Source organism: Nymphalis io, chromosome 3 (assembly GCF_905147045.1).
Source record: "Nymphalis io chromosome 3, ilAglIoxx1.1, whole genome shotgun sequence".
NCBI lineage: Eukaryota > Metazoa > Arthropoda > Insecta > Lepidoptera > Nymphalidae > Nymphalis > Nymphalis io.
The window spans coordinates 1,343,476-1,575,228 of NC_065890.1; the positions used below are offsets into that span (position 1 = coordinate 1,343,476).

At 33.8% G+C, this 231,753-nt stretch overlaps 9 protein-coding genes across 15 annotated transcripts; 4 read left to right on the top strand and 5 right to left on the bottom strand.

Annotated features, from left to right (window-relative positions):
- Positions 1-724: 724 nt before the first annotated feature.
- LOC126780994 (stathmin-4) lies at positions 725-29,935 on the bottom strand. Of its 4 annotated transcripts, XM_050505728.1 has the most exons (8): positions 10,822-10,966; positions 7,109-7,186; positions 6,162-6,328; positions 5,451-5,665; positions 5,208-5,325; positions 4,487-4,627; positions 3,338-3,478; positions 725-3,129 (listed from the first exon to the last, which is right to left on the bottom strand). In XM_050505728.1, the coding sequence occupies exons 1-8, from the start codon at positions 10,895-10,897 to the stop codon at positions 3,058-3,060; spliced, it is 1,008 nt and encodes a 335-aa protein (XP_050361685.1). In that variant the 5' UTR covers positions 10,898-10,966; the 3' UTR covers positions 725-3,057. The 4 variants fall into 4 exon arrangements, with proteins under 4 accessions (XP_050361685.1, XP_050361687.1, XP_050361686.1 ...); XM_050505730.1 differs by lacking the exons at positions 7,109-7,186; positions 10,822-10,966 and adding an exon at positions 29,675-29,935; XM_050505729.1 differs by lacking the exons at positions 7,109-7,186; positions 10,822-10,966 and adding an exon at positions 18,982-19,096.
- Positions 29,936-31,319: 1,384 nt separating this feature from the next.
- On the bottom strand, positions 31,320-34,810 carry LOC126780988 (type II inositol 1,4,5-trisphosphate 5-phosphatase). The gene has a single exon (XM_050505722.1). The coding sequence runs from the start codon at positions 34,712-34,714 to the stop codon at positions 32,156-32,158; it is 2,559 nt and encodes an 852-aa protein (XP_050361679.1). The 5' UTR covers positions 34,715-34,810; the 3' UTR covers positions 31,320-32,155.
- A 378-nt stretch (positions 34,811-35,188) lies between these two features.
- Positions 35,189-42,014, top strand: LOC126780991 (uncharacterized). Its single transcript, XM_050505724.1, has 10 exons — positions 35,189-35,599; positions 35,678-35,882; positions 36,003-36,139; positions 36,804-36,918; positions 37,202-37,319; positions 38,037-38,269; positions 38,502-38,619; positions 39,312-39,505; positions 39,920-40,120; positions 40,280-42,014. The coding sequence occupies exons 1-10, from the start codon at positions 35,337-35,339 to the stop codon at positions 40,439-40,441; spliced, it is 1,746 nt and encodes a 581-aa protein (XP_050361681.1). The 5' UTR covers positions 35,189-35,336; the 3' UTR covers positions 40,442-42,014.
- Positions 42,015-42,465: 451 nt separating this feature from the next.
- LOC126780993 (prolactin regulatory element-binding protein) lies at positions 42,466-47,794 on the top strand. Its single transcript, XM_050505727.1, has 7 exons — positions 42,466-42,778; positions 42,931-43,280; positions 44,321-44,459; positions 45,285-45,442; positions 45,873-46,116; positions 46,715-46,862; positions 47,548-47,794. The coding sequence occupies exons 1-7, from the start codon at positions 42,644-42,646 to the stop codon at positions 47,631-47,633; spliced, it is 1,260 nt and encodes a 419-aa protein (XP_050361684.1). The 5' UTR covers positions 42,466-42,643; the 3' UTR covers positions 47,634-47,794.
- A 1,879-nt stretch (positions 47,795-49,673) lies between these two features.
- On the bottom strand, positions 49,674-133,607 carry LOC126780987 (nuclear factor of activated T-cells 5). Of its 3 annotated transcripts, none has more exons than XM_050505719.1 (13): positions 133,166-133,607; positions 67,742-68,012; positions 64,473-64,649; positions 63,106-63,441; positions 62,928-63,027; positions 62,669-62,851; positions 59,850-60,027; positions 59,449-59,633; positions 58,998-59,205; positions 55,492-55,628; positions 55,152-55,292; positions 53,867-55,058; positions 49,674-53,316 (listed from the first exon to the last, which is right to left on the bottom strand). In XM_050505719.1, exons 1-13 carry the CDS (start codon positions 133,242-133,244, stop codon positions 53,312-53,314), a joined length of 3,192 nt encoding a protein of 1,063 aa, XP_050361676.1. In that variant the 5' UTR covers positions 133,245-133,607; the 3' UTR covers positions 49,674-53,311. The 3 variants fall into 3 exon arrangements, with proteins under 3 accessions (XP_050361676.1, XP_050361677.1, XP_050361678.1); XM_050505720.1 differs by lacking the exon at positions 133,166-133,607 and adding an exon at positions 100,556-100,652; XM_050505721.1 differs by lacking the exon at positions 64,473-64,649.
- Positions 133,608-134,580: 973 nt separating this feature from the next.
- LOC126781191 (Fanconi anemia group D2 protein) lies at positions 134,581-138,985 on the bottom strand. The gene has a single exon (XM_050506033.1). The coding sequence runs from the start codon at positions 138,815-138,817 to the stop codon at positions 134,768-134,770; it is 4,050 nt and encodes a 1,349-aa protein (XP_050361990.1). The 5' UTR covers positions 138,818-138,985; the 3' UTR covers positions 134,581-134,767.
- A 1,170-nt stretch (positions 138,986-140,155) lies between these two features.
- On the top strand, positions 140,156-144,041 carry LOC126781333 (chromobox protein homolog 1-like). Its single transcript, XM_050506274.1, has 5 exons — positions 140,156-140,396; positions 140,805-140,924; positions 142,509-142,704; positions 143,055-143,161; positions 143,456-144,041. The coding sequence occupies exons 1-5, from the start codon at positions 140,301-140,303 to the stop codon at positions 143,510-143,512; spliced, it is 576 nt and encodes a 191-aa protein (XP_050362231.1). The 5' UTR covers positions 140,156-140,300; the 3' UTR covers positions 143,513-144,041.
- A 1,301-nt stretch (positions 144,042-145,342) lies between these two features.
- Positions 145,343-164,506, bottom strand: LOC126781283 (dedicator of cytokinesis protein 7). The gene is made up of 38 exons (XM_050506177.1): positions 164,359-164,506; positions 164,181-164,253; positions 162,863-163,023; positions 162,337-162,547; positions 161,344-161,537; positions 160,736-160,876; positions 160,048-160,327; positions 159,688-159,841; positions 159,446-159,621; positions 159,120-159,300; positions 157,977-158,134; positions 157,414-157,532; positions 156,511-156,664; positions 156,164-156,352; positions 155,383-155,486; positions 154,864-155,032; positions 154,647-154,779; positions 154,343-154,442; positions 153,978-154,127; positions 153,487-153,664; positions 153,193-153,407; positions 152,643-152,824; positions 152,363-152,439; positions 151,856-152,032; positions 151,324-151,450; positions 150,787-151,238; positions 150,469-150,627; positions 150,200-150,376; positions 149,929-150,102; positions 149,573-149,703; positions 149,073-149,244; positions 148,002-148,182; positions 147,557-147,684; positions 147,255-147,320; positions 147,042-147,158; positions 146,265-146,353; positions 145,911-146,057; positions 145,343-145,548 (listed from the first exon to the last, which is right to left on the bottom strand). The coding sequence occupies exons 1-38, from the start codon at positions 164,391-164,393 to the stop codon at positions 145,509-145,511; spliced, it is 5,871 nt and encodes a 1,956-aa protein (XP_050362134.1). The 5' UTR covers positions 164,394-164,506; the 3' UTR covers positions 145,343-145,508.
- Positions 164,507-171,509: 7,003 nt separating this feature from the next.
- On the top strand, positions 171,510-225,101 carry LOC126781307 (dual specificity tyrosine-phosphorylation-regulated kinase 2). 2 transcript variants are annotated; one of them, XM_050506235.1, is made up of 9 exons: positions 171,510-171,616; positions 186,869-187,010; positions 200,784-200,947; positions 202,670-202,947; positions 205,273-205,411; positions 205,971-206,142; positions 209,146-209,289; positions 211,669-211,798; positions 221,630-225,101. In XM_050506235.1, the coding sequence occupies exons 1-9, from the start codon at positions 171,602-171,604 to the stop codon at positions 221,817-221,819; spliced, it is 1,374 nt and encodes a 457-aa protein (XP_050362192.1). In that variant the 5' UTR covers positions 171,510-171,601; the 3' UTR covers positions 221,820-225,101. The 2 variants fall into 2 exon arrangements, with proteins under 2 accessions (XP_050362192.1, XP_050362191.1); XM_050506234.1 differs by lacking the exon at positions 171,510-171,616 and adding an exon at positions 177,597-177,748.
- The last annotated feature ends 6,652 nt before the right edge of the window (positions 225,102-231,753 follow it).

Sequence of the window (231,753 nt, forward strand, 5' to 3'; positions counted from 1 at the left end):
GGTAGAAGCATAGGCCGATATTCTGAATTGCGTAGCAATTCATATGTTGTCTACATTAGGTCCTAATTCTTATTCATCCCATATATTAAAGGTGATATAACCGATACACACGTGACCGATGGACAGCGACGTATCGCTTTTCCAACGAGTTTCGATGCCATTCCAAAATGAAAACTTCGCACAGCACCTTTGAAGTCGCTGAAGTCACGGCGGATGCGTCGCATCGCTAGGGACTTGCCTGCGTTTCCGACGATTCATCGCATGTGCAGGTTGATCTGCGTCTATCGTAATATCACGCACTGCGGGAATCCACTTTCGTGATTCGCGTCTGGGCATTATTGTATTTGATACAATTATATCACCGGTTTATTATATCACCTCTAAACGGTTACAAATACATTTACCGATTTTTTAAAAAAAAAAAACAATGTTGCCATCTTTAAAATATTAAAAAATCAGTTGCCACTTAACAGAAAAACATCACGACATTTTTATTTATAAATTATAACAATAACAAAATCAATTAAATATAAGGAAATAAAATCTCCTTAATCACTAATGTTGGTAGTTAGATAGGTTTGTTACAAATGTATGTACTATATGGCGAACTTTTACAAAAAATAATTAAAAAAGTTCGATCAAGTTTAGAAATAAAGAGAAACTGTATATGTCAAACATTTATTTAGCTCGTAGTTAGGAATTACAGGAAAATCAAACAAATAACTATTAGTATTTATGACTTTATTCAATACGACAATGAAACTACAAAAGTTGCCTGCACTTCAAACAGCAAATTTCTTATACCTCACAAACTGAAGCAAGTTATTACAATTACATAAAATACAAAATGAACATACATAATAACACCGTAGAAGATAGTTGAGTGACTAACGTTATCGAAACGAAACAACTAAATGTATATTATATTGATAATTATCAGAAAGCTATACGTTGGCGTCGCTATACTTGATTCGTCACGATCTCGAGTCTAAGAGGCTACACAATACCAAAGGCAAATTGGTCAGAGGTTTTCACGTCTTCACCGAGAAACAAGCTAGTAACTTACACCTAATTCCCTTACTCGAGTAGCGTTAGTAACATGGAGTGAAAGCAGGCAAGCAGCTCGCCCCGCCGCCAAGCAAGATACATCATCTCTTAATATTATATACAAGTATTATCATATCTTCGACGATAAAATAGACTGACGTTATTAAATGAATTAAAACAATAATAGTATAAAAATTGAAAATTATTTTATATGCCTTCCTCACTCGTCTCGCAAACCCCGCGTATCGTTACATTGTGCCCATCGGGTATCCGATACGATATCACGAGCAAACATCACAGAAGCGGTTCGTGTCACCCCCACGCGTCGCGGCGCCCCACCCACTACGTTAAAAAAATATAAAACGCTATGAAGGCAGCTCTATGCGTAACATTAGTGATGTCGTCCATGAGCCGACATGAACATTGAGGCACTTCCGCTTTCGATCTAACTATTGATTTTATTGTGCTCGTTTTGAGATCATAAGAATTATTATGTACTTATATTTACGTGGACTAGATCTTTAGGCATTGCAGTTTAAAAGCACTTTAAATTTATTTCATACAGGTCGAATAATTCATTCGATAGAGATTTTGAGATAAAAATATAGATATAAAGTTTTGAGACATATATTAACGACCAATTTAACTGTCCATACCATAACGGTATTCGCTTGGACACATACATATATTCAATCTATCGACGCCGTAGCATGCGCTGATAGGCCGACAGTCCTTTGTCCTTTTCAATACTTTACTTCTATACCAATCTATTGAACTGTATGATTCGTTGTTGACATCTTCTAGTGAGCGTAGTAGTACCGGACGTGTTTTTTTTCGTGCCCGGTACGTTCATAGTATGGACCGGTGTAGTGGGCCGTAACGTTTAGTGCTAATAAACTGCCCAACATCCGGGAAAAGCATCCACCGACTTACGCATTATCGACCAAACCACAAACGCGACCCGCGACGACGTACATACCTCGCCTACCGTTATACATACAAAAATTAATACATAGAATATAATATATGATAAAAGACAGTCTATAGCGCAATGGTGATTCATGATATAATATGAAAAAACTTAAATTTAGATTATACTTTCCTAAAATACTGTTGCGTTATGTTAACATTAAAAATAATGATATTAGTCTATAACTAACGATTAAAGATTAATTCCATTTCATTTCGTTCTTCCCTCCGTCGTAGAAAAATACATATCGAATAGGGTTCCGACGTAAATGCTGTACTTTAGAATTCTCGCTCGGTACACGGAACCCGTATGAAACAACTCCCATTTATCTTTTTGTAATTCGAAATTGCGATCACAAATAAATCAAGCACAAGAGAATATCGAAGTTCGAATTACAAATAGTTAGATATACTACGAACCTGATCATTTTTTTGTCTAATCGTAGGCCATGATACGTGATAGTTTAAGCGATATTGCCCATTATTTTAAGTGAAAACAATTTTAAAATTAACAATGTCTTATTTTAAAACATCCTAAGCATGATCGAGGGAGATATTCGGTGTCACATCCGACCGCGACGTGACACTGACTGATGAGTTACCTCTTTTACTCTCGAGTCAATTCATATTATTACAACAACACCGATGCAATCGCTCCGCTGAATATTAACGCATTCTATGGTAAACCGGCCGAACCCTTATTACGCAGATATATATATATATATATAAACTTTAACATTTTTCGTAGCGACAAAAACTCTTACTCATATCGCCCATAGCGAACTACCGGGAACGTCGACGTGACGACGCTATGCGTCGTGGAATGGGAAATGATTAGCGAATCAAATGATGGAAGTGACGTCACAGAATGTCGAAGCCGCGAGCGATCCACGCTCCCGCAAAATAAAAGACTACGCGCTTCGACTGAGATCAACGTCTATGGCATGACGCCAGGGCGCGGCGGCGTGTCGGCGATGTCGGCGATGTCGGCGTGTCGGCGATGTCTGCGTGTCGGCGTGTCGGCGTGTCGGCGAGCGCGCTCTAGCCGGAGGTGGGCGCCTCGCTCTCTGCGCGCGCGCTCTTGTTCTGCCGCACCAGCTCCGCGCGCCGCTCCTGCGGACACAATCGCACAATGCTTAATAAACTACATCAATATATATCCGTTTGAAAGTTTACTTGAAGTGACCGACGGTTTTTATACTGTTTTGTGTCGTGGTGACGTAGCTACGTACACTCGATTTTCCTTAGAAACTCTCCCGAACATTCCCGCTATACAATTCGTACAGATGTATCGTTGCTGACCATAACAAACGTGACGAACCTCTTTTTTAACAAAGTCGAGTTTCTTCTGAATCTCCTTTTCTCGGTTCTGTTCGGCAGTGGTGAGTTTGACCTCGATGTCTTTGGTGATTTCCTCCATTTTGGTCGTGATTACCGACCGCACCTCCGCGAGCTTATTATTCTGTATGATGGATGTTGTAAAATGATAAAAAATAAAAATAATAATGAATCAAAGAAAATAGGCAACATTGAATGAATAAATAATAATAATTAATGTCAGCTCACAGATATAACTATAAAGTTATTTCAGACAATAAAATTTACTGACCTATATAGAAAAAAAAACACTGTAAGATCGTATTTTTTTGTTTATGTTTTAATCAAAACTTTAAAATACTAAAATGTCTTATTTCCAATTAAATTTATAATAGGTTGGTTGCTTTCGCAATGAGGTCAACATATAGTCACACCTGTGAGTTTATTTGATGATAAAATAATTAAAAAAAAAACATTCTTAGGTGACCTATAATAACGGGGAATTAAAATTAAAAAATGAAAAAGAAAATACGAAATGCTAAAATTACCTGCACCTTTCCAAGCCGTTCATCATACATTGAGCCGGCAAAGTTATTGTTCGTGCCCTTCATGCATAGACATGAGGCGAGTACTTACGTAGAGGGCCGTGAGAGAGGTCAAGTTGAGACTACAAAGAGCTGTTATGTTTTTAAGCCGTTTATAGCACGAGATACTTTTTAAAACCTTAGGCTTTTTCGGCTGGAAGGGATATTTGTACACATACATATGTTATACACATATATATATGTGTGTGTGTTTCAAGTTTCTAAGTGTGCGCGCGTGGCCAAAATTAAAAATATAATGAATAAAGTAAATGCCCAAATAAACAACGGGCTGTTGGAAAGAGCTGCGTGATTTGTTTATTAAGGAATATATTTTCGAAATCGGCCCCGACACTTGAACATTTTTCAATATTACTTGGAGTCGGTTTGGATTTTTCGTGTAATATTAAAAAGTCATCTGTAGAATTTTAGTTGTTCATAGAATTTGGTCTTTTCTCACACCATCCCTCCGGCCCTCTGGTCTCTACTAAACTTACTGTTATCGAGGGATTACCTGCGCCGACACACCGCCACACGTGTTCGCGTGTAACTCTAGGCGGGGCTGTACTTACGTAGTTGCGCAGCTTCTCCCGCTGCTCCGCCTCGATCTGCAGACGGCGGTCGGCGGCCTGCTGCAACTTGTCCTGGATAGCGCTCTCCAGCTGTATGAAGCGTTCCTGGTTGCCCGCGCGGACCTTGCGGACTTGCTCCTCCTACATTCGAGTATTTTTATAGATTGAAAGAAGCCGGGAGACGAACTTTGAGACAAATGTCTATTTGGATAACTTAAACTTTATCCAATGGCTGAGTAAGCAATATCAAAATAGTAATCAATGATTCTACAGCCAAACAAAAATGCTTTGAATTTGAGAGTGATTGTCACAGGTGTCAGAGAAGTTTAATACGTCTAACTGCGCTATTACAGAGACATTTCAATAACTACTTTTAACAGGATATTTGTTCTCCGTTTTTCTAAAGTATAATATATAAAAAGTACTCAAAAATAATATGATCGCTCGACATAAGATCTTGTATCAATGACGTTGTTTAATAATTCTTATTTTTTAAACGGCTTTCTGCAGGCCCGTCTAACTAACTCCCTCATCACGTATTCTACAGCCAAGTAATAATAAATGGTATAATGGCCTTAGTTTCCAAGGTTGGCAGTGCATTGGCGATGTAACGAATAGGTAAGAAAATTCACAGCGCCTAAGCTTATGGGAGGTGGTGACCACTTACCATCCGTTGCTCCATTTTCCCGTGCGCCTAAATATTACATAACAAAAAACTTACATGCTCACGCAGACGTTCAAGCATTTTTTTGATGTTCTCGTCACGCTTGTCGGCCGCTGTGTTCATCTTATCCTCAATCGCCTTGTAAACTTCGGCAGTTTGCTGTTCCAATGTCAATCTAGGACATTGTTATAAGAGTGTTAATATATAATTTTATCCTGAATAAAATTAAATTTGAAAATATTAATGGGAGGCAAATGGCAGTATATTAAGACCATGAAAAGGTTTATTAGTTTAGAGCACCTTGTCTTTTCTACGCCTTCAAGATGATCCTTCAGACGTGCACGCAATTCATTGATGTACGCCTCACGTTTCTCTTCGTGGGAGTCCATTTTGGCGTCAAGTGCTTCCTTTGTGGCAACGATGAAGTTATTCGTCTGTTCACTACGGATGCGTGAGGCCTCCTCAATTTTGGCCATCTTCTGAGCAATCGCCGCCATCTTGCTGGCCTCCAAACTCTGTAAATTATACCCAATACTTTATCTTGGACATTGTGACCATTAAAATGTAACCGAATCGATTACAAATCGGATAGGAGGTTTCGCTATTAAACATAATGTAAGAATGTAACTTTTTTATGTCCCAAAATCCCTTTGTAGCCTCAAAGTAGGCACATTATTTTTATGACCGGTCGGGCTCCATCTTTTATGATTCGAACGAATGCTTATATGATGGACCTACAGCACAAACGAGAGTTATAAGATGGGTCAAGTACTTATCGATTTTATCGAGGTAATATTATGTGTACCTGATAAGCCTGTCTTAATTTATCGGTTATCTAAATATTAAGACGTGCACACCAAGAGAGTAAATAAAACTCATATCATCCGAAGGGTACTGTGCTGTGTATAAATGAAAAAAAAATTGGTGGAATTTCGACTCTCATGTGGTCCTAAAAATAAAAAAAATTGCTTGTACCAAGCATAAGTTTTGGTATACATCATGGCAACTTACACGTCTCCTCTCTTCTGCAGCTTTGAGCTTCTCTTGAATTTCTTCAACAGAGGGAGTCTTTTCGGGTGAGTCAGCACGACGAGGAACCGGCACGCCCACTGGTTCTGCCAAGATCACTTCATATGCCAATCCTCCCTTTGACATTTCTTGGCAGCGGATTTCGGTGGCTGTTGAAAATACGAATATTTGCATGATTCAGAAGTAAAATCATTTTCTAAAGCTAAAAAAAGGCATAAATAAAAGTAAACATAAAAAATGGTGTCTGTTTAAGGTTAAAATAACAATTGTTTAAAAGGAAGAAATAAGTTTACTTCATTAACATTGTAATTATAATTCAGGTCTGATATCATACCCTATAAATCGTTTTATTAACGCCTGTTGACAATTTCATTAATTTGGACATTTACATTTGCGCCTACCGCCTTTACACAATACACATAAAGTCCTTTTTGTTCCGCTAATGTTTGTATAAACATGGTACGATGTATTAAATTATGATTACAGAGCAATTAACACCCCAGCGGCGGACGGGGACGTCACAAAAGCCATTTAATTAAGCCTCGGTCCACATTACGGATTGGAATTTTAAAAATGTTTGGTATCCAGACCCGCGAGTTGAAATTAATGCTATTTTCAAGGTCGGCTCGCTTACGTAGGAATGAGCAAAGAATCCGTCTTTGTTATTTTATAATAAGAGGGGTGTTGGGGTGAACCGCCCCAGGCGAGTGAGTCATGGAAATATTGCACTGGTATATGTATACTTGTATATGAAAGCGTACGTGAGTAATTATACCCAGGAATTGTATTGCTTTCACGTACTCAACTGTATGATGAACTAGCGCATTTTCATTTGAAAAGTACTAAAATGAAACATTGAAAGCGTTATTAAAAAAAGTAAATTAAAAGCAAAAAACTGAATTACGGAATTTCCCACTACGCTAACTTACTGATGAATTTGACTTTCTTCGGTTGTTTAGTCCGTGGTTTTCCGACGGGTTTCTTGGCGGGCGCTGACCGCCGATGCGCTAAACAATTAAAATTCAATAAGAGGTGTCCAAGCCGGCAATGCCGCACGCTCTCTCGATGGTATAAACACCCACTTGACAAAATGTCCATCAATGAAAAATGGAACAATTAAAAAATATACAGTATATTTGTGTACTGTGATTAAAATCCTTATATTCAAAAGTCGTAATATATATTTTTCATTTGTATCACGTTTCGTCCGTTGTATAAGAGCACAATAGGAGCTAGAGTGTGGATTAAACAAAAGGCAGGAACAAAAAACGAGGTCGCAGAACATCTTTCCGCAATTTACTAGAAATGGGCGACTTTCTACTTTTGACGACAGAAAACGCATTATTGTATACGTATTTTACTTGATATTTAACATAGACCTTAAAGTTTCTTCAATCATAAGGAACACAGCTGTAACATTTCCAAATATCGATCAAAGCCGATACGACCCTGAGAACTTTGAATTATAGAATCGAGACCAAATTTTCCCCTCCAGCGAGTACAATCGAATATCCATTACAGTCAATTCGGTCAGCTAATGTTTATTCGGAGAGCACCCGAACCCTAGTTAATGAAAGGCAATCGATTGTCGCGTGACAACTTAAATCGATTTCGTCGCAGTGTTATAATACTAGACTTAGTTAAAAAGCAAAATATAGTTAAAGATAATATCTAAAAATTCTATATTTACATACGATGACAACACAGTATGCACGCGTCCACTTTGTTAAATTCGATAATCAAATAAATAATTTCATATAACGACTAATAATATATAAATAAAATACGAGTTTTTATGAAATACGTCGTCGAGACGGCCAGATGAGAAAGAGTACGTGAGAAGAATGAGAGTCATTATCAAATCGATTTGCTGGTAAGGTAAGAATGACTTAAATTTAATCTAAATGTTTCATGTTATAAATATGAAATTATCTTTTACTTTTATCAGGACAATAAATATTACTGCTTGTAAAGTTTTGTTTCGGACCTAAACATATATATTATTATTTTTTCATAGTTCATGAGATGCTAAATATCAAAATGACTAATCAATTAATAAATGACAAGTCATTTAACAAATAAAATAAATTATCAAACCATTTACAATTGAATTTATTGTTTTATGAAAACAGTGTAACTTGCAGCTGAATAACGTATCTCTAATGCGAAAAGAAATATGAAATATTGTATAGATTGATAAAATTTTAAAGTGACTTCCGTGAATGGATAAATATTATGTGTCAATTGAATGTTTTCACTGCAAAACACTGCAGCTAAATATCTTACGTCACACAGGCCACGACCTCACTAATGCAGACTGATACTGCCATATTGCGGTTTTTTCCGAAAGGAACTACTAATCCTAGATTACGTAACCGATTACAAATTTTTTAACACCTTAAAGGTAATATTTGTACAGCTAAGTTAAACAATGTAAAAAAAAAACGAGGGAAACGAACATAAATATTTAAAGCCGTAGTTACAGCGAAAAGGGCGAGCAACCCCTTTGGCGCCACACGATACGACATGAAAACTGATAATATATTTAAACCAGGCTTTAAAACTCGCAAGGGTGAAACAGAAAGCGAATTTACAGCCTTTGGGAATACGAATGTTTCAACAAGATGTGTCTTCAAAGGGGCGCAAGTGTAATTATATATACAGGTACGTATGGGCTAAAAGCCGGTAGTTTTATATTGACTGATGTTAGCTTTAATTTAAATGCATAATAAAATTTCTAAGCCTTAAACTTTGAAATAAATTCAGTAACATTAATCTAATTTTATAAAATATATTAAATACCAATTTCCAAAGATAACTAAGCTTGATTTACTAATATAAAGTCAAACAAAACTAAATAAATATATTTAGTTTTTGTTATCAATTTGAGAGAGACTTCGATAGCTAGTTAGAAGTTCGTGTGTCACGCAAACTATTAGACCGCAATGCATCATTTTGACATTGTTACATCAGCTTGAACATCTGATAAGTATTACCTTCCCTCATTTGCATAACTAGGGAATAATATACTGCTCTTTGGTATAGACATATAAAATAAGATTTATTGTCTTCTGCAAAACAATTTCGTCATCAGGACTTCGCTTCTACCCAAAAATCGGAACTTCCAAATGTCACGTCCGCTTTTTTAAGTCGAGTAAATCTTTTTCTTTGATTGTATATTTTTTCAATTTTTAATTCATCATGAATATATTTGTATAAAAAACATATTCCTACGTCGATTAAGTACACGTAAAGTGTGAGCATTCAATAAGCCATCTGTATTCGGGGTAGCTCTACACCCTGAACAATCATAATCGCTGTCAGGGTATACGATCCGTAAACTCATGTCACATTAGCTGAATATCAGAGGGGTGCCAAACTTGTTGAGCCAATTAAACTCAGATCTAATAATCCCACCCTAAACAATTATGTCATCTTCAACCACTAATGCCTCTTCACAAAAGGGTACATTTGTTATTTGTGTACATATTAACCTTTTATGCAAATGTTAATCATTTGTTGATGTCGTTGATTGGAGGAATGTCAAGTGAGGTAAAGTTAATAAAAAACCCAAACGGTAGTTACGAAATGCAGAAACACACTAAATTATGGTGAAACATATATACGCAGTGTGCGTTTTAGAAAATAATAGAGCACATTTTTTTGTGACAGTTAAAAATTAAGAGGCCGAATTGATGTTTAAAATTGAGAAATAATTTAGACAATCCATAATAAAGATGTAGAGATATAAAATCGATTTGTTGAAGAAATTTTAATAGTAATAGTCAAATATTAAAAATAAATGAATATTCATTTATATATATTTATAATGTTAAAGCCAAATAAAGCTACGATCCTTTAGGATATCTGTAATCCGAATGCTCAAAATGGTGGACGCATGTGGTTATAGCGTTCAGTACAAAATGGTTGACATTATGCAGTAATGTTTAATCGATATGTCTAGCGATGTCGATATGTAGACACAGAAAATCTGCAACAAAAATTGTGAATATTCATACAATATTAAATAAGATTCATGTTGCACACGCACAATTATACTGCCAGATATACAATTTTTTTATGAAAAAATATTATTGCAATATTTTTTCAGGGAAGATTTTTCCGCAATAAGATATTATTAAAAAAATTATGTGCCTTACTTAAGTACTTCTTTATTGCCGGCAAAGTAATGTAAATTCAAAAGTACCCTCATATTGATGTTTACACCGGCCGGTTTCTAGATTAATGAAATTGCGCTTAAAGAAAACGTTTCTTAATTAAATGAAGCCTCAAAGCTCGATAACAAATGTTTCATGCAAATTAAGACTGGCATTTATCTCCAAATCATCATCATCAGTCATGTTCATTTTTTATTCTAATCCGTCGAAAATAGAAATATTTGTCAAAAATTTCTATTTTTGATAGTTGATATTAATATAAAACAAATTAGCTTTTAACAATTATTGTTACCTTTCCATCTTTGTTTTCCTTAACTTACTCGAGTATCCCGTGATTCGACAAAAATAAAAAGAATAGAAGCAAGTGGGCGTTTCACCTTCGTAGTGAGCATACCGGCAAAACCGGTGAAAATAATTTTAAAATCTTCATTGTAACCAGTGATTTCCTTCTTAAATATTCCAACCTGCGGGTAAAACTGGTGCTCGGCATGAGTGGCAAAAGCACTGCATCACCGAATCTCGAACAAGTCCTATCAGCATGGTGGTAGCTTCGAATTGACTATCTATCTAACTTGTGACGGAGTCGCGTCGCGGCGCGAGCGAACTGCGCGACTCTCGTCCGGAAACTGAGCTACGCCGGGGGGAGGGTACTGGTCGATAGCTGCACCCCTCGTCCCGTATCCCCGTCCTGCGGACCCACCCCTTAGACACCCCTACCACGCTACCAGCCCTAACTTGATAACCCCACAGGAGAAAATAAGTTCATCAAATGAAAAAATAAACTTGTCGGAGACGCTGAAAATTTAGTTCTCGGTAAAACAAGATTACAAACGATGTGTATATTTTTCAAGAAATTATGAGCAATGTTATTTAACACAAGGTATTGGGACCGATAGACGTTTTAATCCTTTTTATTTATTAAAATTAAAGTGATAGAAACATCTGGGTGTAAAGCCTGATTCATTAAATATAATCGCACTTAGTAGGTACTTAAGGTAGGGCTTAAGGTCGGGTAAGACAAACTAATTTAAGAGCCACCCAGACTCATGCTGGTCTCGGTGGGCTTCTCGGCCATAAAAACTCCGAGCTGTCGGGGGCGGGCGGTTGTTCGCGTAGAGCGAGTAAGGGGGCACCATGCGGCGGTTCCGCCGCCGTCTCGGCGCCGCCACCCGCAGCCAATTAACAGCCGGCAACGCAACGTTGAATTTGTTTCGCTACTCGAATTGCTTCCGATTGATTTCCCGATCTTAAAATCTATGAAGATCTAAACTTCTAACACGTCTCTAAGTATAAGTATAACTTAAAAACTAGAAACCTAAGAGGGATGTTTCAAATATAATTGATAAAACTATAAGTGATTAAGTAGAAACATTTTTTGTTTGCAAAATTTTGCTTTCAAAACCAAAGTTAACTTCTTCGTAGTACTGCGGCTGCAGGCAATGACGATTTCGTAACCTCGTGCACCGGTAACACAGGCGACCGTGACGCGGCGATCGATTCCGGGCAACAACCCCGAGACCGCGTCCCCCTGCGGTAATAACTGGAAATTCCAGGAGTGAACCGCACTCACAATTCATGAATACGTACAGGAACCAATGTGGAAATACCACAAGTGGTGTCCGACATCCGTCCTCATAAAGATAATGGCTAACAATATAAAACATTGTCTAAGCTTGGTATTCAATATTGTATAATTTTGATAAGAGACAAATTAAATACAACATTTGGATAATTGATCATAAATGTGTATTTATTATAACAAATACAATATTTTAACTTAATAACATTTATGTATTTTGAATATTAAGTTTTATTAAGCCGCGAGAAAGGTATGGCACCCAACGTGGGACATCCGGATTATTAATTATGGTAAGCCTCTTGTTATCAACTCCGCCTTTATATTCATCCACCATCATAGCAAGACCATAAAAATAAGCAAAAAAAGTTAATTAAATTTAAATTATACTAATTAAAATATAAAATGAGCACACCAAAAAAGATGGTTAACAAATAAACGCAGGCGCAGAAATCAATGATTCTCTAATTAATATAAATATTCTTATACCTTTTGGTTTAATTAAATAGCTTTGTCTCTTTTTAGCACGGCAACAAGTTGAGTCACGTGCACGTTGGATTTGGCAAAGAATATTAAGAAGCAGCGGCGCGCGTCCGCCTGCGACAGCGTATCGATTTGCCTTGTTTCAGGCATTTTCAGGTTTTGTTCTAACGCAACAATTTGACCTCTAGACATTACTGGATGACTATCAAAGTGTAACTTAATATAGGTTTTTTTAAGAGAGATTTACAACTCATACTCTTGTTTATTTGATGTTGTTGTAGCATTTAGCAGCAGTTCTAGACATTCCAAATTTAAATATTTAGAAATATATAATTTAAAAAAATAACATCTCCTTTGAAATATGAGCATTATGTTGCCATAATACCATGTTTGTATACAAAAATCGTGTTTCTAATTATCCATTATATACTATATGTAGTACATATTATGAATATTTAATTATATTAATGTTTTTCTAAAAGAATTCCTTAGACGCCTGCTTAGTCGAGTACGTGAAATTACACAGAATTTTAATTTCAAGAGCTTAATTGTAAAATCGTTATTCCTGTATTATTTTATGGGATTTTGGAACTTATTTTAAAAGTAATACAATGTAAAGTCGCTGGGAGGATAGTACGAATGGGAAGAACCCCATACGCACAAACCATGCCAACTTTTCAGTAGTTGTTAATTTATCACAATGATTCACATGTTGTGGATTCGTTGCGCCCTTTTTTTTCCTTTTTTTGCGGACAAGGTTCCAAAATCAATTACTGAGTTAGAGCTCTGGCGACGTTCTACGACTATGATGTCTAGACTGCGTGTAACATAAATGAAACATAGTGATTACCCTATTTCATTGAAGCCTCTGGGATTAGAGTTATGTCACAGTGTAGTATAAAGTTCCTACACATGGAAACGCCCTCAGTGTTGATTAGCTTCTAAAGATTAAGCAATTCAATGTGTAATACGGTATTATTAGTTTTATCGACAAGACCAGACGACCAAAAAACCATCTGTCTTAGAAAAGACTTGCAAACTTGGGGTTAAATATCTAATAAGCTAATAACGTTAAATTGAATGAGTACAAAAGAGGGTGTTTGAAAGTTCAATCATGGAAAAGTCGAGATGAAACCGTTTGTCTTGATTTGAACACGTTATTTAATTGCTGGAATAGAGTAAATACAGAGTTTCTTGCCCGTTCTTTTACAATTGTGATGGTAACTTTGTATTATATACCGGTCGTTGCTATACATACATTACATACAATGATGTAAAAAGTCATGTATATTTTTATTTTGAATAAGAAAAAAATCCGTGGTTAGAAAAGTGTTGAACACGAGTCCTGATGGATGGGAAGGAAAAAGAAGGCAGAAGAAAATAGGGTTGGGTGTGTGAAAGATGATTTGTATAAAATTGGTGTGAGTGTGGAGGTGACGACTGACCGGAACGAATGAAAGACATACTGATCCGATTCGAAGTAAATGAGGAAAAAGTTACTTTAATTTTTCTTAGTTGTTAGCTGTTTACTTTCATGTTTTTCTCACATCAGGCCTGTGCCATGTTGGCAATTTCGTATTCTATCACCGATTTAGTTTTACTGAAACGAATATTCCTTTTAACATTTGAGAGAATATTTTCTACCATATTCAGTAATGAAAATAATAAAATATTTTTATACGTCTCCAGAATTTAAATAAGTTGTCCGCTTCAAATAATACACTCAATTATAGGGTAAAGATGAGATGATGAATAAAAAATATCATGTAAAATTAACAAATTAAATATAAGTAAATAGTATCATATACGTCATGCATAAAACATTATTAAACAAAATTATATGCAAATGGTAATCTTGTGGAACATCACAGCTGACTGCAGATGGTCGTGTCGAACGGATATTTGCATTATTTAGGCCAAAGTTGATGAACCGTTTCAATGAACATATTGAAAATGTATAATACAATGAAAAAACATTTACAATATCTTAAAGTATATGTGGACATAGATATATTATACATACATATATTTATATACATATCATGACTTTTATAAAGGAACTGAAAGTTTTCGTATAACATATTTCAGCTGCAAATAAAGAATTTGTGACGGCAATTCCTTAAAGAATCCATCACAGCGGATGACGAGATTAAACGATATGGAACTCACAATGGCAACAAGTTTCCACATCTCATCTGTCACTTCCACGTACTTTAGCCTTCATCTTGGCCATATTTTGAATGAACATTTTATTGACTTCTTTGTGATTGATTCCTATCTTCTATTTTATTATTTAATTGGGAATATTAACAAAAATTGAAAAATAAGGTTATAATGATTTATACAAACAAATTAATATGTTTATTAATTCATTTGCTGTTCGGTGATAGAATAAGGAAAGAGTGGATTTAATGGACGCAATTTTGTGTAATGTCGCAGTGAGAACATTAGTTAAAAATGTTAATTAAAACATATGATCGATTTAAGCATTTACTTCAATTTCTAGATTTTTCGTGAATATACAAAGAATTTTAAAATGCAAGAAAATTACTGTTAACTTTGTAATAAAAAAATAATTTTAAATAATAAATATAATATATAAGTATAGTACATGCGTTAAAGCTGCGACTTCTTGTGTATCGCTCCCTAGGTATCCCGCTTTTTGCTATTATATTTACTAAAATGAAAATAAGAGACATAAAAAGTGCGACCTATTTTTACGGAAATAATATCGGAATATACTTTATTAAAATAGACTCTTCCGAGATGAGATCGCCGAGAACCTCAGTAGTTACTCCATATTTTATTCGGATTACACATAAGATTAACAATTATTTGCAATTAAATGGTTTTTATAATAATATTTATAATCTTTATATTATCGTATCGAATCAAAATACGAATGATATGTATACAATAAAATTTTATTATTTTATATAAAGCCAATCTAAACTACTCAAATTAAAAATAAAGGTTTGTTGGTCTTAGTTCTCAAACAAAAATATAGAAAATTAAATAAAAATGGCGCCCCTCCTAACGTGATTGATGGCTTGTTAGCAAATAGATGCATTCATGCCGCAAATACAAAGATATCTGGTTATAACTATATCGAACAGAAAACAGTCAATCAGAAGCCGGAAGAGCTTAGGTCATACACTAATATCGCATTTTAAAAATAAAAGCTAATGTTTCATTATAAAAATAGTATTTCTAAACTAATGCTAAGTGTGTATAAGGCTGTAATCTTACAGAGCCGAGGCATAAACTCGACGTTTGCGTCACTTCCTTCTATAACATCGAAATTATAATTAAAAAGAAACACGAAACAAACTTCGTGAATTGTTTTTTAACATCAATTAATTTGAAATCTTTATTAACTTTTTTATTAGATATGTACGTTGAGTAAATTTAAACGTGTTTATTTAATATATTACTATGATTTTGTCGCCCGCATAAATTACGCCCCGGACCAGGTACTCTAGTTTGCCCCCTCTCAGTTTCAGGGCAGAGTATACTAAAGCCTATAGTTATAAAAATAACTTCAAATATATGTATGTATTTTTTATAAAAAAAAAATTAATGGAAGTAATAAAACATTGGAAAAGTTTTCGATCTGTCTAATATAAATTTGATATTATTAGCAATATATAGGGGTGGGTTTGGAGTGCTTTGTGAAACATCTCGATTTCCTTCCCATGTCTCATTCGCTTTACGATTCACTTCACTGAGTTTGATTGATCTCTACCCAATAATGACTACGCCAGATATTGGTTGGGATTTTGTTTTCGTTCACTTGACTTCGTTATCATGACCTTATTATATAGTATTCGGACTCTCTCTTGAAATGTTGACATGTTAATATAAAGTGATCCCTTGTTTTTTTACTTAGGTTTTTACTTGACGAGCCGTTTGGCGTGTTTGGTAGATACCTGCCTTTCACGCCGAAGGTTATGGGTTCGATTCCCACCCAGGACAGACATTTGTGTGCATGAACATGTCTGTATGTCCTGAGTCTGGGTGTAATTATCTATATAAGTATGTATTTTCAAAAGAAAAGTAGTATATGTAGTATATCGGTTGTCTAGTTTCCATGGCACAAGCTCTGCTTAATTTGGGATCAGATGGCCGTTTGTGAATAAAGTCCCAGGATATTATTATTATTATTTCTATTTAACTTTTAAAGTTTCTCTTCTTTCGAAGGGTTTAAACCCAAAGCGTTAAGGAGTATTGCTTATATTAAAAACGTTGATGATAAAGTGGATGATGATATAAACTTTCGGGTGACAGCCGGCAGGTGTTAAGGATTACGGCTTTTTGAAGTATATGGAGGACATATGTTGGCTTTTGTAAGGTGTTCAGACTTTGCATCAAGGATTTTGGCACGATACCTGTGGATGATGGGACTATTGGGACTATGTGTTCTGTTTGTGCTTTCGATTGCGTTTTAATTTCTATGGCGAGATCTTGATATTTACTTAACTTTTCAGATATTGTGGTTTGTATGTTATGTGAATTAGGAACGGCTATATCGAGAAGATAAACGATTCTATTGATTTTATCATGAACGGTAATATCCGGTCTATTATAACAGATAGTTTTGTCAGTTATTATTGTTCTGTCCCAGTAGATTTTGTGGTTTCTATTGTCTAATACACTTTCCGGTTTATATTTGTAATACGGATTCATTTCTGTTATAAGTTTATATTTGTATGCCAGATGTTGGTGTATGATTGCAGCCACTTGATCATGTCGATGCTTATAATCGGTCTTTATTATTATTATCATACGAAATACGGAGTTTAAATAAAAACGCAGAAATCACAGGGCATTGAACATTTTTAAAAATTTTAGACATTGTGCTACGTAAAATATATATGAATTACTTTATTTTTCTATAGTAGAATAAAATCTTAGGTTAAAGAGTAACTGTTTATTGGTAATGGCTTTTTACATTAATACTATTAATACGACATTCTAGAGTACTTTTAGGAGCCAACTTAATTAAATAATATTATGATTTGATTTTATTTGTTTAGATGTTTGTTTAGTTTATTAATATATAACAACTATTAATAAATTATTTTAGTAATTTTATATTATATTATAAATGAGAATGTAACTGTCTGTCTGAACTGATTTTGATAAAAATTGGTATGAAGCAAGCTTGAACCCCAAGGACGGACGTGAACTCTTTTTTTACCTAATACCCGTTCCTCTCCCCTTACAATCGGGCGAAACCGCTGGCGAATATTAGTATGACATACATATTTATATGTATTATATATATATTTCGTTAATATTTTGTAAAAATGTTAAGGAGAAAAAATAAACGGTAAGTATTTCTATAATATTATGATAATATCGATTCCGCTGATGGAACTAAAAAAACCTTTTGCAGATACAACTTCAAAAAGCGTATTAACATGTTACGAGCGTACAATATCTCGTTCATCTCAACATTTCACCGCATAGTATAACCATACACGGAGATCAAGTGAAGGACTTGTCATGCTATAAAGGGGCTCGGAGGCACGGAAAGCCGTTGAGAATGACACACGCACGGACGGATCGATCAAGGCCAGACGCCTACGTTTGCGCGAGTGTCTGCCTCGCCATGTGTTCTTAACATTTCCAACTTTCTACCTAACAAAGAAATTCGAATATGTTAGTTGTTCTTTTAATATAACATTTTTATATTCATGAATATTTCATGACGTGACTACAAGTAAATGAGGATGCTAATATTACCGACATGGGACACATGAGGGATTTGTATTAATACAGTAATGTATTCCTCTTATAATAACACAGCTATGTATGCGCTGTACATAGTTATGTATGCAGTAAAAATGAAAACTCATATGTAATAGAACTTAAATGGATTTATATATTTAGCAAGTCTAGTTTTCGGAGCCTCGATTCTTAAATCATTGCTTTTAAATACCAATATTGCAAATTACACACATATTTTTAAAGCAAAATTTCCGTGTTCAATCCAATGCGTAAATCGATGACCACTGACCACTATTTCAAGGATTAGAACAAGTAAATATAGGATTGGTTTATATTCCTGTGTTAAAACTTTTAATGAATTATTTAGAACGAGCTGGGTTAACGACCAGTTTTATTTAAATAACGCTCACTCACTCGACACATTTTCAGTTAACAAAAAGTTGTGATGAATAACTGTTTACAAGACGAGTGCACCTCGGAATGATATACCTCGAAAACATATAAGATATCTCCAAACGAAATTAATATTATCAAGTAACACATATTTACTAAAAGAAAAAAAAAGTAACAGGCTGAAAAATATCCCACTCTTGAGCGCAAAATTCCACCACGCAATTCCAATAGATGAATAGACACGCGGTAAAAATTTCTACCCAAATGCAGATATCCTCGAGATGTTTTCCTACACCGCTGAATACGTAATGAATTATAAACACGAATGAAGCACATAAAAACTATCTTCGGTTAAGATTTACTCAATTAATATTCTATATATATTCATCTCACTGACATTTATTGTTAAAAAACCACTATATTAACTTAATCAACTTACTTGATACAGAATTCACATTATCGTTTTCTGATAAAAGTATGAAAGTCGATGAATCATTACTTATTTTGATAACTGGAAGACTTTCACCGCCTGGACACGGCATATTGCCAATAACTCTGCCTCAGGTTACAATATCAATGGACGTGTCGGTTTGCGTACTAGCCTTAAATAGATATCGTCATATAAATTGGATCACAGCCGACATTGAGAAGCCAAAAACCGCAACGTCGGGTCAACCGGCGAACGTAACCTAATAGCGGAAGCCCTATGGGCTGCGGGGAAAAACGACATTCGCAAATGATAGATCTCTTGATAATGATATCAAAACTTTTCACTTTGTACTTTATTTTGCTTACATTACCATGTCTTTAATCAACAAATCGTAATGCTATGCTTTTTTTTCTTTTATTTACAATAGGTAGGTGGACGGGCAAATGGGCCAACTGGTGGGCAGAGATCACCACCACTCATAGATATAGCGCTGCAAGAAATATTAACCATTCCTAACATACCCAAATGGGCCACCAATATTGGAACTAAGAAGATACCCATCAAACAGGAAAACAACTATACTGCGTAGTGCTGTTTAGCGGTAGCATGAGCGATGAGTGGTACCTACCCAGACGGGCTGAAACAGTGGATTATCACAAAGCAAATAGCTGTTATATTGAATCCATACTTATAACTATAATCGCGTACAGCTATGCGTTCTGATCCCGTTGAACATCCTGTGAGGTGTTCTATACGAGAGTATACTTGAAATTTGCAATATCCTGTTTGAGAATTGCAAATTAAGATGAAAGATGTTCATCTCACTTTATCAAGCTCTCAAGATAGATAAGCTTTATATATAAATTTTGTAACATAGGTCCGCATTTTTTATTAAAATAATTAATGTAAAAGAGATAAAAAAACATACTTAAAATTAATTATATTCACCTTTAGACTGAATAGAATATCGTTTCATTATTTTTTAAACTCTTACTCAAATTCCCTTTGATTATTTTCTTTTTATGTTATTTTATGGCAAATTATAAAGTAATTTTGAAATGTTTATTTTTAGATGTTATTTTGATAATTTTATTATTTTTAGATGTTATTTTGATAATTTTATATTACCGACACCAGACATCTTTAATAATTATTTTTCAGTATTAACGACTTAATGATATAATTTATTTATTTACATAACAAAATTGTTTTGAATTACGATTTTTTTCTTTCTTTTAAGCCCCTCAAAATATCAGATAAGTATCTTTCGAGTAATACTTAAAACAGATGGCGCGTTATCTAAGGCGTTGGACGTTGTCTGTCGTGATCCCCACATTTGTTACTTAAAATACTTACTTGCAGATATTGCTTTATTTTGGCTTCGATTCTTATCTTGCGACTAACCTTATTTCTTAGCAATTTATTATTTACTTAGATGATATATTATACATTTATAGTAGTTATTGTGATTGTAATATTAACTATTAGGAATATTATTCATTTTACGTAAGAATGATAGCGATTAGAAGTTTTATTTATTGTAAATGAAAATTAGACTATCTATAGCATATTCTAACAACGGGGGGGGGGGGGGGTGTTGGGGGGGATTTTTAATACACTTTAACATTGAAGTAACGCGAAATGTGACGAAATTATTGATCGCGATCGCGATAATAATTAATCAAATATATTCATTATAATTCGCGAAAAAATAACGTTTTGATTGTCGGCAATGTTGTTATTTTTAAAGCGTCTATAAGTGGTTAAGGGTATTAAGTATTATTATGAAAAATATAATAATTGAAAACTATGCGTAGCATATAATATAGAGCTATTAGCAAATCGCATAGTATATGATAGTCTATGGTTTGTATACCTTCACTCCTTCTCAGACTTTTATAGGACTATCAGTATAGATTATAATAACTCAAAATATTATAATCATACAATAGATAATGATTGAATTAAATAACTTAATTTAACCGAATAATAAACATTGGGAACACCATAACATTTCAAAAGCGGCATGTCTTGACAAATGTTCTAGCTGTTTATCTCGGTAACAAATTGTTTGTGCCATCGAGTTTGCAATTACCGTTAGCTGACACAGCTTGCTATTACACAGAATAGAAATAAAAATTAAACTTCGATCATGATATCGCGTTTGTGAAAAATCTTACCAAGATCAAAGTTAACTTTATTCAAGTACGCTCTTATAATTACTTGAATCGTAATGTTATAGAATTAAATTGAACGTAAAATCACCGATTAGGAATGTGAACTCAGAATCGACATGAAAGTCTGTAGTTACGCTTATTCTCAAGTAATATAATGTGTATAGAAGTCAATAAATACTAACGCCACGCTTTTTTATCAAGCTTATGTATTAGTTTGAATACGATGAGAAATGTGTCTACTTAAACAACTATTAAAATGACTGAGCAAAGTTATATATAATAAATAATTGAGCTACGATTTCTTTCATTCCTTGGAATATTTGTTGATTACCGACGAAGTTTTCGGTCACGGTTGCGTAACTACGATTCCATTACAAACGTTACATTTTATCTAAAACAAAATCTGCATAAATATTAGAAGCACTTTTGCTTACTTTTTTTTCGTGGAAATAATCTAATATACTGATTTTTTTAATTCAACGAGTAAGATTTTAACATCTTAACATCATTAACCGTTTACAAAAAGCGTAAAACTTAATGACCTAAGAATTATTTTAGGGAAATATTACATCAAAAATATTCCATATATTTCGTTAAGGAAATACTAATGTTTTGGCAGTCATGGTATTTATGTATATCGAGATGTAAAAGTAAAGTTCCAGCCTATTTTATCATTCTTGTCCGATAAAGTTGAACATTCTGTTACTTTGCCAAATGTTCTTGGTCTGATTAAATTCTTTGCAGCTCCGCGCCGAATTAACATTTCCTTTTGGGGTGAATAGAGAATTAAAACTGAACTAACCCGACTTATATTTCAGAATTTCAACATTTCCCTTTTCAGATTAACACGGCACTTTCATTTAAGACAATATTACATTCGAAGAATTTAATTTTATCGCACCTTTTTCTTTATCATTACGACCGTTCACTGTTTTTTTTGAATACATCAAGTTATAAGCGTTGTTTAGCGGGTGATAAGTTAAACAATGCTGCGTCTCGTTCTTTCGATTGTCAAATCATTAATAGCAGAGAGGAAGAGATCAGTTTTTAACTAATCAATTACTAAGCAAAAATTAAAAAAATTACTAAGGTCTTTTAATAATGCTGAATAAATATCTTTTTTAAATAACTGCGCTTTTTTTAAAAACAAGAGTCGCTTATTAATAATCTTTATTATGAATATATCTATTGTAAGAGAAAAAAACGCGCTGAAATGAAGTGTGGCTCTTTGAACGTGACTAATGAGGGTGGCAGACAATGATGATTCTCGCAAAAAGTATATCCAGACGGCCCTTTGTCTGTGCCCTAGTCTACGGCCCTTCAGCATTGTTTTTATTGCGGAAATATAGTGTGTCGTGGACAGGTTTCAAGTCTTTTTATAGAGCCAAAATGAGTAGTGTCTGAGTAAGCCCCTCGCGCTTCATATCATCTTATTTAAGCTTTGTTTCCACAATCCGTTTTCATATTATAAATATCAAATGTTTTACGCAGTCTCATTCGAATTCAATTCAAATAAGTAGTGGAAATTCTGAATAAGCAAAACCGTGGTGGAAAGTTAGTTTATAAAAAAATATATTTAACGATAACAACAAACAACAATGTAATAAACCGAATACGATAACCTTTGCCTCAATATGCGGAGATAAGGGAGTTCTGTCTTGACATATTCTAAAGGATGAATGTTTACAAGGAATCCTGTGTGATATTCAACATACACACAAAACATAAACCATATTTTACCACAAATAGAAATTTCGAAAACAATAGATTCCTTTGCTACATTTCTAAAAAAGAATACATTTGTAATAATGTTATTTTCTGTTTAGCCTAAAGGTTGACTCGCAGAGAACGCCTTCAGGCATTCAGTCTGCCTCTTGTTTCAACTCCACATTGTGGTGGTTTATTATGAAAATAAAAAATTTTTGAACGTTTTCGTAGTATTTTAGAACAGATCGAGAATAGTGAAATTAACACGAAAATCGATTATTATTTAGATAGTTTTCGTCATAGATATTGCAAATAATTTATCAATCCAGAGGGAGCAAGCCGCTCTATTCTCGTAAGCCTCTGAGAATATAAGACGTAATCAAATTACTATAATACTAGGGGGACATACATTGGATAAGAAACTTGCCTCCCCACATTATTATTAGCTTCAGATGTGATGTTCTTGTTTGTTAAGGAAATTACAGTTCTGTGTTTGGTTGCAATAACATGATTCATGCTCGTTTTTGTAATGAAGGTTTATTTATTTCGAATTTACATACCATAGCTTATTTTTAGTGTACCTACTATGATAGTAACGAATGCAAAAGTTGGGTACCGATCACTGGCTGGATGCGAGCCGCGAGGGCGGATGAAGATCTGAGATTATAAGTGTGCAATTTCTAATAACTATTTATCTACAGTTTTCATTAAACATGGGCGACATTCCGTATGTCAGTCATTTAAATATTCATCAACGTTTCACTTATTTTGAAAGTAAAATTAACAACTTCTGTAATAGGATACACAATGAAATCGATACGCGATCTATTTTATTGTGAAGTTAAAAACTACGCATATAATAGACAAAAAGATTTACCTAGAACGATATCCTTATAACAAATACTAGCTAATTAAAAATTATTTCCCTATTCAAATAAGTTCCTCGTGATAATTACATTTAATTACGAGTAAACATAATCTAGACAAAGTTTTAGACAAAGCAAACAATTGTATGATGAGTCAGAATCTCCATATCGTCGTGGAGCAAGGCCATCGTCCGTGTTGCAATTATAGGCGAACATGTGTTCAACTTAACCACGTCGCGGTAAACCGTTGAACGGAACAAGCCGATGCAAGTTTGATGACCCGAGGTAGCGCAGCGCTTACTTACCCGATGTCGATTTTCAGTCATTAATAATCTTTTGAATAAGTATTTAAAAGCGATTTTTCAGTCTCACGAATGACTTAATCATTTAATGCTAAAGGATCTAGTAACTAGTATACAATACTAATTATTATTTGTAACAATTCATAAGTATTTCTAATAAGCGTTGTAAAGTCGATTCAAATATAAAATATTTGAAGATGTTTACAATTTAATAATAATAATAAGAAAATATGAATTTAATATCAAACCTGTTTAAGATATCTTCATAACAATAAGGCCTAAATGTAGGAGCATAAGTGCAAGAATGCTAAAACGTAAGTTGAATGTAGTCTCGATTTGGTAAGGAATTCCCTTTCAACTTATTTGCAGATTGGGTACATCGGAGCATTGGGTAAATATGCAAGTGTGGGCGCCGGATTGCTGCCCACGTCTTGCCTTTCTGGTACTTGCCAGACAAGCTTTCCTTGCACGAGATCCAGTCAGCGCTGCACAAAAACTTGTCGGAAATCGCAGAACAATTACTCTCTCACACTGAAGCAATTAGGACTATAATAGCGAACGGAAATGATTTATACAATGTAAAAACTTGTAGAAAGGTGTGTAGGCTGAAATGAGCAATTGTGTTCTCATGAACGAGATATACATACATCTAATTACAAAATGATTGACATTTTTGGGGACCAAAGTTGACTTGATCGATATTAATATAATTTTTACTAACGGTATCCTTTCAGATCAACGTTTGCTTATACTTTTTATATTGTCGTGAAGGAAAAAAATATCGTGACTGAATCATCGCAAACAAGGACAGACTTTCAAACTAGAAACGAATGAATTATTCGGACGAATTCATGCCAACGACTATTTATTATATTTTATCAAACTATTGGTAACTAATTAAGTAAATTGTGTTTTAGTCTCTAAATAAATGTCTATTTGCCATTAGATTTAACAACGAAATTTAATGACTTAAAAAAAAATGTGTAGGTTTATTTAAACAAATGTCACAGAACACTGCAACGTGACTTAAATGTTACTCGCAGCAGCGACAGCGCTTCTTTAGCGATTCAATTACGCGTGGAAAGCTTAGCAAAAAGTTAACACATTATTGCTAAGAACTATAAATCATAATAAAAGCGAACTTATATATTTCGATATTTCAATCATATACGATCAAATATGAATTTATTTATTAAAAAACTAATTTTGCGTAGAAATTTATAACTTACTATGATAAGTTATAATAATTATACAAAGTCTTTAGTTTATTCGTTTTAATGAGATCATATTTTTTTTAATATATCTCTTAACCTAGATAATTCTGGATAATTTCCAACTTTAGACGCTACAATTAATTTAGGCATTAACATTAAATACAGCCCCGTCTTAATTTCCGCTCATTTAGTAAAATAATGCTTTGTGATCGATTCAGGAATCGAAACGGACAATGGTCAATATTTGCTTTCAGTGGAGCGAGCGTATCGTGGATAACCTGCATTGTGATGGTAATGAGAGTCGAATAAGGGTAGGGTCGGTAACAGTGCTCCGTAGGAGTTTTACAAATGCCGAATGATCTCTTGTTCGTATGCGACCCAACGTCCTGTATTACGTTATTGTCACAACTCAATTACCTTCTAAACCTTTAGAAGTGTTTTGCAGATAAGCCTAACAATTTCTACCAACATATCTCAAATTAACATAAAGAGCTCAATTTAAAAAAAATTGAATATTTTTTTTTAATCATGGCAACATAATTACTAATCTTTTTCTAAAATTAGAAATATGAACCCAGACGCAAATGAGTTACCTGATGAAATATGGTCAACAATCCATAAACATTGGCGCTGTAAGAAATATTTACCTTCGCTTACATCGCCAATGCACCACCAACCGAAGAACCAAAACTAAGATGTTATGTCTTTTGTGTCTGTAGTTACCTACACTGACTCACCCTTCAAAGCGAAACGCAACAATACTACATATTACTTTTTGGCAGTGGAATATGTGATATGTGGTGGTATCTAGATGGGCTTGCACAAAGCCCTACCACCAATCAAGTATTTTGACGCTTTTATTTCTCCTGGGCATTTTTCACAACATAGAATGCTAAGATTTATCAAATGAACAAAGTTACGCTTTAAACGGCCCCATTAAACACCGAGAGAATTGAATTTTCTCCGTCCAATCGTATTTTCATTTACCTCATCAACCTAAGGGTACTCTTGGAAGAAATGCTATCAATATTTTATGGCTACAATGTACCCGGTATTTCTTCTAATGAAAACAACTCAAATGAGTCATAACCTACATTGATGATATACATAATAAGATGATAAAATACGCATAAGTAATATTATATCAACGTAAAGTTTTCTATTTGGATACATTAGTTTGTCGTAAATATCTTAAAATTTTATATACGTATTATCATTTTATAGTATTTAAGTATATACATATATTGGAATTAATTAAAAATAGCTCAATAAGCTCACGTTTATTTTATGATTCTGAATGATCCTTCAACGATTTTATAATTATCTAGGTACGATTTTATATGTAACTGCTTAGCACAGACAAAATAGTAGCTCACCGCGTTACATTATATTAAATAATGAGGTTGTAATAAAAAATGGCTTATATTTTGTTAAATAGATGTTTCTAAGAAACTCAAGAAATGTATTTTGTAAAAAAAATGTAAGAAAATAAAAAAATATTGAATGTCGTCAATAGCGTTATTTACCGGGTCCAGCTATAGTTAAAAACCATCTAAATGACCATATACAGAGCCGGATTCGGAGTTCTGGAGGCTCTAGGACAGGGAGTGCAGATCCCAAATATTTTTTTCGAAAAAATAAACAGTTCTTTTCAATTGTACTAACAATTTTTTTGAAACTAATTAAATTATTTTAACAAAAATAAATATCTACATAATATAACTATATTAAATGTGTATACTCGTCGTTATCGGAACGGTTTTTGTTTTTGAAATAACAATTGTGGGTACTGGGACCTCTTGTGGAGTCTGTAAACCACGGATCCCCTAATCCAGCCCTGACCCAAAAAATATGTCATCAAAATCGGTCAAACCCTTTAAGAGAAGAATTAATAAAACACGCACACCGAATTTTTATAAATAATGTAAAATGTATCATCAAAGCATATCGTTGTATCTATGTTCATTGTTTACATTTAGTCACTTCAGTGCGTTCTATTTAAACTGAGAGCGACTGCAAATAACCGTGACGATTAAATCGCATTAAACCCGTCGCGTCTAAAGCTTAAACTGGAAAAAAAAGTATTACGGATTCCCTTCGCTTCATTACTCTATTACGTCTTAAGAAAAGTGATTATTTTACAGGTGACTCTTTAATTATTCATAATAATCAAAAATAAATACTAAATTTTAAATTAAATTTAATAACTGCACACTATTTTGAAATGCATGTTACAATTACTACACGAGGAAATAGTCCATTCAATTTCCGGGTCATTTTGATCGGTGCATGCGATATAATATATATATATATATATATATATACACTAATATATATAATAACACTCCCCTTCCTTCCACTGTCCTATTTTATTGATTCTTTAATGAGATCGAAATTATGTCAAAAATATAATAATCGTAAAGAGTTCTTGTCACCAATAAGCAAGCAGAAGGTGTAATTATTGAATCCAACCGATTGCAACTGTGAACATTTTGTATTCGTATATATTTATTATGTTTGTCTAACAAGGAAATCTCACGAAGATGAGCAGACGTCGTTCCCTGTAACGATTTTTTTTAAATTTCTATAGGTCATTGGCGTAGGCGCAGAAGAGGTGCGCGTGAGTCACTAACGGACACTTTTGAGACCAACGGTCGCTTCGTTAGTAATCACAGTTGGTTAAATTAAGTGGACTAATAAAATAGATTTATGAGTTTTTTTATATAAACACAACAAGCGTCGCAAATTTTAATGAAATTGTAAAATACTATTAAGAGTAAATGATATTACAGAACACGTGATAATTATTATTTGATAAAATTAAACAGCTGTTATAAAAAGTTTTTTAAATAAAGTTAGTTTTCTTAGCCCGTTCTTTAAGTAACGGAACTCTACAGAGATAAGGTAATCGATGAGGTTTCTAGGAGAGTAACCCAGAGCAACCCCATATCAAATGGTGTCGGAATTTTGAGCCAACTAAGGTTTATTTTTGTATTAAGCGTCTCCCTGAATACCATGAATATTTAGCGGCTCAACTGGCCCTCCAGCAGCATATCGAAGGAGTAAGGCCTCATCCTTTGAAATGCAGGCCGGCTGTAAGCCTGTTTAATCAGCTTAAATAAATGGAATAAGATTATTTGCAAATATTTGCAGGTAGTTTAATAATAAAAAAAGAAACGTGTATTTTTGTAGGGCATACTAATATTCATAATTACAAATGCAATTAAGCGTTCAGCTTATGGTAGGAGTGAGAAAGAGAACAGCTAAAGGGGTCAAGATCGAATCTGAGCCTTTACATTACTAAAAAGCCCGTAAACCATTGCACTATTAACGCTTAAAATAAAATTTAAATTTCATTTAAACTAAAAAAAGGTTAAATACTTTTTGATTATATTTGTCTAGGATAAGGCTGACTTTTCTTTTAGATATAACATTATATATAACCATACTCAATAATTAATTTTCATTGCTAATCTTTTAAAAGTGGCGGTTAAGTATAATGCAACATGTTCTTAAAAATCGTAAAAATACATTTTAAGGTATGACACAACTAAAAAAAAGTAGACGAATTGAAACTTGTTTTGCCGCAGCAACTGTCGAAGCATATAAATTAAATAAACACGCGCACGTAAAGTTAAGTAGAAAATATATATTAAAAGCGCCTTATTTTTAATTTTCCTGAATTTTGTCGGAGCACTGTAATAACGTATAGAATAAAATGTATCTCGTGAAACGATACAAGTTATAAAGGAATAAAAAATATAGTGTAAATTTCCATATAAAACTAGAATTTAATTCATGAGCCATTTTGATATAATTCTCGTTGTCATTGTTTGACCGAAAATAGATCTTTAATCTATCGCTTAGGGTGAAAAAATACCCATGTAACATGAATTTACTGCGCTGCGCAGGAGTTATATAAAATACGTAAATAGATTCGACGGATAAAAAACATCTTTTCACTTTTCATTCTCTTTTAAACATTAAAAGAAAAATAGTTTAGCTTATGTTACTGTAGCTACACAAACGTATAACATCGCGATAAACAGAAAATAACAATATCACAGTTTATTTATTAGTTATTTATTACATTGCATTAATATTTGTTTTTCTTAATAAATAGATTCTACTTCTTACTTCGTTATGCATTGTAAGTATAATTTTTGGTTAAGTTTAAAATATCATATTAATTTCATTTGTCATTGTTTATATTTAAAAAATCTCATTAAATATTTTTTTCAATAATTAAGTATTATTGTCGGTTACATTCATTTAAAATTTTATTTATATTTTTGGAATAAGCGATATTTATTAAAAAGATAAGGTTTTTTTTCAAAATTAAGAAGCCATTTTATTTACTAAATAAAAAAAACTGTTTAAATTGATTATATTTATATTAAGGATGAAAAAAATAAAGTTTAAAATTATTTACTCACATTTAGTTTCAACTTCCATTGCTTTTATTAATGAGTTTCTTCGAACAAAGAAAAGCAAATTGCAGGAATCTGTATGATAGCGTCCGCTTAATACAAATGCTCAGCAAAATGTATAAAGTTTTTGATCCGCGCTTGCTTTTTAACTTTGTTATGAGCACCGTTGAAACAGTTACGAATTGAATTTAAACTGAAGAAAGGCAGGATGTGAAGTATTGAAATACCTAGGTCGTTGAAATCGTTGTTATTGTAAATACGATTGAACTTCAGTGACACCGATTGACATAACGGTTCGAGCACACCTTCTATTGGTCTAAATTAAATTTGCCGCTCTTTTTTTACAATGAAATCGATCCAGGATCTAGGAAGCTGCGTTCAAAATATTGTGTATGCAAGAAAAAGGTTATACGTAAAAACAATGAGTTTGAGTAATAATGTGAATAATATTTATTATTTATAATTTATTTATAACGACAGCTGATGGTAAATACACAAATATAAATAATCTATGTTGATATTTTATATTATGTAGTGACAAATTTTGTTAAAAGCGATAATTGTTTAATAGAATCATGAAGATCCGCGTTGCCTATCACCACCATGGCAGCGATTACTCATATCTACTTCTGAGTTTTAGTGCCTTTAAAATTATTTTAAAAACTAAAAAAAATACGTAGCATCTGCTGTGTCCTGCGCAGTTGGCTAATCTCTCCGTCGTGGCGGAAATCGGTGTTAAGTACCTATTATTAATACTTTACAAATAAAAGTATGATTTTAGTATTGTTAAAAAAATAAACTAAAATTGTTATAAAATATAACAGTTTTTTTTTTATAAAATATAACAATTTTAGGTTAGATTTATAACGATAAGGGAACAATTAAAAAAATTGTTTTTGCAAAGTTTCTGTCGACCATATTTCGAATTTTTAGTAAAGCTTTGATAGCAAGTGTAATGCACAGAATGAATAAGACTTTAAATTTGCATTGTGACGTCATACCTGTCAATATTAAAGAGATGGGGAGTGGGAACTGTGAAAATATTTATTTATAAAGGAATTATTAACAAAAAAAAAAAAAGTTCTTCGAGAGTAATCGTCAAAATGTTTGCCATATTTTCATTTTTTATAGTTTACATATTTCCTCTATAATGACAAACTAATTATGATTATATTATCGAAAAGTAAAAAAAATATGGTCATAATCAATAATTCGAATAAAAAATAGAACTCATGGACACTGACTATCCTATTTTTATTTGGATCACATAAAATGTATAGAGATATTAGAGGTAGATATTGTGGTCTAGTTGACTTATATTTTTTTACAATAATATAAACAATATACTTATGTACATCATTAATTACTATTAGAATATTGTTTTTAATTTTTATTTTTTAATTTTAAACAAGAAACAAGTAAATTGAAATAAGTATTCTTAAATACTCAAGACATTATCAAATAATTACAAAGTAAAGTGTTTCATTGTTTAATAAATAATAACAGACCAATTTGTATACATTGTTACGATAGGTACCACTTCATAGACATTAAATACATTGATTTAGTAAATATTAAGTAAAACACTTTAAACAACAGTCAAAATATAACTACAATAATAGAATTAAATGTTTCAAGTAAAGTTTAGGCCACAGTATTTGTTTGTTATAAAATTTTACAATGGTATTATTCACATTGCAACAACTTTTATGAATAATTTTAAAATATTATTTAACTTTTCTAGCAATTTTTTTTTTATTTTGTTGTTTTTAAGCATATTGCTGGAAATTGCTGCTATTTTGGTGTTTTATGATGAGGATTTATATATTTTTTCAATTTCATAGATTTATTGTTTTTTACAAATGAAATTTATTAAATGAAGATAATCTAGTTAAATACAATATAAATATATTATAAGTTAATATAAAAGTTATCAATAATACAATGTATTCTCTTTTGAACTATTTCTGTACGATCACATGTCCTACTAACACCATCTCTATCAAATCTAATTTTGTAGTCATTTATTAGCAATAACTTGTATGACACTATTATACACGCGCAACTAACACATAAAAGGTATAAATCTGGTTTGATAATTCATATTAAGGCTAGGTATTTTCCTTTATATCTAAAATGGTTTTATGGATACAATTATATTAAATAAAAACTACACTTAAAACTTTTGATTGGCCACTTTGTATAATTATTCGTTGTATATAGAATAATAATTAAACAATACTACAGGGTCTACAGGTATATTATTAATTACAAACAAAGCAATGAATCATGTCAAAAAAACTAAACTCCTATAAATGCCCCTTTTCCATACATCCATTACACATAGTAACAAAAATTGTCAATTGTAAAATTTAAATTTGTCGACATTTAAAAGCTATAACTAGAAATAAATAAAACTAAAGTCATTAATGAAGAATGTTGTGAGTATTTGGATAACTAAAATAAATATTTACATTATTAAAGTAACTATCTGGAAAATATTAAGTCACTGTGATCATTTATCAAGAAATGGTAAACAAACTGAGCTTTCTTTTTGTCTATGACTTGTTTGTTTATCCGAGATTGCGGCTCTTGAACCAAATTAGGATTATCTCTTAAAAATATTGCACCAAAAAGTGTTGATAAAGTTTTTGAATCTAATCCATTTTCGGCGCTATGTTGTAAAGCCTCTTGTAAAAATTCACATAAATATAGGAAGACGTTTTTCCTAAACTCTGGCAATTCCATTATTATCTGCTTACATTGTAAATAGTTAGCAGATGCTCTGAGACACACAGACTGGAGATTATATGGGATAATTGGATCTGCTGTACTCTCTAATAGTAACAGAAGTGCTTCAGCAACTGAATGTATACTTCCTGGTATGGGATCTATGGATCCACTGTCCAACCAATCTCTTATCTGCAACACTTCTGAATGTAATCCCGGTTGTTCAAATAGATTAGGCTCTTTTAAGCCATGAAGATAAATGTGGTCAACTAAAAACCATATTTCCTTTGGTATAGAATATGTTGACTGATTGGAAACACATTGGTCTCTTTTGCTTTCAAGTTCTATGAGTTTTCCAACTGGAACTTCTCTTATTGGGATGTTTAAGTTGACTAGCACTTCAATTGAACACCCAAAGCAACTTCTTTGGTAGGTTCCATTGACTGTGATGAAAATATCTTTCCCACCATACAAATGCAGAACTAAAATGTCATACAATTTGTCAGTTCCAGCATTCATTTTACATGCTGAAATTTTATTTATAAGTACTTTAAGTTGTATTTCACATGACTCATCAGCACAAATACATTTTTTGTAAGGTTCAACAATAAGCCATTCTTTGCAGAAATTTGCTTCATCAAGTTTCTTGATAAATTCAAATTCTACTGGCAATTTTCCTGTGTTCTTTATTGTTATTGTTCTTACTTGCAGTTCTAAGTACCTGACTGTACCAAAGTCTATTTCAGTCACATCAACCTTTACTTGTGGAATGAGTTCATTTTCAAGCTTATCTAATTGTTTTATAACTTCCTCATACACTTTCCTATATTTTTCCTCATCTATTATTTTAATTTCAGAGGTGAATATTGCCGACACAGGCTTATGATCACTAATATTTAATGTTGGATGACTTCTGTAAGCCAGCTGTATGATGTTATCACCCTTCCAAAATATTCTATCACACCAAGCAGGTGCACGATTTTTCTCACTTGAATCCCAATTGTCAGTTCCTGGATCATATTTATAAGTTGGTTTAAAGTTTATGACACCCTCTAAGTAACCTGCAAAAACATTACTATTTTTATGTTGCTGTTTCAACTGATCCCATTCCAAGACAGGTGCAAAATTATTTTCACTGACAAACTTTTTAACGCTTTGTGGATCAAGTTCAGTGATTCGATAATTAAGATCTCCCAGCCAGTAGATGTGGTCGTGATCTTTAATTCCTTTTGACTGTTGGTTAAGCTGCGCAAACCTGGTTCTGTTACAAATATCTCTGAAGTCTTGATTTCTTCTTTCAAACTCTTCAACATGTGCAGCTAAATGAGAATTAACAAAACATATGGAAGTATTATGTAAGTCAAACCTTATTGACACTCCACCCTTGTTCCCCATTTTACCCATTATACCTGTGCCCACTGTGTCACAAATTATATTACGGACATGAGAATAATGTTTTTCTTTGATAAGGACAATCAGCAACATGCCCACGAGCCTTATTTTTTCCACCTTCACATATTTAGCTCTTCTATCAACATATGTCACAACTGCATGGTACCATTCATCTTCTCTAAATGTTTGATCGAAAAGAAAAGTTTCCTTCGAGAGGTCCAATTCCTGAAAACCAACTGCATAAATATCGGGAGGCTCTTTATCTACACATAACCAATCCTTAAGTGGTATTACAGGTGATTTGTCATTAACATTCCAAGTCCCACAGAATATTGTAAATTTTTTGGTAAATGTGTAATCAAATTCTTTATCGCACATCTTTCGCTTTATGAGACTTTCTCTGATTGCTACAGGAGCCTGTGGTTGTGTGACACCACCCCGAGGAACGACCAAGCTGTGAGCTAGGATGTCATCTTCATTTTTGCCATTGTATTTTTTCAGCCAAATAAACTCCGGCTGAATGTGTACTTTATTGACAGCTTCTATACCTCGAAACAAATCATCCACAAAATTATCTACGCGAGGAGTCATTTGGATTTCGAACTTAAATTTATTATTACGTGACTGTAAATTCAGGTACAAAATTGCTTCAGGATCTGAAGGTTTGTTGTCTATTTCACACTTAAAACTATTATCAATTGGCAGTACTATTTCTACTGATAAGTCCGTGAAGGACTTCGGTGGGTAACATGACGTAAATAAACAAAAAACCGCTTTCTCGTCTCCATATTCTACGATTGCTAAGAGCCTGTCTTTTTTCACCCATTCCGGGTGGAGCACTTTTGCATCGCATAGAAATGCTGTTACTCGTTCACTTGATAGAAACTTTTCCTGTACCACTGATTTTATCTCCTCGTGATTCATTTTAAATAATATATCCCATTGGTTTAATACCAATACAATTGTTCTGACATAACTCTAGCATCCCAAATCGTATAAGAGAAATATTTGACAACTGACACTCTCTATCGATTAAGTTTGGAAATGTATTTCATAGTACACAACCAGATTTATTTGTTTTTGTATTTTTCGGATTTCAAAATTTTATGTAAACACGACTAAAGGTGAGTAAATAAAATGATTTTAGATTTTTGTTTTATTTTAAAAAATACATATAAACAAAAACAAAATTCATTACAAACATAATAATTATACAATTAAACAAATATCTTAGTTATCTTTAGAAAAAAAATCAAATTAAATGATGATGAATGAGATGTATACATAATATTTATTAACAATAAGGTACCTAATTCACTAATTTTAGGAAAAAATCCGTTTTTCGATGTTTGTTTAAAAAGTGTTTTGACACTTGACGAATTAATGTCGAAGGCCGCATCTGTCATTACCAAAAGATTAAGTTACAGTAAATAAATAATTCATTCAACATTAAAATTAGTTTCCTTGAACATTTATTTTGTTGTTTGTGTCTTTCAGTCATTTGTTTTAGTTATATTGTCATAACCAGCTTAACTATAAGTGCACAATGGGAGCTGCACCAACGGATTGGCAGCTGGAATGTACGGAGCTGAAACAGAGAGGTGCCTATTTACTCCAGTCAGGACAATGGTCCGATTGCACGTTCTTAGTAGGCACGGAGCCTAACCAGGTAGTTCTTGTTGGTCACAAACTGATTCTGGCTATGGCATCGCCAGTTTTTGAAGCTATGTTTTATGGCGGTATGGCAGAACGAAATGAAAGTATACCTATTGTTGATGTGCAAATAGATGCATTTAAAGCTTTATTAGAGTAAGTACAAATAATATTGGTGCATATATAGCCTTAGCTTATGACTTTAATATTAATTTATTCAAAACCATCGTTTAGGTATATATACACAGGTAATATAAATATCAGTTCCTTTGACAAGGCTTGTGAATTGTGTTATGGAGCCAAGAAATATATGCTACCTCATTTAGTTAAAGAGTGCACAAGGTATCTCTGGTCGGACTTATATCCAAGAAATGCATGCAGGGCCTATGAGTTTGCTCGACTGTTTGAGGAAAATGTTTTAATGGAAAAATGTATTCAGGTAACTTATATTAAAGTTTAAGATTGTTGTATCAGCAATATTTGGTATTGTTGTGTTCCAATATTTCATAAAAAAAATTAAATTCAAGAATAGAACATATCTATAGTAATTTTTTTTTAGATTATCAGCACAAATACCAAGGAGGTATTAAATGACAGCAGTTTTGAAGAGGTTGAATTAAATACAGTAATCACTGTCTTCTCCTTGGACCATCTTAATGTGGACAGTGAGCTGGATCTATTCGAAGCAGCTGTAAGGTAACTTGATATTTATTGAAGTTTTCTTCATGACATAAAAAGCTATAAAATTAATGTTATGATAATATAATTTATATTAGTTTAGAACACATCAATTCAAACCCAGGCAATACTACAAAATTTTCATGTGCTTAGTTTTTGTTGAGCGGCTTTGTGGAATTGCCTTGTCCTTAAAAGAAGGAGTCCTTAGCCCAGCAGTGGGATATTCACAGATTGTTACTTTTTATTTTGATGGATTCAGACTATGGTTACCCAGCACATTTTGTAGTGTATCATGTCATGAATGTGCAAACACATTAATTCTATGTATATTGCTTTACTACTATATTGCTTTGCTACTGAGAATTTCTTGACAGAAAAACTCAATAACTCTTCTACGAGATCTATAAATCTCTAAAACTGTGAAGATGTGATTTTCACAATACGAAATATATCTTAAAAAAAAAAATTATTGAAGTATTTGTTGTAAAGAAAGTAATATGCTACGTTTAATAAATTCTTGGCAAAGTAATTGGCAAAAAAAAAAACGTAGAATTCACATTCGGAACCGATAGTAGTACTTGACGATTCATAAGCACTTTTAATGTATTTAAATAGAAAAAAATTGATTTTGATTTTAAAACTGTAAATGAAAATTAATTAGTATTACAATTTTTTTTTGTAGATATGCAAAAGCTTTAGAAAAGAGAACCGAAAGGAGTGTCAGTCCACCTAGAGAATGTTCAAATGAGAACAGGCAAAAAAGCCCCCTTCCATCGACTTCACAGGAAAAGGAACAGGTATGACTATTGCAATAGTTTTTCGATATACAAACATACATATAAGAAAAACTTAGCATAGTAATTCTTCTTTATTACAAATATTTCTGATGTCAGTTAATGTAATGTATATAGTTGTAGTTTAGTTAATGTAATGTACAAATGTTTTAAAATAACTAATTTCAATTGAGTTACGCTTTTTTTAATAGCAGTTTTGCTGCTTTTTACTGTCAAATGGTTGGCAACACAGATACAACTCTTGTGCGAGGAAGTAATATCAGCTAATAAGAATATATGTTTTCAGGTAGTTAATGTTGATAGCAGTGCTGAGAGTAGTCCAGAGACAGTGATGGATACGTGTCGTACAAATGATTCAGACACCTCAGCTCCTCCAGTTGAACACAACAAGAAACCTAAAACAGGTAATCGAGCATAGTGCTATGTGTAAAATGATTAAATAATTAATCAGGGCGGGGGAAAATACATGCTTTTTTTTATTTATTTTATTTTATGTTCATAGGTCTACAAAACAAAATGATAATCAAAAAATTCAAATGATTATATTTCTCTTGATGTAGACACAACATGCGCTTTTGATTAAGTGCAAAAAAATCGTCTTGTCTGTGACTGCAATAAATATCTAAGCTTATAATTATTTTTAATAGCTAAACAATTTAAACTATCAATACAGTTTTTTTTAACTTTTTTCAATGAGGCTATAGAACTGTCGGTAAAAATATCATAATTAAATGCTAATGCTTTAATTAAAATACAATACAGTTTTAAGCATGTGCTTAAAATATGATAAAAAAAAATTGTCAAGATGTGTATTTGAAATATAAAATACGTTCAGAATCTTTGATTGCAATATCTTGTCGAAATTGTCCTAATCAAAGAATATTTTAATTTTGCATTTTACACTTGCAGGTATAATGGTTTCTATGTGCATATAGAATGTGCTACCAAACTCATAGTCATATTTCAAATTCATTCAAATTATCAAATCGTAGATAATTTGAAAAATCTAATATTACCAAGTTTTTTTATGAAAATATATTGCTAATGAGATTATTATTATAATATTTTATCGCTTTCTTCATGGGTCGTCATCGCATTGAGAATGTTTAATGCAATTGCAGAGCACAAGGAGAAAGTGTCGATCCGGAGTGCAGTCGAGAAGATCCGCTTCCTGACGCTGTCGCCGCAGCAGTTCGCGGGCGGCCCGGCGCGCTCGGCGCTGCTCAGCGAGTCGGAGGCCTTCGCCGTGCTCATGAACATCCTGTCCACCAGCACCGACGTGCCGCTGCCCGCCGGCTTCTCCGCCTCGCGCGTGCCTCGCAAGCAGCTCATCGGTGGCGGACCGCCCTGTAACGTGAGAGCATGCATCCGTCATCACTATGAATTATGCCCCTATTTCAACTATTTACGGTATCTGTAATATATTTTACAATGACACTTTTAATTTGCTGTCGAGGAATGCATCTGCAGTTGGGTTCTCCATCACTATCCAACGAGGGCATCGATGAATAACGATGACATAATAATAATTCTAACAACAGCGACGAGTCTGTTGATCATTACTAAGTCCAACGGCGATGGTGCAGATGCCGACGTTCACGGTGGACACGCCGAGCCCGGTGGCCGTGGAGCAGGTGTGGTGCGCGCCCGAGCTGTCGCGCCCGCAGCCCTGCGGCACGTACCCGCGACCCTCGCGGCAGGACGGTCACTACATCTTCTTCATTGTTACATTTACCACACGGATGTTATTCGACTTTTTTTTTTACAGAATAGGAAGGGCCACCTGATGGTAAGTGGTCACTAACACCCATAGACATTGGCAAGAAACGTTAACCATCGCTTACATCACCAATGCGCCACCAACCTTGGGAACTAAGATGTTATGTCCCTTGTGCCTGTAATTACACTGGCTCACTCACCCTTCAAACCGGAACACAACAATACCAAATATTGCTGTTTTGCGGTAGAATATCTGATGAGTGGGTGGTACCTACCCAGACGAGCTTGCACAAAGCTCTACCACCAGTAGACTTTTTTAAATAACCGTTTACGAAACACACGACTGCTGTACCATGCATAGAAAATTATAACTAGAAAATATTCAATTATCGTATTTCGGGTGCACTAGTAAAATGGATGTAACAATTTACCATTACTATATATTTTATTAATACTATAAATATCAAGTCATTCATGCCAATGTTTTTTTTTAAACAAAGAAGTTTGATTAATAGAAATAACTAATACAACTTTTTTTTTATTTTATAGCCAAGAATGGGACAATATTCGTCCTACTAAAATAAATTGTCCTACTAAATTGCATCTATCGGGGTGACCTTGTTATTAAAGGTTTATTTAAACTTATTAAATAAATATTGTAATGTTTCATCTAACAGGTGTACGAGCTCCGTACTCAATCCCCAACCCAATGTCAGGCCTGGTGGTGATGGATGAGATGCACAGCAACAACATGCACAAGATTTACTGCCAGCGGGCCATAGTTCAGCACACGGACTGCCTCAACACCAGTGCGCTCGACTGCTCTGTTACATTTATGGTCGATAAAAACATCTACGTGCTCGGCGTTCAGGTTTCAATTTTTTTTTTTACGTTTTCATCATTGAATATAAATGTATTTATGATTGATACTATTGTTGAAGTAGATCCAAAAATTATAAATACGATTTTTCGTATTTTACAATATATGGTAGCTTTTTAATAATAATTTCGATTTTGAGATTTGTTTTTTGTATTCAAATCTATAAGCACCAAATCGTCATCATTATCATTGCCAAGCTTAATTATGGTCATATGATATGTTTTCAATATTCAAATATAAGTACAGTAGATTGTATATTTGACAAAAAAAAACTACCAAAAGATTATTTTAATTATGTTTGATATTGTTCTGTTAAATTAAAATGAAAAAAAAAAAAAACATTACACATGCTTTTTGGTTTAAACTGTGCGGCGGAGAGTTAACATGTCGCTACTTACGTACCAGGTGCCGACGCAGGCGCCGAGCGAGGAGTCCGGCGGCGCGGGGGGCGCGGGCGGCGCGGGCGGCTACTCCGAGCTGCTGTACGCGCACCTGCTGGACGCCGACGGCGCGCGCCTGTCCTACACGCACTACACCAACCGCGTGCCCTACCGGCACCTGCTCGACATCATGTTCAACCGCCGCGTCTACATCCAGCGGAACAAGGTCGGCCGCTACACACTTCACTATTTAACAATTATCCATTAAAATAAACATCATTTTTTAACCAAAAAAAAGTCTAAATTATATCATTTATATACATATACTGGAAAATATAAAAATTTTCATAAATAAAACTGAACGTTACTCCTAAATTGTCGGCAGGTGTATAAAGTGGGTATAGTGTTCAACAAGGTGGGATGGTATCCCATGGGCACGTGCGCGCAGCAGGTCGCCGCCGAATCCGTGTTCTTCAACTTCGGCATCGGACACAGCAGCGACTCCGTGCGCGACGGACTCATACGATCCATTATATTTACATACTAGACGGCTGGGCGGATACAGTACCGGCCCTAGTCCTTGTCAAGGAGAGCGTGGTTATCTTTTGGCACCTTGGTCTTGGTTTCCCCCATGTTGGTTCCATTATAAGTACTCGTGTCCGCTCAGTAGTCAGAATTTCATAATCAATATTGAGAATTTAGAGAAAACGTATATTATTTCCACATTTCTAACATTATTTAGAAAATAAAATCTGTTGACAGTGTTGAAAAAACGGAACTAAAACAGTTCCGATTAGATAATGCCAACATGATAATTGAATATAGCTTTGATCCTTAAAATCGGAATCATGTTTCTTTATCTCTTTATCTAAAAATAATCTCGTAAATCACTGAATCCAGTTCCCGCCGTGCAATCTTCATCCTTGTCCTTTGGCGCCGAAAGCGACTGCTCCCTTAGCTTTGCCCTTGGGTAAAAATATCAAGTCACGGTTGGCTCTGACGCCGACACTGACTGGATATTATACTTAACAAATAAACATCCTCTTTCTCATTATGGAATAAATATCACATTGTGTACTTCAGAAACAAAGTCATTAAGGTTTGTGTGGCGTTTAAAAACGTTAGAAAAGTCTTTAATCTATTCAATCAATAATTACCGAATGCAACGAACAGAATCAGCACGAATTAAATGTAATGAAATCTTTTATTAATATATGTTGGTTAATGACCTCGTTACATGAACACGTTATAATTTAAGAGTTGAAAAAATTGTCAATGCTTCTCCATAAGAATAAATTATATTCTATTAAAATGGCCGAAGGAGTAAAGACAAAGAAAGCTCATATTTATTTATTTCATTCGTGTTGCCAATAACTCTGCTATATTATGTTACTACTTATATTCACTTTAATTTTAATTCTAAAGTTCATATAAAACCCAGCACTCAAAATGCATTTTTTAGATTTACTCCTTGTAAATAAATATTTGAATACATTTCATTGGTTATATATGCGTGTATTTTGTGAAATTTACGTCATAAGATTAATTTATTATTGCGTTCATTTAAATTTAAATCATATAGTATTGTATACTTCAGAGTGAGTTTTTCTTTTGCTATTATTTTATCATTATTTGTGTGTATGTCAAATTGAAAGTCCTTAAAGTTTTACTAATCTTTTAAATAATTTAAGGAGTTGTTTTTTTTTTTATTTGAAAGAACAATTTACTTTTTCCTCTTATTCATTTTTTTAATAAGGAAAAAAATGTTCATATTTTATAGAGAAATATAGTAAGTATCATCCGTCTGTCTGTTACGCTTTACGACTGAAGCACTGAACCGATTTTGATGAAATTTGGTATGAAGCAAACTCAAGTTTGCTTCCAAGGAAGGACATACATTTTTTTTACCTCATACCTGCCACCTCTCCCTCGCACGCGGGCGAAGCTGTGAGAAGAAAACTAGTATTATATAACTAAATTATAGTCTGCAGTCATTAGTATAAATGACTTTTTTTTATTTGATGTAATAGTAATAATGTGTAAAAAAAATAAAAAAAATTTATTGTGAACTATTCTTAGTGTATTTGACATATTAGTGATAAGACTGTGAAAAACCTGTATCTAAAACAATAAATATATTTAAGATATTACACTGTTTTATTAAACCTACTCTTAAGCATGGTTTTAATTATAAAGATCTTTAAATCGTAAGAAGCTTATTACAACTGTTTCATTGTTTACATTTTAGAATATTGTTTCTTTTCTATAAAAGTTGTTACATTTAATAGTCGATAATAGATATAATAACTTTTTATAAAGCGCGCCGTTGTGGTAAAATTCTCTTTACGCGCCTCATATGACATTTAGGGTGAGGGTTACCAATTAGAGTTTTTTAAAAATATTAAAAAATGTGTTTTTAAAAATTCTGTACTTGTTTTAATAATGGTATTCAGAGCTAATTCTAGTAGATTTTTACATTTTAAAATATGCACCTTATGGCCTACTTTTACTTTATATTTAAAGCAACCTTTACATACTGAAGGCTGTCAATGTGACTTTTGTCATGTTGGAAGTAGTGAAATTCCAATTGCCAGTCAGTTGTTTAGGTCCTTGATTTAAAACATATTATTTTAATTATTTGTTGCTTTGATCAAATAAAAAGACTGATGTGGTTATATTTAGAACTAAGGTAGTAGCAATTAGTCGGCGGCACGACTTAGTATAAGTTAAATAGATGTTATAAGTGAAGATGTCTCGCAATAGATGCGATGGTTTACTTGCGAAGGTCGATTTTCCTCTTTACACGCTTCAGACTCTGACGAATCGTCATGTACTTGTAGCGGGAGGCGGTGGTGCATCGAACACAGGGGTCGCAAATGGATTTGTAAGTGTTGACATATTAACTACAAAAGAAACACGAAAAACTTCTGCTTATACTTCGATACGCGTCAGCAATTTTATTATCATACCTCATTCTTGTTTACTTACATCATTCAAGTTTTCGTCTAGTATTGAATTGAATTTTTTCACTTATAGGAAATATTTGAACTATCACATAATGGCACGCGATTTGTCGCTGAAGAGGTGATGAGGTATGAGACGGGACCAAATGTGGTTATGACATGTTCTGTGCAGAACGTTCAGAACAGGATATTCCTGGCGGCAGGTCAGGAGAGTCATTGCCAGCTGTATAAAGTTAATGTAAAAATGGTGGATGCTGCAGAGATGCGTCGTGGGAGCTTCCGCGCCGAAAACGGCCTCGTACGCCGTCGCCGTACTATATCCGAGAATGATAATATATCGAAAATGGAAAGCCATAACCACTCAACAGACAAAAGGATGTCATTTGAAATCAGGCCTTGTGACAGTGTGCAAACAGATTTTGGGTGGGTACTACTAAAACAAACAATATAAAATATTGATGTATATTTGATGGGCCAGTTGGCTTGGTTGGTAGATTCTTGCCTTTCATACCAATGGTTTTATATTCTATTCAAACCCAAGACAGATATTTGTGTGCATGAACATGTCTGTTTGTCCTGAGTCTTGAGTGTAATTATCTATATAAATATGTATTTACAAAAGAAAAGTACTATATCAGTTGTCTGGTTTCCATAGTACAAGCTCTGCTTAATTTGTAAAGTGTGTGAATAATGTCCCAGGATATTATTATTATTATTCAATTAAAATATCTTTGAATAAATATACATGAAAGGTTTTGTATTTGTTGTTATGCAAAATATCTATAAATTTGTGTAATAATATCAACAAACAACAATAATGCAATAAAAAAACAAATGTCAGTTCAAACCTTTTAAAAGTTTATTAGTGATCAAAGGCAAATGATTTAATGCCAACTTTTGGATTTTACATAAGTATATAAGAGGAATATTTATATAAGAGTAAGTAGCCTCTTATATAAATATTGTATTTGTTTGAGTTGTTTTTTTATTATTTATCTTTTATAATGTTATCAAAATTCTAAGAAAATATGGATTTAATCCAAAGTTTAAAGGGTTCGAAGTTAAAATTCTTAATAACTTTGCATGTGACTTGACTTGACTTTGAATTTGACTTTTATTGCTGTGTTAACATATTTATGATAATATGTGATAAAAGAACACCATTTGGTCAATAAAATTATCTTAAGTTTTATTATACTTTAAAAATAATCTATTAATCAAAATTATAATATTTTGCATTACTTATCAAAATATTTGAGTAATAAATAACACAAAATATCATAAATTACTGAAGTATTACTATTAATATATAGCATATTGACATAAATCAGTAGCAGCATTAAACCCTTAGATGTATATATTTTATATATTAAATTGCAATAAAATATTTTATTTTTTGTTAGTTCACTCAGAAATTCCATTTTGTAATACTGCAGAGAATAATTTGTTAATACTTTTTCCAGGACTGATCCATTGCAACGAGTTGTAACCATCAGTCATGATGGTAAACTGATGGCAACAGGTGGAGTTGATGGCAAAGTGAGAGTGTGGTCTTTTCCTAAAATGCAACTGTTATTTGAATTGCAAGGACACACCAAAGAGGTAAATAGCATATTTTTTTGTAAAAAGTAAATTTATTTTATATATAATTTAAAAAAAGATAAAAATTAACAATAAGAAACACCACAATATTTTTAATATGCATGTTATCAGTGACAAGCATACATAACTTGCATTAGTATTGTAGTACAATATCAATGCAATGATATAATTATATAAATATTACTAACTAAATAGACACAGAATCAACCAGAACTGACATACTTTCTTGAGCTGTTTTATATGACAATTTTTTAGACGCTCTCAAGATTAGTTTAAATTTGATGTATGCAATTTGCACTAGAGTAAAATTTATAAGTCTTATAACTGTTTGATGTATTATCCTATGTAAGATTTACCCTGTGTAGGTAGTAAGAACCAACCTCACATCTCATATTCTACTGCCAAAAAGCAATACTCATTATTATTGTGATCAAGTTGGAATTTTTTGTGAGCCAGTGTAACTATAGGCACAAGAAAAGCGTCTTAGTTTGCAAGTTTGGTGGTTCATTGGCAATATAGGGAATAGTTCATGTTTCTTACAGTGCCAAAGTATATGGGTGGTGGTGACCACTCACATCTCATCATAGACATTGGTTCTTATAAAAATATAAATCATTCCTCTAAGATGTTATTTATGATCCATTGTGCCTGTAGACAGGCTTACTTATTTTTCAATTTAAAATGGCAGCAATATAAAGTATATTAGATAATGAAGTAGATAAATTTTTGGCAGTAGCATAAAGCATAATTTTTATAACAAAGGTTTTATATTTAATTTTAACATTTAGAATTGTAGTAATAACAATAAATAATTCAATTTTTCAGCTTGATGACCTTGACTTCAGTCCATGCGATAGTCGGTTAGTGAGTATAGCCAAAGATGGACAGGCACTGGTTTGGGACACCAAAGTGAAAGCGGCACCACTCTTAAGTCTAACATGTCAACCTCCAAACGGCACTAAGTACCTTTTTAGAAAATGCAAGTAAGTTAATTTCATGAAGAATTAAATTAGATAGGTTTTTTTTAAATTAAATATTAAAAAAAAAACACATTTAAACTGTGTAAATTTTTTCAGTCACGCTTTATTTATGGGTTTTTGATGTAATTGTATATTTATTGTGACTCATATTCAGAGTATAAAGGTCAGACACATTGTATAAGTGTGTCACAGACATTGGTCGGCTTAAATGGTTTTGCTTTGTATTAAATTATATTGATATGTATAATTATAGGTACTTATATTATTTCCATAAGGAAGCACTTGATGTTGAGGTTAAGTAAAGTAGGAAAACAAATATAAATATATAATTTTATTTGAAAATATATATAAAGCAATGTCAAATTGTCAAGCAGGCAAGAAACGAATAAGAAATGTAATAGAAACGCTCATTCAAATGTTATAAAATTTCCAGATTCGGCGACGTAGAAGATAGAAAAGGTGAATATCGAATGTTTACAATCGCGAACCCACTGGCTCGTTCGGGCAAGCAGAAGGGTCTTGTGCAACTGTGGGAGCCATTGAGTGGTCAGCTCCGGAAGACGGTGGTGGTGGCGGAGTCGCTGTCCGCACTCGCCGTGCGCGACGACGGCAGGTTCGTCGGCGTCGGCACCATGTTCAGCGGATCCGTGGATATATATATAGCTTTTAGTTTACAGGTGTGTGAATTTAAGTTTTATCTTAAGATTAATGTATATAAAATGTGTACTTTTGTTTTCAGCATAGTATTACAATGATTACACATTAATTGGATATTATAAATAATATTCACTTCAACTCATATGGGCTATATATAATATATATATACTATATATCCCATACATATGAGTTGAAGTGAATCAAAAGGGCTGGTTGTTCCAGACCAGTTTCAAAAAAATTAAAAACATATAACTAGCTGCCTCATTTAAAGTCAAAATAATTGCATATATCATGGAAAGTATTCCAAACTTAGCTTAAATATTGAATATCCAATTGCACAAGGGATATCATGTTAAAAGATTTGATTAAAATTTACACACAAGTTATTGAGTACAATATTCAATATACCAGTGAATTATTATATATATATATAGCTTTGGCCGTCTATGTTCACATGAGAAATGTATTCTGTGAACTCGACGAAAAATTACGTGCTTTAAAAATGACTTCAATAAGTGTTTTCTTAAAGTTTCACCGTAAAATAACGACGTTTAGATACGTAATATCATAACCATACGATGTACGACGGCAAAGTATCAGTGAGTGTGCGGTCCGCAGCGCGTGCTGCACGTGGGCGGCGCGCACGGCATGTTCGTGACGGGCCTGCAGTGGGTCGGCGCGGCCGCGCTCACGGCGCGCTGCGAGGCCGCGCTGCTCTCCATCTCCGTCGACAACCGCCTCGTCGTGCACACGCTGCCCTACCCCGGTGAGCACGTACACACACACACACACACACGCTGCACTACCCCGGTGCACGCACGCACGCACGCACGCACACACACACACACACACACACACACACACACACACACACGCACTCACACACACGCACACACACAAGCACACACACACACACTCACACATACCACATACGCACACACGCGCACACACACACACAAACACATAAAAGTACTCGCAGTTCATCCACGCTCGTAAATCGTAGTAAGTTTTTTCACGTATTTATTATTATATACTTGTTTATACATTTTTCAATTGTCGTTTACACTTCTTTACTTTATAGTCGTTCATTTCATGAGGTTGGTGTTGTAATGTGTAATTGTAAATTTATTTGATTCATCGATATAAATTAATAATTAATGCCAATGTCTAAGAGCGTTGGTGACCACTTACCATCAGGTGGCCCATATGCTCGTCCGCCTTCCTATTCTATAAAAAAAAAAAAAAACCAACTTTTGTGAACTAAGATTTTATGTCCCTAGTAGCCTGTACTCTGGCTCGCTTACCCTTCAAACCGGAACACTAAGTACTGCTGTTTGGCGGTAGAATGTCTGATGAGTAGGTGGTACCAATAAGTAAACTATATTTCGCAATTTTATGTATTAAAAACTGGTATTGATTATCTTTTTTACTAAAGGTTTATTTAATTTCAGGTACCGTTCCTGTCTGGGTTGCCATCCTACTTATCGTGTTCGTACTATTTTGTACCTTCTGTTTATGTTCATATTTAGGTATATAAAGAAAACATATTTATCATAATTTTATTTGTCAATATAAATATTTACTTTTAAGAATGTTGGGAATGTTATAAGTTTAATTTAATAGGATAATGGCGAACATCAAGATATTGTTATTATGTATGTTTGTATAAATAGAATCAATTAAATGAAGTGCGGATTCGAGATATTTTTATTCAACCTAAATCCTATTACAGATTAAAGAATAAACATTTATAATTTAAAAAAAAACTACTAAGAATGTTTGCCTCTTGTATGGATGCTTACATTACATTTCTTATATAAACGAAGATAATCGAGAAGGTATGCATTAAAGCCTCTGATATTACAGGCAGACCGTATGAATATTTTTTACAAAAAATCGATCGAATCTACGTCTAAAAATAATCATTGGCAATGATTAACGTGACGTGCTTCCATTAGTAAAATTTAAAATCGACATCTAAATTGCGAACTAAGCAACAGCAAAACATTGCGGTGCACCGTACACGGCACTGCTGCGACACGACGCCGCGCAGTCTCTCGGTACCGGCGCCGTGCCGTTGCATGGGGGCCGGTGCCGCTCCATAGATATGTGTCCACGCCCGCAAATAAGCAATCGTTCTCTAAATGAAGTCTACTTAAAAGGACATATGAAAACTTGACACAAAAAGTTAATTATAAAGAATTAACAGTCCCCATACAAGCGTTCCGAAACACGCTATTTGTCCAGCACAAGGACTTGGGAATTAAAATTACCGTGTATCCTTAGTAGTCATATGTACATTTAGTTTATTGACCATAGACAATGAATTAGGCAACTTAATGCATACTTTCGTAGAAAAATATTGCCCTACCCTTGATCATAATAATTATTGTATCAATAAAAGGTAGACACCATAATTAGTGACAATCTTCACATTCATAAGTTGATGATGCAGATTGCAGTATCGTATTTATTTACTCTAGGGTCAAGGGAGCAAGTCGTTACCTAATTTTTTTTATTTAACTTTTTTAAAGGAATTAAGAGAAGCTAGGTAGGTTCTTTAAGTATTATAAACATCACACAAATACTGAAATACAAATTATTAGTTTTCTACATACTCTTAATTATCTATATAAGTATGTATTTACAAAAGAAAAGTAGTATATGTAGTAATATCAGTTGTCTGGTTTCCATAGCACAAGTTTTGTACAAGCTTAATTTGGGATCAGCTGGCCGTGTGTGAAAAATGTCAAAAAATTAACCATATTTTATGTTTTTATTTAAGTGGCGGATAGATAAAGAAATTGCTTCTTTACCAATAAAGAGGAAGGTTATGTTACATTTTTCCACCACAAAACGAACAACTTTGACATCGAATTAACGCGATATCATTGGTCGATCTTGACTGTATTTTATTTATGTGGATTCGCAAAAAAAACGACGTTTGTAATTTGGTATAATTGGAACTTTGGAAGTAAATTAAAGTGGTTATAACTAGTTAAGTGGAACAGTGTATTATAAATAATGGCAATTATAAATAATGGCAAATAATCGAGAACTGTTTGTAGTGCATAATGTAATGTACATCCTTTAACCGTACTTTAACTCAAGTCGTAATATCGCTATTACAAATTAAATAATACATATTATATTTATATATCGGATCGTTATGCACACACACCGTCTTCACTTCGCGCCAATACCAACACATAGTCTATTTTCCCGCGCTCCGCGATGTGTGTCATACGAGATGACAGATGTCTATACATCTGTCACAAAGATAATATATATTCATATAATAAATACATTATTCTAATGTGTGTACAGTACACATATTATGGCAGAACTCTTAGTAAATCGTATGGAATAAGTAAATCTAAGGTATGTTTATCTTTACTCCTTAGATTGGAATAGTCTTTTCGGATTTTTGGCAGTTGTTACATCGTACTATGATCACGAAGGTAAAAAAAATTATAAGTAGGTGCAATAGTTGAAACTTCTCGATTAATTTTATACATGAAATGAGCACCTTGAGTTTGAGTTTTGAGATGAGTAGGAATATAAAAATAAAAATCCATAATTTTTGTATAACATTTAATCAATTACATCAAAACAATTAACATATAGATGATCATCGTAAACCTCGGCAAGTTGCATTGAATTAGACCGACTAGAGATCTATGCTACGCAGCACACTGAACAAATCATTACATTGCTCATGTAATTAATAGCTTCATGTTCTATTCATTCAATACAAAATTGCATGCACTATCACAAATATCACTCACGCACTGCGCATTTAGTCCAAAAAAGGAATTGTAAGAATCATGAAATAATGACTATGCACAACGAATGTTTAGGTTAATATATTATAAGTCGTAAGTTCCACAATAAATAATAATTAATTATTATCGTTCTTCGTTGTCAAGTGCATTGACTTTTTCCGCGTTTCATAAATAAACATGGAAGACAGATAATAATGTATGAAAATGTGATGTGTTAATTTATGCGTCAATTATTATTATTTTTTAATTTTAATATATACATTTTGAATACATAAAATTGATCTATCAAATTTCATTAACGATTTATATTTTTATAACACACTTTAATGGAAGAAAAAAAATTTATACATAGATAATAATCGTCACCAAAAATACGGTGTCAAAACTTTTTATAAATATCTAAACTTTAATGTACAATATTTATCAATAAAAGGTAAACAATACATATAATTATAAAATAATTCATTATAAAAGGTAGGTACCTAATATTGTTTTTATGTTTACTTACAAATAAAGAAATATTTTTGTTTTTATTTTACATATAACACATGTAGACCTGCTAGTAGAGATTCAGTAATCAATTTCTCTTGTACAAAATACCATCAACAATTATTTAAAACTGCAACATTTCAATTTGTGAAAATACATGTTACACATTTAACACGGTAAAGACTATTAAAATAATTGTATATTTCATATAAAAACTGTTATAATTTCTAAATTGTATATGGAATATTGTTTAACATGGTCCCTATATATATAATGAATTGAACGGCTCGCTTGTGGCTGAATGTATCAAAATCATTCATTAATGTAAATATTAAAAAGTTTCTACACATCGACCTAAGTAATAAATATTAATCTACACAGATCCATCATTGCCATAAATCTCCAAATATTTCTTTCTGTTATTAAATATTATTTTTGAAAAATAATTCATGTTCTATTGTAATTTATTTGAATTACTGTTGCTGTTGTATGTTCAATAACATTTTTTAAATTAAATATAATGAGTTACGGTCTTATTCATAATAAACCCCCTTATCGAAGGTTTAAACCTATACTATTTAAAACGTTATTTAAGACTATCTAACGTTCAATTAAAATCTTTATTCATAATCGTTTGATAAACCTCCGATATCTGTAATGCCTATTTAGGTAAATACGTAATTTCTTTTAACAATAAAAAAATGCGATGTCGGATGTATTAGAAATCAAATGTCATTGCAAACGTCAATAACTAGTTACATAGATAATGTCAATAATCAGCTGACCAAAATCGGCCATGTTTTTTGCTACTATGTGTTTAAAGGTCCTAGCTTGTATAAATCAAAGACACTATCGGAGAGTTATTGAACGTTTTAGTGTTATCGAATGATTATGAATAACACTTTTTGACAATCTACTTTTAGCGAGCTTTTAAGCCTCCGATAACTTATTATAAATAAGACTGTTAGTGTTTAAAACTCACCAATCTATAGTACCCGGCTATAAATATTGCATATCGACCTTTGGAAAGAGACAATCGGCTAATTTCGTCTTCGTATAGCGTCATCTCTGTCGCACGAAACACTAACAATTCGGTATCTATGAGCAGCTGTTAAAACAATTATAAGTGTATATGTTATTGAATAAAATACATCATTCTTTTTATTTAAGTGCTGTCATTAGGTTATGAAGAAATAAAATAAAAAGATCATGTTTATGGATTTTTTTTTTAAAGGTACAGATGTAGTACACATAACAAACACCATTTTTGTTTAAATGACACATGAAATTAGGTCGATGTGCAATATTTATCTTAGGGTACTATAGATGTCCTTAATGTCAAAACGTCTAGTTTGACAGGAATCTATTGCAATATTTTGAAATAAAATACTAACACGCAAAGCCTTGCACTGAACAGTTAAGTTATGATGAATCTGCTTTCTATTGTAGCAGTTTTTTGTCGGCCAAAAACAATCATCCGATGACATCGAAGTATTCGCGATACGTCTACATTATCTATAAAATAAGGTTACATATAGTAAATGGCACATTTAATATGTAGCATTCGACTTTACCTACAAATATGAACTGTATGTATACATAATATACTAAGTTTATATAATCTTTGCTCTATCACATCAGTACTGTTGTCCTTCAGGCTACATGACATTGCGATTTGATAAAAGTTAAAATTAATTTTGACAATGCGAATTCATATGTACTATTTTTTTAATGATGCCCATTTATTTCTTATGTACGTATTCATATTCAAATTAATATAAATATATTATAATAATTTCTACTCAAGTCGCCATGTAACGTCGCCTTAATCTTAAAAATAAACTAATGCTAATGTTAAATCGCTTAAGTCCACTGTACACCAACGAGTACTCAAAGGTACACCACACAATAAATGGCATACGAAATATACTCACTATACGCAAAAAACCGTAAGTTTGTATACTTTGCAGTCAATGCAGTGTATGTCAGTGGACAGTCGGTCTAACGTTCATACTTTTACCCAGTGCATACATTGCCTTTTTTAAATTAAACATCCCTATAAGCATTTAATGTAAATATTGTAAAAATAGTATTCATAATATTGAGTCACGGCATTTAATTAAGTTTTAATAAAGGCAAGTGTACACAATGGTGTTTTAATACAAGCGGTTTTGACGGCTACCTTAAAATCATTTCTATATTTCTATAATAGTAGAATACAAAAAATATTTTTATACTAATAAATTGTCATTTTGTGTTCCATTCCATAGGAAGCAATATAAAGTTATTTCAGTTATTGTAAAAATATTTTATTTATGTAAGTATATAATGTAATAAATTCTCCTTTATTTCTAAGATGGCCGCCACCGCACTTCAAAAATACGTCATAAATACAAATCTAAGATCTATTTACATAATAAAATTCGAAATCATAAAACTTGATACAATCATTCATATATCAACATTTATAAAATTTAAACATTCATAAAATACATACAATAAACCGTTTAGGACATCCGTTTATTAATAGAACACCAATGAATTTTCTAGAAAATAAAAAAAAAATCACAATAGTGTTAACGAATGAATTTTATGAAAAGAAAAATAAAATTCAACAGTATTTCTTGAAAACAAGAATTTTCAAAATAATTTTATGACTGTAGTAGGTTTTCCTCTTATCTATGGTTTTTTGTGACTGTTATATCAATCTATGGCTGTACACGAAACACCTTTATCTGTTAGCCCTGTAATACTGACTCGCATATTAATTGACCCAAACGTTCTCTTGACAATATAACACGAAAACCAGTCCTATACACCACAAATAGAGATTATCATGCCTTAATTTTATACTATTATTAGCAATAGTAACACTTATTAATAATTCACATATAAACTGCTTTGAGCCCGTACTCGCTACGAAATGCATTAGTGCGGCACCTCACACTGCAAAAGACGCAAATTCATTAATATAATACATCTTTGTTTGCCCGTTAGTATAAGTATTAAAAATATATAAAATGTTTATTTCAGTTATAATACATAAAACTAACATAACAATTAGATAATACGTTAATGTAACAATAACAATGACATGTACTTCAATTGCACCATCGATCAATGGGTATTTGTATCACAAGTTAAATATAAACGGTAAACTCAAAATATCCGTTTTTAAAAATATTTTTGTATAATAATTATCTATGGGACAATCATGGCAATAGGGCAGTTATTATAAGAATTAATTAATAAACGAAACTACCTTCTACATACTTTAATATTAATCTTACCAAGTGAAATCAGTCCCGTAAAAACTATGACTTAGATAAGTTTTAGATTTAATCTGACAATAAAGTAATCATATGCTAATTATTGTCGCACGATGTTTATGAAAATAGAAGGATTTTTTAAGTACTCGCAAAAGTTACTGTTTCTTAAACTGTTCACTGTTAACAACAAGTACGATCGGAGAAGAAGCAAATGTCCATGTACTCACCTTGGTCGAAGGTGCTGGGGTTGATGTAGGAGAGCAGGTCCTGGTCGCTCATGTCGGTGAGGCCCTGCACGGGCGCCGTCATCTCCTGCGAGACGGCCTGCGAGACGGCCTGCGACACGGCCTGCGACACGGCCTGCGTCACGGCCTGCGACACGGCCTGCGACATGGCGGCCAGCGGGGCCTCCCCCGCGGGCTCGGCCGGCGGCTGCGCGTCCGTCGCCTGCATGCCGCCGCCCCCCGCGCTCTCCGTGGACAGGATGTTGGCCGTGTTGATGGCCGACGTGACCAGCGCGTTCATCGTCGTGTCCGACGTCAGGATCTCGGCCGCTGCGTTCAGTATCATCGACTTGACGGCGGCGGGCGGCGTCTTCACCGACGTCGGTATGTCCGGCATCATCATGAGGTCATCCTGCGAGGAGCCGTTCGGAAGCACTATGCGCTGGTTGTTGTCGCAGAGCATGCTCGGCGACACCTGCGGGTTCAGGATCACGTCGGGCGGAATGGCGGACGTCGACATAGAGGGGAGGAGTTCGGTCGCGGAGTTCCGAGAGACGACCGCCGCGTTCGGACTGAGAATGACGTCGGACGCATGGGAAGCAGTGGAAGGCGAGGTCGCGGAGCCTGACAGGTGGTCGTCTACTCTGGAGTTGACCAGTTCGTCTAGCTTGGCTGCGTCCGCTGGGAGCATGGCCGCTGTTGCCTTCATTGCGTCTTCCACTAGAGCTTCCATGTGTGCGGTCTGCTGAGCCAATCTCTGTTTGATCTGCGTAGCTTCCATTTTGGTAATAGCACCGAATGGGTTGAAACTCTCCTCTCTTTCTGCATGCTGCACCTGGTTGTATACCATCAGTCTCTGCTCATTTGTTGACTGCATCCTCGAATCAGTCATCATTAATTCGGGGTTGAGCACTTTCATATCGGACTCCAGGGGATCCATAGCCGACTTCGCAGAAATGAGTTGTTGCATCGTGTCCATAGTATTCATTGGTAGCATGGGCGGGTCGTATATTTGACCAGCGTTATCAGAGTTGAATATGGCAGCTGTAACCGACTCGACCATTTTGTCTGTCTGGACTTGGTTCTGAATGGCCTGAAGCTGCTGCGTAAAAGAGACCATGAGCGAAGGAGACTCGCTCTGGGAGGGAGTGGTCGGAGATAACTTGATTGAGTCATAGCCGCTACCATAGCTGACCTGCTTGTAGGAAATAATAATATTAGCATTGACTATAGTAGTCGACGACGCGAAGCCTTAAAGGTTAATTTATATCGTGTAATAGGCTCTGACCTGTGACTGTCCATCCCGGGCGATGGTCTCGGACTTGAGGCGCAGGTCCATGACGTTGAGTTCGTCTGGATGTGGTTTTTTGCCTTCCGAGCAGCTTTCTGAACCATCCATCAGCGAGTGCTGACTAGAGTCGTCCGCTATCTGTTGGCCGATAGATATGTAGTCTTTATCCTATTACCGAATACAGAATGTTTAACGGAACATATATTTTATTGAGGGACAAAGTTTAATAAGAATAAAATACAATTTCTTTTGTAATGTTTAGTTTAAATATTAATTAGGATTTCAATTTACAATTTCAAACAAAATTGACAAAACATAACACGAACAAATTTCTTACCTCACTCTTGAGTCCCAAAGGTGAATGAGGGTCTGGCACGATGAGTGAGGGTCGTCTAGCGGGAGCCTGCGGCGGCGGCATTAGTGCGCCTCCCGCACCGCTAGTGCCCCAGCAGACCACGGGTCGCGCCTCCTCACCTGTACACAAGGTTCGTTAGACGCGGCCGGGCATGACGGGCCACCTAGCTGCGTGCCCGACTACCAAATCCATTTCAGTTTCGGTGACCGATCCGTCAATTTAGACGATTGAGATTCGTGAGAAGAGTACTATTGAGACCGGAAGTGCAACGAGATTGTTATACTTTAAAAATAAAATATTATTTTGGTAAAACTTATGGTACGGCAAAAACGTAACAGATTATATAATTATTTACAAAAAAATAAAAAAAGTGCGAATAAATTAAAACAGTTTAGAGATAACACAAATACATTTAGTATTATTAATATCACCTTATCGCCATCAATAAGTATTTCTCACAGGTGTTTGACTGAAATGGAGTTGGGAGTATTATTAAAAATATGAAGACAAATAATTACATTTCGGCACGAAAGGCAACTATCTAGCTACGTGTGGAGAGAGTGAATTGGACAGAGGTCGTGTGTATCGTATGCATTGTGAATTCTGTTTCATTGATGATCCGAAAGGTATGATTAAGTTTGTGTTTTCGATATCGATATAAATATATTAAAATATTTAACGTTCACAGAAACTATATTAAAAAAAACGCAATTGTTTGTTTTTTGTTTCGTTGTTGGTCGTTTTTAATATATATTGTTATTGTATATGTTAAAGATTAAGTAAAGAAAGTTTTTTTTTACTCGGAATATGTTTTTTAACGATTAATTTAATTTCGAAAATAGTGGTACCGATTTTTTTTGTGATGTGTAATATTTGTTTAATATTTCAAAACTCATTATGTGTGTCCATATTTAAAAGTAATGCATTTCATTTTAAGTGCAAAGAATACTTTTTTGTTTTAAATTATTTTATAATTTATTTCATTTTTATGTGCCCATTTAATGTAATGCAAATAATAGAAATTAATTATAATCTAAAATCGTAACAAAGTAACTAAAATTAATTTAACATAATATTAATATCTTCTGATCTCTTCGAATGGTCTTGAAATTTCTTCTCGTTTCTACGTAAAAGTACAAAATGAACCTATAAAATCAAATCTTCCATCGCTGAAAATAACAACAATCAACTATGCCATTTGATAATGTACGTATTTTGTTAAGTAAGTTTGTCGTCTATCTGTTATTTTCAAATTTTCAAACACTCTCGTTTGAAAATTCTAAAAATTGTAATTTAGTATTCTCTAATTACTTTATTGAAAAAACGGTTGCAAATTTTTTGATTAAAAAAAAAAAGACGTAAAATTTATAAATTATCTGTACCGTGTATGTTCGTGTCGATTGCGTTACGATGTTTAAACTCACCATGTAACCAATTTTTCAATATATTTGCACCTATTGTATGTATGAATTAACGGTATGGTTTATTTGTACATATGTGTAATAGGTACGTTAGTGTTTACGTGTATCGTACATGTGGTCGAGTATTGTATCTTGCATCGATTCTCAACCTTTTTGGTGCCGTTACCCCTTTAACGTAAAAATTCTTATTTTCTTTTTTACGTTACGTTTACGTTCAAAAAAGTCCTTTTCATCCGAAATCAACGATGAATTTGAATAACATAGATTTGAGTTCGTTTCGTTCGGTTGTAATGAATTGAAAAGATAACTGGTAACGTTTCGTTGTTGTTGAGAAGCGATGGTATCTGTGTAGTGTGTGCGTGTGTGCGTGCGAGTGCGTGGCAGTACCATAGACGCCGGCGGTGCGGCAGCGGGCGGCGGCCGAGCTCGCTACCTAGACAGACCTAGCTTGAACAGACGGGAGAGAAACAGTACGCATATACGCATCAGTCATTTCTTCCAAACTTCACTATAATTATAAATAAAACAATATAACAACATATATGGCGACATGGACAGCGCTGCATGCGCGGTAATAAGCAAATGTTAACGCGTTAGTACAAGCCTTCGAGTATTAGATGGATTAGTGCTTTGAATACACAGAGCGACATCTACACACGTGTACGAGTATGTATACCAGCCGTAGTAAAATTAGATACCAATATAGTCTCTTCTATACGTAAAAAATAAAAAAAGCGCTTTGTGTATCCAATTGTTGTACAATCTCTCGCACAAAACCAATATTTAATAGCAAAACCACGTACACCGTTTTTTATTTATTCATGTTTTTTTTTTGGACTTTTAATCTGTATTACTTTTTCATTTAAACAATATGAAGAACCTTTTTCATTTATTAATATTCAACAATTATATTATACATGTAAAAAGAAGCAGATATGTTACTATCGCGCGCAATCTGATGACTCGAAAACGTGTTAATAAAATTGGTTATTGTTACCAATCTTAACACGAAAAATAAAAACCTCGTTTGAATACAGAATGTGTTGAAAACAATATTTCTCATACCACATTTAAATACCAAAAATTATTTGTCTATTTAAAGAGAGAACACTTTTGTTGTATATTATTTCATTAGGTACGTCTATGTATTTTTCAAATAAAATACTATGTTTGTATACAAAATAAACATGTCTACGTATGCGTAAAATACTTGTACCTTCTGTTTATTTGCTTTATAAAGCAACCATATATAACCAGTATCTGGTTATATCTGTACTGGTTATATTCCTTTGTCGTAATAGTTTAAATACTCCATCTTTTTCACACGACACGGCATTGCACTGAAATGTTACTTACATTTCATTTTAATCAATGCGTACGTGTGCTGTCGCGGTTTTTTTTTAAATATTTGTTTATTTATGGTATAACATATCTATTCTTTTTACAATCATTGATATTTTGAAATTATTTGTTAAAATAACGTTAAATATTTATAGTATGAATATTATAGTGATTTAATGTGAGAGATTAAAGCAAATATCACATTTCAAGCTTCACCGACTAGAAATAATGTAGACGTTGAAATCGGTTCAGCAATTAAGACACATATTTCAACCAAATATGCTCATAATCTGAGACGATAATGACTTTATAATGTAAGAGCCGCATTCGGCTACGGTGTGCGCATTATTAAATATCTTACGATATATTCTCGTTACCTTAGCAGAGACTTACAGTCAGCAATTTCGTGTATATATAATTTTACTTAAGCAATGTATCATAACATCTAAGTTAGTCATGCAACATTCTAGAACATTTACGTTATGATCAATCTATATATCGCACACAATGTTAGCGTATGTGTATCATTAACATTCTACATTATATATAATATTAAATAAATTAATGTTCAGTCAAATGAAAATTTATTAACATCGAATCATCGTCATAAAATACCTAAAAAGTCGACAAAGTATTTCATATAAATACCTTCAATTTCAGACGAAGTAGAATACAAATAATACACACTTATCGAGACGCAACGTAACAATGTAAGTAGAAAATTACCTTGCGACATGTGCGCGAGGTGCGCTTGGTGCGCGTGGTGCGCGTGCGAGGGGTGCGTGGTGCAGTGCAGCGGGTGTCGCGAGACCGGCGTGTAGTAGAAGGCGTGCGGCTCCGACGCCTTGCCGGCCGAGCGCACGAACAGCTGCACGCACACCGCCTCCGTGATGTCCGACCGCTGGTAGGGCGGCACGCAGCACACGAGGTGCGTCTGCAACCAGATCAGACGTGGGCTTAGTGCGCTGCCGTTTGTTTGGTTCGATAGTTTTGGTATAAAGGTGAGCAGAGCAACATTAAGTGTAATTTCATGTATCTACATGAAGGCATAACTTAAGTCGATTAACAGAGTATAGGTGATGAGAGGTTTGTATGGTGGCAACATCTACACGAGATGGCCACTAACCTAGAAGACGCGTCTTCGTATACCTTCTTCCTATTTATTAAAAAAACTTACTTGTTGCAGAAACTCTTTATCAGGCGCCACTTCCTCCTCCCAGGTGCCACCGTCTTGCAGCAATCGAAACACAACCCTGGTCTCTTTAAGGAAATTCTTCCCTAATAGGTACAGCTCCAAGCCTCCTGTAGCTGGACACGACACGAGAGACTTTCTGCATACTTCTGGTACGCCTGGAGGTTGAGCTAGAATAACCGAAGTAAGATTCATTAATATAAGGTTTTAATGGGTTTGTGTGAAGTGATAGGAACATCATCCATTAAAATACACCCAGCCGTTAGGTTGAACGTTAAAAACAAAATTATTTTTGCCATCACGCATTCATAAAAAAACTTTAAAAACACAATCTTACGGTGGTGCGTTTTCTCCATGTAATTTTAATTGGTTTAGACTGTACTTACTGCAAATAATCTGCGTGGAGCACACTTGGAGCGTCTCCGGCTGTCCGTTAGCGTCGAGGATCTCCGTACGGAAGACCATGCGGCAACGTGTCGACTTCTTCTTGCCTCTCGCCGCGTGGGCGCCGCTCGCTCCGCCCAGAGCTTCACCGAAACGGTGCTCCACATCTACATTGCGTTCCTGTTATAAGTTCAGTTTTTATTTAGGGTGGTAACGTTAACATCTTTTAAGTTTTTACAGTTTCATGAGAATAAAGAAAGAGCGGTTCTTATTTTATCAATGAGGTACAAAGGAGTTTATATAGTTTTCGGTATGTATTGATTCATGTTCAGAAATAAATTTATTTTAGGTTGAAATAGGTTAACCAACTTTATACTGAAAATTTGTTCAACATATCTAAATATTTATATTAATGGGAGCTCTAATTAATATAAAAACGACTTTGGAAAATCACTTGAAACAATTTTATGATTGGATAAAATGCACACATCAATTGTGATATTAGAATCTTCTAATATATTAACTTCCTCATAAATACAGAGTACTAAATTGCATCGCTTTATAAATTTAACAACATATCACAGCTACATTCCAATGCGCATAGTATGGCACATTGACCCCCGATAGCGGAGGCAGATAGCCTGCCGGGGCAAAGGGCGCGCTAAAATAACGCTTAGATAAACACGTGCCTATATATTCATAATTTCGATTCATTTCCAATTGGGTCATTGTTTGATAAGTATATTATATAACGGAAAGTATTTAAGAACTGTTATTAAATGATAAATATAACTTTCATTGTTATATATTTTATAAATATGAAAGTACGATTTACCCATCTGGAATATCATTAAGAGTCCGCTCTTTAACTCATCATCATCATTCTCTAGATCTTGTCCTTATTACTCAAGGTCTGAGAAGTCTGCATTTTATAAAGCTGCCTGACACTCCTTCTTGGGTTTTTTGTTATTAGCTTATAGGCTATTGAGGCGCAAATGATGATTCATCGTCCAAATTGTATATTTGTTCTATTTGCAGTTGAAACACGTGGACCTTGAATTAATGATGCAAAAACTTATAAGCACATCTTCATGTGCTTAGAAGTTTTTGCATACTACTGTTTACAGGAGAACATTTTCACCCAATGCGATTCAAAGGGGAAATAGTTCTAGCATACTTAGTCGGCTCGTATGATTCGGGAATATCCTGGGACATTTTTCACACACGGCCATCTGATCCCAAATTAAGTTTGTACAAAGCTTGTGCTATGAGAACCATACAACTGATATACTACATATACTACTTTTCTTTTGTAAATACTTACTTATATAGAAAATTACACCCAGACTCAGGACAAACAGACATGTTCATGCACACAAATGTGTGTCCTGGGTGGGAATCGAACCCACAACCTTCGGCGTGAAAAGGCAAGTATCTACCAACCACGCCAACCGTCAAATGCGATATTGCGGTATCTCTATTCTACTATGCCGTAAACACACGTTTTAAAAGATGAAAATGATCTGTTTAAACTCAGTGACCAAGGTCAGGAATTTTGAAAATACGTATCTGCTTTAATATTAATTAAATCAACCAAACATTTTTATGAGTACGTCGTGTACACACGCTTTGGAGTGTAATTTTGATTAAAATTGTAGTTTCCTAATTTTCTGTATGCCCTGATTACATTATGTTTTGTGTACCTAAATAAATAAATAAAAATCAACAAATTATAAGCACTAGATTGTTGAAATACATTGGACGTTATTTTGAGACAAAAAGGGATTGAATAAAATTGTTAAATTGTAAGGATAAAATTGTTTTTTTGTAAGCAACGTCCAGCAGTAAAATGCCATAAGCGACGTCAACAGTCAGGAAAAAATATTGATAACCTCTCTTCTTCGGTAACTAAGGCAAGTATTATTTTTATAATATTATAGAATCGAATATTTAAATACCGGTCGAAGCTCAATCTTTGGTTTCCGATGTGATGTGAGAAGTGGCCTACATTATTTTTTTATAAACTGGTTCGTTTTCTTCAAGGTACTTTTTAATTGGTATAAAATTACTTTGCAAGTAATTGTAGAAAGTATTAATTACTTCGACTCGATCATGACTTTTACTCTAAAGATAAATTCTCATCGTCATTATCTTTACAAGAATAAAGTTTTTGAACGATGCTTCTCGTTAATATTAAAGTTTGTCGACAATGTATAAGCGGGTAAAACTTCTATTTTGATGAATGTTGTAAATTATTTGACTTTTAATTTTATTTTATAAAGCCGGTCATTTAAAAAAAGTTCCCATTTTAATAGAAACGGATCCCCGTTTACATTTAAGGTTTTTGCACGATGTTAGGGCAGGATTGTCTCAGATGTCACTTGTCCTCAGATGATTTATTTAATCATAATTAATCATAATTTTATTTTATTTAATCATAATTAATCATAATTTTATTTTATTTAATCATAATTAATCATAATTAAATAAATCATCTGAGGACAAGTTATCTTCTGTACTAAAAGAAACAAGTACTACGTACTATACCAGAGATAATTTCCGTGCAAGTTATACAAAATTATTAAAAAAAGCTAACATTGGATTTAGAACATACCTTCTAAATGTGCGATGTAATCCGTAAGTTCTTGAGTTTATATACATATATTGGACTAGTGTAAGAATACACAAAGCATTTATATTGTATTTACAGTAGCGTGTACGAGATCTTCGACTGCGGTATAATATTTTCGACTAGAGATAAGATTCTTTTATGGATGTAGGAAAATCCATATTTGCAATAAAACTTGAGTGTTTTCCTAACCTTGAGTATTCCGACGCAGTCGCACGTAACCTGCCAGTTCTTGGCAGGCTCCAGGTCTATTTCGATGACTACGGTGCCATCTTCTTTCCTCTCCTTGCAGGGTGTCGAGTTCTTTCCGGATACGCGGCACGCTTGGTAGAACATATGTGGCGCAACGCGACCCGTGTCTGTCCCTATGAATACCTGCGAATTGACTTGGATTCGTTATTTTGATTCGTTATTATTTACGATCGAAGATCGAATGGGAGTGATATTGTACCTGTAGAACAGCTGGTTTATCATAGCCAATTAATTTTACAACAGGAAAGCCATTCCCTGAGTTGTCCTTAACTGCACCCCTACTACCCTCTGTCTGGTATCTGTAATGATGACATTTAATTTTATTTTCATTGATTGGACATTACGTGTTACACACACACTACACATACGAGGGTTACCTTGCTCTGTGTTGTGTCTCGGGTTGGCATAATATCTGTAGCTCCACTGATCCATCCCGAGACTTACAGGAAAGTGGAGCAGACAAACCAGGTGGGCCTGAATGCGACATCGCTGCTAGTGCTCTTCGTCGGGCCAAGGCTTGCGCCAATTTACCTCCATATTTCCCACCCAGCTTTCCGCTCAACTTTCCACCCAATTTTCCACCGCCAGCGTATTTAGTGGCGAGTTTGCCGCTACTTCCCAGTTTGCCACACGATCTGTACGCGGGATCCTGAAACCGTTTTCCAGGCGTCTCCGACATGCTTGGACTAGATAAACTGCAACCTGCTCTTATCCTGAAAAGCGACAAGGTTCTTATTAATACTGGGATTTCAATATATTTCATGCCACTTAAAATATGTCTTTGATATGACAATAAGCAATTTTATAAAAAAGTACAATTTTGGATAGATTTTATACATTCTTATAGTAGTGTTAATATCGAGATGTGATCAAATATATTTTTAATATCATATCAGTCACATGACGATAATTATATTACCAAAGATCACGTAATTGTATTGACGTAAAGACCGATGCATTAAACGTGCCAACTTTAAACTAAAATCGGCAAATATAAGTAGTAGAAAAAGCTAATTTCAGCAAAAAAATAGATGTGAGTTGAGTAGAATATCACTTATCTAAACTTATAGTGGAGAACACCAGATAATTATATATCACAATGTATTCTGCTGTATTTATCTGGAATTATTAAATTGAAGATACCTACCCACGATCTTAGGAGAATTTTATAGTTAACATATTAGTAATGGATAACATATTATTGAATAGCTATCCCAACTACTACGATAATATGAAGATTTATATTAAGTTAGTAAAATGCAATAATTTTTTATTAGTTGAAGTGCACGTGACACTTATCAGCTGTTACACATAAACATTCATTTTATTTGATTAATTTAATGTCTAATCGTTTGACAATATTCTTAATATTCAAAGATGTTCCAAAAGTCACAATAGTCTTAACAAACAAGGCATAAGTGGAAATCTATTTATCTTTTAGGTGATTTATTTATAGCTAATAATACTTGTGTACTTTGCATTTTAACTTTCTCAAGATATGTGAAGATTGGCGCAGCGTGTGACGATAACGCGTGAATGCGTGATGGTGCGTTCACGTGCCCAACTAGAATCAGTGTTAGCTGATGATTAGTGATTGATTTTTGAGAAACAATTGATTTGAGGTTGCGCTTAGAATGATCTGTCAACGCTGCGTCCGCAAATTGTTGTTTTTGCATCGTTGTACATAGAAATGAGTAGGATTTTTTATCAATTTGTAAATTAAATGGTATCTGTTAAAACGTACGCGGGGATAGGGAGAGCGGGCGCAGCGTCGGGCAGAGCGGGCGAATGCGCAGGCGCAGCGGGCAGCGCGAACGCGTACGCATCGTTAGCGTCGTCGCATTCTATCTTAACACCCGTCTCGTTCTCACGCCGCCTTTTCGTTTCCGGCTGTTCCCACTCCTCCGCTACCTCGGATAATCTGCGCACATGCTGATACTGTTTAGATATTTCATATCAAGGATGATTCATACTATGAAAAACGTCATCCAGATTACATACAAGCTACTATGTTTTATGTTAATACTTCCTAAGCAATTACAGTTTTCCCACGACTTAGTATTGTAGTCCTTGCAATTTGTAAGCTGTGACGTGACGAATTGAATAAATGTTTATTCGTTTTTATGACACTAATAGACTAGTTTATCACATGTAATTAGTTTGTATGAGGATAATTGGAAAATCCCTTATTTTCTGGATATACGTGATTGGATGTTATAAATTTTGAAATCATAAACTTATATATTCATTCGTGTAATTAAAAAACAGGACCGAATTTCTAAAGCATTGACGCAAGTGGCGTAATGATAATTCTTCTATAACTGGAACTCGTGTATCGTCATTTCTTAGCTCCGACTGTGGTATTTTTGGCAACAGTTCTTAAGCTTTATATTATTTCAAAGATTTCGTAGTTATTTTGATAAATAAAATTTTCAATACACTTTAAATATAAACAAATAAAATGCGTCATATAGGTATAACATTGGGACGGAACTTGTGATAAAGTCTAAGTATAAAATGGGATTTAATGAAAAAATCCAAGAACAATAGTATGGTAAATCGTATGGTAATCGAATAGTATGGTAAATCGAAACAATAACCAAAGAACTGTAGCAAATCCATCGACATATAATTGTCGATACCGTAGAATTATCGGGTAATTATATCTAAAATTGTAGTTAATAATATGAAGCAGTGATGAATATTAAATTTAATGAAAATGGTAAGAAGTGATCAAGGTAAATCCTTCAGCATCGCTACAGGAGATTAAATAAAGATAGTATCGTCGGATGATTCACGAACGGTTCGTGCCAAAAATACAAATTAGCACGTGCGTCGGTACTCCACAGCCGCGCCATGTGGCGTTGTAAATGTGAACTTCGCTATTATTGAAAATTTGATAATTTTAGTGAAATAAATAACTTGTTATAGAAAAAAAATACCGATATTTGACCAGAGTACTATAATGTTTAAGATTTCATTAAATATTTGCACTTAATTAAGCGTTTCGTGAAAGATCATTTTATAATATTCTTGAATCATATTTCTTACTTGGATATGAATTTCCAATAGGTTAGTGGTTATCCCTTAAAGCAAAGTACTAAAAATTTCAAAGATCTATAATTAAACTGGCTCACATAATATCGAAACAACGATACACTTGTCCTTTTGCAGTAAGATTACAAGGAGAGTAGCTGTCATTAAACATTAGTCGTTTAATTCGTTTCATTAACTCATTCATTACATTAACGTATTTTGTTTATATGATATATAACAATCATAGTTATTATAACCTACTTAATGATTTAACGATAGCGATAAGAAATCGGTTAAATAAATTGTCCACTTATCGTAAAGTCGGTTGTATCTTTTGTAATTATCTTCTTTTGCTGAATAAAAATTATTTATAATTTACTATTTTCGTCATAGTATCAGCTAGAATTATAAAAGAATAATAAATCAATCGTCTCTTTACTTTATACATTTTTGACAGTAAAACTAATTATATTATTATTACGACAAGTTTTATTTTATTTTATTAAATATGCTATCATCGTCAATTCTATTTGATTAGTAATCGAAGTTGTTTTCATTATAAATTCACTTCAGTAAATAAACACAACCTGTTTAATTTAATAGATTAAATAACAATTTGGTTAGATCGATTGATTCGGTTTCACGCGGTTCAATCAACTTCCGTGATAACGTTAAGTTTATTTTTTATATGTACTTGTTGTAACTCTTGTCACTGCTATTTTACAGCCTATTTTTAAATTATTGAGTGTAGAGGTAAAAAGGTATCTTTGCGTAAAAAAAGTGTCCCTGGATAAGTAAGACATTAAGATGACGCTGCTGGAGCTGGAAGGTAAAATTTGAAGGAACGTTGTAATACTCGGTAGAGTAAAACAGAATTAGAAAGAGATAGACATTCGCTTTCAAACTATTTTCGTTTTTTTATTTCAATCAAATGTAAAAAATCTCAATTAATGAACGTATAAATGTTAGTTTCAGGAAATACCGTCTTGCTAAAGTGGCGCCATTCTGGCAATTTATGCAACCCTTATTTCATAAATTTCGGTAGACACTTTTTCGGGTGAAGACACCCATATGAGATAGTTCTCACTATACGTAATTTATAATATATAAAATCTTCTATATGATTTTCTGCATTTCAGAACAAATCGTCTCAATGGTGGTCTGAGGCCAGATTCATTAATTCGAGCTGTTATATTTTATTGCGGCCAATATTAGAATAATACTTACTTGAAAATTCTGATTTGTATGAGCCGTGTGTCGTATTGCTTAACTATTTTGTACTTTGAAATTATTCCCATCATTATATGAATTCCGGTTTATTTTAACATCCTTTGCAGGGTTACCAGACTTGCTTCAAAAACCTTTATATCGATTAAAAAAGTAGTTATTTCGTTGAGTTTTAGTTTTTAGAAAGTATCGATCACACCATTTTTTTATATTTTCACTCGGACATATTGTTTTATTTTTTAAGTTTTGTAATCCTATTTTTATCTTTACCACAGATAAATAAGTATTTTTATTACTTTTCTAACGTGTGATTTTGCTTAATGTATGAGTTTTCGTAGTAGTTTCGATAGATGATGTAATGTATTTACACTAGCAGTTATAACTACAATATAAGCAATGAAACCTATTTGCAAAGACGTTTTGATCATAGAGTGAACGGTATAGTGCGATTTCCGTATCACAGTTCTTGTTTATGATTCAATTTGACAATTTGAATTTGTTAATTTTCGTTATGGGGAATGGTCAAACTTCCGTATTACCTATATAGATTAATATAAAAATAGAAACAGTACGATATTTCATGTTATAGGTAAAATGTAATAAGTTTGAATAGATTATAGCATATAGGTCACATTTGACAAAAGCAATTCAGTCAGCACGCTGTACAACGTGAAAATATTTGATAAATTTATTAATAGTTAGATGAACTTAGCACAAAAGTCATGCTATGATAATGAGTAAGCCTCTCACCTGTTAACGGGGTCTGGTCCGAGACCGCTGTCGTTACTATTCTCGCAGGGCTCGGGTGGCCGTAAAGAGTGCGTGTGCGCGTAGTGCCCGAGTTTCCCAAACTTGCCCAGGTGCGCGAACTTGCCCGGTCCGTGAAAGTTTTTCCCCGGATGCACCATCTTCCCGGCGTGAAGCATTTTCCCGGGGTGTGCGCGTTTATGCGGCGCTCGCATCACTTTCCTGTGCACGCGGGCGCTCATTGTCGCTGTGGTGGACATAGTCATTTTCATGCCTGTCGACAAACAGTAAGTGTTAGATCGACGTCCAAGCGTATGAAATTATTAGCTTCTATAATTAAGAACCTAACTGAAAATAGCATCATACTAGAACTACCCTTCTTGTCTTGCTACTTAAATAATAAGTTATTTTCTTAAATAATGAAATTGATACACATAAGCCAATATTATTTATTATACCTATAATCAGTAATGATTTGTCTATTGCCAAGCGGTCAATCCGTCTGTAATATCGTTCTCACTCACCACGTATTTGTATCCCATTTTATAATATTCTACAGACCTTATATACAACATTTTCTTGCACCTGTTTATAATATAAGTAGGATGTCATATATTTTAATTTAATTATGCACTGAGTCATTAGTAATCGCAAATGATAACGCAATCTCCTCTCAGGGAAAAAGAAATTAAAAATTCGAAAAGTAATCATACTTGTAACTTTTTTTTGTAATTTAATAACTTATACTTAATTGAATTAGGCCAGTAGCCAGAAGAAATTAATCTTAACCGGAGATAGCGGAATCAGAGCAAGCACAATTGAGCTTTAATGTGTTTACGTAAAACATTGACATGCACATGCCGGATAAAGTTTTGCCATATGTGTATCCATCGACCAGTATTAGACACGCGCAGTGGAATAAGCTCCAAACCTTCTCAAGGTGAGAAGACATCATTGCCTAGCAATGGGATATTTATCGGTTATAAATTTATGATAAAAATTAAAATACATAGAAGTTACTTTTTGGAACGTAAATTATATTTACTTTATAGATTAACGTCTTAATTCAGTTATCTGTATGCTGTGCCTCGGTAGCCTTGAACCGGTGTTAACATTTAATTATTCTCTAGGACGAAACACTGAGTCGACAGTATTAAAGATAGCAATCAGTATAGACGATAGTCGTAAATCCAAACGTGGCAGTGAATACGTAAACATTAGACGGACGGATCACTTAAAATCGCGCGCTTGTCAGTATTCAGGCTTCGTTCTGCGGTTTAATTTATAGCATTATTGCTTTTGACGTTAATTACCATAGAAATTTTAAACGCTATATTTATTTGGCATTGTCGAGTGTCAACGCCGTAAAACTGTTAACAAGGTGTACACGTGAAATTTATATTTGTCAGTGTTGCCAGTACTAAGTATTTAACGTTTTGTAATACTTCTCAAAATAGCACATTATTATGCAGTGAAAAACTAAATTATAGTTTGCTACTGCTTACTACTTACACGAACATGCAAAATTACATATTGCCTTTTAAAACCACAAGAGTAAAGACAAACTTTGGTTTTGAATCGACGATATTTTAATCTATGATATTCATTATGAATTTTGTATGGCGTTTTGTATTTCAGCGACGTTTGGGAAGTTTGGGAGTAAAATTAATTAATTAATCTAATCAACAACTGTTTCTAATGCGTAATATAGCATAGCTATTAACAAAACGCATAAAATACGTAAATCTATGGTTTGTTTATCTGTAGTCTTACTTCGATTGGAATAGGCTTTATAACTTACTTACTACTTAGGTATATTCATTGTGAATTACTACTTAGACATTTAAAATTAAAAAATATATAAATAAGGCTTATTGAGGATAACTTAAGCGACAAATTGTAAATGTTTTTTAATACATTATTGCAATTTAATATCAAAATCAGGAACATCCGTCTATATTTAGTGTGAGAATTTCTGCAGTATTACGGAACGTTAACCGTGAAATATATGTAGAAATATAAGATGATCAAAATTGAAAAAAAGGCAAAAAAATGAAAATGTATACGCATCGTCGTAGATCTGAGTTCGCATAGTCATGAGTTAGCAGCTTCACTTCCGCCAGTCCAAAATGAAAACACATCGTAAAACAAGCACTTAAATACCAATGACCGTGAAAGTAAATTCATATTTAATACTTTATTACTTTTCATATTTAATTTTTTAACCAAAATTCATTTTCATATACACACACTATGGTTTCAAATCAAATTATATTATTTACTAAATTGTAATTTACAATTTGTACGATAGATTGAAATTTGAGATGAGGAAGAAATTTCTCTAAGGGATAGCATGTATTTTTTATCTATTTTATTTCTCATACGTATATTGTTAAAAATGTATATTATATTCACATGATCAAATACTGTTGAGTTGTTAGGTTTATTTACTTAAAACGATTATATTAGGATTAGTAACAGTTATTCTGACTGCTTAAATAACTTTTTCGTGTGAATATTTTTCCTAGTAACATGGCAATACAAAAAATATGCCTAGTGATGTACGTAGTCACCTCGACCTGTAGAGAAATAGGCTTGTAGGAAGTAACTAAAGTGTTGCTTGCCTTGAGATTGAATTTGTTATATTCCTTGTGTCTGAGATGATACGATTTTTTTATTAAATAATTTGGGTCTATGAAGAGTTTTATGATACGGGTAATTTTAAACATTTGTTACCAAATTTTGTGAACTGGTTCATTTTTCACGCAGAAAATTGGAATTCAGATTCTCGCCAACGTTCCATGCGGTCATGTATTGAAGAGTAGATATTTTAAATTTATATATATCTACTTATTTATATGTAAATAATATTATTTACTTGGATATCATATAAATGTAATTGCAATTTTAGAATAATTAATATGTACAGAGTGATGTGCGTGAAACCAGCAGCGACATAAAGTAAAAGTAAAACACACGTGTAATTTCCCACTTTTGTCACCTCGTAAAGAGGTGATTTGGAGAAATTCTATCACTGCTGCACTCTAAGTTGGTACGTAAAAATGTGGCAAATTGCATTAAATAAATGCAGATTTTCTTACTGAAAAGTATTTTACAACATAGTATGAGATTAATTATAAACTCAAACTAAACACATGAAAATCATTAGTGGTTTCATGGTCATCATTTTCGGATACGTACCTACGATCATTGATTAATATTCGCGTATTGTGTATAAATTATTACTACTCTTCAGACGAGGTTTACATGTAAGGCTTTCAAGGTATCTCAAATGAGTTATTAATTCAGCTGTAACCTCATACGGTTCAAGTCGACCGTTCTACATTGAGGACAGATGAAACAAACATGAGGTGTTTATGATTAGCATCAGATGTCTTCAATAAACATTGGAATGACGCCTTGGTTAGATAAATTACGATAAGCAAAAATTTTACTACATTGTATAATTGTCTGTGTGAAATTGAATTGAAACACCAATGAAAAACATTAGCGTTTTTAATGATGTTATTAATAGTAAACAAATATATAGTTTTTAACCACAATTGCCAACCAATTATGGACGCATTCATAAAATTAAAACTTTATCTATCATATACTGTCAGCTTAGGTAATCATTGTTTTTATAATTACCATTTATTATTGTCGTTAATAGAGAAATAATTTCACTAGTCAGTGGTAGAGTTGTTTGCGAATCCGAATCGAGTTTGATTTTTAAACAATGAGGGGTTGTTGTTGTCCCACATACTTTGTATTGCTAAATTTGGAGAGACTGGTTTGAAGGGTAAGTGAAGCCAATGAAATTGTAGGTATAAGATATAACAGCTTGGCACTTTATGACGGTGTTGCCATTTAAATTTTAATAATAATATATATAAAGTGTGAAAAAAGTATTAGTTGTTCTGAATGAAATAATTAACTTACATTATAACTTGCGGTTTTTCTTGGTTAGAGTCTGCATTCCAAGACGATGCGATTATTTGATATGGTAGTCTTGTAAAATTAGCTTACCACTTATTAAGTATTTTTTAACAAAAAATATATGATAGTGACTTGAAGACTTGGATATTGGTTATCAAACTTTATATTGGTGAGTGTACATTAATTACAATGCTTTTTTCCCTGATTTGTAGCCGTCTAGTATTAAGTACCTTATCATCGAATTATCGTTCCCTTTGATTCAGAGGAAACGATAATTCGGTCATTAAATTTGACCTTGCCTACGTTTTGTTCACAGCATGAGCAGAATCACAATCGACTTTCCCTTTCCGATTGAATTTTCATGCCCAAAATATTAACGGAACGTTAAAAAACTAAGAGGATCAAATAACAGACTTTAATTTTATATTTTTTAAGCTTTAATAAAGGTTTTCGTTTGTAATATGTTTATGTACTTTAGTATTTATAAACTCGTCAAATCATTTCCGTTTATTTATTTTTTTAATTAAATTAATTGAAGTATTTTCTCGAAACAATGCACCTATGTACAAGACGTCCTTCATTACATACGTCAAGCATTTTAATTGAAGGCCATTACAATAAATTGCTCCATTTATTCTAATTGCGTAATAAATAAAACTATTGAAATAAAACAATAATCTTTAAATCAATACACCGTTATTCCTTGTATTATAAATATGCAGTGAAAAGTCTCATAATGGCTTAACAGTTTAAAAAATTACGTTATAACATTTGTTTTGCTTAATTCTCTCACTCTTTACTTGTGGCAAAAGTATTGCACCATACAGCCAATGATTTAAGTTTGCTATATAAATATCATATTCATTGCTTACTATAGAATGAGAAGACAGTTATCGAACCTAACAGATCTATATAAATTAATATTGTTGGTGTTATTTTAAATACCAATCAACCACAACTAAAATTTTAAAAAATCTACGGTTTTAGAGATTTATGTTATTATAGCGATTGTTTTAAATAATAGAATATGTATAGCGGTCACGGCCTTAAATTTTTTATTGTTTTATTTTATCTCATTGACAAACGGTTGCACCAAGCAACCTCGTCTTCATTATTTTTTGTTAGTCTTAAAAATCATTACAGCATCGTGCATGGAGTCGCTAATTGTTTAGATAAAACGGTCAATGTAAAATCATTCCAACACGCGACAGAGTATAAATAATACTTAATTTCGTTTCAAAAATCAAATCAATCATAAAACCCATACCTAATTAAAGTATATAGACATTATTTTAATATCAATGAAATCATTATTAAGATTAGAAAAAATCTGTAAGATTCGTTAAGAAACTGTTACGCGAAGATACGAAGGCATACGAATTACTAGGACTAGGTAAACATATGTATAACTAGTATACTAGGTATACATATGTATACCTATATATGGATGTTGAACGTTGGATTTAATCGAGTATACGACGCCAGGGTAAAAAGCATTTAAATTGCAAGGTAGCGACCAGAGTTCGTTACCCCGTCAGCTCGACGTGTCTCGACCTATCACACTTATCGTTCACAGACGACATCGATGAAATATACATCAAAATATACGCACACTTCATATCTATTATGTAAATAAATAACTCGCACTTTATTATTTTTGTATGAACAAAAAACATATTTGTATAAACGAGAAATTGAATATCGCTTATCTTTTGCTATTGTCGTCGCCTTTACTAGAATAAGTTTACGTTATTTTTTTTATTTTTATATGTACAGGTTAAATATTTAAGGGGTCAGATTTTAGACAAAGGAACCAAGGTATGCAATTATAATGATACTTTATTGAGACTTGGGTAATATAAATTGACTGTATGATTATTATTTTATAATTTCGATCACTTTATTCATACGCTTTGGAAGAATGGAGTCGGCTCGTAACCATTTCATTTGAAGAAAGAAGACTTAGTAAAGAATGTAAGGGGAAGTAAATTTATTTATTTATTCCGACCCCGTTTGAAGTTTTAAAAGATCTTGAGCCAAATGTAAACGTTTTGAATAACGTGTAGGAATAAATTGTTATCAAAAGTAGTAGTTATATAATAGAAATAAATTGTATTTAATTTTATTAAAATTATTTTGGTTGTTAGTTAACACCTCATATGGATGCATATAGTGATCTAGCAATGTCGCTTTGGTAGATAGGGAGAAACTACTATAACTTATGTAAATTAAAGTTCTTGAGTTTTCTATTTTAACAGACATTTGTACAGGCCCGTCAGGGTTACCAGCAAATATTCTACCAGCAACAATCACAGTGACCGTGTTTATGGATGACGGTGACTACTCACCATAAGGTAGCCCATTTGCTCGTCTACCGTCTTATGTAAATAATAAGAATAATAAAAGTAAACTGTTTATAAAAACCTCGAATCAAACTTTATAATATGTTTAGGTGCCAATATTTAAGTTGTTTCGTTGTCTCGCTTCTTTGCTTGCTTATTATAAATTGAACTAAATGACTACTTATAATGCATGGTCCGTATAAAAATTTAATTTAAATTTCATTAATATTTAACGATTACGAAACATTAGCTGATGATGTGTGACGAAACGGTTGATGTTTATTAATTTGGAGGAACCGATTTATAATAATTTTGAAACATTTTGGTTCAAGATCGTCATTGAATTACAAACGATGTTATAACTGAATATCTTTTATTTGAGAATTGATAGTTTTTATGAATCGAACTTACTGAATCGCCTAAGTCAGATTATATTGTCAAAACATTTTAATTTTTTTAAGCTCGTCTGGGTAGATCACAAGTTCTATCGTCAAACAGCAATAGGTACTTGATTTGTTGTTCTGGTTAGAAGGGTGAGTGAGCTAGTGTAATTGCAGGGGCAAAGGATATGACATCTTAGTTTCCGAGGTTGGTGGCGCATTGACAATGTACGGGATAAAGCATGGTTGTAACCACGTTCACGATTGCGTGCGTAAGCGACCCCGTGACGCTACTCGTTAATACGGAAAAGGTACGGGGTTCGGGGCGCACTCGGCGCCTTGGACACCGGCGAATCTCACATACCCCCCCACCGTGGGAGAAACGCGTAATGCGTTAAAAAAATGATTGTAAGCACGTCACATGAGATGTCTCCTTTGCCAGTCTTCCTACCTATTTAAAATAAAAATAAAAAATTTAAATGTTTCGATGTACCAGTTAATAAACAAAATAAATTTCAATGTTCCAAGTTCTAGAAGAATTAATTGAATCATTAACTTTGCCGACTACGACGTCCCCGCGCAGCTCGATCATTTACGAGTGTGATCAAGAAACAACAAGACAACGGTACGATCCAATTTATTTCTAGTGTGGTGCCTCGACCTACCGCGTAAGAAGCTTTAAGCATACTGGCAACAAATACGGTTTTAAATCAATATATATTATGTGTTTATACATGTTTATGAGAAATGGGATGGGTAACTTTGTATCAATTTTATGCGTACGAAGTCGAGACTCGAGACGGTCAGCTGGTTTACATAATCACGCATCATGCGCCTGTAACGTAGATTCGATACAATAATACGGTATTTCTAAAACTAATAAATGGAAACGAATGAAAATCGTGTATATATTTTTGTATGCGTGTGTATATATTTGCACATGTGTGTATATATTGTGATATAACGATGATAATAGGTCAAATTGTGAATAAATTTCATCGTCAGTATCCCCTTCGCGTCGTTTTGAATAGTAACACCGTGGCGTCGCACGTGACATTACAATTTTAAATTTCGACTCGGAGTATGTAAAATTCGTATCTTATGCAAGGTTACATACAATAAGTAATTTAATTATTTATGTTATATTTATATGTAATTATATGTTATATTATGGATAGTTTTTTTATTGCGTGCCAAAATTGTAGACAAGAACTTTTTTTATTAATTAACTAATATTGAATAGAGTATAAAATTAAAAAGTTACATTTTTAATCTGTGACGGAATTAATATTTACTAAAAAAAAAGATTACATATAACTTATATATAAATGATCTTTTTTTACGACACAGCTGTTCTATGTTCGAATGAATGATGATGATGATGAAATGATAATGTCAAATTATCATGTTTTTAATTTTGCAGGACTGTGTTGTACTGTCCACGTTATGTTATTGGTGTATATTCATGTGTAGCAACATGTATGTAAGTTTTTCAACTGTTATATGAAGTATGAGACTTTATTGTTCCAAGGCAGTATTCGCCCACGCTGGCTGGAAGCTACGCAAATATCATCAAAGTATTCATTAATACGATGAGTTTGATGACCTGAGCCTGGAATGTAAATATTATTGTCGAATGTTTAATTCACTCAACGTTATATTTTTTTCTTGAATACTTATTATGTCTAATGTTGTATATAACGCTATCAAAATTATGGACTTATCATATATTTCATTCTAAATATTTCGACGTATTGATTATAGTAGTAAAAATTTCAATGACGTATTCCAAATTCAAAATCATACGTACTATCATATGTTTTAATGAGATTAAAAAGGCAAAGGTCAAATGGTATGATACCTATTAATAAATGTTTATTGCTTATATATCAATAATTGATACTGGACGAAATCTTAGCTTAAATCTTGTAATACTGGCTCACTCATATATTAAACCGGAACATAGCAATACAAAGTATTCGCAAATTTGTACAAAGCTTCTATGAAAGCCTTACTGTGTGATAAAAGGACCCAATTCTTGAGAAAGTGAAATATTAATAATTATGAAATAAATAACATAGCAAGTATACATTTTTTTTCATAAATAAAAAAATATTTCGTTTATGTTTATTTATTATTTTGTATGATATTTATAAAAACTTATGGACTTTATGGATTTATCAACGGTTCTTATAAAAAACAAGATAATTTGTTTGGGTTGCAAATTCTAACACGTTTTTCCTTTTTTATATTTATTATACTATAAAAAAATTAAATAAACTTAAGTTATAGGATTCATTGCTGTTAACATTATTTTCGACTTATATGTTAAATTACATTAGATAATTTTACTTTCGATTTTACTTATAAAACGTTGTTTAGCTCGTGATTGGATAAATAGTGTTCTGTCTTCTTTTTTCCAATGTCAAATTAATATTGACAGAAAGAGAGAAATCAGTGTTCACCAATTGACTAAAACTTCTAGGTTATTTAGAAGTGAAACATGCTATGTACACCTGGGGAGCATTTCGGTATATGATTTGGTAATGTTCCATAACGATAACGATTAAAGTATTAATTGGAATGAAAATATTTATTATTTCTACTGATAATAATTTTTCAAAATATATTTATATGGTCTGCCTTTTAAATAACAGTGGACTAGATGTTTGTCTCGAGTGTTTCTAAGGATTCTGTACTTTAGCCTCAGAGGAAATAATAAAGAAGATATGTTCGCCAGGTCCCTAACCATACGTTCTGTTCAATTATAATAAAGTCAATTTGTAATTTAAAAAAAGAATACAAGTCAAAAAATTTAATAATATCCGCTTAAGCTTAAATCGCTGTATTCGTATACAAATATTATTACACAATGTGTACTTAATCATTACGAAATAGTTACTGATAAGGGGATCCAAGCAAACAGTTAGTATAATCCAACGAAGCTAGAATGTAAATAACAAACATATTCATTAATACCTAGTATATGAAATAACTGGGTCATGGAGACAATAATGATTACCGTTATTATACGGGTACCGGCTGTTAAGACTAAATATTTATACTATTGTACTGTTCGATTTATAAAAAAAAAATCAGATTATAAATACTACCAGCGACATCTAGTGTGAGTCATGTAAATAACTTTGTATCAATGTTATGTTTATGTCAATTAATTACTTTTATTTTTAATCTGTATTGTTCAGTCTTAATAAAATATTCGCCGTTATACATGTTATTCTATTTTTTAATATTTAATTTATAATGGTATGTTCTAATTTTATGACAAATTACGTTTTAATCTCTTTAACCGGTGGACGTAAGCTTGAGAAATAGAAACTTTCACATTTAAAATATGCATTAGTGCGCCCGCGATTAATGTGGTTTATAAATAAAATATTTCTTGCATTTTAATGAGTTTGTTATTATTTCATTTTATTTATTAAAAAAATATTATTAAGTTCATAGCTTTTTAGGAACAAGCTCTTAAATTTAACCACGTACATAGACGAATTAGTTTATCTTTTTTTTTTCGATGCTAGGATTAAAAGTGTGCCAGATTTCATCTCAAACTTGGTAGTATTAGGAACTGGTTTGAAATTCAATCGCAAATTGCAATGTTTGTCACGCAAATTCTAAGAGGTGAAGTTATGCAAAAACTTACAAAGCAAACACTGTGGACAATGAAAGAAAGCGTAGGTAAGGTTCTTCGGTTTTGTAATGCGACAAAAGCGTTTCATTTTGAAATGTTACACAAAGAAACTTGGCACTAATTCGGCCTTTTATTAGTCTTACCTATTTTATAAATTCCGCTATACCGACATCAACGAATTTGTCCATAAAGTTATACTTATATTGATGTACCTATGTGTACCTCTAAGATTTTTGTTCTTTCATTCAATTCATGCTATTATATGAATTAACTGAGCTTGTGTGAAAAATAATGCGAAGAGATGATGTCTGATCAAATTATTTATTTAATAGCAGGTAGGCAGACTAGCAAATGGGAGACCTAATGCTAAGTGGACCCCAACACCCATAGACATTGGCACTGTAAGAAATATTACGTAAGCATCTCTTACGTCATTAATGCGCCGCCAACCTTAGGAACTACACATTCAACGTAAAATTGATGTCACCTGACCGTTTAATTGAAATAGATAATTAAAAAGTTATTTCCTAGAAATAATAATTACACGTATATAATATTACATTAACGAGTGCATTAATTCTAAGAATCAATTTGATTTTGAATGAATGCATCGAGTATTTTACTGATAAATACGTCAATCTTTATCATAGAAACTATCGATACAACATCATCCGATAGAAAACACGTTATAAACTAGAGTAAGGATTTTGTGACAAGACATCGGTGTTGCCAGACGTTTTCAACTTAAACGTTTTAAAATACGTTAACTAGTAACGTAGTTTTAAAATACGTTAGTAGTTTTAAAATACGTTAGTAGTTTAAATAAGACGTTTTAAAATTAAATTATTATTTGTTTTAACAATTTTCTCAGTAAACAAACATAAATAAAAGTATAATCCTTGTTTTTTCTATATAGAGTTTTACTGTTTATTTTATCAAACATTTCCTTAGTCGGGGTAAAAATAACACATCCATTCCGTTTGATAATTATATCGTTCTGACAAAAGTTTACCTTGCGGATTTATATTTTAGCGGGTGTAAGGGAAATCCCTGGGGTACAATTCTACCAACCTATAACGAGTACGATACGTTCACGATTCAATTCCAATCCAAATTTGACTATTCTTTATTTATTCAGATCGGAACCGAACCGTTATGATGTTAATAAATATCGTTGTCTGAAAACTAAACTTAATTATTAACTTTTATGCCAATAGTCGATAATTAAGTTAAAGAAGAGGAAAATGTATAAACGGCAACGATCACGCTTCGATTCGAGCTAGCCTGGGAGATGCTAATGATATGACTGTTGGTGGTAGACTTGAAAAAGCGATGTTGGTTACTTTAATTGATCAGTTCCTATCTCGGTTTTTGCATATATAGAACGATGCGTAAGACATCCAAAAACAAACTAAAGAAGATTTTCTCCTTGACTTATTGATATCTGTTTCAGCTAATTTTATCGCTTTTCGTTAGCAAGGGTGTTAAGAAAATTCGCAATTGTATTCAAATTGTATTTTTTTCCATGGACTTTAACGTAAAGTTGGTGCAATGAGGTCAAGTTTTCATAGATTATTTCACCAATGTCACAATGTCATGGGTTGAATAATGCACGAACGAGAACATGAGGTAACCGAAATTATAGAATCTTGTGTAATTTAACATCGGACTTCGACTGTTTCTTTCTAGTTCCAGCATTCGAAACTCGCGGCCATTTTTAGTCGGAGGTATATGTGAACAATAGTTTTAAGAAACGTTCACAATTTACAAATATATACAAGTTAAAAATTAATACATTATTTACCATACTTATTCGGTATTCGTATTGCCATATATATCCGTCTCCTATTCCAAATTATGCCTTTGGTACGTTTGCAGCTGAAACGCTTGAACCTTGGAGTAATAAAAAACCTATTTATTAAAAATATAGCACCTCGTTTTATTGCCACTAACGGTGACAGGAGTGCTGGTTCATTTTTCACACAGAGAATCGAAATAACGATTCAATGGGGATGTGCTGTCATGCCACTATTCCACGCGATATTTGTAATTTTAATTTCTACATATTGAAGGCTTTGTAATTTCTACATATTGATGGCCCAGTGGTAAGAACGCGTGAATCTTAACCGATGATTGTGGGTTCAAACCCGGGCGAATACAACTGAATTTTCATGTGCTTAATTTGTGATTATAATTCATCTCGGTGCTTTACGGCGAAGGAAAACATCGTGAGGAAACCTGCATGTGTTTAATTTCACTGAAATTTTGCCATATGTGTATTCCACCAACCCGCATTGGAGCAGCGTGGTGGAATAAGCTCCAAACCTTCTCCTTAAAAAGGAAGAAGAGGCCTTTAGCCCAGCAGTGGGACATGCACAGGCTGTTACGGAAGGCTTTCTTTAAAAGTGTAATTATTTCCAATGTATAATCTATCTTGTGTGTGTTAATAAAAATAAAACCAAATACTATTATAATGTTTGTAAGCAACAATACGAACAAGTGTGGTGCGTCTACCAGGATCAATATAATTGCTGACACGCGCTTGCCACGTGAATTGGATACCTAAGATGCTGCTTAAAAAATGTAATACCACTTCATATATTTTTTAAGATTTTTCAAATGAAATAATGATAAGAAGAAGATATTGCTTTACAGCGTTTTTGTTATTTATTAAAATCGAGAAACAAAATTTACTTAAATTTTTAGTAGTTTTACATAATGTCCCCCAGACCAGGTACTGCCACGGCGGTCAATCTCAAAAAAGATTAGTCAACTGCGCAGGACATATTATAGTGCACAAGTGTGTGCGCAAACACAGGTGCACTGTCTTCCCTTACTCTCATCCGATGGGACAGCAATCCGACAAGACCGAAAACTGTTTAGGCGCAGGACCAACATCTTTACGTGCTTTCCGAGGCACGGAAGTGTACACACTTCCAACTTCCAGACTCCGGGCTGCTACTGAGAATTTTCGACAGAAAAACTCAATAACTTTTTATTGGCCCGACCTGAGATTTGAACCCAGGCCTTAGGCCTGCGGCCTTACATGTAGCCACTAATCAATATATTTAATTGCATAGAAAACAAATGGTTCAAGCAACAAAATTATAACAATAAAAATATGAGTAAACTTAAAGTACAACTAAATGCGTATCATTTTAGCGGCCCGTTTCGTCTGAGAGGCCTGCAGGTGTGTACCCGCCATTAGGCCACAACTATTATTAACCGATTTGTCGCTCGTTACGGCAACATTAGTGTCGATAACAGGAATAATTCAAATTTTATTTAATTACCAAATGAAAACACGTTATTGAAAATGTCATCCTTGAATGAGATCGAAACAAAGGCGATATTATCCTCATTGTTCTGGCACAGATAATACAAACGGAAGTAAGGAGATTTTTTTTTAATTTTTAAACTCAATCAACAGTTAGAGCTTAAAACTTTTTAAATTAATGAAAATGATTTTTTATCTTATGAGCAAAGAATACATTTTAATTATGTGCTCCGAGGCATCTGTTCTTTAGAAAGTCTGTAACTATTTTAAAACATAATCATTATTATATGTTTGTCGTATTTTTATAAAACGAATAATTGAATATACAAGACCAAACGCAGATAGATGGCAACAATAGAATTCGCTTACATGATCGACATCTAGACAGGAATAGAGATAACAGTCGAATACATTTAACGTCCTTTGTAACGACTCCGTGCAATAAAACAGATCGTTAAATTAACGGTCTTATTTGACGTTTACGATCTCATCATAATTGTAGACGAACTTTTTTTTTTATTTCCTTTTTTTTTAAATTTATGCCCCAAAGTCAAAATTCTTTTCTCAACCATTTATAATAAAATGTAAAGAGCAATATGGTAAACATTTTTATTAATTTCTTATATAGGTAATTGTAAATATGTAATTAAATATATATAATTTATACAAAATTATTTTTAATCATTTAATAACATTAATATGAATTAAAAACTGATAAATCAGTAAAGCTTATTCGATTACTCTTCAATGATTTAGTAGAATGATTATCTGTAGGTCAATGTTGTATCATCAGAATTTAATAAATATCTTGTGAATGATAGGATTCGGTGGCATACAAAATAATTTAATTCGATACATAAAATTTTAAAATTAATTGATATGTAAGATGAGTATGAATGAGTAAGTTGAAGCGCACTAAACATATATAATATAATAATAGTAATAATATCCTGGGACATTTTTTCACACACGGCCATCTGATCCCAAATTAAGCTTGTACAGAGCTTGTGCTATGGAAACCAGACAACTGATATACTACATATACTACTTTTCTTTTGTAAATACATACTTATATAGAAAATTACACCCAGACTCAGGACAAACAGACATGTGCATGCACATAAATGTCTGTCCTGGGTCCTGGGTTGTGGGTTCGATTCCCGAACCCACAACCTTCGGCGTGAAAAGGCAAGTATCTAACAACCACGCCAACCGGCTCGTCAGTGTATGTAAGGATATTTAATCATTATATATTTTTTATTTGAAATGTATATATACGTATGTACAAAAGAGTAAATCATTTGTACAGTCCTAGGTCATGTACAATTACTAGCAATGTTATCTCTGTAACTTCTCAACAATGTTGCAAGTGTCAATCTAACAATTGTACTATAATAGATACATACATATAGTATTTGAGCTGTAAATTGAAGTGGTTCGATGAAGCCGCGCCTGTGGGGTCGAACGTCACACGTCTATGCAATTTGCCGTTTAGCGATTGTTGAACTCGGACACTAGGCGATGAAAAAAATTACGTATTTTAGGCGTATAAATAGATATATGTCTATTTGATTTGTAGATAGACAAGTAATCTCGACTTACATCCGTTAATAAGAGCCTTTCCTTTAGATTTTTTTATTTATTGAAAACAGAAATAACAATAGTTATTGCGAAGAAACTCTCTGTTCATATTCAATTAATATATCCTATTAATTATTTATATAATATAATTAATGTAAGTATTAAGATTTGCGATATGGAACGTACAATATGGCCCATATCGCATAAAGTTAGCCTTAAAAAGCATTAGAGCTTTGAGCAATTTTAAGCAGCAAAGATGATAAATAATTAAATTCGATTCGATTCTTTAGAATTTTATAAGTTAAAATATATAATTGCATTTCGAGTATGATATAAGGAAGTAAGTGTAAGAACATAAATACTGGAGTGTATTTTAAAGATGATTTTAATCAAAAAAGAAAAACTTACTAATTTATTTATTTTTTAACGATAGGAATCGTTCAATAACTTTTAAATGTCACAGATAAAAAACATAGCACATAAGAATTTAAATGATACACAAAAAAAAGAATTTAAATAACAACTTCATAATGTCTCGATATTTGAACTGTTTTTTTAGATGTCATGCGTTTTAAAAACTTATTTCAAGACAAATAAAAAGTTGAATATGAAATTATAAAAAAAAAAACAACTATATACATATATAATTGACCCTTTTCATATTTGGTAAGTACTATAATGTCATAAAACTGTGTTCCAAATATCTAATTTTTCACTTTATCGCTACACGCGGTTTTCGCCTTTAATTAATTATAAATACAACATAAAATAGCACAGCATCATGTTCCGTCATCACACAACAACATGACCGAGTTGCTGAGTGAAAGGAGAGTAGCGAGCAAGTTGTATAAGTTGATGCCATTCGGTTGAAGTTGAAATCACATACGTTCTTATTTACGTGTATTTTGACGTTTATTTAAGTAACGTATTATATTAAGTTGGTTCTGATGTAAAATAATGAATTGATGTAGAGATCAAACATTTACCGTACCGTAGAGGCCTCCTCTCCCTTTTTGAGGAGAAGGTTTGGAGCTTATTCGACCACGATGCTCCAGTGCGGTTTAGTGGAATACACATGTGGCAGAATTTCAGCGAAATTATACACGCAGGTTTCCTCACGATGTTTTCCTTCACCGTAAAGCACGAGATGAATTATAATCATAAATTAAGCACATGAAAATTCAGTAGTGCTTGCCACAAAAAAAGGCAGCGCAGAGAAGTTTTTATTATATAATATTATAATACAAGTAGCTGCGCTCCGCATTTCCACCCGCTATGAATTTCAACTATCGACGATAGGACGTAAATTTCATATGCTTGTAGAAATAAGTAGAGTATAAAGACTATTTAATTTTCTAGTTCAGAATTTTAATTAACATAAACCCAATCTAAATTCTATCTAAAGTCATTGTGTTTTTTTTTATTTTTGAAAATCAAAGATTTACTTTTTGAATAAAATACCACAGATGACATATAATTGCATATTTCTTTATTTTATTTAATGGCAGTTTGAATAATTTTAGTTTTAGTCATGTGTTAGACATGAATATAAATCGATAAACAAATTAACTAAATTTCTAAATTAAATGTTCTTTTAAATAACAATAAATTGCGATTGGATAGATGTATGTAATATTACTAGTAAACGAAATAAAGTGCGCAATTTTCTTGGCCAAATATTTCTTGGTCGTTTGTAAAGTTGGGTGTCAACCAGATGTTAGTGGGGAGATAGGCAGCGTTGCTTACAGCAACAGGGTGGGGGTGGCGGTGGGGAGTGGTTTCAACACAAGTGTTTGTTTACCAACTCCCTGTTCACCTGTTGAGTGGATAACATCCGCTGAAAGAAATGTTATTGAATTTAAATTGCGATAAAATTCTTGTAGAAAATAACTTTTATTTTGCGAGTATCGGATATTTTTTGACATTTAATTCTTAGGGTTCTTTGTTCATAGCGTAATATTTTTGTGATAACTATAATTCAGAAGTACATTGTCAATTAACAAATTGACTATTTATTATTTAATAAACTTAACGTGCGTTTAGATTATATGTTGTATTGCAAGGGCATGAAAGAATGCATGAATTCCAAGTTCCAGAAGACATGGATAGTAAAAATCGAAACCGCTTTAAAAAAAACATTAAGTACCTAGATCATACGAACCACACAATGATTTAAAGTATAAATGTATCGATACGAGTTAACCTCGCACGCTCCAGCTCTACTTCTACTCGACCCAGCAACAAGTGGGGGTTTGACCAAAATAAACGAATGAACGAAGGAAGATTAAGTGCGACCTTTAATGCCGTACAATTCACTATATTCAACGCTATATAACAAACCTATTCTTATTCCTGGTGATGTAGAATTTTGGTATTTGAAAACTGAAACTTTTATTTGGACAAAAATATTGTCATTCATTCTTCGTAACTGTTTATGTTTAATTTGTTGAATGAGAATGAATAGGACATAAAGAACAAGTGTTATTTTTAACGCAAATATTAAGTTCTCGAGGCCCCAAACTATTTTCTAAACAAATTGAACAATTTCTTTCATTCAGGTTTATCAATAATAATCTATCGCAGCATACAATAATTATAATTGTGTTTTCTTATTATTAATATCTCCATGATATACTACATTAAATGTATATAAACCTCAAAAGTCTGATATTTTTTGTTTTAGAAATTTCTACTGTAGGGTCTTGCGGACGCCCAGGGCTGTAGTCCCTCATGCCTGCTAAATCCGACCCTGCGAATGACATTAAAAACGTGGCTACTAGCAACGTAAGTCCCACAAAAACCAAAAATCACAAAACAGTGGCGTATTCTGTGATCTTTTAAAAGCTTTTAATTATATAACGCACTAACGGCTTTTATATACGCTAAAACATTACAGTTTTACCAGTTAAGCTCAAAATCTTATTGTCTCACACTTGAGTCGAAGAAACTTCTATTAATATAATAGTCTTCTGGATCTGTACTATAAACGGATGAAAATAAGTATAACATATAACAAAAGAATCTTAAATTTTTCTTTATATTCTCTACTTTTTTGCACAATTGTGACTTCAACGGCATTCTAAGCCGAGGTCCGGCCTCACAGGGGGCACCCTTAGGACGCCCGTTTCTATTGAGCCCCTTATCTGGCTCCCAACATCCGACTTGAATTCAACTCGCCATCCCATCCGGTGACGCTGTAGAGGCCACTAGGGCCAACGGCATTCTACAATCCGAAAAAAAAAACACAATTGTCGCGTTTCATGTCTTGTTCACCCTTTTCTCATGGCAAAAATATCGAGTTTTAGAGCGAGAGGACAATATTGTTTGTACCGACTCAGAATTTATGGGTCTTTTCCTTAAATACATATTTTTATCTCTACAAAACGATATAAATCAATTAGTATTTATATGTAAGAAGAATATTCACGCTTGTCACGTCACGCAGCTCCTTACGAGTCTGTACCTTATGGTATAAGTTTTTTTAATATATGGGCTCAGTTAGGCATTAAAAATCCCTTTAATTATATTGTACTTTCAGTATATAAATTTAACTGTAAAATCATTTCTATATTCTATATTAAATTGTATTTATATATAATCAGGTTATTGTAAATATTTCAAAGCGGCCGTAATAGCTAACTATTTTGTACATTACATGTTAACAAGAAGGTAATACACGAGTTTGTACGGAGTTATTGAGAACAATAAGACAAAACTCGTGTTTGAATGGCACATGTTTGCAAACACGTTTATTTGTAAACATGTACCGCTTAAATTTGCGACAAATTGTTTGCTTTAATGGGGCAGGGATATGTTTATCAAAAGGTATATCGACTATACACTGGTAGTTGAGCTTTGTTTAAGCTCGTCTGGGTAGGTACCACCCATTCATCAGATATTCTACCGCAAAACAGCAGTACTTGGTATTGTTGTGTTCCGGTTTGAAGGGTGCGTGAGCCAGTGTAATTACAGGCACAAGGGACATAACATTTTAATTCCCAAGGTTGGTAGCGCATTGGTGATGTAAGTGATGGTTAACATTTCTTACAATGCCAATGTCTATGGGCGTTGGTGACAACTTACCATCAGGTGGCCCATATGCTCGTCCGCCTTACTATTCTATAAAAAAAACACACACAACGATTTTTTTCCGTAACTCTAGGTGGATTTAAATTTAAGTACTTTTTTTTCTTTGTAGCTTGTGTTGCCAGGGATTAAAAATTAACAAGGCAATACATTTTTCGAATTCTTTTCGAAGATGTAAAAATTTGTTTACAAATCAAAATGTTTCAGCAAAATCGGATAATAAGAGATCAAGTTAAAGCTGATCTCATCTATTCATTGAAATTGATATAAAATATTGCTTTTCTATCGTTTAATATTTATTTATAAAAGTAAAGTAAAAAAAATCCTTTATAAGACTTACTTCTATATAAATAAAATAAATTGAAACGAAAGTGATGAGAAAACGAGATAACCCGTAAAAAAACTATACAACTTTATCAAGATGACGTTTGTATGAATTATATTATGAAAACATTAAACAGATCGTTCTTGGTTAGGTTATGAAAGACAGTTTTTAATTTAGAGACACGCATAATAGAATTTCACAAAGCTCGCTCTACTTTTCTATACTAAAATTATAAAGAGATAAGTTTTGATTTTTTTGTATGTTAGTTTGTAATGGATAAACTCAGCGACTACTTAAGCGATTTTAAGCGCTACGAAAATAGCAATAACAACCCAAGGTATCAAAAATATTCCTATATAAATTTCTACTGTACTGTACTTATGAGAACACATGTGTATACCTGTATATGTCTGATTGATGAGTATTGCAATGAATCGCTATTTGGTTGACACGTCCATTTATTAGTAAGATCGTTACAATACAAATGTGTCGCCGGCACACTACTAAAAAAATTCACCCGGACGTTGGAAGGCGGCGGGTGGCTATTATATGTATTCGTTTCATATATTGGCCAATTTCACGTCCGTATTCCGTAATTCCGTAACAGCCTGTGAATGTCTCACTGCTGGGCTAAAGGCCTCCTCTCCACTTTTGAGGAGAAGGTTTGGAGCTTATTCCACCACGCTGCTCCAAAGCGGGTTGGTGGAATACACATGTGGCAGAATTTCAGTGAAATTAGACACATGCAGGTTTCCTCACGATGTTTTCCTTCACCGTAAAGCACAAGATGAATTATAATCACAAATTAAGCACATGAAAATTCAGTGGTGCTTGCCCGGGTTTGAACCCACGATCATCGGTTAAGATTCACGCGTTCTTACCACTGGGCCATCTCGGCTTTCACGTCGTTAAATGATAATAATACGAAAAACCTACACAGGAACAGTCATAGCAACCGGTCATTAATAAAATATTGTTATATGATTGGGAGTTGTTAAAAAAGATTATCAATCCTCCATCGTTAGAAAGTATGAAAGGAAAAAAGAAAAATTTACATTGCGCCACGGTTGCCTAGCGATTTATTAGCAGGGGTAGCTTAATCATTGTTACCATACCTACGCTTAATACGAGTTTAAAGTAAAAAATAGGAATAGTAAACAAAAAAGAATCTACACTAGGACATTATATATAATTAATTTACTAATTCGACCTGGAAATTTTACTAAATAGGCGCACGTTCATAATGATAATTGTCAAGACCGCATTAAGAGTTTATCCAGGACTCAGACCCGGGACCTCCATAGGTCTTTTTCAAAAACAACAATTTTTATGACTAAGTAACATTAATATATTTATATAAATAAAGTTAGGAATATAATTCAATTATATTTATAATCCATCTTCATAATTATCTTTGTTAAAATAATATAATTTGTTCCAAAATTAATTTTATTATTGTATCGCACGACTGAAATAAATTGTTCAATTGATATAGAAAATAATTAGGGACCTCCACTCCTTTATTGCCCCAGAGACTCTAGACCTCTAACGGCTCTGATAATTGTATAAGCTTGAAGTAAAGTAAAAGTAAAGTAACAGCCTGTAAATGTCCCACTGCTGGGCTAAGGCCTCCTCTCCCTATTTGAGGTTCTCCTCAAATAGGGAGAGGAGGAGGAGGAGGTTTGGAGCTTATTCCACCACGCTGCTCCAATGCGGGTTGGTGGAATACACATGTGGCAGAATTTCGATGAAATTAGACACATGCAGGTTTCCTCACGATGTTTTCCTTCACCGAAAAGCACGAGATGAATTATAAACAGAAATTAAGCACATGAAAATTCAGAGGTGCTTGCCCGGGTTTGAACCCACGTTCATCGGTTAAGATTCACGCGTTCTTACCACTGGGCCATCTCGACTATAGTCTTAAAGTGCATTGCGTTCAATATGACCTCAATCCAACGGAGAATCATCACAAGTCGTGTTGAATTACCTTATTAATTTTAATTTAATTATGATAATATTTGTTTGTATGAGCAAAGTAACTGACACGAGTCGAGCGTGACGCAGTTTCGTTTTTCCAATCCGGTTTCGAACTAGGAACGGCCTGCTTTTACCAGCTCACCTCTTCGAGATACCTCGTATGTTCAAAACCAGGTGTGTTGTTGGTATTTTTATTTCGTACTAGTTTTTCATAACAGCAGTTCTTTTAATAACTATTTCAATTAAGCTAACATATAGCATAAATGACGGTTATATATTCACTAGTTAAATCGTTGAAATTCACTTTATTAAACGACTTAAATAGAAGGAAAGTTCTCGTTGTTATTCATAAGTTTGTATGTGAGCGATTTTGTTAGAATGTAAACATTTAATTATTATGATTCTTTCACGGAGGCGACTTTTATATACTTATGTGAAAGTTTAAACACATAATATTAAAGCATGCTTATGTTTAAAGTTATAAATATGTTAAATGTCTGTTAACGCTTGTACATCTAAATCAAAAAACATTTCTTGACGTAACTTGAGTTGATCTGGTATCATTAAAATGACCTTTAATCACGGCGTCCGGTCGACGGACACGCGCGTGCCATATTTAATATATATAAATAATGACAATTGAAATTGTAATTTTTCTTTAATTGATTAATTATGAGGAAAACTTTTAGTTTACAATCATCAAAAATAAAAGCAAAACACAATAAATAACAAAGAGCGAGCAACAAGACGCGTCTTATTTAACCTCTAGGAATACAAGTCAATGCAGACTGATTCGAGATATACTGTATAAATTCAAAATGTTTACTTTATAAGTATACAATACCTTATACTTATGTATGCTATGTAGCCTAATATCGATCAAACTCTACACTAAAGTCTGTTAAAAAAACAATGATTATATAAAAAAAAATTAAAGGTGATCGATTCCACCTCGCTTTACTTTATTTTCCAGCCGCTGAGAGTAAGCGTTTCTGACAGGTCCTTGATCGAATGAACGATTTAACTTTATAGTGGCGAAGAATTAAAAAAATATATTTCTATCGGTTAATATTAAAGAACAGTATCATTAAAAACTGTACAATTACGTCAAATTACAATAAATGCTTTTTAACATCCATAGTGTTGTGTTGCAAGGTTATGCCAAATGTTTTTATTTTCGAATATAGCTAATAATGAAGATGAATCCGTCTTCGAGCCCGCTTCTATAGTGATTGCATGTGTTGCAGGACTTAATCGATGAAGTGGACACTCGACGCGCTAGTGTTTATTGAATCGATTGTCGATAACGAGTACGATGACCCTGTGACGTCTGCGCCTCTCACCACGTCAGACAACATCGCAATTACTTGATTCTTGAGAGGATTCAATTAAATAACAAACCAAGCAACCAAGGGATGCCGCTTACCCAGTATTATATATGTACGTTAACCATTGACTAGCTTAAAGTTAAGAACAAACACGGTGGGTACCACTTTTTATTGAGTGCTTATTATTTATCTACAGGTCATCTTGGTCGGAGTTTAAGGGAAGAACATCGCGTGGAAGCCAGCATGAAAATCTAGGACACGTCTGTGTGCCGTTCTTATCGTAAATCCAATACACAGCCGGTCTTGACAAAAATGTCTGCCGAGAAACTTTATATAACGTAATAAGAAATATATTTCACAAAACCATTTCAGATAATATTGAATATATTATAGTCAAGGTATGTTATATGTTTTTTAATGTTTATATGATTTCGTTTACGTCAATAAAACAATTAGAAAACTGCTCCGTGCAGTTTCACCCGTGTTGTTGACGTAAATTAATGCAAAAAGTGTTTTACAGAGCGAGTTGTTTGATCCTGTGATTGTCATACTTGAACAAACAAGTCTCCTTCTTTATTATGTCAGTATAGTTAAAAAGGCATGAGAAGAAATATGACAACACATGGAAACTAAACATCTAAGCGTTACAAAGAATACGTAAAAAACTTTACCATTTGAATGTTTTTTTTTACATGAGTATATTTAGTATTATTATTAAGATCAGTCTTGCCCAGTCGTAATAAAACCTATTTTAACGTGTCAGTCTTTTTATAAATATAATTATTATTCTTTTTTTTCGGCTAAAAGTTTTTCAGCGTCATTTTGTCTTATTCAATTATAATTGCATAGAATAAAACGAATTTAGTTATTACTTTTAAAAATTTAAACAGATTATTCGTGTTGCTTTAGAATATGATATAAAGGCATAGTACTGTTTTTTTGCGGCTTTACCCACGCAGTGTTTTATGTACATACCTGTCAGAGGAGAAAAAAATCAAACCGGTTTTTTATATTTAAAAATAAATTAATTATCTATTAAGCTTACACAATAAACATACAATGAGTCACTTTTTTTCTATGAAGTCGTTAGTATTTAGTGCACTTATTCTGTAAGAGAAAAATCGAAATAATCGAAATAATCGAATAGACGAATGAGGTTCTTTGTAAAACGTTTATATATAGCCTGGAACCTTCTCTGGTATACACAGAACAAATCAACAGAGTTTCATCACAATCGGATGAATGGTTTAGCAACGCATTGAGGACATACATGAAAATATTATTTTTCTTAATATAGAATGTAGACAAAAACAATACTTTTTTTTCTTAAAAAAAACATGTTCGCATGAATACTTAAGGCGTTAAAGTGTAACAAACAAACTCAAGACAAAACAACTAAAAAGTATATAGAATATAAAAAACATCATAAACATTTTTATTAATCTATCAAACCTACAATATTACGCGTAATCTTGAATATGAAAGTTACTTGTGGATTGTGGATGACTACAGAAATGAGTATCGAATTACGGAATTCAATAATATTAAAACTTAATAAGCTAAAACATCTTGCCCTTGATCTGAAATGACTCAGAACGAAAGGGTGGCTTTGACGCACGCACCCCGGTTTACCTTCGCCGTAATCTAGAGGAAAAACCGAAACAAACCGTACAAAAGAAATACAACTTTAATTTATTATAATTAAGACTTAAATTAAACTGACTGGGAGTCAGTTGATTAATTCCAATAGTCAATTATGGCTGCTAGTGATGTGTATGTGTCGATATTCGATTTTATTAATATTATTAGCGAATTGTTTACGTCTGTGTTCCAATAACGTGCGGGTTTTATGTACGTCTGAAGAACAGTTTTTAAAATAATAACTCGTTTAATTATATTTTGCGTACCATAATAGGAATAAAACACGAATTTAATTGATATAACATTTACATATTTTACGTACGTTTCTGGATCTAGTATTATCATTAAGATCGGTCTTACCCAGTCGTAATAAAACCTATTTTAACGTGTCAGCCTTTTTTATACATAGACATTAAATAAAAAATATATAAAAACGAATAATTGTTTAGTAAAACTGTTTTTACAGTTTGTTCGAACGTGTATTATTTTGTAAATGTTTCGAGAAATGACCGATCAAGGACTTTTATTTAAAAAAAAAAACTATTAAAAAATTAAATCAAACTTCAAGTTTAATTTTATGTCCTCCATGAAAACACTTCGACTTCTAGTAATGTGTAGTAAATCAATTTATAGTAATTTACATCGCTATTTATTATTCTTTGAAAAATGCCGTTAATGTGTGCTGTCTGTTAAACAAAGAATCATAATTACTTATTAATTTTTTAACCTCTGGTAACAATTTTGAAGCACAACTTCTTTGGGCGCGATGACGGTATCTTTTTGAGATCTAGTGCATCTCTTCTAATGCAATAAAATTTGACTTCTGTCACGTGGTATTGAGTGTGTTAGTAGCTTAAGATTTTTTTAGTTGCACAAACAAAATAGGTATAACCTGCTTTTAAAAAGATAACTGTGACGAAAACATAAAAACAAACAAATATTATTTGAAAAAATTACCAATTAGCCAATCAGTAATTATGACATATTTTGAATCGTTTCTAATTAAATATATAACATAACAAAATGCAAAAGTTAATAAATCAATCCGTATTCACTTAAATAATGATACATTCGCACTTGGCCGGATATACTCTTATAATTAAATGCCTAACCGCAAGAGCTAGACATGATATCAAAAACCATATACGGTTACAATAATACGTTTTTCTTGATAAATAAACAAACGTCACTACGATTAAATCGGAAACGATTTGCAATCATTTAAACCAAATCAATATAAATATTTATATATACATTATAATAAATACTTTATGCAACCCCACTTAGGACATTTTAATGACAATTTAAATTTGCTGTTTATGTATGTACGTAATGAATTAAACATTAGTTGTGGTTGTGGAGTACCCGAGTAGTACAATAAATAAGTCATATACAACGTGAAAATTACTTATAATATTTTTTTTTATGTAAATGGTTGCAAAAGGCAGGAGGATCTGATTGAAACTGACTACCTCCGCCCACGAACATGTAAAGTCAGAGAACTTGCGCATGCCTTTATATTTGACTTTATAATTTAATAGATTTTAATATGATTTTGTAGACTGCATATTTATTTTTTTCTAATTCTATTATTGCCCTTTTATTCTTTGTTCAGCTTAGAATTGACTGGAAGTAATTGCTTTTGGCACGACGTTTGTCTGCCTTTGCATAGTTTATGTAAATAAATTAAAATATAAGAAAAATCTATGTTAATAACATTATTAGTTTAGTTAACGCACGAAAAACATTACGTAACATTGGCAGAATATTTTGCGCTCAACTAGCGTAGCCATTTGTATCATTGTACAATTTCGTTTAATAACAGCATATTAATAATTGTACAGATTTTTTTTTTCGTAACTCAAAGTTTACAAATATTGCGTCATGAATTGCAATACAAACGAATGCAATTGTACGCTGTATATTTTTTGTGATATTTATTATTTGTTGCTTTCAAATAATTCGTTCTATAAGTCATATATAACTCATAACTCATATGTAACATGTTACCAAGCTTAAGAAAAATGACTACTATAAAATTTTCAATACCTAATTTAAGTAACAAGACCACAGACGTACAGGTAGGTTACCCCTCATCAGACATTCTACCGTCAAACAGTACAGTAAAAACTTAGTATTGTTGTGTTCTGGTTTGAAAGATAAGTGACATAACATCTAAGTTATCAGGCTTGGTAGCATATTTGCATGGCGACGTAAGGAATGATTACTTATAGCGCCACGTGCGCAAAGGATGGTCCACTGTCCATTATAGATGGCCCATACCTGTCCAATTTTATAAAGAAAAAAAAAAAACAAAAACTGTTCGATATAAGCACGTGTAACATCAGCCTGTGGTGCCATACACGTGTAGAAATATCGCGAATTCCTTTCTCTGTTAATTGAGAGACAATTTACTACCTTGTTTGCTTATTTATCCAAATAAATATCGAAAGTTAATTATTATTACGTATATATTCCACTCGGATACCAAAATATGAAAACGTCGAAAATGCTTAATATTAGTAACTTAATTATATATTTGTTATTTTTATGTAAACAAATATAACAACGTTTATTGCAGTCCTTCATAGAATTAATCAATTCATAGAACATGGGGATCATGGTGTTCATACACACACACACAGTCGACTCGAAGAGTGGTTAAGCTCGCAAAAGAGGCCTTTACCTGCTGTATAATATAATAGCTAGTATAATAACCTAAACCCGTTGAGTTTCTTTAGCCGGTTCTTAACGCGTCAGGGTATTTTCTCTTCTAAACCGGTGGTAGTTTCTAATTAATAAATAAGTCTACTCAGTAATGTTATATTTTAATATTTCTTGAACATTAATGTAAACTGAACTGAGATTGTTAATTATTAATTATTCGCTCTTTAAGCTCCCATAGCATTGAATAAAGGGCTTTCGAATTTTTCGAGTATTCCATACGATTTTAACTCACACGTAACAACACATATTTAATATGAATATACATTATAATTAATTAGTCTAAGTCTCTAAGGGAACAACACTATTAACGTTTTAATTACCAAACATCAAAGATTAATATTCTCAAAATATATATGACAAATCGTAACCACAAATACCGACCAAGTTGTAGACGCATTCAAGAAGATATAATGACCGCAGCCCGAAGAGTATGTCTAGTTCAGCTTTTATACCTACGTTTAAAATTCGATCCAAAAATAAAATTAAGAGATTTTTAGTTATATCAAGAGTTTAAGTTGTGTTTTCAAGTTAAATATCTCATTTATTAAGGAGCAATGAATATATTTTAACCTTTTTGATATGTATATATATATATATTGTTTAGCGAGTGTAGATAAATACTAATTTCTCTCTTTGCAAATTAGCCCTGTTGGTAGCCTGGACAGCTACTGTAAGAAATATTCACCGTTCCTTGCATAACTTACTAAAATGTTATGACCCTTGTGCCTTTAGTTATACTGGTTCACCCCTCAGCAAAACAGCAGTACTTAGTATTGCTGTGTTCCGGTTTGAAGGATGAGTGAGCCAGTGTAATTACAGGCACAAGGGACTTAATATCTTATTTCCCAAGATTGGTTACGCATTGGTGATGTAAGCGATGCTTAACATTCCTTACAATGCCAATGTCTATGGGCGTTGGTGAGCACTTACCATGAGGTGGCCCATTTGCTCGTCCGCCAACTCATTAAATATATAAAAAAATGTCCTTTTTAATTATTTAACTTGTTTAAAGAGTATTGATACATATTTTAGACTAGATATATAACAAAAATGCAATTATATAACACACAACAATTAAAACAAAAATATTAAAAGTTTAAAAATATGTCGATTTTTGATATTTCGATTTCATATTTACTTTTTAATTTATTCTTATGAATGAACTATGAATCAGCACACTATTGTTTATGTCGTAAGCATTACAGTTAATTAGCTATTAATTAATACAATCCTTGGACTGATGTCCCGAAGGGACAAGTCAGAATTCTCGAAACTGTGACTGACTAAACTGCGGTAATCCCGCTTCGTATCTTGATGTGACAAATTGAACAAAATTAATACATTAATTTATACGTTTATTCTTAAGCTAAGTTTCATATAGTAAAATAACGTATTTTAAAAAGAATTAAGCTAAATTACAATTCACCAATCAAAGGACGATTGTAAAGCAAGGCTTTATGTTATAAAATATATATAAAAATAAATGTTTGTTCTTTATGCGGTTATAAAGTATTCATCCGACCGTAATGATACTTTGGTGTTCTGCGTACGCAAACGAAGGCGCTGGTCCAAAAGTGTACTGGGTTTTTTCTTATGTACGTTTGTCCTTTAATATAAACGTTACATGTAGTATGTACTATATAAACAGTAGATCATGTTGATATTTGATATGATATTTGCCGAATAATTGCCCGGTGAGCGTTTGAAACTTTTAACAAATTTATATTTGTTTAGGTTTCTAGTATAGTACAACAATATCCGTATCGTATTCAAAAATTTAAAGACGCATTGCAAGTTGCAACTTATGCCTTATATTAGTTAGATAAGCCTAACCAAAAGTTGGTAAACTATTTATTAAAACTCGTACATTTGTTATTGTGTTATAAACAGCCTACCGATATGTACGTAGGTGCAATGTAGTATGTACGTAGCTTTTGAGGATAAACGCTTAATAACAACAATGTGATTACATTAGCCTCACTTGTATATACAACTAATATACTGACTTATGTCAGTATTTATTAAATAGCATCCCATTGAAACTTTGCAAGTATATCTACATGAATCGGATAACGATACAATAAGTGTTGATCTGACGATGGAGACAAGAATTGGATATTGGAATTCTTTAATAGATTAAAACTCTGGAGTTTGTGTTTATTTGGTTTTCACTTACAGACAAAAATTTGTTTTTATTTATAATAATTTAAGTGACTTTACATTATATACGACTAATGCTACACATTATGTACTTACATGATTTTCTTACTACGGTTATACACAATACATCAAAACAGATATTATTAATGAATACTTTATACGCTATAATCAAAGTATAAAAGACAAAATAATTGATATGAATAGCCTCGGGGAAACCCAAGACATGCGAGGGATAAAATTACTGCGTAAAACAAAAAAAAAGCCGTCTTTAGTGTTGCAAGTATTAAAAAAAACAATCAAAATAATTTATAAAAAAAAACCATAGTTTTTAGTTGAAATAGTTTTTAATTGGACTCAAATTGTTAAATCATAAATAATAATATAAAAATTGAAGGTTCGAAAACCTTGTTTTGAAGTAAACAAATATTATTTGCTTCAAATATCTCTTTGACCTCATCTATGTCCATTCAATACTTATGCAATTATAATTTAGAAAAAGATACTATAACTTAGTAATTAATAATAAAATTGTTATGCAAGTGAAAAGGAACGGAACTAAATTAAAAATGTCATATATTAGTTAAACAAGACAGGTTTATGCTCACACACATATATATATATATATATTTTTTTCTCAAAGCAGTTTAGATTGTCGTCGCAAACCCAGAGCGAGTTGCAAGTAAGTCATATGCATCATTGCAAAGATCTTTCGACTATCTCGACTCGATCAACATAAATTATAAAACACGCAAGCCGCATTGCATACGAATACAAGGAATGGACTGCGACCTACAATACTAATAACTTGCTTTTGATAATTGCTTTGTTATCATACTACTATTATGAAGAGGTAACTTGTTTTTATTCCGGATTCACAGATTATAAGAAATCCAATTGACATGGATTTTTAATATCCAAATTCAGTTTATAATTTTTATATTAAGAAATAGTATTTAGGATAAACATATTTTCCTGAAACTAAAAATATTGTTTTCTCTATCTATTGTTTGTATTAAAAGAGGATAGCAGTCTTCTGTCAAATTACATTAGTTAATATATTTTGTACGATATAATGCGAACTATTTATTATACAGTATGCTTCTATTGACGTACTAAGTCTATAGTCCACTTCTGGACATCGACCTCTCCTAAGGTTTATCAAGGCCGCCGTATTTTGTTGGTCAACAATATAGAGAATGAAAAATCAACTTCATTTAGATCGTATAATGGGAAAAATCATAATCTGTTGTCACTATATCGTTAATGATTAAAATAAATGATAAAAAACCTTCTCCTCAAAAGGGGGAGGAGGCCTTAGCCCAGCAGTGGGACATCAACAGGCTGTTTCTGTACTGTACTGATAAAAAACCATTTTAATTTAATTTAATTTTAATTTTGTATTTTATAAAAATATCTGTATATAACCAATAAACAAAAATTAAAAAAAAAAAATTAAAAAAAAAATTAAAAAAAAAACAACATTTTTTGATATTATTAAAAGTAGCAATTAAATTTAAAACTATTATTTGTCTATCACATCACAGAAAAGTAATATGTTTTTTTATAAAATTCATCAATTATATAAAAGGGATAAAAATCGTGATAGCTTTAGCAAAATTAAATTGTTTATTTTACTATAGATATGAATTGTTGGTTATTTTTTTATGTATGTAGGTTTAAGTATGGCCGTGCGCCGCCAGCCACAGGATAAGGATAAATAACTTACACACTTCAAACCGCAACATACGACACTGTTTAGTAGTAACTGATAACTCAGATAGGCCATTTTTTTATTTAACGCTGCAAAAACGCATAATGCGTTTCTCCCACGGGAACACGTGGGGCTCGAATCCAAGGCGCCGAGTGCGCCCCGAACATCGGAATAGCCACTAAAAAACCAGCGGTATCCTTTCCGTCTTAACAAGGAGCGCCGTGGGATCGCTTGCGCATGGCTACCATGACGCTCTGACGGCTGGCACGTCTCGGCCGGTGGGCCTCCATTCCCTAAAGAGGATTCCCAGGGTACTGAATCCCCCTAAGCTCAGATAGGCGTACAAAAGGGCCGGGTTTACCATTTGTGATAATAAATTCTATATAATAAAAAAACATTTTACATGAACAATACCGTTGATTTTGTTAAGAATGTTTTATAAGAATAACTTCATAGCAGACCGAAGGCTACAATAATTAAATAACATGTAAATTCAACCGAATAGGCAACTCCATAGTTACACAACATAGCCGATTAACTGAAATAAGCGTTTCGACACAATAAAATCATTTCTCTTAAAAGTTGCTGGCATTGAGTTAAGAATTGAAATGAAGGCGGAATGAACTCGGGGATTTACCGGCACTTCAATTTAAGGGTCGAATTTCATAAAAGTCAAAAGAGAAAGAGTTTATTATTGAAAGGAAGAGTTTATGAATTAAAAAGTACAGCAACGCAATAGATCGTAAGATAACCAAGGATATATATATTGTAACAGGTAACCCAATATTCTCCAGTTACTACGTAAGGGAGGATCTTAATAAAATACATAACTCTGAGGAATTGAAATGATGAAATTGAGGATTGGCGTATAAGTATAATATATACTGCGTCAGAATTCTTTCGGATCATCCTTCGGGGATGGTACTCACCAAGAAAAATTGAAATTCGATAGTGAGCAATGGCCATATATTATGACGTACCTTTTTTTTAAATTTAAAATAGGTAGGCAGACTAGAAAAGGTGATAAGTGATCGTCATCGTCACCAACTTTGGGAACGAACATGTTATGTTCCTTGCACTTGTAATTACACTGGCGCACTCACTAGTTAAACCAGGCCATAACAATACTGAGTTATTAGCGGTAGAATATGTGATGGGTGGTACTGAAGATGAAAAGCATTTTCTGTTCCGAGTATTACAATAAACGCTCGCGTGTTATAGTAATTATGAATCAGTATCACATTTACTCTGTTATTCTGATATTGACAACCTTCTGATACATCATGTTACATTAGAGGCGTATTGTATTCAACTTTAAAGGTTGTAACATTAAAAGTATGAGCATATTCAATCTGTTATTTCTTTATTTGTGTACTTTATTGTGCAGCAAAATTATAATGTACAAAAGTCTATCGCATTCTCTGCAAGTTCACCCCAAAACTCATACGAAAGGTTATTACGCTATATGCCAATGTTCTTTGTAGGTGCCTCTTATTTATCAACAGCGTTTTCTTCTAGTGTGATATATAATCAGTATATTATATTATTCGAAAATCTAAGTAATTGTGATGCTTACCAAGGTTTGGTACTACGATAAATGATTGTGAATTCTGATGTTTTAACCATTTGGCTTGTCAGTTACTTAATGTTATAAGTTAAAAATAAAAACAAACCAATTTGATGCTTACAATTAAATAAAACACATTCACTTTATCAGTTGAAACACACAGCACGAACACGTAACACAATTATAGCAAGTTTCACCAATGTATGCATCCGCCGGCGTCGAGACGCTTACTGAATAAAACTAAGAAATAAAATAAACATTATTACGTAAATTTAATTGCGAATGTTTCCTTGTAAAGACTGACGACTCCATGGTAAGGGCGCACCTGCAATTCACCGATTCACATTCACTCTTTAAAATATTTCAATATGATCAGGGGGCAAATTCTATAACGAATTGTCACTTTATAACAATCTTATCGAAACGTAATCGTTTCCGTTTAAATTAACCGTTTTCCTTTCAGTTCAGTTGCAGTGCGGTCGAAGTTGGATCGGAATAAAACCGTAATATTATAAATTATTATAATTTTTTTTTACTATTTATTGTCTTGTATTTATGATCCCTGTTTGGTCGAAACAAATAATTTTATTATTATTATTATCATTATTGCTTCAACTTACAAGTACGAGTCAAAGTTTACTTTTGTAAGGAATTGAATCGGGAACGTATCGTAACCGTTGTAAATTAGCAGAATTGGGCTCCAGGAAAATATCGATTTATTGCACTAAAATAACAAGAATCCAATGTGTTATCGATTTCCAATAACCGAATATTGTTTTATATGTAAATAATATAATAAACGCATAAAATATAAATTTATTTAACAACCATTCATATCATAATATATAATTATCTGGTTAAACGAAGTTACGATCGTTTCATAATAGGGTCATTAAGAGAGAATAAATAAACAAACACTTCCGTTACAAACAGTCAATTGTGGTGTTGGTTTTACACGAGTTTTCCTAGAAGCGAGCGGTGGGCACGGCTTTCCTGATCATTCGTCTTAATTACTCCAATACGCTTCGATTACAAACTGCACGGCGACTGTTAGGTTAATTGATAAATAACTTGATAACTGACTTCAAACTAGTCGAATTTGTTTATTAGATTGAGCTCGCGATTGTACTTAATCTATTTTATATTGTTTTTTTTATCTTTATTTAGTGTCTTTAAATAAAAACAATATCCTCGAAATGTATAAGTAAACAAACAAGAATAACATGAGATTATAGATGTCTATTAATTAGGGAAAAAAAAGTTAGCTTAAGTTTTTTTATAATATTCTATTTAAAAAAACGTATAACTGTAAGCCAACTAAGTATATTAATTAATATTTATAAGGAGAATGACCAAAAATGTATGGACCTTGGTCCAAATGTCCACCACTAACGAGACCTATGTATGTAATAAAATAGTCTACTAAATACTGAGTCTAAATAACCAGACCGCAACAAAAAAGTCAGTAAAAAAAATTTATTCTTGAAATATCACATACACATACATACACATATACATACATACAAATATATATATATATATATATATATATATAATTATTATTTATCATATACATATTATATATAATTATAGAGTATAAAATTATATATCGAATATCTGTAGGCAGTGCATTCCAAAGTTTGATGGTTTTTGCAGTAAAAGAGTTACTGTAGGTTTGTGTCCGGCTGCAGGGGGTAACTAGTTTATTATCATCCGAAGAACGCAGGTTGTGTGCGCTGTCGCAACCAAGAAATTTAAAGCGTTCTTTAAGGTAAGCTGCAGGGGGTAACTAGTTCATTATCATCCGAAGAACGCAGGTTGTGTGCGCTATCGCAACCAAGAAATTTAAAGCGTTCTTTAAGGTAAGCTGCAGGGGGTAACTAGTTTATTATCATCCGAAGAACGCAGGTTGTGTGCGCTATCGCAACCAAGAAATTTAAAGCGTTCTTTAAGGTAAGCTGCAGGGGGTAACTAGTTTATTATCATCCGAAGAACGCAGGTTGTGTGCGCTATCGCAACCAAGAAATTTAAAGCGTTCTTTAAGGTAAGCTGCAGGGGGTAACTAGTTTATTATCATCCGAAGAACGCAGGTTGTGTGCGCTATCGCAACCAAGAAATTTAAAGCGTTCTTTAAGGTAAGCTGCAGGGGGTAACTAGTTTATTATCATCCGAAGAACGCAGGTTGTGTGCGCTATCGCAACCAAGAAATTTAAAGCGTTCTTTAAGGTAAGCTGCAGGGGGTAACTAGTTTATTATCATCCGAAGAACGCAGGTTGTGTGCGCTATCGCAACCAAGAAATTTAAAGCGCTCTTTAAGGTAAGCTGCAGGGGGTAACTAGTTTATTATCATCCGAAGAACGCAGGTTGTGTGCGCTATCGCAACCAAGAAATTTAAAGCGTTCTTTAAGGTAAGATGGTGTGTGATTGATATAAAGAATAGAGTAGAGAAGAGATAAGGCGTGTAGATTTCTTCGTAGTCTGATTGGCAGCCACTTTAACTGAGACCGATACTCAGAGACATGATCAAACTTTCGCAGACCAAAAATAAATCTTATGGCTATATTTTGCAGCCGTTCTAATTTATTTAGGAGGTCTTCAGTTAAATCCATGTAGCAGACATCAGCATAGTCCAGTATTGGTAAGAGGAACTTATTAGCTAAGCTGATCTTTGCCTTGATAGGCAATAGGTTTTTCCTTCGCCTTAAAAAACCAATGATAGCGAAAATCTTACGACTCATTTCAGCGATTTGAGGTACCCAGGAAAAGGAAGCATCGAGAAGTAGTCCAAGATTTCTAACAGTATCTTGCATGTGTAATATTTGGCCCTCAAATAAGATTGGAGGTAGATGTTTATCTTGGATCCTCGTCAGAAGCTTATGACTGCCAAATATAGCCACTCGCGACTTGCTCGGGTTCACTTTGAGACCGTAAGATTTACATCATTCAGATATCCTTGCCAAATCTTGACTCAAGGTTGCAGCTGCCTCATCGATACTGTCTAAAGGAGCGGTAACGTAAATTTGTAGATCATCAGCATATAGATGATAAGAGGACGAAATAAGTGAAGAGAGAGTATTAATGAATATAGAAAAGAGAAGAGGAGAGAGCACACCACACTGCGGGACACCGGAAGGAATATCTAGATAGGATGAATATTCATTATTAGCCATTATGCATTGCTGTCGGTTAAACAGATAAGAGCGGAACCATCAATTACAGTAGAATCTATGCTTAGCGATCTTAGGATTGCCAAGCATATGTCATAGTCGATGTTATTAAAGGCATTTGAAAAGTCAAGGAGAGCTAGTACAGTCACGGATTTGTTATCAATACCCTGGCGAATGTCGTCACATACCTTAACAAGAGCTGTAACTGTACTATGGCTTAATCTAAACCCAGATTGAAAAGGGCACAGGATTTTATTAATAGTGAGGAATTGGTTTAGTTGAGAGTGAACAACATGCTCTAACACCTTTGAAAGAAATGGAAGAACAGAAATAGGTCTAAAATGAGAAGGAAGCAAAGGATTGGAAACTTTGAGAATAGGAATCACGAGAGCTTTACGCCATACAGAAGGGAAGGCACCATTTAATAAAGAATAGTTAAATATATGGCATAAAGTAATACATACATACAATATACTGTTAAGGGTAAGAAGTATAAGTTTTCGACTAATTCCGTCACAACCGATTGCATCAGATTTGATGCATAGGATGTGTTTTTTTAATTCTCCCATGGTAACAGGACTGAATTGGAAAGGAGGATAGCTAGGGATTGGCAAGGAATGGAGATAGTTGAGTGTGATGGATTTGTATTGATTGCTTAGAGAGGAAGAGGAAATAAAGTGTTTATTAAGATCATCGAGATTGAAATTGGCAGGAAACGTTTCCCGCTGACGCCCTATCCCCAATGATCTCAAAAACTGCCATATCCTAGATGTTCCGCTTTTTTCGATAGCATTAGTAATAAACTTACGCTGAGCATCACGACAAAGCATACTGCAACGATTTCTCAGCTGCTTATATTTTAAAAGGTTATCGTTCGTCGCATTCCTTTTGTATCTAGCTTTCGCAGCATTACGCTTTGCCATGAGTGCTTTAATGTCCTGAGTTAGCTAAGGAGCCGGTAGGTGCTTAAGCTCGATAGGTCTCAAAGGGGCATGTACATCCAATAGATCATTTAATAGGGAATTAAATATACTCATTTTATCGTCTATTGAGCTGGCATTATATATTGCGGTCCAGTCGATATTGTTTAGATAATAAACATAAAAAGGATTATAAATCGTTATTTTTAATGACATTTAATTTGTTATAGTGCAGCAATATAATCTATGTCAAATTGTCACAGATTAACAATTTCCTCAAATTTAATAGAGTAAATAATTCACGAAGGCGGTTGATCGGTACATTAAAATGAGTTAATAAATCAATGTTTTATTATAAATGTTATTTACAATAATGGCTGTAGGTAATAATTGTCAAATATACGTGTTTGTAAGCTTGTTATGTAATACATTTGACACCCGGTGATGTAAATACGACTCGTATAAAACGTGGTTATATTGTCGTTCTACATTACTACTAAGATTCTTTGCAATTCTAGCATATCAAATATTAAAGTGGAAAGAAGTATATGGCTACTATTCGAAAAACGATTTTGCAAACTATGAAATATTTAAATTCAATTGCATTAACCGTTTAGGAATAATTGCTGTACTACTAGTACTGTTTTACTGGTGGGAGAGCTTTGTGCAAGCTCATCTGGGTAAGTACCGTCCACTCATTTCAGTTCCCATGGTGGCGCATTGGCAATGTAAGCGATGGTTATCATTTCTTACAGTGTCAATGTCTAATAGGCGTTGGTGACCACTTACTATCAGGTGGCTCGTCAGCCTACCTACCGTAAAAAATAAAAAAACACACACTTTATAGCACTTTAACGATTTATAAGTATATCAAAATCAACTTTTTGTGGAAAATTATTGTAGCATGTTCCAGCTCTGTTCAGTGGGGCATATAAACCCAAGTTCGATTTGAGAACTTACATTTAAAACTTTGTGCATTAACTAATCTTGAATTAATTTTTATTGATAGTATTATTTAATAGCAGCCAAAGCTAATTTATAGTTCGTGAAGTATTTTCATTTGTATAATAACAAGAACCACGCACAAGTGATATAATATTAAAAAAGTAACTGATTGTAAAGAAAAATATTGCAATTTTTGCGTTTTAGTAATTTACACGAGACAAATTGCTTTTGCGAATCGAAATCTCCTAAAAAATCTCGATAAATTTTTCAGGAAATATTCGTGAAAAGACATAAAAAGATCATTTGAAAATAGAACAAAGGTATTAATAATACGTAACATGAATTGTAAATACAGGTTACATTTTGAAACATTAGTAGAAGCTAACAAGTTACTAATAAGCTATTAATTCTGTTGGTCGTTAGAGATTCAATTGTCCTCTCTGAAGGACCTAACGATGTCGGTCCGGTATCGCTTTGAATTAATCAAAAAAATATGGTTTATCACCAAACTTCTAACATTGATATTTATATTGTTACGACTTGATTTTTTTTCTTCTTTTTATTAATTTCCTTGGGATACAAGACGGACTAAAGATCGCTGATTTAAATCCGGTCAGTATCTACTGTGTTTTCATGTGCATAAATGTGTTTTCAATTATTTCGTGATCGGCGGTAAATGACAACAATCAATGATCAAGCCTGCGTTTGGCGGATGATATTCTCCCGCATGTCACACCCAATAAACAGACACTAAATCTCCCCCGTATCGGGAGAAAAGACCTTTCCATGCAGTGGAATATTGAAAAGTCCTAATTTATTATTTATTATTCAATTGTAGCGCACAATTATGTTTCATATTTACAGCTCAGTGCTCAACTAGAACCTCGTTATCTATATATAATATAAATATATAAATCATAAATGAATTAAGAACAAAAACTTATTCTTAAATAAATTTCCTTGGATTCAGTGAAACAACCTGAAAGATAATACTGAAATATATTTTAGATATTCTTAATCCTATTATTTATATTTACCGTGACATCGAATCGCCAATATATTACCTGTAACAAAATTATATAAATTAAATCTTAGGTAAAACTGTATCAGTGGTGTCAGAGTTAAAATAGCTTTTCAACAAAATATAAACGTAAAGGATAATCCACGGAAAGTGTTAAACAGTTTTGCATTCAGTGATTTTTAAATATTTGCATTGTCATTTCATAAATCTTTGTTATTGCCCTTGTGATTATTAGATTATGCAAAAACCTACATCGAGGTACCAGTAGAACTATTCTGTAAGTACAAACTCGAAACTAACCGAAGAAAACTATCATGAAATGTCTGAAAGTGATATGCGACGTTGACTGTAATAATTAATATATTTAAAGTACGCATCAAATAAGCGTATCATAAATAGATATTTTTTTCAACATTACACGAGTGAGGTACGAAGCGATTTCTTATAAGATCGCGCTGTAGCTTGTCATTGTGAATCTGTCGCCTCTACGCATTTAAAAAAAAATAACGCATAAAGCATCACATAGCACGTGTTTTCTTAACAACGTAATGCTGGTGCAGAATATCGCGTCATTAAACTTTATATTCCAGTTAGACGGTTTGTTGTACATAATTGTTGTTTGTACATAAGAATGAGTCACAAGAAAGAATAACATTTCGTTTAAAACGATAACATTTTTTGGTAAATATTTGAATAATGTAAGTAAAAATCGTAAGGTTAATTGAAAATCTATGCTGCTTATTAAACTTAAAGTAACTTTAAACATTATGCGTTATTAAAAAAAACAGGGCTTTATTTCATTCTCGGTATGAACTATATACACTCTGTAACAAGTTCCTAGCGAGAATGTTAATGCCTCCCGAGAACGCTTAAAATACCTTCGACATATTTCTATTACTACAACTGCACATATTATTATCAGAGATAAAATTCCTGGTAAATCATAGACGTTAAATGGAGGTGAAGCTTACATGTATAAAGTAGGTAATAGACATACGCTTAATTTAAGACACGCTTCTTAGCTCAACTCTCAGCCACTTACATTCAAGTTTTAGAACGGATAAAACTAAAGTATGCGCAAGTAGGCCTTAAACACGATTTCATTGTGATCAAAATTAGGTGTTCTTAAACTGTTCTCTAAGAAAGTGGATCACTTTTCAATTATAATATTAGAGTTTGACGTTAGTTTTTGTCAAACCGACATACAAATTGGGTCCATACTCATGAGACGGTTTTTACCGAACCATATGATAGCGTACCTCCTACACATTGAAACTTCGTAAAGATTTCTTCGTTAAGCTACTGTGACCTGCTCGTTACCAAATCGACTAATCTCAAGAATTATATATATTACCTAACGAAACTTGTAACACATACCTAGGTCTATACCAGTTTCGACATCTATTGACATATATGGGGTATGATTAACGTAAATACGTTCATTATTAGTCTTATACGGGAACCGTATATCTTATAATTCAAATTTAGAATATATTTTTGAGCATATATGTATATCTAAATGTAAATATATATTTGCAGGTACGGGATGGATGCGGACTGACCAAGATCGGGATGGTTGGCGTTCTATGGAGGCTTTCGTCCAGCAGTGGACGGCAGAAGGCTGAAAAAAAAAAACTATGCAAGTATAGTATTGCTAAAAATTGTAACACTTTTCAGAACAATTTATAATAACATTATAAGTTAAAATAAATATTAAACTCTGTTCTAATATGAACTATTAATATGTTTATAAAATAATATAAACGAGCACTTAAGCCGTTTTAATACACGACTATGACAAATTTAGAAGAAACATTACGTACTACAACACAACGTAAACATGTACTGTAACCCTAAAAATTTTAATTTTTCAATATTTTAATTTTTATTAAAATATTGTATTTATTTTACGTAATCTAACCGGTTTATAAAATAAATGTCGCTTGTCCAGTGGCTTGCTGTTGCTGCTGGTGCTTTTTGCTGCTTCGCACTGCTTTTATTTATTTGCTCACTCATTGTGACACTGCGTTCAGGGTTTGCACTATCCTGCTTATTCATTTAAATCTATCACTTAATTTTAACCGATGCCAACTCGCTTACAGCTAACTCTCTTATAATGTTTTATTGTATTAGAGTTAACTTAATTGACCAGATACTGTCAACGGCCCACCCCTGATTTTTTATGTTGCAAATTTTATAATTAAAATTTTATAATCTTTATGACGAGTTTTATTAATGTAACGGTCATGGTGGAACGAACCCCGTACACACGAGAACCCCGTGACAGTACGTAAATATATTGATTGGCATTTTATCAAAGTTTAAAATAACCTACAAATATTTAAAATAACTTACAAATTTCATATATTGTACATGCATATTTTTCTTTGTATCATTGGTATGCGGACGAGACTGATGGTAAGTGGTAACCACCCGCCATAGACATTGACGATGTAAGAAATATTAATCATTCCTTACATCGCCAATCTGCCACCAACCTTAGCAAATAAGATGTTATGTCTCTTGTGTCTGTAGTTACACTGGCTCACTCACCCTTCCAACCAGAACGTTGTACTACGTATTGCTGTTTAGCGGTAGAATATCCGATCCGATCATTAGACAGGCTTGCACCAAGTAAAAAAATACATTACGTATTAATTCCAATTCTTGTAATAAATCAAGTACCATTTAATATTATTGAAATTTTATAATCAAAAAATTTAACATTAAGGATATCAGTAATGGTCTCTATTTACTCACGAAACATACATAGCACGCTGTTTCAATGTAGTTATGTTTATTTTTGAAATACGATCTTTATTTATATTGTACATTACTTTCAATAGACAGGACGAGACGCCGCTATACATCACACGGCGCCAGATGGGTACCAGTGATAATTGTTACTAACACTTAGTATAAATATGATTACATTCATTTATTACGAAATATTTTTGCTTTTAAATAAGTTTTGCAGACAGAAAGACAGAAGCTGTTAAAGAGTCGAGTCACTGACGCACTCTTCAAAATCATTTAAATTTTTACTAGAAGATAAGAAAATATTACCATATAATCTTTTAATTCGTATTGTTCGTACTTACAAAAATATTTAAAAAAATTAAAGCTATATTATTACAATTCCACCGATACTAAATAAAAGAAATTTATAATTTTACATGAGAATTAGTTACGTTGAGGAATTAAATAATTATATCAAATAAAAATTCAAAATTGATAATGTACAAATCATGACATCTGGGTACCACTAAGTCATTATGTATTCTACCGCCAGAGAGCAATGCTAAGTAAAGCTGTGTTTGGGTGTGAACAGTGAGTGAGCCAGTGTAACTAGAGGCACAAGGGACATAACATTTTGGTTCCCAAGGTTGGTAGAGCATTGAATGCAAGAAATGGTTTACATTTATTACGGCCATAATACCCATACCTATGCGCGGCGATGACCGCTTAAATTCAGATGACCCATCTGCCGACTACCTACCTATATCATAAAAAATGATATACATAATAAGTTATTATAAGGGTCATTAAACTGATACCTCAGTTTAGTCTCCAAAGATACTATTTTTATATAAAAATATATGTTTAAAGCTAAAATAAATAATAGGATTTTGTTTAATACTTATTACTTAGCAAGTGAATTGCAAAAAAAAACCTACATAGATATCATAAGCGATTGTATGTCACGCGATGTATTAACTCTACGATTCTAAGATTATATATTTCGTTATATGCTTATGGAGATACGAGATAAAATATCAGAAATATATACCTCCATCTGTTATTTGATGATGACAAAGCTTATATGTTAGATAGTATATACATTGATAAATCGCAAATGGGTTATGTAGCTCAATCACGGGCCAACACGGTTAATCAATATGAGCTTTAATTAACTTTTTTGCTATTTTAGAGAGAATTTTGCACAAAGAATTAGAAAAATATAAGTTGTCTACTTTTAGTACAAGTATAAATTAGGAAGGTCCAAACAGGTAAAGAGACTTAATTAATACGCTCATCAGTTATTTAATTGTTTTTTTTTTCATGAAATGAAAGGTTATTTTATTCCCTATTCAATAGTATAAGGTTGCCGTAAAACAAGTGTGGCACATGGATGTCTAGATTTAAAAAAATAAAAAAGTTAAAGCTCGAGCAGGGAGATTGCCTGAGAAGCGCGAGTACCATGGAATACAAAAAAATGTGGATATATATTTCTAAACTATTACGTAATTTTTAAGATGCGTTGGCGCGACGCATCGCAAGCTCTGATAACGTGATAAGAAACTAAAGATCTTAAATTCTGTGATATCACTTGCCAATATATTTATTTTAGAATCTGGTAACTCCGGATTGATAAACCGGATAAAAAACTAGCAACTCACGTTTCCAATTTTAATATTTACTTATGTTTTTTATCAAATACTAATAATATTATTATTATCACTTGCCAATTAGCTATTAGACTATATTAACCTTGTTAAAATGATAAATTAATATAGTTAAATTTAATAATAAAGTTATTCCTACTTTGATAAACATACCACATTGGTATAATTTTTTGTGTGGTTTACTATTAATGATAAAATTGGATTGAATTCTAAGACATAATTGTATATATTATCTGTAATCGAGAAATATGAAGGCTTAAGATAAGATATATTTACTATACCCCTTAGATAGCCCAATCACTCAAATAAAACATTATATTTACATAATATTTAGTTTCGAGTTAAAATTCAAAATGGCGACCAGATGCTTCGTATCATTTGGCGCCATTTTGATATTAAGGAGGTTTTGCTTTTTCTAAATAACAGATAATTTGTTCTTCAATTAAAAATATTGTTGAATTTCGTCAAAGACCACATGTAATATTATAAAATATAAGTTCATCGCATAGTGTAAGATCATTGTTTAAGCGTATGATATGTAATTACATATGATTTCTTAAAATAGTCGCGTACGGTCTACTTTATCATTTATGAGTTAGATCGTTACGATTGCTATCAAGACATGATAATAACTACAAGCGTTTTGACAACTTATACTCACATCATTTTAAATTTAATTACGATGACGTTTCGAAAAATAATAATCGTAGAAATTTTACTAATTTTATGTGACTTTATAATTATGATCTTTACCAAAACCTTCATAAGTAATAAGTAAGTTGGGAATAAATCAAATTTTCATATTTCTTGTATAATAAAGTCGGGAGCGGTTCTGTTTATATTCTATGTATGGAGTTTTTATTTTATCAATAAATTAACCTTACATTTTCAAAATATTTAATAACATGGCTCCAAATCTTATGACAATGTCCATCCATACTATTACTCTGACTTTGACATCGTGCTAGGGCTTTGTGTAAGCCTCTCGGGGTAGGTACCACCCTCTGATCACATATTCTACCGCCAAACAGCAATTTTTTTTTTTTTATTTTTTTTTTTTTTTTATTTATTTTAAGGACCACTAGTAGCTACTACATGTTTTAATGACAAATGTAAAACAATTTAGTGAAAATAGCTAACATGTGAAGCTTTTTAAAGTAGCCACAACAATTACAATATTTGTTTTAAAAATACATTAACACATAATTATAGCAACATGAGTAGAAAGATTAAAAAAAAAAAAAGTCCAAATTGGTACAAATTAAAGATCATAAAAAAATAAACATGCACTTAATAAAATTAAAATTAATAACACAAATAGTTTGAAATTGATATAGGTACAAATTAAAATTAAATAATTCATTAAATTCATGCAAAGTTTACGTTACAAAAAAATTACTAAAAATATACTAATTAATACAAAATAAAATTAAGATAACATTATTTATTATTTATTTATTTATTATTTATTTGCATCTCTCAACAATTCTAGCGCCCGTTTACGATAAATCATGGCAGAGTCATTAAAAATATCTAGATCTTGACAAAAACCATTGTACAACCGTGATGATCTAGGCATTGGTGCATTACATCCTAATTTCGTTTTTGATATTCTGACATCAAAAGTGCCCAGAAAACTACGAACATTGCGCCCTGGAATACGATAGTATATCTTTTCAAGTAAGTAAGTACAGTCGATCTCGTTACGAATTATCTTAAATAGGAAAGAGAGATCTAATAATTGTCCGCGTACAGAGAGACTATCCATATTAAAGTCTTTCAAGAGATTGCTGTAATTTTTATTAGATTTATTGTATGAGGTTTTTTTGTTTCTGGATAGATGATATACAAATCGCTTCTGTATTCTCTCTATACGCAGACGATGTACATTGTAACAAGGATTCCACACAACACTACCGTACTCCAGTACACTACGCACGTAAGCGTTATAGATTATTTTTTTCGTGTTATTCGTGAAGTGTTTACCATTTCTAATTAAAAATCCTAACGTTTTGGAACTTTTCGTAATTATTTTATTGAAGTGCGGGACAAAAGTAAGCTTGTCATCAAAAATGACACCCAAATCACTTATTTCAAAAACTTCCTCCAACTTGATGTTATCAATGCTATATATTGTTTTGATTATATTGAGATTTCGCGTAAATTTTATATGCTTGCATTTACTGACGTTTAATTCCATTTTATTATTTTTACACCAATTATATATAGCATTAATATCCACCTGTAAGAGCTCTGAGTCAGCTAAGTTGTTTATTACTTTTGTTAATTTTAAATCGTCCGCAAATAAAAATACTCTACTATAATGTACCGTATCGCAAATATCATTAATGAAGATATTAAAGAGCCAAGGTCCTAAGTGTGACCCTTGAGGAACCCCGGAGCAGGCTTTATATAGACTCGAGCTAAAACCTTTTAAGACAACAAATTGTTGTCTATTGTATAAATATGATTTGAACCACTCAAGCATATTACCATTGAATCCGTACTTGCTTAGTTTTAAGAGTAAAATATCGTGCGAAACTTTGTCGAAAGCCTTGGTTAAATCGGTATAAATTGCGTCAACTTGCTTGTGGTTATCAATAGCTGGCACAATGAATTCACTGTACGAAACAAGATTTGATGTTGTAGATCGACCCTTTATAAAGCCATGCTGGTTATTATTATTCATTTGCTTTACATGACATTCTAGATATGGGTAAACTATTGCTTCAAATACTTTGGCAAAAGTGGAAAGTATGGAAATCGGTCTATAATTCTCAATGCACTCACTACCCTTGGACTTATATACTGGTACGATCCTAGCTATTTTCCACTTATCGGGAAAAACACCTGAGCGAAGTGATTCGTTGTATAATAAATATAAAGGGAAACTTAGTACCCATGCACATTTAGAAATAAATATAGGAGGGATATTATCATAACCTGTCCCTTTAGTTGTATCAAGTCTTTTTAAGTATTGATAAATCTGTCTTCGCGATATTACAAAATTAGTGAACGCTCCAAAGTCATGTTTACATTGATTACTATAAGATGGTAATGTATATGAACTTTGAGATTGTGTGTAAACAGAAGCAAAATACAAGGCAAATTCGTTACAAATTTCTGATCCCGATTTCATTACTTTTTGTTTGTAAGTCATTATGCCTGGGAGTGCGGTACTATTATCTTGTTTGCCCTTAAGGTATGACCAAAAATATTTAGGATTTCTACTAATATTTTCTTCAACAATCTTAATGTAATTATTGTAGCAAATTTTCGATAAATCTGCACAACGTTTGCTCAAAAGACGTAATGAAATTTCATCAAGTGGGTTTTTATATATTTTGTATTTATTTAAAAAAACTTGTTTCTCCTTATATAAATTTATCATTTCCTTAGTGAACCATGGAGGATATTGTTTACCTTTTTGTTTCTTTTTTGGTACATATTTTTCGATCAATTTGTTCAAAATTTTATAAAATTTATCGATCATTAGGTTTATTGACTTACAATTACAAAATTCGCTTAACCAATTGATATTATTTAATTCTGAAATTATACTTACGTAGTCAGCTTTAAAATAGTTCTTCTTATCACCAAAAACATTACTTTTTAAAGAAGTTCCTGATGAATAAGAAACTAATATATCTAAGGGAGGATGGTGGTGATCTGGAGGCACTATTGGCAAAATAGACTTACTAATTTTTATGTTATTATGATTACTGAATTATATATATTAGCAATATTTATAATTGTTGTGTTACCGTTTGAAGGGTGAGTGAATCAGTGTAACTAAAGGCACAAGGGACATAACATCTTAGTTCGCAAGATTGGCGGCGCATTGGTGATATAAGAAATTGGTTAATATTTCTTACGGCACCAATCACCATCAGGTGGCCCATCTATCCAACTACCTATATTATAAAGGAAAAAAACGTATGTTTTAAGCTGGTCTCGCAGAAGGAGACCATGACTCCACGCTGACTTATTTGCCTTATCCCTCGACTCACAACCCGCCCTCTATGACCCATTACTTGTTGTATTCTATTAGAGTTCTAATCTGGTACATTGCAATAGTTTCACGTAAAGTTTAAAACACAAAGCAAAATTTACTTGTATTCTATTCAAATGATTGGCATAGATACAACATATAAAATTTAATTGAATTATTAACGATGGCAACATAAACAATTTGCAATTTCTATCGTGACGTCTCATTCATACAGCCTACGCACACCTAGTTGGCAATATGTGACACTTGTGGCGCGTGCTTCGTAATAATAATATAAAATTGCTATCTAGTCTATTTGTACATGCGATAGCAGCTTACTTTAGATATAACCGAGACTTTAATAGTATTTATAATATGTAAGTAATTTGGTACGAAGCAATGCACTCGTTAAATCGTTGTGCTAAATTCATCTTACACTCAAAACTTTAGTTTCCAAATTTTAATATTTTATCTTTATACAGATAAGCCGAGATGGCCTAGTGGTAAGAACGCGTGAATCTTAACCGATGATCGTGGGTTCAAACCCGGGCAAGCACCACTGAATTTTCATGTGCTTAATTTGTGTTTATAATTCATCTCGTGCTTAACGGTGAAGGAAAACATCGTGAGGAAACCTGCATGTGTCTAATTTCATTGAAATTCTGTCACATGTGTATTCTACCAACCCGCATTGGAGCAGCGTGGTGGAATAAGCTCCAAACCTTCTCCTCAAAAGGGAGAGGAGGCCTTAGCCCAGCAGTGGGACATTAACAGGCTGTTACTGTATACAGATAAAAAATAGCCAAGGTTATTTCATCTAAAAAAATAATTAAGGTAAAGTAAACTTTTATTCTAACCACATGAATAGATTTTGATTTTGATGGCTACATATTATTGCTGTTAGTGCAAAAAGGACGTATGCGAATTTATGTACACTTTACGGCTGAGCATAGAATGATAATTCATATTTTGTCAACAGGTTCCTTACTCGAACAGCAGACACAGTACTTAAATAATAACCAAGAATTTCGCGTAAAAATTTCTATAATATTAATACGGCCTATGCTGTTTCCATGGTAACTGATGATTATTACCTGAATTAATAAAAAATTAACGGTTTCACCAATAAATACTGTAAAGAATAATAAATTAAGGAATGCTGTGCCTTCTTCATTCTTCAAAGAAAGATATCACTATTTAACATATATGAACTAAACACAGCTCCGTAACGTTTATAAGTAAGGCCGAACATTTTTAAATTAAAAAAAGGACATCATTTTTTTAAATTGAATCTTATACGTATATACGACCTTTTATCAGTTACGACAAACCTTAGTCATCATTTACTCTTAAAATTAATCGCGTAACATTCTCATTATTCAAACAAAACCTTACGCAAGTGTATCCGCTAATAGAGTGGCACGTGCCTCTTTATCGTTGATTAACTAGCCTTGCTGACATCTAAGAGAGATTATATAATCATTTTAGTACGGTTTGAGGACACTCATTAATAACTGAAACTATGAAAAATTATCTTTTTGAAGTTCAATCGCTAATGTGTGATCAAACTTACAGATGCATTTGTATATAAATTGTATGCAATACTTTGACAGAAAGGATGTTTAGGCCCGATCAAATATGTTTCATACATTCACCAGTGATTTTAAGTTTTATTTTATATATATATGTCTATGTAACATAGGTAGACGGACTGGTATATTAGAAATTGGCAATATAAAATGGAGAACGAGAATGTTGTGTCCGTTGTGACTGTAATTACACTGGCTTATTCATCTTTCAAACCGTAAATGTATGTACGAGTGAAATAATTATAAGAATAGTAGAATATAATATAATAAGAGGCTTGCACGAAGCCCTACTACCAAGTAACTATAGCCTATTCCAACCATAGCGGGAGTAAGCAACTTTAACACCGAGTTAACGTGATGTCGTTGGTCAAAAGCAGAGATCTTAAATAAACTAATATATATATGTATGTATGTATACTAATATAATATATATCAATACGCGTTTGAAGAAAGCCATCATTATAAAACTAGTTATTGAATGTCGGCGAAAATTTTTCGATAACATCTATCGGAATTTGGAATAAATTTAAGCAGATGTACAGGTAGTTAAGTGGAATAGTTTTGTATTATAAATAAAGATATATTAATCAAAAACTGTTTGTAAGCGGATAAAATATCGCATGTCTTTTGTAAATCAAGGTTTGTTTATCTGCACTCCTTCTTCGACGTAAATAGTCTATACTAAGCTTCGTGTCGATGTATTGAACTTGTCGTGTCGGGTTTTCGTCCCATCGGACTTTGTGAAATGCGATTTGAGATTGGTAGCCGTGGCCTGAAAACATTTAGAGTGATGTGGAGATAGGGCTGGATAATGGTATCCTACACCACCAAGATAAGATATTTTATATATGATTTCTATAACATTTTATACGAAGAGATACACTAGCAATTCGTACTGGTCGATTTCGAGAGACGTCCAACGATGTTTTGCTTCTATCATCGCCAATAATTAATGCTTTATTTCATAAGTGATCTACTAATAAAAATAATTAATATTTGGCTATATTTTAAATTAATGAATATATGAATAAAAAAAATTAATGCTTACTGGAAACAAAAAAAAATCTTGCTTAATTTCGTCTAGGATTTTTTAGTAGTTTTAATAATCCTACGTCTTCGTTTGTCTATAACCGAACCGATCTTTAGCTGCGTTCTTGGTTATGAATAATGAATTTTCTTCGGCAAAAACGTAACCAGTACAATCCGGTTAGACAACCACACCAGGATGTAACTGACCCGTATAAATGTATAAAATAATTTAAGTTAATTTTATGGTCGTCCGTTCTACGCACGAAACTACCGCCCGAAACTAGTTTAAGCCGGCTTTGTCTTGGTTATACAAAAACGCGTTGTTTTTGCAATAAAAAACCGCAGAGCTTATAGTTAATAGCGGTTTTGCTTCTCTATAAATTGATTTCAGATATCAAACAAATTTTTATAGTTTTTGAGACAATTTTATTATTTAGAAATTTAAATTTGTTCCAAAAATGTCTTATTATTTAATATGATTTTGTATGAAATGCATATTAAGAAATACTTAAGCGACATTCTATACAAAGTAACGGTGATCTTCGTTCATAGACAGTGATCTTCGTTCTTTAATTGCGTGATAAAAATTTAAATAACCGGTCGGTTATTTTATAAAAAAGCTAAGATAATTATTAAGTATTCGATAACTCAAAGGTTTACGAGCCCTATGTGTTGCTAACTTGCTATCAATTAGATTAACGAGTGTAACAAACTGACCATATATTCATGAAATACTCAAGAAAATTGGTTTTCGAATAATTAAGATTTTTTATTTAATTATGTAGCGATACATAATACAATATATATAATAGATTGTGTTTATAGGTTTATACAATTCGAATTCACACATAAATGCTATTTGAAAAACGTGATCAATGTAAACATCCGTTTTTGACGTTAACAAACTGGATTTTGTAGAGTTCGCGCCATTACAAGAACCACATTTTTGTGAAATTCGCACAAAATACAAAACTGTTGATGGAACTCTTTCTTTATATAAAAATATATGCAATAGACCTCAATTAAAAGGATTTTCTAATAACACACATGTTTTTTTTTATAGAATAGGAAGGTGGACGAACATATGGGCCACCTGATGGTAAGTGGTCACCAACGCCCATAGACATTGGTATTGTAAAAAATGTTAACCATCGCTTACATCACCAATGCGCCACCAACCTTAGGAACTAAGATGTTATGTCCCTTGTGCCTGTAATTACATGTACATACTCAAGCATGATTTTTCAATGCAGATGCAAGAGATATTTCAGCAGTGGTGTTCCGTAAGATCTCAATACATTACCCATTCGTGGAATGCTGACAACCGGCTTATGGTGAAATACTATTTTAATGCGTGTGTTCTTGTAAATATTACGGTCAAACTCGCGTCACTCTTACATTTCTACGGAAATAGGTAGTATATCATAATTTACTATAGTAATTTCGGAGGCGTGTCAGTACTTGTTTACTTGTATGAGAAACGAAGTAATAACGAGATAACAGCTTGATAATATTATTGCGGCCCTCGACCCCGACATTTAACTCTCCTCCTTAATGAAAGTTTTTTTTTTAACGTTTGACACGTTCATAGGATTACCAGCAACTATTCAATTAGTAAAATTCTTATGATACTTTAAAAAAAAACGTTTTTCAAGAGTACTATACTGTTTTATGTCAGATAAAGTTGATTTGAAGCTTGGTTGAAATTTTGGGCTTTATTTTTGTGTGTGGCCCTCTAACACTTGCGACCAGGGAAATGGTCACGCGATATTAAGCGTTCATAAACACTGGTACTGTGTATGCCACTTGTTTATATGTAGGTAAGCCACTTGTTACACCATCAAAGTCCCGCCAAACGCGAGATCTAATATGTCATGTTTTTGTTTTTGGGCCTGTAATTAAACTGGCCCACCGTTCAAACCGAATCAAAGCTATACAAATTATTGCTATTTGGAGGTAGAGAGGTCAGTAAGCATTATTAACTAAGCATATTAATTTTTATTTTAATATTTCTGCTACTATCACAAGTTCAATCACAATGCAGTTTGATTGAACAAGTCGAAATAAGATTTTTTTTTATCAAATAGCATATTTACACAATATAAAATGTTTGACGTTGATATTATGTTACAAAAATCTGTTCAAAAATATTAGGGATACATTTTCTCAGTAGCGCTACTCTCTTAATGATTAAATTGCTATGATCTGGTTGCTACCGTTGCATAATATCTATCTTTATCTTCCTTAATAGTATTCGGGATTTGAGGACGCAGTTTTGGCTTTAGCAATGTCTTATAACTCTTAATTATATTTTATTAAATATCTTATATCATTTAATTACTTGCGTCGCATCATATCATAAATCAACGAACTCACGAGCACTTTACATTTATAAATAAGATAACAAAGCAACAGTTAATTCTTAGAAAAATATTTTAGCGACATTACGTGTTTATTTTGTTTAAATTACGCCACTTATTATGTGTAGTACAGATAATTCTAAATAAGTCTGACAGTTGATCATGTTCCTCGGTGAGGCAGTTAAGAAGGTTCACATAATAAAAACTACTACGTATTCTAATATATATAACTTCTTTGTTGTTACAGATGGGCGCTTCGTTTGTATATACAAATAGTTTAACACACATAGTTTAACTGGTGGTAGAGCTTTGTGCAAGCTCGTCTGGGTAGGTACCACCCACTCATCAGATATTCTACTGCAAAACAGCAGCACTTGGTATTGTTGTGTTCCGCTTTGAACGGTGAGTGAGCCAGTGTAATTACAGGCACAAGGGACATAACATCTTAGTTCCCAAGGTCGGGTGGCGCATTGGTGATGTAAGCGATGGTTAACATTTGTTACAATGCCAATGTATAAAAAACGCGTGAGCGCACTCGCACGCTTCTTTTTAAATTTAATATTTATATTGCAGTTCAATTAGTCCTATAAACCAGAACCCTACAATACTAAGTATTGCTGTTTGGCGGTAGAATATGTTGTTGCTGGTGGTAACCACCCTGATGGGCTTGCCCTTATACTTACGCTTCAACTTTTAGCGTTGCACTGTATCAATTAGTTTGAACAAATAATTAAACAAGGGACTTGAGAACCAGACTAAGAAATTATATTGTATAATATATTTTATTTTACAAGTTTCGCCTATTTTCTTTTACAGTTATCAATTAATGGTTTACGTAAACTGGATCCGCTAGATTGCTTAATATTTTTGCGTTACATTTTCCTCAACAAAACAACGTATAATCTAGTGCGTGGGTCAAGAGGAAAATAAAAATAAAAATTAATTATATATAACCGCAGAAGTATAGTATATAATATCCTTGAGTATCAGAGTCGAGCACAGATAGTCGACTTACTGATGTGACATTGACAAAACGTCTTATACGGTTAGGTATATAAAAGAAGAAATTGCGTTATAATTTTATATCACGTATAATTAATTTATTATTATAAAACTAACAATTAATATTATTTTAAGAATATACATCCAAAACAAAAAGACTTATAAATTAGATAATTACAGGCTCAATCATAAAAAATGGATAAAAAAGGGAGAGCGAAAAGTCTTTAAAATTAATACCCTAGCCTTTAATATTCGAGGTTGAATATAAAAAAAATAACAAATATATTATTCTATCTGTATTGCACAATTAAATGTAGATAATATTTATAGACAATATAAAGGTAATGTTCTCTTTAATTATAAATTACTCAACAATAATAAAACAATAAAAATAAAAATCTATTTACAGAATCTCCGTTGTAAATAGCTATCACTCTATAAACGTCGACATTTAAGTATTCTACATTACATAACAGCTGTGAATTGATAATGATGTAACAACATTCAAGTCGGAGCGAATCTACAAGCTGAATAAATATAAAATAATTTGTTGTCGTGTGAATGTAATGGTATAATTTTTATGAAAAAAAAAAATATATCCAAAGTACTCGAATGCCTCTTACGTAATATATCGGTCAGCAAAGCACAATAGACACATGACTTTGTTTTTTATAATTGACAGTTCAAAGGGACGCATAGAATGTTTAATGTTCATGTTATTATGACTATGGCTATAATAATTCGTTTTCATAGACAGTAGAGTAAATATTGGCAAAAAATCGAAAATTTAAAACTTAATTATTAAAATCACAAAAAATACTGTTTGTAATAAGACATTTCAAATGTAAATCGAATTAAGTGTAGTACTAATAATATTTTATATCTTGTTATTGGTAATGTATTTTTTTACAAAAACGAATAGATCTCTATTACAAATATATAGAATTATATATTAATAATAATAATAATATCCTGAGACATTTTTCACACACGGCCATCTGATCCCAAATTAAGCTTGTACATAGCTTGTACCATGGAAACCAGACAACTGATATACTACATATACTATTTTTCTTTTGTAAATACATACTTATATGGATAATTACACTCAGACTCAGAACAACTAGATTATATATTAATATTCTGAACATTCGCGGTTCACAGAGGTATTGATAATAATTATTTATCTAAATAATGAGATATCAACAGAATAACGTCGAGGATTATCAATCCGTCCAAATATTTTTGTAATATATTATGTAAGCGCGATACAGTGTGCCAGTCATGTAAGATAATATGATATTTCTTATATTGCTACAACTAAAAGTCGATAAGTAAAGAATTTATCACTGAAATGGCCTACTCAACTTAATAACTTCGTGTTTATTTCGATAAAAAAAATAATACAAACGACAATTAGTGTAACGGCATTTCGTCTTTTAGTTTAATGATAGTGTTATATAAGACTAATTTTTAGTATAATGCACAACGTCCTAGAATTGTAAAATAGAATATGATACTTTAAAAATTATTATTATTATTTATGAATTAACTATAATTTATGGTATTTCAACCAGTTGCTTTACCTTGAAAATATAAATGTCTCATTTTAGACTTTATATGTACTACTTATACACACAGATTTCGTTATTCTTTTGTGAGAAAACGTAATACACATTTTAAAAAATAGCAGAAAATTAAAAATTTTAATCGTAGAAAAATAAATTAATTATATATAATTATTTTGTAACTTTAAAATAATTCGAATCTAAACGTAAATCCTAATAAATAGCGTTATGTTATTGTTACATAATCAATCAATTCACAGCGTATAAAACCCATGATCGAATCTTGAAATTACCATATTTAAATGACATTCTTGTTTAATATAGAATGTTCCGTGAGTGTCAAAAAATGTAAACAATCGATTGTGAATAACTAGAGGAGAAGAGATCACTAAATATGTGATAGCTCGATACATACAAGGTCAAGGCCGATTAATATTGCGCCCGCGCAGTTTGTACAGTCAAAACAGTAGCTATCTCCCTCACGCTCATAGACGCGTCATTAGCCAAATGAAATATGACAGCGAGTGTTTACAAATTGTCTATCAGATCAATCACAAGATTTCAGTGCCGTCCGCATTCCCCGCTGAAAATAAATTATTAAGCATAAGAACTAGATTAGCAATGTATCATTACTTTGTGCAAGCTAATGTTATCATTGGTTAATTACTTTAAACATAACGAAATTACTTAATTAGGAATAGGCGTCATACTATAAATAATAAGATTATTGTATTCCAAGCATTAATATATATTAAGTAGGTTAAGCTGAGATGGCCCTGTGGTAAGAACGCGTGAATCTTAACCGATGATCGTGGGTTCAAATCCGGGCAAGCACCACTGAATTTTCATGTGCTTAATTTGTGATTATAATTCATCTCGTGCTTTACGGTGAAGGAAAACATCGTGAGGAAACCTGCATGTGTCTAATTTCACTGAAATTCTGCCACATGTGAATTCTACCAACCCGCATTGGAGCAGCGTGGTGGAATAAGCTCCAAACCTTCTCCTCAAAAAAAAAAAAAAAAAGAGGAGAGGAGGCCTTTAGCCCAGCAGTGGGACATTCACAGGCTGTTACAAAAAAAAAAAAAAGTAGGTACCTACTCGTTCCGCCCCGACTTAGCACGGAAATAATTAAGTTTAAGCCCAATATTATCGTTTACGTACATACATTAAACATATATGACAATTTAAGAATTTTTTGTTTCCGATTAATATTAAAGATTTAGGTAGTAGGGAAACGGAAATCTTCTAAAAACTAAGTACAGATCCAAACTTGAAAGTATTGTGAGTAGTAAGTAAGTATATGTGTAGAAGTATTATTGTATAATAGTATACTTTAGCTTTTAAGAAATGCTCAGCTAGGAATTTTATAGAACACAAGAATATGTTTCGTTTAACACATAGATCACCAGCCAATGTTACCATTATATATATAATTTTGTTTAATATCCGGGGACATTTTTATTTTCCATAGTACAAGCTAAGCAGAGCTTGTACTATGGAAACCAGACAACTGTTATACATATTCTACTTTTCTCTTGTAAATACATACTTATATAGATAAATACACCCATGACAAACAGGCATGTTCGTGCACACAAATGTCTATCCTGCGTGGGAATCGAACCCTCATCGTGCGGCGTGAAAGGCAATCTGCCATCCAGGCCAACCGGCTCGTCGTTTTCGTGCAATTATTTATTCTAAATTTGCTAATATACACGGCATATATTTCAGCACGATGTATTAAACGATAAACTGTTTACCAATGTAAAATTTCTATTAGCGAGTGCTGGCACGGAGCACCGACTTAATAATACTGGATACTGTGTACTTACATATTATACCATACTTAATGTGCATGGCATTATACAATATTTAAGACTTCATTGTGAAACAATGATACTTATACATAAAATCTGGAAAGATGCCCAAGTTTGCGGCCCATATTTTTTAAATATCTTCAAAATATATAATAAATATCAACAGTTTGAAATGCCATCGTTATATTACATAGTATATAATTTAATTTAACTTATAATTTTTATAGTATCGGTAGGCGGACGAGCATATGGGCCACCTGATCGTAAGTGATCACCAACGTCCATAGACATTGGCATTTTATGAAATGTTAACCATCGCTTACATCGCCAATGCGCCACCAACCTTGGAAACTAAGATGTTATGTCACTTGTGCCTGTAATTACACTGGCTCACTCACTTTTCAAACCTTCAAAAAAACAACAATACCAACTACTGCTGTTTTGCGGTAGAATATCTGAAGAGTGGGTGGTACCTACCCAGACGAGCTTGCACAAAGCCCTACCACCAGTAAATGCTATGCGACAAAAGGAAACAACTATTCTAAACGAGTTATCATAGACAATTCGAACACAATAATAAATAAAATAAGCTTCATTTAAAAAAAATATATAAAAATGCGTTTTTTCTTGTTTGGATGTTTATTATTTAAATCAGCTCAAGCGATGGGATGTATTCTAAAAAAATATTCAATTATTATTAAACAGATGTAAAATCATAAACAAACCTAATTAATTTAAAAAAAAAACAACATCAATAGATAAGACATATTACACAATCTTGCAAGAATATATATTATAGATGATAAAGAGCATGTTTTAAGTATTCGTTGATATCTATTCCGGAAATATAAATTTTCTTGTATATATTATTATCTATGCATTTCATTTGGGAAAAGAGGACCTAACTATCGAATTTTTAGCGGGTACTTCCCAGAGGAATCAATATGGCGCCGGTTGCGATTTTACGTCTAATTGAATCCTGTAAGAAAACTCAAAACTGGAGATTGAAAAGGGCTTATAAGAGCCATTATATGTAAAGTAGGACAAAATATGATTTTATTTAATTTAAAATTAGTTTAAGAAAAAAATATATATTTTGATTAGCGAGTGCTAAGCGCCAAATACATTTCAATGTAATCACATAATCGTAAGCTTGTAACAGACATCAGAATCTATTATTGAAATCATTACATCACAACAATTGAATATATAACTTTTTATAAGTGTGTATAAAGTGTATTGTATGAATTCAGAACATTGTAATCAATCATTCGGTTAAATGTTTTCGTTTAAGCAATGACAGTTAAAAGAGCGAATATTTAATAATTAACAATATTAGTTCAGTTGAAATCGTTGTTTAGGAAGCAATAATATATTTAAATTATTTAAAAACTGTGTATTAAATAATTGTTGAAGCGTTTCGCTTAATAATTTTCACCAGTGGTCTTTGACCAAGGTCGAAATAAGCATATGAACTTCGGTTCAGTAAATTTTAAAACAGTGCAAATAAATTGTCTAACGTGCTTTTAAGATATTGGTATTCACATACGGATAATATATTCGTATACTAGAATAAACCATATATTTAACTTTGTCGACTATCGTACTTATATCTTTTAGCGTGTTCTATGTTATTTTGCCGAAAAGGCATTACATACATACATATACCTATTATACATATATTACATATTACCTATTTGTTATGTTTGAGTTTTGAGCCGAGATGGCCTAGTGGTTAGAACGCGTGAATCTTAACCGATGATCGTGGGTTCCAGCCCGGGTAAGCACCACTGAATTTTCATGTGCTTAATTTGTGTTTATAATTCATCTTATGCTTGACGGTGAAGGAAAACATCGTGAGGAAACCTGCATGTGTCTAATTTCATTGAAATTCTGCCACATGTGTATTCTACCAACCCGCATTGGAGCAGCATGGTGGAATAAGCTCGAAACCTTCTCCTCAAAAGGGAGAGGAGGCTTTAGCCCAGCAGTGGGACATTAACAGGCTATTACTGTATCTTTGAGTTTTTAAAAATGATTTTATACTTATATACTGTAGAGATTTAACTGCACACATAAATAGAGTTACAGTTTAAAACAACTTTTACGCATAATTATTAAGCATTAATATGGTTGCCATATTAAGATTTCATAAGTTTAATCAAATTTGGATCATAAAAACCACCGGTTCGGAAAGTTGATTTTTTTCTAAACCGTTTTATAATCATCACGTAAATATTCGTTTAAAAATATTTTCTTTTGACTGTTTTTCATCTATCTCAAGAATTACTATCAGAATTCTTTAATAAGGCTAAAATAAAACAAAACATGTAAGTGTTTTTCATTTATAATGTAATAAAAGACATTATTTTCATTTAAAAAAAAATTAAAATCATTTGAATTCCAAGTCATACCTAATACGTTAAAGTGATTTTAAAATTATAATGATGGCTTTGTCCAAAAATACGAGTTTTAATTGAACATAATGACTTAAATGTCAGATTAAAAAAAAAACATTTAAAGTATAAAAGAAATATAAATCGTGAAAAAACGTGGATTTAAATTCAAAGTTTAACGATAACAAGAAATTGAAACTAAATATTAAATAACGTTCTTTTTATTTAATATTTTGGGCAAATACAATATTTAAACTGCCTGAGTTTCCTTAATCGCACAGCCTATCCCCAGCCTTAAATAAGTTGTTTAATCTGTAAAACGAAAACAAAATATAAGTATATATTAATAATTTGATATAAATTGTTTAACTTATCTTGAACGGAGATTGTGGGTATATTTGTTTGATCATTAGGAGCTTAACAATTACTGTTTTGCAATTAATATCATATTCGGCCATAATTAATATCAATAGTAGAGGTTCAATAAAAAAACACTCCAGATATCTCGGTACGTTTAAAAAGAATTGAAAATGTTTACGATTTCCATACTAGATATTTTTCTTATGATTAAAAACCGTAGAATACGAATAGTAGTTTGTCTAGTATTTTTCTTATCAACCTGATTTGAGGTTTAGTAGTTAAAGAAAAACAACTTTATATATTTTCATATACTATTATTTTTTTAATCTAAATCGATGTAAAATCGGCAAAGACGCATCTGGTTTAGACGATATCTTATACAAACACACATAAAAAACGCCAGATTGATAACCGCCTTAACCTTATTTTTTTAATTACTTTTAATGTCAATAAAAAGTAAAAAAACAATTACATAAATATTTATTTATAATAACACAAAGAGACGTATATGTTTAAATTTATAAAACATAAATTAAGGACGGTAATAAGTTGAGAAGTGCATTGTCCGGATTGGTTCATGTCCGACACCGGTCAACGACACTCGTCATTCATGGCGCCCAAATTGATTATCTTATCTGTGGCTTCTCGTGTTTAATTAGATAAGGCTAACAGCACTAGAAGCCTATCAATTGGTTTTGCTTTCAATCGAGGAAAACATAACGTGTCGATGACACGAAAAAAAACAGTAGTTAAGTACTTCACAACATGCTTCCAGTTTTATCTTCTATCCAAATATAACTATAAATGTCAACTTTACTAATAATTTGTTTAACAATACCAAATATATTTATTTACCAAAAAAGGGTCTATTAACTTATTTATTAACAGACATTTTAACAGGAAAACGAAATTTGTACACGATCAGATTCGCAAAATACATTACAAATATTTATACATGACTGAATTTTCACGTATATTTTAGTAACATGATAATAACGAAATCATTAAGATAATTGTGACAGGTAAATATCTGGTGCTAACCAGCCTCTGTCATATGATTCTCGCGTGTCCATTGCATCTGAGTAAACAGAACTGGACTGACCCACGATAGCGTGCGTCCTGATAACAAAGGCGTTATCACCGCTCCGTGATACACGACCGTTTGATGATGTACCCGAACCACATCCACCGCAACGTAAACAGCTTACATCATAAAGTGACAGCGTTATAAGTGTTTAGCTGACAAATTATGTTAGTTTCATATTAATAAATTGTTACATTGGAAAACGTCCGTATCGTACATAAATAAAAACAATGGTAGAAACTAGCGAAACAGACGAATTTAATCGTATATTAACTGGGTTATCCGCTATCACTTTGTACGTTCAATTGTTAAAGTTGTTACGTGAAAAGGGTTAATATAATATTCATAAGTACGACGGAAGTACTTATACCCTTTGCAACATTAATGGTTAGGTTAATATGTATCTGTTATTTTTGTGAATAATAAATTTAATCGAAAGAAAGTAAATATTAAAATAGTAAGCTGGTTTTTTTAGTATATGTCAAGTAAAAACTAAAAGTATCTACAAGGTGGTTGATTTGTTAAAAATTTATTTCGTAAAATACGTTGTTTTTTTGAATAGTATATAATGGGGATTCCATTACATTTCAGATTTCGTCATTTTAGCGTGAGGTACGTACCATACGTACGTTTTTTGTTTGCATGAACTTACTCTCTCATAGAAAATACTTTTTCTATGAGAGAGTAAGCCAAAGACTTGAAAACAATGCTATCTTAATCTAAACAAGCAGGCCGAGCATTTACTCTACTTAACTTTACAATCAAATATGAATAAAAGAGTGTTTATTCAATTGTATATTTTTATTTGATAGGAAATAATTTTGGCTTATTTCGTACTGGCCACTTAGTGTTTCAATAATTTGAATTTCGAAGTCAATTATTTTTGAATGTTCAATTAGGCAATTTTCTATTTCGGCTAAGGATATGTCAATGTGTACGCAATTAACTGTTTGCCAATAAGAGCCGGAACTTGAGCCGCCCGAGGACGCTTCTTTGATCTAAAAGCAATAATATTGACCGATTTAAACTGGCCGTACAAATAAATAAGTCTTTGGATATTTTCAGATATAAGTCAGTCTATCTCTTATTTTATAATTAATCTGTTTGTTGGTTTTAGTTATGTGGATCGGGGCAAAGTTCTGATTTATTATTATCTAACACACTTTATAAGCCTACGGCTTGAAAAATAATTATAAAAATAACATAGTTGGATTTCGTTTTAATATTTATTTGATGAAAGCCCTTACGTTACTGGATACCGACATTTGTTTGACGATTAAGGTTCCTATCCGTTACTTCAAGGTGACTACTGATTTCCCAAAGGACAGACTACTTATTTATTCTAGATCAGAGTACAATTTCAAGAAGTGTTGGATGCGACGCAATCTAATCTATTAAATTTATTTTAGTATCTAAACATAGATTCCTTAATTATATTCATCTCATGTGTTGGTTGGGCTTTGGGCAAGCTCGTTTGGGTAGTTACTACCCACTCTACATATATTCTACCCCAAAACAGCAGTACTTACTATTGCTGTTTTCCGGTTTAAAGTGAGGGTGAGCTAGTGTAACTACAGCCACACGGGACATAAAATCTTAGTTCCTAAGGCTGGTGGGGTATTGGCGGTGTAAGCGTCGGTTAATATTTCTTACAATGCCAATGTCTATGGCGGTGGTGACCTCTTACCATCAGGTGACCATTGAATCAGTTAATCTACCGTTCCGGTTTAGTGTTAATTGGGTCAGTTTAATTACAGGAACTAGGAATAATCTTAGATCCCATGGTTGACAACCCATTACAAGTGTCAGCATTGTTTATACTCCCAACAGTGCAGACTGCATGTGGGGAGACAACGTACTAGATTTTACATTTAGACCATCAACTTGTAAATATACACAATAATGATGGAACTTTCATGTTTCATAAAGTATGAATAATAAGAATAAAAGATTATCTATGTCAATGCCAAGGTTGCCATCAAACGCATTAGCACGCCTTCCTAATTATCAATGACAATATTGTTTTTCTTTATATATTTTTTGTATCAATTTAATAACGACTCTTATTTTAATTACACAATTATTTAAAAGTTATAAATAAAAGCATGTATGTACATTAGATATGTATTTAAAAAAAATCATTTAATTTGTCTTTTGTATGTATCAGCCTCAAATATCTTGTATTCAAGGCTATTATTTCTGATCACAACGAATTCTTATAGCACAACGAAGGTTTCCCATTTTATCTTTCAAAAATTATTTTGAAATCGAATTTTCGGAGTTCGATTTGTATCCTAGACGTAAATAAATTCTTCTATAGGACATATTATACTTGTGAACATTTATCTTGCAACACAACAACAAAAGTAATTCATATCATGTAAAAATTTCATTCAAATTGATTTAGTATTTATTTTTACTTAGAAACGTGGATAAAACGAATGTAACCTATAACAGGACGTCAAATCAGTTTTCAGGTTAAATTATCCGACAATGCGTATTTATAAAAGGCAAATGAACAGACCAGGTTACATTTTTTATTAATAACTTACTGACAAAAACTGTACTTCGAGTATTTTTTAATTATACATTATTTTTTACGTAGACAGACAGGCAAATGGGTCAATTATCAGTTCGTAAGCGCACACACCTTTGCACTATAATGTCCTGCGTAGTTGGCTAGTCTCCCTTAAGATTGGCCGCCGCTGAAATCGGCTAGGAGGACATCATCATCATCATCAAAAAATATTAACCAACATATACATCGTCAATGCACCACCAACCTTGGTTACTAAGGTGTTATGCCTTATGCTTTAGTTAAACTGACGCCCTTAAAACCGGAACAACAAAATCAAGTATTGCTGTTCGGCGGTAGAATTTGGAATGGGTGGGTGAAGCTTTACGTATTCCACGGGTTTGCAAAATTTCTACCACCAAGTAAATATGACCTTTTCCAGACACAAAAACATGATTAGCTAACATATTAACTAGTGGTACCGTTAAATCGCCATGCTTGGTAGCGAGAGGTGCTTGGAGACGGTCTCGTGCGAAAATGTCATGTCGCAGAAGGAGGCAGCGGAGCGAGTGCGCGAGGAGAGGGCTTCCGCTGACCCGCTTGGCCGACGAAGACCAGGGAGAAGGCGTTGGCGCTATGCGCATCTTCTTCCGGAATCCTAGGGGGTCTCTGTACCCCGAGACCCCGTAGGATTCAGAGGCCCGCAGAGGCGGGCCAACCAAGGCGTCACGGTAGTATGCTCAAACGATCAACTATGGAATGCTTTGCCTGAGTCCGTATTTCCTGATAGGTACAATGTTGGTGTCTTCAAATCCAGAGTAAACAGGTTTCTTATAGGCAAGCGTGCTACATCTTAGACCGTGTCGATGCTTAACATCAGACAAGTCAACGGTCAAACGCTGGCCTATTAATTGTAAAAAAAAAAACGTCGTCGAAAAGGCGGTTTGGGTACCGCTGATTTTAGTGGGTATTCCGGCGCACTTTAAGTGGGAGAAAAGCGTAAACGCGTTTTTCCAGCGAAAAAAGTGGTACCGTTAAATGCTACCATTAAATATTTTATACTCCATCTGAAGGTCTTGTTGTTTTCTGGACAACTTTTAAAGTGCGTCTTGGATTTTTCATAGCTTCCGTTTTAATATCTGCGCCATATGTAGATATGTTCTTTCAATAACGCTTCGCGCAGATTATTTATCTGAAGTTTTTAAAAATTAATTACTAATTATATTGTGATTTGTTTTTTGGCAAGCATGTTTTGGATTTTCCATCCAAAGTCATGACATGACTCGAATAATCTTAATCGAATTAAACGTAATTAATGCGAAAATTTCAAAATATACATTGCGAATACACGATGTAATTATTTTTTTGTAAGCAAGTGTATTTTATGTTTTTGTTACGCATACTTCACAGTATGTTTCAACATTTATATGCCGAAATTAATGGTCTAAGAAAAGCGGCATGATTAAATGTTCCAGTACAACGAAATAAAATAAATAATATGTACTAATGAATACGATACTTTTAATTGAGTATAAGAAATTACGTGTGACGGTAATGAGGCACCTCGGCAAATTTAGTCTAATACATTTCAAATGAATATGTATAGTCTCGTCTTTTGATGTGAATCGAACGCTAAAGGCAATGCTTCGCTTCGCGACATTCAAGTACAGTTTTTTTGGAGAATTAAGTATAGTACTATTTCATCATTAATTCCTTTTTTATTTTTCAGACATCATTACTTTTTTAATTTTATTTATTCTTTTGAAAAGTATCGAAAGCACAATAGAGTTTTAATGGTTAGGTGGACCTTTCGATATGATTATATACCGATAAGTACATCAGTGATGACTTCTATATACGTTACTATTTTTCATTATGCCTAGGACTACAAAGCACCGGTCTAGGGGCCCCGAATGCCTAGGGTCCCAAATGCCAAGGGGTATTAACCAGCCGAATGCCAAAAATAATATTATTTTATTCCAATTTGAGGACTCAAATGTCAGTGCCTAGGGGTCTGTGGTCTCTGTAATATTATAAGGAATTTAACCATATAGCCTAGAAATATAGGTAACTAACTCATATTAATAAAAATACTTGCATAATGCGTCTTCAAAGTGGTGAATAATAATATACTTAGAAGTGATATATAAAAACCAACGATTTAAACTTCTCAACTCCACGCTATTTACATTATTTGCGTATTAAAACAGCCATTATAACTATTCAATAAGCAATGAATGTGATAATTCGATTTTAATCAATTATGAGAATAATTGATGGTGTATTTACAATCTAATAGTAAATTTTGAAGAAGTTTTTAATTAGCAATTATAATGCACGATTCTATAAATGTGCATAAAAGATAATATAAGTAGTAAGATAGTTATCTTATTATTTAAATGTGTCTAGAGAAGTGTTACGTAAAAAACAGCTGAAATGATTTCAATGCGGTTTCTACGATTCAACTACTCAATTGACAAGGTCGGGTTTAGATTTTTTTTTTTATGACTGAACAAACCTATTACCAACATATTATTTTTTTTTAATTTTATGCTTACCTCTCGCCACATTCCCTTGGCTGATCGGTGCCCCGTTGACTTTGATGCGCCTCCCATCGGCAGTACATTTTAAAAGCATACTTCGGACATTCACTCACGTGGTCCCCATTCAAGATTGGTTCTTAGCAACAGTTGTCTGATGTTTGTAAATTATAAACACGCATTTACTACATAATCTTTGGCGCCAACCGATTGGTTCTCTCTCGTGACGTCAAAGTCAAATTGAAACCACTCAAATCAACACAAAAACTTGTTATCTTACTGTCTTTTATTAAATTAATTCTTTACAACAGCTTTTATGCAGTCCACTTAACTATCACTAAACACATAAACTTAATTTTGTTGTATATTTTTCCCGAAATTGGCGATATTATAAGGAAATATGCGATTCAGAGTACGATTCACGTGTTACCTCAGTGCAAGACACCGCTTAGTACGTAGTACGAACTGTATCTACTATCGTAATCAGTCCGTCAATATACTGAAGCTGCGACAAATTGCGAATGACAGATGTTTTGACAAAATAAGTCAATAGAAAATAAAACAAGAGTGAAGTTAGTTACTACTAGAAATAATTAATAGATCAATTCCATATTATATTTTATCACCTATTGTGTTTTAGTCTTAAAAACTCATATTAAGTTAAATAATTATTTATCCAAATCGGTTAACAATTTTATCTGCAATTAAATTAATCTAGAAATATACTAATCCGTAATGTTGGTTAACCTGTAAAGTTTGGGTAAAGTTGCTAGTTGCTACTGGTTTTGAATTTCGTGTTGTCTTCATAATTTTTAATCCTATTTAAAGATTAGCTAGTCTTAAGTTGTATGTATGTTGAAAGTTTTATTTAAACACGACTAAATCGGTTTGTGACATAAAATAATTTTTTAATCACCTCTTTATTACAATATATGCACAAAAATATACTGCAATAACTGCTCGTCCCGAATTCGTATGGTTAATATTGATACAAAAATTAAATATATTATGAGATTTATTAAAATATTTTCTTAATGTATCCTTACGTCATAAAGTGAACCTATATTCCATTCCAAATTTAAATTTCTTAGACTTAGTGGATTCGGCTGTGCGTCAGTAAGTCATTACAAACGATTTTATAAGTATAGTTATTTAATTATATGAAGCACAGATTCAGTTAAAATCATATCATGAAATGTTTTATTTATAAAAAATACATATTTAAATTAATGATGATGTAGCCAAAACCTTATAATAATAAATGAGCTATGACAACCGCTCTAACGATTTGTCTCAAATTTTGTAATTAGATAAAAGTTTTACTTTTACAGTTTTTGTCTATAATTTATACTAAAAAAAATAAAGATGTCACTTTTTTTTAAATACAAATTTATTAAAACCGAGTGAAGCGCGGTCGCCTAAGTAACTACATATTTTATGATAATAAATAAGTTTATTTTTTAAGTTTATTGAACCTTTAAAGTTAATTCATTCAATAAGCATTTATGTTGTGTTATTATATAAATTAGCAGTAGTTTTTTTAAAAAAAATAACTTCTTAACAAAGATATTTTAATTTTAATTGTTGCTGTCATGACAATATTATTATTATATATATTTATTAAACTATATCACTGATACTCCTTGAATCAGGATTAAGCATTTCATCATCTGTAGCATCACTATCATTATCCTCTGGTAGTTGTTCATCACAATCGTCCCCTGATTCATCATTTTCTTCAATTTCCTGGGTAGAAATAAGTTCTCCGTGAATATTCTTATTTTTAAGATTTCCCATCCAGAATGCTTCAGAACAGTTATTTGCAGCCAACATTGCTTTAACTTTATACAGAAGAGTTTCAAGTAGTTGCCTTACATATGGGACCTTATTAATCAATGCAGTATCCTTTTTCAATCTGGAATGGCAACATAATGACTGCAGGAACCTTGTGATTTGTTGTATAGTTTTCAATAATTCGAGTATTTCCTGTGTTTTATTTTTGAACTCCAACTCCAATATAGGTATTCCATGGGAAATAAATACTTTTATAATTGGAAGAGTTTTCTTAAAAAAAGCAGCTAAATTGTTTCTACTGTCAACTGTTTTAGCTATTTCTAACATACATTTCAAAATTAATCCCACATTCTTCCATAAATCTAAATGTTCACAATTAGTTAATCTTTTATTTAAATGTATTTTGGTTGCTAGTAGAAGTGCACCACCCAAATTCCTATATATTATAGGAAAATTGGCCTTATTAACACATTGAATTGAATTCAATGTACTGTTACGTGTTTTAACCATTTCTTGTACATCGTTGAGTAATAAAAGTGTTATATTTTTAAATTCTAAAATTTGATTATTCGTAAAATACACTCTAGCAAAATTATCTATACACTGATTAAGAAACAGTCCTTTTTCAGCAACACCATCAGGGGTTTTCCACTGGTTAGAGAGAAATTTCTTTGCCAGCTCTTTTATTATTTGTGATATCATAGGACTTGAAGAATATTCCTGAATTGCTTTGAAGTATTCAAACAAAGATACAGCTGTTGTAAGCTGAAGGCAGTATTTCTCATGTCTTTGTATATGTTTAGCAACAGATAATACTAAATCTTGTACATATGTTGAGTTTTCTCCATCTAAGCTTGCAATAGTACGTAAAGAAGTTTTCAGCAAACTTTTATGTTGATTTTTAAATCCAATCCATTTAAAATATGTAGTACAAATGTTAAATATGTTTTCAAGACCACAAAGATAGTCTAGCATATCACTATCATATAAAATATCATTATCATCTTGTTCGAGTTCAATAAAATATTTCTCATCTAAATATGTTGTAATAAACTTCATGTGATCCATAAGTTTTGGCAGCATTTTATTGAGCAACTGGGCACATTCTGTTGCTTTTTCAGGATCATAAACTTCAGTGTCATCTTTTTTGGTGAGAAATGTATTTCTTTTAATCTTCGAAAGTAATATGTTTTCTAAATTATAGTTTATGCATTTTAAAAGAAATATAAAAACTTCCATTGTTAAATTCTTTTCAGCGTTCTTACCATCAGTCAATTCATATTTCAGAAGATTTAGTAACTTTAAGCTCAATGATCTAAATGGTATACTTTGTACTTGCTTTGTAGCTTTGCTTTTTATAGCATTATTTCGTACACTTGCTTGACTTTTTAAAGTTTCACTAAGAACTGAAACATCTTGTGTCTTTTTCTGCGCTTTTAATTTAGTATTTTGGGCTTTAATATTTTTTTTCTCAAAAGCATGCATCTTACTAATACTTAAATTGAAAGTAGATGATGGTGGCTTATATAATAAATTACTCTGTAACAAAATTTCTTCTATTGATTTTTCTAGCTTTTGTATATTTAACACTCTATTTAAAATCTTTGATTTCAATGCCGGATCATCTTGAGAAGCAAATGCATTCAACAATTCTCGAAACCAATTAACGCAATGTACTTGACAATCTAAAACATGTGTGATTGTTTTATTACTCATATTTTCAATTAAATCAATATCAAAAATTGGCATAATAACTGGACATCCCAGTAATGCATCTATACTTGATAAATTTCTGTTATGCTTTTTGATATGTAGAGCTTGGACTAGTTGGAAAAGTGGAGACAAAATTAGGATACTGACATCTTGCTTTGTATTCAGTGTTAATCCACCAATGTTTATAGCTATAACTTCATCCATTTCACTATCGGTATTAAGACAATATTGCATATCTAGTTTCAAATCTTCAAATGTATCGCATTCCAAGGAATCAACAATAAAGTTCTGTTGTAAATCATTCGTTACAGCTTCAGTAATCCAAGTAAGAAAATGTGAATTAATATAATCTACTGATTGCACTATTTTATACAATTCATCATAAAAAAATGCTATCATGTCAGGAAATTGTCTTGTACTGCGACTAATTAATTCTATAATCTGTGCTGCCTCTCGAAGATCGCCCTCTGGCAGATGGTTAATGGATCCATAACTAACATCATCAACTGCTTCTATAGAGATTTCTTCATTATTTGAAGCCATTAGGTACTTTACAGCATGTACACCAGCAAGAATACCTTGAATCTTCACTACTGGGTTTGAACTTCCTAATTCTTTCCTGACAATCATATGTATGTCATCCCTAATTACTGAATTTTCATAACTATATGCAAGACAACAGACTAAATTCATAACAGCTCGTATTTCTGATAAGGTCATATCATCCATTCTATCAAGTAGAGTCAACATTTGAACACTTTGAGGTTTTAACAATGACATGTCTTTAACTGCAACATTATTTAATATTGTTAGTATATTCATAATACATTTTTTACTGTCTAATCCTAGTTGCAACAGTTCTGCAACTACAGTCTGGCAGCAATCATCAAGTTTCGAAAACATCAAACTATAAATATGTGAAGCAAAATTCTGAACTTCTATGTCCCCCCTACTTTTCAAAAGAAAATTTGTTAAACTTATTAGGTTTTTTAAATAATCTTTTAATATAGGTTTAAAATTGGCAAAAGCATCATCTAACAATTCTTCATTTAAAATATTTAGCTTAACTTGTTTTTTAATTACATTTTCAACTTGCTTTTGCTTTTCTTCTGTTGTGGAATACAAAATCAAAATTATTATAAAGTCAATTGGCTTATGGTCAGTACTAAGTTGACAATTTGAAATAACTTTTAACCAAGAATTAGCAATAACTTTTGAAGATACTATAGATGTCCTTATGGCCGAAGCTGTTAAAATCTGGCTTGAAGCAATATCTTGTGGATTTGCAATTGAAGTCGGCCAACCCAATGAATTCCTCAAACCTAGCACAGCTTCAAAATATGCACTGTCAACAGTACGTCCAGACATTAAAAGAAATTTAACAAAATTAGGAAAGTGATTGCATTTAGGTAATGCCATTAAAATATTTAATGTTTTCTTTTGCAATTGTTGATATTGCTCATCAGATAAACATAGGTAAGATAGACAATCTAAAATAGCAGGTACAAGATCATGATCCTCACTCAATATCCTACTCATCTCTGTTGCGATGTTATCATGTGACTGATCTCCTATTATATCAGGAATTGCTGTTATAATTTCAAGGCGAACCATTTTTTCTGAAGTAACATCTAAGAGATTTATGAGATTTACAGCGATCTTATCGCTGTCTACTATATTATCTAAATTAGAAAAACATTTCAATATTGCTTGAATCCATGGTCCACATTTAGAATCAGCAGCCAGATCAATGGCTTTTTCAAAAATGTAATCTATTAATTTGTTCTGTAGCACAGGAATATTCATTAGAATTTTAATCAAACTATCGTTTAAATAGGATTCAGTGGAATTTTCGCCTGCTGTTCGAACAATGTTTGGATACAAATAGTGTTTCAAATATTGTTGATCGTCACATCTTTTTTTTAAGTTTTCAAAAAAATCGGACACGTTCCGAGGATAATCTTTATGTTTTTGCAAAGTTTTTCTTAAATTTCGAGTAATTAAAATTGTTTCTTGTGATGTCATACACTTTTCTGGCGGTTCATGTAATTGTAAGCCACTTTCGTCTAAAGTAGTTTCAAAATAATCATTATTATTTATACTTTTAACTCTTTTGCTAGGACTTTCACTAATTTCTCTATGAGGTGTCCTTTTTATCTTCATTTTTTTATTTTGTAAAAAGGAAATAAATTCCTTTGGTCGTTTTTATCAAGATAATACTATACACTTATGGAGTACCAATTAAATAATTGATATCACTTATTTTCAATGTTATATTTTTCTTTGTGTCGTAACTAATTTTATTATTAATATAGTACTTGTGCATAAATAATTAAAATAAAATTAATTCAATTCACTAATTATTTTATTTTTTATATCTAGTTATGCCATTATTACAAATACATCTTGTCAAACATAACTTTTTCTTAAGTTTTAAATATTTTTTGACATTTATATTTACGCCGTTACAATTTATTATATACTCTGTAGAGTATGGTCTATAAAATTTAATTAATACCAATGTAAAAAGAATTTGTTAAAATCCACTTTTAAAAAATGTGAAATATTAAATTAACATCATAACCTACATTTTTAAATCTAAATATAAGAAAAAAACATGTTTCATAAAAGTTGAATAAGAGTGTTGTCGGAATGTCGGTAGTGCTAAGGACTACTGACTAGTGACTTAGTGTATGGTCAAATTAGTTAATTATTTAAGGTACTTCATTACAGGTTCCATAAACTAAATGAATTAATTCTATCTTTAAAACATGTTTGTAAATGATGAATAATTCTCTTCATCTTTGCCAAAATGCAAATTGATTTAACTAAATGAACAGAAATTTGCGGGCGATTTTGCGATTTTTTCTAATTCACATGGTGCTGCCAAAAGAAAAATACCATAACACTTTCCTAACTCTTGCCGCTAAAATATCATATCTAAATAGAATTCCTGGGCTTTCGGCTTGATTTAATTAACTGTCTGGCTAGGTATTGCAAATATTTGTATTTTAATTTTTTTTATTGTTTTATGGTACTAGAGACTTTTATTGTTTTATGGTACTAGAGACTTTTTTGTATTAATTTATTACCATTATAAACTTATGTTTATGTATTCTACATAAACCAATTTCAGGTTAAATCTTAATAAAAGAGTCTTTAGATTTTTTGTTGGTGTTTATAGTTTATCTCGTTTTTGTCAGTATAGAAAAATATTTTTTTGACTTTGCATGTTTAATTGTTTCAACTGAATGTTTTGATTTACATTGTCTATTAATCAACTTGGTACTTATATAAAATATATTAAAAGGATATTTTGAATTTTTCTTTCAAGATTCCTAATTTACGATGATTTTAAAAAGTATTTCTTATTACATGTTAACAACAAAATATGTATAATAATTATTATTGATTATATATGTATACATTTTATAATATATATCTTTAAATAACTTTATTTTGTGATGTGGTAGCAATGGTAGCATTTATTATCTACTAGTTACAATTTGCAGTTGCCATACTGGCATATTTACAAGCTATAGTCTACGCGCCATTTTGGGAATTTTATGGCATACATTAGCGGTTACATTAGATTTTGATTTCTTATTTAATTAAAGTAGCGTTTTATTTTCTTTATTAACACAACATGGGTAAAGACAAAAAGACAGAAACCAGCGACGGTTCCAGTGAAGAAGAGTACGTTGTTGAAAAGGTTTTAAATAAGAGAACTGTGAAGGGAAAGGTTGGTTATAAAATGTAATACTTTTTAATTTTTTTAAAAGCTAATATTGCTGTGTTATATAATATGTAAAGCTTGTAAAGTTACGACATTTGCGTCATTTAAAAATGCATTTTTATAATTCTGTCAAATAAATACAGTTTTATTTAGGTGCTGTGTAAAGTAAAAATGAAATCATAACCGTCATACAATGTTATTAGGCGCAACCGCCAAGTAGAACTTTAGAAATGTAGAAATTTTAAAGCACAGTATTTAATATTTTTACATTGAATGCGTATGTGAATTGAATATTAATCTAACTATAAGTAATTAATAGTAATTCGTAGCAATTATATCTATATCCATGTAAGATATAACTAAAATAATAATGCAAAGTTAGGATATTTGGCTAAAAATATGTATCTCATATAGGTACAGTATCTTCTAAAATGGAAAGGTTATAAAGAAGAGGAAAGTACTTGGGAGCCAGAAGAAAATCTGGACTGCGAGGAATTGATAAAAACATTTGAAGACAGCAGAAAGGAAAAAGAGGTTAGGCTTGAAGTTTGTATTTCTACAATTTCTACATCAGTATAATTTTTTGGTTTCACAGTAATTTTTTTCCATTTTTAATTTAAGCCACAATATATCAATGCTATTTCAGCTATTACCAATTATTTAATTTGCTTAAGTTTTTTAATATTACCTGAGTGACTGATAAAAATTATGATGACTAGATTTTATATATTTTAAGTGTGATATTTGTGCTCAGTATAAAAGAAACATTGACAAGGATTAGTGTATTTAAAGGTTATTTCTAATTTAAAACATCATGAGGAAACCTGCATGTCTAATTTCACTGAAATTCTGACATGTGCATTCCACCAACCGCGTTGGAGCAGCATGGTGGAGTAAGCTCCTAACCTTCTCCTCTAAAAGGGAGATGAGGCCCTAGCGCAGCAGTGGGACATTCACAGGCTGTTACCTATCTAGTAGAATACCTTTTAGTGACAAGTGTGATGAAGTTGGTAAATTATATTGTATTATAGAATATGTTTGAATCGAGTCAATATGTACGAAAATATCACAGTTTTGTAAGAGAGGTTGGTACACTAAATAGTGTCTTTACAGATCCAAAATTTGATGCAGCTTGGTCAATTTCTAATTTTGGGACAGGGCTTTAATCGGGAGAATAATAATACATACTGGAATCACAGATTTAGTTTTCTAGTTTATAAGTCTGAATGCTAGTGGTTTTATACCATTAAATAACTGTCACTTTTAATTATTTCATGATTTTTTTTTCGTATATCTTGTTTACTTTCTTTTTAAATATGCACTTTCAATACTTCTTTTTAGTTGAATTTTAATTTTACTCTTGCAACTATTATATTTTTAATATTGTAATATTGTTATCTTAGTTGCTGGGCCTCATCATATTACACAGCTGTGTTTTTTACCTTTGTATTTCTAAAGTGTAGTGTCCACCTTAGATATATCCAAAATATTTTACTATTAAGTTGGATTATTAATTATGGTACTTGATTGTGTTGTGATGTTGATGTTAGTTACATATATTTTTTGCATTTAATTTTATACATTATAATATTACTTAAAATAGAATCATTGAATACTTGATGCCTATGATCTAGTTTAAAAATTGAGCTGCCCAATTTTTGTTTGAAGGAGACCGCCACTTTGTATTGGTATCAAAATGAAAATTGTAGTCATAAATCTTTTAATTGTTTTATACCTTAGTGTCTTAAATAAACAATAAAAAAAATATTTGAGCTAATTTCAAGAGACGTTGGTTTGAAGATATAAGAATGATAATCAAAACATACAAAATGTAATTTGTTTATATCATAAATAATAAAATAAGTTTTTATTTAGTAATAATTTGGCTACAATTAGCAGTCCTGATGATTATGGGCTTAATCATACATTTCTTGTGTCGTTTTATTCGAAGGAAACTGCTGTGTAGGTCAATTGTGTTATAAAAAAGAATTTTAACTTAATAAATCATCATTATTATTAAAATTTATTATTTCATTATACAGCTTTAATATCGAATAACTTATCTAAAATTTATAATTATTAAAGAGACAAAAAATTATAAACAAAGAAATATTTTAGGCTAAAGCGAAAAAATCTGAAGAACGCACCAAAAAACGGAGGCGTGAGTCAAGTGACGATACAAGTACGACAGGCCGCAAGGGCCGAGCGACCAGCGTATCGTCACTGGAGGAACCCAAAGATTCGAAGAAGGAAAAGAAAGACGACAAGGCGAAATCAGGGTTCGAGAAGGGTCTTAAAGCTGAAAAAATAATAGGTGTGTACTCCATATGTTTCATGAAATGCAAAGTAACATTTCTGTGGTATAGGATTGAGTATAAATTTTATATTTGCCACAATAACATTTTTAAAAATCAGTAAATGAAAGGGCTTCATATTCTATACAATATAAAAAACCTTTATAATATGTTAAATAGTTGATTTTCATGCAGAATATGCATTTAATAAGATTACATATTATAATAATTTATAATAGAATACCTCAATAGATAATGGTTATATATTAAATGTTTGTGCTTATATACAGTAAGTGTATGCAACCAAAATATCTTTATGGCAAACATCTGTGAATAATTTTTATTTAATGTGTATACATTTTATTTTCAGGAGCATCAGATGCTACGGGAGAATTGATGTTTTTAATAAAATGGGCAGACTCAGACGAAGCTGAACTTGTACCAGCTAAAGTAGCTAATGTTAAATGCCCACAACAGGTAAATATTTTTGTAATGTATTTAAGAATAAAAAATATATATTTTATATTATCTATATTATTCTTTCAACACTCTTTGTTAATGCCATGCTAACATTGCAATATCAATATGTTCAAGTATTTACCATTGTTTTGGTATCAACATTAAATAGTAATTTGTTTTTTTGTATAGTTAAAAATGTTTAGTTGTTTATTTATCATTGTAAAAATCATTCATGCCAATTTTTTTCCGGAATGTTTTCAAAAAATTGTACACTACTAGAAAATATTAATAAACATACATCAATTGTTGCAGGTTATTGCATTTTACGAAGAGAGATTGACATGGCATACCCCCGCCGAGTCAGATTGATTGTGCTGCTTGCCTAAGGACTAAAATTGTGATAAAACAGTGTCTGTGGTGATTTTATAAGAGAATTGAGAAGTCTTTTACTTCATGTTATGTGTTATGTTGTTTCACGGGACACAATACATTCTCAGCAATTTCTCAGAAGATCATATCACTTTGTTCCATTAAAATATCTAGTCGGAATATTAAAGAATAGACATCAGCAAAGTTTTTATATAATGTAACAAACAACATATATTAGCTGAACATATAAGAATATTTCTTTTGATGAAATTCCGTAACATCTGTTATATTCTATATTAATAATAAATTCGAACTTCTTGAAGATTCTCTTTAATTTCTCATTTTATGTATAAATAAAGAATTTTGTATATAATTTGCTCATAAGTATTGTTGGTAATGGTAGTTAAAACACTAGTGTATATTACATTTTATTGAATGATATTAATAAAGGTGGGTAATTAACGATATAAACAAATATTTTATTCTTATATTATTTGAGTTGAATTTTGAGTTTAGTTATAAATGCAAATATCGTAGGTGGAAATGACGATACAATATGTAATAGTTTTTATAGAAGTATTTATGTCTAAACAAGCTGATGTTTGTTATCATCTATATTTTTGTAAACATTATTTAGAGGAAGTGTTAATAGTAATATAACCAACTCTTAGCAATGTGAAAGGCTGAAATTAATTTCTTTATCCTTGGACTAATATCTCCTATTAAATAAATAAATTTTAGTAATGATTTTTCTATGAATAATTTTACCTTTACCTCACATAAGTATTGGTCGAGAGCCATTAGAGAATGATTCATCTAAACATGTTGTGTAAAGTGTGATAAGTAATATGCATATTTAGGTCAGTAATCAGTTTCAGTAACAGCCTGTTAATGTTGTTTATTAAGGGCTGGGCTAAGGCTCAGCAGTGGGACATTAACAAACCTTCTCCTCTCTCCAGGAGAAGGTTTGGAGCTTATTCCACCACGCTGCTTCAATGTGAGTTGGTAGAATGCACATGTAGCAGGATTTCAATGAAATTAGACAAATGCAGGTTTCCTCACGATGTTTTCCTTCACCGTCAAGCACGAGATGAATTATAAACACAAATTAAGCACATGAAAATTCAGTGGTGCTTGCCCGGCTTTGAACCCACGATCATCGGTTAAGATTCACGCGTTCAAACCACTAGGCCATCTCGGCTCGTGCATATTTAGGTATTAATGCTTAATGCAACAACAATATATGTTAGTTAAGATTTATTGTTGTTACATATATTGTTGTTCTTGGAATGGTATGGAAAAGGATGTTTATTAAAATTTATCTCTTGTCAAACCTTCTTTACTTTGGAAAGTTAATATGATCTATATGTAACTGTTGCAATTAAATTTTACACCAAATTAGTGTACTAATATAAATAACAAAATTAAGTTTATTGTCTTTGCAATTAACTTTCAATATAGTTTTTAGGCGAATTGAAAATTTTACTTTAACATTCATACTGATGAATTTCTATTCACGTTTTTCTATGGTATGAACATATTGTTTTAAAGTTTTCTTATTTTACATAAAACATTTTTTGTTCATTTATGTTTAAAGAAATATAATGTTTTCAAATGGTTATGTATTGTCATTTCCACTCTGAATAATATGTATTGTGCTTATTATTTACAATATTACTCATCACCTAAGTATAATCAGTTCAAATATTTGAATAAATTAAGTCTACATTTAAATTCACTTAGAATAATTTAAAAAATATAATACATTATGATTGCTCAAATATAAATCACAAAACACGTGTATAAAAAAAAAAAAAAACTAGTCTACTAATTTTAAAGTTGTAGTACGAAATTGCATTTATTTAAGAAAAAATACAAATATGATAATAGAAGTGTAGATCAAAATATTAAAGTATGATAAAATTAGTTTTAATCTCTCCATTTCAATGCGTCGTCTTTTCATTCTTTTACGTCTCATGTCTCGGCGATGTCCCGTCTAAGCTTGATATTTGTAGTCACCTTTGCTCAGACCGTTCCTACAAGAGAATTTTTAAATTATAAACTAAAAAGAGTTATGATTTTAATGACATTGCAGAATAGTTAGTTTTAGTGAAGTATTGAGTTATGAGGCCGAATTTATATATTGGGACAAATGATTGCATTAACTTTTGTTGTTTATGTGTTTATACATTTTTATTAACGAATGGTCAAAACAAATAAGTTATCTTAAGTTTCAGTCCATTGAGAATGTCATTATGTGAAAAGTATAACGTTACACATGTCACAAGGATAATTGCCAAATGGCTTGCTAAGCTCCAAACTTCTAGTTAAGAGGAAACCGACTGACCAGTAGGGTTAGTTATATTTAGTTTATGTTCTTGGTGGTGTTGGGACTTACGTGAGGTGTGCCACGTGCGAGGGCGTGGCGTGTATGAGCGGCGCGAGTCGCTCGGTGAAGCGCGCGAAGTTCCGTTCTAACTCGCGCTGGTACTCTCGCTGCTCACTACTGATTAGATTCTTGTTCTTCTTCAGGGCGTCGTGGCACCTGTACATATGAATAATATGTCAGAGAATATTAACTGGATCTATTTGTTCACTATATTTATTCTGTGGGGAAAGGTATATCCAATGGCTTCGAAGTGTTGTGGTGTTGTAGACATTGTTTACCGTGATACTTTAAATTAATTTTTAAAATGGTAATGTTAAAATTATCATGATTAACTTAGACAAGTTAAAAATATATGGTACTCACTTCTTTGAGAAGTCCTTAAACGCAAGTCTTAGTTTATTTGTCAGTCTCGTGACCGGTTGACTTCCGTCAACCACTGGCGCCAGGAACACCTATTTTAAAAGTAATATAATTATAATCAACCTAACATATGCAAAGAGAAATACATAATGATTTAACATTACTTAGATTAATTATCATTAGCTTTTTTTTCTAAAAAAAGCCGAGATGGCCTAGTGGTAAGAACGCGTGAATCTTAACCGATGATCGTGGGTTCAAACCCGGGCAAGCACCACTGAATTTTCATGGGCTTAATTTGTGATTATAATTCATCTCGTGCTTTACGGTGAAGGAAAACATCGTGAGGAAACCTGCATGTGTCTAATTTCACTGAAATTCTGCCACATGTGTATTCCACCAACCCGCATTGGAGCAGCGTGGTGGAATAAGCTCCAAACCTTCTCCTCAAAAAGAGGTGCGGAGGCCTTTAGCCCAGCAGTGGGACATTCACAGGCCGTTACGGTTACGGTTACGGTTTATTTCTAAATAAAATTTAATTAATTAGTATTGTTATAATTGGTTCTTTGTTTGTGGTATTAATATATGGTAAATTAAATAAATTTAAGGTTCAGTGAATACAAAATAGTATACATAGTATAAGAATGGAATGAATTGAAAAACTAATGAGTGCAATTTGTTGTACTATGTAAATACTACACATATAAGTAAGTATTTTATACAGTTTATATTTTAGATTGGAGAGAACTGAGCGTCTCAGTATAAAACTATGAATCGCTATACCTGCGCTAGCTCCAGTGGTCCCTGATTGACAGTGGTGCCGATGCAGCCTTGCAGTACCATTTGTAACATTTTTGGATCAGGAGGCTCTTGACTTGTTGCTGCAGCGAGCTCATTTATCTAAAAATAATTATATATTAAATTACATTATTTTTTCAAAAATATTTTTTTAGGACAACATAACCTTTAATTAATTCCTTTTACATCTGAAATTACCTTTTTCTGTATATCTTCAATGGCTACCTCAATAGGCGTTAGGATTATTTGTGTCCTTTGCACAACCTGAAATTATTATAATTAATTAAATTTAATCTTCTAGAGAAAGAATGATTGTAGTGGGGCTCATACCGAGCTTCTAACTTATTATTTTTTTTGAAGTAATAAGTGTCAGTTACTGGGGCGGAATTATGTAATTAATCGTCATATCGTAATAGTCGGGGATCGGGTTAACAAGAAACTTGGTTTTCACTTACGAAATGTTGAGAACATTGTAATTAGTCTGAGAAGTAATCGTGTACCTGTATGCGCGTCTTGACGTAGGGGAAGTGGTGCGCGGTGGTGAGCAGCGTCTTGCGCTTGCACTGCTCGCCCAGCTCGCCGTGCGCGCGCCCGCCCGCCGTGAACGGCGTCGCGTACATGAACCGCTCTGCGAGACAACGCCGAGTGAGTGCCACGTCGCGCACATCCGTTATAGAGGAATTACGATTCGTAGGCTGACCTCACGGTTCATCTTGTCACGTTTCATTACATACTATATTTAAATATGGTAATGGAAATTTGATGCATAGCAGTCTACCTTAGATACCACTAGATGGTTATAGCTATAGGTCGGAAGAAACTCGTTTTCGTGAATTTTGAAGTTTTAATTTTTATAGAAAAAAATACAGTACAGACCGCACGGTGAGTGGTCAGACAAAACATCTGTTCAATTATGAAATGTTAAAAGAAAATCAAACAGCTAACTTATATTGTAATTCCTCTCGTAATGCGTGATGCGCGTGCGCAGCTCGTGCGGCTCGAAGTAGGGCTCCACGTAAGTGATTTGGATGTATGCCTTGTCCGGGTCCAGTGCGCTTACGTCCACCACGTTGGAGTCCTTGATAATCACCACGTTCTCGGGACCGAATCGTTGGCCGTAAAAGTTCTGCAAGAAGGATACCAAATGGTAACTTAAATAATAATAATAATAATATCCTCCAGACCGATTTCGGCCACGGAGGCCAATCTTAAGAGAGATTAGCCAACTACGCAGGAGATATTATAGTGCACAAGTGTGTGGGCAAACACAGGTGCACTCTCTATTCCTTAACTCTCATAATTCGATGGGACGGCAATCCGACACGACCGGAAAGAGTTCAGGCGCAGGACCAACGGCTTTACGTGCTTTCCGAGGCACGGGAGTGTTCACACTTCCAACTTCCAGACTCCGGGCTGCTACTGAGAATTTTCTGACAGAAAAACCCAATAACTTTTTATTGGCCCGACCTGGGAATTGAACCCAGGACCTCCGGGTCTGCGGCCTTGTATCAAGCCACTAGACCAACGAGGCAGTCAACAGTCAGAGTAACTTAAAAACCGGTCAATCAAGAATCCAATATAAATAAGGGTCTTAAAGGTCGGGTCACTGCGGGGATAAGTGCCTCTCGCCTTTCGAGTCGAATAATTTGAGCATATTCCATCATGCGGTTTCCCTCCGGTTAGGTCGTATATATATGTCATATTTTCTTTCGACACATAAAGGTTTATTCACTATGTTTTCCTATCAACTTTCAACTTTGGGTTAAATAAAATCAAAATATTCTTCATTCAATTTGTTTCTTATAGCTTTTGAGTTGTAACTTCTGAATCGTCATTTTAAAGTATATAGGAATATCCCTTAAAAAAATTTAATGATATTTTTTTTTACATAATTCATTGTAAAAATTCGTAGAAGTGGTAAATATGTACCAAATACATTTTTGTAAAACAAATTCTACAACATTTTAAATATATAATCATAGTAGCTTTTAGTTAGTAGAGTAGTTCCGCTCATACCTCGAGTCGGCTGAAGATCTCCGGCAGCTTGGTGAGCGCGTGCTCCTTGTACACGAACTCCTCCCCGTCCAGGTCCCCGAAGCGCGCCCCGTAGAACGACACGCGGAAGTACGTCCCGAACACGCGCTTGCCGTGCAGCTGCTCGATGCGCGTGAACGCCTCGTTCAGTTTGCTGCAATTCGAAATATCCCTCTGTTAAGTAAAAATCTCTTCTCTTTGTATTAATATCACAAGCAGTCTTGTTTATGTATCAATTCATTATATACGTAGCCTTGTAGTGTAATGTCAATACGCCTAAGATATTACAATTAAACCATAGACAATTTAATACTTTTTACTGATTTGACATATGACTGATAGTTAAGAAATAAGATAGAATTATGTTATATATTCTACATATTTATTTAGTAACCGAGAACCAGAGGCATTATATTGAGATAATGATAAAACTATTTTGTTAATATCGTTAGGTACTATTGTTAGAGTCCAATGCGACTGACCCGTGAATGTTAGCGAGCTTCTTGTAGTCCCGGTTCTCCTCCGCGATCGGTATGAGGACCTTGTACACCTCGTTGACGGTCTCGTACATGCCTGCCGTCATCAGCTCGCTGGCAGCGTGCTCCAGCAGCGCCTGCATAGTACCATACATTACCATTATATAGTTTACTCTGTGTCGTGGCAACTATGAGTTCCTTGTTTTTTGGAAAAAAGTACAGATCTTATCATTAAAAAAAAAATTAGGCAAGGAGACTAACAAATAGATAAATAAGATAACTGGAGGATGTAATGAAAAATAAAACGATAATCTTCCTAAGTTTGTTTGTGTAGCTCTCAGATCGGAGCCGGCGGGCCGTACCTGCAGCTCGTGCGGCGTGAGGTGGTGGTGCAGCGGGTCGGCGCAGCTCTCGTCCAGCGCGTTGTGCGTGACGCGCTGCAGCAGCGCCGCCCCCCGCCCCCGCGCGCGCAGCTGCTCGGCCACCAGCGCCGCGCCGTGCACCAGGCACATGCCCGCCTCCAGGTGGTTGGAGCGCTGCCAATGTGGATTACAGAACGGCGTGATTGTGTCATGGCCCAACTCCAATTAAATTTCATTTGTGAGGTGGAAAATCCGAATATGAATATCCTACCTCCATGTGCTTCTGTGCCATGTTGCTGAGCCACGTGAGCCGCAAATCTGGGCTGTGCTGGTACCCGCGAGCGATCCGGTACATGAGGTCCAGCAGCATCTCCGGGTCCTCTTGGAATTCCTTCATCTTGACCGTGTCGCTCAAGATCATGTGCAGGTTGAATACTAAGTCCTTGACCTGGTGATAAATATTTGATTTTTGTTTTAATTTGTGGTGATTTAAGGTTTCAGTCCGATTACTAAAGAAAGTTCGGCTGCATGAAAATATACTTGTTCAGGGAAGTTAGTGTCCTGCAGCTCCTGGTCGTGCTCCGCGTACATGAGCACGGTCTTGAGCGCGCGACGCAGGGACTCCTCGCTGAACGTGGTGGACGTGCCCACCAGGGACGACAGCGACATCGTCACTTGCATCTTAACTCTACTGAAGTTCTGAAAGCGTTTCGAGGCGAATAATTGCAGATAATATATAAAAGAATAATTTAACTACGATAGACGTCAAGAATGTTTATGGCGGGGGGATCATTATTGTGATGTTACGTGTGATAATTTTTATGTAAATGGGGTCGGCATAAAAAAGCGGCGCCTCACGTTCCCGAGGTGGTAGTGGTGGCGCATGAGCGCGTACAGCGCGGCGGCGGCGTGCGCGCGCGGGCCGGCGCTCAGCGACGCGCAGTGCCGCAGCAGCACGCGGCACGTGCCCGGCCCCGCCTCCTCCGAGCACCACGACCAGCCCAGCTTCAGGATGAGCGAGCGCACGGACGCGAACATGTGCTGCAGCACCGCGGCGCTCTGGTTGCGCTGCAGCGCGCGCAGCAGCACGCCCAGCGCGCCGCTGCACGCCGCCTGCCCCCACTCCAGGCCGCTGCACGACTGCACGACGAGCTCCAGCGCGTGCAGCAGCGTGAGCGCCACGTCGGCCGCCAGCGCGCCGGCCAGCGCGGGGGAGGCGCGCGCGGGGGACGCGGCGCGCGAGCGGGCGGCGCCGCGCGCGCACTGCTTGCGCCAGCGCTCGCGGGCCGCGCCGCGCGCGCTCGAGCCGCCTGCGGACAACGGCGGTCAGGCGGGCCGGCCGGGCCGGGCCGGGCCGGGGGGCCGGGCGGGCCGGCCCGGCGGGGCGCTACTCACCTTTGCGTCGCATTATGAAGTCGGAGCGCGCCGAGCCCTGTCCGAGGATCACGTCCTCCAGCTTCGCCTTGATGTCCGTGGTCTTGCGCACGTTCTGCTGCGCGCATTTCAGGATCTCCTTGCGACCCTGCGAGCGATAAGCGTAATGCTTTAAATTGTAGTTGTACAGAGTTTAAATTTAGCTAGACCCTGAGGTTTCGAGTCGGATAAAAATGTTCCGATTCTTTTTTTCCGGACCAGCTCGTGGTTGGGAAATCGGGAGGGTTTACATTCTCCTGTACTTGTAACTTGTCGGACAACTGAACTCTTTCCAATCGTGTCAAATTTGACGTTCCCTAAACGGCCTCGAAAACAAGTTCACTCTCTACTCCTTTGTCATCGGAAACACACACTTATGCCTCTTAATATGCCCTTTCCATTAATCGACAAGTCTCTCTAGGTTCCCGGGGCCGAAATAAAACCGCGACCGCCTAGCCGCGAGAAATGACTCAGTATCGAGGCCACTGACACCGAGTGGCGCACGTGCTCGTACCTTGTACTCCTGGCACTTGAAGGCGAGGTCCAGCAGCGCCAGCAGCGCGTGCAGGCGCGCGGGCGGCAGCTCTGCCACGGCGGCGGCCAGCGCGCCTCGCTCGGCCCAGCGCAGCACCCACACGAGGCACATCAGCAGGTTGCGGCTCGTCTCGCTGTTGAAGGGCGCCCGCCCGCTCTGCGCACGGGCACGCTCGCTTAGCCAAATCTACCGACTCTACCGCTTCAATATCGTGACATAATAGCTAAGCCTATTCCGTCAAAATATTTAAGTCGGTACTAGTTTGTCCATGTACACATCGCTTCTACAAATATACACAACATTTTTTCGAAACAATTATTCGAAAGCATTTGGCTGCCCGACCATAATCTTACACTTGTAAAATGATAGACATAATTATTACAGGTCTCAGGACATTAATAAATATAATAATGACGTCGAACCATCCCGTTCACATATTCTGTATTTACTGTATCATACGTTCGTTATGACTTGTTGTGTTCAAACCTGTTTGAACTCGTCCGGCGAGGTCGCGGCGTACATATTACCAAATTGGCTCATTTCACCATCTAGTTGTAGTGTCTCTGGAAAATAAATATTACGATTAGTTTCAAAACTTTCAAGTTGTTTGTTTTTGAATAATTATGATTCGAGAATGTTCTCTAAAGATTGTTTCATAGCCCGTGAGTTATTAGAATTAAAAGCAGACGGTCGTCCGAAACGGAACCGAACATTTTACATGTAAAATATATTTCTACGAATCTCCCCATGCAGAGTGGCGGTGTACCTTTCCCGCTGTCGAAGCCCCGGTAGAGCTGCGGCTGCGCGTCCATGACGATGGCCAGCAGCGGCAGGTACAGCGCCGCCACGCGCGCCTTCAGCTCGGGCGGCGCCAGGCGCGGGTCGGCGTCGTGCGCCGACAGCAGCGACAGCACCGCGTTCACCGCCGCGCACTGCAGCACGGGGCTCCTGCGGACACCCTGCTGCTGCACCACCGAGCTTCGCCGCCCGGCGACTCAATGGTGGCGTAAGGAATCATTGATATTCTTTACGGTGCCAATTGCCTACAGAGGGCGGTCGGGCAGTATATTTCCCGTCTGCCTTTCCATTTTAAATAATAGAAGCCCTATTTTTTCGGCATATTCTTATATAAACAAAATTGTACGTGGAGTGTGTTCAAATACATTTGAACTCTTTTCTGAACCCTTTCGTTTTCGGTAATGATTCATCCTATACTATCGTATGGGTTATGAGTAGACAGGTTTTGTTTGAATACATGAAGTAGTTTAAGATTCGTATTCCGACGGGTAACTAATAGTATTGAGCGAGTTTCTCACTGGAGTTCAAGAGCTGCCGTGAGGTCGGCCAGCAGCAGGCCGGCCAGGTAGTGGCGACTGCGGAAGTCGGCGGAGAGCGCCACGGCCCGGCGGCGGCCGTCGTCGGAGCCCCCGGAGCGCGCGGACGGCGCGGGGGACGCCGCCCCCGACGCGCCGGGCGGCAGGCACAGCGACACGTAGTGCTCGTGCGAGCACACGATGCGCAGGAACGACAGCTGGAACGGACGCGCTTACAGCTGCTTCTGGTGCCCAGTGGGTTGTGTGCCGGGCGAATGAGGAGCTGCTGTGGTGTACCTTGTAGTGCACGAGCGGGACGGCGTCCGGCAGGGAGGCGATCTTGGCGCACATCTGCTTGTGGTACCCTCGGATGAGGTTGAATACGTATCCCCGGTCCATGATACTGAGCAGGTCGAACAGGAAGAACGCCAGGCTGTTGTTCAGGCTCTGCGTGAGGCGACTATTCTTTCCATATCTGTGGAGTTCACAGACAGTTTAGTTATTGTTATTTTTTTTTCTCATTATAAAAAATAATAAATCTAAAACGATAACTACCGTTAACTTTTTTTCATTTTTTAATTGTCTGTCAAGTAGTAAGCTGGGGGAAGTACTTTCAAAACGATTTTAAACTTCACTCGTCACGTCTAAATTATCTAATTCAAAACATCAATTTCCATATATATTTCTACAAAAAAATCGACAAAATGTCAAATATGTGACATTGTCCAAGGTCGCTGCACTGATTGCGACTGAGCCGCTGCTTTAATAAGACAATCGAGACGACCCACTTGGAGATGATCTCGGCGGTGACGTTGTTGACGAGCGTGGCGAGGTCGTCCGTGAACTGGTCGGGGAAGCGCGCCTTGCGGGGCGCCTCGTGCGCGCCGCTCCAGTGCAGGTACTCCACCATGGACTTCACCATCAGCTCGAACAGCGCCCTGCACACACACACATACACTCTTATAACTTATCAAGATTTATTCTATAACGTGACAAGTTAACTTTAGTATGTTTATTCATATTGAAATGCCTTTTAAATTATTTGTAATATTTATGTTCTTATCCAAAATTACATAGCACTATCTTTACTTGCTACTTGTCTTGTACGTGATTTCATCGTGGAGAATAGATGTTATGTTTTCTCAAAGTTTACCAGGAGTTCTGCATGGCCAAGTCCCTCGTGGCGCCGCTCGCCACCACCCACTGGAGCGCCAGCTCTTCGTGTAAAATCTTGCAAGAGCCGTCAGTTAAAACTAATAGACGAATGAGGATTGCATTATTGGATTGCACATATTTAAAAGAGGTGTAAATAACATATAACTATATATTCAAATATATAAAGCAAGTACAAGTAATCATTTGTCAAACGAGACGTTATTTAAGAAAAAGAAAAAAGCGACTAGATCGTGATCGACGATAGCAACAGACGCAGCGGTAGGAAGGGGGCGTGACGTCACCGGAGGGCGGCAGCGGCAGCCCCACGTCGCGGTGGGCGAGCGCGGGGCGCGGCAGGCGGCACTGGTACTGGATGTAGCTGCTGACCAGGCTGCTGCGGCCGTGGCCGTCGCACGTGGCGCCCTCGCTCAGGTTCTGCGCAGGCGACGGGAGGTCACAACGCTGCATGTTTTTGTAAAAGGCTATAACTATTGTTCATTATAAAAGCCGGGCACTCACGGTGAGGTCCGTGAAGATATGTGCGAGGCAGGTGAAAACGTCCTGCGCTATGTTGAGCGGAACCCCCGCCAGCGAGGGGGCCGCCGCCAGCAGCTGCAGCAGCTTGTCGCACACCACCGGCAGGTAGCGCGCCAGGCACTCGACGCTCGCCGTCGGCAGCTCCGCTATGCTGAGGGCGCATTACAGCTAGTTAGGGTCCCCTAAGGTCCGAGTTGTTGACTGTTCCTGTTAGTTAATTATCAGTAAAACTCCAGTGTCTTACACGTAACACGCCTAAACTTTTTCCGTTTCTGTTGGATTTGCTATCCCATGTTATATGAGGGCGAAGGAATATTGAATGTATTTTTGTTTGCACATACACGTCCGCACTATAACGTGTTCGGAGTAGTTTACTAGTCAGCCCTGGGAAGGGCCGCCGTATCCAAAATAACAGATGATTACTATACCCAACACCACGTAAACCAGAGTGAGAATGCATTCGGTGTCAGATGGGAAGCTGGACAGTTGGCCAGGACTAACCTAGCGCGTAGCTCGGCCTCCATGTTGGCGAGCCCGATCCGCGGCGGGATGTTGCCCTCCTGCACCGCCTCGCACGCCATGGCGAACCGCTCGATGTACCCGTCCTGCAAATTTTATTACGTTATTATTATAATTTTATAATATATTTATGTTATGCATATGAACAGAGATAGATTTTGTTTATTTCTGCAAAAACTCCTAGTTTCATTGTTATGAAACTTTTGTTATTGTTATCGTTTCAAGATGGACTTAGCCCATGGGATGTCGACCGTTGTTTTTTTTAAATTTAGTTTATTATGTCAACGTAGTAAGAGAGGCCGCGATGGCCTAGTGGTAAGAACGCGTGAATCTTAACCGATGATCGTGGGTTCAAACCCGGGTAAGCACCACTGAATTTTCATGTGCTTAATTTGTGTTTATAATTCATCTCGTGCTTAACGGTGAAGGAAAACATCGTAAGAAACCTGCATGTGTCTAATTTCATTGAAATTCTGCCACATGTGTATTCTACCAACCCGCATTGGAGCAGCGTGGTGGAATAAGCTCCAAACCTTCTCCTCAAAAGGGAGAGGAGGCCTTAGCCCAGCAGTGGGACATTAACAGGCTGTTACTGTACGAGAGGAACGTGTTTGTCCGCGTGCTTGCCAAGCGATGCTGCTAAAACTATAATACATCTTAGATATATTTACATTTTGTGTATAACACTTTTAGATCAACAAATTTTATTTGTATAGAACAGTCTGCGTTATTAAATACATTTTTCGTATAAATGTAAACTCACCTGTGGGTGTACAGTCGTATACGCATCTAGAGATATATTGAAGATAGGCTTGTGGTTGTCGATCCATCTCGTCCCGGGAAGCAGCACGTCGGGGAAGATGTAGGAGTAGTTGGGAGGGGGCTCTTCCTGCATCACCGGTAAGCTGAACTCGCCGCAAGTCAGCTTGCCATTACGGCAAAGTGGCAGCCACTGGAAACATGACAATTGTTGTTAAATTTAGGCCATACTTACAAAGGCTATGGAAAATTTCTTGGCAAAAAACCTGCACATCATTTGGATCATCAGGAGTTCATGCTCTGCAGATGTACAAGCTTAGCGCTGGAGCAAAGTACAAATGAGACAGTGACCGAGTATCCGAGCGTGGTCTCGACGCTCTTCTCGTGCTCTGGCGCGACCGGCTTGCGCTGACACGAAACGTGCAGGAAAGTGAACAGCAGGTGGTGCTGATCGCCTAGGTCTGCTGGCAGCTTCAGCTTAACCTCATCGTACAGCGACGGGCTCCTGGGCAGATGCGAAATAAAATACAGTTTGTTCAAAACTTGACTAGGAAAATTGAAAGTAGACAAATGCATCTTCATTTTATGATTTGTAGCGGTAATGGATGGATGAAGCGATCGTAATTGAAGATACGGATGAAAACCACTGACTTTTCATGTAATTGATTTAAGTTTGTAATAATTTATTTCGTGCTTAGCTGTGAAGAAAAAGGCAGTGAGGATAACAGCTCGAATCATACAGTACCCAGTCACATGTACACATTAAACTGCAATGAGAAAGTGTGTCAGAAATAACTGGTATTTACTTTATATATGCCAGGCCAGTTGGCTTGGTTGGTAGATGCTTGTCTTTGACGCCGAATGTTGTGGGTTCGATTCCCACCCAGGACAGACATTTGTGTGCATGAACATATCTGTTTGTCTTGAGTCTGGGTGTAATTTCCTATATAAGTTTGTATTTACAAAAGAAATGTAGTATATCAGTTGTCTGGTTTCCATAGTACAAGCTCCGCTTAGTTTGGGATCAGATGGCCGTGTGTGAATAATGTCCCAGCATATTGTGTATTATATATATATATGGCACTCACAGGCATTATTTACTATCAGGCAGCACCACAATCTACATTTCAGGATTAAATTTTTTTCCCTTATAGAGTCCAAATAGTCCAGAGTAGTCATGACTGGGAATGTGCCAGTAGACTTCCTGGAAGGTTTGGATGGTACGACATGTACTATCTAAGAATCTCCACTTACTTGTTATGGTAAAGTACGGTGGTGTATGCCTCTGTGCTGAACTCCGGACACGAACTGCGACCGAAAATCGCTGGAAGGGCGGAGGCCTGATCTTCACCTGACATGAGTTGGATTCTCACCTGAATAATAAAAACGTTATATTTTTAATTACTAGGACAACGTATGACTCGTACTTATATTGTCAAACTAGATCGGTTCCCGCATGCCGGTAACAGGCAATAGATATGACATTTTAAGCCCAAATATAAAAGTATATTTTACATCAAAGGCACGGCTCAATATCACCTTGGTCTACAAGAAGACGTGATAGATTCTTATTGCACGAGATTAAGCGAATATGATGCAAGATCACACACCATTTATACAAGCAAGCGATTGCTCTCGCATCACCTACGAGTGAAGATGAACTTAGAGAACGAGAGAACGAGAATTAATCAGTCGGAGAAACATAGCAATCAGGATAGGGTACGGAGAGGAGTGATCACTCTCCCGCCTGAGGTGAGAGCCGTCGAATCCCGACCTCGGAGATTAATCCATAAAAATAGTGAGTCGTCGTGTCTCACGGTGATGTTCCTGGCGGAGGCGGCGCGCGAGGCGTAGGCGGCCAGGTTGACGTCGCGCACGCACACGAACAGCAGGTTGCGGTACTGCACGTGCGGCGCCGCCGCCGCGCTGGCCGGGAACGCCAGCGCCTCCTTGCAGGGCCGCGCGTCCGCCTCCGCTGGGGGCAGGCGGCTTTACACACCTCGTTGCCTTTATACGCCACCGGTAGCCTCCAACGTTATGACGATTATTGTCAGTTAAGTTAACAGCCTGCGAATGTCCCACTGCTGGGCTGAGGCCTCCTCTCCCTTTTTGAGGAGAAGGTTTGGAGCTTATTCCACCACGCTGCTCCAGTGCGGGTTGGTGGAATTCGCATGCGGCAGAATTTCAGTGAAATTAGACACATCCAGGTTTCCTCACGATGTTTACCTTCACCGTCAAGCACGAGATGAATTATTACCCACGATAATTGGTTAAAATTCATGCATTCTTACCACTGGGCCATCTCAGCTCCACAGGGCCATCTCGGCTCGATTATTGATTTGTTTGTAATTTTTGAAGTTCCTAGATCTACTTATAAGTACTGGCATTAAGATATATTGTATAGCGTAGATATATCGTGTTCTGTTAGAATGAGTTTATATATTTTTATAATTAGAAGAACACAACATACGTGGTCAGAGTTTTGGTTATGTTAGATGACCCGATGTCTCCTGCAATGACTGCCTTTAAATATAAATAAATTAGTTTCCGTTCGTCCGCATATCCTATTCTATAAGCATGTCGTGTCGTTAAAACGTAAAAGTGTAACAAATAACGAAATTATCTTTCACATTTATTACATAAGTAATGATAACAACAACTGGATAGTATATTACTGGTGGTAGGGCTTTGTGTAAGCTCGTCTGGGTAGTAAACAGCAGTACTTGGTATTGTTGTGTTCCGGTTTGAAGGATGAGTGACCCAGTGTAATTTCAGGCACAAGGGACATAACATCTTAGTTCCCAAGGTTGGTAGCGCATTGGTGATGTAAGTGGTGGTTAACATTTCTTACAATGCCAATGTCTATGGGCGTTGGTGATCACTTACCATCAGGTAGCCCATAAGCTCGTCCGCCTTCCAATTCTATAAAAAAAAAAATTATACTAAGATTAAAACAGTACCATTATAAGGCGCCAGTTTAGCTAGCTCCGGTGTGAGGCCATTCTTGATTTCGTCGGGGCACGGCGACACTTCTATTTTCAGTATGCCGGGGATGCACTTCAGCTTCTTCGGAGCCGAGCTGGGCCGCTTGATCTCGGCGAGGAACTTGTACAGATCCTCGTCCCGGAGCTTGTCCGTTTCCTGTCGAATTCATGACACAGCACATAATAAAATAGAAGGGAGGAGGTGAAGTTCAAAGCGAAATTACGCCAGAACGAGAGATGAACGAATGATAATGAATCTCGCGATAGAGAAATACAATGCGACACCAGCCGGCCGGGCGTACCTGCTTGAAGAAGCTGGTGACGGTGATGACGATGGTCTTGAAGCAGTCGAGCGCGGGCGCCAGGTCGTCGGCGGCGGGCGCGCGGCGCTCCACGGAGCCCTTGCGCGACAGCGAGCCGCCCACCTCGCCCGCGCGGCGCCGCAGCTGCTCCAGGCTGCTGGACGACGCCTTGCGGTCTGCGGACAGCGCCGGTCAGTCGCGAGCACCGCCCCCCGCGCCCCGCGCGCCCCGCGCCCACCTACCCAGGCTGTTGGTGTGCGCGTCCCGCTCGTGGTCGCGCTCGGCGGCGCCGCTGAGCACGCTGAGCAGCGACACGGCGCTCCAGGCCAGCGGCATGCGGTACCGGCCGAGGCGCGCGCACGCCGCCTGCGCGCTGGCGCGGACCTTCTCGCGGTTCTGGACGTTTTTAATTGAAAAATCGGTACACTCGACGTTGATAACTTTAGGTCACGATATCATTCGACGTATTTTTAATATAAATCATTTGTAACCCAATTAGAAAAATGTCACGTCACACCACCGTCAATGTCAACCGAACTCGCTGAAGTAAGTTGAAAGACATCGGAGTAACAAAGTCAAATCTTTCCCGACGTTCCACCCACCTTGTCGTCCTTAATATACGGCTCGACACACTCGTTGACGTCTCCCTGCAGCACTTTCTCGACCCTCACCACCAGGAACACGTCCGGGGAGGGGTTCAGAATGTCGAAGATTGCGCTGCGACTGAGGGTGGAGAGGTCTGCGTGCGGCACGTGACCCGCCAGCATCTGTCTCGTGCACTCCGAGTTCAGGTTGAAGTAGAAGTTCTCGGACAGCTTCTTTTTCTCTTTGGCATCGTAGAGAGCCATCGATGCGAAGAGCGGCTCGATGTCTAATTCCAATCTAATAATGCAAAGAGTAGAATAAAAGTACTTTACGGAAAACAAATTAAAATTACTATAAGGTAATAGTCCGTAAATGTCCCACTGCTGTACTAAGGAAGTGCCCTTTGAAAAGAATGTTTGGAGCTTATTCCACCTCGCTGCTCCAATGCAGCTTAGTGAAAATATTATTGAGAAACATTGGACCTATAGACAAGATAATATTATATTTACATAGACTAGGCTACTATTTAATTACACTCCAATGTATTATTATTATTACATATAATATTTATAACATACATACAACATACCTTAAATGTATATAAATAAACTTGATTAATTTTAATGAGTTTTAATCACTCAACTAGATGTCTCTGAAATTCGAACATTCATATTAATAATCTTAGTTTACAAATGAAATACTTACTTAAGCTGATGGCACACGACCATTATCCTGTGTCCCATCAGCTCGCACGGCATCTCAGCAGCGAGTCGTCTCTCCACCGCTTCTTCTTCATCGAGGTAAGGGGCGTATAGCCCGAGAAGATCTGTTTGACGATTCTCCAATCTGTAAAAAAAATAAATGTAATTTTAATAAGTGTTATTTCTATTGTAGAAGTTCTTTCTATTGTACAGATAGTAAAAAACAAAGTTGTTTAACCTATTCATTTGTACTGTCAGCAAAACGATAACAATTCTACCGGCATCTTTAAGTTCGCAACAAAGTGTCCTGCTGCTGTCGCTTAATACAAAAGTATTAGTCATGTTCAGATCACATACAATTTCACAATGGAGTGTGATCAAAAAACGCTGTTCTTAGTTTTACTATTAAAAGTGGCTTTACTTGGTGGTAGGGCTACGAACACTCATCAGAAATTCCAAAAAACGCCCAATAGCAATACTTAGGATTGTTGTGCTGCAGTTGTGTAGTGTATGGGCGGTGGTGCTCCATTATTATCAGACGGCCCTCTTGCGCTTCCGTCTACGTACTGTATATAAAAAGAAATGATTATCAAATCAAATCGATCATCAAACCTCTTAGCTTCATTGATAGCATCAACTTGTTCCGGTGGTTTCTTCTCAAAGACATCAGGTAGCAGCGGATCTGATGAGGAACTGCGCAAGTCCAGACTCGCCCACGAGCCCCGCGGCGTCAGCGTCTCGTTGCAGGACGACGACGAAGATATCGACGCCACTGACTGACGACCACTTGATGGTTGCGATTCGAACTGAAGCCAAAAATAATTAATTACTAAGCATGAATTGAATTCGTAAATATATAAAAGATTAACACTTGTGATCATTGGCGTATCTAGGGTTAATTTTCAGCGGGGCCTGGGCCACCGGAAGTTATGTTTCATTTCGTATTTTGATATTTAATCTCCGCAGGTTATGTCAAAAGACGAAACGAATGCTACGGATCCGTCACCTTGCCTGTATTCAAAAGTAATTAAACGGAATGTAATATAATAGTATGTAATAAAAACTATGTGCATAGAAAAAGTATGTATATAGATTTCTCGGCTGTAGATAATTATGTGATTTCAATGATTTTTGTTTGTAATTTCTTAGGTGTCCTGCCTAGAATTTTAAATCGGTAACCCAAAATTTGGGGGGGGGGGGGGGCACTAGACCATACTGAGGTAGCCTACCCGGCCCCCTTCTATATACGCCTATACTTGTGATCTTGAAGATAGTAAAGACAGGGGCTTCAAATACATATATACATGTACCAGTTATCATGCTTTAGCTTTCATATGCTGAGTTAGTTTTTATTCACTAGTTACCTGCCCCGGTTTCGAATAACTACATAAAACATTTATATCATTGGTGAAAACTGTATGAAAATCCGTTCGGCAGTTTTTGAGTTAATCGCGTTCATACAGACGTATTCATAGCTCATTGAACGATACACGTGTGAATAAAGAACAGCATGCCCTAAGTCTGCTTAAGTACGAACGAAACGGTAAAGACGTTTAACGGCGGTTTATATCACGTGACACTTCCACTGAAGTGTTGTCGGTGTACCTGCTGCGAGGCCAACTCCTCCATGGAGGTGGACTGCTCCGCGTCTATCTCGTAGCTGTGCGCGGGCGCGGCGAGCAGCTTGTCGAGTCGCTCGGCGAGTCGCTCGTGGCCGCTCGCGGAGCCCGAGTGCGCGCGGTACTTGTACTCCACCACCGTGTAGTCCGACGTGTAGCAGCTGATGCAGTCGCGGACGAACATCGGCGCCTTACTTCTGGTTAAATATACGAGAACGCACCATACATTGATGTCGGTCATTTCAATTAACGATACTGTAAATTAATAGTATAAAAATAGTTGGGTTCATCTGTCTAGAAACTCCGACTAGTACCCCGGAGTTTAGAAGTTGGCTGTGTACTGGAAAGCACGTGAAACCGCCGTTCCTGCGCTACAATTTTTCTCGTCGCCTTGGACCTGCCGTCCCATCGGACTACGCTTTGTGCATTAGATATATCTGAGCTAAAATTTGTGTTGTTTGTATGACACATTACATACAAACATACATTTGTACATTTTAATTTCAACTTACAGATCTTCATCTGGCAGGACATGAGTTAAAGTCCGGATGCGTCGTGGAATGGTCAGTAGTTCTATGTCGTTAGCGGGGTAGGCGAGGGGGTCCCGCTCCCCCATTAGCCGGTCGCATACTTCCTCGTAGTCTGGTGGCTCGATCATGTCGGAGAGTGATATCTGTGGCAATTATTAATTTATATATTACCTAGCTCACGTTTCTAATTGGAATTATATAACACTGAATATGTTATTAACTCGCTTTCTTGTTTCTTCTGATATTATTTTCCAATGGACTAATCTTGCAATTAAATTTAAGCATACCTTACCGAAGAGCTAGATTAGCGACTTGAAACATTAAATATATGTCTCTAAGCTGGATAACAATGTAATATTAATTCACTTTCATGTCTGTTTATTTGGCGCAAATATTGCAATCGAATGTTACTTGTGTCTGTTGCATAAGTTAATATTGTTTTGCTAGCAATTGTTACATTGATATTAAGTCTAAATAAAAACAAAATATACAGACATTGTACTAGGTATATAATCATATTAAAACAAACAACACGCAACATGCATTTGAATACATTGTAGAATTTATCCTTTTAACTCAGGCAAAAGATTTAGATTCGACTAGCTGGTGCCGGTGACTGCCTGGGTGTGTAATGTTATATAATATGATTAAAAAAACTGTCCATTTCTTTAAAAAAAAATGTAATATTCTTTAAATGTTATACTGCTGGGCAAAAGCCTTTTTTATTTTAGAAGGGATAAAGATTAATTCTACAACACAAATAACTTTATAATTATACTTAAAATACAACATGTATTTTTAAAGGAAATATATTATTATTTTTGAAATTAAAACTTTGTTAGTATTATATGTATTTGTTTTCTATAAACAAGGCACCTCTTATTAAGCTAATATTATTGTCTTGTCTTGTCTATAATATTAACCACCAAACTAATTCTACCTAATAACAAAATCAGTGAAATTCTAAGAAACAATTACAATAAATGTCTAGGTTTATCACAAAATTATTTGAGTTACTATATCATTTTTGATTAATGTTCTTGGCACGTTCTATATGAGTAAGACATATTTTACTTCACCGAATATCCAAGTTGGATACTTTTTGTCAATATATGTATAATACAAATAAATATAACAATAAGAAGCTATTGAAAAATATATACAATAATCATAAGGAAAAATGCTATTAACCACAATTACTGTATAAGTATGTGTGGTATTTACGACATACAATTCGATTAAGGGCAGTAAGAAGTGATTCACAGCCATGCACAAACGACTAATAAGATTCCTGACTCACTGAAGATGAGCACCCTGACAGAGTCCCGACCTTCGACTGGCTAGAATACACCTTACGTGCGTCCCCCGCATTCCTATAAATATCGAAAAATCAATCCTCCAGCATTTATTAATACTCTCACCGAAGTTCATGCATGGTTAAACAGTTAGACCCATAAAAGGATTATAGAATCATTTACCCGGAACAATTCTGGTATTTTCGTCCAAGAGTCATCTAAAATTAGATGAAAAGATCACAGGTTTATCGCTAAAGCTTTAAAAGTATATTTTTAACATACAATATTGTAAAAAAGCGTTGGATTTGTTTACGAAAACGCTTCCTTTAATGTTTGACAAATTTGACAGTTGACACTTTATTTATCATTAAATAATCCTGCCTTTTTTATTTAACTTAGGCACATAAACAATTTATACGGCCTAATTGCAACCTAATTTAATATTTATACTCATTATTTTAATATTATTAAAAAATAAAGTGTAAAATTTGTACTTGTATGTAGTGTACACTTATATTTTATAATGCATCCAATGGATGACTTATGAAGATTTTATTTAACAATTTTTTTTACTTTTATTATCATGTTCACTATTATGAAATTAACAAAGTCAATGCGTTTACAATAGTTTTAACTTTTCTTCTAATTTTCTTATGCATTTAAAGCTATGTTAAAAATGTCTTCTGATGACAATACAATATTTTGGTACGAGCACTAGATGTGATGATAGATAGGAAACGGATAGTCCAGCCGTAATGGGATATTTAAAGACTACTATACTATATTTATTAAGTTGCTTCAATAGCCTAGTTGATAGCTTGTATGGCTGGAGATCCCGATGCCCTGAGATCGAACATCGGTTACATTAAAAAAAATACTAATATTTTGATTGGAACTTAGAATGAATATATAAGCTCCTTTGCCTCGGGAAATAGTAAAGCCGTTGATACTGCAATTAAATTCTTTCTAGTCGTGTCGGATTGCTATTCCAACGGATTATGAGAGCGAGTACGATATTATGTCCTGTGGATAATGGTCACTGTGATAAAAACCAAGGTGATATCATTGTCATCTATATAATATAACGTAGTAAAGTAACGGTCAAGAGGATAAAGTATTTGAGAGATGAAGGGTGGAATGCAAGTTTTTGAATTTGAAATTAAAAGGGTACAAAAAAGTATGGAGGCTTTTTATTTATTTATTCAGAAGAAATTCCAACAGAATTACACACAAAAAAATATAAATATACCGGTTTAAAAAAATATATGTTTAAATGCAGGTACCTCCAATTATAGGAGAGCACAAGAACAGTGTTGATACTCACAACATAAGAATTAAACTAAGTGGACTAAACAAGCTAAAACTTAAAACAAAAATTAAAAGAAAATGAAATTAAATAAACAAATTAAAACAAACAACAAACCAAATATCAATAATCAGGTATTATAGAAGGCAAAACATTTCTATTTGAAAGAATTAAAAGTGTCGAAAACTATGTCTGCTATTGGTATTCCATTATATAATCGTGTTATTCGAGCTATTGGTGAGTTTTTTTTTAGGTTCGTTTTACTTACACTAGATTACTGGTGGTAGAACTTTGTGCAAGCATATTCTACTGCAAAACAGCAGTACTTGGTATTGTTGTGTTCCGGTTTGAAGGGTGAGTAAGCCAGTTTAATTACAGGCACATGGGACATAACATCTTAGTTCCCAAGGTTGGTGGCGCATTGGTGATATAAGCGATGGTTAACATTTCTTACAATGCCAATGTCTATGGGCGTTGGTGACCAATTACCATCAGGTGGCCCATATGCTCGTCCGCCGCCCTATTCTATATATGTAAAAAAAAGTATACCAAGAGGAAAAAAACTATATAGAGAGACCATACGAGAGACATACGGGTGTTGTCAAGATCAAAATATAAACACTATTATTCAGACATTTCGGTAGAAATAACAAGTAGTGTGTTTTTGATTAAGACCCCAATGTGGATAAAATAGGGGAAGGAACTCAAAAAATTATGTAATATTATTTTTTGAAGATAGCAATTTGACCGTCATAAGTACTTAATTTTTTTTTTTTTTATATGCCCCGGGATGGCAAATGACTCTACTCCACCTGATGGTAAGTGGTAGTAGAGTCCAAACGCGACGAAGAATGTTCTGTACTAGCCGTCCCCGCCTTGCCGGCCCGCAAGATGCCTCTTCACGCCTCGTTTGAAGGAACCCGGGTTGTAAGAGGAGGGGAACACGTGAGCTGGTAAGGAATTCCATTTTTTGGTAGTGCGACAAAGAAAGGAGTTGCCAAATTTCTTTGTGCGCGATGGAATTGATGTCACAGTTAGGCGGTGACATCGAGAACCAGCTCGCGTGGACTTAAGAAGGAAGGGGGAAGCAGGAATTAGAGAGAATAATTCCTCAGAGCACTCGCCGTGATACAGACGATAGAAAGCGCTCAGTGCTGCTATCTCGCGACGCAATTGTAAAGATTCAAGGGCGTTTGTGACCTTTACGTCGCCAATAATGCGTACTGCACGTCGCTGCAACCGGTCCAAGGCCTCCAGTAGGTACTTAGCGGAGCCATCCCAAAGGTGCGAGCAATATTCAACGCAAGACCGTACCTGTGTTTTGTATAACAGGCACAGTTGTTGTGGCGTGAAAAAACGCCGCACCTTGTTCAGAACTCCGAGTTTTCGTGAAGCTGTTTTTATAATAGCCTCGATGTAATTAAACTTAAATTACTTATAACAAACATACATATATACAAAAACGTTATTTCAACGATGGCAATATCTAAATAATAATAGTAATATCATGAGCTTTCTTTGTACTTTATATTGTGCCCGGTGCACGGGGCTCTTTTCACTGTGAGAATAGTTAGGTCATAGTTCACCAAGCTATCCAGTTCGGGTTGAAATGCATTTACCAACGCAAATTTCACATATATTCGAGAACTCTCGGATAATACTCGGTGGTATTGAGAATGACGACGTAAGGGATGGTTAATATTTTTTACAGTACCAATGTCAAAAGGCGGTGGTGACCCCATACCACCACGTGGCCCACTTGCCAGTTTGCCTACATAAAGTAATAAAAAAAACATGCCATTCCTCACGATATCTTCTTTCAAATGTATACAGACAATACAAGGAAAAGTCAAATAATGCGCGTCGAACTTCAGGTTTGCATTTCAACAGACTCCATGCTAGACTATCGCTGTTTCCTAATAATTTAAATATTTTAATTGGTGGCAGGGCTTTGTGCGAGCCCGTCTGGGTAGGTACCACCCACTGCCTGCCTGGTAATCTGTATAACAGTTAAACTAGTAGGTATCCAGTCCCTTACAAAGGAATATGTACTTTGTTAAACGTTTTTATATTATTGATTAATTGACCTACCTGTAACATTTTTCCTTTGTGTCGAGAGAAATAAATATCATTTAATTTAATTTCACTTATCAGACATTCTACCGCGAAACAGCAATATTTAGTGTTGTTGTATTACGGTTTGAAGGGTGAGTGATCCATAGTAATTACAGGCACAAGGGACATGACGTAGTTTACAGGGTTGGTGGCTGGTTGTGACGGCCTCGTTGGTCAGTGGCTTGGTGTAAGACCGCAGACCCGGAGATCCTGGGTTCAATTCCCAGGTCGGGCCAATAAAAAGTTATTGAGTTTTTTTGTCAGAAAATTCTCAGTAGCAGCCCGGAGTCTGGAAGTTTGAAGTGTGTTCACTCCCGTGCCTCGGAAAGCACGTAAAGCTGTTGGTCCTGCGCCTGAACTCTTTCCGGTCGTATCGAATTGTTGTCCCATCGGATTACGAGAGTAAGGGAATAGAGAGTTGGACTGTGTTTGCGCATACACTTGTGCACAATAATATCTCCTGCGTAGTTGGCTAATCTTAATTATTTACAAATATTCGTCTCTTATCCCAAATTCTTTTTTTGTTCCGTTTGCTGTTGAAGCGCTTGAACCTTGGAGTAATAGTGCAAAAAGTTTTATCGAAAATATTACATCCCGTCTTATTGCCTCTACTGATGACAAGGTTGGTTAATTTTTCGCCAAGAGAATCGAAATTACGATTCAAAGTAGAAATGCTGCATTCTCGCCATTATTCCACGCGATCCGATTTATACAGTAACTATTTTTACTTTTTATATGTATTTATTTAAGGCGTTAATGTAAATAAAAACAATTTAATTAATATTAACAAGTGACATTAGCAATGACATAGCTAATTGTGGATGTGAAAAATACAAAGAGAGTCTCGTGGGACCGAAGCCGTAGCCACGCGACAATAAATCCAATTATATACCGACGAATATAGACGATAGGTTTTTAAACAATCCGTAGACTTTATGTCTACAGCAATAAGAGTGATATTATAAAATATATATGCTCGTCAAAAATAAAAGTAGGATTATTGTTATTTGTTATACGCAAGCTTGTCCGTGATTCGTTATCGCACGGTCGCGCATACATAGACACGTGATAGCGAAATGCCCGTTAAATATTAATCCATCTATAATCGTTACAATCCGATTTAGTTAGTTACCGAAAGGAACGTTTTAAGCCTTTTTTCATTGATTTAATTGGAGTACTAAAGATGAGGAGTAGTTGGCAATCTTCCTTCATCACTCGTAGGCAGGCTTAATTCGCCACAGTCAGCTTGCCATTACGATAAAGTGGAAGCCATTGGAAATGTGAAATTCGTTGTTAAATTTATTCGGACAGGCAAAAACCCACCTGATACTAAATGGTCACTATCGCCTATAAACATAGGCACTGTAAGAAATATTAACCATTTCTTATATTGCTAATGCCCTATCAACCTTGAGCCGAGATGGCCCAGTGGTTAGAACGCGGGAATTTTAACTGATGATCGTGGGTTCAAACCCGGGTAAGCGCCACTGATTTTCATGTGCTGAATTTGTGTTTATAATTCATCTCGTGCTTGACGGTGAAGGAAAACATCGCGAGGAAACCTGCATGTGTCTAATAATTGTTGAAATTCTGCCACATGTGTATTCTACAAAACCGCATTGGAGCAGCGTTGTGGAATAAGCTCTAAAACCTTTTCCTCAAAAGGAAGAGGAGGCCTTAGCCCAGCATCCCACGATATCCCACGATATTCACAGGCTGTTACTGACTATCAACCTTCAGAACTAAGATGTTATGTCCCCTATGCCTGTAATTACATCTTTTAAACCGGAACACAACAAAACTAATTATTGCTATTTGGTGGTATAATTTTTGGTGAGCGGATGGTACTCACCCAGACGGGTTTGCACAAAGCAAAGCACTACCATCAAGAAATACTCTTGTCAGAAAGATTCAGTTGTTTAATTTCTTGATCCATGATTTGAACATTGGATCCCAAGCCTTACAAGCTAGCTACTAAGACACTTGTACAACAAGGCAGTTATAATCAAAAAGGCTTATCTGTATACGGTCTGTCAAGAGATGTAAAACTCAATATTTATCCTTCTGGTTATAATCGTTGCTACTCAAACATTACGCTTTATTGAAGACGAAATAAGAATGTAAGTATTTCTTGTAAAAACAAGCGTTGCTAACATTATTTTAAAATTAATGCATATAATGATATAAAATCAATATACCCTATTCAACACAGAAGCATTACAATAACTTATTGATATTCAAATTAGAAACTATCTCCGGTTCGGAAAGAAATACCCAGACCTGCGAAGAACCAGCGAAAGAAACTCGGCGAACTTTTTTTTTTGTTATCACGTCTGATATACAAATATTCAATATTAAATATTTAATACTGAATATTTGTTCGGAATGAAACGATCAAGGATGTAAAAGAAAACCTTATAGAATACAAAATTTGAGCCAAATCGTTAAAGTAGATTCTGAGATACACGAACTGAATTTATATTTGTTTATAAGAATTGCTTATTTTATATTTTAAGGTGTTTATCTAAGTGAATGAGTGTTTCTATAATAAAATTGTCGTTGTGTTTTGTCGGCGTCAGTTATTGGAACGACTTTTAGGTTGTCAACGAAATCTAACGAAACGAGTGATTATCCCAGTTGTTACGTCAGTGCTGTGTAATGAGTAATTTTGTTTTTCATCTTATATATAAATTACTTAATCGTCGATATTATATTTAATTTTTGTATTCTATTATACTCTATTCGAAGTAGCTAGTCAGATCTGGGTTAGAGCAATAACCTCTGTAAAATATGGGGTATTAGTTGAAGAGAAATGAGTTCAGGCTTTCCGTGGGAACTACTGCTCTACAAAAATTAGGTTACTTACTTTGCATCATAATATCTATATTCCGGTATAATTTTATGGAAATTAATTCACTCATTAAGGTCATAATTTAAACTATATTAATATTTTTTTACACTATAAGGTTTTGCACTGCACTCGTTTTTTTTGTTTTCAAACCAATATTTCGAAATGCAAGGTCAATTGTTTTTTTTATAGAATAGGTAGGCGGACGAGCATATCGGCCACCTGATGGTATGTGGTCACCAACGCCAATAGACATTGGTATTGTAAGAAATGTTAACCATCGCTTACATCGCTAAGTGGGAACCTTGGGAACTAAGATGGTATGTCCCGTGTAATTAACTTCTAATTACAGGCTCACTCATCCTTCAGACCGTAACACAACAATACCATGTATTGCTGTTATGCGATAGAATATCTGATGAGTGGGTGGTAGCTACCCAGACGAGCTTGCACAAAGCCCTACCACTATTAAATTACAGTAAATTCACAAAGTATCTAAGAATGAATAATCAGCAGATTAAAGTAGCACTGGGGTGGTCAGGTATGGTCGAGTCGGGTGGACCGTTACCTTGAAAAAGTTGGTAGCATCCAACTGGATACTGAAGACGGAGAACTGAGGATTTTGTTTTCGTTTTTAAGGAATATGTTACAGCTTCATACGTTTTAATTATGTAGATAAATTCTTCGTAATAATATTTCTCTTATAATTTTTACTTTCATATAAAATGTTAATTAATGTAAGATTATTGGGGTAATGTTTATCCATACAGCTAACTGAATTAAGCCCATTCGTCCCGTAGCTAGCCCCGCCCGAGCCCGCCGAGGCCACCCTCAGTGATACTCAGGCTTTCTTAGGATTCACTCGCTTACAAATATAAAATGTAAATGATAAATATACAATATAAAACTTTAAATAGTTTTTAAAATAATGAACGCGTATTGAAAATATTTATGGACATTAAATCTCATAATTAGTATATTTTACTTAATTTTAAATTTGTCAATTTCGAAAGTATTTAACATTGAAATTGTAAATTTAATTCAATTAATACACATAAGGTTTTGAAAGTTGTGTTTGATAATACGAAATCGTAGATGAAATTAAATTAAAAAAATATCGTAAGCCAGTGCAACAAGTGACTGAACCAGCTCAAAACATGATCCTGTATGATGTAAGTATTATAAACTTTTTTTAATGCTTATTTTGTAATTAAAAAAATGTTCATAAAAGCAACTACAAAGGATAAGCTAGGTAACCTTGGAGGTTACATATATTTTATAATGAAAAAATGAAGGTCGCAAGAAGCCTTAAAGATTTTTAATACTTTAGGCGACAGCTTGGCTTTTTTTGAGTAATTGTTTAAAGAATAGATACACTCAACTTTCTTGGCAATATGCCCGACACCATTGGCGTAACCAGTAGACCTTCGAGACCGACCTTGGATCCTTGGTTGGAGCCTCAAGATATAATCATGAAAAAAAAAAACATTGAATAATGAATTATTAATAATTATTTATTTAAGATCTTATATGCTAATGGAAATTTGAATGCAATTATCGTTTATTAAATTATATTCCAATAATTCAGCTTATACTATTTAGAATATTTTTTTTGTAATATTTATATAACTTTTACTGTTTTTTTCTTTGATGACCATTTCTAGTTTTTTTTGTCGAGCTACGTGTAAGCCCGTCTGGGCTGGAACCACGTATCCATGACAAAGACTAACGTCGAACAACAATACAAGTTTGGTGTGCTTCAGTTCGGTGGGCGACCCAATGTAATGACAGACACAAAGGACATCTTAGTTGCCAAGATTCGTATGTTTCGTATTACCGATGTATGGTTATATTTCTTATAGTGCCAATGTGTATAGGCAGTGACAGCGCAATAGGTAAGGTCTTACCATCATGTGACCTATTTCAATTCAAATTTCATTATTTAATATAAAAGCTTATTAATTGCAAAATAAAACTACTTCGTAAAATAAATTAGCCTTCCCTGAGAAGTTTTTGTTTTACCATATCTTGTGAGATATTGTTTATTAATTTTAAATAAAATACGGAAATAGCCAGGCGGCGATCATTTCGTTCCCAATATGTGCTATCATGTTAACTCGCTAATTTTAAAATGTCCTTTGGCATAAGCGTTCCCTTAATTTTTTTAAATTTAAATTAAGAAAAAAATGTTTTTTGCCAAACGAAACGTTACATAAAAATGAAAATCATAATAATAAGAAACAAGAGTACAGTAAAATAATTTATTCAGCCTTTAACTTAACCTATTAGACTTAAATGTAAAACATGCAAAAAAATAATAATTTAGCAATAGAGGCATTTCTCAATCTACCTACCTATTATATATTCAATTAAAAAAGAGTTCATTTTCAACACTATATATGTAAATACATAAACAGTGCAATCATGATCTTTAACTAATCGTTTATAATGTATATACGTAATAGTTACAAATGAAAATTATCAAATGTAAAAAAAACAGTCGGAACATATTGAGTTATGTATAAAGCTTCATACTTTCGGCTGGTAAGAACATCCCGACTAAATGCGTATTTTCTTATGAAAAAACCATAGCAGGGTAGGTACCACCCACTCATCAGATATTCTCCCGCAAAACAGCAATACTTGATATTGTTGTGTTCCGGTTTGAAGGGTGAGTGAGCCAGTGTAATTACAGGCACAAGGGACACTGGTGGTAGGGCTTTGTGCAAGCTCGTCTGGGTAGGTACCACCCACTCATCAGATATTCTACCGCAGAACAGCAATACTTGATATTGTTGTGTTCCGGTTTGAAGGGTGAGTGAGCCAGTGTAATTACAGGCACAAGGGACACTGGTGGTAGGGCTTTGTGCAAGCTCGTCTGGGTAGGTACCACCCACTCATCAGATATTCTACCGCAGAACAGCAATACTTGATATTGTTGTGTTCCGGTTTGAAGGGTGAGTGAGCCAGTGTAATTACAGGCACAAGGGACATAAAATCTTAGTTCCCAAGGTTGGTGGTGCATTGGCTATAAGCGATGGTTGACATTTCTTACAATGCCAATGTCTAAGGGCGTTTGGCGACCACTTACCAACAGGTGGCCCATATGCTCGTCCACCTTCCTATTCTATAAAAAAAAAAAATTCCTCTTAACAGAGCTGGACAGTATTTGAATAGCTTTGAATACGTATTGAAAATACAAAGACATGTTTAGTTTTTTATTCAATTATTTTCTAAAAATGTAATTTATAATCGGTATTTAAATATCTGACACTTAGGTATTTCTTATTAGTATTTCAAATACTTATGGCTTCGAAATACATTTTCATATAAATATATTTAATGATTGTAGCTCACTCGAAGGATGTTTTTAGTCTTATACATATGTAAAACTTGACAAATTGTACAATTTTCCAGAGATAAAGTTATCAATTCTGTTAAAGTATCCTGATATCGGGTTTTGTAACTAGTATGTGTACCATATTCTAATTTAAATTTAATGTATTCCAAGCAAACGTCTGAACGTATTTAATAATAATATATTTTATATTTACATGACTTAAAAATATTTTTAATTACAACACAATCAAGCAAAAATACAGCAATTTTTATTATCAACATTTATAATTGTTTGCTCTGGAAAAGAAATTCTTCGTAAACTATTTATAGCAAGAGTTCTTTGATGTGGATTGGATACATTCCGTCCTATTCCACGGAGGCGAATCCATTAGAAGTTGTTAGTACTTTTACTGCATCTAAAATTAAAGTAACCATTCCTATTCTCGTAAAACGTTCCGCTACGCGCGTAGCTCTCTGCTACGGGAGAAACGTACTAATATCAATACTTTGTAAAGTATAAGTGATTTTATTTCCTATACCATTTCTAGTATATATTTATAAAAGAATATGAAAACGAATTCATTGTGACGAAGTAACATAAATATAATGTTAATAGCCAGTAAATGTGACACAGCTGGCTAAAGTCATCTCTTAAGTAGAATCCTTGGAGATTAATCGACTACACTGCTCCAGTGCTGGGGGATACATATGTGGAATATTTCAACCGTTTCCTTACGATGCCCTTGTCTTTGCCGCCATTCCCAGGCTTAAAATATAAGTTAATTACATGAAAACTTGGTGCTGCTTGCTCAGACTAGTCCGTAATCTTCGCTATATACTGCGCTATATAAGTAATATAATATATATATGGAACTGGTCTAATTCAAAGTAGTAATGCAGTTGTAAATAATTTATGTTATATTTTTCTTTATTACTGCATCTGTCATTGAAATAAATTATATTAGCTAGGCTTAACTTATTTAGAAAGTTAATTTTCTTATGTATTTTTTATTTTACAATTATAGATAACATAAATTTGTTGTCAAGTAACATAATATTTTAGCAAGTATTTTTTTTTGTAAATAAGTGCAATTGCAAATTGACTTGAAAAGTTTGCGTGTATGTAAGTTGCAAATAAAAAGCTAACAATGTCTGACACAAATGAAATTGAGATTGGAATACCTTCCAACTGTACTGCATCGTTATATATGTAAATATACTGACACTACTTGAGAACCTCCTCTTTTTTAGAAATTGGTTGAAATTTATATTCAAGCAGTTATTTTCTGAAGTAAATAAGCATTGGCGTGGGCGTTGGTAAAATTACGCAAGGTCAGACCCTCGCCATTTAATTCGGGTAGTCAATTTTGACGAGAATCGAATCGAGGCAAATGAAAAATTTTTAAGAGAAATATTTTTTATTTAGGAACATTTATTCTCGCATGAACGATGAGTTTTAGAATTTCAATCAGAGTATTTTTTTATAGAAGCTTTTGTATTTACTACATTAATAACAATTCTCACTCATTAGTATTATTGCAAAAGCAAAAAATTGTTGATTCAAAATCAATCGAAAGGAACTTCATTCAAGTAAATTAGGAGTTAGGGTTATTTGTATAGAGATTTCTACTTTTCCGTCTTTTTATTTAATAACCATTACATTATTCAGTAAGTACTAACAGCTATTACTGTAATAATTAAAATTTCGAAAAAAAGGATTTTATATTTAAAAAAAAATAAACCAACCCCTATATAATAAACCAACCCCTATATAATCTGTTTATAACAGATACTTAATACTAATGTGTACTTGTTGTAAAAGTTGTAACTGCGAGTTCGGATTCCGATCTTTGACGATGTAAGGTCGCCGTGACGTCATCCATAACAAGCGCTTGACGTGCAGACTATTATATAAGCATATCCATAAAACATCTATTATTGCTTATGTACGAGGGAATGTACGCCTCCCTCGAAATATCTGGCGCAAGTGTAAAGCGCTTTAATAGCTCTTTAAATGTCAAAATTGTCAAACGATACAATTAAAGATGTGTTTGTATATAGTATTATAAAAATAATTAATTTTATGTAAAAACTTATAGGCATTTATACATTTTGGTAAGTGGCCACCTTTGTCCTTATAAATTGGCACTAATAATAATAATAATATCCTGGGACATTTTTCACACACGGCCATCTGATCCCAAATTAAGCTTGTACAGAGCTTGTGCTATGGAAACCAGACAACTGATATACTACATATACTACTTTTCTTTTGTAAATACATACTTATATAGATAATAATACACCCAGACTCAGGACAAACAGACATGTTCATGCACACAAATGTCTGTCCTAGGTGGAAATCGAACCGACAACCTTCGGCGTGAAAGTATCTACCAATCACGCCAACCGGCTCACTCTCTCAACGGCTCAACTCGACTAAGAAATATTAACTATCTCTTAAATGCGCAACAAATCTTAGGAACTAAGATGTTATATCCCTTGTACCTATTGTTACACTGGTACACTCACCCTTTTTCGAGTAAACCGAAATCCAACAATACATACTAAGTATTAATATTTGGCGGTAGAATTATCACATATACCTACTGATGAGTGGGTGGAACCTAACCAGACGGGCTTGCACAAACCACCTACCGCTATATATATATTTTTATTTAATATATTAATTAAAAAGTTAAATTAAAGTTAAATTGAAATTCTAGGAACTAGGCACAAACTTTTTAAACAGCTATTTTCTATAAATATAAATCTATAAAAATACTATATTATTTAACTTATTTTGTAGAATATAAATAAATAGCGCAGTTGTAAATAATGTGACCATATAAATAATGATATACCTATGACCATATTTAGAAATTCTTTTTTGCACGAAACATTTTCTTCATGTTCTAATATGGAATAATTTTTATTTTATTATTATTCGTAATACACTTACGCATATATTTTACAACACAAAAATTCCTACACATTAGGTAGAATTGAATTTGTTAATCAGAAGAGAAATATAGAATTCGGTTCAAATATTCGCAGTATATATTTAAAACAATATTATGTGCAGTGCGACTAGCGAAACGTGACCTTTTCGTCAATCTTGACATTTAACTCCAATAGCAACGCAATGATGCGTCTCTCACTTGGACTCCACTGTCAATTTGAAGGGCAAGTCCTTGAAATAAATAATAGGTACCCTAATTCGAAGATATTAAAGTTCTAAATGCATTGCTGTGGTAAGATGAAGGTGTGAGGCTGTGCGGTGCGACGGCGGCGCGCGCAGCGTTAAGAGTTATAGTGATGAGAACCAAAGTATCGACAATTATTCTATATTCCACTTTTGTTATTGATCTTTGACATAAAGACTTAAGATGCAAGCAATTATAACATTATTTGACTGATATTTAGGAATTATAATTTGAAAATTGTATGTCGACTCAGATTTTTTGAGTAAATTTTCTATTCTGTTTAAATTATTAAATAATATACCTAGAGGTGTTACAATTTAGGACGAAAAAGGAGTATTGTATTGTAATACACTATATATATACAATACACTGACACTATCTCGAGTATTTATATTGTTTCAGGTGCTATTTGCTTTCTTTTGTTCGGTATCAAATTAAAAGTATGAGTTTAATATTTACAAGTAATGACAAGAAGACTAAAAATATAATAATTCTTGAAATATTATAATAATTAATGCAACATAAGGAAAAGAGACTACACGAAATAAAGTGAACCTGATGTCCCGTCACTACACCGGTTCAGCATTCAGTAACCCAAGCATGGGTGTAAACGGACGGCCGCAGTATCGCGGCTGAAAATTGAAAGGGATTTATTAAAAAACCGCTGTGACTTAAAAAAAAGTTATTATATCATGTGTTTAGGTGATTAAGTGCTAATTAATAATGGGAGTTGACAGCGCGCCTCCGCAGAAGCCAGTAGTAAGTGCACCGATTTTTATTACTATATAATTCCTGCAATGCTAAAACAGAGGTATTCTCCATGTCCTCACTTGGTTGTAGCATTCTCAACGGACCAAACGAAATATCTCATACTTTTGACACGGAAAAATACAACTCCAGTTAGATCATATAACTTTTTTTGTCTCGATCTTTTCATCAAAAGGTCGTTTTATTAGGTTATGCTTTAAAAAACGTTGTGTGTATCATTATAGACACAATACATAATATAATGAATGACACACATAACAATTTTGATAGATTAATTTTTAATATACAGTATAGATAATTCATTGCAATTAATTATAATATTTTTTATCTCTTTATCAGATCACTTTTGCGTCTGTTAATGTAACTTCTGAAGCAGTAAATCATAATTTAATAAGCATATTAAAAAAGCTATTTTATTTAATGAAAAATGAAAAAAATTTAAAGAAAATTAATTTTAAAGTAATGAAGGTAGCAATATCACAACACATATGGTTCACCCGCTATTCTCAGCGGAATTACTACTACGAAACGGTGTCGTTGGCGTTATGACAAATAACCCTTTTGCGAAATGACGTTTTAAAACAAATATATGTACTCTTATATATTCCAAATTATATAATAACAAATAATTTATTTAAAATTCTCATTTTGTGTTTGATTACAATAAAAATATATAATTTCTAATGATTGATTACTTTTTAAACGCACATGGAAACTCGAAAATGCAATGCTCAATGGCTATCGAATGCTCCAAGAAGTCTCTGATAATTTCTAAAAATTGCTCAAATTCATTATATAAAAATAAAAAATCGATACCATTGACTTGACAAAAAATGTTAGCCTGTGTTGTCGCTCGCCATCGTGTCGCTAATGAGTAGCAGTAGAGTAGAATCAGTCAGGATAGTCTATCAGTCAGGATAGTCTATCAGTCAGGATAGTAATGAATAAAATCATTATCAAAATAATGAAATTTTTAATACAATACCAGAAACTATTGTTTTTTTATAATACATCTGCAGTGTTCTGCAGTTTTCTGTAAGAAATCACTTCTTATCGGACTAGTGAAATTTAGGAAACCGACTTTTTTTTTTTTTTATAGAATAGGAAGGTGGACGAGCATATGGGCCACCTGATGGTAAGTGGTCACCAAACGCCCTTAGACATTGGCATTGTAAGAAATGTCAACCATCGCTTATAGCCAATGCGACACCAACCTTGGGAACTAAGATTTTATGTCCCTTGTGCCTGTAATTACACTTTTTTTTTTTTTTATAGAATAGGAAGGCGGACGAGCATATGGGCCATCTGATGGTAAGTGGTCACCAAACGCCCTTAGACCAATGGCATATGTCCCTTGTGCCTGTAATTCCACTGGCTCACTCACCCTTCAAACCGGAACACAACAATATCAAGTATTGCTGTTTTGCGGTAGAATATCTGATGAGTAATATACTTATGGTAAAACGCTATTTTGATGCATGAATCCTTTATTTTTTTTAACTATTATAGTTAATGTTTAATATCGTATACAGCACTGAGTTTTCTATCTATAACTATTTACATCTAGAATAACATGATTTTCTAAGTTTATATTAATCTTATATCAAATTAATACTCTGTATTGTACTTTACTAATATTTACTAAAGCCGATAGTAATAACACTTGGTGCTTCCACGGAAAATAAAATACTTCACTTCCAATACTTATGTGAAGTAGTGAACTAAACGAGTATATATTTAAGAGAAAATTTCAAAGCTTGCGAGCGATATCACAAAGTAGTAGTGACGTAATTCCTGAAAGTCCTTATGAATGAACCCTCGGGCCCTCGTTAACAAAGGGTTGGATAAATATAGCCTCATTTGATCTGAACCCTCCTATTACGTTGCTATTTGAATTCTAAAAAATATTCGGTCGCCTTTAAAAACTTTGCTAGAGATTATTGCACTTTATCATCACATTTCTAAAAATAATTTTGAAATTAAACTTCTCTGGGCTCGTTAAAATTTAAGTGCAACGTTTCTATTTGTAACAAATATTTCTGGTGCCAAAAGATTTCATTTCTCTCGCTACCAGGAATCCGTGAGGGGGAAAAACTCCCCAGAGCCAAGTGTGGTATTAAATCGACGGGGGTATAATTGATTTCATATAATACTTCGACTTATTCTTATGTGATGACTTTTAACATAACATTTACATACATATATGTTCAACACGAGGTACGGTATTTAATAGTTTGACGGCTTTCACAGTAAAGTAATAATTGTTTAATTGAGTACGACAGAATGGAAATAAATTTTATTATCGGGCTAAGAGTGCAAATTTAATAGGAGACGCGAGAAAAGAGAGTTGCTATTCATGATATTTGAAGATGGTAGAGAATGATACATAATAAATAAAGGAAATTTACGCTTTCTACGCACTCTTTCTGTTTTTTAAACGATTGCAGTTTCGTATAGCTATGAAGCGAATACACGGGGTTTTGTATGCGTTCCAGTTCGCTTAACAAGTCGTAAGATAGATCTAAAAAATAGTCTGCATAGTCTAGTAGAAGGAGAAGCTGTGTTGGTAAAGGTTTTTTAAATTTTTTATGGAATGGATGTGTATTGCATGCCATACCATTAAAAAGGGGTAGAGGGAGAATTATTAGTTTCACTTATATTAGTTCACTGCTAATAATTTATTGTTGGCAGTTAACGGTTTATTTGGTTTTATTAAGAGTTCATATTAAGGACATCACTCCGTGGTTTTATTAAGATCTGAATTAAATACGATGATAGCAAAGAGCTGACGGTTTTTTCTTTCAATGTTATCAATTGTCGTCTCTACGTCAACATCATCATAATTCAGCATAATTAACAGGAACGATGCGTAGGAATACAATTAATGGAAATAGAAAGTACCAGAGGCGACAGGACACCGCCTTGTGGAACCCATAACTAATGAAACAAGACGCCAAAATACTAACACTTACGCGCTGTTGCGGTTTTATAAAGAAGTTTGAAACCAGTTCACTACACTAACGGCTATATTAACATAGTTAAAAATAACTCGTGATCAACTTGGTTAAAAGTATTACTAAAATCAATGAATACAATGATTGTAGTGAATTTCTTTTAAATAGAGAAAAGATTTATATAGATATATAGAATTTGACAAGTATAGTAACCGCATTCAGTATCGTACGCGCTCGTTTTATAATTATTTCTACTTAATAAGCAAAAAAAGTTTGTGTATATAAAATTAATGTGTCAACACATTTAAAAAAGATCTTATTATGCTAGTGATGAGACGAAGCGATTTTAATTAATTTTAAAATTTATCAATTCTGAAAGACCCAAATTGCGACAGGCGGCCATATTCTCACCACTCAAATGTTTGTAGGCACGTAATAAACTTTAATTTGTTGTGATTAAATTACCAATTTATATTAAAACTTAATTTTAATGTAAAATTTCAGATTTATTTGAATGTATTCAACTATAAATAATAAACATTTCAAATAAGTAATCAATAAAAAATTAAATTAACTTGCACTTTAAAACCTTAAGTAAATCACGTAAACCACAGATAAAAAAATACAATTGTTAATATTCTAAAAAGAAAAATAAACTAGGTAGAATGAAATGGTAACTAAAAATTATTAATATAAATAATAAAACAATTTCAATATTTAAAATAACATAAAAGGCAAAGAACGAAGGCTAGAAATGAAATTAGTATTGTGTTTTTTGAGCTTAGTGGATGGAACGCATAGCCCTAACCGAAGATCGACATATTCACAGGCTGTTTAATTGTGTAACCATATCTATGGCAATATTCTAACTGATTTTGTCAAGCCACATCTCACTTTGTAAGCCTAACGAATACCTTACGTTTTATTTTGATAGGCTTATGAGAAAATTTGATTATATTTTGTTTCTCACCCTCAATTTCCAATTCAAATCATCGTTAACGATATGTTTTTTTAATACGCATAGAGAAATATACATGCTCGTATATATTACAAGGCTTACTTAACAAAACATTTAAGGGTATTATTATTTAAACCTTTAAGGCCAGAAGGCATGCGACCATGGCTACCCTCTAAACCTCACTTAATCTACATATTATTATGAATTAAATTTAAATATGTTAGTTGTCTATTTATAAGATGATAAATAGTTGAAAAGTTGTAAAAAAAATCGGAAAATATTTTCCTCTTATTTTCTACCTTTCAAGCGTGATTTTTCCGTAGTCGGTTTTTATTATGGAAACTTTTTTTAAGTGTCGTAACTATCAAGAAGAGTCTTAAAATAGCATGAATTAATTAAGGACAAGATCGTTTCTGGAAAGGACATTTCTGCTTTGATAAAATTGATCGACATAACGTCCCGTCTCCATCCATCGATGATAGGAAGCCTTCCTGACGTTTAATTTTTTGTTGGGAAATACTGTTAGAATTAAATTCTACTCCATTTGTAGATGTAAATTTACATGTTCTTTGGTTAGATTCAATTAACATTTTATACAATATAATCAGCCAAAACATATAATCAAAACAGATAAAATAACGGTACCTACTTTTAATACTAATTAAAATACTTTTTAATAATCTTGATCAATTTATCTGGTAAGCCGTATATATGTGAATCTATTATGCCATTAATATATGTAGTATGTGTCGTATCGTAAATGAACATTACAAGAAACTTTTTTTCCAATTGTTCTAAAGTGCTTTATTTTTCATTACAACGTAAGTGTTATTATAAACAATTAATGAAGCAAGTTCGTTGAAGAATGTTTAATATTTCCTATTATTCAACAGCATTTCATTTGGTTTTTCTTTAAGGGAAAGCTATTATTAGTTTTATCGTAAAGTTTACGACGCAGGAAGCCATTATTCGTTTTTCGTGTTCCAGAAGTGATTATTGAAGAGACGCGTAAAATCATTTTTGTGTTACAGTATAATGGCTCGTAATTTCGATTGTCGGTCTATGACAAAAAAGGAAAAGGAGATTTCAGATTTATATGTCTCGTGAAATGTGAATTTATGATCTTTTTTCTTTTGAGTCGGAATGGGAATTTGGTACTATAAGAAGTATCAACCATTAAATACGCCAGCGATGCGCTTGTCTCTTTAATTGCACACTTACTCTTCAAACCGGGACATATTCATGCAGAGTTTTACCGTTTGGAGATAGAATAATTAAAGAGTGAGATGTATCTTATTTTATCTGTATCTTGTCATCTTACACGCGTGATAAGTGCAACAGAGGAGATTTTTTACACATTCTATCCAGATCAACTTCCTTCACTCTTAAAAATCTTCTTATTTATGAAATTCACTACTCGAAGATCGTTTGTGCTTTTATGTTATATGTTATAATTAATTGAGCTATTATATCTTAGCAAGTTTTTCATGCAATTCGAAAAATTATACCTACGTTTTAATAATGATTAGAAGAAAATCGCGTGCTACATGCAACCTAGCTGTAAATTGATGGACAAACAAATAGTTAAAAAAAAGTAAATTAGTTTCGAATGTTCGTTTCAGCCTAAATCTTTCATAAAATTGATGTCAGTCCACTGGGAAATATATAACATTAGTTTTACCAATAATTACAGAATAAAATTGATTATGATTCTCGATATAAAATATACGGGATAAATATTAATTTACTTACTCACTGACTTCGGCTTAAATCACAGGCGTAGTTTTTTTTACAAACACACGTAGATATTTATCAATGAAAATATTATCTAATCTTTGCTGTTATGTGATAGTAATAATATTTTATTTTATTTTGTATTTTGTAATCCAACAGTGAATTGTACTGAAATTAAAAAGTTAATAGGCCACAGCTTAGTATCCACAGCTGCTCAATATATGTATATTGTAGAAATAATAATGTAGTTAGTTTTTGTAATATTAAAATGAGAGCAAACATTTAATACTAATGAATAAACCGAATATAAACCAAGTCACGGAGAAATTGGATTAAAATAATAAAAAAAACAAAAGGAGGATTACACTATTTATATAAAAAACAAAAGTATATAATATTATTAGAAAACAGTAATATAACGAAACAAATCAATGCAAAGGATTATGAGACAAAACATTTATTTCTATGTATGCGTGTGTAGCTGTACCTTTAACGATAATAAATTTTTTGAAACATTTTTTAGACCAGTGGAACAAATCCAAATCCGAGTTATTTTTATTATATGGAGGTGCTAGGCGACACGATATGTGTATTTTTTGTGTAAAGCTGTAATTCTATAATGATATTGCAATTAATCCTCTCTTGGCCCTAATACAATTTATCGTTGTTGTAGTAATTCACTTACTGTCCATAAGCAATCAATATATATAAAAAATGTCCCACTGCTGGGCTAAGGCTCTTCTCCCATTTGAGGAGAAGGTTTTGGAGCTTATTCCACCACGCTGCCCCAACGCGGGTTGGTAGAATACACATGTGGCAGAATTTCAATGAAATTAGACACATGCAGGTTTCCTCACGATGTTTTCCTTCACCGTTAAGCATGAGATGAATTATAATCACAAATTAAGCATATGAAAATTCAGTGGTGCTTGCCCGGGTTTGAACCCACGATCATCGGTTAAGATTCACGCGTTCTAACCACTGGGCCATCTCGGCTTTATCAGAATGAGATTATTTTAAAACTATGTTTTATATTTTTTAATTTTAAAAATAAAGGTTCTAAACGTAAATTTAAACATTTTATGTCAAATGTTAATATTTTAATTTTTAACTATAATAAACGAATTTATAAATAAGAGAACAGAAAAAATGATGACATGACAAAAGGTTGCAACACATTTAATTTTAATCGTATATTATATTAATTATATTATTGATTTTATTGTAATACACTATAATTATATATTGTTAACGTCATCAATATTACTGGTAATAATACTGCCTCGTTGGTCTAGTGGCTTGATATAAGGCCGCAGACCTGGAGGTCCTGGGTTCAATTCCCAGGTCGGGCCAATGAAAGGTATTGGGTTTTTCTGTCAGAAAATTCTCAGTAGCAGCCCGGAGTCTGGAAGTTGGAAGTGTGAACACTCCCGTGCCTCGGAAAGCACGTAAAGCCGTTGGTCCTGCGCCTGAACTCTTTCCAGTCGTGTCGGATGTCCATCCCATCGGATTTTGAGAGTTAGGGAATAGAGAGTGCACCTGTGTTTGCGCACACACTTGTGCACTATAATATCTCCTGCGTAGTTGGCTAATCTCTCTTGAGATAGGCCGCCGTAGCCGAAATCGGTCTGGATGACATTATAATTATTATTACTGGTAATATCGGTGGCCTAGTGGTTAGAACATGTGAATATTATTTAGCGAGAATACACGGGTTTTTTCCGGGAATATTCGGGATTACCAAGCAAGCAGTACTCAAAATACTGGTGGTAGAGCTTTGTGCAAGCTCGTCTGGGTAGGTACCACCCACTCATCAGATATTCTACCGCAAAACAGCAGTACTTGTTATTGTTGTGTTCCGGTTTGAAGGATGAGTGAGCCAGTGTAATTACAGGCACAAGGGACATAAAATCTTAGTTCCCAAAGTTGGTGGCGCATTGGCTATGTAAGCGATGGTTGACATTTCTTACAATGCCAATGTCTAAGGGCGTTTGGTGACCACTTACCATCAGGTGGCCCAAATGCTCGTCCGCCTTCTTATTCTATAAAAAAAACAAATATATTTTTTATACAAATCGTTTTACAAGTCGAATCGTCAACCGCTATTATTGATTTGGAATGTGTATCTACTCTTTTTTTTTTTACAAAAATATAAATTTGTTTGGCGGCCAATCTCAAGAGAGATTAGCCAACTAAGCAGGAGATATTATAGAGCACAAACAAGTGTGTGCGCAAACACAGGTGCACTCTCTATTCCCTAACTCTCATAATCCGATGGGACGACAATCCTACACGACCGGAAAGAGTTCAGGCGCAGGACCAACGACTTTATGTGCTATCCGAGGCATGGGAGTGTACACTTCCAACTTCCAGTCTCCGGGCTGGTGAGAATTTCCAGACAAAAACCCAATAACTTTTTATTGGCCCGACCTGGGAATTGAACCCAGGATCCCCGGGTCTGCGGTCTTACATTAAGCTACTAGACCAACGAGGCAGTCTAAACAACAATACTAGAAGGTTGAATATCTGATGAGTGGGTGGAACCTACCAGAAATGCTTGCACAAAGCCCTCCTATCAAGTACTTTACGTTTACGTTACTTACTGACAATACCATATTGATTGAATGTATATTATAAAATAATATGTATAAAATTAATATTAATAATTATATAGATAAATCCTTGCTGTAAAAACTATTAAACTATTAGATTTTGACCCGGATTGAACTCTGAATGTTCATTATCAGTTGAGATTCTCGTCTACCAAACGCTGTATATGACGTATATTTAATTTATTAAATCACGTTATATTTGTGGTTGAATGTGAAAAAAATCCTCTCTCTCTTTGAAAAACAATAGTGGTACTCGTTTTGGGTTTATAAATTGCGCAAAAGTAATCTTAAGAATTTTGTTTCCTGAAATTCGGAAATTTCGCAAGAGTAACAGCAACTTCTTTTATACGACTTCTTCAGAATTAATTTCGAGTAGCCCCACAAAATTTAAAAAGCAAATTTCCTAACATTTTATGACGAAGTTTGTGACGAAATTTCGTAGTTACTTTGAAAATATTTATTAATATATTGTCATGTTCGTCTGTGTCGGAAGTTTATTACGTAAAGTAACAGCCTGTGATGTTTCAAGACGTTGATCTAATGTGGCGTGGATACACATGTGGCAGAATTTCATTAAATATAGACACATGCGGGATTCCTCACGCTGTTTTCCGTCACCGCCGAGCACGAGATGAATTATAAACACAAACTAATCTCATGAGTTTTCAATGGTGCTTGTTTGAACCCGCGGCCATCAGATAAGATTCACACTTTCTAACCACTGAGCCATCTCTGGTCTCAATTTTACAACGTAACTACACATTATATAATTATTTATATTTAAAATACGTATTTTATTTGAATTAACTTTTAAAAGACTGCAGAGCATATTTATTGACAGGTTATATTTCAGTTACAGAATGAAGCAGGGTCTGGCGAGGGCCCTGGGCCCCCCGTCAACAACAACACAGAGGGTGCGGTTGCGAGCCCTCCCCGAGACGACAACCACAACGCGCAGCTCACAACACCACGAGCTACGCCACTTACGCCATCGGGTAAGTTTCGTCACCCGTCCTACGTCCACCAAACAATAATTTACATAATATGTTTATAAGAAAACACGAACATGCTGTATTTAAATAACGAGCACATAATTTTTCTTCTTTTATAATTCTTATGTTAGAAACAAATCACTTACTTACTCTGTAAAGTAAGTTATTCATTTTAAGGTTTTAAAATGACATTCGTAGAGTTAGAAAGAAATCGGCTACAGTACAATACAAATCATAAAATATCAATAAATTGCGTCATTCAAGTAGCTTTCAGTTAGGATTTCGGGTGTAATGACGTATATTACTTAAGCCTTTATGATATTTATATCTGAACGAGCATAAGTAAGGAGGAGCTTGGTTTGAGTTCTTAAAATAAAATAAACCCCGACACAAAAAAGCGACTAAAATGTAAAAAAGAAAAATATACTGGACTTAAAGGTCTTTATTATAAGTACCCAGTAATATTTTAATACAAGCATCGTAGCGTCGGGGGCCGTAATTTCAAATCAGTGGGACCTGTGAAAGTTATTAAGACCGTTTTGTAAAGTAGGAAACGTCTGAAAATGTCTTTATAGTTTATAGTTAAGAACCATCTCGATCACATCTAGTGAATAAATAGAAAAAACCGCAACAAAATCGGTCTATTCGTTTCGGAGTTACGATGCCACAGACAGACACCCAGATACTCCCGTTAAACTTATAACACTCCTCTTTTTACGTCGAGGGTTAAAGTAGAAAAGCAGTAAAATTTGAGTTTTAAATTTGTTTGAAATGTGTAAACCTTATTTGCGAACGAGCCTGGTGATAAGTGCAGATCACCTGTAGACTATTGCACTGCAAAATCTACAAGCCATCAAAGCGCCGCCTACCTCTCGCCGTGTTCTCTTCCTAGTACCTGCAATAGCACCGTCTCACTCACCCTTCAAACCGCAAACCTTACAAAATATCGATGTTCAGCGGTAGAATAAATGATGACGTGAGTCTGGAGTAGTCACTTCAGTTCATACCGTGATGCCGTTCAGACGGGGCACAAAACCTTACATCAAGTATTATAATTTTTTTTTCCAATTAATTATAACAAAGCATGTACATTAATAATCATTTTAACAGAATACAATTATAAAATATACGTTTTAAATAACATCATAATCATATATATAACATAATGTATAACGATATAACATAAAATATTTTATGCAAATATTTTATAATAAAAATGCTCACAGGTGGTGATATTTTTACATCACTAGTAATTGGATGTATTTAATCATTCATGACGTCAGAAAATATCGAATAAAAAAAGCTTATTGTGTATGCGTTAGAAATAAATCTTGTTTGTTCCATATTTATATATATAACTGGCTACATATCCCGGCTTCGCACGCTCAGAATAATGGTCAACATTAAAACTTTTATATTGTAACACATAGCTGTAATGGTTTACGCGGCACGCATTTAAAGCTCGCAGTCGGCATGATTTTTTCGCCATCTTTAACATTTTTTATTTTTTTACATATATATTATGATATATTTTAGCCAATTTTCAGAAAAATCGAATGAATTATACACCTACCCCTTCCTCATGAATTACTCCGATCATTGGTGAAAACCATATGAAAATCTGTTTGGTAGTTTTTAATTTTATCGCGTTTAGAAAGACAGATACGGCGGGTCTGATTTATATTACGGTCGGGACTGTTTTATAATATTAGTGATGCTCGTAATACTAACAGGGGCTGAATTCTGCTAATTTATAACGATTACGAAACGTTTCCGATTCAATTCCGATTCAACTTTGAATCATCTGTATTTATTCGAATCGCAACCGAACCGATAATATTCTAACATATACCGTTATGGTAAATACAAACGTAATTGTTAATTTTTATGGCAATAGTCGATAATTAAATTAAAGAATAGGAAAACGGAAAAACGGCAACGATCAAGCTTCGATTCGATTGCGATAAAGTGACAATTTTTAAGTAGAATTGATCCCCCAGGCCGCGTATGTGGTGCTACCCGCGTATATTAAAGGATTATATTCGTTGTCTTTATAATTATAAAACATAATAATATATATAACTTTATTACATAATACAATTATAACATTCGAAAATTACAAAGCATCAGTTTGAAAGATAATGGATAGGTACTTTATTTAAGGACTAATTCATCTGTGTGCACACGTAGATCTACTGTTCTATAAATAACGAAAGGGTCTAAAAGGATTCGTACATCAAGTTCGATTGAAGGGTAGTTCGCGTTACCTTCATTCAACTGATAAATTGACCGATCTACTGACCTATCCCTGACCTCTCGCGAATCCATATAAGGGCACTTGATAAATACGATCAATTTATTCAATTGGAAAAGTACATACTAGTGTTATAATTATAGCAAGAAAGTAAGTGTGCTACGGATATATGTAAACTAGTAATAATGTAAGCGTATATGCTGTAAAAAAAATAAGTTGATCTAGAAATTTAATTTAAAAAAAAAGCATAAAAAATTTAATCGTCTGTAAAAGGCGGTCTTAACTAAATTAAAGTTAAAAGCAATTTCTTAAATACAAAAAAAATAACATCCGTGTAATATTATTTTTATATAATAACATTCATTTAAAATATTTTATGAAAATGTTTACAAACTTGCACATTAATTATTTATCAATGCTTTAGCACATAATTTAAGAACGACTTTCCAAACAACACTTTTTTTTATTTGTACGCATTACGCGTTTCCCCCACGGGAACAGTGGGGGGCTCGCCGATGTCCGAGGCGCCGAGTGCGCCTCGAACATCTATGTATATCATCTCGAATACCCACTAAAAATCAGCGGTACCCTTTCCGTCATAACGTGGAGCGCCACGGGATCGCTTGCACATGCTACCACGAAGCTCTGACGGGCGGCCTGCTTATGCACGCCTCTCTAGGGGGATTACCAGGATACTGAGAACCCCCCTAGTCCGGCGACGCCTATTGCGGCGGAGGGAGAAGGTGGGTTCAGTCTATTATTAGTCTTGTATTGATATACATCACAAAATTGCATAATTTATTTGTGTAATTGTAAATTAAAATATTAAAAAAAATAAAACTTTGTTCACACAATATTTATAGATTACAGAAAAATATAATTGGTTAATAATTAAACTTATTATAGTGATACTTAAAAATACTCTTACCCTAAATATAGTTTGGATTTTTTTTTAATTTATTATATTACAATTTCTCCACAGACTTGTGCATGCGTGCCTTGGGTTATATTTAGTTTCTTCATTTGTATTAAATGTTTGTTCCTATTTTAAAATTAACAAAAACAAAATGCCCATTTACGAAATATTTCAAAATATTGCCACTCAAAAAAAAAAAATACACAACAAGAAGAATGATTATTACATATTTACTAAGTTTGTTTATTTTTAAATAAGCTGGTAACGATTACTTGGCGATTTTAATTACGTGAACTAGTTTTTACTCTGGTTAAAATTCAGAGGCCGTAATAAGTAGCGGTTAAGGTCGATGAGAAAAACATGCTAATTTTGAATATATGATTCTACTGGATAAATTCTAACACAAAATATGTGAGGTAGCTTCAAAGAACATTATTTATAATTTGAGAATTGTTATTGTTTTTGTAACTATTACGAATTATTCCTTCCACATAAGTATTTTACTGAAGAAACTTTAGAAGTATTGAAATAGAATGTTTGCAAATTTTAGATATTTTTTTTTAACATGAAAAAGAATCGAATTTTTGTTATCAAGCACGTACACACAAACACATACAGCCTATCTATATTAATAAATAGAATAATTTTTGTCAATTTTTAAAAGTTGAATTTCCAAAAGTCAAAAAAGATTTTATTTTTCCTAAAATTAAAAGTCAATACCAATCAAAGGCAAATTATTTCATTTAGAGTTGGTGTTCATACCAAGACAAATATACAGGACAACATTAATTTCATTTCAAATTACATGATATGAAACAACACGTAATGAGATATATTTAATACTGTTCCACAATGGCGAACATTAGTAACAATTTCTACTAACGTTCGTCATTTCTGTTAACCTTGTATGATATCCATCTCCATAAATCAACTTAAAGCTATAAATTATCTAAAGAAGAAAAAAACCCTTAAAATATTTAAAATAGTTATTTAAATTCAATTATCCTAGAAATTATTAATATTATCAAGAATAATTACAACTTAAAATGTCAACGTAAACTTACACGTTGACAGAGTTTAAAAATACTATCTATTTTCAAGCGACGGGGCTACAATGGACTACAATACTCTTGGAATATTAATACGATAAAAAACTCCGAGCAATAAAGTAATGGTCGCACGAAAGACATGCATCATGACTCAGGGTGTCTTTCCATTGAATATAACGAGCAGAAGTATTTTTTTGTTGACTCCGGACGAGTTTGAAGAGAAACATCAGAAAAAAACATTAATATTCTCTATGGATGTACATTGGCTCATAAACAATAACAAAAAAAAAATTATAAACGTCAAATAAAGCAAACGTGCAAACGAAGTCAAGACTGTATATTTATGTTAAATTTATTTAAATTGTTTTGGTTTTCGTACAAAAATAATAATAAATACATCCAACTCGGTCCACTGACGTGAAGCCTTTTCGCGTAGGAAAAGTTCCATTTCAAAGGCATCAAAATAATACATATTTAACTTACCTTGTAGTCTTTAAAAAAACGTTAATAAATTACAAAGAAATAAAAGAGAAATAAATTCATGAATTGAAAATAACTTACTCTTTTTATTCGTGTTTTTTCAATAACCGTCACGTACGCTTATATATTTTGCGATAGCGTTTCTCGTGCAGCGGAAGGCCAGCTTACAGCTGCGACGCCCTGGGATCGCGGATTTAGGTCAACGCGGGCTTAATTGGGACAAGAAAAACAACGATCTCTGTGTCAAAGCATTAATATTAAAAGAATTACTTCTTCAAGTCGGTTGTAGTACCTGTAGTTTTACAACTAACTTAGTAATAGGGTTACCTGTTTTTTATCTTTGATATATTTTAAATTATATATAACTATATAAAGCAATGACCTGACTAGTTGAATAATACTATTACGCATAGATTAAACTGTAATACTTTTGATATTGACATTTTGTTGTTTTGTGAAAGGCATATTAAGGAAGGAAATCGTTATTTTGATTTGAAAACACCATCAAGTTCAAGATTCAAGTTATTTATAATTATCGTTCGCGCTGCAAACGTCATAATGAATTTTTAAATTTCGCCAGGAGAAGACGTGTCAGGTATTAATACTATATTCATTTTATAAATGATTGTGAATAATAAGATATGATAAAAACAAGATAATAATAACAATAATAATGTCATCCAGACCGATTTCGGCGACGGCGGCCAATCTCAAGAGAGATTAGCCAACTGCGCAGGGCATATTATAGTGCACAAGTGTGTGCGCAAACACAGATGCATTCTCTATTCCCTTACTCTCAAAATCCAATGGGACGGCAATCCGATACGACCGGAAAGAGTTCAGGTGCAGGACCAACGGCTTTACGTGCTTTCCGAGGCACGGCAGTGTACACACTTCCAATTTCAAGACTCCGGGACGCTACTGAGAATTTTCTAACAGAAAAATCCAATAACTTTTTATTGACCCGACCTGGGAATTGAATCCAGGACCTCCAGGTCTGCGGTCTTACATCAAGCTACTAGACAAACGAGGCAACAAAATAAAGACAAGGACTCGGATTGATATAATAATTATTATTAGACTCTTATGAATGATAAGAACCAATTAACTTAAAATTGCTTTCATATATAAACACGATTATTGATGTCCAATACAAATGTATAAATATTACAGATTTTATGGTTATTTATATTATTGCAAAGTATTATAGATACCTATTGATAATAATTTCAAAGCATGAAAACCCATGTATATAACTGTATCGACCTATTGTCTATGGAACAATAACCACGACCTCTAATTCGATTAGCGCAACCTCTTAAGCCTCTTGCGAGATAATCTGGCACAATGCCATATCAGATACCATCCAGAAACAGTATCTTAAAGATACAGCCAGTCCAAAATTAACTCCTCTATTAGGGTATTGTATTAATTACAAAGTCAAGTATGATTAACATTTATAATAATTAATATTCTTATGCTAGTGGTTTCGGATATAACTCAGAATAGAATAGAGCCACACCTTAGATCGTAGATCCCACGGTTGTCGTAAGCTACAGGAGATTCAGTACACATGAGTATTGGCATATATAGTGTTTCTATTCTGTTTTCGTCATACTTTGACGGCAATCTCACACGACGGGAGAGAGAGAATGTTGAAACTCGTTCGGTTTACACGTGCTTTTGGAAATCGGAGTGTTCCACCAAAAAGTAATAACTTTTTTAACGACCCAGGATTTGAATTCAAGGGCATTGTATGAGCTTGGCTAGTTGTACCAACAAGGCATGGCATATGTAGATATACGTCCTAGTATTTCGTTTTGCCTCAGTAGACAACGTTAAAAATACGATTCTATTATTTAAATTGTCCTTTGTCTAAAAACCACAATATTTATCGCATTTAATCTGTGCTTATAAATTATGTGTATAATTAATATATTTTATTAACAAGAAGTTGAACAGTACCTATTGTTAGAAAAAAATATGTATAACGATATTGAATGTTCAGAGAGTCTCTTTATTTCTCCTCCGAGGAGGTAGCGGTGATTCGACAGTTTTTCCTGTGGGATATTATCTGAAAGCTTTTTGTTAGACATCAATATTCTTTTGTGCACGGTTTGTTGACTATAAAACTTTAGGATTTATATGATACAGTCTTAGACAGGCGGTTATAAGAAATAAATTTACAAGTAGGACAAAGTTTATTTCATTATCTGATGAAATATCCGGATGAACGGACTTGATAACCTCTAAGTACAGGCTGGATCCTGATTGGTTTTCGGATTACAAAACAAAGGCCTTTTTTGCTTTTTTTCAGATCTCTTTTGAGGTTTTGGTTCGAATATTACGAAGCGTATAACCAAAAAAAAAAAAATCTTTATGTGGAATTTGATATACGTTTGTGAGTGTATGTATAAATAAAATTGTTCTAGTCATCGATGATGATTTAATTTTGACCTGCAAAGCACATCAAAGCGTCAATCAACACTACATAAAAATCTGTAAAAAACTGTAAACTATATTTATAAAATAGTTTGTCCTGACTGCCTATCAATTCTCAGCTAAATCTACTGAGTTTAGAAAGTCGAAAATTAGAAAATTGGTTTATTTTATAAAGTAAGTTTTTTTTTTAAATTTCACCTTGAAGCGGGAGAAACAGAAAATTATATGATTTTTACCTGTGCGAAGTCGAGACGGGCACTTAGTGTCTCATATATTTACTGGGTGACCCAAAAACATTTTCTAAAGTCAGATGTTAATAACTCCTCCTAAAAGCTTGTAACATGGCAAAATCTAATTAGAATATTTAGCAGGCAGTCGTGAATTCAACGAGGCTCTCACAAATTTAAAGGGGTTCAGTTACCAAATCGATTTACAACCATATTATGAAATAATTTCTTTAATATCAATGTTAATATCATTTTGGTTTTTTTCTGACAATGTGTTATGAGCTACCGATCGAATATGAGCAATTGCATCAATGCTCTTACAAAAACCTAACTTAAATATAAAAACCTATATAAATATAATTAACTAAATATTAATATCAATACTTAGGAACCTCAGGAAGGTTTGTGGTCCATACGTAATAGCCACGTGACCGCCTCGTGGGTCTCCTACGTATTTTATAAAGCAGCAAATTCTGATTTTCTCGGACGTCAATGCGGATGAGCTCAATAAAAAGTCATTGTATATTTTTACTATAATATATTAAGCCGCTTCAGCTAAGTAAGTATATTCCAAACAAATTGAATTAAGAGCAAGCTAAGACCACCACGCGTCTTTCACGATCTTAGATCTCATCTCTGTGCTTTTTCTATCTACAACGACCTTTTTCCTATTGGCATTGCACCTATTTTATCAATTATTCTGAACAATATGGTATATATCTTTTAACTATCATATAGGAGATTAGTTAATAAGTCTAAAGTTTGAAGTATTTAACATCAAATAAAAACTACAAACATCACACATCAGACAGATGCGGGTGGTAGAGCTTTGTGCAAGCTCGTCTAGTTAGGTACCACACACTCATCAGATATTCCACCGCAAAACAGCAGTACTTGGTATTGTTGTGTTCCGGTTTGAAGGGTGAGTGAGCCAGTCTAATTACAGGCACAAGGGACATAACATCTTAGTTCCCAAGGTTGGTGGCGCATTGGTGATGTAAGCGAAGGTTAACATTTCTTACAATGCCAATTTCTATCTATGGGCGTTGGTGACCACTTACCATCAGGTGGCCCATATGCTCGTCCGCCTTCCTATTCTATAAAAAAAATCTTAAGAATTGTAAATCACCTATCAACCCCAATATATAAGAGGGAAAAATATCTACACAAAATATTATATATTGTTTGTAAATAATATTCTACTAACCTAGTAACTTATGTATTGTTATGTAAATGTTGTTGGAGTTTTTCTTAGGACATTGTTAACACTTGGCGACGCTCCATGTGACCTCCTCTTCGTACGCTTACATTTTTTTCTACTTTACAAGGAAGGCCAGGACGGAATCATATTTGAATAATGTTAAATTATAATGTAGAGGGTATTTAGGTTCTGGTAAACAATGATATTGGTTAAAATAATAACAAAGAGATTGAAAGAATAATATTTATCTAGTAACATAATATACTTATGCAATACAAGTGTCTACAACACGATCTTAAAGTGTGACTCTATTTTTACAACAACTTTTCTTTAAAACTCTTTGAGAAGAAGAAATAAACTATTATAAACTATTTTCATATACGAGGACCTTTAAAGAATTTTCAAAGCTCTGAGCTATTGTTTGATAAATTATTTATAAATTATGTACCAAAACCTTCCTCGTGATATAATCAGTCAACACCTCCAATTTACAAAACGGAAAGAATATCCACAAAGTAGTTCCTGAGATTAACGCTTAAATATATACATGCAGGTATTATAAATATTATATTGATTGAAAATAGGGCAAAGTTTGATATCACTGTATTTGCTATTTTATTTATAAAGGCGTATGGAACATATATCAATCAACAGCCAATCGTTGTCCACTGCTGAACATAGGCCTCTCCCAAGGTGCGCCAAAGCTCCCTGTCCTCCGCCTTCCGCATCCAGTTGGTGCCCGCCACCTTCTTAAGGTCGTCGGTCCACCTGGCTGGAGGGCGCCCTACGCTGCGCTTGCCGATTCGCGGTCTCCACTCTAGGACTCGTCTGCTCCAACGGCCATCGGTCCTACGACATACGTGACCAGCCCACTGCCACTTCAGCCTGCTAATTTTGCAAGCTATGTCGGTGACTCCGGTTCTTTTCCGGATAATCTCATTTCTGATCTTATCCTTCAAAGATACTCCGAGCATAGCTCGCTCCATAGCACGCTGAGCGACTTTGAATTTGTGGACTAGTCCCGCAGTTAGTGTCCACGTTTCGGCACCGTATGTCATGGCAGGTAAGACGCATTGGTTGAAGACTTTCGTCTTCAAACATTGCGGTATAGACGACTTGAGGACTTGACGAAGGTTGCCAAATGCTGCCCATCCCAAGCGAATTCTTCGATCGGCTTCCTTCTCGAAGTTGTTCCTACCGACTTGTATTATCTGTCCTAGGTAGGTATATTCACTAACAACTTCGAGAGGTTTCCCCTCGACGTATATCGGTCCCGGCACGACATGCCTATTGAACATGACCTTGGTCTTGTCCAAGTTCATACCGAGACCGACACACCGGGAAGACTCGCCTAGGCTACGCAGCATTTCGGTGAGTTGTTCCAGCGACTCTGCTATGATGACGATATCGTCGGCAAATCGAAGGTGTGAGATGTACTCGCCGTTTACATTGACTCCATACCTAGTCCAATCCAGCGTTTTGAAAACGTCTTCCAACGCGTTGGTGAACAGTTTCGGGGATATTACATCCCCCTGTCTCACCCCTCTGCGCAGTTGGATCGCCTTCGTCTTACAGTCCTGGATGTGGACAGTCATTGTAGCGGCGTTGTACAGACATCTCAGTACCTCGATATATCTCCAATCGATATGACATCTCTGCAATGAGTCGAGCACTGCCCAGGTTTCGATGGAGTCGAAGGCTTTCTCGTAGTCCACAAATGCCATACACAGCGGCTGATTGTACTCTTCGGTCTTCTGCACAATCTGCCGAACAGTATGGATGTGGTCCACGGTGCTGTAGCCTGATCGAAAGCCGGCTTGCTCTGGGGGCTGGAACTCGTCAAGTCGTCTGGCGAGACGGTACGTGACGACTCTTGAGAACAGCTTATACACGTGACTCAGGAGGGAGATTGGTCTGTAGTTTTTCAAGAGGGTTTTATCACCTTTCTTGAAAAACAGTACCACCTCACTCCCGCTCCACGTTTCCGGGGTCTTGCCATGTTGGATGACGGAATTAAAGAGGCTTGCTAGCTCTTTCAGGACCGGAGTCCCGCCTGCCTTAAGCAACTCTGTTGTGATTCCGTCATCTCCCGGAGCTTTGTTGTTTTTAAGTTGTTCTAGACCCGCCCTAATCTCGCCTTGGTCAACGACCGGGAGCTCCTCGGAGTAATGGCGCATAAGAGGGGCGCGCTGGTCATCAATACTGATTCCCACGGGTTTATCCGAACTTGAAGAGAACAACTGCCCATAAAACCTCTCTACTTCTGCGACAATCTCAGGCCTAGAGGTAACGACCCCACCATTTTCAGTTTTAAGTTTTGTCAGACGCGGCCTCCCAAACTTGCGAGCGAAAACTTTCGATCCCCGATTTTGCTCAATCGCAGCCTTGATGGCACGGGTATTGGAGCGTCGGAGATCGCGTCGCGTCAGCGTTTTTATTATTCGATTTAAGGCCTTATCTGACAAAAACGATGGTAGTTCTCGTCGTTTTCTCATGAGCTCGAGTGTCTCAGCAGAGAGTTTTGGTGCGTTGTCTCTTCTCTGTGGCGGAAAACACTTGCGGGATGTGTTTTGCAGTATTTTGACCAGCGTGTCCGTTCTCTCATCAATGCTGCTTATGGTTTCCAACGCGGTGAATTGATTTTGAAGTTCTATTTGGAACTTTTCGGAGCCTTGAGCAGCTTGGAGCATGGTAGGTCGGAGAGTAGACCTCATCATTCTCGATCTTTCGGCTTTTAAGTTGATATTTAGAGTGCCTCGAACCAAGCGGTGATCACTTCCGGTATTAAACCTGTTGATCACTGAAACATCTCTAAATATGTGCCTTTTATTCGAAATGATAAAGTCTATCTCGTTCCTTGTCACGTTATCGGGGCTTCGCCAGGTCCACCTTTTTTTTTTTTTTTATATGCCCTGGGATGGCAAATGACTCTACTCCACCTGATGGTAAGTGGTAGTAGAGTCCAAACGCGACGACGGCCAGTACAGTCGGGAAGAATGTTCTGTACTAGCCGTCCCCGCCTTGCCGGCCCGCAAGATGCCTCTTCACGCCTCGTTTGAAGGAACCCGGCTTGTAAGAGGAGAGGAACACGTGAGCTGGTAAGGAATTCCATTCTTTGGTAGTGCAACAAAGAAAGGAGTTGCCAAATTTCTTTGTGCGCGATGGAATTGATGTCACAGTTAGGCGGTGACATCGAGAACCAGCTCGCGTGGACTTAAGAAGGAAGGGGGAAGCAGGAATTAGAGAGAATAATTCCTCAGAGCACTCGCCGTGATACAGACGATAGAAAGCGCTCAGTGCTGCTATCTGAGGCTTCTTTTGAAAGAAAGAATTCATCAAAAAAAGCCCCTGCGCTTCGAGAAAGTTTACCAGCATTTGCCCCCTGTGATTTCTGCAGCCCAAGCCGTAAGGTCCGACTTTCGATTCACCGCTATCTTGTACTCCCACTTTAGCATTGAAGTCTCCCATAACAACATTGTAGTGGACCTTCGAGGTGTCGTTGAGGGCCTTTGCGATGTCCTCGTACATCGCTTCGACCACATCATCAGAGTATGTCGAAGTTGACGCATATACCTGTACGACCTTCAGTGAGTACCTGTCGGAAAGTTTTAGGACAAGGTACGCTACCCGGTTCGACACACTACTGATTTCCACAATGCTGCTAATGAGATCCTTTTTGACTAGAAAACCGACACCACCCTGGGAGAGGTTATCACCTTCGCGGAAGTAGAGTAAGTTACTCTAGTAAGGACTCTAGAGTTATCGTGTCCTCCCCCTGTCTTCGGACTTCAGATAACCCCAGTATATGCCAGTTTATATGACTTAACTCTACTTCTAATTCGGCGAGGTGATGGTCCAGCCTCATCGAGCGTCCATTATACGTTGCCATGTGCAGTCGTTTTATACGGTAGCCTGCCGTGAACCGGTGATTCTTAGCACCCCCTGCCCTGCCGATACCGCTACCTTGGTCGGGCCTAGCGGGCTTGTCGGTAACTGGGGGCCTTTTTTTGGGCGCATCTGCCATTAAGGAAGGGGTTTGCCCATACTCGCCGCGCTGGGCAGGCGTGTTGGCGAGCGCAGTAGGGGGGTAAGATGTTTATGGGAGGGGGGACGCTGCTGCCCATCCCCCCTTTTCCCCGTCCCTCAGTCGCCTCTTACGACACCCACGGGATGAGATTGGGGGATTACTATTCTAAGCCGGTACCCCACGGCAAACCTCTTTATAATAAAGTATTATTTAATTAATGTTCGATGCGAATGGAATTACTTACATAAATAAATACCTACTATATTGTTTTTTACTATCACCAAAATTGTTTGCGAAATTTGAGTTTAAAATTTATTTACAGACTGTGACCGTCTCATTTTAAAGGTTAAAGTAAATAAAATCTTGTAATTAAAAAAAGTAAATAACTGCTTTCCTTTTAAACAGCGATTCATAAATGAAATAAACATTGCTTAACTTTTTTAATTGCGTAGTAAGTATTTGCAATAATCTATTAAAAGCAATGCAAATCTAATCAACACGATTACTTTTAGTTTATTTTTTCATAGTTAATCTGTGATGACAAAAGATGTTGAACAAACAAATATTTCGTCTCGTTCCGCCCTTGACCCAATCAGATCTGGATCGTGTCAGAGCACTCGGCACCCTGATGAATTTCATATACATGATTGATGTCATTTCACGTTCCAGTTTATTCTGTATACATTTGATATAATTATAGTTGACTATGTATTTGTGAGAAAAGAATAAATAAATAATTTAATAATTAGCAATAAAAAAAACTTGACGGGCCTGTTGGCGTGGTTGATAGAGTAGCCTTTTTGGTTGTGGTTTCGATTCCCACTCAGGACAGACATTTGTGTGTGTACATAAGTATGTATTTACAAAAGAAAAGTAGTATATCAGTCGTCTGGTTTCCATAGTACAAGCTCTGCTTAGTTTGGGTTCAGATGGCCGCGTGTTAATAATGTCCCAGGATATTATTATTACTAAAGAACTTTATTTGTTTGTTATAATTATCTTGCGTCATAACTAAAAATAAACGGCCTTAATTATATACATTGTGTTTCAGGTGATCGGTTAAATACGGATTTCTCTCTTTAGGTCTTCATTTATTGATTCGAAAAAACAGCATTTTCTAATTAATTTTCCCCAAAAAACATTTTTAGGTAATTTTATATAAAACTTCTTTTAATTTCAGAAATTTTAAAGTTATACGGTGAACGGTTAACGGCGTGGGAGAGGACAGAAGTACGCAAATATCCTGAGGTCTGGTTCTTGGGGCTTGAGGCGAGCAAGGTCCAGGCGTGGTCCACCTTGCCTAACAATTGCGGCTTTGATGACGAGAACGGTAGTTACAACAAAGTAAGTGATACACCGTATTTTTTCTTACAGATCTTGATTAAATTGCTTACAAAAGAATAAAATTATTTGACCTTAAAAAAAAATACCCTTTTTCCTTTAGGTTTGAGTCTTTCAATCATGAGTTTTATTGAATATTATATTCGGTAGAAATATTCTTTTTTTTTGGAAGAATGTTTTAAGATTTAGCGAATTAAAAACTTGCTAATTCCAGGCCTCCCGGGGGCCACGTTTTGTTATTTAGTTTTGCACAATAGAAAACCGAGCTAACATATATATCTGAAATTAGAGATATTTATGTATGGTTTGAACTAAATAGACTTTATTAAAAAATAACTACCTAAAAATTTTCGCACCGAAAATTAATACAATATGTTGAAGATTGGTGTCAAGTTTTTAATGCAGATTAACAAAGATAAAACGAATTTTCAACGCATCTCTAGTTTCCATATCAAAGATGAGTGATTAGCTTCCCTAATTAACATAAACGAAATCAGGGCAAAACCGCTTTCTTTTTGTGAACACAAAATTATAAAGTTTTATACATAATACTGTCAATGTAATTAATTATGCAAATAAAAAGAAAAGAAATATTCCTGAAAACAAATTTGTTAACTTGTTTTTCATTTTTTTTATCTTGTAGTATTTTCAATGTTGCCAGTTTTAAGTGTCAAAGTGATTTGACAGTTGAATGATTCAAAAACGCAGTAAACGAACCTTACAACGTTTTACTAAAGTAAGACTCGTTGAAAACTTTTTAAACGTATAAAACATTTATGAAGTAAATACATTGCAGAAACTCCAGACCGCTGGAAAACTTGCCGTTTATTATGCAAATGTGACCTGGTTTTTTGATCAAATAGAGAAAGTATTTCAGGCTGCGAAATCTCGGGTTTAAGGTTTGACGTAACGTACACGTTTGTACATCTTTTTATGCACCTAAACAATACGAACAACATTTTTTTATCTGTATTTAATAAACGTATTTAAAAATAAAAATAAATTGAGATTTATGAAACAGTTAAGATAGTAACCAATAACAAATACGTGTGTGCTGTTTTTGTATTAAATTATGCAATTTACTAATATAAATTTATTATAACATTAACAATAGTTTAACGATATAAAGTTTCTTCGTTTAGTAAGGATTTTCAAAACCATTAATAAAAGCCAGTGTTCCGAAAACAAATATTAAACACAGCGGGTACGAGCACGCAACAGTTGCCTACGTCATTTCCGTTGCTGGAGCTACATTGGTACCAACATCGATTATAGCATAATATAACCATATAATTTTATATATATTTAAATATAAATGTCTCAATAGAGTAATAAAAGTTTACAGGTCGCCTAGAGATGTAAAAATCGCAGGTTCAGTCCTTTGGTCTATTGGCGTCCCCACTCCTAACACAAGCTGTACGCTTAATTGGAGGGGTAAATAGGGATATAAGTTAATGGAATTAAATGAATACAAAACATGTTGTATCATGTAAAATGTTGTGTATAATATATTTTTCTTATATATGGAGTTAGAATGATTGCGTACATTAATAACCAGTTTCGGAAATGAAGAGCGAATACTTTACTAATAGTCTGACTGAAACGAAGCGCGATTCAGCTTTAGTTTACTCACGATTTAAATCATAAGCAAAATGTAAGTTTTTCCACCTGCGTAGAAAGCTATACTAACAGCTATTTAATTAATGATTCAATCTCATTATCCAGAAAATCCACGACCACATCGCATATCGATACGAGATCCTCGAAGTGATCGGCAAGGGTTCATTCGGTCAAGTGATAAGAGCGCTCGACCACCGCAGCGGTAACCAAGTCGCCATCAAGATCATCCGGAACAAGAAGCGATTCCATCACCAGGCCCTGGTCGAGGTGCGGGTGCTGGACCACCTCAGATTGAAGGACAAAGATCAAACGCACAACGTCATACATATGCTGGATTATTTCTACTTTAGAAATCATCTCTGCATCAGTTTTGAGCTTATGAGGTAAGTTGTTGGTGTTAAAATGTTTAAAAGTGATTAGCGGTAGTTTAAATAAAATTATTATACATTGCTTCTTTTATTCTAGACAAGTTTTGAGTTTAAAGCTTTTCAGTAAAAAAAATATAATTATTTTTATGTTCAATGTATACATAAAGGTATCAACGAAGCTTGCTTTCGCCACCGAGCATGTGCTTGCCCGGATTATAATCCACGTGTGTTATTCACTGAGCCACCCGTGCTCTAATAATAATAATTTTTTTTTTTAAATGTTAAACGGTGACGTTTTACTAAGATTAACGAACCCTTTCAAAACGTAAGCCCAGATATAACAATATTTTAAAGTCGTTATATATTTAATTATTTATTTAAACATAAATTTTATTGACAATTATTTCACAACTCTGTCTTAAAATAAGCAATTTATATATTAATTATTTATAGGTTTTTCATTTCGTATATTTTATATGAAATCCTATATTAAAACTTTGAATGAAGAATTCCAATTGAAATTTTCAATTATGTTAATTTGGTCTATTGGAACGACTTACAAAATACATAAAGGAAAACAAATCGAAAACTACGCCAATGGAAGTTAACGAACTGCGGAGGCTAATGAATGGCAATGCAGGTCTTGTATCACGCCGTACCAGGAAACTAGATACATGTTCATTTTGACTATAACCGCAGTAAAATTTTTCACTACCATTATATTATATCAGCAGTGCTATTCTGCAAGAACTTACTTTGTGAAGTGTTGAAAATCGACCTATAATAATAATAATAATATCCTGGGACATTTTTCACACACGCCTTCTGATCCCAAATTAAGCTTGTACAAAGCTTGTGCTATGGACACCAGACAACTGATACACCACACATACTACCTTTCCCTTGCAAATACATACCTATATAGATAATTACACCCAGACCCAGGACAAACAGACATGTTCATGCACACAAAATGTCTGTCCTGGATGGGAATCGAACCCACAACCTACGGCACGAAAGGCAAGCATCAAGCAACCACGACAACCGGCTCGTCAAATAATGTATTAGATTTATCCAAAATATATACGCTATAAGTATTAAGATTCCTAACACTAAATAGAAGTATATATTTAATTATATATAGTTATATAGCACCAGCTTTTCAATTGCTTTCGAAAAACACCTTAGTCGTTTAGTTTGTTGCGATTATAATGATCTTTCATGCGCTTTATATCCTTCTCGACTTATAAATATGGTTTATTAAAATCGCTATCGTTTATATAGTCGTTGCATAAACTTATAACAAGTTATTTTCTTCGTCAATGCACCGTTTCTGGGATTAGATATTCGCAGTCCTTATAAAATCGCGTGTCTTCATAAATATTAAGAGGTGATTATTTTTATAGTATTGGTAGGCCAAGCAAATGGGCCACCTGATGGTAAGTGGTCACCAACGCCCATAGACATTGGCTTTGTAAGAAATGTAAACCATCGCTCACATCGCCAATGCGCTACCAACCTTGGGAACTAAGATGTTATGTCCCATGTGCCTGTAATTACACTGGCTCACACACCCTTCAAACCGAAACACAACAATACCAGGTACTGCTGTTTTGTTTTACCAGGTAGAGACACTTTTGTCTTCCAGACAATATAACAGCTCTTTTAGCGATTACACCAATTTTTGTTCATTAATAGTTTTCTTTTTTTATGTTTGTGTTTATAACTGTATGATTCTGTAACTCCTTTGGTGTACAATAAAGCATATTCTAGTCTATTCTATTTTGTTTGTATAGGATTATATTTTATTAAAAAGATTTTTAATTAATAAATATTTGTATTCAAGAATCGACAATTCATATAGATGGTTTTATGTGTACTAAGTTTCTTAATTAATAACAAAGAACGGTAAACCCCAGTGGGGCATGATAGTATGTGGTAACCATCACGTATTACCATCGAGGCTACAATATCACACGCTCCTTATCAATGTGTTGTTATAAATCGTATTGAATATATTTTATAAATCCATTATTGAAAATTTACTAACATATTTATTTTATTCTCTAAATAAGCGTAAAGTTCGTGAAGGAGTGAGTACCACAAGGGCCCAAGAGTTAACAAGTCACCTTTATATACCTACTATATTAAGGGTTAAACGCTTTAACGAACGGACCGCTAAAGGATTTTAGAATTAGAGATTTTAGATAAATACTACTTTTTAGCTGTGGAATATCTGATAAGTAGATCGTACCTATCCAGACGGGCTTGCACCAAGCCCTACCACCAATTGTTAAGGGTTTCTATGTTTATTGAGAGATTTACCATTGTTTGTTTCAGTATTAATCTATATGAGCTGATCAAAAAGAACAATTATCAAGGGTTCAGCTTGAGCCTTATCAGACGGTTCTCGAGTTCATTGCTACGCTGTTTGAGGCTGCTCGAAGCTGAGAACATCATTCATTGCGACTTAAAACCTGTAAGTACTGTATTTATTAATCAGTACAATGTGACAGTTTGATTTGTATGTTTGCGATATTATAGTACATACAATACTATATATACTATAATTGGAAAAATTATAATTTTCGCTTATTAATAAAGACGTATAAAAACGATAATTTTATTGATATATTTTCTAAGATCAAATAATATCGACTTTGTAATTTATATGAAGTGAATATTGAGCTCAAGTGAATATTTATCTCATCTCATAACCATCTCCGTGGAGGATGTTTGGAGCTTACCACGCTGCTCCAATAGGGGTTGGTGGATTCACATGTAACAGACTTTCATTGATAACACACATTAAGGCTCTCTCACGATGTTTTATTTCACCGCCGAGCACGAGGTGAAAAAACAAAAATTAAGCATATGTAAATTTTAACCCCCAATCATCAGTTATAATTTAAACAATCACTGGACCATCTCGGCTCTTATCGGTTTGAAACTTGTTTATATAGAATATATTTTTGTATACTATGTGCAACAGAGCAAAAAGAAATAATATTAATGACCTTATGTATTTTATTTTGCAGGAAAACATATTGCTCAAAGCTCGAGGAAGTTCATCGATCAAAGTCATAGATTTCGGCAGCTCCTGCTATACGCACGCTCGCGTCTACACGTATATACAGTCTCGGTTCTATAGAAGCCCTGAAGTCATCCTGGGCTTGCCGTACGGCACAGCTATTGATATGTGGAGCATGGGTTAGTAGCCGGAGAAGTGTCTCAAACTTTAATAATTATGTATATTCGCTTAAAATAATGAGTAATCTATTAGTTATAATAGGGATTTTTCCGATAGATCAAAGTTAAGATCAAATGCCACTTCATGGTACGTGGTCACCAGTATTTATGGTTAATATCCATAACAATTCTACCATCCTACTATATTGTTTAGGTGGCAGGGCTTTGTTCAAGCCCGTCTGTGTAGGTACAACTCATCAAATATTCTATGGTGCACAAAGTTCCAACTTCCAGAATCCAGCCTTCGACTAACAATTATTCGAGAGAAAATCCGTATAACTTTTTATCAGCTCGACCTGAGGTTTGAACTCAGGTTTCGTAGCATATATGCTTTATATCTAACCACTAGATCAAGGCATTTGAATATATTAGTGAAACGAGTAGAAATTGTTGTAAAAGACATTAGCTATTCTGATGCACTGCCAACAATAAGGCCGTCGTACTTCTACTAGAATAATAATAGTGTACGACAATACACATTCACTATCTCTTTATACTTTATATGATGGCGCCGGACCTAGAGTTGTGACACAAACACGCAGTCTTAAAGAACAAGCAATTTTATATATAAATATACCATTTTATATATTCACCATATAATGTTTTTATATATATATATATAATTTATATAGAATCAGTGAGGATCAATTTATAAACACTATAAAAAAGTTCCTCCGACTCCGCAAAGTACGTTATTTTAATTTTATTTGATTCTTCAATGACATATTTGTCGTTTTTAAAGTAAAACAATTTGAGCTTATATATTTAAAAATTCTTTACAAAAGCGTTGAGTTAATATTCGTAGTTTGTTTTATATCAAATAAAATTTTGATTTAATTGCATATAATATCTAATGCTGATTATTTAGAAATCCATGTTTAACTGAACAGGCACTAAGTAACTTTTTAAGTAAGGCTGTTAGTTTTTTGTCGGTACTTACCAAATTACAGGCACACGAGACATAACATCTTAGTTCCCAAGGTTAGTGGCGCATTGGCGAAGTAAGCGATGGTTAACATTTCTTACAATGCCAATGTCGATGGGCGTTGGTGACCACTTACCATCAGGTAGCCCATATGAACGTCCGCCTACATATACTATAAAAAAATACCATACATTTAATTTAATCTTGCTAATTAATTCAAAGTGCTTGTAAAAGCATTCATTCATATAGTTTAGTTTCATAATTTTTTTTCATAAAAACCAATTTAAATTTTCGCCAAATTGAATGAAATGTCACCTAATATCCATATATATTATGAGAACAAGATTTTAGTATAAATAAAAACAATTTATTTGTAAACGGACATAACATCTAAAAATAATAGTTATATTTTTCGACGTAACAATTTACAATATTTATAGAAAAATATCAGCATTCAGTTCTATAACAAACAAACCAGTTCGCGTATACCTGAGATCATTAGTTTCAGTACATGTAAGTAAAAATAGTAGATAAAAACATTAAAGTTAGTTTAAATCTTATTAATTCGCAATAGAGGTGATTATTGTGTGAAAAATTTCGTAATATTTCAACCATCGGCGAGTGGCAGACCGTGTTATATAAGCGGCAAGTTTGTAGAAAGCTGAGAGAAAGGCGCCGAGTCAGACGACACGTGTGTTCTGCAAATATCGACATATGTACCTAAAATTCTGCTTCCTTTACGCAATACAAAGATACACAAAGTGCCATTACTATTTATATTTATACTAAATTACTATTGTATAATAAGTTGTTACATCTGAGTCTTCGTTCACAATCACAGTTTCAAAGTAGATTTATTTGCAATTTTTGATATTCTTTATTTTTTTTTATAATAGAAAAATAAATTATACATTACCTTAGCCATTGACATTGGTTCTGTTAAACATTAACCATTGTACACTAACCATGGAATCTGAGGTCACGCCTGTAATAGAACTGACACATGCCCTTTAAGCCGTCAACACAGAGTACTAATATTTAATAGAAATGATGCAGTCGGATACACATAATAAGCTGTCAGCTTAAAAATAACATAATATTTTTAGTAATACATACATTTGAAATTAGTTATTTACTGGTGGTAGGGCTTTGTGCAAGCTCGTCTGGGTAAGTATCAACCACCCATCAGACATTCTATCGCAAAACAGAAGCACTTGGTCAATACCAAGTGCTGTTTCCGGTTTGAAGGGTGAGTTAGCCAGTGTAATTACAGGCACAAGGGACATAACATCTAAGTTCCCAAGGTTGGAGGCGCATTGGCGATGTAAGCGATGGTTAACATTTCTTACAATGCCAATGCGTTGGTGACCACTTACCATCAGGTGACTCGTCCGCCTACCTATACTATAAAAAATAAAAAAAGTTATGTATTTAAAATTGTAGTTTTCAAAAATTTTTACTATTATTATCTCTTCTTATTTACTTATTCGATTTACGAACATAAGTTACAATAAACTAGCGGGGACGGCTGGTACAGAACATTCTTCCCGACTGTACTGGCCGTCGTCGCGTTTGGACTCTACTACCACTTACCATCAGGTGGAGTAGAGTCATTTGCCATCCCGGAGCACATAAAAAAAAGAAAACACATTACAAATCTTCTCTTTTAATGAATATATGATTAATTGCACTTTTAGTGGAAAGTAACAGCACGTCGACGATATGAATATTACAATTAAATAATAATAATAATAATATCCTGGGACATTTTTCATGCACGGCCATCTGATCCCAAATTAAGCTTGTACAGAGCTTGTACTATGGAAACCAGACAACTGTCCAGACCAGTATATACTATTTTTACATATACTATTTTTCTTTTGTAAATATTTACATACTTATAGATAAATAGTCAAGATTACGAAGCTAAATATATTACATAAAGTCTCTCGTATTCGTCATGTCGTGACTTCATTAATAATAGATGATTAAACAATAGTCCGGCTATCCATATTAATCAATTATTTAATTTTTACCAGGTTGCATCTTAGCGGAACTTCATACGGGTTACCCGCTATTCCCGGGAGAGAACGAGGCGGAACAGCTCGCCTGTATCATGGAGCTGCTGGGCCCCCCACCACCTGATCTCCTGCTGCATGCTACAAGGAAACGGCTCTTCTTTGGTAAGTTGTATTTCCTTATCATTATTTCATATATTACTACCTTACAAAAACAAAAAAATAGTAAAACAATGAACTCAATATTACATACGTGAATTAAATCACATTTATTCGTTATGTACAATTACATATAATGCTTAAATCCACGAACGATCTAACACGCTTTCATCATATGTATTATCTTGTCTAGAATAATAGTAGAGTATTATATATAATTGCTTATAAACATTTTCCCTTCAAGATTATACTGGATAATTCTTCGTGATATTTTGAATGGAAAGTACTTGAATTTGTCAATGAATTGCCGCGACATTGCACACAGCATGCAACACTTTGGTAATTTAATGTTACGTGAATGTATAAATAGCTTGACTCATCATAAACACCCAATACATTGTTGATACTTATTAAAATGTGTAATTATTTATTCAATCAAACGAAAGTTTGATTGAATAAATAGAGGATATAGAAATCCTGCAAAGTGACATCGACAACCTTGTTTGTTGGTGTCTTGCAAATCGTATGACTCTAAATAAGGATAAATGTGTTCATATTACATTTAGTAGAAAACGAAAACCACTAAAACACACTTACTACATCGACGGTACGCCCCTTACGGAGTCAACGAGTGTAAGGGATCTCGGGGTGATAATAGATAACACCTTAAGCTTTAGAGATCACATTGATTACATCATATCAAAAGCCTCGCAAGTATCTGGTCTGGTGTTAAGATTAATGAAAATCTTTAAAGATCCAAGCTTGACAATATTAGTTTTCAATAGTATAATAAGGAGTATCCTAGAATATTGTTCAGTTGCTTGGAGTCCTGGGTATGAGGTGCACTCTGATAGAATTGAACGTGTACAAAAACGTTTCCTATATTACTTAGCGTACACAGATCTAAATGCTAAGAATTTTAACTCTTACGACGCACGCCTAATTAATTATAAAGTGCAAACTCTTAAATATAGAAGAGAAGCTGCTGACTTTCTTTTTTTATACAAATTATTGCACGGATATATTGATGCACCTGATCTACTTGCTAAAATTAGTTTCTACATTCCGCGTCAAGGTAGCCGTTTACAAAATCGTAAAATATTTAGCCTACCTGATGTCAAATCAAATCTTGGTCAACATTCGCCAATTTACCGTATTTGCTCGCTTGCGAATTGTAGTCGTCAACACCTAGATGTCTTTAGTGAATCTGTTGGTTCTCTTAAGAATAAACTTAAAACAAAATCACATTAGTTTATGTAATAATTAAATAATTAACTAGTTAGTAATTGCACAAGTACTGTTCTTGTTAAATATGTTTTTTTAAAGCATGCTAGGTTTACATCCAGAAGACTGCAACTTATTAACACTCTGTTTAGCGTAGATTTTATTTTGTATGCACTAGTTGTAAGTCAGTTTTGTAAACTTAATAAAAAAAAAAAAAAAAAAAAAAAAAAAAAAAAAAAAAAAAAAAAAAAAAAAAAAAAAAAAAAAAAAAAAAAAAAAAAAAAAAGTACCTGTCAATATATAAAATGCGAAATTATTTTAACATCGATTTAAATATACTCGGCTATTTATTATACTTACTAAAGTGAAAAGTATATATTAATATCTTTGAAAACATCAATCGATTTAGTTTAACGTCCGACTTCCTTAGTTGCAATGCCCCTGTATTTTTTTTTAAACAATTATCCGATACGGATCGCTCTACGTTGACAGTACTATAACAGACACCTTCACGGAAGTGTCAACAAAAACTATAATGAAGTTATCAATTTAATCAAATGAACGATGCGTGAACGATATACGTATAAAACAAGTAACTCTTGACAAATGCATTATTTTTTGCACATAAAACTCGACCTTATGGTATACAACTAAAATTACGTAAATTCGACTACGTAGGGCTTCTGATAGTATAGATCAAACTGATCTATGTACATTCTTTTTTCACATATGCAAACATTTTATACTTAATTACTAAAACCACTTGGTGTAATTAAGTTTCGTAAATAATACTTATTTACAGAAAAAACATAAAACAAAAATCATATTTATTGTATAGTCCTCCTGAACGATTTCGGCTGCGAAGGTCAATCACCATAGAGATAAGCCAATTGCGCAGGACATATTATAATGCACAAGTATGTGCGTGAACACGGATGTATTCTCTATTAGCTCCTCTCATAATCCAATGAGACGTCAATCTGATACGACCGGAAGGAGTTCAGGCTTTGGCCTAATGAGATAATTGAGTTCGGTTTTGGGCTAATAAGAATTTTTCGATACAAAAACCCAATAAAGTTTTATTAGCCTTGGGGTTTGGACCCAGGAGGACCTCGGGATCTTTAAGCTTAGAAATGGTTAATAACATTATTTTCTTTACAGATTCAAAAGGCTCACCGCGATCCGTGACCAACTCGAAAGGTCGAAAGCGGAAACCAGGGTCGCGAACTCTCTCAACAGCTGTGCAGAGCAACGATCCAGCCTTCCTTCACTTTTTACATCGGTGCTTAGAGTGAGTAGATCTTAATTAAAATATTACATTTTACTTATTACATTTAAATTAACATATTTAATAATAACTCTTAATAATTTATTTTTACATTATTAAGAGATTTCATTTAGATCACATCTAGGTTACTTGCAATTTAATTTTTAAACAAGTCCAATCAACCGATTATAGTTGAAATTTTGAACACACTTTACGGGCTGGTTACAATAGAATTTAATAAACTAAATTTAAATCATTCAAGCCATGAAATTAAAAAAAAAACCTATTTAAAAAAATATTTCCACAAACAACGAGTAAAAAAACCGTTTAATCTTGAATGGAACTGCAACCGAAAGGGTAGGCTACCTATTAAAAATACAATCGTTAAAGTCGCTACGTAATCGGCTAAGATATTAAGTAACATACATGTTACACACAATACACATACACAAAAAAACTAAATCCTTCTTTTTTAAACTCGCCTCATAATTGAAATCAATTAATTTGATATGTTATGCTTAATAAGCATACATTTTATCAGTCAAAATGTTTACGCTGTTAGTTTATCTTACAACTAAGTATTGAAATAAACTTATGTAATCATTATGTAATTAAAGCGATAAAATTAACAACTTTTATTCTCTTATACACATTACGTTATACGCTAATTTAAAAATAATTGTAAAAAAATTAATTTAAATTATCTAATAAACATTTAAACGTCTCATTATTAAATAAGTAAACGGTTACTATGTAAAAATATATAAATATTTGAAGAGCTCAGTTTTCGTTTCTAATTCTGACTGCCTCGTTGGTCTAGTGGCTAGATATAAGGCCGCAGATCTCGAGGTCCTACTTTTAAGCCCCAGGTCATGTATAAATAAAAAAATTATTGAGTTTTCTGTCGAAGATTCTCAGTAACAGCCCGGAAGTAAGATCCATCCCATGCCACGTAACGATCCTGCGCCTGAACTCTTTCCGGTCTTGTCGAATTACCGTCCCATCGGATTATAAGAGTGAGAGAGAGAGAGTACATCTGTGTTTGCGCACGTACTTGTGCATTATAATATATTCAGAACTAGTCTTTCTTTAGATTGGCCGCCGTGGCCGATTTCGGCCAAGATGAGATCACCATTACGTATTGCTGGGTTTTTAACTAACCAATAACGTTTTTTTTACTGGATTTATATTTAATCATTTAAGTTTCTTGAAGTGATTGTCTTTCATTTTATAATATCTTAATTTTTTATTTTATTATATATCAGCGCTAAAATTCTACCAATGAAAAGCAAGATCAATCCTATTCTTACATTATCCCTTGTTGTGGTTTGAGGTTTGACTATGAGTCAACCCACCACAGTAATAATAATAATAATAATAATAATGTCCTCCAGACCGATTTCGCCCACGGCGGCCAATCTCAAGAGATATTAGAACTACGCAGGAGATATTATAGTGCACAAGTGTGTGCGCAAACACAGGTGCACTCTCTATTCCTTAACTATCATAATCCGATGGGACGGCAATCCGACACGACCGGAAAGAGTTCAAGCGCAGGACCAACGGCTTTACGCGCTTTCCGAGGCACGGGGATGTACACACTTCCAACTTCCAGACTCCGGGCTGCTACTGAGAATTTTTTGACAGAGAAACCCAATAACTTTTTATTGGCCCGACCTGGGAATTGAACCCAGGACCTCCGGGTCTGCGGCCTTACATCAAGCCACTAGACTACCACAGTACCCAAAGTAGAAATCAGATATCAACCAGTACGAAAAATACGTTTCTTCAATTCTTTATATACGAAAATATGGAGTATTTTTTTATATCATAAGAAATTCTTCTTGAAGAGTTTAAGCTTCAAAAAGGTTTCATAATATTACGTTAAGTATCCTCTCTCACTGGGTGAATGGTAACTGTTTTCGATGGCTTTGTCAACAGCGGGACATTTATGACATGTTATAATCCTACTAATTGTATATTGTGAGTGTTGCGTTATGAAGACAATAATGATTTTGAAGACAATGTTTTCTGTATTCGATATTCTAAGCCATCTGTACCCAAGCAACATGTACGCAAAGTTTCATTATGATCAGTTAAGTTTTTAAGACGAAGAAACGTTACAAATAAACACAAAAATAAATAAACAAACTCATTCTCTCATTTATAATATTAGTACCTATAGTAAATTTATTAGTGTGATAATGGTACCAGTCGCGTTAGTCATTACAAATTGCAAAATTGGGACAGTAGTTTTATTGCTTCGTACGTTAACCTTAGTCACTGGTGACTAAGTTCGAAATGAGGAATTCCGCCATAGTTTTAGTCGCCATTTTAAATGTGCGGGGTTTTTTAACTCGTTTATTTTTAAATTTGGATGGCGGCAAGTGGTTACCATTGTCCATAGATATTGCGCTGTAAGAAGTATTAACCATTTTTCACACCGCTAACCACCTGCCACAAATCCTGTGTACTGAGGTGTTATGTCCCACGTGTCTGCACTAAGTTGCGTTCTTACAACTTTACCGTGCGATCTGTTTAATTTTCTGCTAACGTTGTATCACAAAAGGTCATAGTCGTGACATATAATTATAATATATATTATATAATAATATATTAAATACCATCGATTTCTATTTTTACATAATTGATGTAATCAAAATTATAGAAAGTTAAACTTATGTGAATTTATGATCGATTACTATTAAACTAGTCTCGTAGTGTGGTGGCTGAATAGTTTAAAGCCAAAGCTTACTAGTAGTAAGTTGTAAGTAGTAGTAGTACTACAATTACTTTTTTATTGTAGTAAAAAACTAAATAATAATGACAAACGAAAGAATATTTTATATATTTCTGCCTTTTGACTATGAGTTTAATCTTCTTATTTATTTTAGTAAGGCAGCGAAGTTGTGACCTTTGCTAATGACACTAGCACTATAAAAAAATATATCATTTACTATCAAAGTTAAGAAATATTAAGACACTTCGGTAACACTATTAATGCGCCGTCAACCACGAGTGACACAGGGTCATTCTTCATTCAAACCGAAACACAACAATACAACATTGATATCATATAAATAATCTTATTTACATTTAAACTAAAATCTAAATCGAAGAATGGGTGCAAGAAACAAAATATCACAACTACCGAGTCTATACTCGGTAAGGTTATAAAAAATAATCATTGATGTTTAGTCATTAGTTCATTAGTTTCCCATCGATAATTATAATGTTAAAATCTTAAAATAGTTCTCAGTGATTTTTCACAAACGTTTTACGTAAGACAAATAAGAGCACTTTCACTTGGGTTCACACTTTTTTCCGATATCATAGGAAGATATGAATGTTTGAATGAATGAATGAGCTATAACCAGTTTAATATAAACGAATCGTACCGTAGGTCGTAAAAGTAAAAGTTAATTCACACGATAATTATCAATTTAATGAAAAAATGAATTCCTATGTCTGTTTTGTGATTGGTGAATAATTGTTGTCGGATAAAAAAAGAACGTTTTATTTTAAAAATATCGAATTGTTTGCAAGTAAAATATAACTAAATGATGGAGAAATTATGCCAGCTTTCGTACATGGTATGCTATGCATCGAAAACAATTATTAGAAATGAAGGAAAATTAAATAATCGAGAAGTTTTGGTTATAAACAATATATTTTTATTATTAGAATTTGACTAATATGCTATATAAATATTAGCATATTAGTCAAATTCTAAGATTATTTTCAGAGTGACTACTTCGTAACCGTATTATTACGAAAAAGATGTATATCTTCTCGTATTATATTTGTTCTGGTTCGTTGAATATCTGTATCAATGGACCTTTGTTGTTTGGAGGTCCATTGGAGAACAATGGACACATTAATATCTGACCAAAAATTACATAAATCTAAGCACGGTGAAAAAGTAACAGAATCTATGACCGCAGTAATATATTATCTGTGACTATAATACGCCAATTTTTTGTGTACATATTTGATATGGAGCCGAGATGGTCTCTAGAAAACGTGAATCTTACCGAAGTTTGAGGGTTTAAGCCCAGACTAACAACATACTTTTTTGTGTTTCATTTGCGTTTTTTCATCTCGTGCTTAGTGATTAAAGCAAACATCCTGACGAAACCAATATGTGTTGGACGAAATTTAGTCAGTCATTGAAGTCGCGTTGAGGAATAAACTCCTAGCGGTACCTCTCGAGAGGTATTTGCCTAGCAATGGGACGAGTAATGCTAAATACCGTTATTTACTACGTTTAGTGATCATGTATGGTTACATGTGAACCTCCGTCATTTCATATTCGTATTTCAGTAGCGTTTATAATTATATCTATTTGCGATATTTAATTCGCGAGTAAAAAGCCGACGCTTATATATAACTCCATATATATCATCCCATTATCCCAATGACACTCAGACATATCAAAAAGAAGAAAGTCGTTTGAAAATCGTTAAACAATTTCAGACTAGTTTCAAATCCATTCATTACAAAGCTACAAAGATCAACAGTACACATTAGCAATCATATATGCGTTATAACTTTTTTCTTTGTTTTAAATTACCGGATCTGATGTGTAGAATCACCATCAGATATATATATATATAGATCTTACGGGCTTACTTAGCAACGTTTATTGCTTAGCTGCTGTTTAGTTAAACAATGATTTTTCTCTTTCAGTTATTATTGAATTGAAGTTCGAAATAAGAATATATTGTCATCATTGTTTAGTATTGACGGATTAGCGTTAATATTTTATTATTTAATTTTGTTTTGTTCATTTCCTCGACTGCCTGCCTTAACTGGTGGTAAAGCTTTGTGCAAGCTCGTCTGGGTAGGTACCACCCACTCATCAGATATTCTACCGCAAAACAGCAGTACTTGGTATTGTTGTGTACCGGTTTGAAGGGTGAGTGAGCCAGTGTAATTACAAGCACAAGGGACATAACATCTTAGTTCCCAAGGTTGATGGCGCATTGGTGATGTAAGCGATGGTTAACATTAGTTACAATGCCAATGTCTAAGGGCGTTGGTGACCACTTACCATCAGGTTGCCCATATGCTCGTCCGCCTTCCTTTACTATAAAAAAAACTTCCTATAATTAAATAAAATAAACACATAAGAGATAGTTAAATAAGAGCTTGTAAAAAGGATAGCAAGCATTTCAGTCCGTCAATTTGTCTTAAGATGGGATGCAGCATAATAATATCCCAGTACCAAGGTGACAGTTTGTTACATTACAATACAACGAAACAACGCACCTTCGTGTCTAACCGTTTTCGCATACTTGACCTTTAGCCGTGAGAGTGGTGAAAGTTTTAGGGATAGGCTCAGCTTCGTGATCAACAGATAGTGTCTTATCTCACGATGTACGAGTACCGTCAGAAACAAAAACATTTCGACGATTAAGGGGTAACGTTTTAAAATTACTTACATAATAATTTATTTGTACTCTATAATTTTATTCATATAGGCAATATCCATTCCTAATTAAATGTATCTGATAGTAAAATAAGTATGAGCTGTAAAGTGTGTTTGCTTTTTTTATTGTTTAAATATGTTAAACATTTTCGGTTAAAATATTCATATAAATTGTTGGATTATGAAATTATAATTTGCTTAATATACTATTTTATGATTATAATATATAGGTGTTTAGGATGCTAACTGCACACTGTCTAAATTTTCAACTAAGGCCATGCTCTCGCGTTGCGCGGTCTTTATAGATATTGTATGGATAAGTATTAGAAATTTATATGAATTAGTTACAAATTATACATTGAGTATTGCGCTTTCAGCGTTAAAACAGCGCTTTGTGATTATGCTTTGGAAACAATAATAATTTAAGATATAAATTATTTTAATATCTTAAAATAAATCTGTTTACTAAATGTCTCAAATGTTAAGCGTAACATCGCATATATAAATATTTATATATTATCAATAGTACGTAAAATAATTATTATACATGCTTTATATAACTACTTTTAAAGCAAAAAGAGAATATGTTTGTTACATGTTTATATTGACAGGTTGTTCATTAAGCACACAACCAATCACAACAAAGTTTGTATAGAACACGGATATACTTTTTAAATTCAGAGAGTCGGTACGAACTCATCAAATTTCTAACCCTGCCATTTACCAAATCGATTGACCAAATCAAGTACCAAATTCTTTCCCATCAAATAACTTCAAGTAACTGCTTACGCAGTCAACAGTGAAAGGGTAAATGCGTGTCGATTTTTACGTAACGATCGGCACGTAGAACAAATTGTCGCTGATGATAGATTAGAAAAAAAATGCCTTCTTCGTATCTGCTGTTAATAAGTTTATGCTTAATTAAGTTTACGTGATGTTTTTTAAAAGTGATGAGGTTATAGCCGACGTTAAGCTGTGTGTGAATGATTGTCTGAAGTTCACTCATATACATTTTATTTTATTCACACGATTTCTCTATATAAACGATTTTAAAACATTAGTGCGATTCTTTATGACTCACTTTATTACCCAACCGTGAAATGTTGACAACCGACTTATGGTGATATACTATTTTGGTGCGTGTATTCTTGAAATGTTATAATTATTATGGTCAATGTCGCATGTCACTTTCTTACGTTCCACGAACGTTTTTTTTTTTTTTTGCGGTGAGTCTCGAGTTTGTTCTTACAGTTTAGCCTTACTGAAGGCATAAAGACAGACAATAAGAAAGACAGAATATAAGAGCAACGTTGAAAGTCATAAAATGATATGAAGTTATAAAAATATTTAAGCAAAAGAAATAATTCAATGTAAGAAATGGTTAAAATCTCTAATTAGGTAAGCTCGACTATGTAACTCGTAGAATGTTCGAATCACGACTTGTCAAATTTCTCATTTTTAAAAGCATCGTTTTTTTTTGTAATATATATATTATATAATTATTTGTTGTAATAAAAAATTAAATGTATATTGTTCAAATTTATATTATTATTAGAGGAAACCTACATTTTTTTCAACTGACAATTTAAATAGATTGACGTACAAGCAAATAATGTTTTATGTATTTTAATTAATTTATTTATTTACCAGTAACAGCATGTGAATGTCCCACTGCTGGGCTAAGGCCACCTCTCCCTTTTTTGAGAAGGTTTTGGAGCTTATTCCACCACGCTGCTCCAATGCGTGCACAAATACATGCAGGTTTTCTCAGCAAATTTTTTTTTACAGCCGTTTATGAAAATTTAGTGGTTCTTGCCTTTAGTTAAACCCGCGATCGTAGATAAAGATTTACGCGCTAACGTTCCTAACACCTGGGTCATTTCTTTAGCGGTTTTTGTAACTATTCAAATTAAATCTGTGAAAGATATAATTTATTTGATTACATTGATTTAATGTAAGAAAAGTGCAAGTAAGTAAACCTTATATGTTAAATACATTAGTGAATCTCTTTCTAATTTATTCTCAAATGAATTTCGTAATTAATTAGTCATTTATACATTCAGAGTTCGTATTGCTTGTAGGGAGACATTTACATACATATATACGGTAAATAGGAAAGCGCATTGAGGGATGCCATTACCAAGAATGTATATTAATCGGTTGTTTTACTGTGTAATTAATATACTTGCTGGTAGAATTTTGCGCAACCCGTTCTGGGTAAGTACAACCCACTCCTTCTCCACCAACACATTCTACCACCAAACGGCAATATTTAGTATTTTTGTGTTCTGGTTTGAAGGGAGAATGAGCCAGTGTAACTGTAACAGGCTGTGACAATAACAATTTTGTTCTGAAGGTTGGTAGCGCATTGACAATGTAAGGAACTTACTTAAGTTCGAAAGTTGGCAGCGTTAAACTCCTGTGCCTCAGAAAGTACGTTTCGTTACGTACGTACGTTAAGTTAAGCCGGGTTCCCATGATTTCCGGTCAGTCGTATTGAATTACCATCCGTCTGAGTTGTGATAGTGAGCTGGAGTCTGCAATATAGTATCTCCTCCTTTATCCTTATACTATCTAGTCTCCGTTGGAATGTCATAGCTAAAACCGGTTTAGAATAAATCGTTTGGTGGGTAGGACCAACATTCTAGAACCGTCGAATAGTTTCAATACAATAATCAAACGAACCAACATCATACATATTTTAAGCACAAATTTTATTACAACATCGTACAAAATATCTGACCTAAATAGTATATTCTAGCTTTTAAACGTTTCTCGATTTGTAAGTCGACAGGCTGTATTTATGAATGTGTATTAAATGAATTTAAATCTAGACTTAGACGTAGGCAACTGCCTTGATCTAGATGTAAGCCAGTATTCAGCCTGTCACTTGGAGTATTGAGCATAATACTCCTAGATAGGATCAATGCATTTTTAGGTGGGAATTTAGGTGAGAAAAAAATTACTGAATTTATTATTATGTATATAAAAGTATATAGATTATATTTAAATCAAACAAATAATTACATAAAATATCTCTTTAATTGCTAAATTTGATACATAAATGATTACGTAAGTACTAAAACAATTAATTTAAGCGTATGTAATAATGATATAAGATGATAATGCTTTCTCACTATGTATAAATACTACAGAATGTGTATAATTCTAAATTAGATCTTAAAGCATTTCTTTATTTATTTACTTTGTTTGGTGGGGTTTATTAAAAAAACTCATGTTTAAAATTAGCTTTAAATATTGTTTACTCATTATATGGAGTACTGACTGCCTCGTTGGTCTAGTGGCTTGATATAAGGCCGCAGACCCGGAGGTCCTGGGTTCAATTCCCAGGTCGGGCCAATAAAAAGTTATTGGGTTTTTCTGTCAGAAAATTCTCAGTAGCAGCCCAGAGTCTGGAAGTTGGAAGTGTGAACACTCCCGTGCCTCGGAAAGCACATAAAGCCGTTGGTCCTGCGCCTGAACTCTTTCCGGTCGTGTCGGATTGCCGTCCCATCGGATTATGAGAGTTAAGGAATAGAGAGTGCACCTGTGTTTGCGCACACACTTGTGCACTATAATATCTCCTGCGTAGTTGGCTAATCTCTCTTGAGATTGGCCGCCGTGGCCGAAATCGGTCTGGAGGACATTATTATTATATGGAGTACGCAAAAAACACAAACAGTACGCAAATTTTTGCCAACAAGTATGCAACTTTTTTTGTCTTACCACGGTCAAGGGTTTGGACCATAAAAGTTAGTAGTGTTACACTCCCGGTGTCTCGGAAAACACATAAACCCGCGTTTGATTGGTTTTTAAGAACAATCTCTTAGGTATAGCTCATCAGCTACCAACACGACTTGTAAATCATTGCCTTAATTATTGCTGCAATTACGTATAAGTAAAATTATTAATAATAAAAAATATGAACAGTTTTATTAACTCTGTGACAAAGTTTTAAGTTAGAAAAACCCGTATATGGTCTAGCATAAGTTAGCATACCGGTTGTTTTCTAAGGCCATATAAAAACTTATGTGATTTGATATATAGATAATTAATATTTCATAATTATTTATAAATCCTACAAAAACTATATTTATATACGCTCAAAGTTTTTAGCCAAAGGTAATAATTAATATCTAAAAAACAAATACTATCAACAAAAATCAATTAATTTTATTTTGTTTTGTGCAATGCACTGATTTAAAATTGCTTCTAGATTCTGAGATTAAGTTAAAAAATATGTGACTTATATTATCGCCAGTTTTTTACTGCTATTTTATTCTATGTAAATAGTATCTTACTATTACAAATCATTCAAGATTTGCAGCTATAGGTTATGATATAAAAATATCAAGATCGATAACTTCATTAAAATATTAATATAATTATGTTGACCAAAATGTTAATATGATACTTCGTTTCAGATGGGATCCAAAACGTCGCATTACTCCCACAGAAGCAACGCGCCACGAATTCGTAACCGGCTGTCCTCTCGGATCAACACCATCTGGGCAGTTGGCATTACCTCGTCTGCCTCCCCCTAGACCTGCGAGGACAGCTCTCCTACATTCCCAATCAGCCGGTGACGTGGCCGCCATGTTGGGACGAGCGTGACCTAAGGACAGATGAGATAGAGTTGGTTCCGGAGGTCTTTAGCCTCTGGTTTCACGTCTATTGCTTTGTAGTTCAATTTGTTTCAGCATACAATAGTCAAGTTTATTATGATGTTAAGTGATGAATTTATTAATTTTTAAGTTGTACTCTTCGCATTAATACGCGAAAACGGAAAAGATTATGATAAGTCGACGGACAAAACTGTCAGATAAATTTGATCTGACAGTATACGAGAATTATTGTTGAAGGATATAAGTACTAAATAATCCGTGTTAGTTACTTTTTTTTTATTATGATTCGTCGTTTTACTCGTAGCTATTAATATTTAATTTATCTTAGAATATTACAATGTGATAAAAATAACCAACAAAGATCTCAACATTATATTTAGACAGTTTGATATTTCTTAATACTTGAGCTGCTAAAGTTACTTCAATCACGACTTTAAAATCTTGAAAAGATTTCTAATCGAACTAAAAGATCTCATATGTAATATAATTCTAAAAAGTTGCTCAAAATAGATAAAAAAGGACAAAGATTAGCGATCGTTACAAAGATACTGTTTTGCGTTTCGATTCTTCTAAGAAGTATTGAGTAAGCATATTAATGCTTTCTCTTCCTATATTTATCTGATATTATGTGCTGCAACGTTCTATAGGTCATCAGTTCTGCGCTACTTATTACCATCTCATCGTACTGCAGACTACCTACATTACGCAACACTTTAGTCTATTAGACCACTTTTGTAACTCACTATCGACCTAAATGCGGTTAGCGCGATTATCGGAATTACGGCTAAGTTAGACATTAAGTGCTTTTCATTTTGTGATTTGCAGATAATGTAATATGAGTGCCAAAACCTGCCTTTCGAGTCATTTGCTTGTTGGGTACTGTTTTTACATTTTTATCGTTTTCTAGTCAATGATTCGCTCGTTAGTAATATTTCTTTTTACGTATAAGTAATAAATAAAGCTTTAGAAAGAAACGTCGTATCCATCTAATATCAATTTATTAAAAAATCATATTAGATAAAAAAATGACTGATTTATAGTACAAGAAGGTATACGTCTCTTCATCATATCACAATAAGGGCAGGCTAGATATTCTTATCTCACTCTCTCCTTTGGAAGAGAAGATAATTATTTATATCGCTATCTCTTTTTTATTGTTTAAATTAAAAAGAGAATAGGGTCTTCTAAAACCTGTCGTAATTAAATTTCGTAAATATGTAAAGATTAGAAGTGTGTAGGTTTGTAGGAATTTGCAAGTATGCTTTGTCCTCTCGAAAATTTTGCGTATACCGCAAAGATGCCTAATTTTTGCTCATTCCTGGTCAAAATTATTTTGCTAATAAATTATGAGATTTTTTTTTGTTTGAATTTATTCATAATTTTAATCGATAATTTAAGCGAATCCTATTTCATAGACGAATATGATTTAGAAAAAATAAATGTAAATATTTGTTTACTCACATAGCTGTGTATTTTCAAATAGTGTTTTTTAGCGTCTGGCTATAATAGATTTTACTATCACTAAGTGTCTAGATCTATGTCTGTATGACCGTGTAGTTTTTGTAATCATAGATAGACAATACTAAAAGTTACTTATGTCGTTCTAAGGTCTCAAAATGTAGGTTTTATATTTATTAGTTGATTCTGGGTTGCCAAGTTTTAATATTAAGACTATTATTTATAATTGCATTAACGATAAACGACCTAACCGATAAACTTTGTTTAGCGGGTGCTTAGTTAAACATTGATTGCTCTCTTTCTGTTACTGTTAATTTGACATTTGAAAGAAGAAGACAAGTCATTGATTAACTAATAATCCCCTAAAACCGATAGTTTTAGTCTAGTTCAAAATTATATCATAATTACAATTCAAATAAGCTGAATAGATAAAATTAGTGGGTGGACTATATCGGTTTCGGTTCATATATGAGTACATTTTCTACTATTTTATGTTCTAAGTTAATCTGACATAGAAATACAGTAATTTTTCTTATTCATAGGATTTGAAGTTGAGTAAAAGTTATTCCAAAAATACTTAACTTTCAAAAACTGTATCGTGTGTTCTCTTTTTATAATTTACGTAGATCACTTTGAATACGTGTATTGTATGTTATATTTAATTTAGCTTTTAGTGGTACAATAATTTTTTGTTGATTTTTCTTTTGTAAGTGCTCATTCACAGACGGTCGAAATTTACAGGATCGTTTTTAACGCATTCGTCGCTACGGGGGCTATATTCACATCTTACAGGACCGTTTTTAAACCTTACTGATGGACCTGTAAAACGTACTGTAATATTTTGTTGAATCGGTGTTTTTTATTCCATCTGAATACGTCAGTGTGAGTGAATTCGTTTACCATACTGCAGACATGATCGCTATAAAAAAACGTATTCAACAAAACGAACCTGTAAAACCGTCTGTTCACGTCCAACTAAGGTACGCCTTATTCAAGGACTCCACACGATACTCGGACGTGTATGGAATTACCTTACCAAATACTTGAGTGATATAATTTTGGAAAGGTATGAAATATTATGTGTCATAAAATTCTATATGAATTCGAAATGCTTCTTATTTTCCATGTAAATCTTTGATGTAGTATTTGTCGTGATCTCTCGAGACCAAAGTAAAATTTAAAATTTGTAATTAGAAAATTTGTTGAATTAGAATATTTAGATAAATTGTAATTTGCGTGAACTTAAAATATATCGCATGATATTTGATAGGACACGAATCATGGAGTCATGGTGTGGATTTCCATAAATGGTTGCTATGTAATGGCCAGTTAGGTCCTGCACGTCAATATTCTAATACTGCTATACGTACTAATAAAAAATATTAAGAAAAAGATTAATAAATGTACAACTTACTGCAGTCACGAGTATGTCAGAAGTAAAATTGCTTAAAATAATCTTTTCAATCAAATTCTCAAATTTGTCAAACAAAAGAGGTTTTACTAAAAAAAATGTATGAAGATCTTTTATGTCATATGAATTTTTTTCCGATAATTGAATCGACATATGTCAAATGTCATAATTCTTAAAAATTTTTAAGCGATATTATCAACATTATTTAAAGTTAATTAAAACCATTCGTGACTTATCAAATACACTGTATATGGTCTCTGTATGTGTCTATATGTTTAGTTGTAATTGTAAATATTATTACTGTAGAACATTCTAGGCGAAGCCAAACTGTGAACTGTAATAATTGTTGTACTTTATAATTTAGGACCCGTTTACATTATATCGGACTGATACGTCATCTAATCGGAAATTGTTTCATTTCCTTATATTAGTGTTTTTTATTTAGTTAGTAAAAAAATATATATATAATTTTTTATTACAAATAATAACTGTTTTAAATAATTATGCTGTAATTCTTATAACAATAATATTTCCTTAGAGACACAATATAAACACTTGATATTATTACTCGGATTTTTATGGCGATCGTATATTTTTATATTATTTAATTTTATTTACCCTTGGTTTGAATGTTTTTTTTATACCAAATCGTCTGTTCCTAATGTAGGTCATTTAATGCCTGTGTTATAGGTAACAGCCAACTGATATAGATATTTACATATACACCCAAACTCGTTGCGGAAATTGAACTGGCAGTCCCGGAGTGGAAGACAAGGTTGGTAATTTCGCCAACGAGTCAGTCAAAGTCAGATCATTTGCTCGACGTTTTGACAAAATTGTAACTTCACAGCAAGTGACAAGTGACAAGAACAAGTATGAACAATAAACATTTTATACACTGGCAAGTGTATAAAATGTAAAAAGTAATGAAAATTAACACGCGTGCAGCAATAAAAATAGAATATTTCAGCGTCAGTAACATTACACATTTTAGCACTCAAACCTTTCTATAAAAATATTAGATACAAAATCGAGCTTGAAATTTTATTTTCATCATGAATTTTAATTTCGCTTTAATATATTTTCAAAATTACTTTTATTTTGGCGTTCCGATTAATTATATCGGTCCGATAATGGCAACTGGCTTTTAGGCGAGGTGCACTAAACATTACTGAAACTGGACTGGGTACTTTCAATCGGCGATTGCTTGAAAACGCATAAAGCTACATTTCTAACTAGACCTTATGTGTATACCATTAGAGGCTATAATGTTAATTTATTAACATTTGAACGCACTGGGCAGGCTTTTTTGTGAAAGGATATGATACGTTTCCCAACTTAGCTTTGGTGAATGAAGAAATATGTCTGGCGCTGGTTAGTTGCTTTAGTATCCATTAAATGGAGTAAGTACTTAATGCACCTTTGACATTATGTTTTTGATGTTCGACACTGTATGTTCCAATTAAAGTGAATCGTTTGTTTCGCAATATTCGCAAGTCCATAAAACCTTTTTAGATCATCTATTTAGAATAACAACCCAGAGAGTATATCAGAGAATAAATTATGTCCAAATTAATTATGACTAATTCATATATTTGCTAACATTATTAATTTAGCTAATCTTTTTAAAAACAACATACAACTTGTACTGCACAGCTACTGCTTAAAAACTACACTTATGGCAACTTAGTACAAACTTTATTTTGTCTGTCAAAGAAAAAGCTTTTTAAAAATAATAAGGCCTAATTTTAAAATAAACGTCTGACAGAGTTAGTACGTGTTGTTTGTTGCCAGATAAAAATAATTAAAATGTTTCTGAAAAAAAAAGTTCATTTTCAGTAATGTACCTAAATGAATGCCATAAAGTAGACGAAAATATGTTTTTGTTTTAATAATTTATTGAATTAAATAGATTTAGAAAAAGGGTTGTTACAACTGATGTATATCATTATATAATATTATACATTGTACAATAAGCGATTGATTCGTTTATGTAATGGGTATTAAAATTCTTCCAAATATATACAATGTTTTATTATCATTTTACGATTTAAAAAAAACAACAAAATCATACTGCTAATTTAAAACTGTTTAGTAGTCGCCTAAGCTCTGGTGTTTTAATAAAAAATATAAAACCATTATTATTGGCGGTAATTGAGAACTATTACAAGATATAGAACACATTCAAATTAAAAAGAGCATGCTAACGAAATTACTTAATTATAAAAAAATAATTCACGAAAGTATTTTATAATGCAATTTGACAAGACAGAATTATACAAGGAAATATTATAACGATGACGAGTCTGAGTTACAAAACAATTAATCCACTACTAATTGACATGCGACACACATGCACATGTTTGTCACAATTAATAAAAAAAATCACTTTTTCCGTGAGTTGCATTGGAATATAATAACATAATAAAAATAATAATAATTAGGGTTGTACTAAGGATATAATACTTTTGGCCCCTAGATTCTGGAACATTCAAACACTGTTTTGAGAAGTCCATTAAAAGTTCAGAATAATTTACCTATATATATATATATATATATTATTAATATTGACTAACTCGTTGGTCTAGTAGGTATAAAGCCGCAGATCCCGAGGTCCTGGGTACAAGCCCCGTGTCGGGTCATTGAAAAGTGGTTGGGTTTTTTCATAGATATATCTGAAGAAAAAATCTTAGTAGCCCGGCGGATCTGAGAATTGCCGTCTCATCGGCTTATGACAATAAGAGAATACAGAGTGCCCCTGTGTTTGTCCACACACTTCTGTTGCAATATGTCCTCCGTACTTCGCTAGTGTTTTTTCGAATAGAGAGTGAAGATTGATACGATAATAAATATAAATTTATATTATTTATTGACACACAAATTGGGGAATTTCAATAGTTTTAATTTAATTATTCCAAGTTAATGTTACTATCATTTCAACATTTGAAATAACATATTCAAAATAAAAATTAATAATAAATATCGTGACATCAATACTAATAATATAAATGCGAAGTACCTCGGTCTATCTGATACTCACGGCTAAACCACCAAACCGATTTTGATGAAATTTAGTGCGTAGCAAGTCTCAAGGACGGATATAGGCTTCCTTATATGTAGTTTAGCCGTGAAAGCGTAACAAACAGTCATAGTTACTTTCGCATTTAAAATAATAGTTTAGAACTGAAATCATATACAATAATAAATAATAACTGTTTCAAAGTCGTATGAAATAATTTAATCTTGGGAGGAACATATACATATACATAAAATAAAAACTATTACAAAATCCTATTATTATACTCTCAAGTTCTGCTAAATATATTTTAAGTAACCGCTGCAATTTTATATTTCCTTCACAATGAGTTTTAGCACAACTTTAAAACAACTTTGTAAGCAATTGATGCCAGTACACAAATTGTTACTGAAAAGGAGACATGGATAATGAAATAATGTATTAAATTTGATTTACACTTCAAAGACAGTTGGTAACTGATAGACAGAAGACATTGCCCGCATTTTTTATTTATGTGATCACTAGTTTCCGCCTGCGACTTAGCCCAAGTTTGACGAGGAGAGGGGGCAGATATGGTGTTTAAAATATGTCGATCACTGTTTCTATCAAAATCATTGATGTTGTTTTGTTGCGACCCTACCTTAAGTATTCTTATTGTACCAAAAACATCCCGAATGGCGCTTCTACTTCTAAGATTACAAATAAACCGAACAGATCCACTTGAGTATTAATACCGTTTTTATGTCGGAAGTGTTACCCCAAAGTAATATATCGCTCATTTTGGTAATCAACCAACCTGGCAAGACTTATCCTGTATATTAATTAACCCTAGTATACTTGTCGTTATCAATCAATATACGTTACAGCCTTACGATTACTTGGACATCATGGGGTCAGAAGTTCGCTTAGAGAAGAACTTTCTAAGTATTACATAGAAGGTTTAATTTTATACCTACAACTAATAACAAGTTGTAGTTTTGTATGCAAAACAGAGCAGTGTAATTTCCGACGTATTTTTTTTTACATTTAATAGAACGAGTTGACGAAACCTTGCAACTGAATTTAGAACATACATTGTGATTAATGTCACAATCACACAAAATAATTTTTAGAGTATAAATATACAAATATATGTATATAACACACATATATAATACACTGTTTAATTGGTGATTTAGATCTTTATAATATTGCTTAAGAAAAACACAATAAAATAACCTTAAAAAGATAAAATTAATTGTACGCTACGTAGCAATTGTTTGACGAAAATAAGATTTGGTAATTTGGATTATTTTATGGAATCCAAACCTTTTTACGAGAACATTTTAATATCTTGATGATACTATTTAACATTTTTCCAAGATAATTAACAACCTTATTACACCATATTCCTAATCGTAGCGCAAGAATCTAGGAATTTACGCGCTTCGGGTTACGAAATGAAATAGTTTGTAGTCTAGAAATACCTTTTTAATCGTCTTACATGGATATACTATCTGTTTCTTGCAATTTCGTTGTGAATTTTATTTAATAAAAAGTCCTTTTCAGATAAATGGCGGATATTTAAAACCACTAGAACGGTACAGCATGGTAAGTTATATTAAAAGATATATGGTCTAATAAAATCGACTATAACAAATATTACTGGTGGTAGAGCTGGTGCAAGCTCGTCTAGGTAGGTACCACCCACTCATCAGATATTCTACTGCAAAACAGCAGTACTTGGTATTGTTGTGTTCCGGTTTGAAGTGTAATTACAGGTACCATCAGGTGGCCCATATGCATATAAAAAAAATATTAAAAAAAAACACTCAATGCCGATTATTAGAAAATACGAGAATTCTGAACATATCACTCCGAGTTGTTACCTTTTTAAGGATTAATTTCTTCCAAAATATTTAAATAGTTTTCCACAGACTGCAAAAATATTCAATCTCAAAAAGACCCGGTGGTGCAATTGCAAATAATAAATACTTATCAGAAATGAGATTATCCGGAAAAGAACCGGAGTCACCGACATAGCTTGCAAAATTAGCAGGCTGAAGTGGCAGTGGGCTGGTCACGTATGTCGTAGGACCGATGGCCGTTGGAGCAGACGAGTCCTAGAGTGGAGACCGCGAATCGGTAAGCGCAGCGTAGGGCGCCCTCCAGCCAGGTGGACCGACGACCTTAAGAAGGTGGCGGGCACCAACTGGATGCGGAAGGCGGAGGACAGGGAGCTTTGGCGCACCTTGGGAGAGGCCTATGTTCAGCAGTGGACAACGATTGGCTGTTGATTAATTGATTGATTGATATAATAATATTTGTATATATCTCATTATTATGTATATGCAATTTAATAATATGATGGGGTTAAACCTCGGAGCTGGTAGCTAGTTAAAATATAAATAATTTACATAGTGGTAAGGAAGCGCGGGAAAGAGTTTCCCAGTCACAGACTATAATAAACACCTTTCTAACTTGGTTTAGACAGAATTTAAAATACTTACTCTAGATTATATAATGTGGGCTTTTAAGTTGTCTGTGGTTATTTGCAAGAATTTCTTGTTTAATTGTGTATAGTAACGTTTTAAAAGAGTAACAGCCTGTTAATGTCCCACTGCTGGGCTAAGGCCTCCTCTCCCTTTTGAGGAGAAGGTTTGGAGCTTATTCCACCACGCTGCTCCAATGGTGGTTGGTAGAATACACATGTGGCAGAATTTCAATGAAATTAGACACATGCAGGTTTCCTCACGATGTTTTCCTTCACCGTTAAGCACGAGATGAATTATAAACACAAATAAACGTTTTACTATAAACATAAATAACGTTTTAAAGAATATCAATAAAAAATGCGTTTTGAGGTTAGATTTTTATAAATGTGCTTAATTTAAAAGATATTTTTGTTGATTACTTAATATCTGTAAACCAATTCGTCTGTTTATGGCAGCATAAATATGGGATCATTTATGTAATGTTACGTAAATAACTATTTAAGATGGACTTTTAGAAATTCGAATCGACTTAATCAATAAAATAAGATATGGTCGAAAATCTACTCATTTAATAAAAAATACTAAAACAAACATTGCGAAAGTAATTAGTATATTACCTGTATAAATGCAATTACAAAGAGAAGTATTTCAACTGTCAAAGGAAGTATGTCAATGTTTTTTTTTCAATTCTATTTTACGGTTGCATCATCGTCGTACACATTTTATCATTCTTTTAATGTCAACAGCGTTATTATTAATTAAAATTAAGCGACTCTTGTATTGGGCTGTTGAAAATTATTATATACAGCTTGTTGATATATATAAATAACATACTTTTTTTATCTGACGACCATTGTTTTGGTTATGCCTTAAAATATGACAAGAAGTAATATTACTTTAACTTAACTTATTATTTTTATTGAATTCAGAATAAATTAAAACTAAATAATATGGATTGGCATATTAAGAAACTTACCGTAACCGTAACCGTAACAGCCTGTGAATGTCCCACTGCTGGGCTAAAGGCCTCCTCTCCTCGTTTTGAGGAGAAGGTTTAGAGCTTATCCCACCACGCTGCTCCAATGCGGGTTGGTGGATTACACATGTGGCAGAATTTCAGTGAAATTAGACACATGCAGGTTTCCTCACGATGTTTTCCTTCACCGTAAAGCACAAGATGAATTATAATCACAAATTAAGCACATGAAAATTCAGTGGTGCTTGCCCGGTTTGAACCCACGATCATCGGTTAAGATTCACGCGTTCTTACCACTGGGCCATCTCGGCATTAAGAAACTTGTACACTTATAAAGATTAAAAAATGCAATTTGATTCTTTTGTTGCACCGGTAATAAAATCATTTTTTTTATTTGGTAGGCCAAGGCGTATAATATAATATAATATAATATCCAGACCCGGCCACCTGATCTCAAACTAAGTAAAGCTGGTACTATGAAAACTAGACAACAGATAATATATTAAATCAAATCAAAAATCAAAAATCAACTTCTGAAAATTCTCCTTTTTTCTTTAGTCAATTTACTGATAGTGATGTTAAGAAGAA

What these genes read in the sequence shown, in the direction of transcription:
- LOC126780994 (XM_050505728.1), bottom strand. Translation starts at nt 10,897, where the DNA reads ATGCTGATAGGACTTGTTCGAGATTCGGTGATGCAGTGCTTTTGCCAC. An exon ending in GAAGGCGTAGAAAAGACAAG is followed by an intron (nt 5,326 to 5,450) that starts GTGCTCTAAACT and finishes ACAATGTCCTAG; the next exon opens with ATTGACATTGGAACAGCAAA. An exon ending in GGGAGAAGCTGCGCAACTAC is followed by an intron (nt 3,479 to 4,486) that starts GTAAGTACAGCC and finishes TCCATCATACAG; the next exon opens with AATAATAAGCTCGCGGAGGT.
- LOC126780988 (XM_050505722.1), bottom strand. Translation starts at nt 34,714, where the DNA reads ATGAATCACGAGGAGATAAAATCAGTGGTACAGGAAAAGTTTCTATCA.
- LOC126780991 (XM_050505724.1), top strand. Translation starts at nt 35,337, where the DNA reads ATGGGAGCTGCACCAACGGATTGGCAGCTGGAATGTACGGAGCTGAAA. An exon ending in GTGGCGGACCGCCCTGTAAC is followed by an intron (nt 38,270 to 38,501) that starts GTGAGAGCATGC and finishes GCGATGGTGCAG; the next exon opens with ATGCCGACGTTCACGGTGGA. An exon ending in GCGACCCTCGCGGCAGGACG is followed by an intron (nt 38,620 to 39,311) that starts GTCACTACATCT and finishes TTCATCTAACAG; the next exon opens with GTGTACGAGCTCCGTACTCA.
- LOC126780993 (XM_050505727.1), top strand. Translation starts at nt 42,644, where the DNA reads ATGTCTCGCAATAGATGCGATGGTTTACTTGCGAAGGTCGATTTTCCT. An exon ending in AGTGTGCAAACAGATTTTGG is followed by an intron (nt 43,281 to 44,320) that starts GTGGGTACTACT and finishes TACTTTTTCCAG; the next exon opens with GACTGATCCATTGCAACGAG. An exon ending in ATATAGCTTTTAGTTTACAG is followed by an intron (nt 46,117 to 46,714) that starts GTGTGTGAATTT and finishes TGCGGTCCGCAG; the next exon opens with CGCGTGCTGCACGTGGGCGG.
- LOC126780987 (XM_050505719.1), bottom strand. Translation starts at nt 133,244, where the DNA reads ATGCTTTTAAAATGTACTGCCGATGGGAGGCGCATCAAAGTCAACGGG. An exon ending in CCAAGGGAATGTGGCGAGAG is followed by an intron (nt 68,013 to 133,165) that starts GTAAGCATAAAA and finishes GTTTGTCGACAG; the next exon opens with GCATGAAAATGACTATGTCC. An exon ending in CCTCGCGCACATGTCGCAAG is followed by an intron (nt 55,629 to 58,997) that starts GTAATTTTCTAC and finishes CCTTGTGTACAG; the next exon opens with GTGAGGAGGCGCGACCCGTG.
- LOC126781191 (XM_050506033.1), bottom strand. Translation starts at nt 138,817, where the DNA reads ATGAAGATAAAAAGGACACCTCATAGAGAAATTAGTGAAAGTCCTAGC.
- LOC126781333 (XM_050506274.1), top strand. Translation starts at nt 140,301, where the DNA reads ATGGGTAAAGACAAAAAGACAGAAACCAGCGACGGTTCCAGTGAAGAA. An exon ending in AGAGAACTGTGAAGGGAAAG is followed by an intron (nt 140,397 to 140,804) that starts GTTGGTTATAAA and finishes TATCTCATATAG; the next exon opens with GTACAGTATCTTCTAAAATG. An exon ending in TAAAGCTGAAAAAATAATAG is followed by an intron (nt 142,705 to 143,054) that starts GTGTGTACTCCA and finishes TTTTATTTTCAG; the next exon opens with GAGCATCAGATGCTACGGGA.
- LOC126781283 (XM_050506177.1), bottom strand. Translation starts at nt 164,393, where the DNA reads ATGACTCTTGGACGAAAATACCAGAATTGTTCCGG. An exon ending in CCTCCGCCAGGAACATCACC is followed by an intron (nt 157,533 to 157,976) that starts GTGAGACACGAC and finishes TTTATTATTCAG; the next exon opens with GTGAGAATCCAACTCATGTC. An exon ending in GCTGCCGCTGCCGCCCTCCG is followed by an intron (nt 154,443 to 154,646) that starts GTGACGTCACGC and finishes TTCGTCTATTAG; the next exon opens with TTTTAACTGACGGCTCTTGC.
- LOC126781307 (XM_050506234.1), top strand. Translation starts at nt 177,713, where the DNA reads ATGGGAGTTGACAGCGCGCCTCCGCAGAAGCCAGTA. An exon ending in ATCAGTTTTGAGCTTATGAG is followed by an intron (nt 202,948 to 205,272) that starts GTAAGTTGTTGG and finishes TGTTTGTTTCAG; the next exon opens with TATTAATCTATATGAGCTGA. An exon ending in AAGGAAACGGCTCTTCTTTG is followed by an intron (nt 209,290 to 211,668) that starts GTAAGTTGTATT and finishes TTTTCTTTACAG; the next exon opens with ATTCAAAAGGCTCACCGCGA.